The sequence below is a fragment of the Drosophila subpulchrella genome, chromosome 2L, assembly GCF_014743375.2.
Source record: "Drosophila subpulchrella strain 33 F10 #4 breed RU33 chromosome 2L, RU_Dsub_v1.1 Primary Assembly, whole genome shotgun sequence".
NCBI classification, from domain to species: domain Eukaryota; kingdom Metazoa; phylum Arthropoda; class Insecta; order Diptera; family Drosophilidae; genus Drosophila; species Drosophila subpulchrella.
Genome location: NC_050610.1, coordinates 3248606 through 3536963, shown reverse-complemented (window position 1 = coordinate 3536963; position 288358 = coordinate 3248606). Strand labels below are relative to the sequence as shown.

At 40.0% G+C, this 288358-nt stretch overlaps 17 protein-coding genes and 1 long non-coding RNA gene across 42 annotated transcripts; 9 read left to right on the top strand and 9 right to left on the bottom strand.

Annotated features, from left to right (window-relative positions):
• Positions 1–31174: 31174 nt before the first annotated feature.
• LOC119547205 (galactose mutarotase) lies at positions 31175–33039 on the top strand. The gene is made up of 2 exons (XM_037853952.1): positions 31175–31559; positions 32150–33039. The coding sequence occupies exons 1-2, from the start codon at positions 31233–31235 to the stop codon at positions 32927–32929; spliced, it is 1107 nt and encodes a 368-aa protein (XP_037709880.1). The 5' UTR covers positions 31175–31232; the 3' UTR covers positions 32930–33039.
• A 46723-nt stretch (positions 33040–79762) lies between these two features.
• Positions 79763–85536, top strand: LOC119548319 (V-type proton ATPase 116 kDa subunit a1). Its single transcript, XM_037855499.1, has 4 exons — positions 79763–79873; positions 82425–84624; positions 85080–85251; positions 85315–85536. The coding sequence occupies exons 2-4, from the start codon at positions 82446–82448 to the stop codon at positions 85406–85408; spliced, it is 2445 nt and encodes an 814-aa protein (XP_037711427.1). The 5' UTR covers positions 79763–79873; positions 82425–82445; the 3' UTR covers positions 85409–85536.
• A 10011-nt stretch (positions 85537–95547) lies between these two features.
• On the bottom strand, positions 95548–96609 carry LOC119547692. Of its 2 annotated transcripts, XR_005219240.1 has the most exons (3): positions 96519–96609; positions 96012–96467; positions 95548–95953 (listed from the first exon to the last, which is right to left on the bottom strand). XR_005219240.1 is itself a non-coding variant. In XM_037854660.1 (2 exons), the coding sequence occupies exons 1-2, from the start codon at positions 96091–96093 to the stop codon at positions 95721–95723; spliced, it is 315 nt and encodes a 104-aa protein (XP_037710588.1). In that variant the 5' UTR covers positions 96094–96244; the 3' UTR covers positions 95548–95720. The 2 variants fall into 2 exon arrangements, 1 of the variants encoding a protein (XP_037710588.1); XM_037854660.1 differs by lacking the exon at positions 96519–96609 and having other exon boundaries at positions 96012–96244.
• A 60-nt stretch (positions 96610–96669) lies between these two features.
• On the bottom strand, positions 96670–97080 carry LOC119548137. The gene is made up of 2 exons (XM_037855235.1): positions 96953–97080; positions 96670–96896 (listed from the first exon to the last, which is right to left on the bottom strand). Exons 1-2 carry the CDS (start codon positions 97026–97028, stop codon positions 96691–96693), a joined length of 282 nt encoding a protein of 93 aa, XP_037711163.1. The 5' UTR covers positions 97029–97080; the 3' UTR covers positions 96670–96690.
• A 43278-nt stretch (positions 97081–140358) lies between these two features.
• LOC119546694 lies at positions 140359–141348 on the top strand. Its single transcript, XM_037853172.1, has 3 exons — positions 140359–140497; positions 140551–140666; positions 140730–141348. Exons 1-3 carry the CDS (start codon positions 140449–140451, stop codon positions 141234–141236), a joined length of 672 nt encoding a protein of 223 aa, XP_037709100.1. The 5' UTR covers positions 140359–140448; the 3' UTR covers positions 141237–141348.
• A 108-nt stretch (positions 141349–141456) lies between these two features.
• On the top strand, positions 141457–143031 carry LOC119546695. The gene is made up of 6 exons (XM_037853173.1): positions 141457–141664; positions 141719–141844; positions 141909–141965; positions 142063–142107; positions 142169–142252; positions 142313–143031. Coding segments are annotated over exons 2-6 (588 nt in total). The 5' UTR covers positions 141457–141664; positions 141719–141842; the 3' UTR covers positions 142713–143031.
• LOC119546693 (tetraspanin-12) lies at positions 143011–145117 on the bottom strand. Its single transcript, XM_037853171.1, has 3 exons — positions 144240–145117; positions 143259–143366; positions 143011–143201 (listed from the first exon to the last, which is right to left on the bottom strand). The coding sequence occupies exons 1-3, from the start codon at positions 144990–144992 to the stop codon at positions 143082–143084; spliced, it is 981 nt and encodes a 326-aa protein (XP_037709099.1). The 5' UTR covers positions 144993–145117; the 3' UTR covers positions 143011–143081.
• Positions 145118–145435: 318 nt separating this feature from the next.
• LOC119548689 lies at positions 145436–148320 on the bottom strand. The gene is made up of 2 exons (XM_037856151.1): positions 146955–148320; positions 145436–146897 (listed from the first exon to the last, which is right to left on the bottom strand). Exons 1-2 carry the CDS (start codon positions 146974–146976, stop codon positions 145594–145596), a joined length of 1326 nt encoding a protein of 441 aa, XP_037712079.1. The 5' UTR covers positions 146977–148320; the 3' UTR covers positions 145436–145593.
• Positions 148321–148489: 169 nt separating this feature from the next.
• LOC119548687 (gastrula zinc finger protein XlCGF57.1) lies at positions 148490–164734 on the bottom strand. 14 transcript variants are annotated; one of them, XM_037856137.1, is made up of 7 exons: positions 164452–164734; positions 157443–157550; positions 155964–157333; positions 153828–153995; positions 152212–152952; positions 151256–151468; positions 148490–151168 (listed from the first exon to the last, which is right to left on the bottom strand). In XM_037856137.1, exons 3-7 carry the CDS (start codon positions 157114–157116, stop codon positions 150561–150563), a joined length of 2883 nt encoding a protein of 960 aa, XP_037712065.1. In that variant the 5' UTR covers positions 157117–157333; positions 157443–157550; positions 164452–164734; the 3' UTR covers positions 148490–150560. The 14 variants fall into 14 exon arrangements, with proteins under 14 accessions (XP_037712065.1, XP_037712069.1, XP_037712064.1 ...); XM_037856141.1 differs by lacking the exon at positions 164452–164734 and adding an exon at positions 162681–162832 and having other exon boundaries at positions 156048–157333; XM_037856136.1 differs by lacking the exon at positions 164452–164734 and adding an exon at positions 162681–162831.
• A 1035-nt stretch (positions 164735–165769) lies between these two features.
• Positions 165770–170027, bottom strand: LOC119547779 (cyclin-Y-like protein 1). Its single transcript, XM_037854790.1, has 3 exons — positions 169942–170027; positions 167624–168656; positions 165770–167071 (listed from the first exon to the last, which is right to left on the bottom strand). Exons 2-3 carry the CDS (start codon positions 168432–168434, stop codon positions 166689–166691), a joined length of 1194 nt encoding a protein of 397 aa, XP_037710718.1. The 5' UTR covers positions 168435–168656; positions 169942–170027; the 3' UTR covers positions 165770–166688.
• A 2195-nt stretch (positions 170028–172222) lies between these two features.
• Positions 172223–286823, bottom strand: LOC119548732 (calcium/calmodulin-dependent 3',5'-cyclic nucleotide phosphodiesterase 1). 9 transcript variants are annotated; one of them, XM_037856245.1, is made up of 9 exons: positions 272557–272989; positions 204277–204528; positions 200378–200945; positions 195278–195391; positions 194788–194850; positions 192388–192903; positions 177286–177535; positions 174668–175787; positions 172223–172941 (listed from the first exon to the last, which is right to left on the bottom strand). In XM_037856245.1, the coding sequence occupies exons 1-9, from the start codon at positions 272921–272923 to the stop codon at positions 172784–172786; spliced, it is 3408 nt and encodes a 1135-aa protein (XP_037712173.1). In that variant the 5' UTR covers positions 272924–272989; the 3' UTR covers positions 172223–172783. The 9 variants fall into 9 exon arrangements, with proteins under 9 accessions (XP_037712173.1, XP_037712165.1, XP_037712168.1 ...); XM_037856237.1 differs by lacking the exons at positions 194788–194850; positions 272557–272989 and adding exons at positions 229148–229841; positions 246176–246373; XM_037856240.1 differs by lacking the exons at positions 192388–192903; positions 272557–272989 and adding exons at positions 229148–229841; positions 246176–246372.
• On the bottom strand, positions 188863–192360 carry LOC119548736 (polycomb protein esc). Its single transcript, XM_037856251.1, has 4 exons — positions 191191–192360; positions 190986–191119; positions 190735–190906; positions 188863–189942 (listed from the first exon to the last, which is right to left on the bottom strand). The coding sequence occupies exons 1-4, from the start codon at positions 191248–191250 to the stop codon at positions 189031–189033; spliced, it is 1278 nt and encodes a 425-aa protein (XP_037712179.1). The 5' UTR covers positions 191251–192360; the 3' UTR covers positions 188863–189030.
• Positions 200060–200506, top strand: LOC119548740. Its single transcript, XR_005219323.1, has 3 exons — positions 200060–200133; positions 200192–200319; positions 200368–200506. It is a non-coding gene; the product is annotated as an uncharacterized LOC119548740 (long non-coding RNA).
• Positions 208872–209379, bottom strand: LOC119548737 (probable pancreatic secretory proteinase inhibitor). Its single transcript, XM_037856252.1, has one exon. It carries the CDS (start codon positions 209245–209247, stop codon positions 209008–209010), a length of 240 nt encoding a protein of 79 aa, XP_037712180.1. The 5' UTR covers positions 209248–209379; the 3' UTR covers positions 208872–209007.
• LOC119548739 lies at positions 210076–210572 on the top strand. The gene has a single exon (XM_037856254.1). It carries the CDS (start codon positions 210192–210194, stop codon positions 210414–210416), a length of 225 nt encoding a protein of 74 aa, XP_037712182.1. The 5' UTR covers positions 210076–210191; the 3' UTR covers positions 210417–210572.
• LOC119548738 (agrin-like) lies at positions 210645–210960 on the top strand. Its single transcript, XM_037856253.1, has one exon. The coding sequence runs from the start codon at positions 210672–210674 to the stop codon at positions 210903–210905; it is 234 nt and encodes a 77-aa protein (XP_037712181.1). The 5' UTR covers positions 210645–210671; the 3' UTR covers positions 210906–210960.
• LOC119548735 (maltase 1) lies at positions 214186–216281 on the top strand. The gene is made up of 3 exons (XM_037856249.1): positions 214186–215402; positions 215468–215814; positions 216010–216281. The coding sequence occupies exons 1-3, from the start codon at positions 214212–214214 to the stop codon at positions 216224–216226; spliced, it is 1755 nt and encodes a 584-aa protein (XP_037712177.1). The 5' UTR covers positions 214186–214211; the 3' UTR covers positions 216227–216281.
• Positions 217764–222636, top strand: LOC119548734 (maltase 2). 3 transcript variants are annotated; one of them, XM_037856247.1, is made up of 7 exons: positions 217764–217898; positions 218271–219432; positions 219488–219638; positions 220221–220416; positions 220474–220614; positions 222157–222243; positions 222319–222634. In XM_037856247.1, the coding sequence occupies exons 2-7, from the start codon at positions 218293–218295 to the stop codon at positions 222443–222445; spliced, it is 1842 nt and encodes a 613-aa protein (XP_037712175.1). In that variant the 5' UTR covers positions 217764–217898; positions 218271–218292; the 3' UTR covers positions 222446–222634. The 3 variants fall into 3 exon arrangements, with proteins under 3 accessions (XP_037712175.1, XP_037712174.1, XP_037712176.1); XM_037856246.1 differs by lacking the exon at positions 217764–217898 and having other exon boundaries at positions 218193–219432; positions 222319–222636; XM_037856248.1 differs by lacking the exons at positions 217764–217898; positions 222157–222243; positions 222319–222634 and adding an exon at positions 220931–221510 and having other exon boundaries at positions 218202–219432.
• Positions 286824–288358: the final 1535 nt, after the last annotated feature.

Below are 288358 nucleotides of genomic sequence, written 5' to 3'. Positions count from 1 at the left end.
AGGCTACTTGAAGCTAACTCCAGGATTCCCATTCTAATAACCCTAAGTGCTTTCAACTTTCAAATTGAAAAGTCAACAGAGGGCATTGCAAAATAGCACACAAACGCGGGAGGGGCTGTACAGCGCGACTTAAAATTACAAAAGATTAAAAAGCGAAATATAAATATTTATCTGCGGTGCGAGCTTGAAGTCGACAGGCTGGAATCGGCATGCAAAATAGTGCCGGGATATGGCCAAAGAAAGGCAAAGGATATGGCCTGGGCCGGGGCAAAGGTGTCCTTTGTGGCCGGCGCTCTAGACACTCTGAGCTCATGTAAATCCATTTTAATTAATTCGAGACAAAGGTTATTTCCCAGCATAATAATGAAGCCGGGCTGAGGGGGAGGAGGCCCCCGGACGAGTCCCAGAACCCTTAGGTGCGGCCGGATTTCGGAGAGGATTTGCATTCCATTTCAAGTGGATGACTGAATCTGAATTGTCGCTGCTGTCCCAGCGCTCCACTGAGGAGGCTACAAATTAAAACTGTACGATTAGAATAAATAGTGACCGAGTCAGACTCGAGTCGCTGCTCGATCAAAAATGGCAAATTTTATTACATCAAATTGAAATGGCAAATGGGATTTGAATATTGATTGCAGCTTAGTGCCGTTGAAATCGGTCTATTTGCATACTGCTTTCTGCACGACACGAACTTTTCCAGCTTGGCAGACGCCTTATCCGCTTTGCCCGACAATGCTGCCAAATCAGCTTACCGAAATTACAGGCCACTCGGGCGTATGCTCGATGTGCCACGCCCCCAGTGCTCCGCCCGGAATCTGCTCCGGCCCCGAAATCTGCACTTGCTTAACTACATTACGCTCGTTGCGCAAATAAAATAAAATTTGAGGCCCGAAAAAGATACTGCAAAGTCAGGAGGGCCGGCCCGTAAAAGTTTTTGGCAGCTAGAAACCGACTAAACCGATTCGGCCCTCCTCCTCGGCGCTCCTCTGCTGGGCGGCATTTGGGCCAGGCTCATAACAGTTGGGCCGGATCGGGCCATCATTTATGCCTTTGAGCGCATAATTGCCTTTAATTAAGGTGTATTGCAGACTCCTGCCGACCGAGGGCCAAACAAAAATTCGATATCGGGGCAGGGCCTGCCAATTGCCAACTGCTGCTGCATCGGCAGAAATTCCCCAATTCGGGGCAAGTGTCTTTGAGCTGTCATTAAACGCCAATCTGCAAATTGACAGCCTGCTAGTTATCCGAAATGAGCTGCATTGGCAGCCGACCAAAAGGGCTTGGCAAATGTAGCTGGCTTTAATTTGCCTCCGCCCGTGGGGCCGCCTTAAATATTCAGCGATTGCTGCTCAAAGGAAAGTTGAATTAATTATTCGTTCCGGGCGTTTTATTCAGCGGAATTCAGATATTCAGATGCACATTTTAAATTCATTCGCTGCAGGTTTCCCTTCGGCGGGGAACTTTTGCCAAGACAGCTGCGCCGTGTGCATATGTAAACGCCTGTCTCCGGGCTAAACACGGGCAGGATAATAAACACACACACGCAGGGCGGCCAGGAGCTTTGTTTGTTAATTAAGAGCCAGAAACAAAGTCATAAAGAAGACAGCAACATCACAAGTGCTAAGGTGCAGGAACAAAAGCGGAGGAGAAACAGAAAACCAGAAAGAGTTCACATCCAGGCCGCCGAAGGATCTAACACACTTTCAGGGTGGAAATAATTCCTATGGATAGCCAAATTTATTATAAAAAGGGTATGCAGCATTGTAAATTACATAAAAAAACCGCTCGCAATGTTTAAATTATTATTGAATTTTTATTTATTGCAATGCAAAGGTATACATATTTGCACATTTTTAACCATATGAACCAACCTTTAGTGAGTGTACGAAGGGAAACAAATGGTAATCAAACCCGTGTGTGCTACACGAAAGTCCTTTGCCAGCCTTGAATATGTAAACACGAAAGGACCTGCTGGAAATAAAAACTTTCCATCGTCTCCTCCGCAGACTTTCCCCGCTGTTTTATGATTTACTTTGTAATTTCTGGAAATATTGAAACCATCACTGCTTTGCCTTTTAAAGCGACGATGCTGTCGACCCACAGCGAATGTCACGTTATAATGAGGAAATTCGATTTCATTGTCACGCATTTCCAGCTGCATCGCATTCGCCTCGCTTTCCCCCAATCGCAATCGCAAAAATTACACATACGCCCCGTGTGCGGCAAACGTGTCTGGGAATCCATTCTGGAGCACATCACTTAAAGTAAAACCGGGCCCGCAACACACGGCTGAATTTATTAATATATGCGCAGCGCGTTTTCCGTGGCCATTGGAGCGAAATGCCGTTCCTGATGGTTTCTGGACATGGACTCGAACCCCCGAGCAGAGTGTATAATTATGGATGTGCGTGTGTGCGTAGCTGTGCCTGCCAAAGAAGCGATTCCCCAGTGGAGAGCGCAGTGTGCAGGTCTTGAATATACAGTCAAGTGTTTTTAAATAAAATATAAGTAATATTTTCTTTTCAATGTTGATATTGAGTTTATTATTTTTATATCTTTTTTGTTTTATTTAAAAAAGAATTTCAGAAGGGAACACGTTTTGAAAATGTTGTAAATGTGATTTTAGGTGCCTAAAAGTATGCAGTGAATGAAGAATAGTCGTCTATCCGAATGAATTCATGGTACTTTTGGTCCTACAAATATATTGTTGCATACTTTTGGTCTCCAAAAATATAATTTCAAATTTATTTCAAAACCGTTGGATTTCGTTTCTCTAATATTATAAAAAATTCAACATGGTAAATAGAAAATTAAAATAAATACATTTTAGATTTCCTGCAACTATGATTTTGTTGTGCTGTACAAGTTCTGTCGACATGGACCAATAAACTCAAGAAGCTAATCTTGTTTCAGGGCTATTTCATAAAAGATTTCTGGATCCATTAAAGCATTTTTCGGCATTCTGAAAAAAATGCACTTTAGTGCTGCGCAACATCCGCAAATATTCCCTCCGTCTGCCACAACATCTTCCACAAAAGAAGGCATCAGCAGCAGCAGCCGCAGCGCAAATGCATATGCAAATTCGATTTTTTAGCAAAAGCCGCACATTCCCGTATTTGCATGCCTCTGCCGCATGAGGCAGATAGGTCCTTCGACCCCTGCCCCTGGGTTCTGCGACTGCTCCTTAGACTTCGCCAGTAAACAGCTTCTTTATCTAACCCGTTTTCGTTCGTTCAGTCGCTGGTTCTGGTGCAATTTTCGGTCTTAAGTAGAGCGGAAAATTAAAAACAAATTTGCCACAAATTTCATGTTTTCACTTTACACTATGCCCGCTCTATTTTTTTGTTCGCCTTTACCTGCTGCTTTTCACCTGCAAATTGGATTTTTCAGCTTGACTTTTAAAACGATAGTTGATGGTACACATAAATTGCAGAACCTACAAAAGAACTTAAACATCAACTATACGATTTCCTCGCTAAAACATTAAAAGATTACAAAATAAAACGCATTGCGAAACCGTACAATAGAAGAATTTAAGTGATATTATATTTGTTATTTTACATGTTGTACGAAAATGACTACAAATACATTCGAAGTTCAGTTTGCGTATACCAAATATTGGTTGGGTCCAAATAGAAGGCGATTCATGTATTTCCATCACGCCATTTAAACTCCCCCCGCCGACAGATGACTCTATTCCCATCATTTCTATTGATTCTTGCGTCCACGATAACTTAAGGTTACCTTTCGCAAATATGCAGCCAGCTGCCTTCAAAGCCATTCGAATGGTTCGTGACTGGGGCGAGTTACCTTTAAATAGGATCCACTCGGTAGCACGCTCCCTTCGTTGCGCATTCATACAAGGACATTTAAAGCAATTACGCCCCCGAGTATTATTCAACTGCAACTTGCTGACGACGGCTAAGGCTAAGGCAGTGGGCCAAAAAACAAAAGTGTCTGCAGCCCCGGTTCCCTGTACCACCGATTCGAGTTCCATTTCTGTATCCCGGGTCTGAGTCAGCAGATCGAAAGTCGAGCATGCCGCAGAGGCACCAAAGCAGAAATAACTGGGGTGGCGGGATGCAGAAGGGCTGCTCGGAGAGACAATAACATTTAAATGATTTTAATGGCAGCTGTTCGATTTTATTGACTTACGCCCGTCGAGGACGACTCTTTCAGTCCTCCGTCTTCTGTTCGGCACTGGGGCCATTGTGTGGAAATGTTATTTGCTAACCGAGGATAATCAGTGGCTTGGGCTCGAGGTGGTCTCATAATCATAAAAATTATTGTTACCAGCGGCCAAATCTATGTCATTGGGTTTGCTTTCTCCTATCTCCCCACTGTCTCTCCGAATTTCCCGCCGAATGGCCGACGGCAATCGAGATGCGCAGTCAAGCGAGAGTTGCTCGAGTGGAAATGCAATGAAAATATCTGGAAGTCAGGCGAAATGCTTGCGGCGCACCAAGATAATCAAGATTTCGCTGCAGCACAATGTTGTCTTTGTGCCTTTTTTTCAGCTCAAATATTTACCCCTATATGTGAGTGTGCTGTTATGGCAGGCAATTTGGCCCGCCTTTGCCGGCAAAGGTCCTTTTTTTATAATCGATAAATAAAGCACAGAGATATTAAATCTGAACTATAAGCTACAGTCTCCTTTTATCCATTTTCAGCAGACGAAAAACACACAATTCCATCTGTCAAAGAGTATTTTCCGTTCTCTTTTATTGCCCCAAAAACAAACATTGATTAAATTATGAGCACACTGAACAGTTTAAAATCATCCAGTTTTTTACGCTGGTTCCCAATTGCCTGCCTGTGAGTTTGATTTAAATAAATAAAAATATTTCATAAAAATAAATGGAGTTTTTTGCAAAGGGCGGTGCATTTTCATACATTTGCCGGAAAAAATGGTAACATTACCATATGTGCACACACAGTAAGGACCGTGATCACAAAAACCTTCTTTACGGTGGGTAAATGCGCCGCCAAGGGGATTCGAAAGCTTAAGCAAATCATAAAAACTTAATACCACTATGGTATATGCCCTGTTAGTAAATATGTTTTTGTGGCGCATGTAAAACAATATTGGTGAAACCAATCCGAAATTGCCCTGTTTAAATATGTGGGAATAGGTCTGGCATCCTTGTCAGCCGAACCCACCACAGATGAACAGCACTACTATTTATGGGCGTGGTGAAAAAGGAAGTCTTGTACAAGCACTTAGAACGAGAGAGACGAAGACGAAAGACGTGAAATATATACGAAGTAAAAGAACGACGCGAGTAATAATCTAAAAACGCTGTTAAAATCCCTATTAAATACCTAAAACTATAATCAGAACTACTTATCACTATTTCATTTAAATAAAACTCTAAACCTATTATAATAAAATTACAATTAGTGGGACTTTTCATTTAAAACAGAAAAACCAATCCCACAAATATGGGGGCTCAACCTACGTGAAAAGTGAAAAGTAAGACGACGAAAAGTGTGCTTAAGAAAAGATTTAAAACGACGAAAACTGTGGAAAACGAGGAAAAACTTAAAAAACGACGTACGAGTGTGTGAAAACGACGCTACAACCACCACTGTGATCTGCCATATACATATATAACGACGCGTATGTGTATATAAACGACGGGTAGAGAACGCGATTGAGAACGACGAATACGAGTGTAAAGAAGAGCAACGAGTACGAGCGAACATTTCCAAGAACTGTTTCTGCAAACATGTCAAGTCTAGCTGATTTTGAGTCCGTTTTACAGGCGCTAAAATCTGAAAAAAAGAAAAATGTTGACCTGCTGCACAAGTTTGTCTACGAAAATGACGGCGATCGGCATAACCGAAAGCGACTAAGGGGTTTCGACGGGTTTGACTTTTTTGAAACTGATGAGCTTTTCAACCAGAAGGTGTCTTACGTTGCGCAAAATTTGTCAAACAGCGACCTTGCCATAATTTGCAACATTTTGGGCTTGCAACATGACAAAAGTGATCTCATGCTACACATTTTCCGCAATTTGCGCGCAGGAAAACTGCTGGAAGATGCAGATGAAGAGGACTCCGAAGATGATGAAGTAGACGAACGAGAAGAGAATGACGAAGATAACGACGAGAAAAGTTCTATAGGTGACAACGACGAGTTTCGCTCTGTGCGAAGCAATACTGAGAAGCAGAAAAAACTGAACAAGGCACGGGCTGGCACAGTGGCGTCCAACAATAACGATTCCGCCTCAGTACAAAGTTTCGCTGTGAATTCGCCGCGTTTTTCTGTAAACTTCCGCGATGTAGAAGACTCTATTCGGCCGTTCAGTGGAGATGACACCCTTGCAGTTGAGGTTTGGATTTCCGATTTCGAGGACATGGCTTCCATTATGTATTGGGATGACCTGCAAAAACTCATCTTCGCGAAACGTTCTCTAAAAGGTCTCGCTAAAGTCTTTATAATGAGTGAGCGTGGTATCAAAAATTGGCAAATGTTAAAAAACGCGTTGATCAAAGAATTCAAAGCCGAAGTAAATAGTGCTCAATTACATAAGTTGCTATCCGAAAGAAAAATCAAAAACAATGAAAGTGTTCAAGAATATCTCCTCAAAATGAAAGAAATCGCTTCTCGTGGCAGTGTAGACAACTGTGCACTTATGCAATATGTGATCGATGGCATCAATGACTTAAGTGTAAACAAATCGATTTTGTACAATGCCAAAGACTTGAAGGAGTTCAAGGAAAAATTGAAGTGCTACGAGAAAATTCGCGAAAAATCCGGAAAGCCTAAAATTTACGAAGACAAGCCAAAATACCCGATAGGTAAAGAAAGTGCGGGTCATAAGGAAGTGTCAGTGCAAAGAAAGGTGCATTGCTTCAACTGTGGTGCCGGTGGCCATACATCAAATCAGTGCCCCAATCGAAACAGTGGTCGAAAGTGCTTTAACTGCAACAATTTTGGACACATATCGAAGGACTGCCCCACAGGCAAAATAGAAACGGTTGAAACTCCGAAAAATACGCGCAAAGTATGCGATGACAAACTTTCGATGTGTAAAGAGATCTATATGAAAAGCAACAAGTACACAGCCCTTATTGACACAGGCAGCAAATACAATATTGTAAGTGAAACAACGTACCTAAGCCTGAACAAGCCAAAACTGAGTGCTGTGAACATTTTCCTTGTCGGTTTCGGGAACAACAACCGTGTAAAACCATTCGGTTCTTTTACAGAAGAATTCGAAGTTGACGATCAAGTGTTTGAAGAAAATTTTCTTGTTGTCTCATCTGACTTTCTAGACGTGCAAGTTGTGTTAGGTGCAGAATTTTGTAACAACGCTGAAATAATAATAAATCGTAACGGAATAAAAATACAAAGCCAAGAAAAGCATGCCGAAACTGAATTAGGTGCGCTAATGAAAATCAACGTCGAAAGTGCCGAAAATTTAAACATAAACATTGACGAGAGTGCAACAACTGAGGCAAAACGCGAAGTTTACGATCTGATTAAGAACTATAAACCGACGAGTACAAAAACAACAAACGTTTTAATGCGTATCGTTTTAAAGGACGACACTCCCGTACATTCGCGCCCGCGTAGATTCGCGTTTTCCGAGCGGTGTATTATAGACGATCAAATCGAACAATGGCTCAAGGACGGAATCATCGAGCATTCTGAGTCCGAGTACAGCAGTCCAGTCGTCCTGGTAAAGAATCGCGACAACACACCTCGACTCTGCATTGACTATAGGAGGATTAACAAGGTAATAGTACGAGATATGTTTCCCCTTCCCTTGATCGAAGACCAATTAGACCGCCTGCAAGATGCCCATGTATTCAGCACGCTGGACCTCAAAAACGGATTCTTCCACGTTAATGTCGATGAAGAAAGCCGCAAGTTCACATCCTTTGTAACTCACAATGGCCAGTACCAGTTCCTGAAAGTCCCTTTTGGCCTCACGAATTCTCCAGGCGTATTTCAAAGACACGTTAACGCCATTTTCCGAGACTTGACCCGTTCTGGTATTGCGATTCCCTACGTCGACGATATCATAGTCCCAGCTACAAACGAAAACGAAGCAGTAGCCAATCTCAAGACAGTCGTCAAGCGTTGTGAGGAGTACGGTTTAGTTATCAACCTAAAGAAATGCTGCTTCCTAAAAAAGAAAATCGAGTTTCTAGGCCATCGTATTGAAAACCAATCGATCAGCATCTCAGACGACAAGACGAAAGCTGTGACGAAGTTTCCTCTCCCGACAAACCAGAAGCAATTACAAAGCTTTCTGGGTCTGGTTGGATATTTTCGCAAATTCATCCTGAGCTTTTCGATCATCGCCAAACCTTTGACCGATCTTATGAAGCATGACGCCAAGTTTTGTTTTTCTGGCAGAGAGATTGACGCTTTTAACAAGCTTAAGAGTTTGATTACCCAAAAACCTGTGCTCAAAATTTTTCATCCGCAGCACGAAACAGAACTTCATACAGATGCTTCGATTGACGGTTTTGGGGCAGTTTTACTCCAAAAATCTCCTAAGGATAACCAGGTTCATCCAGTGTACTACATGAGTAAGAAAACTACAGACGCAGAAAGAAAGTTTTCTAGCTACGAGCTGGAGATCCTGGCAGTGGTAGAAGCTTTCCGAAAATTCCGAATATACCTGTTGGGTATGCACTTCAAGCTGATCAGCGATTGCAATGCTTTCACGAAGACAATTGAGAAAAGAGAAGTCTGCACCAGAGTCGCACGTTGGATCCTCGAACTTCAGGAGTTTGACTTTGAAGTCGAACACAGATCAGGCACTCGCATACGCCATGCTGATGCTCTAAGCCGTTACCCTGTAATGATGATCTCCGACGATAGTTTGCACAGCAAATTGAAGTCTGTTCAATCGCAAGACGATGAATTAAAAGCCATAATTGACATCCTTGCTGAGAAATCTATACACAACAATTTCTTTTTACGATCTGGATTGCTGTACAAATTGGTGAACGACGATGAGCTTATTGTTGTACCACCGATCCTTCAACGTGAAATCATTCGACAGGCTCATGAAAAAGGACATTTTTCTGTAAAGAAAACCAGAGAGATCATCGGAAAGAAATATTACATTCCTAAACTTGAAGACAAGATCCAAAGACAGATTAAATGCTGCATTCCGTGTATCGTATCCAACCGCAAGCTTGGGAAAAAAGAAGGAGAGTTGCACCCATTGCCCAAGGAAGCGGAGCCACTTCAAACCTTCCACATCGATTTTTTGGGTCCTCTGGAATCAACTCACAAGGCGTACAAGCACATTCTTGCTGTCATTGACGGATTCACCAAATTTTGTTGGCTATATCCTACGAAATCAACATCCTCTAAGGACGTCATCACTAGACTAGAGGCTCAGAGCGCAATATTTGGAAATCCTGCTCAAATAATATCCGATCGAGGCACAGCGTTTACCTCAGACGAGTTCAAGAAGTATTGTGAAAACGAGGGCATTGAACTTCACGCAGTAACAACTGGAGTTCCGAGAGCAAACGGTCAAGTCGAACGCCTCAACGCCACAATTGTATCTGTACTGTCCAAACTGTCATTAGATGATCCCAGCAAGTGGTATAAGTTCGTGAACCAGGTACAGCAGACAATTAATTCGACGTACTGCAGAAGTACACACACAACTCCATTCGAACTTCTTGTAGGCATCAAGATGCGCACTAAAACAGACGTCCTGTTGAAGGAAATGATTGAGCAAGAGTTGATACAAATGTTTCAGGACAATCGAGACGAGATCCGCAAAGCTGCAAAGCAACAGATCCTGGCTATGCAGAATGAAAACAAGCACTCATACAACCTCAGACGTAGACCAGCAGCAACATACAAAGTTGGCGATATTGTCGCTATCAAACGCACGCAACTTGGCGGTGGACTTAAGTTAAAGCCTAAGTACTTGGGTCCCTACCGCGTTACAAAAGTCAAGCCGAAGGACACTTATGATGTTGTAAAGGAATCGCTAACTACGGACGGACCAAGATACACTACCTCTTGCGCTGAATATATGAAGCCATGGATGAATATATCCTCCGAGGACGACGACGATACATTCGGGACGAATGTTTAGAAGGATGGCCGAGTTGTGGGAATAGGTCTGGCATCCTTGTCAGCCGAACCCACCACAGATGAACAGCACTACTATTTATGGGCGTGGTGAAAAAGGAAGTCTTGTACAAGCACTTAGAACGAGAGAGACGAAGACGAAAGACGTGAAATATATACGAAGTAAAAGAACGACGCGAGTAATAATCTAAAAACGCTGTTAAAATCCCTATTAAATACCTAAAACTATAATCAGAACTACTTATCACTATTTCATTTAAATAAAACTCTAAACCTATTATAATAAAATTACAATTAGTGGGACTTTTCATTTAAAACAGAAAAACCAATCCCACAAATATAAACTACTGTATTTTCATATTTAACTTGGCAAGTAAAACTTTTACATTTTATGTTACTTTGAGATTATCTATATAATTTTGACATGGTGATTTTTAAATTGCGAGCCTATATTGGCAAGTTTCATCATAACATTATTAATTACCCTTGCAGTTATACAAAATAGTAAATGTTATTATAGTAACACCATTTAAATTTTTAAGGATTTTTGAAACTAATTCGTAATTTTGAAATATATATAAAAAAGGGATATACCCGAGAAGATTTTTTGATTGTTCCTATGGCAGCTATATGATATAATCACCCGTTTTTTACGAGTTTAATTTCGAAACTCTTAAATATTACAAAAAATTATATTCTGAAGAGTAGAAAATACATTTTTTTTTGTATTACTTCTTTGATTATTACTATGGGAGCTATATTTTATGGTTGTTCGATCCGGCTCGTTCTGACATATATACTACCAGCAATTAAAAAAAACTTTTCGAAAAGTATCACCGTTGGGTTTAAAATTTACAGACTAGTTCGCTTAAAACGACTTGTCTAGTGACGCTGATCAAGAATTTATATATTTAATGTCTCCTTCACTGCGATGCAAACTTCTGACTTAAATCATAGTACCCTCTACAAGGGTATGCAAATATTTGCAATAGATTGCGATAAATTTTTGTAAACATTTGGGTTACAATCTGTAATTTTTCTGTTTAAGCTACTTGTCTGTTGAACTCCCTCGGCATGCCAATTTTAACACTTTGATTAATCCCTGCTGCCAGGCTTAGCACCACCTAAAACTGGATATGCCATTCAGCCGGTTACATAAAACGCTCATCGTAATTTCACAGTCAATTTAAAATTAATACGCGCCTGTCAGAATGCAGCCTGTCGCCTTGTAAGATCCGACAAACGTCTTTGCAAATGCAAATTGCATTTTGTCATAATCCCAAATGCAGCTGAGGGAGGCGGGGAGATGCCGGATTCTGGGTGAGAAGCTTTGGCAGGATAACAGGCGGAGTGGCAGGCTGACTGCTAGCAAGGATGTCTGGGCTCACATAGGTGCAAACAACTTTCAGCTGGGATAACTGTCTTGGCGCAGGATCCCATCCCCATCTCCATCTCCATCTCCAGGATCCTTGGAGGTGCGTGAGGGGAAGTGCCTGTTTGCCCTGTGTCTCTGTGCAATGTACTGTGCAAAACCTCAGCTGCGTGTCAAAAGCGGCCCGGAAAGGGATGGGGAATGACTTTGTTTGCAGTTGAGTTTAATTAAAAACGGATCTAACATTGGGGCTTGGGCTGAGCTCGGGCCTCGCATGGCAGGCTTGTTTGCAAGTTTAATTGAAGCTCAGCGCTTTCTGGGAAACTTGACATCACTACAAATTTTCGGCACACACGAGAAGTTGGCCCATATTTTCCGTGGAGCGAAAATTAATTTCATTCAACTTCTAGGGCCACATAATTAATTGAGGGAAATTGCGGTGCAAGGAAGCAGTCGAATCGCACAATAAAAATGCAATTCCCATTTTCGGAATGTTTTGCAAATACCGCTCAAAAGATTCATTTAAATATGGCTAAAGGGCTGCCTTCACATGCACTCCACACATGTTTTTTGCAACCTATTTACAAATTGCACGCGATTACTTCGAAAGTGCATGAAAATAAATTAAAATCTGCGCAGCTGTTTACATTTTTGGTGAGTGCAGGGCCGGTAAATAAGTCAAATTGATTGAGACTCAGTAATTACGTGAAATGCGTTTCATTACCACATTTGCTGATCGACTCAGTGGTGGTAATTGCCTCGCAATGCAAACAATTTTTCATATTTTTACACCTGCTTGTTTTGCCATTAACATTTAAGAGTGCTTCATAAGATACTTTCGGCGCAGTTGTTGGTAATTGGTTGTAATTGCTTTGTAGGGTAACAAAGTTAGACCTTTAAAGTGAAAATACATTACACATTTGCTTAAATGTTCCGAGTTTATGGAATGGTCAATATACTTAACTAAGTTTTACGCATAGGGGTTGGTCAAACGATCGATAGCATTATCGATACTATCGATGGTTTTGAGGTTTAGTTTACATCGAAACCATTACCATAATATAATATACACTAATTAATACTCGTTACTCGCAGATTAAAAGGGTATACTAGATTCGTCGGAAAGTATGTATCTAGTATACTATAAAATTGATAATGCTCCCATCGATAGCCGAAATTATCGATTATTAATCATTACCCTTATTTTCAAAATATGGATAGTATAATATACCTTAATTAATATACATATAAATTGTTGTTAGTTAAGAAATGAATATTAAAATTTGTTATCTAGTTTTTAAGCTTAAGGCCACATAGCTATAGCTTAAATTAAGTTCGCCTGTAAATTTTACATTATAGTCGAACATTTTTTAATAATAACAATAAATTGCAATAAAAAAATCACTTGTTTATAAATCTCCTGTGATCTTGAGTTTGGACGAGCATTAATCTAGCTGCTTTAAACGCTCCTGCTCCTTGACAGCAGGCCCAGCTCTGGCCAAAATCAAACACATTTAACAAGTCATTTAAAACGCAGCCTGCCGCCCACTTAGCTATCAATTCCCAGGCAAGTTGAGTTGGGAAACTCCACCCGGAGAAGTTCCCACAAGGATCACCCAGTCGCAGACCAAAATGGATGGCAGGACTCTCAGATGCAGCTCCAACTGCAGCTGCAGCTGGCAAAGCTGGCAAGCAAACACTTTGGCAATTTGACTTTTGGTCAGCAGTGTCAACAGCGTCGCACAAACACACAGGAGCGAGGGGCGTGGCAGGAGGGACTTCGCCCCAATCCTGGGCACATTCATTAATTTTCGCCACAAATTTTTGCAATTAAAGTTTGCTGTTTGTTTATCTGTTTCGACTGGCATGAAAATCAAGCGCCATGAACACGAAGTCAATAAAACTTTTGGCGCTACTTAATGCGAATTTATAGTGTAAACATAAACACACATAGATGGCGAGTACCAGAAAGGACATGGACTGCCGCTGCCGCTGCTGCTGTTGACAAAAACGACAAAATTGTGTTACCAACAATTGCATAACAATCATTTCAAGTTTTCCTGCAAAATGGTACAAAAAAAGTTTTTATTGTTATTATGAAAACTACAACAGCAGCTTTTGCTCTTGCTTTGGCTTTGACTTGGTGTGGGTGGCCAGGACATTCGGGCTGCGGTGGGGATATACATATATATATGTATCTGTGTATATAAATGGCCGCACATCCTTTCGCCGGCGCTCATTTTGGCACCCCAAAATAGTCGAAAACCGACAGCGGACAACCAGCAACATTCGCATAACTATGCAAAATTGTTGTCATTGTCTTTCGCTTTGTTTTGTTGTGTTTTGTTTAGCTTTTGATTTTGTGTGTGGGGTGTGGTGTGCGGAGTGTTGGGTGTGTGTCATATGACTTTGCTTGGAGGTCGACAGTTGTGGGATCCGCGGTTTCGGGGGAGTGCGTCAATTGCGGTCCGTTTTGCGGTTTCCGTTTGTTACTTGCAATTCCGCCTGCTTTTTTGGCCATTGCCGTTTTCCATGGCGGATGTCGATGCGGATACAGGATGCGGATGTCTGCCATTCAGCGCGAAAACTTTGCCTGCGGCTCCTTGCAACTTTTACAACCGTCGACCGCCCGGCGATCTCCATCTGCTGATGATTTTTTAATTGCACACGCTTTCTGGTCGCCGCGAGTCCTTCTCCTGAATGTTTTTGTGCGCTTCATTAACGCAGCGCTCATCATTAAATGGCAGTTGACAGCGGACACTGGTCAACCGAGCATAGAAAATATTCGAGTGGATTAAGGGCTGCAGCACATTAATCGATGGGTTTGTGGGAATTTAAATCACTTGTTATTTATTTGAAAAATACCATTTTATGCATTTGCAAAAATAATAAATTTAAAGTATATGACATTGTAATTAAAGTTCCGCCAGTTAACTGTTAGTAACATTTATATGGTCATAAAGAAATTAATTATAAAACAACTTAGGACTCGAACAAAGAATTTTAGGTGCCACCATAGAATATTATAAAAAGAACCAGGCTGATTATACCAAAAATACAAATAGAGAAGGCTATATTGTTTTTGTCTTTGATATACAAAAATGTATTCAATAATTTAAGTTTGATGGGAAATAATTAAATAGTATCGATGTGATACGATATTTATGCATTTATTTTGCCATAATAATAAAATGACTTTGGTTATAATACCTACAATTTAAAAAAAAAACATCTGTTTTCTTGTTCTCTCTTAAAAATCCACATTTCCTAATAAAATCAAATTACCTATAGTCTCTAAAAAATAAATTTGAAAGTGTTTAATTACTCGCTTGTCAAGATGGTTTTAAAAAATTATATTATTTTATTAATCAATCATTGCGCTTATCCCAAAAAGGCCCTTTGATCACAAATTTGTAGTCCTAGTGTCTTTAAATACTAATTATCCCAAAATTGCACTGGATGTTGCGTCCCTTTGTTCCTGGATTGTGGTGAAGAATTCGCTTTTCAAACCCTGTGCGCTACAGTGCATATTATCATCGCAGTTTACGTGCTATTTAGCACGTGCCCATATGGCCTGTGGCTGCTTTTGCGATTTGCTTCTGCTTTGGTTGGTGCTGCGGCTGTCGATATCCATAATGATAATGAAGATGCGGCTGATGAGGTTGATGGGGTGCTGAGAGCGATGATTGCGATATTCGGGGCTTGCCAAAGGGGCCATAACAGTTCGCTGCACTTTGTGGCCAATCGAAATTGCGTATTTTGGACGTTCTCGGCTTAATTATGTGCCAGGCCCCTGAATATGCAATGCCAAGTTTTTGCATTGCTGCCAAAGCGAAGTAGCCGACTTGGAGTCGAGGGGAGGGTGAAATGGGGCTGCGGAGGTGTGCCTGTGCGTATTGGGGCTATGATGGTCGGAGTTTGGGGTTGGAGGTCGGAGGTCGATTGGCCGGCAGTCGAGTCATTGGCATGATGGGAGCAGCTGCCGTTCATTGCGAGTGCGAATTATGCATGCGCCTCAAGCTGACCGCCTGACAGTCACACTCAGAAAATAAAGGTGTTTAAATAAAAGGAATAATTTAATGGGATAAATGGGTGGCCTTAATGGATTATAAAATCACAAATGTTAAATATTTTAAAAATATAATCTCTAATGATTAAAACTAACGCTTTTATAGTCCTCATTTAGAAAACATTTAGTAAAACATCTTTAAGTTGTTGCTACTTAAATAACACATGTGTATGTTTTAATCCCGGCCTTTTAGCAATTATAAGCAAAGTACGTGACAAAAAGTTAAAGCTGATAAAAATCTTCTTGGAAAGAGGAAAATATACGTTTCACACTTGGCAATTGGTCGACGATACCTTTTTTTTTGGATATATTACCTATATATTATTTATAAAAGGATACAAATTGAATATTTGTTCGGTAGTAAAAAGTTTTTACATTGTAAAGCTTTTTAAATTTTGAAAATAACAAAGTTGACACCGATCTCAACAGCTTTTCAATCCAATTCTATAGAAAATCGTCATTGTTTTCTTGAGCACCCCTTGTAATGATTTCCCTCTTGAGTAGTTTTGATTGGACATAATACGCCAAGACAGTATTTCCTGAGTGTAAGAGCCAAGTCAGTCAGTTATTGGCATGGCTGATTGGCCAGCTGGTCGGCCACGCAATGCCGGCTGTTGCCAGCGTCATAGTCGTGGCTGTTTAGCGTAATTGAATTACCAATTTTCCGTTCACAGACTCTAATTTATGGTTATTAATGCGAGGCTAAGAAGGCATGGCCCTCGCCAGTCGTTGACTTCTGGCCCACGCTCCCTTAGAAAACTTGTCTGGCTGCGGGGAAAGTTAAGGAATTTGTATATCCAGAGGGGGAAAAGCAGAAAATATGTGCAAAAAGTTGAGAAAACTCGAATGCAAGTCAGGTGGGGGCGAAACGAATGCGAATGCAATCTAAACTTCAAATAACAACAGGAAAATGCTCGGCGAAAGCAAAACTCGGCACAAAGAGGGAGCTCCAGCGAGTAAAAGCAAAAAGCAGCCGCAAAAATATTTATAGAAATTCGAAACAACAAAAAAGCGGGTAAAGGAAAGAAATTGAAAGCTCAAAATGCACACAAGCGTAAAAAGCAATAAAAAGAAAGCTGAGGCGAATATTTTCCAGGGAACTTGGTAGAACCTTGAATACCCTAGGTGAAGGGAAAGTTGAAATGTGGGGGTGGAAAACCAAGAACCCCTCTAATCTTAAAGAATGGGGAAAATAATAGTTTTCGGATTTGGTAAGTTCAAAGAGTATTTCAAGAATATTTAAGAGTTCTGGGTAAAGCCAAGTACGTTCTTCCCGAGAACGATTGCTGCTAATTGATGGAGCGTCTCCCTTACCCAGCTGATTTCCACGACTAATGAAATACATAACCGGCGAACCGTCTGGAAATTCCCAGAAACCCTTTGGGCTTCGCCTTAGTCGAGCAGAACAAAGTCAATGGCAGGCTTTTGCGGCGGCAACCCTAATGGATTTCTTGGCATAATTAACCCATGCCGCCCCTGTGCCCCCTGTGCGCACAACAAGGTCAAGGCGGTGGGGTCGGGAAAGTGTTGATGGCTTTCGGCAAATGCCAAAGGCAGTGCCAAAAAATATATTTAAGCCAAGTCATGCGTGGCAATTTCCAGCTGCCGCCGCACCACAATACACACAATATATGTGCTGCCGAGGCGAAGGGAAGAAATCCGATCCGAATCGGACCCAATGACATTTCTCGAGCGTGGCAATTTATGTGGATCCGGGTTAAATATAATTTGCGTTAGCCAAACTTTAAACTATTTGCAGGCCAGGCGAAAGTTGTTGTCGCACATAAATCATTTCCCCGAAGCATTTATGTTATTTATACAATTTTTCCTTACAGCACTCGGAGCTCAGAAGTCGCCGGGGAAATGTCGTAATAGGGCCGGCTGCTCCCATAGAAAATCCATAAAGTGCCCGACCACTCGTATCTGTTTCAATTTGCATATCTTTGATTCGCCAGCTATTGTTGGAGCCACTCTGCTGCTGGAGCCACAACTACATCTACGTCCACATCTACTCATTTTTGTTGCTCCTGCTGTCAGCACAAGTCTCCAAGGACACACAACACAATGCCACAAAATCTGCCACGCCTTCTGCTCCCTTTCGGTCCTTGGGTCCAAAGGTCCTGCGGATTCTGCGGCCTCACGCTTACGGCTCAGAGCTCAGGACTTGAGGCTCAAGGCTCTCGGCTTTGCAGCCAATATCGCCACTAATACGGGGAAACCATTTTATTTTACGTTTGACTAATAGAAAGGATTCATTATGAATTATACATATGCGTTCGCCTGGGCGTGTGTGTCCTAAGCCCAACCCATAAGCAAGCATACGCCATGCGTGTCCTGGATAAATTTGTTTTCGCCGAACGTGTCCCTGCTGGCGTTGTGGTGATTTTTTAGCCCTGGTCATGGCCCAAGTCCCTGGCTGGCAGTTTGCTGCGGTTAATTTTCAGCGGAGATTTGCTCGGGACTCCGGCTTGATTAGAATTGATGAAGTTGATGTGGCCCAGTGTCAAGGGTTGGGCCAATGTCCCACTCTCGATTCTCCGCGTTTATTATTTACGATCCCGGCAGCCTGGGTGATTGTATCACGACTTTGTGACACATTCGGAACTTTCCGGGAGTTTACTTTATATTTTGCAAGGGGAAAGATTAGTTATAGTAAGGTAAGGTAAGGTAAATTGCTAATAATACCTATAATAATATCTTTTAATTTAATTTAAATATCGCTAGAGAGAAATATAAAAGTTGTTTACTAATATTTTGTTTTAATGAAATGCTTAAAAAAGGTGAGTAAGAGCTAAATAAATTCATTTGATTTCAAGGTAATAAAAATATGGTGGAACTACATTATTTGTCACAAGCAATACCCTATTAAAAATTTTCTACTGGACAATTTGTTATTCTTTAAATAACTTTTGTTTCAGAAAAGATAATCGTATATCCGAGTGTGAGTGTAATTTGTAACAACACCATTCTTTTTAATTGATATGAATAATAAATAAGGACCAGCTTGATTTAGTTTCTCTGTCATTTTCCCACCTTTGCCCCACTTCAGCCGAAAATAGAACCTAACACACTTAAGTGGCAACACCTTCGGAAGTGCATTCAGAATAACTTTCGAGATTAATTTCCCAAATTAATTCACCGCTTTATTAGGTTGGGCCATCCATTCACATTCAAGTGCCACACACCCCCTTTTTCTCGGCCAAAAACGCCTACCTCTTGGCCATGAGTAACATAAATAACCCGGAGACAAGGCACTCAAGTGTGTGCACCCAAACACGCACAGAAAACCAGGGAGCGGAATGCAAAACTATTTTTGATATTAATTGTCGAGGCGACAAAGTTTCGGTTAGAAAGACCAAGACCCCAAAAGCAAATGGGCGGCCATTAATTTCCGGTCAAGTGGCTGATAGACAATCATAATTATTTATTTAGCACACATCAAATTGACCAAATGCACACGTGGTTGTGGTCCTGCCGAGTGGGCGGACCTCCAGGATCGAGAGGGTTAGTTGTGCGGTTTGCCAAGGTGTTGAAATGTTTACTTTGTTCGAGGCCGACAACTACTGCGACTCGGAGTTAATGATGCATAACACTTGCGGTTGTCAAAGGCGTTGGGGGTGGGCAGTGGGCGGTGTTGGTAGGTGGTGGGCGGTGGGCGGTGGGCGTGGCCGACGGAAATGGAATGTGTGTGCTTACAATTTATAGACCATAATTGCAACAATTTTGAGCCCTGCACTGCACTCCCCCGCCACTTTGATGCTCGCACACGCTTTTAACATTCTGATTTATCCAGTAAATGCACTCTAAAAAGGGGCGGGGCAGGTGGGCGAGGGGTGTGGCCGCAGGATGCCGAGCAATTTTAATGACATGCTGGCAGGCATCCAATCTATATGTTAAAACAAAGAGCAAGGCTAAAAGGAACCTTCAATTTGCTCAATAGCTTGGAAATAATTTATAACAGTTTTGCAATGGCAGCGTCGAACGAAAGAGAAAGGGATAAAAGAGAAAGGAGAAAGCTGGAAGGCAACCGCTGAAGATATCCGCTGCGACATCAGGTCCTTTTGCGGGTCCACATGTGTATGTACGCGCATTAAGGTATAAAATCACATGGGAACGACTGAGTTTATGGTCTTACATAATTTTACCCTCTTAATAACTAGTATAGATTTTATGTAATTTACCAAGCCTCTCCACAGTTTTAAATATACATCTTGCATTTTATCTTCTTTATATTATTACAGCTTGAGTGACAACGTGCTTACTAGATAAAATCTTTACTTAAAAGTAGGATTTTAACAATTTTTGGAGTGCCGGTAGGTATTGACAAGCGGAATAAAATAAAATAAATTGTAATCCTTGAAAATGTGAGCGCGACAGTTTTTGGCGGGAGTTAAAAAGGGCGTGGCACCCTTCTGAAAGAAACTTGCGCTGCTCAGGTATCTTTAGAATTGGCTTGCTGAATCACAACTTTGTAGCTTTTATAGCTTCCGGGATTACAGACAGACAGATCAAAAATATTTATACTGTATGGGGTCGGAGACGCCTTCTTTTAGCTGTTACATACTTTCCGACTAATCTAGCATACCCTTTTACTCTACGTATAAGTTTTCTCTCATTTTTTTTAAAGCTTATTAGTGGTGAACTTTTTATTGTAACATATGTAACTAACTTTAGTTCAGCTTATACTAAGTTCTGTTTTTTGTCTGATACTCTTATAGTTTTGTCGTACTTGTCGAAATTCCAGATAATAAACTTCAGTTAATATGTCATCTATAAATATTATTTTCATTTATAAAGACCTTATGACACTTGCTTGATTTTCCCCTACGAGACTTGATTTATTTTAAACAAAATCCTGTCAGCCTAGACATTATTTAATATCAATTGTTCATCTGTGTGGACCCTTTTTCTAGGTTTTCAAGGCTTTCTAAAATATAAACACTTAGTAAGTCAAAAGTGAGCAAATGTCATAAGGTCCTACAAGTTTTCAAAACTTTAACTTAAACGTTATTAATTAAGAGAAAATGAACTATCCCTTAGGCGTACTAGGCCTTCACGCAATAAGAGTTAGCCTCATTGATTTAAGTAAGTGATATTTTAAGACAAATATTATTTCCCTGTTTTTCCTTATTAGGACAACTCTTAACGTAGACTGCATTCAGCTGGGAATCATATTTCACCGCAAACATCTTTGAATGCAATGAAAATATATATTTAAACTTTGCCGCTGGCGCTCATTAAATGCGACTTAATTTCTTTTGCGGACCCTGTCCCCAATATATCATGTCAGCAATCAAGTCACAAAGAGAAAATCTGCTGACAGTTTGCATTCTGCCCTGAGTCCGCAGTCCGGGGCCCCTTTTCCCATCCCTGGGGCCTGGCAATTTCATGGTTGGCAACATTTCGCCAGCTCTTTGAGTTTCTTTCTTTTGGCCAGGCCCGCGATGATTTTTTCATTGCCGGTCAGTCGGAGACAAATTAAAAAGTTTTACGCATCTGACCCACGCTAGAAGTGCTGGGGTATTATTAAAACTTTTATAATTTATCAAATATTCAGGGCTATTTTCGGAGGACGCTTGTGACGACAATTGTTTACCGGACACATGGCTGTCACATCGCTGTCCCCGGTCGTTGTAATTGCCAGTTGGGGGGAAGTGAAATGAGGCGCCCCCGAAATCAATAGGGAAATTATAAGTACACGCATCGACAGTTCATTCTTTATGCATAAACATAGGAGGAGCAGCTGGCACTTCCGCTCGCCCCAAGTCACCTGCCACTCCCTGGCCCATCAATCTTGGTCTATGATAACGCCTGAGCAGGTAGCTCGTAAATCTCAGCGCTATCTGGCAGCTCCTTGGCCCACCTATTTTCTTTTTCCCCGTTTTTGTTCTACGCGGTTCGGTCCTATTTGCGTAGCTGTCAGCCCGCACATGTGGCCGTGAGTGAGCGATGAAGGCGACGGGGACGGAACGGGCATCAAAGTGGCATCAAATCAATTCCGGGCGGCCCTCAAGTTTGCCCCGACGAAAGTTCGTCTTCGTCGGGCTTCGATCAAAATATTCATTGGCCAAGCTGGTTACATATTCATATTAGCAGGCCACAATGTAACACACTGTAGGGCTTCATGTTCTGCCTAAACAAACTACACACAGCCAAATTTCATCTTCACAGATTTGCTAAGGCTTGCAAAAATGTTTTGATAAAATAATAATTTAATGGAATTGTATAACTTTGGTAATCTCAATTAAATAGAAAAAGCATCATGCTCGGCTAAAATAAAATCTATTTAAAACTTATCCAAATTATGTTTTGTAATATAAGTATAGAAATATTTATTGTAACTTGTAAGCTCAAAATGTATGTAAGCCTTTTGTTTATATTCTTTCCGCAGTTATATAAACAACAATGAAATCTTGCTAAATAATTTGTTTTGGATTTATAGAATTTACTTAATTATTATTTAGTTAAAAGGTATAATTATACTAGGGATTTTAATTATTAATTTTACTTAGAAATTATTTTTCAATAAAAGTATACTGTGATTTATACACTTTGAAGTTAAATACGAAATTTAAAATTCAATAAGCAGATGTTAATTTTTGCTATTCAATTCCTCCATCAGTGTGGATTCCTTCCCAATTTCGGCAAGTGTAGTTTGCCCATCTCCAAACAGAGAACAATCGGTGTATTAGTCGATGCAACTCATGTATGAGTGCACTTCTGGTCGGGAGCTTAGCACGCTTGGAAGCCTTTCATTATTGGTAATCGCACTTTGCCATACGGCATCAATCAATGGCAACTGAAGCTGCCCTCCCTGCCCCCTCTGGGATTATTAATCAATGGCCAGGTTGGGTCAAAAGGTGCATTAGACAGTCAGTGGCCGCCTTGTAATCGAGCGAACTCGGTGCTGGGCCAAGCATTGTTGCCAACGGGGCGTGTACGCAATGCGAGTACGTAAAGTGCCAGGGCCAGTGGCCGAGTTAGTTCAAAGGTGTGGCCACCGATTCGACTGAATCAGATGCCCAGTCCAGCGGATGGAAACACGAAATGAGCTCTAGCGCGTTATTAAGTTGCATGTAATTAAAATTACGCGCGTAATCAGAGCGAAAAAAGATAAATTCGCGTGATAAATATATTTTTACGCTCTGCTTGCCCCACGCGTGCTCCGCGAAAAGGGGTTCTTGCGGCGGTACGGAGTCGGGATCTCCGGCGTAATCAGGCTGCCGCACTGGGGGCTAATTAATTTCGCCAATTTACTCCGTTACGGGATCTCCAGGGAGGAGCTTTGGCTTAGCATCGCGCCTCCGCTGGGAAAGTGCCTGTATCTGTGCGCCCGGCTTTGATTTTCCCTCTTTTTTCCATTTTCCGCTTTACATTCGGTCTGTGTTTTCTTGTTTGCCACAGCTACACGTTTTATATTCCGTATACCAGCGAAGGTTGCATTGGCCTTCCAAAGAACTGGGTAAATTAGTGGGAATTAGGCAAGGGTTCTCCTTTTATCTGGAAGGAAAGTTGGGCAATATTTGTAATGGATCTTGCTCTTTCTCATTTAATGTAATTTATTTTTGATTGAAATTATTGAAACTTTTGTATTTACTTGATTTATTAATCGAAACTGACGTTACCCTCTTAACACAAAAAAAATACGATGGACACTTATAATGCGTAACCTTTTTAAAAATTTATTTATAAATATTAAGCTTAGTCTTAGTACAAAATGTAACTATGTAAAGTCATATGCGATAATGGTATTACAATTATAACAGCAAAAACTAGTATTAAAGTACGATCCATAGTAATTCAATCAAAGGGAGTTCAAGGCCAAATTCATTGTTGTTCATGTACTTCAGTTCATTTACTATTCGTTTTCAATTAATATTTTTTTTCAATACTTACAACATATTTTTTGTTTCAAAGTAGTTTACCTATAATACCTTCGAAGCTTTGTAGTGCAACGCTTAGTCGACGTGCCCTTTTAAAAGCTTAACTTTTTTACACTTATTTAATTTGTGCTGCTCTCGCTCTTATTTATAATTTTTTCACAACTAATTAATATGGCTTATGTAGATGCTGTTGCCACAGTATCCTATCCCCAATAAACCAAAGTGCAGCGAAAGTTGGAAGGAAAATGTTCAACGTGCATACTTAACTGGCTTAGCACACGGCCAGGGTCATAAAGATGGCCGAAGACAAAGAACCGGGAACCAAGAATTCAGTGCGTACGCAAAAAGTTTTTTCTTTCGGGCCAAATAGTGAAGTTGCAGGCTCGACGGTCAGCCGATAAAGAGAATGCATGGCAAGAAATGTAGATAAAATGTAGCCGGCAAAGAAACGAAAAGTGTCAGCGGGCCAACTACAAGCTTTGGTACAAAGAGCAGTGGGCAGGGAAAATAAGTTTTCATGCGGCCAAAAGGGGGCGTGGCACGATAAAGTTGCCCGAGTTGCCTGAGGCCCGAGGAGCAATGGTTGTTGGCCAACTGGCGACACTTTCCAGCAGCATGCAAAGCGAAGGCCCGGGCGAAGTTGGCAAACAACATTAGTTGATGGCCCAAATGGGCCAACATGGCGCTCGTGGCAGTCAATAATAAGCAGGCGACATGTTGGCCCGAGCACACTTTCGGCCATCTCCCAAAAAGCAAAAAAGGAGGGGGCAGGCATAAAAGGCCAGCCCCGAGATGGAAATGGAGATGAAGACTTCTCAACAAGTTTAAAGTTGCTGTCGAACTCTTGTTTCCCCGCGCTCTTCTCTTTTTTTTTTTCCCAAAAGGAGGGTAAAACTTGCAAGTTTCCCGGAATTTATGTAAATTCGTGCTGCATTAAAGATAGAGAGGCGCAATGAAGGATGCACAAGTTTAATTTGGAACAAGATAGAGCTACAAAAGTAGGACTTCCTGGCCAACAGCGTAATCAATAATTCGATGTATACTCCGAAGAAAACTTTCCACCTCGGAAAATCCAACACATCTCCATCGTGTCGTTCCCAATTATACAGGTCAAGCGTTCAGCAGATGAAAACACGGTTAATTAATGACCGACACTGATGAGCTGGCCAACTTTCGCCACGCTGGAGCTCTTTCATATTTAACCCATTTAACTCCTAATTAATACACTTCACACAAATTCATTTTAATTACACAAAATAAACCAAATATTTATGTAAATGCCGCCTGTCACTCACTCGTATGCGAACATTTCCCACGTTAATTACGCATCTGCTCGCCAAAAAGTCGGGAAAAGCGGGGAAAGCCTTTCACCAGAGCAACGGCGGCGTTTGTTTGCCTGTCAGCGGCATTTGGCAAGCGGTAAAATTACAAAAAAATACAGCATAAATAAAGCAGAAAGCAGCCGCCAACACCGCCATCGTCAAAATGAAATAAAATTTATTTGCGGAAATAAAAAAGGATTGCTTACTCTCTGACAAGGCCGTTAAAGCGAACAGTACAGTAAACATAGCTTAAGGGGTAAATTCGGAAAACGTTTTAAGGGATTTATGAGGAGAACCAATTTTTATTTGATGACAATTCGAATTAGACCTTCATAAACCTGAATACATTTGCAGGCAGCGAGATAACAGAATGATAAATGCAAATCCCTTTTAAACATACAAACCGTTTTTAAAATAAAAAATAATATAGTTATAACATTTAACTTTGGAAATACCTTGTCACATTTCTTTTTTATTTAAAGATCCTGGGATAAGGATAATATTCCTTGAATGTATTGCCCAATTAACCGTGGATTCGGATGCTGTAATTTGTTTACTCCACGGCTGGTTTATAGCCGGCTGTTCTAGGACCTTGGTGGAAAGCAGGGAATCCCCTCCCACACACACAAGCAACAACCAACCAGCAACCTACAAACACATGCACGCCATAGACGCATTTCGTTTGTAATTAGTGTCGCAGCGGCTGTTTCGCTTTTGTTGCTGCCGCGTGTAAATTCAGAACATTAATTTTCTTAATTAGGAGTATGCCAGTGTCCTTAATTGCTAACAAGGCGTCTCGCATATGGGACCATGTGTTCCATCTGGCAAATAGAGATCCGAATGCAAATGCTTATTAAATTAAATGTGTATCTTAGAGGCAGTCGCGCCGCTCTCATTACCATATAATTGAGTCGCACAAACGAATAGGCCAGTTTGCTGGCTGAGAAATCTGGCCGCGATACTTTCGCCTTTAAGGGGATAGCCCGTGAAATTGGGGCAGTAAAGTAGTGGTAAGCTCATGCCCACATGCTGGCCAAATGGCGAATGTTGGTCCATTATTTCATGATTCCTTTGCCATTTATCACCTGCAGGCACCGACCGCAATCGTTGGGCGAAATTACAAATAAAATGAATTGGGACCGTCGCCGAGAATGGATGAAAATGGCCTGCAGAGGGGTGAATCCGCCACACCCCGTGGGGTGGTCAAAACAAAAGGGCTCTCACCTGGACAATTTGTCAAATCGCCACCGCAATTGCTTTTGCCGAGCTTCGATTTCCGCTCTTGGCATCTCGGGGCATTAAGGCGACTGAATTTCCTCCAGCCATTGTGGGCGAAAATTAATTGAAAAACTTTGCCAGCGGTTGGCTAATCGTCAAATACTTGAAATAATTGACCGAATGAAAATCCTGTCGATGGGGCTTCACGACTTTAGGCAAAGTGCACGTGTTAAAGGGGGAAATTCGGGGGGAAGTACTGGCTCCAATTAGGTGCAAATCACATAAAAGACATAAAGTTACTTCTTCTAATAGTTATGTGCTTTTCTGTTCCACTTTTGCCCATTCCAGTGTCTTATGTCATACACGACATTTTGTACCAGTAACAAAAGGAGTTATGAAACGAATTTGACAGAAATTCTTTCATTTCCATGTTTAGTCTTTAAGGGAAACAAAACGAGGCTGGTCAATGAATGCTTAGAGCCGTTTGGCAGACCTGCCACATGAAATTCAAATTCCAAGGTTCTGGCCAACAATGCAGGACTTTCTCCGGAATACGGGGGAAATCCGTAAATTGTCATTCCGAAAACAATTCCCTTTTCTTGCACTGTCAATGCTCTCCACCTCCACTCGATCTTTTGCCCAGAAGGCCGAAATTGTACATTTTCATATGCCATGTTGCCATGCCGGAATTCATATTTCTGTGCATATGCATATGTGCAGCAGGCAGATGAAATTGTTTTGCTCTAAAGCACTCGGCACTGCCCTCTAACTTAACACGATTTTGCACTCGTCCTCCTGCAGGAGGAGAGCACAGAAAAAATGTATTGCATATCAATTGAGCTCTTCGAGGGGGAAACTGGGACAAGTGAACAACTATGTAAATGGCTTTTCATTTGGGCCATGTGACAGGCCAACTGCACTCGCACTTATTTTGGCACATTGCACTGGAAATATTTTGCAATATTTAGCCATTGATTTGCGTCACACTCTCATTCTACTTTTTTGCGAAACTCGACCTTAAATCGATTTGGACAGCCAACCGGGTCGAAACAATTTAAATTTGAAATCGTGGCAGAGCCAGCGGTAAATAAAATCGCCAAACGCCAGTTGAAGAGCTAAATTTTCACCCGCTGACAGGCCAATCAAATTGGCATGAAATGGCCAAGACCGATGTCCGACCAACCGAAATTCGAAATGCGGATCTAATTGAAATTCACGCCGGTGTTCGGCTTAATTTTAAATCAAATTGCAAAATGCCAAACAAATTAATCGCCGTCAATGTGTTTAAGTCGCGTCTGATTTGGCCCGTTCTGCAGAACCGAACTCATTACAATTTTTAATTAATTTTGACAATACATTTCGTCAGCCACGAGAGCGGTGTGCGCACTTTCCCCGATTTCGGCTGACACTTTGATTGAATCCGGCAAGGGCAAGGGTCGGCTCGGCGGATTGATTTCGGGTCTCAGCGGACACGGACTTGCCTTTTCCTTTGATTTCCCCAGAAATGTAAGACAATGTCAAAAGTTGTTAATGCCTGCAATCAAAACCAAGGCCCCGTGCCCAGTAGTGCACCTTTGTTTTCAATTTGCGGAAGGTAAAAGTGGGAATTTGCATACACAGCTCTCGACCACTACGCGTGTCTACAAATTAAATTCAATATTGGAGTTTCTGGGCGAGGAAAGAAAGCTGGCTGGGGAAATGCCGAGCGATGATGACCACGGCGACTCCGCTCGCCCGCTGTCCATCAATCAATCAGAGCACAAAGGTTACCTGAGGGAGAAATTTGCATGGGTTCACGCAGCGCTGCCGGCGACGTTCCAAACAATTTGTGCGGCTTGCCTTTTTCCATCGCTTCGGTTTTCTTCCCGTCCCTCCCCTGGGTGGTTTTCTTATAGGGGAACTCCGGACACGGAACACTGCGGGGATGACGGCTCCCCACTCCTGAGTGGATGGGTTGAATGGTCCTGGCTGGGGCGAACTTAACCGCAGACGTATGGTCAAAAAGCTCTAGAGAATTGGCGCATGTTTTTTGCAAAGACCTGTTTCTTTGCCTGCAAACTTTCTGCATACCTTGTGGGGAGCACAGGGTAGCAGGGGTTGATCAACACTAAAACTAAAGAAGTAATAAAAATAAAAAAAAATTTGTTTTCTGCGGGCCGTTTTCTCAATGTCATGTTAAGGATATTTTATTTTATTATCTGTCAGGTAAAGTTAACTTAAACTCAAATATTCGAAAATCACTCCTTCTAAGTGCCGTTTTCTCAATGTAATGTTTAAGGTATAGTTGTTTATCTGTGAAAAAAATTTAACATGAACTTAAAATGTTTGGTAGGTCAAATCCGTTTTCTCAATGGGATATTAATTTTACGAATGACCAATTTTTGCAGAATCTGTTATGAAACGATTCAGCTTCAAAAGTTTTGTTGTCGGTTTCGTTTTGTTGACCGACAAATTTAACTCAAGTATTTTTTTGAATTAAAAGATTTCAGACATATAAGTATTAACATGATGTTGAGATATAAAGGTTTCCAATTCAACTCAATGACACAAATTGACAAGACATTAAAAAATTGGCCACTGGAATTACTCTTCCAGCTCTGGAATTAATCTAAAACATTAAAATAGGTTCAAAGCAAAGAAATAATATAATAATAATCATAATGGCAAGCTTAATATACGGAAAAATGTCACCATTTCTAATAATGTTGGCTAAAAAACTTTCTCCAGACCCATTCGTTTTTTAGATTGCTCTTTATTTTGATAATCTCAAATTGAACTTTTGCTAGTAATCAGATTTATAAGCTTCTACCATCCTGCAGCCCAAGGGGTATCTTCCTAGCCCGTTCCAAAATGTAGTTTCCCAATTGCTTTGCATATCCATTGCTGATTTCCTTTTGCGTTTTGCTTTATGCCAGCCAGGCCTGAAGTGGCCGGCGAGCAAGTACAGAAAGCCAGGAGAAGAAAACAGCCGGGGGTAAAAAAAATAGAACTCGATGGCCGGGCGCCGTGTGGTAAATGGTTAAGGGCATGTCATGGCAATTTGCATTTCCAGCTTGACAAAGGATGCGCAGGACTTTATACACACACCCCCCTGATGGCCAGCCAGCCCACCTCCTATTCAATTTTTGGCCGGGCAGCAGCTGCTGTTAATATGCAAACTGGGATTTCTTTTGTGGCTTTGATTTCGGTCCGATCCGCTGGACAATCGACGCTCGAAGCCACGGGCTCGCCTCCATATTCAATATCATGTTCAATAATTTCGCCTCGTCCTGCGGCACAGGACATGAAGAGGCCCGGATTGTGTATGTACATATAAAAGCAGAAAAGCAGATGGGCAATATTTGTGGCCCTGCCAGCATTGATTGCCCGCGCTGAGCGTTTAATAGACTTTCAAATATTGCCACTTCGGCTTCAGTGCGGATGCTGTGGTGAGCGGGATATAGGCCAATAAGATAATTAATGTCCTGGGAGTGTGCCAGATCCCCCCAATCAGGCGCTCAAGGCGCCGACAAGGACGAACTGAAAGCCGGACCAGCGCGCTGATTGCCTGCGTTAATGTTAATTGCCCTTGATGAGTTTTATGCGCTGCGCTAATGAACAAATGACTGCACATCGCCAATATGTATGAACGACCAATACGGCGGCCATATCCTTGCACACAAACTATGTCCCCCATAGGGCGGGTTTTCGGCAGGGGGAGGGCCGATTGGCGTATTATCATGCCATTGTTAGCCGTGGGCCGGGCAACATTTAATTGCCGACCGGGGTCGTTTGTTTTGGAGGGTTAATGCCGCAGATAGTGCCCCCATACATGAAGGTGCTTAATTGAATATTTAGCAAGGCAAATTAAAGTCACTTCTCGTTGGGCTTCAATGTGGACACGGATTAGCCTTTATGTACTCGACTTGATTTCATTAGGATGGCTTTAATTATGTGAGTTTGGGTAAGGATTACAAACTGAATGGCAAATAAAATGGTAAGTTAAATATTTTATATACATTGTGCTCTATTAAGAACATAAAATTAAATCTTAAAGAATAGCCCTCTTAATTATTTGAATGTTTCTAAAATATATATTTAGGCAACTTGCAAGCTTCCATTTGAAAAACCATTTTCCGAACTTTCCATTAGCATTTTCCATTTCCTCTGGAGAATCGTTATTCCATTATGTTCTAAGACATCGCGGTGGGGTCCCCCACTTCGTTCCGACTTTCAGCTAATGTCCTGGATTGTATCCGAAATTTGCATACAACAGACGCCAAAGGGAATTCGAAACCGAGAACAAAACCGCCGCTGATGGCTGTCAAAAATAAGAAAGCAAACGTTTGCTAAATTAAGCCGGAAGCCAAATTCCAGGGATCCAATTCCAGAATGCAACTTGCAACGTCGCCTTTTTGCGGTAATGTCGGCGACTCCAACTTCATTTCCTGGCCACAGGACCAAGACCCAATTTGCAAGGAGCGGTCGCAGCTGCTTCGTAGGCGTATACGTAATATTGCGAGCTTGGCAAGCCGAAAAAGACGGCAGCAAAAATGCGCCACTCCACAACCGCAATCAGGAGCTTCTGGGGAGCCAGCAATTTGAGCCAAGACATTGTCTCCTCTGTCCGGGCCACTTAATGACTTCCGCAAATAAAACGCTTTGTTCTGGGACAAGTTTAAGGCATTAGCACATGGCCTCCAGCACAACAACAGAACAGCAGCTCCACAGCTGTTTGTACGTATTTATCAGACTGCTCTGTTTGGCTGCTGCAATCTGCTAATGCATTTGGCTGTGCGTCTAATGAATATTAATGACACCACCAACCGGCGAGGGCCGGGCCAAATGGCAATAAAAATATTTCAATTAGAGCCAAGCTGCCAACACATGCGGCAAGATCAACGACTTCGTTAATGCCACAACAAGTTGAAGATGCAGCTGCAACCGCAGACAAACCAGACAAACGGCACACAAAAAGATAAACCGATGCCAGCACGTCGGCTTGCATAAATGATGGCCAACTGGGGAGGGCCCCGTAATTCCGGGCACTTCGCATTTTCAATTGTCCGGGACAGCACATGCCCCATCAAATGCCACAAAGCAAAACAATCGAGGAATTTCTCTACAGTCCACACAGCAAAAAATGTTTAGTCACTAGGAACCTTCTATTTGCCATTAAAATATCAGAACATCTGTTTGCATTGACCACAACTTTATCCTGTGGAACCTCACCCGAATTTTTAGTCAAGTTATCAGGAAATCCCTGTCACTTTTTTGAGGGGAGGGAACCACAGCAGGGGTCACCAAAATGTCTATCACCGTAGAGGAGAAGAACTTCGGCCTGGCCGTCAATCCGCTCACCGAGACCCGGGAAATGGTGCGCTGCTACACCCTGAAGAACACCAAGGGCATGTCCGTGTCGGTCATCCAACTGGGCGCCATTATCCAGAGCGTCTCCCTGCCCGACGGCAACAAGAAGGTGGACGATGTGTGCCTTGGGTTCGACGACGTCGGTGGCTACGTGGCCAACAGGGGGGCCTACATCGGCGGAACCCTGGGGCGAGTGGCCAACCGGGTGGCCAACGGCCAGTATACGGTGGACGAAACAACAGTCAATGTGACAAAGAACATCCAGGTAAATAATAAATGAAATGAAAATGCTATTGCTGAAGTGTTATAATGAACACATCGTTAAACTTCATATTAAAACGTATCCTAAAAAATTTTTGTTAAACTGCATCTTAGACTAAACCAATAAATATATTAAACTCTCTTCGATATTTATCTTAACCATATTTTTATAACCGGTTTTTAGTAAAAGAATAGTTTCCAATACATTTTTAGCCTATTTAAATTGCCATATACAATGATCCAAAAATAAGTAATATAAAATATTTTTCATCGTTTAAATTACCATATATAAATACCCAAAAATTAAAAATATAAAACCTTTATAATAATCAGTTAGCATAACAAAATGAACTAAAATGCTTCGTTGTAACAACCCATGTGTTACCAAAACCTTGCCAACAAGATACTTTAATGATAGGAATAATATTAGATAGATATAATATTTGGATTTTAATATTCAAAATATATTTGAAAATCTTTACATAAGAACAGACCATCATGTAAAAATACTCTTATAATAACTTGAAAACCAAGATTCAGCTTTAAGTTATTTAAAAGAGAATTAAAAACTAACTTTGAGTTAACCAATTCTAGGACCAGTTCCAGCTGCACGGCGGATTCGTGGGATTTGACAGCGTTATTTGGGAGGTGGTGCAGAAGACCGCCGAGGGCGTGGTATTCCGGCACGAATCCCCCGATGGTCATGAGGGCTATCCGGGAACTCTAACCTGTCAAATCACCTACCGACTGGACATTGACAACCGATTGTCGATCAGCTACGAGGCCACCACAGATCGCCAGACTGTGGTCAACCTCTCGAACCACGCATACTTCAATCTAGCAGGTCATGGGGCAGGAGCCAGAGGTCTGGCGCAGCACACGGTGGAGATCAGTTCCAGTGAGATTGTGGAAACGGACGAGTCCCAGATCCCCACTGGAAACTTGACCGTTGTGAGTGACACTGTATTTGATCTTAGGTCGCCCGTTCTGTTGGGCGATCGCCTGCAGCAGTTTGAAAATCGTTTGATCAAGGGCTACGACAACTGCTACGTAGTGAATGGAGGTCAAGTGCTGAGGTCTGTCGTCAAGGTGGCCAAGATAGTGCATCCACCCACTGGCCGGTCACTGGAGGTGTGGACCGATCAGCCTGGCATGCAGTTCTACACCGCAAATAACATGACCACGATAGCTGGCAAGAAGGGAGCTCTATACGTGAAGCACGGATCCTTCTGCGTGGAGACAGAAAAGTTCCCCGACGCCATGAACCACCCAAAATTCCCATCGATCCATCTAGAGCCCGACGAAACCTATCGTCACGAAGTTGTTTACTGGTTTAAGGTCGAGAAGATCTGCAGGTGCTGCTATAAAAAATAACTGGGACCCCTCGTAATTAAAACTTTAGTTAACTTTAAATTCAAAAACATGGGTTTACTTCCCCTTTCATTATATGTAATTAAACCCATTAAAAAATTCCTAAGCTCGAACATCTGATCCTGATTATTTAAACAAATTTAAACTAACAGTATATGGTTTCAAAAAATAATAAATATATTAAGAGTTCAGGTATGCAAATTTCATTTAAAGTTTCCATTTTTGGTTATAAAAGAGCTGCAGGGACCACGCGATATCCAGGCTATAAATTTACCACAAACAATATGCAGTAAAGCGAATTTTGTTGCTCCAATTTTGCAGTCACCTGTGTGTTAGTGTGTATTTGCGGCCAACCCTTTGGGGTTATCAGCTAACATGGGGCCACCTTGTCAAAATAAACCATTCAATTAGTGTTGGAAAATTGAATTTTCCATGCAGCCTGTTGATGCGGTAGCTGTGATAAGCTGCGGGCCATCGACACCCTCCGCATTTCTTGGCCATGGCACAAGAAATTTCATTAGCCTAACGAGTTGTTTGCTCGAAAGGCCGAGAGAAAACTTTGTCATCTCTCGGACTACGGAAGTTGGGTTGCGGAAGCCCCAAGACCTTGTTTGCCATTCAGTTCTTATGCAAAAAACCCTGAATAAGTGATTTTTGAGAAGAAACCAAGCGAGAAAACTGCATCACCTGAGACTGAAAATTGATTGAAATCAGCTTTGGCTTGAGTGATCTTTAATGAAGATTTAACCAGTTCAAATTTAAAGGCATTGTTTAACATTTCAGTAGAGATACTTAGTGTGTCTAGCAATTAATTGAACAGAAAAACGTTTGCCTACCCAATCTAGCACACTAATGATGACAATTCCCTGGAACGACATTAATCTGTATTCAGACAGTAGGCCTTGGTCACATTATGGAGCCGCACAAACAATGTTAACAAGCTCATAATTAAATATTTGCACAATATTTTGCGTGATTAAAATAAAAGTCAAACACAGCATTACAGAAAAGGAAAAGTTGTTTAAAATGCACAGCACACATAAACATGAAATGATGACGGGCTCGGCTTCAGGTTAACCGCAGAAACGGAGCTCACTAAAAATAAAAATTAAGCTCGCCGCTGCTGATTACCTAACAAACCGAAAAACACAGAATAATTTCAATGGGAAACGTTAACAAAATTTACAAAAAAAGCAGTGAGTTGGGGAATAAAGGCAAACACAAACAGAACGCTAAACAATCAGGAGTGAAACTTCCCCTCTGCAGCTGCTGTTGCTCTTTAACAAATTCATTATAACTTTTGCTATTAAAAACATTAGAAGCGACTGTACGCATTCCATTCAGACCAAAAACTGGGGACGCTTCCCCACAGTTTGCCATATATTCACGTTTTGAGTTCTTCGGCTTGCCAGGCGGAGCAATTTAACCCAAATGCTTATCATTTAGCCATTTAATTTAACCTTTTGCCCGGCACACACATGCCGCCAAAAAAAAAGAGAGCAGACATTTCTGGTTACGTATATTTTTAGGGTATACTGGGCTTTACTTACTAAGCAATACTGAGTTCTACAAAGTATTATAAAAATAATTTAATAAGAAATTGTAATATAACTTATTAGCTATTATGTTAATGGTATGCTGAATACTTATAAAACAAGTTTAGGAACATTTTAAGAAGCCATTATATAACCAAGACAAAAAATTAAAATTTGAAAAAGTTAAAATGGGGAAAGATATGTTTTCGTTAGACCGGTTTAATAAAACATTTTGCATCAGCAAATTTATAGAATCTTTTTTCAAAATCTTGGAGTTCCACTGGAAGACTAATCTTTTTCTCCTATACTTTTTACTTAATTTTAGATGCAGGGTATTGCCGTGGCCTTATCCTAATATTGTCCTTTGGAGAACTTTTTGCATATCACAGCTCATTCCCCTTAGCTCCGGCTTTGTTTTTAATACAAACTGCTGCTCATATTGCTAATGATTTTGGGTCACAGTCATCCGCACCCTCTCGAACCCTTTGCACACCCACCCAAACGCCCAAACGCCCAAACACCCAAACACACATTCACGTAACACTTATGGCAACACGTACTTGGGGTCCGTTGCCGGTTTTTTGGCTGTGTTGCCAGCCGTTGTTAAGTATACGCCGCATTGCCCCGTTTTTCGGGTGCCGTGTAATGTGGCCGCTATCCTCCGAATGCCCCGCCCCATCGCACCTTGGTTGTTGCACAAATTAAAAACGCGCTACTCTATCTCATTTGTTGCCACTGCGACTCCAGCATTTTAATAAAATGTTGTTGCCTTAAACGTGATCCTGGCTCTAATTGTTGTTCCTACAAGGATGTTCCCTGACGTGTGGGCGGGAAAGAGATACGAAATGGAGAGAAAGTGTAGGAGCTGCTTTATTTTTTAGTAAATGGAGCTGGCGCAAAATTGTGTGCAATTAGTTAGTCGGCAACTTTCGCAGCTGAGTTCTTTTTTACCAACTAAAATTAGTGAGCAAGGTTGTGTAATAGAGAAGCGTTTTTAAAGGGAACTTGAGAAGGAAGAAGTGCGAAAAAATGCAGAGAGCAATTGTCTGGCTTAACTCAATTTCTCAAAAAGTTACATTTTTGCACATTGTTATGGAAAGAAAAACTTAATTATTTAATCTTTTGTTTAGTTTAAAAGCCTTACTTTCCTTAAATAAGCTATGTATCAGTATAATTCTTCTGCATTGCCTTAAGCAACCTTATGTACATGTGTAACATAAAAGATAATCATTAAACATAAACAAGTATAATCGATTTGGGGACCAACCTTCTAACAATTTAAAGGATTTCTGTGTATTTAATTTTCTTGGAGTCGCACAAAACCCTACTGGAGGATTCTATAAAGTTGCTCAATGTGGAGCCAGCTTTAATGTCAACACCGAACCTCCTCCTCCTCTCCTCAGCCAGACAGGATACGGATGAGCTCTACTCGAGCTCATGGTTATGCATCGGCGGCATTTGCCTGTTTGGGCCAACCTGACAGATAACTATTCTGAAGGCGAGCCGGCATTAGGATGATTTTGTTAATTGAAATTCGACGGCAGAGTGCACAGGAACAATTTCCTTTTGTTGCACGTGCGTTGCGTATACGCAGTGTGTAAGCCGAGGAGGATGATGCCGATGATGATGATGATGATGAGGATGCTCCTGGTGCAGCTCCGGGAACAATGCCAGGCATGCGCTAATATCGAAGAAAGCTTTTGTAGTCCACCCAGTGCGCTTCATTTGACGCAATCCTTGCCTTTTGTTTGCTCCCCAGCTCCTGGAACTCGGCTGGCTGTTATGGCCACGTTAGGAGCACGTCCAGCGATTGTATTTTCATTTTGCTTGTAAGTTTTACTATCCCTTACTGACACTCCAGGCCCCCCTGGCCGTTGGGCCTGTCTCTGCCCGCCAGGACCTCCACTTTGCCGCCTGGCCGGTCCTCGGTCGTCCTCTCGGGAACTCGTTTTCCTCGCGGCTTTTCCCTTTGTGAGTGTGCAGCACAATAAGTTGCCTTCAGCCTGCCTTGCACGCCATTGAAAATGTTAAACTTACGCTTATTGGTTTTGCGAGTATGCAGTTCACTACGTAATTACACCACCCAGCTAGCTGAAGCACTGGCAATGCAGTCACAGTCATCAAATTATATTCAAGAAATTCAGAAAATGCCTTTGATACCATCAATTATGGTCCCTGTTCTTTTACTACAGGTTGACTGGTGGTAGTTGTTTGCGTATTTATGCATGCCCTACTGATTGACAGGACCCTGATTGGCAATCAGTTGCTTATGGCAGTTAATTCCACATCTCCTTAAGCTCTGCATAAGTAGAACAGGCAAAGAAAACTCAAAACAAGCTACTTTAGAATGTCAGGCCTCGTGCAGAAACCATAATGCGGTAGCAAAAGAATAAAAAAGCTTTCAGTGTAATGAATTCCTCTCTCAGACATTCCTCATCCAACAAAGACAGCACTGGGAGGAATTAAATGAATAAGCCGGTTTCTTTTTCCTGGGAAATTCATTATTTTAAATTTCTAGCAGCTTATATCAAAGTTTAAATACATTATTATTAAACTAAGAGAACCTTGATTATATTTTTTTTTAAATTTAAAAATCGAAGAACTTAACAATAAAACAATGATATGAAAGCTTTTTCGGCATTTTCCACTTTATCGTTATTTGAGTTTTCTCTCACTGAGCGAGTCAGCTCAGTGCATTTGTATCCAGGATATACAGGAATACTTTGGCTGACCTGCCGCTCATAGTGATTGTGACAACTCGACGAGCCAGTCAGCCTGACTTTCAGATCCAGGACGAGAGTCGGAGTCCCGAAAGTGCCATTCGAGCCATTCGGGCCATGCATTGCTAAAGGCTAGCAGTCAAGTTTACGGCCTGGACCGGAGGGGCTGACTTTCTCTGGCCGAGCACTTTGTGCTGATTAGGAAAACGTTTCAATAATCTGGACCGGGATGGGAATTGTCTCTGGACAAAAAGCGGGCACAACAATTGCAGTTCAGAGCACTGAAAACTTTCAAGCAACTTGGCCTTGCCCGTAATTAAGCCTTAAATATCAACAATGGGCAATTGTTGGGCCAGCTCGCTGCTTAATTAGGCAACTGCCTGGCACAAAGGCGTTTTGTTGCGTTTTTGTGTCCACTTTCGCTTTCGCCATCAAAAATCATCAGTCAGATTTAATCAGGGTCCGAGAATACCGCATTGTTAATGCCGCATCAATATTAATTAGGCCGCCCACAGGGCGCATACGGAGTACGCTGAAGGAGGATCTGGGACGACTGACACAAATCTGACAGCACTTTGACAACGAACGCATTCTAAGCAGGCTACCACAACATAAGCGACATGTCAAACGCCGAAAGTGACTCGCCAAAGATAGGTCCTGCGATATCCCAACGATCTGGAGTTGGCTCTGAATCCGCCTCCAAAGCTGAAGCTGCCGCTGAAGGGGCTGACAGTTGACAGAAAGCCCGATAAATTTGGAAACACTGGAGCCTGGCTAGGTCTAAATATAACTCTGCAAAAGGGATATCAGTACGAATTTCTGCGAACACAAAACAAAGAGCTTAAACTTGTTGGAACTTTCAAAAGGGATTTGGATTTCATTTCCGCGGAAACCTAGTTTATACCATTTGGTTATTTCTCCGAATACTTATTTCCATTATATTCTCTTTTATGGAGTTTATGATTCTTTCCTACATTTTTCAACGATTAATAAAAATTAAAAAAAAATATTTTTGTCCTAAATCGAACAATTATGGCCACTGTGCCGCTTCCGCATTATGTGGCAATAGTTTATCGAGCCTCAGCAGCGGCTTGGCCTGGCAATATTATTAATTATTTTTGCAATTAACGCGTCATTGTTGCTGCATCACGTTGGTTAAACGGCTGCGTAAGCATTTCGGTCTTTCGGCAGCGGCGGGTTTGGGCTTACACGCGTCATAATTAGCGGGCTTTGTGCGCCCGAGTTCGCTCATTTGGCGCCTTTCAAGCCAGGCCGCGCAGATAAAGTTCGCAGCAGGCAGCCGCTGCCATTGGCAATGCCAGTGGTAATACCAATGGCCATGGCTTATCCACCGCTCAGCCGGCCGTAAGCTGCCAAAAGTGTTGCTTATCGGGCGGAGACAGTTCGTCACATGCAAAAACTTCCGGCGGCACGAGGAGGAGTCCGCATAAAAAGTTGACGCAACACGCCCAGAAGACATGTGAACGGTTTATTGGCATTAAGGGATCAAAGGCAGCCCCGTCACGAGGGTTGCAAGAAGCTCTTTGTAGCGCCCTCGAGTAAAGGGCGAAGCGTCGGCCATGTTTGCACAGGCATCCACGGGTACTTCACTGAAATTTTAACGCTGACACAAGAAAGATTTCAAGAACGGCTCACAGACTAACAGACAAACAAAAAAATGGGTGCACAGCAAAAAACAAGTGGGTGAGTTGTTTCAAAACATATCAAAGAGTATGATTCTTTATTAGGATGTAGGCACTCGATCCTTTGTGGCTATTTTATTTCCAAAAATCTCTGAGGAGAGAAGCATAACCTTATTTATTGTTACACATTTTGTATTAAGACCTTGAAGTGTTATATATTAAGTTGTTAAGTTCATATAATTAATTATAATTAAGGGAATACATTTTTATAATCAATGATATCCCAATTACCGGGACTTTTTCCTGAGTGCAGAGTAAAGCTGAGAATGGCAACTAACGGCGACAAAGGCAGCCATAAACTTTTAGGGCACACGCTGCGTATACGCAATCAGCTTTGGGCAAACATTTACCCAAATAGTTTTCTTTTTTAAAGCAAGGAGAGCGCCGAGAAAAGAGAGCTTGCTTAGCTCGGCATTTTATTAGCTGCTTATATGTGAATGCGAATTTAGTCATAAATCTGTAGACGCGCCGCCGCTCTGCGCACTGTCCCATGAAATTGAAATATAGTGTGATTTTCACTTTAGCTAGTCGTCGAAGCTTCCGAACCAAGCGAAAATCTCACATCCTCCTCATTCCGTGACCACTGAACACCAACCGGCAACGGAATTCGGTGTCAAAAGCTCAGAAATGCCAAGAAAGCCAGTAAAACAAGGGTCAAAAGGGACGAAAGGTACTTTGAGATACCCTGTAGTTACTGCAAATGGTTAAGAAAAAACGTTTTGGATTCACGTTTCAAAAATTTACTACTGTAAGAAAAATATTAGGTTAATTTGCTTTTTTTTTTTTTTGATTTTCGTGGTGTGGTGCACTTTGAATTCTTTCCACACCGCCAAACTGTTAATAATGAATATTATTTACGCGTTATGCGTGAAGCAATTCGTCTAATAAGACCAGAGTTGTGGGCGATATCAACTTATGGTTTTTGCATCATGATAATGAAGCTCCTCACATTTCACTCGTTCTTAATGACCATTTCGCAAAAAATTCGACGCATATTTTTCCGCATCCACCGCATTTGCCAGATTTGGCTCCCTGTGACTCCTGGCTATTCCCAAAACTCAAGAGACCACTCCAGGGAACGCGTCTCAAGTCGATTAAGGAGATAACAAAAATCGAAGATGGCGCTGATGGCTATACCGGAAGGGACTATTTGATATGCTTCGAGATTTGGAAAAAATGTTGGCATAAGTGTATTTTAACGGGAGGGGACTACTTTAAAGGGGATGAAACTGATTCAGAAGTATAATTAAAGATTTTTTATTTAACAATCCAATTCACCATACTCACATTTTGCCCACAGTAGTGAAGAGTTTCTGATGAAAATTAAAAAATCAAAGTAATGGGCACAAATTAATAAAACTCGTAAAATGTCCTACAAACATTTATAGAAAAATAAATAAAACATTTTTATAATTTTATTTTATTCCATTTCACCATGCTCACATTTTTTCCACAGTAGTATCGAATTTCTGAAGAAAATAAAAAACCAAATTTATGTACACTTACTTATAAAACTCCTAAAACAATTTAGCAACATTTGCAGAAACATTAATCAAATATTTCTAAATATTATTTTATTCAGAATAAAAAAAATGTTATCATTTACAAATAAAGTAACACCCAATCGAATTTCGCTCGATTCTAGGGTGCGGCAAAACAAAGAGTGGAACCGCAAAGGAAGCCATTATCCCTGCGTTATTTATGACAATTTCCTTATGAGTATTGCCGGCCCAACTCCACCCACAATGTATCGGCACCTCCGACCTGCCAGTTTCCCACTCTCCATCTATTTTCCCGTGGACACATGTGCGTTTTCACTTTCTAAGGCATTTCGGAATGAATGGCGACGCCTTCGGCGTTTGACTTTAACGCGGACAACGGAGACGACAGCTTTTCTCCATTGCGTGCAGTTTTCCGACGGAAAATGGCCGTGGAAATGGGGAAATGGCTAACGGCAAATGCAAAGCGTTTCCTTGCGTGTCTATCTAAATGTTGTTATTAGTTATCAGCGGCGTTTGTTATTTGCCTACTTCGCCACTCGATTAATGCTTTTCTACCGTGTCGCATGCCATTTGTTCTGCCTGGGAATATTTTAGCAGGCCATTCCATCTAATATGCAGAAATGTGATTAAAACCACCGAATAAAAGGCCAATAGAAATGTAGCTACGGCACTCAAAGTGCTTTTAGGAAGCCGCCTTTAATGAGTCATTATGGATTTGAAGTACACTTCATGAATTCCACTTAGGAAATTGTACAAAAACTTGTTCATCTTATTTAGAATTCAAAAGTATTTTAAATTAATCCCTCTTGAAAAATCATTCAAATGAGAGCTTAGGCAGTCCTTAAGGTGTGTCTAGCAAATTCAAAATTATTTTGAAGGCTTATAGAGTAAGTTTGCAATCTTGATTGACATAAATTGTGGGAAAATATTTTGCACTTTCAGCCGCCATGGCCGCCAAATGTATATTTACATACAGTTTTTTGTCATGCTGGTCGTATATATAATTCGCATGTTTACTTGTCCGACATGTGGCTGGTAGCGGTACACACGATGTGGTGAAATGGCCAGTGCAAAAAGATAAATACCCTACAGGGGCATGCAACTAAATGGGCGTGTCAGTCGGTTCGCGCAGTGTGGCGTGCTCATGTCATAATTCTAAAATTTGCGGTTGTCGTGCTTCGCGGCAACCAAATAAGGGATAATGTGTGGTTGGGCTTATAAATAAATAACACACCGATATCTTTTGTTTACAATCTGGAACGATTTTTTTATGAACAACAAGTTAAAATTTCATTTCACATTATTTCTACACTTACACGATTGAACAAGTTAAATTAATTGAGGCTTGTGAGGTGTTCCGTCCCATTTAAATTAAATTTATTTCTTAACTTTAACTCTGAACTATCTTGATAAAGACTAATGTTAATATGCATAGAGAAAGGAAGTAGAAAGGGGTAAGCACCTTTTCTAGATGATTTTAGCTTAATATAGAAATGAATTATTTTTTTGAAAACTTAATACGATTCATATGAAAAGATTTCATGAAAGCCAACACTGTAAAATACTTTGTAGTACAACAATTATTTCTTTAGACCCTGAAAGCATTTAAATTGTTCAAGAAATCAGTGTTGTAAATTTAACGATAGTTTTTGGCACTAACTGAGGAATATGTATTTTGTTTCCAGAGCCAATGAAGATAAAGCTTCCAATTGAGCTCCAACCAAATTCCTTGCGAAACCGACTTGAGTTCCTTTTACTTAAAGCAATTCGTTTTTTTGACTTGTGGAGAAGCATTTGAGTCATGACAGCTATTTCGGTTCGATAAGCTTCAGAAGAAGCAAATGGGAGCTTCTCAGACAGATAACCGTAACCGTATACAGACGTACATGTGCGATAGTTTGAGGACCCGGCCAATCCTTGTATTTGGCGAGTAGTTTGAGGTAATTTTGCGAAGGGATGCGGTGTTGGCAGGGGCAACAACACTTTTCGGCTGCATAACAAATACACTTCAATCAATGCCAAATGGCAGTGCCGGCAATCACAGAACACACCCACCCATACGAACACACTCGGGGTTTGTCCCTGTGTGTGTGGGCGCCACAAAAATGAAAACAAATTTTGGCATGATTGCTGATTGTTTGTCTTTTTCATTGTTTGGCACGAATGCTGCCTCTGCCAACGCAGGCGCACATTTATTGCTTCCCAATTGGAAATAAAAATGGCGGGGCGGCAGGCAACAAGAAAAGAAGGCTCACTATGTAAAAAAAAAACGTTGGCCGTTCTACTTCAATTGAAATAAAAAGCATGGGTATGCGGTATATGCACAATGTATCGCAAAAACAAGTTGGTTTTGACGGAAACTTGAAAAATAGTTGAATACCCTTTAAAAACAGAGTAGAAAAAAGTTGATACACATATATGTCTGGGTTTAGGCAAACTATGTAATGCATTTTGTTTTTCTACACGATCAAATTTAAATGCTTTCAGAGGTAAATGTAAAGGCACTAGTGTAATTTTGTATATTGGCAATATTAAAAGCTATTGGCAGCATTTAATTAGATTTCGTTTATTGGCCTCACTGATGCAGTGTTGCATTTTGAACACATTTATAAATTCAAGGAAAGCGCTGTGCTTTTTTAATTGGTAAAAAATTATTTTAAAACGAGAACGAGTAGCTTACGGAATTTATTAAGCTTTCACTGATTGTTCTTGTTACTATGTTTATGCTATGAATTTTATGCATTCTCCAATACATGAAATTATAATAGCCCCTGTTTATACAACACAGACAAATTCATGATATGATATTAGTAAAGTTGTCAAATTTTTTGAATTTGATATAGAGCTCTATAGAGTAGTAGGCTGTGAAGTAGGCTGTGCTTCAACTTTTCATGTGTGTGTTATCTAATTCATGAAACGGTGTTTATGCACACACGAATTTGCCCATTTCATGAATTGATTTCATGAAATAGGCATAGCATGTGATAGCTATAGGAAATTTGTACCCTGATCAGGGTAAGCCTACTTCAATGCGATACAATCTTTCGTCCAAAATTTCACATACAAGGGTATACAAATCAGTAGCAGTGAAAGATTGTCAAGACCTTCTATTAAATAAAGAAAGGATACTGGACAACTTTAAAACAAAGTACAAGCCAATATTAAGTACTTTCAGTTTCAATAGTTTTGGGGACAAAACAAATCAAATGGATAACCCCGCATACCCCACTCGCTCCGCAGAGTAAATGGAAACACTCGAGATACACATGGCTTTCTTCTTGGTCTGGCTTTTGATTTGATTTGCTTGGTGGGTTCCATTTTTCGCCTCCACCCGATTTTTTCCTTTCCGTGTTCCGTCGGCGGGGCTGCAAACATTTGCCGCTGACTCCAGGCCTTGCCGTCACCGCTGATTAAAACAAACACAATGCCGGCGTAATGACGACATATGTACGTCTGCGGATTGCTGGACCCGCCCGAAACCCCACCAATCCCGAAAATCCCCAACCCGTCGACTTTTTTCCGCACAATTGTACAATTTCGTCTGCGTTTTTTGCGCCATGTTTTTTGTGTGCGCCTCAGCCGTACGCGTTTTGACTTTTTCTTCGCTCTCGAGCATTGATTCATAATTGATTAGCATTACTTTAGCTATTGTTCGATTTGTGCTAGCACACATTTATAGGGTGAGTGTGTTCAGGAATGTTGCCCTTGGGCAACGTCTGCGATGTTAAATTAAGCGTAAATTTTTCGGTTTGCTGGCGCATTTTTGATGAATTTTATTGCTTTGTGCAATTACTTTGCTGATTTTATGTTTATTTATAGTCGTGCAATACATCTTGCCCTTGATTAAACAATAGAAATGCGCAGTCCATCATAAAAACCAGAATATTTAATCATTTTATGGTCGTTTCAAACTTCCAGGAAAACGCTTTCTTAGTCTCAAATTTATTCAATTTACTGTAAGTAATTTCTAGAATTTTTTGCTCTCGAAATAAACTGCGAGGAGTCTTCATAAATATTAATTTCCAAAAAGCACGCCCCAAAAGCGTATGCTTTAATAACAGCCAGAAATATTTCGAGGCTCCCGCAGCAGCTTCATTGCAGCATTAACTATTTTTAATTAGACTGGTTGTGCATAATCAGCTGCAAGTTTTTCTGGCCCAACTCCTGGCGAACGGACTTCGCCTAACGAACTGCGTGTTGCTGCTGCATGTTGCATTTAAAGTTTCTGTAGCGTGCAATGCAGGAAATCATTTTAACAGTTTTCCACCCCACCCCCTCCAATTTATAATTTTCCTTCTGTTTCGCAACTTTGCTCGTATTTTCTATACACAAGTTCAGTGCACCCCCAGCACAGACAACCTGAAAAGGAGCCCCAACACCAACTTCGCCTTTGTTGCATGCTTGTTCGGTATACCTGGCGGGTATATAAAATACCCTTTTATCAAGAGGGTATATCAGTGATCAGATAGGCTGCCTAAAGGTCTGATATTCCAAGGCACAGCTTTTTACTTCAATTTTCTGCATGATACTTACACTTTTTGTAAGGTATCGAAAAGTCTATAGATCGCTTGATATTTCAAAAGTCTTGCTCTTTTTTGAGGCCGCGGTGGCAGCGACTCCTTTACTTCTTCGCGGCGGCAACTTGTCTGTAATTATGAATGGCCAGCGGGTTAAAAAAGAGGTACAAAAGTCATTGACTCGCTGCTCCTGCACCTGCCTTTTTGTTCAATTAAAAGTTTATGTGAGCTATCTGCCTGTTTCATTTAATTTGCCCGCGAGTCCTGTTAATCAGTTTGCTTAAGGGGCAGCGTAACCTTTGAAGTTGACAGGTCAATTGCAGTCAAACGGAACTGTGGCCCGAACGTTGTTGCCATATGTTAACACTTACCTTTGTAATTCCTTTTTCACACTGTCTCGAAAATGTGTGTTTTTTAACTGGAGACACATAAATGTGCCACAAGCAACCTACTGCCCTTGGGTCAAAGTGTAATCGATGTTCTGGTTCCAGCTACCACCCTCAAAAAGTGCAATGTAAAGTATTTTCACACAATTTGGATGCTCCAAGGCTGTGGCTTTTGAAATCTTTCTTCTACATGTGCTCACAAAATTGCTCCATTTAGTATGTGGGTTGAGTTGCTAGTGTTTTCTCTGCTGATTTGTTGGCTGGCTGCTTTGCACTTTGGTTACTCACTTTTGGGAACTGCCCTTATCATATGTTGGTTTTTAATTCTACTCTTGAAGCTGCCAGAGAAATAATAGTAATTAACAATAGTTTTAAATGCCCGTATCAAATGGCATTTGGTAGCTTATATTTCCCACTGTAAATAATTGGGCAACTGCTTATATTTCAAGTATAAGCTGTTCAGTTTGAAGGACTCTACAAATAAAATGTAGGCAAAAAATAACACTTCAAGCCTAAAAATAAATAAAACCAGAGCAATGCAATCAAGAGCTAAATTGTTTCCTAATTAATTAATCAATTTTCTACTTTTTTCCCATTTGTCAGCCTTTTGTATTTTCATTCATCTCTACACAAAACAGCTGGAATGCCAATTGAGTGCGTTGAGAAAAGCTAACGTAATCGAATACTTTTCGTATTTGCTAAGACTTAGTCGGCTATTTCCGGGCTTAAATACTGCTAACTGATTTACGGTGTGGCCAATCCGAAAGCCCTGACAAATAGTCGGCCATCAAGGAGTGGAGAAAAAGCGATTTTTGTTTGCCGAAATTTTATCTATGCATGCCTCTGACCCAAGTCCAAGTAACGACCATCAAACAAACTTTGATTTATGACAATCTAGTTCATTTGATTATTGCTGCCAAGGAAAAGCTGAGAAGAGTTGGTCGCAGGGTGTGTGTGTGTGGCAAACCTTTTCATTTTCCATTCAAATTCAATGCTAATCTACTTGCACAACAAGCCACATTTTCTGCCAAGCCTAGCGGCTCGCTCAAGCATCATTTATCAAGGAACTGGGGACCGATGTCCCTTTTTTTTGCCCTTCCTGGGCAGTCCGGTTGAAAGTGCCTGTGCCGGGCATTATCAACACACATCGGGTTCATTATTTTTATCGTACAAGTGTTTGATACTTCCTTCTATCCCTGGTTTATATCACTCCGGCCAACACGCGCCGCACATTAAGCAGCGAACCGTATTTTAAAAGGGCCAACTTGCGCATTAACTCTGTGCAACTGTGCGTATACGTAATCTAAGGAGTTACTATTTCCGAACGGGTGAAAAGAAAATAGGTCTCCCAAGATTCTCCTGGGGTGTGTCCTTGTCGAAATGCAAATTTTCTTACGACTACCTTTTTAAATAATCAACATAAAAACCAAAAGTCAATCGCAGATAGAAAAGTTCTTTATTTCAAATGATAAGTTTGTGCTTCTGAAATGAATATGGGTCAATATGGCTCGCTTATTGTAAAAATTTTAAATTCGGTTGTGCTTTATTCCTTGTTAAAATTGTCATTTAGTTTACTAAATGAAGCAGAATAATATAAGAAAACTTGTTTTTTTTTTTCTAGTTCTACTTAATTGAGCAACATTTATACGGAAGTGAACTGAGCTTAGTTTTTGGTCCCAATGCAAAGAGTGTCTGCTGCTGTGGGCTTCGACTTCATTAAGTGTTTGGAAAACCGGCAAGTGAAGCCTTTGAGTCAATTCTCGCTCATTTCTATGCGTCTCTGTGCCCTCTGAGTCTGTTTTTAATTTACTCTGGCTTCGGAGCGAGCTGAGTCCGTCTTGGAATCATAGGAATCACAGAAATCAGAGGAGACTGTCAGCTCCATCGCCGGCGGCTGCAGGTTAAGGATCCACTTGAACCTCCGAGTGGTGACGTTACACGAACTGAGGTGTTTGTTTGGCATCTGGCTTTGACATCTGCACTCGCATATACCGCACACACCCATAAATTGAAGGAGTGTCTGGTCGTCCACGAGGGAGGCTTTAGTACCCTGTAGTCGAAGGGTTCAGAGGTATATTAAATTTGGTACTGGGAAAGCTAAACTTTATGTATTTTACGAGGTTATGCGAACTTAAATTAAAATTATTGTCTTAGGAAAACATTTTTCTTTAGTACTTAGTAATGGGTATTTTTTAGGAGGTAGACTCCTTTACAAAATTATATTTTTTGCCTGCAACCTCGGGCAGTGTGGGCATAGCCGCTTTTGGTTTCTTTGACACTACTTCTGGTTATTGCTTTGCCACAAAAAAAATGCAGTGCGAACAAATTGCTATATCGTCATCAGTGGGTTATGAGGAAGTGTAATGGCGTGAACATAAGTTTAAGTGCTCGCAGAGGTTAAGCTAGAGCTCCATCTAGCAGACTGAACGAAGAAAAAACTGGCTTTGGTGAACATAAACCAATTAAAAATGTGATAATCAAAGGAAAACGACAAGGTGTTTACTAAGTGAACAGAAAAAGAAAGACCGAGAATTAAGAAGCTAAAGAATAAAATAAAATTACACAACCAAAATCCAGGCTTCATTTTTAGTAGGTGGAAACTCTATTTTAGTACTTCATAATAATACTAAAATGGATCGAAGGGGTATGTTTAAAAAAACAGATAATAATAAATAAAGGGGAAATAAATATATAACTATACGTTTCAAATATATATCAAGTCCTAGGAATATTACAATTTGTATTATAATTTTAAAGTTCCATTCCAGGAAAAAGGAAAAGGCTATCGTGTATGTAAAGAAAGAAGTGTCAAACGATTTAGTAAAGTTTTACTACATATTAAAACAAAGGAAACTCCACAGCCTTTAATAGATCTCGCGAAGAGCTATTCGTTTTGCTTTCCTCCCATAAAATGCTCTCTATAGAAACTAATCCCTCTCCATAAAATTTTCGCCATGACCAAGGCTTAGTCCTGGTGGACATTTCTATAATTCCGTGTGTGTTTCAACCCCGAGTCCGGCAATCAAGGCCCAGGGCCCCAATATTCGCTCGGCCAGGCTCTCTGGACCAAAAGCCTAATGAAGCAATTTCGGAAGGCCGCAAGCAGTGGACAGATGATGGAGCTGCCAGCCAACAGCTAATTATATAGGTCGCCGAAAAGAGGGCTCTGTGGCAAAGCCGCTTTAATTGGCGCACGCACACAATTACATCCGTGATATGCCAAATATAGCAGTTATTCGCATGTGCGTGGGTGACATTGGCAGAGATTTTCAGCGGTAAGCCCCTTTCAGTTGGTGTCAAAGGGGTTTTAGATTTCAACGATGTTTTAGGGAAAACATTTTTTAAAAAAAGACCAAACCTTTTTTCTTATATTTTCGATTTCATATTTTGAAATTGATCACATTTCAATTGTACTGTAACCAAGTTTTATTCAAAACATTTGTTTTTTTCACGTAAGAACATTAAAAAATATTATTATATTGACTTTTCATTTACTTAGCACTGTGACTCTTGAGATCATGTTTTAATTTGAAAAAGAAGGAACCCCAAATTTAAGAGCTATTTATACTTGATTTGGGAAATAATTTTTTGGACCTGTTTTAAGAATGAATTTGCTGCTTGTTCTTGAATTATGTTTTTTAATTCAGACTTTGTTTAAAAAGAAATCATAATTATGTATAATAAATTCTTAACTCAAGACCATTTCAGACTTGATTTCGCCCGAAATGTTCTCAAACTAAGTATGCTGTTTTAAGAATGAAACGTTCTTGATTTAAAAAAATAAGCCCATTTCTTACCTGTGGCATGACCTTGGTTTTTTCCTGAGTGCATTTACTATTGTTTAACTGTTTTTCAAACTTTTTTCTATGAACGAAAGCTTGAAGGTTCAATTCGGTAACTTCACCGAGATTCCTTAAGTGACGATATAACCCGAATTATTTGCCGGTTAATCTGTGCCCCTAACCAGGTGTTGGTACCATCGCCGATGAAAAGATGGATATGAAATGCGAGGACGGCCTATTTTGGGCTGAACTTTCACCTCGATTTTCGTCATGGGCTGCGTAATTAATTAGTTGCGTCACTAAGATGTGCCATTTCCATTCCGGCCGCATAGTTTCGCCAGCCTCAATCTGCCTGGTCTACGGCTGCGACTCCGTCTCCGTCGTCGTCTGACGGCTTTTTGCATAATTCAGCCGTGGCCAGGCTGGTCACGTATCGGGCGCAAACGGCGTGATTAGGGTTTCTCGGTTTTGGCCGGGACCGAGGCGGCGAACCCGGCCAACAATTGCCGCCGAAAAGAGGCCGGAAAAGCCGCAACATGCGTGTGGGTTATAGTGCTTCGCCTGGTTTTTGCCACTGCCTCATTAAATACCCAAATCAAAGCCGCTTTCTGCTACTTTCGCTCCAGTGTCAGGCAATTTTAATTGTTTACGCTTATTGATATTTGTGTGGATTTGGGGGCTGGGCACTAATTTTCAATTATGCAAATGATACTAGCAACATTTTAATGAATGTAATTTGATGTTTGCCTCCCCCACACACCATAACCCATTTCATTTTTGGTTTGTTCGGTTTTAGGACCTTTTCTTGGCGACTTCTCGGGCTCATTAGGTAAGTACGAGACAGACATAAATAATCTCAGCACCGCATATATTAATTGCGTGTATTTTTCAGCCCTGTCTAAGGCTTCATTAGTCGCCCAGGCAGCCGAAAACTTCTTAATTGTTTCATTAATGCAACGCAATCCGTTTGCCTGCCACTTAATTTCATTTTATTTTCTGTCGTCAGCGTAACTCTTGTTGCTCTTGTAGTTTTTAAATAATTGTGCACAATTATTTCACCCAATTTAACAGTTCTTTTCGTGAGCATCGTACACATTTAAATGACGTCATTTATATTCGAGCGGGATAAGCACTTAATGCAAAATTACATCCAAAGCGAAGCAAAACGGGTTGAGATGGGATGGGCTGGGCTGGGATGGGGTTGGATGGGTTGAGTTGAGTGCCGCCTGCCAGAATAAAAATAAAATATTCAATTAAACCCGTTCCGCCAGGATCCGGATCCGGTGACGGCGATATTAATCTGGCGTCATTTTTATTCGCCGTATTTTGCTGCCATTTCTGTTTGTTCGCTGTACAAATTAATTAATATAATTGTTGCTACCACAGCGCTCCCCGTCGTCTTTTGCCTAATAAAATGTTATACCTGGGCACTGACAGAGCCAACCAATTTATTATTTTCCCGGGGCACGGAGCCACTCCAGCAGCGAAATGGAGTTGGCAGCGGAGTTTTTTAGGGCCCTATATCTTTTATGACTATATTTTTCCCCTATGCATTTCGTGCTTAGTTTTAGTTGGCAAACGCGCTTCTCTAGTTGATTGAGTTGATTCAAAATAGTTAGGGCACTAAACTTGGATTTCCCTTTTAGCCAAATAATTTAACGAAACGAATAATTTCTTTAATTAAATATTCAAATTTGAATCTTAAACTCATGCTTTAATATACCCATTCCATAAAGAACTGAAACTTATCATACAAAATACATTTTTTTATTATAATCTGTGAAACTTAAGCTATCAAATAGTAGCATTGCATTCCAACGTACTTACCTAGAACTATTTACATAGTTCAAAAAAGCCATATCTTTTTTCAACTTAATCCATAGAGTACACCGCGATCAACACTCTGCCGTATTATGTTAACCCCTTCATCCTCTTTGTCAGACTTTTACTCATACATACTTTTTCGCTTTGCGGAACGCGAAATTTGCGCTTGCCGAAAAAAGCTGGGTAAAATAAGCAAAATAAAAGCCATGAAATGTGAGTGAGTGTGAGTGAGTGAATGACTGCAGTGGAAATGCAAACTGCCAGTCAGTCAAATATATGGAGTGCGGACTGCACTCGAAACCAAAAAAAGGAACTTCCAAATAAAGTAAAAAACATTGCCTACTTTTTAGCTGAAGTGCTGCGGTTGATGGGAGAATGTGAATGCGGCGGCTGCTTTTTGTTGCCACCGCCACAGGGCGCATTCACGAATGGTTAAAGTCATTTATTTCGAACAAATCATTTGCCAAAACCCACTAACGAAGCCGCGGAGCCGCCTTCAAAATAAAAACTAACAAGTTAAAGCAAGAACGAACCCATCCCCAATTGATTGGAAGCCGAAGCCAAGGGCAATTTTTCAAACAGCAGATAGGGAAAGGAGGAAAAACTTTGACTGACGCTTGTCGTTGTCGTGCGAGATAAACTTGGTTCGATGCCCAAACTTATTGAGGCGCAAACAGTTGGCTCGGCTTAGCCCAGCTTCAAGGGACGGCTTCCAAAGGGACACTTAGGGAAAACACAATATGTACCATAAAAAATAATACAAGTATCAGACAAGTTTGGGAAAATTAAAAAATGTTTTTGATTCAAAAAATGTTATTAAAATATATTCGTTTTGAAAGGAATTTTCTTTGCATTGAATATATTTTCATATTCTTCCTAAAATTTTTCAATATTATTTTATGATCTTTTAACAATAATTAAATTGAGATATCTACTTGTTCCTAGGTTTCCCCAAGTTCTAACAACTTTTAAAATGCTTTGAGATAAGCAAAAAATCCGATTATTTCAAAACTTTTGAAATATGTTTCGAGTGTCCCGTTTTTATTCTTTTGAGCTGCACCCCCCACATTCGCAGCAAACAAATGTCTGTCGCTTTATGTGCAGACATAATAAGACTGGCAGTCGGGAGCCCCTGCTTTTGTCGTAGAACTCACGCCCCAGACAAACCCAAGCCCCAGCTCCCTTGAATGGGACCCTCATTGCCGTTTGGAGTTTGCCGTTGTATGATAAACTTTTCTAATTGTCAGTTCCAGCAAGTGACAAACGACAGAAATTATGTTATCTTATCAAAGTTGGCGATACTTTTGCTTCCCCTGCTGCCCGCCCCTCAGCTGGTTGGTAAATTTAAGGAAATTATCTTTGAGTTCCTTTGTTTTCGTGCTGTTTGCTCAGCTATTACCTATTAACATTACAAAGATCGTGTGTGTACGTTGCTTTGTTGCTGAAATTGAGTTGCTTCAAATTGACTTCCTTCCCGGCAGTCCCAAAGTTTATTAAAATGCAGACAGTTTCTGTTTCTGTTTGGTTTTGTTTTCGGTATTTATTTCGTTTTCCTTAGCTGGCAGGCTTTTAGCCGAGACAGCTGCTGCATTTCCCAGGCCTACTTTTCCGAGCCCATTTCGGGAATATCATTTACCATGTCCGAACTTTGACTGCAGTGTCTGCCAAATGTTTTCTTGATTGATAACCACGGGCCGAATGTTTATTTAATAAATGAAATCCCCAGCCGCCCGAAGGATTTCTTTTGTTTCACAAAGAGTTGACAAAACCCTCGGCAGATTTTGTTTTAGCCCAGTCTGCTGTTTAATGAAATTTCTCGAGGGTAAGCCAAAACTCCCCATCGAGGAAAGCTTTTCTTAAATAACAGTTAGACAAGCAAGCATACAGAGTGGATATCGCCCTTACTTCTCGTTTCCGTTTCCTTTCTGCCACCCCGCAAAACGCTGTCAGAAATGAAAGGAAAAGGTCTCACGTAGCCAGAGATCCACGCTGAAGTAGTAATAATATAAAATAAACTTCTTCTTCGTTCTTGGCCATCATATTCCACTGCTCCTGCAATTTTTGTGTAGCGCTCTTTATGGCGTGAAGCGGAATAATTCAATCAGCGCCGAAGTGAGGAAAAAGTGCCAAAAGCTCAGCTTGATGTTGGCCAAGTGGGGAACTGGTAAACTGGGAAGTGGGAAGCTGAGATGTCCCGTACGAAATCCGAGCAATTTAAACTCAAAACGCTTGCACTGAAGCGGGGCGCGTGCAACTTAAACAAACCGGAAAAGCAAACACAACGCAGCGACACAGTTAAGGAGGAACTTCCTGTTTGCGAAACAACAGCACCCAGTTCCTCAGATCCGCAGTTCCAGAATTCCGCATTTTCAGGGATCTGACAGACAGCACAACTAACACAGTCTTAATAGTACCGCCAACGGTACGCACTGCAATCCGAAAGTCGAGCTCCTTGGCCAAGGACATGTGCGATGGCAGCTTAATTTCATTTATTTACCTGAAAGCTGTTTATGTGCTTGCGAAATTACGAATTAAATTTTTAATTTGTCAAAAAGAACAACAGCTCGGCAGCAGGAAACGATGAGCACGTGTGTGTGCGTGTGTGTCTGTGCTGTGCTCGCATGTGTGTGTGAACGAGCATCCTGTTTCCGTGACGTTTGTCGTTCCATTTCTAGATGATTAACTGCATCCAGCGGACTGATATCGCACAAAAGCTAGCCAATTTAATGAGCTGGCTTTAAGACAATTTATAGGCATGTGGTTTAATCGGCTTTAATCCATCAAATAATGTAAATAATTCCTCCATTCTGATGCAAAATATTGCTCATCAAAAGATGACTCAGAATTAAAAAAAAGTTACATAGCACTAAAATTATTACTAATTATTGAACACATAATTTAATTATTCATAAATATAAGTGCACAAATTTTTTTAATTTAAAGTTTGCTTATTAAAATTTAATAATTAAATACAGAAACTAGTTAGGCTACAACTATTTATGAGGTGACGTTTTCAGCTTAATCAAACGGCTATCTTAGACTAGTCAAATTTTAAAGATACTTTTTGGAAGCGGAATTAGTCACAGCCTGAAAAACTTGAACAATAAGTAAAAGCATTTAAAATAGCCTTACAAATTTTAAGTACCTACACCTCGAAGGCAAAGTTATGATTGGATAAGACATTCACTACTGCGTTACTACTCCCATAGGACTAATACAAAAAAATTTTTTTTAATTGTAAAAAAAAAATTAGCTTTCGTCTTTTTGGACATATTAACTTCTACTCCAGGGAATATCATTTTTTTAATAATTCAGAATTTCGAATAAAATATAAATCAAATCGCACGACTTTCTCCTATAGCAGCCATAGGAACGATCGGATAAGTAATTTCAAAATAATACAAGGACCGTTATATTTCGTTTTCGGTTAACATATACGTTTTTAAATTGTAATGGAACATTATCTTAAAATTTGTGTTAATAGTCTTAGCTTTTCTAAAAATCGGAAAGCTCTGTACATACAATGCTCCTACGGGAACGACCTGCAAGGGTTTGGCTTCAACTATTTATGTTGTGGCGTTATCAACTTAATCAAAAGGTTATAATAGACAAGTCAAACTTTATATATATCATTTTCAAGACTAGCATGGAAGCGAAATTAATCACAGCCTGAAAAACATGAACAATAAATAACAGCATTTAAAATAGCCCTTATAGATTATAAGTACCTACACCTCCAAGGCAAAGTTATGATCGGATAAGCCATTCTCTACAGGGTTATTTCTTGAAGGCTTCTGCATCATTAATTTTTCGTTCAGTCCCAATTCCGTTTGTGTAGGTGCCACTCGGCAGAGAATGGAGGACACGGCCTCATCGCCAGGATCCTCAATGTATAAGTATTTGTAGCCTTGGCTCCTGGGAGCCCCTGGACCATAAGAAATAATGTTGTTTATGTTGTGCAAACATAAAATTCCTTCTTACTCCGCGTATACTCGCCTCCAAGAACATATTTATATAGACAGACACATATATATATGTATATGCTTATATACATTGGCAATTTTTGTCCTTTTCCCCGTGCGGGTCGTAATATTTTCTTACTTTTTTTGCCGGCCTGGGCTGGGCAATAAAGTTGTTGGAATTTAGCTGAACCGAAAATAGTTTATGGCGGAAGTCATTAAGTGGCTCGGTTTACAGCAGCCGCAACATGAAAAACAGAAGTGCCCGCCCCTGGGCTCGGAGCCAGGATCAGGATGCCGCCCCCCAATTCCCCCCACTTTGTTTCCTCCCATTTTCTGGCCTCCTTTTTTACGAGATTTTTATAGACGAATTATGGTTTTTATTTGCCGCTCTACATGTGACCCTTTATGCAGCAGTTCTTTTCGCCATTTCACCCAGTTATCCACATATGCACACATATACCTCCTTTTTGTGGGCAAATTTAATTATTTTAAAATGATTTGCGCACATATAAATAAAAAATATATGCTAGCCGAAATGCGCAGTGCAAGCAAATTGCTTTTTTATTGGGTTAGGGGCCCGCTGCAATGGCATTCAATTAGGACTTCTTTATGGCCCCGTAATTGCGTTAGCCTTCATAATTCCGGGGTGGATGACTAACCGCAGGCTTGCGACGCGTCGTCCAAGTTTTGTCACACTTTAAATTCTAATTTCATGCATTTTGCACATCAATAAAATGTCCTGGCTTTTGCCTAGTCAAAGACTTCTCCGGACATGATTTGCTTTTATGGCTTGGCCGTGCAAAACGTGAGGAAACTTTCGAAATTTGGGAGTTTCGGCTGGGTTTGGGGCTTCTTATTCGGTAATAGGTACGGTGAGCCGGGCTTTTGAGGTATTTATTCTGGCTTGAGTGGCTGGCGGTTAGGGAAGCCGGAAAAAACTTAATTTATAGCTGCCAGGAGCGGAGCGATTCGTGTTATAATTTGTTTGTTGGATCCAAAAGTTCCTGTGATGCGCCATAAAATGTATGAGCATAGTTCAACACGTCCTTAATTCGGTTTTATTGCAATGTTTTGAAATGCTATCATAAGGTCAGTGAACCACAAAAGTTGATTTCTGTTGTAAATCATGGGCTAAGACGTTGGGAAACAGATTGCTTGTGTCAAAATTAAGCTGTAAAACTTTTCAAAATATATCTGTTCTCATAGACCCGGATTTCTTGGCATGCTCTGAAGTTTCAAGCTTTATTTTAAGTATTAATCGGATTGCCTTAAAATAATTGAAATTTGTAAACTTTAACCGCAAACTTACATCTACACTCAGAAAAAAAATCAAGTATTTCGTGCTTAAACCTAGTATTTTCGGTGTCAAAACTTCGCCAAGCATGGAAAATACAGAACGCGAGAACAAAATACTACTTTCGAGCACGAATTTTCAAGACCGAAAATACTAGACCTAAGAACCTTTCGGTCTTCAATCAAGTATGAATAATTCTTAAATTAAGTCATATTTGGACTAAAAACAAGAACGATTTAATAATAAAGTAAGAAAGTTGCAGGCATGATTTAAGGACGAATAATTCTTAAATATATAAATATTATGAAATTAAAATGAGTTTTTAATTTATGCTAGTAAGAGAAATAAGTATTGGAAACTGAAACGAAATAAACGAAACTTATATAAATAATATTAATATTTAAGTTTACTTACGACTTGCCGCTCACGGGCATTAACACTGTCTAATTTATGCGCCTTATATACCGAGTACTTTCAGAATAAACAGTTGGGAATTATTAGAGTTGGCAGTCATTAAAAATCCAAAAAGTTCTTAAATCAAGGGTGTTTGTACTTGTTTTTAGCACGGTGTTTTTCCCTGAGTGTATGGATACCATTGTTTTCGTAAAAACTTTAAGCTTCTTAGGAGCAACCTTATTTCACTTATAGCCACACTAATAATAAGCACAATAAGCTGCTTCAACACAAGCAAGTTAATTTTGTTAAATAACCAGCAGAAGCCATAAAATCGTTAAAGTTCTCGGTAGGAAAATTTCCAGTGAAGCAGAAATTATAGAGATTATTTGGCCCGGCTGCTGCCGACTGCAAAAACTGATTGATAGCTCTAATTAAATCTGCTGCAGCAGCATAAAAACTTTTATTGGGAGCCGTAAAAGTTGTGGCCAGGGCGAATGAATGACCGAGCATTCGGCAATTGTTTGTTTAAAGTTTTGCCAACCGCAAAATGGCTTTAAACGGGGTCCAAGGACTCGGATCGGATCGGATCCGTGTTGGGTTGTTGTCGCCTTATCTGCGAGTGGGCGACGATTTATGATTGCACACTCAGCATAATCAATTCTTATAAGTTATTGTTATTGTTGGAGGTTAGCCAGAAGGATAGCCCCGCCACTCCTGCGGGCAGCTGCTGACAACATTAAACAAGGTCCGTGAGTTATGGGCTCGATGAACCTCCTTCGCAAATTTATATGGTGCCGGCTACGAATTAAATGCGGGTTTTAAAGCGGGCTAACAGGCGGGCAAATGGGGTTGAACAGTCGCCGCAAACAAAGTCTGGACCAAAAGATCAATGACTCCATTGAAGTTCAATAAAATCGTCCTCGGACGGTAGACTTCCCCAAAAAAATGAAGGTGTACCAGGCATACACAGGTACAAATTAGATGTCTTTTTACGGAAAATGACCTGCCAATGAATATGTTGGCTTATTAAATGTCGAATATGGCTTACTCTTTTTTAAACCAGATTCGTTTCGCAATAAAAAAGTGAGTAAATCGTGCTAGCCGTCTAGTTTTTTTTCTGTGTACCCACCGAAAGGATGCAAAAATTCTCGGAAAAAATTGGCGCTCGCCAATAACTGCGGCAGACTCAAAGAGCATTGTATGCATAAATAATGCGCCCAACTGCCCGAGCTGGCATGACGTCTCTTTCACTATTGCCTTTCATACGATCTCTCTTGTCCCTTTGAATTTTCCCAAAATAGGATGGTAAACTTTAGAAAATGTAAAGCCAATATTGGGGAATTCTCTATTCTCTTACACTATTGATAGGAGTGAGAGCTCTAAATAATTAAAATTTTCAAGGAATATGAACTCTTAATAAAGCAAATATCACATAATTCCTTCCACACACATAAAAATCATATGAAATAAAAGCCAGAAAATTCCATTTGAACTCTATATAATCCTTTCAAGTCTTTTCGACTCTACTCTTTTCTCCAGGGTATCCCGTAGATTTGGTGGAACCACTGCCACCAACAGGCGATAAGAAGGATGACGACAACGACAATGCAAATAAAACATGTCGCAGAGAACTGCAGGCTCTTTTTTCCTGCGGCCATTTTCAAAAGGTAATTTTTTAGCCACTGCAGGTGGCAGTTGAAAAGAAGTTCGAACACTAGTGAGCTTAGTTTCCTGATATTGATTTCCCAGCTGTGCCTTTTTATGTGTATTTAAGACGATGTGGGTGGCCATCGTGGAAGGTGAACTCTGGTGAAATTGATAATTGAATCAACCACAGAAAACGTCAATTGTTTGCACCTGCTGACAGTTTTAATTGAATTTATTTAAGCTTACGGCCACGGGGTTTTTGTGAGAATTCCAATTCCATTTCCGATTGACCGCGGACGAAAGTCAAAACAAACTTTTATCGAGGAAGGATTCCGATCAATTAAATCATTTATTGATTGATTTAAGTTGGTCAGAGAATTAAAGAAAATGTCTCTTATCTTGTAAACTCCTTTCACATTACGACGTAAAATATCGAACTCGATGTAAATTCAACAGAAATAAAACCTAATGGAAAAAAAACTAAAAACTTTTTTAATTAATTTAATTAATTTTAATTTTTTTAATGGCTTAGATTTATTAACCTCTCACTCGTGGATTAAAAGGGTAATAAAGGGTATAAAGTATATTGATTCTTGATCAGGATCACTAGCCGAGTCGAACTAGCTATGTCCGGTTGTCCGTTTGAACGCTTTGATCTCGGAAACTATAAAATTAATTAATTAATCTATACTAATTAATTAGCCCCCAGAAGCCTTGAAAACTATATGAAAATAATGAATATATGAAAAATAAAAAAATAATTGAAAATAATCTCGCATACATTAATTTGCTTATGAAGTAAATAAAAATTCTTGTTTTCCAACTTTAAATATCTCATGACAGAAATGTAAAATCAGTTTGGCAATGATTCACTAAACAAATAAATAATCATAATGAAATCCCTGTATCACATCCTTATTTATTGTAGTAAGTATTATCTGTACAACTTAAAGTAACAAACAAAATGGGATTGGTGTGAAACCATGTTAAGCTGATACTAAAGTAGTGCAAATATTTTCGTTGCAATCAATATACACGTTAGTACTGAGAAAATTCAAATAATGTTCTAACTAATACCGACGCCTAAGACAGCCCAATTCCAAACGGTGGCCAATCGTGCCACATACATTTAAAAATCCTGGCCCCCAAGTCGGAACTACCTGGCAACGCCCACAATGATATATGATTGCCGCCGCCCGGTGGCAAAAGTGCAAATTCAAAATCAGCAACAATGAATGCAGGATTCCGCTGCGGTGGCCAAACACGCAGCAAATCAGCTAAGGAGGGCTGATCGGGCTAAGGGAGTGGCGTTGGATTGGCCAAGTACTTGGCAAGTGCCAAGGCGCTGTCAGCATAAAGTTAAGCCGGAGCTAAGCAGATGCCGGTTTGCGGAGTTGGCCAGTGCGAGTTCCCAGTTACCAGTTCCCAGCACCAGTTCCCAGGACCCGGCTCTAAGCTTCGAGCTCACATCTCCACTTGCAGCACCTCTGCGGCTGCACATCATCAATCTTCTTAGACAGCCACACGCTCCCCTTCGCCCGCCCAGGCGGCCATTCTGCAGCTCCGCTCCCCTGCAACTGCATCAGTCTTGTGTACCGAACGTGCTTCCATTTCCTGCAGGAAGAGCAGAGAACTAGGTGGCAAAAGGAGGGGAATGGGGCTGTACTCGGAAAAATTCTTTGACTTTAAGAGAGGGCAATTCAATGCTTTTATCAATAAATAAAAATAATAATCTTAAAAAAAGGAAATGCAGTTTCTAAATATAAAATAAAACATAAGTGCTCCCTTTCGTAATGTTTTTTTAATATAAAAAAAAAATTTTGTATTTGGGTTCTCTCGATAAATATTTCTTTATTTATTTATTTATTTATTTTTGGCGTTAATGTTATTGAGGATATTTAGTTTTGTTTGGGCTATGGCGATAAATATATTTTTTCACTGTGTGTGTATATATTAACCAATGAAAATAGTTTGAGAAAATTCAAATTTTATTTTTGGTGATAAAGGTTTTTATATTATACGGAAAAATTGTTTGACTTTAAGAAAGTGCAATTTAAGAGTTTTTCAATTGTATAAGTACAAATAAACAACATCAAATATTTTTGATTATGATCTTAATTTCATTTTAACAAAGTTTTTGTGACTGTACTATTTGTAATTATTAAATAAAATAAATTGTATATTCAAATAATGTAGTAAATTATTTAGTATTCTCTTGATATCTGAATTTTTCGCTGTGTAAAATATGTTAACAATTAAGCATAGTTTAAAATAGGCCAAATTTATTTTGCTATCAAAATATATTTCTTGGCAACAAATCCGTGTAAATATACTTCGATTTTGAACTCTTACTAAAATGTTCGTTACGAAATTATAGGTTAACTTAACAACTTCGACATCTAATCATCAAATTGTATTTTTGTGTAGTGTCCCTGCACTCGTTGCCTCACAATTTTTGTCATCGCCGGCTTGTCTAACCTTTTTGAGTTATGCTCCCCGGCAACCCCGAGACAACTTCTAGCTACGGAGTCCCGGACTGCCGGACCCCCTCCTTTCTGTTGCGGCTGCTGAGTCGTTGACTTCACCTCCTGGCACTGGGCTGCATCTATTTTGCAAGTATTTTATTGCCGGGCTCTCCTTGAACAACTAGCAGCACTCCAGCCCCAGAACGGTCTGCACTTTGTTATTAATGCGCATTTAAGTTTTTTCTTTTCCTTTGCCTTCCCTTTGGCCAGAGTCAATTTTTATGCTTTTTCCGACTGTTGTCGGAGGGCAGGGCGACACGACTTCACCTTTTTGGCTGGCGCTTTTGTGTGCCTTCTAATTGAGGAAACATTAAAAGTCAAGTTCTGCTTGCCGCATTGTTATAACCCAGAAAAACACGAGTGCACTGCAGTCTTCTGCTCCTGTCGGGCTTCCTTTTGTCTGCCTCGGTCCTTTTTTAATGAAGTTTCGGCTGCCATTTGTTGAGTTTGACTTTTTGACATGCAGTTGGGTTCGTTTTTTAGTTGTGTTGCCACCGCCACTGCAATTGAAAGCCATTGAAAAGGCGTTCTCGCAAAAATGGGCGAAAGCACTGCCGAGCGCATCAAGCGCTCAATTAACTGGCTACAAGTTGGCACCCCCAAAGGAGTACGACCCTCGGATGTCTGGGTCTCTCGGTCTTGGATTGTCTGGGGCACATTAATCATCTTTTGCATACAATGAAATCTGCCAAGCAGTCGGGACAAAACAGTGAGAGAAAAGTTCTGGGGAAAGCAACCAAACAGGAGCTTAGCTCTAAACTTTGAGGGAGACAGAGCCCCTAAAGTGCTTTCAGCGTAAATTTAAAAGTATAATGGATCTTGGAGAAATTAAGAATATATTACTCTTGATAAAAAACAAGGTTACTTAATCTTTCTTAAGTGACTTTGGAAGTCTAGACGAATGCCACATTCTTTTCCAGTGCTTCGAACTATCCGCTAACGAGTCGGCTAAGCAACTCCTGACAAGTTCAATGGGGGTTGGCTAAGGAAAAGCGCTTCGACCCAGAGCCAAATGCTCGGCGATTATGCGAGTTTATAATAAAGCCGACGAGGCGCATGCAAACTGGGTCCTGCCATTACGAAAGGGATGCACAGGAGCATCCTTGCCAGGGACCCATTTGTCAAAGTAGTTTGCCGCCGTAACCTCGTCACTATCTCTAACTCAGGGCCGCAATCATTTATCATTTAAGCGCTGCATATCATACGTAGAAAGAGGAGTGAGTTTGACTGAGGAGTCATTTTCAGGCCTGACACTTATTTGAACAGCGGTCCCGGGCTCAAAGCCGCAGTTGATTTGCAAAGCCCGGGGCACTCGACCGTTTGATGTTTTAGTTATGTGACATTTGAGACTTTGAAGGACACCAAACCACCCGCACAAAACTCTGTCAAAAACCACACGCAACCACTGGGGGAAGATGAGTGAAAGGAGCCCTTTTGCATTCACACATTTCACGCGGATTTCACGCATGTCACACAGAACTTTATCAGGAAAACAAAGAAAGCTCGGACCCACACAACGAATATTAAAATGCCCTTGGGCATTAATTTGCAGCGAACTAACTTAAGACATTTCTAGTATATATTTTGAAATTAAAAGCAAAACCAAATACATTATAAAATGACTGTGATTATATCAATATTACACAGAGCAGAACAACACAAGTACATTGTTCTTGAAATGAAAACATTCAGTTCTCGTGCTGTAACGATTTGTTTAAAGAATTGGTTTCTAGTTTTTATAAAATTCCCAATGTTTACTCATTATAATTTTTAGAATACATTTTGTGCTTACTTTAAAAACATCTTAGCTTAATCTAACTTAGAGCATAAAATCATCTTCATTTAATTGGTTTATGTCCTTATATTGAACATTTTTGACTTACCTATTTTAAGAACCAATTCAACTTAATTTTTGCACATTGAGAACATTTTAAACTCAATAAATGTCGTTCTATTTTTAAGAACACTTTTACATAGATGAGAACGTCAGAATTCTCTCTCTGTATATTTTAACAAGGAAGAACGCTATAGTCGAGTACCTCGATTATCAGATACCCGTTACTCAGCTAAAGGGACCAAAGGAAAATGGAGATATGCAAGCAGCAGAGCGAGATTGAAATGCGCCACCTACCGGCGGTAGACAGATTTAAGCGTTGCGGGCGTTAGAGTGGGCGTGGCAAAGTTTTTCTTGGATCAATCGATAGGTATTGACAAGACCAATACATTTCAGTTAAAATTTTTTATCTTGCATGAAAATTGTGGGCGCCACAGGCTTGGGCGGTTTGTGGGCGTTAGAGTGGGCGTGGCATATTCGAGTGACAAACTTGCGCGGCGCTCAAGCCTACGGAATCTAAATCTGAAATCCCATTTCTCTATCTTTGTTGTTTTCCGAGATATCCGCGATCATATTTACGATTTTTTGAAGTTTGTGGGCGGTTTTTGGGCGTTCAAGTGGGCGTGGCAAACTTTTTTTTGGGTCAATCGATAGGTATTGATGAGAGCAATACATTTCAGTTAAAATTTGTATTCTAGCATGAAAACTGTAGGAGCCACAGTTTTGGGCGGTTTGTGGGCGTTAGAGTGGGCGTGGCACTCTGCTGAAACAAACTTGCGCTGCGTAAGAAGCTCAGGAATCTGCACGCCTAATCTCAATAGCCTACACTGATAAAAAAATGGAATAGTACATTTAAATATCCGCATATTGAATCCAAAATTTCATATTTCGTATTTAAATTTAATACAAAAAACTTTGTATTAAATACGAAACATATTAAATTTCATAGTTTAATACTAAAATATTTAAATCAAAGAAGAGCATATTTAATTTAAATATGTTTATATTTATTTTAAAAAATATTATATTTATCGTTAATATTTTCAGAATTAAAAAAATCCGTATTTAAATTAAAAATGTTTCATATTAATTTTGAGTATTCAAATTATTTTATTTTAAAGTTTTTAATATTTAAAATAAAAATGTTTGTAATAATAATATTGAAAGTGACAATTTGAAAGGGTTTTTCAATGTTTATATCAAATAAAAACACCTAAAGAAGATATCTTTAATATTTACGTACAAATTTATTAATTAAAATGTATTTTATTTGTATTATCACATTTAAATATGTTTCATATTTAAATATTAGTTTCTGCCATGTCCGTTTTTAAGTACTATAATATTTAAAATAAATATTTTAATTTTATGCTGAATCTTTTACAAAAAGATTTATTTCATAAACTGTATACTCATGTATGTATATACATCTGTTCAGACCGAACATTATACATTTTTAAAAACAAATTGATATACATCAAAGTAAATTGACATACATACATATGTATGTAAATGGGCAGAAAACAAACGAAGGCGCTAAGATCATTTTTGGCGGTTTTTTTTGTTCTATTTTACACACATTCTTTCGCGCTTGCTTTGATCAATGACTCTTTTTCTTGATAACTAAACGACGCGTGTCATTGAAAAGTTGCAGCCGAAGAAGTTGGACGTGTCGGGCCTTTACATAAGTGAAGTTGGCATACAAATATAAAATTCAAATTGATCGCGCTATCAAAAAATCATGTGAAGTTTCTTTAAATAAATAAGTGTGTATGTGGGCAGCAACATTCAAAGCCAAAAAGGATATTTCTCGCGGCTTGTCTTTTTCTTTTAACTGTATTCGGCCATACATATGTATGTATGTACAATTGATTCCGTTCTTCAACACAGCACGACGCTTGCCATTTCATAATTGCAGCCAAAGAAGTAGGATGTGTCGGAGCTTTGTTAAAGTGATAATAGCCTAAAAATAAATATGTGCATATGTATAAAAGTTAAATTAAAATTATCAAAAATATTTTACCCGTACTGCGTTTTCGTAGAATATAACAAATAAGCGCTCGCCGTTACACGCATACATATACATACATATGCACATAGTGGATAAACAGAAATCGAACTAAAGTGAAGTTTGCATTAAATATTAAGTGGACTAAAATTTTCGGTTCTCAGAAACGTATGTACATATGTACATTCAAGTGCAGCTACACACACATACATATACCACAGCGTGCGTTTACCGTTGCTTGGTCGCCAACAAAGTTGAGCGTGCCCTAGCGAACACACACATGTACATTTACTGCAACACATCTACCCACACACAGCGTGCGTTGACAGTTCCTGGCAAAGTCATGGGTAAGTAAAACGTAGAAATACATAAATACATTTGTAAAGTAATAATACTGCAAAGTAGGTTTTATAATAATTAATAACTTCTTTCTATTTCATTCCTCGCAAATATACAAATTCCAGAACGAAGCGTATAAAACTGTATAAAATCTTAGAGATTCCTACTGCTAGATTTCGACGAAATTTGTACATGGCTGACAAAACGGAATTAATGAGGGAGATCTCTGACTGGAATCTCGTCATCAAAATATGAAATACAACCTATGAAGCTGAGTTTTTGAAAGCATGGCCAAAATATGGTGATTCGCGGGCGCCGGAATTGGTAATTTATAATTTTAGTCAGACTACATTCAGATTTTGTCTTTTTATTTATTTTTGTGTGCTCTTTTGTTGATTTTTTTCAGATCCAAATCTTTAGCCAAAGCAGAGACTATTGGTAATTCATATTTTGATTGATCTCTTTAAAATGAAATCTATAACTTTCTTTTTTATCTTTCTATTTATTTCACAGATAACTTACAAAACTAATTAATGTTTAGCTATTAAGATTGGTAAAACTCTAAGACTGTTTAAAGTACTGTATTTCGTTTATGAATTGACAACTGTGTATGTAGTCTGTAATGATAAATGTGTTGTATACAGATCTCTGAAAAATAAATATAAGTGTAACTGTATTATATGTACCTTCCAGCAAGCCGTTATGAAAAAGAAATGTTTAAATAAAATCGAAAAATAAAAAATTAAAATTGTGTACAAATTTTTTTAAGTGTACCAAAAATATTTGAATACCTACATATTTAATATTACAATTGCCAAATTTTGAATAAATATGTCTAGTATTGAATCTTAATACGACTTATATTGAATTTTAATATGTCGGTTATTTATTTAACTATTAAAATTTTAGAATTTAATATGGTTTCTGTTTATATTAAACACGTGTAGTATTTAATTCAAATTTTAAAAATTTTAAATCAAATAGTCAGTATTAAATATAAATATGCATTGTATTTAATTTAAATATGGCTTATATTTAACTTAAATATTTAAAATATTAAAATCTATTCCGAAAATATTTAAATTTAATATGGAAAAAAAGGTTAATATGCGCATATTTAAATTTAATAAAAACCGCAATGGATGAAAATCAAAGCGAAAAATATTTGGGTTGAATATGAAATATTTGGATTTACTACGTTTTTTTTATCAGTGTAGCTCTTATAGTTTCCAAGATCTCAGCGTTCATCCGGACGGACAGACAGACGGACAGACGGACAGACGGACAGACGGACAGACGGACATGGCTAGATCGACTCGGCTAGTGATCCTGATCAAGAATATATATACTTTATGGGTTCGGAAACGCTTCCTTCTGCCTGTTACATACTTTCCGACGAATCTAGTATACCCTTTTACTCTACGAGTAACGGGTATAAAAATACTGAAGGCAAATGCCTAATTACTGAATACAATTAAAAATTAAAAAAAAAGAAACAAAACAATGATCTATTCTGACTATGGCAAGCTTCTCTACATAACTGAAACACCCTTAGCATATACTTAACAACTTTCTTTCGGCGAAGATGAAAGATGGCCCACTCTTAATAAGCACACTCAGCTCGGAAGAAACTGAAGACGAGCGGGTGAATCGATGGTCATGCATGTCTATTAGTTGCCAAGCTGCCGGCTTGGGAAAGGAGACGGCTGTGGGTGCCTTGATTGATAGCCCGGGAAAGTGGATTTTTCATATTTCCCGACCCCACCCCACCATTAGTTTGGCTAATATTGTTGTCGCCGGGCACTTGGCACGTGTAACCGATACGCACACAGATACCCATTTTGACACACACGTGGCAAAAGCCAATGTGTGGCAGGCACACAATTATTCTCCCAAATAAGCATGAACTGATTGCCTTGGTATTGGTTGTGTAACTAAGACATTTGCCAAATTAATTTTCATCTGTAATATCAGAAGCCCCAAAACAGGGCCAATGGAAAATGGCATCTACGGGGAAATGCCTTGATATTCAAACTGTAATCCAGTAATTATCGAATGGCAAACATTTCAAAAGCTGCATCAGTGCGAAGCAAATTCGGCATTGGGCATTCGCATGTACTATATTCAGGGCAAAGCCAAGTTTACGGGCCGGAAGTCGGTTACGGTGTTTGTATACATGGCCAAACGACTGGCCACGTTGTTATGGCATTAAGTATTTGCTTGTAAAATGTGTTAATAGATTTGCCCAGCTGCTGTGTTTAAGGCCCATATACCATATATGAGCAGCAATCCTGGCAGCTGCTCGGACATTAAAATACCTTTAACAAATTATGTCGCATTACATGTACATTACTACCCGCAAACAATATGCAGGGGCTTTGTGGATGCTGAATGGCTAGGAGTGCCATAAATATTCCGAACCTTGCGTTTCTTTGTCTGGACTTAGTAATCGGCTAAAAAAATGTTTCTGTGTAAAAGTATGTATGTTTTTGATTCTTCAAGGGACAGTAACTGTAATTCTTTTAAGCTAAAAGTGATCTTTAATAGATACATTTCTGATCTTTATTTATGAGTGCGAAATATCACTTATTGATTAATTAACAAAAAATATGTGTTATGTTTAACAGAGAATAATCGTTATGTTTTAAATTAATAGTCATTTATAAAAAAAGTCTTAACTTTATTTAAAGATTCCCTAAGACATTCATTTGTGTGCCTAAAAATAAAAGTTATATTAAAATTTCTCAAAAAAACTCTAACGTTTTCTCAACGTTTTGGTTAGGACGAAAATGTTATTTTTATTGGCCGGTTGTTAAGAAATGCGTAATAAGCAAATAATAAATCAGGAAATAAATATTACAAAAACTAAAAATAAACTGAATAGCCACTTCTCACATGAAGAATGGTTTATTCAAATTTAATTCGTGGAGGCTTAAGAAAAAGATGACATTCTGCAGGGTGATTGGTCATCTTTCCCTGAGGAACTCGCAGTTTTGTTCATTATAAATAAATAAAAACTTTGGATTATATTTAGAATATTATGGGAAATCGGAAATGGTTCACAAGTGGATAATGCGATTGAAACCAATTGGGACTTCGGGGCTCTCCATCAGGAGTAACATAACTTGCAAAAGAAACAAAACATTCGTTTTGTTACACACCAAATTGACATAGATTGACAATTTTGAATGTGCAATTTTGAATCATCCAAAAACAAACTAATATCTGAAGCTGCATAACATAGAACAGACCCATTTACAGGAAGCTCCAGGCAAAATGATGAGCAGTAAATATTAAGTACTTTCTAAGCAAAAAAAGTCATAACAATCGATACACAAGGAATTTAAAGCTTCTGTAGGTAACTCAAGTGGAAGTTCCTGCACCATTTTCCTGTGTATTCAAACTCCTACCAAATTGGCAATTACTTCTGGTCATTGTTTCGATTGGAAGCCGGGACAAGTGTAAAAGTTGCAGCTTTGCATGGGATATGGATGGACTTGGCCAAGCGGGATTTCCCTGCCGGCAGAAATCTATTTTCCGCACAACTTCAGCACCGAATGCGGCCAATGTGTGAAACATGAGCAATTTCCAAAAGTTGCAACTCAAAAGCATAAATCGAAGCCGACGCCAGCCCGCTCCCCAGGCAGTTATCCTCTCCTCGAGGATTCCCCAGCCGAAAACTAAACTTGAAAAGCCAAGGAAAGCCGGTTCAGAACTTGCTGAAAATCGTAAACGGAATAGCAAAATTTGTGCGGGGCGGGGAATCGGGTGGGCCGGCGGGGCAGTGTTGCAATGAGCTTATGTTGCTGGCCACTTGCAATGCGAATATCTTTTAGAGACCTCCTGCCCTTAGCCAGTTGCATTTACAGAAAACCAATAAACTTAAATGTAAAATCCGTAGACTATAAATCATGGCTTAAGTCCATTTCCTTCGTTGTCAATACGTTTCCGCTTTGTTGTGGGTTTGAAAATGAACACACTCGCACTGAAAACCCAAAAAAAAACCAGCTGTAACCAGGCCTCCCAGCCCCGGACCCCTTCCCACGATTTGTTAACGAAAAGGGAAAAGTGCAACAAGAGTCGAGTTGAGTTGAGAAATGGTCATGATTGGACGACGGACTGCCCTCCATCCAGAACGAGAACGGCACAGGCTTCTACTGCTTTACATTTTTTTGGCATGTCCATTTGCAAAGTCATTTACCCACTCTCCCCAACACACACGGCACTCACTCAATTTCCAAGTCAACGTTCAAAAGTCGCCTTGTGTCCTCGTCGTCGTCCTTTCACTGGTCCTGGTTGGATTTGACAGTCCTGCCTGTCAGTCAATATATTTGCTGCGAGCTTGTTGTGCAGCGTTTTCGACAACTCATTTTATTAGACCACACAGACAGCTGCGGTCGAACCGGTAGGATATGTTGCGATCTGTACGTCTGGTAAACCAGTTTGCAGCGTTTGGCTCTTAGGAAAATGGGGATTTCCACAAGAACAGGAGCTGAAACGAAAAAAGTGTTTAGTGGACGATAGGCGTTTGGGATGATAAACATGTAAACAATATTCCTGTTTATTTAAAACAAATTCTAATGTTAAATTATTTAACAAGCTCAAGACCCTTTGCTTTAAATTATTATCTTAAAAATAATAATTTCATTCATCCTACTTTTACTTAGGAATTTGAAACTGTGATTTTACCTATTTGTATCTTTGTTTAATATTCTTAAGACCTTTAAGAAATTCATTGCATTTATAGGGTGTAAGTAAGATTCTATTCTAATATTTGGTTTTAAAAATAACAATAGCACTTTGTTAAATGTATATTTTTCTGTTTATTTTTAATTTATTGAATAAGTTTAAGCCCCATCTCTTCAAATAATTATCTTTAAAGTAATAATTTTATGTTCATTCATGGAATTGTACATTTAGACCATCTATCCAACTTTTACTTAGTTATTTGAAACTGTGACTTTACTTAATTTGTATCTTTGTTTAAGATTCTTAAGACCTTTAAGAAATTCATTGTATTTTTCCGGTGTAAGTAAGTTTTTAAAATCTAATATTTGGTTTCGAAAATAACAATGTAACAACAATGTAACAACAACAAATGTAAAACACTTAATTCTTTACAATTATGGCAAGTAAATCAAAAAAGACAAATAGATAATTCCAAAATGTTTTTTTCTAGGATTTTTATTTCTTTGACCTTAGGTGTAATAGTACTATTGCTCGCTCGCTTGCTCCCACTGATGGACTGATGCACTCGGGGTCCTCGCACGTTTGCGGTCAGCCCTAGAAAATTGATGTGACTTTTTATCACCAAGGGTCGGGGCAGTCGATGAACTATGTTTCTCGATTTCGGTTTTCATCTGTTTCATCTGTGGCCGTTGACATTGCTGCCATTGTTGAGCTCAAGCAAACCGACAAAACAAGCAAAACGAATCAAAACGAATCTCCGAAAATGTGGGCTAGGTTTCTTCCTAAAAAGAGAAAAATGTTTGGTAACAGGAAGTATTCCTTTGAGGAGTGGGTAACCGAAAAATATACTTTTAATCAACTAATTCACTTCCGTGCTCACATGCCCCTATTAAATTATGAATGGCATTAGGAAAAAACTAAATTAAATTAAAAAGAAATCATGCAAACAACGTATAAATTATATATTCCTAATCAGAATCCAGGCATGCCGTGTCCGTGCTCCAATTCCAATCAGAAGCCGCCCACCGCCAACAGAGTCATAACTCAGGCAATAATAATAATGTCAAACAAATTGTTGACAGGCGAAGGCAAATTCGTGATACATAAATTATCTGGCAGCATTTTTTATGACTGTCACTGTGTCAGCGGATGAAACACGCAGCTACACGAGAACTAAACATTAAAGATTTACAGAGAGTAGATTAGCCGAATTGGGATTGGTATTGGAATGACCAAAAAGCTTTTCCCGGCCCCACCCAAGTAATCTGTATAATAAAAATGCCCAATGTTATTAATAACACTTCTCGGGAGCTCGGGTCCCCGAAACCGCTAAGTAGTTGGCCATTTCAATACCTTGTGCATAAGCCTTAACCCCTCAGTGCCCCACCCAACTGGGGCGTGTATAAATACCACAAAGCAAATAAACACGCGCAGCTCACGGCCAAACAATATGAGATATATTGAAAACGTGCATAGAGACCCGGCCACTTAAGGCGACCCGGCGACAACACGAAATGAAAGGCAAACTTTACACGCTAATAAAATCTGTGTGGTTAAGTCCTAGCTTATAGAACTGAGAGTACCCTTTTCAAACTAAGTAAAAGCGTGAATTTTCTAGAAACATTAGACACCATGCAGTTTTCCACATTATACTAAGTAACAAAATATCATGTATTTATACCCTTAAACGATTCTATCAGTCCTTAACAAATGTCTCATTACTAATATGATCTCTCTTACCAAAATGCAAATGTCATATTTTATTTTCTTAATTAAAATAAAAATTATTTAATTTTTAATGAGTACCTTAAATTGGTTTAATTAATTGATTTAATATAGAAATGCACAAATTTAATATTCATTCTACTCCCTTAAGCTAGATTAAACCAATACTCGAATGACATCTTAAATAGCTCCAATAGACCAACATCCTTGTTGATTTGCCCAAAACACCCAATGCAACAATTTTTGCCTACACCGTAAGAAAAAGGACAGCTAAAGATTGAGGACAGGGGTGGCGCAGCTGGAAGCTTTGGCATTTTATGTGGCAATGGAAGGCGCAGCACAAAGGCTTGGCCAAATATGGGTTTATGGCTTGTAAAAATCCATGTTAATAACATCAACAAAGACTGGGCAACGGAAAAGGGTAACTAGAGAACAGGAGCCAGTCAATGTCCTATCCGACGCCCAAGGCTGCACGGCAACTTAAAACTCAGTCGAGGCATCCTTTTCTTATGACTTTGTGCACATTCCTGGCCAAGCACACACAAAGGCGATGGAAAATGGAGAAAAGCCAGGCTTTCAGCTGGATATCCAAAAAAAAGAAATAAAAGGTAAAGCGTCAAAGCTGGCGCCGCATCATTAGTGTCATATGTGAGAAAGGTGGTGAGCTATTTATATTATTCACAGGGCATAATAAATCAAAAATTGTTGCCAATAAATTTATTATTGTAGATTATCTGCAGCCACCTTCGCACAAAGGTGGTCGTCTGCCCACCTTGACAAAAGCTAAAAACTGCCTGCCGGATGCCGAGTTAACCCTTGGCACCCAACAATTTATCAAATTCAACACAAGAGCACCTACTATAAATTACCAACGAAAAATGAGTGTTAATATGGGCAAGGGGAAGATAAATTTACTGAGCTGGTGTTTGGGTAAGATTTTGAAAGTGAAGGATATGCTTAAGGCAGTGATCAGATCTTCCCTTTAATCGCGTTTGTTAAGACGTTCATTGAGTCTTCGATTTAAGTTTAACAAATCATAACTTCTTCAGAAAATATTTTTATTTCTTTGCTTTTCATTAAGAATTTGTTTTGACTTGTATTGTTTTTAAATTTAATATTAAATCTTTAAATTTGCAAAGCGCACAATGACTATAATTGAAACAGAAAATCTTTGTTGATTCTAGCACATTCAAATGTTTCTTGATCAAACAATTAATAAGCATTTCCTCAGAAAAAGTGGAAAATAATTGTATGCCATGTTTATATATGCCTGCTTGCGCTTCCGTTTTCCTTTTTCACTTTCAGCAAACTATATTTTTCGTTTCTAATTGAAGAATCACTCTTTTTCAAAAGCTTTTCCCCATTGATTTCCATTTGCCAACTTTTGTTTGCGCTGCTCTCGCATTGCCATTACATAATCAAAGGCAAATTAACGTTCCCAACTCCCAGTCTCCCACGTTCCCAGCCTTTATCTGGCCTGGTTTAGTTTCGGTCTTTTTTGCTCCTGACTGGGCCACAACCCGCACTGCCACGCCCCCTCCGCTCGACGCCCCCCCTCGCATTGCAACTGTTGACAAATCTCTTTTTAAGGGCGCGCTTAAAACGTCATTTGAGCGGGGTCTTGTGTTTTTCCTATTTCTTTGCTGCCCCGCATCGGTTGTGTAGGGGCTCACATCGACGGCTAAACCAATCAATATTTAACACATTTAACCCTTTGACGACACCCAACAACGCCACGCCTGCGACTCGCTGATCGTCCTGCGTGAAATTAGCATAAAATTTGAATTTTACAGCCAAGTGAAGCGTATGCAGCGCGTGATTGACAGCAGTCAAATTCAATTGAAGCGAAGAGCGCGGTTCCCGTCCCCCAATGCGAAGAATGAATTGAAATAAAATAAAATTTAATTCGAATAAATCCAATTTTGAAGCAGTTCCAGAACCCTCAACCCCAATAGGTATATAGGCTAACCTTTTGCCTCTGGGGCGGGCGACCTTGTGGCAAAACTTTCTGTGGGGCGTCAAGTTCTTTCCCATTTTCCCCGAGTTTTCTTTCGGTTGTTGGTGTTGTTGTTGTGGTGCCAAAAGGATGCACAGCGAATTGGCAATGTATCGTCGGCGGCTCCAGGATATTTTGGCAGGGCCCGAGGTTGCCAAGCGCGTGTCCTGGCGGGAAGTTGACATGGGTGGGAGGAAAATCCATGATTCGGCTGTGGAAGAGGACCTGGCGCAAATCAATGGCGCTTGCCTTTGAAGATTTTTCCAAGTTCAATTCAATTTTATCAAGGCAATTGCAATCTTATCGAGCTGTATTCCAATTAGAAAATATTGTTATTTGTTGTAACTTTGGCCTTGGCTATATATCATTGAATTCGCTTGATTAATCCTTTGGGCACGATTAAGAAATGAATGAAACAATTTATTATTGAATTAGCTATTGTTTTTAAGAAAGTATAATGCCGAATAATAATACAATCAATATCATTCGGTTTTAATAACTACAAGTTATAAGCCAATTTTTTTATTTTATCTATACAAAAGTATACAGCATTTCAGCTTTTCATAAAAATTAAATTTAACTGGTAAAACGAGTATAAGGTCCATCTTGCTGATCCGTTTTATAATTCAATTTAGACGAGTACATGGCATACATGAGCAACAGGCTGGTCCCATAACGCTTCGGCCATAACAATGAGAATGAAAATAAAAAATAATCATATAATATAGTTGAGCACACGCAGCACCGAGCAAATTGAGACAAGCACGGCAGACTCGCAGGAGCCACTGCGATGATATTTCTGCCATTGTTTGAAGCCAGCCGAGGGGCGACTGAGGGGGCAGCGGAGGGGCGGCGCAACAGTTGACTTTTATGCACGACATGTCGCAGCGCGGCTTTGTGCCCCCACTCGGCGTACTCCTCCACTCCCATAGTTGCAACCTGATATGGAATTTGCATTGCAGTTGAGCTGGCGCACAACGCGGCGTATGAGTAATGCTCGCAACAATGCCCATAATTGTCACTGTTTGGGGAAGGTGGTGGCAGGTGAGCGAGTTGGCGCTGCGGTTGCACTTGCCGCAGCCCTGGTAAAAATGTAACAAGTACCCGAAGAACGGACTCATTAAAATTTTGTATCATTCTGTAAGCTAACACATTTGACATTTAATGAGATTAAATGCATAAATTATACTTTAATTGCTTTCGGAGCCTATTATCTTCTTTTGATCCCATACCAAAACAAAATGTTATTTTTAACAAACCCCGCAATTTATTCAAAACTTATTCCGCTCTCCAAATAAACACACAAACAACAATAAATTCATTGTCTAGACTGGCCGCAATTGTTGTGTAACCCTTAACATTGTTTTAGCCACAACCATATATCATTCCGCATGTGGCATGGCATATTAGCGCTGGTTTTTGCAACATTTTCACACATTTTCATTTCTGTACAAATTACGTGCATTATTACATTATTGCGGAACAAAAGTGAAAGGCAACAATGGCTGAACCCTTTTCGCTGGGGGATTTTCGAGATGGGGGTGTTTTTTCGGGGCTTTGGCATTATGAAAACGCTTTAAGCAGAAAATTGGATTTTTTCATCTTGAATGGAAAACAAAACAACAACAAAAAACGAGGCGGGGCAATAACAGTAAAGCCCCCGGTAGCTACAAAAAATAATAAGTATTAAACATCGCCCGAAAGAGCGGCGAAACAAAAAATAAATGTTAGATATGCTGACAAAGGTAATACAATAAATACGAAATGACGTTGCTGCCACGGCTGCTGTTAATGTTAAATTTTACGTAGCATACTTTCGGGCACCCTCGAGGTGGGCCAAGGGCTGTGGGCGTGGTCGGGGGCGGTAGTGGGAGTGGCAGGCAGGTCGAGGTGAGTCCTCTTTTTTGGTAGTTCGTAATCGTGCTGATTGTTCTTTTCTGTTTGGGTTCTTTAATTTCATTCGAGGCCATTCTTATTTATTTAACATTAGTTTTTATTTTACGAGCCATAAAGAGGCAACACTTATGTACTATACACTTGCCAGCAAACACGAGAACAATGCAAAAATCGTCGAGCATAAGTAAACAAAATTAAAACGAACCTAAACTGTAAATTGGATTTTGTTCTGGTTTATAGTAAGGCATAAATCAAGGGCACACAGGCCTAATTGTTTAATCAAGAGTGTAAACGACGATAAACCCAGGCCATAAAAGATAACCCACTGATAAGCCACCGTCTTACGAGAACTCTGACTCACTCGCCCCAGGAATACACACCAAATTCCATTCCGGGCATGTGTTTGCCCACAATAAAACCCCACCGAAAAATCACTAAAGATAACGAGTTGGCGAGTGGCACTGGAACTAGAACTGCAATTGCAATGGGCAACTGCAATGGCAATCGGCACATAAAACGGGCCAGATCTGCGCTTTCCGTTCGTAAACACATCAGAATCCAATTGGCTGCACGTTTGTGCGGCAGACCACGCCAAAAAGCTCTTACACCGCCGGCCATTTTGTTGCAGCTCGTACATATTGGCATTAGACTAATCCAGAGTACCGCACGCAACAACTTAGTTATTGGCCATGGCCGAAAGCAGTCGGCACAAGTCCTGGAATTGCCACTGAACTAGGGCACTGAAAAAAATTGGTTCGAATAATATGGAGTCTGCTCTTATTTGGATTATCTTATTTAAGTACTATGACATGTAAGTACTGTAAATATCCCTATCATTCTGTGCCTTTTGATAAGTTAAACACTTATTTTGGTAGACATTGCTAAATAAATGTGTCGAAATTGTTTTCATAACTCTAAGAAAATATTTTTTCAAAACGTAATTAAATCATACAAAGCCTGTAGATTCCGAAATACATTTAAGAACAATTTTAAGAGTCTCTAATTTAATTTCTATACCCATTACTCGTAGAGTAAGAGGTCATATTAGATTCTTCTGCAAGTACTTAACAGGTAGAAAGCGTTTCCGACCCCTAAGATACATATATTCTTTCTATTCTATTCTATAACTATCCGAGCAGCCATGCCCGTCTGACCCTCCGTCCGTATTAACGCTGACATCTCCGTAACTATAAAAACTAGAAAGCATGCAAATTCTAGAGGTTTTTGCGCAGCGCACAACACTAAAAACTGTCTAGAGACCACATTTTTTTTTTACAATCGCATTGTTACTTTGAAGTTTGTGACTAACATGTTTAAACTGACTATGCAGTAGCACAATAGAAATGCCTTAAATTTGATTTTATTTGAAATTTGAAACAGGGTATCTGATAGTCGAAGCACTGAACTATGGCATTTCTTCTTGCTTAAATCGATTTAATTGCTGGTTTAAACATTTGTAATCAAAGGGTTGTAGTTAAAATAAAAACAATTTTCCGGAGAAACATTCTTAAAACTAAATCAATTTACATATTGTGGTAAAATGTATTACAATATTAGGATGCACTTTTAAGATAATCATTTTGTATATGAATAACGATTTTGGCAACGGATTTTTGGTAGTGCGTTTTACTTGGGCTCTGAACCGCGTTTTTTGGCCCAGAGCAGACGGGATGGTGACGCGCATTAGCCGATAGTGCGACTCCATCCATGACCCCCGGTCTCCACCCCATTTAATGTGCAACAGCGAAAAGTTGAACGTGCTGGCAGCTAAATTCCTTTTCATCCTCTCCTTGGCAACACACACACTCGCACACACACACACTCGCACACACACACACTCGCTAACTGATGGCCATTATCAGCATCATTATGTGGCATTAGGAGCCGCGCCACGAGGATGATGATGTTGTTGCAGCTTAAAGTTGTATGCGATTTATTTGCGGTAGCCCCTCGTTTTTCCACCCTTTCAGTACGCGAGTGTGTGTGTGAAAAAGTGCATTTAAGCTCATTTAAATAGCATAAATTAAGATGCTTAAGCTCATTAGGTGGAAATTTTTAATTAGCAAAACTGGACCGAAGCCTTGTAATGACCAACGACTGGCAGGTGGCCGCTTATCATCCGCGGACCAAAGGCAAAGAGCAGCTTATCAGTCAATTGAAGGCCAAAAATTATACTAATTACGCAGCTAATGCAGTTCCTATAATGATAATGGGAAATGACTTCGGCAGATAAGCTTTATTTTCTCGGAATAATAAATTACAACAAATACTTTTTATGTTTCATTTGTTGAGGACAAAAATTCGAATTTGTTATACCAACCAAAATAATTTGAGTATATAAATTATTTCGTAAAAATTTAATGGTCTGTCTAAAAATTAATATTTATACTCGATTTTAGATAAGCATAACGATTTTGTTATGGGTACTTTTATTGTAATTATATTTAAGGGTAAACGATTTCAGATAAGATTTTTAGTTTAATCGCTTGAATGACTTTAAAAAGATTAAATCTGAGACTAATTTTCAAAATCAGGCATTCAGGTAAAAATGTTCCTCCTTCCTTTACAAAATGTACTATTGCTTGGCAATAGTTTAACCGGAGACCTATGGGCCTTAAAATGGAGAGTGAATTCGCGAATAATTTCTAATGAATCATGTGCTCCGGTAATCAAAAGTTGCCATACCAACTAGGGCACGTGACTCACGATAAGCCCGGCGTACTTAGGACGGTTTCCATAGAACGGGCCTGATAAACAAAGCACTTGACTCTCGGGTTAATACCAATTGAGTAGACATAAGGCTGCCAGGCAGCCTTCCCTTCACACGTCTTGGCAGAAATCTTTGAGTAATCCTCGCATATTACACAGGTGGGCTGGTTGTCCTTGGTGGTGCCACTCCCAGCTGGAGATAAGCAGGTTAAAGCTCGGGAAAATTATGGAAGTATGAGCTGGCAGTTGTAAGTCCCTGAAAAGGATTGCGTATTTGGTTTTAATCTTTCTTAAAGCCAGGAACAACAAAGATTTTTACATTTTTATTCACATTACTGAATACCTTACTTATATATATTTTTTTTCGATACACCCAAATTTAATAATACCTTAACATAGCCAAAAAAGGGCTATAAATATAAAAAGTTTTTATTTTAGCGTTAAATAAAATGAGAAGCCGTGTCTGAAATAGAACTTTACTCGTTACATTCTGACAAATGAACATTAACTGAACGAACATAAGGTTTAATTCAGATGTACATACTTTAACGTTAGTCCGTTTTTTGATTCAATAAAACATAACCCAATTTCAAGATAAAGGCGCCATCTATAAGGCGCTGACAACATATGTTGTCAACTAATTAAAACTATACACGAGGGCGTATTTATCTTTTTTGTTGCTAACGTCATGGCACATGCTTTATTTATCAATAACTTTTTAATGAATGTTGTTGTTTTTCTAAATATGTTGACAGATACTAACAGCTGATAAATTCAATTGACATTTAATTTAATTTCAATAATAACAATTAAAAAAGAATTTTAATTATAATATTGGTTATTCCTTTTTGTGGGCCCTAAAATCGAAAAGGAGAGTTATAGCTTAAAGTTTCGGAGAGATCTAAGTTCACATGAACGGACAGAGCCTGATACTTATATATATGCTTCATACGTAACACGATTTGCACAAATGTTAATATTAGGTAGGAGTGGTTGGAGACTAAATATTAGTCCCCTCACTTAGGCCACAATGGGCCCCTTGTGAATGTTAATATTAAGTGTGCCTAATCTTAATTTTTTAGAAAAAAAAATATATTTAATTTTTTAGCGTCTCACTAGACTTAAACAATATTGATTTAAAGCTTTCCCCTTCGTTTTAAAATCGGATCAAAGTCAAATCTAGTTGGACATAAAAGTAAAAACCAGAAAAGGTTATAGTCACAACGGTTTCTTTCTACTTGTCGCATACGAATACAACATACCCTGCTGTTAACTGCAATATCTTAAATCAGCTCATTTTCCAACAGTCAGTTCTTTAATATCTCATTCAGCCAACGGGGTTATCACCTTATGTTCGACTGCCAATACGCGATGATTGATTGAGCACTCCGTCCATCACTCGGTGGGGCCTTAATAAACTGTGCAGCAGTGGCAGCCATATCAGCGGGTGTCACATTGTTGCAACACAGGGGACCCGCTCGAATAGTGTCAATCAGGTAATGGAATTGTCGCGGGCTGGCTGGCGTGGGTTCTGGCCAACTCGTGCTTACACTCAATCATTGATAATGCGTTGGAAAATAGCCACAAGAAAAGTGACCAGCAATCGGGGAGTGGACTGCCATAATTGTGTTTCGGTTATTCGCCGATTACCGCCTCTCACCGGCGATAAGCCAGCCAGGTTACCACCATTCTATCAAAGGCTGTTGGCCACAATCGCAAAGTGGTTCCGAGCGTGTGATAAAAAATGTAGGCACAAAGATTATGGAGCTCTCTCCCGTGATATTTTGCCTCGTTTTCAGCGAGTGTATGGGTGTATTGTTTAGATTAGCCCCGGTCTAATTGGCCATAGAGCTCAACAGGTCTTAGGCGATCGCACAGTTCTTTCTGCACCTCTGAGGTGGCAGGTCGCGAAACTTTTAGTAACTTCCATAAGGAACTTTGAATTTTCCTGCTCTAGTGTAAGTGCCGTGATCCACAGCGAAAGTGTCCTTGATTCACTTTCTAGGACTAAAGTGCTAATTGGTTCTGAAGTTTATTTTTAAACCACATGTGCATAATTTAATGAATGTTATGAGAGTCTTGCGCCACGTAGGCAATCTTGTTGCTAATGCTCGTGTTCTTAACTCCCGTGCCATTTCTTGGCACACACACTTATCATCAGCTCCCTTAGGGTTAACAGCTCGAGGTTATCAATGTTGTCCGAGATAAGCACTAAATGGTTATAAATTAAGTGTTCCGTTCGCAAAAATACTCTTAAAGCCAACAAATTTTCACGTAATTATTCAAAATTGCATTAGCCCTAATGGTAATTTCTTAAATGATAACCTATCTTTATTGGTTTCTGATAATCACTCGCCAACATGCATTAAACTTCGATTTTCATTTGCCTGACACTAATATGGAACTATAAATGCTTTATTTGTGCTATATGGCGCCATTATTGCCTGTGTGACGTCAGAGCACGTGATGGATCATGTGGGGCGAACAAAATTGAACCACTCAAACGTCAAGTTGAAGATTGCCACACAGCCGATTGCGGCTTCGATTATATTTTTACGGCCCACGAACGGATTTCTTAATGAGCCCCGTAACTCCGCCTGCAATCCGAAGCGCAATCCCCAGTGAACCCGTAATTGCGGACATAAACCAGCGGGAAATACAACTGGGAATGGGTGTCAGGCTTTGGCCATCCGATAATCAGACATTTGCGTGAAGTTTGCCCCCGAAGATTTATGGCCAACTTAAAGGCGATTGTCTGGTCTGTGCAGATTTATGGCTAAGACTGATGAACAAAACTGAAACCGATAAGCTCGGACCTGCACTGATTTATCCGCAGATGGCCAACGGCAAAGCCCAGTCAGTTGCACCCTATCAGTTCTTTGAACCGTTTGTGCCAACTATGTTGCCTTAATGTTTGTAAATATAAGTTCAAAAGTCCAGGTTGATTTCCAATTTCATTTTACAAACACAAAAAATTTTTATTACATTTAAAAATTCAACAAATTGTGAGGGTATTTGTACAATGCTCAAGGCAAGAACTTGTTTGCATATCCAGGAGCTACAATTTTATTGCATTTCATTATTTCCCATTAATTTTAATAGACTTGTATAAATATTTATTTACTAAAACGAAATTGTACACATTTAAAAATATGTAAATCGTGTTATTTACTATGTTCTCAATCATTAACCAGTAAGTGCCAATAATCTAAAACTATTTGAAAATGTTGCGTAACTTCTGAACTGCCTAACAATTTATGGAGCAATTAAAAAATCAACAAGCTTTCCATTCAATTCCGATAATATGACACCCACTTCCCGTCTCTGTAAATCAAATCTCTCGTATCTGCAAGTCGAAACTATCAAAAACTAGGTAAAGGCCACAGACTGCGCGTCTTTTTATCAGCCAGTCGAGAGCGAGAGTCAATCATGATTTTATGGCCAGGCAGGCGTGGCGAAATCACGGGCAGACAGTGGTCTAACCATAAATATCCACAATCTGGCCTGCCCAAAACGGTTATCACAAGACACTGCACAGGTCCTGGGCGAGTAATAAGCGTTTAATGCAATAAAAGACTTACGGGGCTTATTTATAAACCAACTGATTGCCGGTAATTGTTAATAATTTCAAATTATTAATGCGCTCAGCGGTCAACGCCCACTCCAGATAGGGCCCGAATGCCAGTAGATAACCGGCGGAACGATCTCGATAGACGAGGCAACCGCTAATCTAATCTCTTCGGTTTGGTTCTGTTCTGAATTGTTGAGTTCCACTTAGATGATTGATTGCGACATTGGCAGGGACTGCATTGAAGTGGAACGACTATAAACAATGTGCGTCAGTCGGATCAACAATGTTGAAGCCCTTTGACAGACGACAGACCCATTAAAGCTCGTCAAAACAACTCATTATCCTAGCTGATAAGTTAAGTGTGAAAAATTGGTTGATTGATCTACTAAATTATGCATTAATTATAAAATATGCATTAATTATTATAATTTAATAATTTTTTATTTTGATATTTCTTAATTTTGATCAAACAAGTTATTGTGTGATAAATTCCAGTTGATAAAGTCTCAGTCATGACTAAGGTCCCCTATCGTTCTGACACTTGTTATAAACAAATTTTATAAGTAACGGCCCTGTTTATCATAGGTGGAAATTTCGGTGACTATTACTACGTTAGATCACATGCCTCGCTTAACAATAAAAATGATTAGTGTAGCTATAAATACCTTCTTTTATTTCAAAATAAATTAACCATAAACGCAATAATGAGTTATATATTTATGCGCCTCATAAATTACAAACGTACCGAAAATGTTTAGACAAACTTGAGTCATGTTAAATATATATGTTTTATAGTTGGAAATGAAAATAATATATGTTAAATCTTGTTATTCCTTTAGCTTCCATCGTAAAAAATAAGGAATATTGGCTAATTATAGTTAAACCTTAAGCAAAGCTGATTCATCATTTAATAGATTCCTTCCCCTTATTTTTCCCAGTTATAGACCCTCGATTCGAACATGGGTGATATGTTCCGTAGCGAGCAGATGGCCCTGTGCCAGCTGTTCATCCAGCCGGAGGCTGCCTACGCCTCCATTGCCGAGCTGGGCGAGAGTGGATGTGTTCAGTTCCGCGATCTGAACGACGAGGTCAGTGCCTTCCAGAGGAAGTACGTCACCGAGGTGAGGCGATGTGATGACATGGAGCGGCGCCTGCGGTTCGTGGAGTCCGAGATGAAGAAAGACGAGGTCAAGTTGCCGCTACTCAAGCCGGAGGAGGAGCCGAGTGCACCCAATCCCCGCGAGGCCGTTGACCTCGAGGCCCAGCTGGAGAAGACCGACAACGAGCTGCGCGAAATGTCCGCCAATGGGGCCAGCCTGGATGCCAACTTCCGGCACATGCAGGAACTCAAGTACGTGCTGGAGAACACCGAGGGCTTCTTCTCGGACCAGGAAGTCATTAATCTGGACGTCAACCGACAGCTGGACCCCGAGGATCCGGCGAATCTCCAGGGAGCAGCTCAAAGGGGCCAACTGGCCTTTGTGGCTGGAGTGATTAAGCTGGAGAGGTTCTTCAGCTTCGAGCGGATGCTGTGGCGCATTTCCAGGGGAAACATCTTCCTGCGGAGAGCCGACATCGATGGACTTGTAGATGACGAGGAGACCGGACGACCGGTGCTGAAGACCGTCTTTGTGGCCTTCTTTCAGGGAGAGCAGCTGAAGCAGAGGATCAAGAAGGTCTGCACGGGCTACCATGCCGCCGTTTATCCCTGTCCCAGCTCGCATGCCGAGCGAATGGATATGATCAGGGACGTGAATGTCCGTCTGGAGGACCTCAAGCTGGTCCTCAGCCAGAGTGCCGATCATCGCAGCCGAGTCTTGAACTCTGCCTCCAAGCACTTGCCACGCTGGTCAATCATGGTGCGCAAAATGAAGGCCATCTACCACATTCTGAACTTTTTCAACCCCGATGTGACGGGCAAGTGCCTGATTGGCGAGGGTTGGGTGCCCACCAATGACATCACCACGGTTCAAAATGCCCTAGCTCGAGCCTCCAAAATCTCGGAGAGCTCCATTCCGGCATTCATGAATGTGATCGAGACAAACGAAATGCCGCCGACTTACACGAGGACCAATAAGTTCACCAATGGCTTCCAGAACCTGGTGGACTCATATGGCATGGCTTCATATAGAGAAGTTAATCCTGCTCTGTACGCCTGCATCACATTCCCCTTTCTGTTCGCCGTGATGTTCGGAGATCTGGGACACGGCCTGATCCTCTTGTTATTCGCCTCCTGGCTGATCATCAAGGAGAAACAGCTGTCCTCGATCAAAGAAGAGATCTTCAATATATTCTTCGGCGGCCGATACATCATCTTCCTCATGGGCATCTTCTCAATTTACACTGGCTTCATATACAACGATGTGTTCTCAAAGTCGATGAATATTTTCGGTTCCGGTTGGCACATGAACTATACGAGGGAAACGGTGGAGGACGATAGTCTAAAGTACATAACTCTGAGGCCCAACGATACCGTTTACAAGACCTATCCCCTTGGCATGGATCCCATTTGGCAGATGGCCGACAACAAGATCATCTTCCTGAACACTTTCAAGATGAAGCTGTCCATCATTGTGGGGGTTCTTCACATGATCTTCGGAGTCTCCATGTCGGTGGTTAACTTTGTCTACTACAAGAAGTATGCCAGTATTTTCCTGGAGTTCCTGCCGCAAGTTCTCTTCCTTCTGCTGCTGTTCGGATACATGGTCTTCATGATGTTCTTTAAGTGGGTCATCTACAACGACACCGTCGAAGGACCTCTTTCGCCAGCCTGTGCTCCATCTATCCTGATCCTGTTCATCAACATGATTCTGCAGGGCAGCCAGGATACCCCGGAGCCCTGCGAAGAGTTCATGTTCGAGGGCCAGAAGACCCTGCAGCAGGTCTTCGTCATCATTGCAGTCATCTGCATTCCCTGGATGCTGTTGGGCAAGCCCCTGTACATCATGTTCAAGCGCAAAATGAGCGGAGCACCGCCGCCAAAGCCGCAGGCTGGAGGAGGAGAAGGTCACGGCGATGACGACGCCATGGGCGAGATCTTCATCCACCAGGCCATCCACACCATCGAGTACGTCCTGAGTACAGTTTCCCACACGGCCTCGTACCTCCGACTGTGGGCCTTGTCCCTGGCTCACGCACGTAAGTTTATTTATCTAGATTCAACAAATTTTTAAATTCAAGAATCAGAAAATATTTTGTAATATATTTGTAGTTCTTGGTTTACGTTAATCAAATGGTTGTTCCATGCGCGTTTTTAAATCTTACAAAGTCAGGCTAATTAATCATTATTTTCATTAAGCTTTTTCTGGTTAACAAAATTAATCTGAGTTCTATCAGCCAATTCCTTCTATAACAAAAACAATTAACATTTTTTTGTATACTCATATATTCTACAAAATAACTCATACTTGATAATTTGATATAACTTTATTAATTGGGAATTGCATATATTGTCATTAAAAAAAATGTTAATTAAATAATAATAGCAAATAGATAGCAAACAATTTATAAGACACTTGATAAATTTATTTATGATTTAAAATAGAATTGCCGTAAATATCTTACCTAATGTATTATGATTTCGCCTTTTGCAGAGCTCTCCGAAGTGCTGTGGAGCATGGTGTTCTCCATGGGCTTCAAGTACGATAGCTACCTCGGTGGCATTCTCATCTATGTGTTCTTTGGAGCCTGGGCGCTGCTCACAGTTGGCATCCTGGTGCTCATCGAAGGACTCTCGGCCTTCCTGCACACATTGCGTTTGCATTGGTGAGACTGGATTAATGAACGATTTTTTTTCAGATCCGGACTAACTGACCTCTTTTTTTTCAGGGTGGAGTTCATGAGCAAGTTCTATGAGGGCGCTGGATACGCCTTTGAGCCTTTTGCCTTTAAGACCATTCTGGATGCCAGCGATGATGACTAGAGAGCTTGGCAGGGGTCAAAGGAGACAGACAGAGCGCAGGACGCACTTCCTTAAAGCATTTTCGTTATTCGTTCGGTTTCCTTCGTTTTTTCACGGAAAAATAAATTTCGTTTGATATGCATACAGAACCTAGTGTTTCTCTCTTCCTGGCTCATTTCTGGTTTTGTCAGCCGACGACAAATGTTTGGCATATGCTTTTTGACAGTTTCGCTTTGGCCATCCAAGTGACAACTGCAGACATCCTCTAGTACACACATTTCGTCTGTACATATCCATACAGACTGCACATTTTCAAAACAATCTCAAAGCAAATTGCTCGATATCCTCAAAAGAAAGTTTGCTCTGATAAGTGTGTGTGTGCGATTTTTTGTCATTAGAAAAGTTGTCATATGCTGAAATTATGTTGTCAGTTCGACTGTCCATTGGGCATTGAGTTGTGAAATTGGACACTGGACAATTTAAATAATAATAGTATGACAAATCGCATCAAGCTGTTTGATTATATCTCAATGTCCTTCTGTCAATGGCTGCAAAAGAGTAAACCAAGTGAAACGGAAAAGTATTGAAAATAATAACCAGTTTGTAGAAAGACAGCTATTACAGCAACAATAATCAATTTGCTTAATATTTACTCCCGTTACTCGTAGAACAAAGAGTATATTGTATTTTCGGCCTTATAAAGTATATATATTTTTTATCACGATCACAAGCCGACGCTTTGATCTCTGAAACTAAAAAGCTAGAATTTTGGGATTAAGTATGCCTATTCTAGGGGTTCATGCGCAGAGATAGTTTATTTCAGCAAACATAGCTTTTATCAACTTGTTGAAATTATTTATTTATTTTAAATAAAATTTACTTAAACATAAAATGATTAACAAAATAAGAAAATGATAGTATTCTATTATACAAATAAATTTTAAGGCTATTTTTGAGATGTACGGATCTCGAGACCATGAAAGCTATTTATTCAAAAATTTAAGGACCAGATAATCTTGTGGTAAATGGAAATCGGTGTTCTCGACTTATTAAATTTACTTGTACGAAAACAACGAAAATGTGATGTTAAGCACAAAAGTGAGCTGCAAAGTTTAAAGAATGATTTAAGTAAAACGCGACCCCTTTGAAAACTGTGACTCGATTTAAATAAAACGGCAAACCCTTTTGAACTTTTCCGCCTGCGATGGGAACTTGCTTGATGTAAAACTGTTAAATGGCGCGAAATTCTTTTCAATTTCAATTTTGAGCGTTAGCCCTTGGTTCTTTGGGCCCTGGCAACCCTTTTCTGGTGTTGTTGTTGCTTCTGAGCTGCCCTTTACGCGTTTCCAAATATTTGCATTCGAACTCAATTGGTTGCTTTTTGTGTTTATTGCCTATTGCTTGCTGGCAAAATTGAACGTGTTCTCGTGTGTATCTTTTTTGGGTTTTCGTTGTCGTTGTCGTTGTCGCCGCCATTGCACTCCTGAAAAATATTTTTGCGAACGGTGGGGTGTTGACAACCAGGCAATGGGCAGTGGGCAATGGCCAGGTGCATTGGAGGAGTGCAGGTGATCCAGCCAAAACACACGCAATGCAAATAGGAATTCAAACAGGCTGCAAAACGCTTTGAACCCGCATGTCAAATGCTATTTTCCCAACAACCAAACAAGAGAGGCAGCTAAAAGAACAAGAAGCATATGTACAGTTGAGACAGGACCTGAAAATACCCTCAACACTAAAACTAATTTGGGTAAATTCCAGTTATTAAAATAAAATATCGCTTCAAAAATATTTTACCTAACACATTAAGAAAACATATATTACATTTACAGAAATATAAAAAAAATTTTTAAAAATTGTATAAGCCACATTCTAGTTAGAGTAGCCTATAAAATGGGTATCGAGTTATAATTCTGCATTTCTAATTTGCAAGCCTCAAACATTTTCGTATTAAATTAATTTACCTATCTAAACAGTGGACTATGAAATTCCATGTGATGCCTAACACGTGAATAGAATTTCTGTGACACTGACCGATTTTTCAGGCCAGTAGACCGAAAATATCCAGCAATTTCTGGGACAACTCGGATAGAGTATGCCGCAAAAAAGCTATCAACTATCTGCCACCCAGGTCTATTCGGGAGTTCTGGCCAGGGGCATCATCGATGGTTTAGTCTTGTTTGTGCAGCTGACATCCTGGTCAAGTTTCGTGCTGCCGTCGCACTCGCCGCTAAAATAGAACACTCGAATTACGTATACGCCGCGTATCGGCATCGACATCAGCATCGGCATCGGAAATAAATGCCAGAAAAGAACAACGGCGGCAGTAGCCATCCAGCCGATCGGCATATAAATATGGCTGCAAAATACATTAAACAAATAAATGTTTGTGCATGCATAGACAGTTGGTCGTAAATTATGTGTGCTGGCCTAATGCATTTGGCCTCGTATTAATCAATGTTTGTGCTGGTTTCTGTGTGGCCTCTATTTTTTGTGCCGAACAACTGCGGCATTTGCCAGTGTGCATTTGTTTTAATTTATTTGCCCATCGCAATTATTTGCATTTTGTTTTACTGAAGTTCCTTTCGGCATTACTAGATACTTTTATTCTGGCAGTTGTCGTTTGATTTTTTGCGCCCGCTGCAACAGCATAAATATAAATCAAACTGCATTTGTTCGGTGTCGTTGATTTGCAATGGGATTTGTTTATAAATCCGCAAGCACATTCGAAATCGAAATAATAGTTTGTACCTCGCCCCATAAATGCAGCCATAGATATTGCTTTTTAATTGTTCATCTCTGCATATTTTCCTTAAAATTTGTTATGTTTTTCTTGTGGCATATGCAGCCATTGGTGGCCTAATTGAATACCATAACAAAACTAAATGCTATTTTTATTGTTTCGATGCACTTTTTGTTTCCTGCCCGTGTGAAAAGTGTATCTTTTATTTCGGGATTCATTTGAAGCAATTAAATAAATATGCAATTTGTTCAATTGCTTTGATATAAAATGAATGAGATATTCGGCCAATAAATCAGCTAGTTCTGTGCCATCATTACGGATTTATTTGCCTCAAGTACTGGAGCTTTTATAACCATCGAAAATCAAGGCATAAGCTCAAATCAAGATCAACTTCTTGGTGTCCCGATTTTATTATCACTTGCCACAAAAGCCAGGGCCAAATCACCGAATCCGAAATTACCCGGCGTAGGCCTTACCAGATTTTACGACACCGTCCAACAAAGTCCGTAAATCAAAAGCAGATAATTTTCCAACAGCTTCACTTTCTTGCGACCTCACCTATCCCAGAACCCCAGATTCCAAAGGAACCGAACCGAATCGGACGACGAAGGAATAAAATAATTGTTCAGTGAGAGAGAGCCACAAATTATAAAATTTTTACGCTTCTTTTCCCCTGCTCTGAGGCCACTAAATTTACATACTCCATGACGAGCCACCGCCCACTCAGCTGGACGCACGTTCCAAGTTTTCCTTTATTTATGCCCCGAAAAGGACGAAATCGTGGGCCGCGGGGCAGGGTCGGCGGTCCAGGGAAAGTGTGTGAGCACAATTGCGCGTCATAAATTTGAATTATTGTGCTCTTTGCATTTGACAACGACTTAAAAGCACTTGCAGCGATTTGGGCCAGCTCAGTCCAGTTCAGTTCAGCGAGAACTCCGAGGCAGTCAGCCATGAACATGTCCTTGAGACACGTTCGAGAACTGGGTAAGGCACCTAGAAAAAAATTTGGAAAAGATAGAATTTTTTAAATTAAGAGTGGAAAAAGTTAGGTTTTGTCGAAGTTTCATAGTTCCAGACAATTAATTCGAATCAAAATCTCTGGAAGACTTTTTTTGAAAAAACATTGTTAGGAAAGACTAGGACTTTTAAAATAACAATTTAAAATAAAATCAATTTGAGATTTTTATAGTTAAAATAAAAAAGTAACCGTTAAGAAAACTTTGTATATAAAAGTTATAACAGTTGCGGTCTTTGATTCGAACTAATATTATTAGCAACGGATGGTAAAAATAAGTGTAAAATCAATTCTTCATGTAAAAAGCCGGACAAGTCGACAAATTAATTTTTGAATATTCAAATGAATTTTTTGTAAAAAAAAGTGATAAAAAAAGGCTTAAAATAACACCACTGATGTGAAATATGATATTATTGCCAAAAACGCATATAATTTTTTAACATAAGTATACCATTGCGATACTAAAATTTCCAATTTTAATATTTGTTTTTTTATTGTTTTCAGTGTACAAAACGCCTTTGAGCCCACACCCACCATCTTTTTGTTCGTCCTGGTTGGCCGCCCAGTGCTGCCACGCCCCCAAGGACAGCAACAACAATGCCAGGGACACTTTTAGTGGACATTTATTTTATGCTTGAAACGCATTGAAATTTGCGCCTGAGGCGCCAGCTTTGTTGTTGATGAAGTCGGTCAGCTCTGTGCGGTGGCCTGTCTTTTGTCGGACCATAAAATGTACCACCGCCCACGGTCGAAGGCCCAGCTTCCTTTTCGGCTGTCAGTGCGAGCAGTAAAGTGCATTAGCAAATTTAGCACTTGACGCACATTCATCCGCAACCGTACTGAAATATAATTCCTAATTAGCCAGCACTGCAATGCCAGCCAGCTGCACTTCGGTGGTCTTAAAGTGTTAGGGTCTTGTTCCTCGGTCGAGAGTCTCAATCTCCGTCCATCAACTAGCCCCTGACAGCCAGCTGAAAATGGATTAATTCGTCTCTGAATGCGCACTGTGCTGACAGCCATCCAAAGCCACAAATTGCTCAAGATATACATTCTCGAGCGGCATCAAAAGAAAGCCAAGTAATTCGATATTTTCAAAAATATATATACGGGCGTATGCCGCAGGACTAGCGAATGGGTGGCGTTGAATTGACCATGTTAACAATAAACAATTGACCACATGACATGACAACTAACGAATGTGCTAGCCAAGAATGTTTCCATCAAAATTTAGCGAGTGTTCAAAAGGGTCGTCAAAGAAATACCTCTTCTGGAGAGATTTACAAGAAGGTCAAAAAATCAATCGATTTAAGAAATTTTTAAATGTTTTAGTTTATATTTAATCCGCTTAGCAAGAAGTTAAATAAAATGTTTTAATTATTTTAAACAAATTTAAAGCATAATTTAATTAGCCCTTGGTAGGTATTTCCAATGAAAGTTAATAAATTTAAATAATTTTAATTTAAAAAATTTATTTCTTTATATAGTTGAATACTTTTAGATTACATTAAAAATATATTGGGGCTTTGTGTGAATCAAGACTGTTTTTAAAACACCTCTAATATAATTAAATGTAATAATAAGAATAGTTAAAAAATAGTTCTATTTGGTTCATTGGGGTTATAAATCCGGATAAAACGGATCATTCGTGAGAGTCCTCGATTACTGAGTATCAAGAACGCTTGTGGCCGGCAATAAAACTATTAAACGTTCCAGCACACACACACAGGGAAGGCCTTTGTACTCGTGCAATTGTACAGCAATTTTATTTGGATTTTATTTTTTTGAGTTTTGGGATTTTTTGCGACTCTGGGCCATGTCTGCACAAATGTTGCATAGCAATTGCTTTGTGTGTTCAATTTTCGGCATAACAACAAACAGGCCCACACACACACACTCGGCCAGCAACAATGGGCAGTCAAACAAATGAACAAGAGCGCACAAATTTTGCAGCTGTCAGTAGCACGAGCCTGGACACGAGGCACAACAGGAGGCACAAAGAAAAATTTTTATTTGCTAAAAAAAGGACTCAAGAAAAACGAACCCCAAAATTGTGGTTTAAAATAATTTTGTGGCTTTTTTCTGCGTTTTTTAGTTTTCTGAGAAATGCAATGGCCGGCAGCCAAAAGTGGGAGAAGCAGCGTGGGCGTGGCCGCAAATTGTTAAATGCTTAGATGTCTGCAAAGAATTTGTCGCCAGGAGGCGTTGGGAATGGATTTTCCATTTCCAGTTGCTGTCACGTATACGTAATATGGCCGATGGCAGCTCCCGAAAGTATGCACCGCAAGGGGGAGTGGTTCGGCGGGGGACTGGATGTTGATAAATGTTTTTAGTTCGCCCACTCCATCGGTCTGCCGATGTGAAAAACGGGGTATTGATAAATGGCATATTGTTTTAGTTACCGACAAGTTTTTCCAAGTTTAGCAAACAAATTATGACGAATGTCAGGCTTTATTTAGCACAGGCGATTGCCATTAATTTGTTGCTATAACATAATAATGAACGAATTTAAAAGTTAAATTATGGGGTACTTATGAGCGGATCCACTCGGGTTAAAAACTATATGTAGTATGTATTGTACTCCAAATTTTTTATTTCAGCTCAAGAAATTTATGTGTAATATGTTAATTTTAAGAGGTATTGGGAAATAAAATAGTTGTGTTAAACTATTATTATTTTATTAAAGATATATTCACCAACTACATAACCATTTTCAATATTTTAAAGTTATTTATTTATTTTTAAAAAGTTAATACAAATGATATTTTAAGTTTCTATTTTTCTGATAAGTTTATTGGAAAAGTTTTTATTTAAACTACAAGGCATTGCCTGGTTTCCTCTAATGATTTTTCTTTGTTTCCCGGTTTGCCCCACAATTATGCCGCACTATTTGAGCAGCTTAGGCAGATGTAATTACACTTACAATCAGCTGCTAATAAACCTCAAAGCAGCCATTAAACGCAATGACTGCTTAAAGCGTCGGGCTCTCACACACATAGGCACCTACGGAGATATGGCCACGTTATCCTTTGTTGTTATAGCCGTTGAAGCTTCTTTGGCCAGGGTCACATTTAATTGTGCGCCATGTTCAACAGGCCATTCTACATGCGTATTAAATGTAATTAACTCATTATAAATGATAACGTGGTCGCACGGAGTCGCCTCAGGTATGTCTCAAGCCGCCGAAGAGTCCTTCCCACAGCCAAGGACAAAGGACGAGGGACGAGGGACTTGGACTTGGACATGGAGCGCCTTTTGCCACGCGGCTGTCACAGCTAATTTAGCCGGGCAGCCAGCAGAACAAACGTGTTAGGTTGCCACCGTGCTAAGGGTAAATGCGAAATTATTACCGGAAAAGGACAATGAGCCGCACTGGCTATTATTCAGGTTGGGGCCAGGCAGGACTAGGATTTCCTGCTCGAGCTTCCTTCAGAGCCAGGTAATAAAAACTCTTTTATGCCCTCGAGTGTGCCGCTGCGCCCTGTGATATTTGGCCCTTCGCATTCGCCCGGCACTGTTGGTTTATTTTATAGTTTGTCTCTCGCCTTATTTTCACGCTCTTGCCACCTCGAGGCAGCCCTTTAATTATGTAACACGCGCCGCCACAGGAGTGTTGCCTTACGCACTTCGGTGTCTGCGGCAAACATTTTCCATTTTCCATTTCCCACCTGCCCTGGCTGGGCATTTTCCGCACTTCCGCCGGGCAGTTGCGTGTCCTCCACGTGTGCACTTAATTCAGATAAAGCGTAAATGCTGATAAGTTTAATTGGCGGCGAGCACTGGCCTAAATGGTGACAAAGCGTTTTCATTTGTTTTCCCTACAATTTGCATGCTTTCTTCTTTTTGTGAATATGACATAATGGTCTAGTACATTGCATTAAATATATTAAAAAGATTTAAAGGTATTAAACACAGATAAGTCAAATCAATCCACCTCATATTCTTTTTACAGCTGGGTGAAATTCTTAAAAACTGGGAAGCTCGTTCAAACTTTAAGGCAATTACAGATAAGTTTAATTGGCGAGAGCTCTGGGTAAATGGTGACGAAGCACTTCCATTTTTCCAGGGAAATTCATCTGCGATTTCTTCTCGTTAAAGACCACAAAACTCCGGGTGTAGGTCCTTAAAGAAATCTTTGAGACTCAATTTAAATCTTGAAAAGAGCGCAGAGTCGAAGGAGAAGACTAACTGCCAACATTTACCATCAATAGCCGCATTTGCTTATATCAAGTGAAAACTTTCTTATCGGCAGCACAGCGGCAACTTCAATGACAAATTGAGACAGCGATGTGGTGCTGCTGCAGCAAGGGGGCGAAAAGGAGCAAAAAGTTGGCTAACACACACTGACACACCCATATAGATTGGCTCGTCGTTGTGACAACTTGCCACTTTGAGCACGTAAATTTCTGCCGTTTCTCGCCTTTTGAATTGATAAGAAAATTCATAAAATTTCTCCAATGGCAAAAAGAAAACGGAAATGGGGGGCCAGAGGCAGAAACGCAATCCAACTCAAGTGTGTCAGCAGCCGTGAAAGTGGCATTTGAGCCGGGCTGCAAACTTTGGCTGCCAACTTGCTAATCTAATGAACAATTGTGGCTGCAGGCCACCTTTAACACCTCCGTGCCCCGAGGACGAACTCTGCGTGAGCTCTGGCACTCTGGCACCCAAACTTTGCTCCTCGCGCACTGCAAATGCATGGAGATTAAACCGAAAATTAAGCCCGATCCGGAATGTCAAACGAGTGCCTTTTTTCTTGTGCCCTGGCCGCCTAATTGAATTTGTTGTCAACGGTTTCGACAGGAATTTAATGCAATTTGGCGAGTTTTTAAATTGCAAGCAAAGTTTTCAGACGACGAGCTCAAACAAGTCAACAGCCAACTTAATTGTCATAATTTGTGTTTACGAACTTGACGAATTTGCTAAAAAAAAAAAATGAATGTGAGTGTAAAAAACGAGCAGCCAAATGAGGATGCTGGGGCATATGTGGCCAGCTGGCTGAGCAAAGTTTTCTGCGCAAAACAAACTAACAAAAGGCCAAAGCAAATAGAACAGGAGCCAGCAACAAGGATTCTGCTGTGGCAAGCGAAAGCCGAGCACAAAAGAAACCCGGCCAGAAGAAAAAAGGAGTAGCTTAAGCCAGGACTCCGGCATCTTGCTACCCTGTTGTATACCCTATTTCCGAATTTCTAAAATAAAAATACATTTTCTTAAGCCCCAGGAATAGCAAACTACATACCTTAATTGTCAGAACTAATATTAATTTAGTTGGCAAAAACGTAAAGTACATAGAACGCCCAGTGTCATAACGCCCAAGGGCGTTGAAAGTGTCACAGAGCCGTGGGCCTTATGACACTAGATGTTATTCAGTTTTGTACATTACTTAAATGCTCAAAAAAGATTTAAAAATCACAGAGCTATAAAAAAGTATAGTTGTAAAATTATTAGACATTTCTGATTGAAAAATCTTTTAAACGTCGAAACTTGTTTTTTTTTAGGTTTTAGTTCTTGAAATTAAATACTATCCTTTTCACTGATGAGTAACAAAATATTATCACCCGAAAAGCACCCCGGTGAACTAAAATTGGACACTTAATGCTGGCAAGAAGGAAAACGACGGCAGAAGACAAATAAAGACTGAGCAAATAAAATCTAATAAAACCAAGGACACAAAAACTTGAGCCAAGCCGGCGAAAATGAGCTAAATGCTGCGAGGGGAGTGGCAGGGGCAGATTGTTAGGGCGAGGCGAGAGAGCAAATGAAATAAAGTGCCAGAAGTATGTTTCATTAGCGGCGGTTGCAAACCAGACAACAAACAAAGCAAAGGACAATGGTCGGCCAAGGACACATGCTCCAGTGGAGCTGCTTGATGAACTTCATACGGCCGGCAAACAAACGAGGGAAAACCAGCAAGCTCATGCCAAGGGAAATTCCTATTCCTATTTACGCGCCAATTCGAGTAGTCTTCAACTTTTCCTTGCTTATGAAAACCGAAAAACTTGTGATATTTATTTTAAACTTTCTTAATACATCTGCATTTTGAAATATAGGCTTTTGCAGCATAAATTTTGATCAATAGAGTGGAATCAACTATAAATTCAAAAATGTAAATGCTTTTGGAAATTTCTAAAAATATATAAATTATCTTGCAATTTTAATCAATGCCACAAAATCTAAGCCGATTAAAGTATTGATTTATGTATTTACACAAGGCACACGACAGAATAATAACAGAAACTCGTTTTTAAAGTTTTATTATCCTTTATATTATTAAACTTAAAGGTACCCAATCAAAAATGTTGTGTTCTCAAAAACATTGAAAATATGTTTCAAGAGAGAGTTATGTAAGATAAGATGGTCTGTAAGATCGGACAGTCGACTAACTCAGATATTTTCCACAACAAAAAGTTTTTTTAGGTTTTTTATTTACAATAACAAAATTATAAGCAAGGCTCGAAACACATAAAAAATGGGGATTGCTTTTACTTTAAGTTAAGGTATCAGACAATCCTTTTGGTGTTCTTTGGGGAACAGATACCACTGCTGCCCGTACCAGGCTAGTCCCTTGGTACCAAGTTGCTTTAGAGGTTCACATTTTTCAATGTACTGTTCAGTTGATCCATCTTTTTCAAGGGGTTATCTAAGACATTTTTTGACTTGCTTAAGCAGAACTCCGTGCAATCCTTTTCGTTATTAAAGAACCCACAAGGTTCTACGGTGGCAATCACAAGTTTACATGATTTCGTTTTCTGGTCAAATGCCCAAGTGTTCTCCTCCAAGCAAAAGTCTTTAACTTGACTAGGACGGCAGAACACTTTTTTTATATATATTTAAAAACCATATGCAATGCTTTGCTTCAATATTCCACTTACTGTTTTTCAGTGAGGCAGCATTTCCGAGAATCATGTTGGATAGGATTAATAAAATAAAGAACCGTTCGTGAAAGATATTCATCCTAACTGGTAGAGTTACAAAAATACAGTCATATTATTTCAATTTGCTGTCAGCGAAGGAAATTCACATTTTCATGGATTTAGATATCTCTTAGGTATGGATTGACATACATTATATGGTGTATTAGACACGTTAGGGCCACTATTATTTTATTTTATTATATATTAAGACAAGCATTTTTTTAAGTTTAGCACTTAACATGCTGTCTTATCCCTTAGATTTGAGGCAAAAGTCCACGCAACCTTTTTTGCCATCGAAAAAGCCGCATGGTCCTGTAGCCTTTCGAACACGATAGCACTTACGAGTCCTCTCATTAAAGCCCCAAGTGTCGTCTTGATAACAAGTTATTGATCCTCCTGTTCGCCTGCATAGAACTTAATGTGACAGTGATTTTAAACATTCCAACGGTTGTCCAATTTACTCACTAGCATAGATTGGACTTTTATAATAAGCGGTACCAACTGATAGGTTATATAGAGACAGCACGACGAAAACGATCCAGCCCTGCATGATGACTGCTAACTGAACTGAAAATGAGGCTAGAAGCAATACTAATGAATTTGCCACGGTACTATATAACTTTTAACTCAATATATTTCAAGGCAACTTGCTAACATATTTTTCTAGATCAGGTAAAGTCCATGATGCCTTGGAGCATATTGTATTGCACGTTTCCTTTTTGTGGAAAAAGCCACAAGGCTCCAATAAATAATTGGAAATCGAACAGGTTTTCTTATCTTTGTTCCAATAAAATGTTTTCATTTTCTGGCAGGCTGGTCCAGTTTGCGGCTTGAAGCACAGCTCTGAAAAGTTTCTTTAATCAAATCTTTTTTAATTTATGAAAAATCCACAAACTAGCCTGTTATAATGTTATCCTCCGATACTTTACGCCCATGACATGCCAATAAAAGTGAAAGCCAGATACAGAACTTCATTTCGTCCAAGATGTACCAGATCTATCTGATGAACCTGACGACCCTACCGGAAAAATCCAAAATATAAATACGTGGGCCAACCATTGTTTTTCCATTAAATTAGCGTAAAATGTATCATATTTTCTGCATCATTTGCATGAACTTTAAATTATTCATTGTCAACATTTTTTGTAATACTTCAACAAAAATAGAAAATCATTCGAGTATGGAAACTCGAACAGTGCGTAGGGGTATATTTTTGCTGTAAGGGATCCCGACTTTCAACTGCCTGTGTATCAACTTATTTTTACGCATTTGTCGAAGCACTGCCAAGGCAACAATGGCAATTTAATCTTATTGCCGGCACGCAAAGTTTGGAAATGGAACAATGGGAAAAGAGGCTGCGAAATAAATAAATAAAATTCAACGCGAAATGCCGCAAGTGCTGTCATAAATTTTAAGCGATGTTATAATGGCCCCAACGTCTAGTTTTCACATTGTGCTCGCTCTTCTGGTTCCTTGCGTTTTAATAAAATTTTATATATGAACGCAACGCCGAGTCACGATATTTCAATTATACGCTCAGTATGAATTCTGTGACGAACACCCCTATTGGGCAATGAGAAATCATTTTCGAAATTACCAACATATGAATTGTGAAAGAAATTTAACCGAGCGAAATTATGGCACTTCTGAAATTTATGGCGGAATAAAAAGGGTTAGTCAGTTCGTTTGCATGGTCTAGCGTGCACAAATCGCCTAATTAAATCATATCACTGGCTATAAAATTTGAGAAAATCTACTCAAGCAAACAAACTGTCAAGCCCAAATCATATTCAAGGCACATCAAACTAACCTTTTACAGATCGGTAACAATTTTCCCCTTTATTAATCTTCATTAATCAAACGAACACACAAGCATCACTATAAACACTTCTTGAATGGGTGATTAAAATGAACTTTTGGGGCTTAGCCAGGATAATGGTGGGCGAGGCGGGCAAAATCCAAAACTAAAATTCTACACAATTATGCAAGAGACATTGGGGATAATTTTGACAATAACTCAAGCAAAAGAAACTTTGTGTGCGTGGGCTTATTATGCATGCTTGAATAAATTGCTGCTTATAATTTATTCTGTGGACTCGTAATTCGAAAATTATATGTGTGGCTTTAATTGCTCAGTCATTCAGTTGGACTGAAATTTAGGCCACAAATAGAAGCCTGAAAATCAGTTAATATTTGTTGAAAGCCTTCGTTTGGTTTTCCATGTGATTAGCATTCGAGTTGACAATTAAGTTCAAACGTACTGTAAGATTGCATTACGTATTTGTTTTGACATGTGCGATGGATCACTTTATTATGTGTATATTTTATTTATGTTAATGAAACACAAAAAGCGTAAAGCATATTACTCTCTACTTCCCCTACAAGAAGTGAGTCATTTTGTGGCTTGTTTAGGTAGTGATAGTGGGACAACAAACCAACTACGTAAATCCAAAAAATATACATAAAATGTGGCACCTGATATATCGAAACAAAAATTATCCTGCGCTTTCATACAGCAACTCCATATCCAAAAGATTCTTTACAAATGAACAGTCAAAGGAAGAATTTATAATAAATTAAAAATTTAAATACAAATTTCGTCAGCTGAAAATTCCTTTTCGGATAGTAAATCAGAACCAACAAGTAAGTCCACAATTTTTAATGATTTACCTCTTTACTGAAAATAAAAAGGATTATTCTTTTGAGTATTGAAATACGAAAATATATGCATCTCATCTTCCAATAAATATACCTACATATTTTTAAATCAGATCGGTATAGTTCACCGATACATTTTCAGTTAAAATGGGCAGGATTATTTACAAAGCCGAGCGATCAGGGCAACTTACACATGCTGGCCCAAACACAAAAACGCAGCCTTCAGGACACTCACATGAACACACACTCTCACGGATGGACACATACATACGCACTCATGCTGGTTTGACATGTTTTTACAGTTACATAACAAACAACAAGAGCAGTCAGCCCAGTTAAAAACCGAGGGGTGGAGTGGGGTGGTGTGGGGCGGTCAAAGCCAAAAAGGCTGCAGGCAAATGTAGTGACAGTTAACATTAACACCAATACAAGCGTAAACATATGCTTACACGTGGGTGGGGGTGGTGGTGTGCGATTTGGGGATTTAGTGTGTGTTTGTGTGAGTTCAATTGCATATGCAGACGTCCTAATGAGTCGCCATCGCAACTGACTGTCTGCTTGTTGTTGCTGGCCGTGTTTGGCTGCTGTAGATGCCAATTTTAATTGAATTAGAAAAACATAGAGAAGAGAGGTATATACACTGCAACAAATGTATTTAAAAAAAAAATTTTTAAATATTATGTTTATTAAATTTAAAAAATTTGGATAATTGCTCTTCTTTGTTTTTGAATCAAGAATGATTTATTTCCTAGAATTTCCATATAAAAAATCTTGTTGTAATTACATATACATACGTCCCTGTGCCTAAACATAACATATGGGAGTGTAGGATATGGTGATGAACACATCTTTTTTAATGTCAATTTTCCAAAAATTTATATTTTTCAGAAGTCTAAAAGCAGAAAGTTTCTGAAATCTATTGAGCATATTCCTGTAAAAGTTTGATGGTAAAATTCCAGCGGAGTTAAATACTACAGCTTTGAAGTGAACCAATTTTTTTTGAACTTTTTAAAATTGTAAGGTAGTTTGACGAACTGATAAATACACCTTTTTAGTCAAAATTATCTCACAAACCAATTACGCTAATTCTTAATAATATCATTGCAGAAATCGACTACAATTACTTGGAATTTTTGACGTGACGTAACATGCGAGACTTTAGGAGTTTGTTACCTTTCCCTACACTCCTACACTTTCATTAATATAAAATATTTCAATTCTTTTTCTTTTGGCAATAAATATTTTTGCAAACATTTTATGAATACCATTAATTCTTAAGTCCTATAACAAGGCTGTTCCCTAAAAATATTAAAACATTTTTTCGTGTGCATGGGAAACATGGATAGACAGGGACAAACAGACATGCAAACACACTTCGGCGAGCATCCTGTTTTTGGCCTACCCCATCCGCACACTCACACACTCTTCAGCACACACAATGTGTGTGTCACTCAAGCAGGTACTAAAGTTAATTACTGCAATTTCCGTGGAAAATTGTTTTATGCATTGACAGCATGTGGGTTGAACCATGGAACCGTGCCACCATATGCATGTGTGTTTGTGTGGGCCCGCCACACGCTTATTTTATTAAGTGCCGCTATTTTTCGGTTACAGCTATTTTTATTGCTGCTGCACATGCGTTGGTGTGAGTGCATTCCTGGCGCCTCACCCTCCCCCCGAAAATTTCAGTGCAACATTCTGAAACACGGCGGAGCTTTCCAGTTTTAATTGTTTTTGGGGATGGGCCCCAGTTAGATCCTCATTGGGTTACAACTAAATTAGACGACGGTCTGGCGGGCAACCTTTTAATTTATTAGCGTGAAACTATTTTAATAAATGTTTTTCCATTTAATTTATGACTGATTAGCTTACTAGAAACAAACTAATTTAACAATTGCTGATTTGCATAGTTTATATGTCGCAGACTGTCACTAAATAGTTTGAAATTCAATGTTCAAAATTATATTACAACTAAAGTTTAAGCTGTTAGAAATAAACAATAAATGAGTATTCTTATAACTAAGACTAAGAATTCTCTTGATATTTGAAATATCTTTCCAGTGTCTACTTATAATATTTAAAAACGTGTAAAAAATAAATTCATAGAATGACTTGCAATCATTTCATACTTCATTTTTCGAAACTACATAAAGTCTTAGCAACATAAAGTTAAGCCGAGTTCCAGATATGAATTACTTTTAAATAGATTAAAAAACTAATTTCAACTATTTTTGCTGTAAATATAATGTAATATAAATCCCACAGCCATATAAGGGTATGATCGCCATATTTGTTACCTTTCGAGTGAATACCAAGTGCCGCCAAAGGGCATCCACCTTGCGGCTTTGTACTCGACTGCACTCTTATGGCAGCTTTTGTTTTATTCTGTGCTGTTTAGTTAATGGTTTAGCGTGTTACCCGGCGCTCTGTGGCAACAATTCTTGTTTATGCGCCGCAAACATTTTCGCCACTCCGCTCCTTCCCACGCCTGCTGATGGCATTAAATTTTATTTCGCCCAAACCGCGCACCCATTCAATCGTGGGCGGGTGTTTTCGGCTGTTGCCATGGCCAACATTGTTAGCTTTGACGAGGGACTGGGTCCGCTGACGGCTGCACATGCCGTTGTATGTATTTAAATAAATTGCAGCCCTTCGCCACTGCAATTGTGGCGCAAATTGCGCTAATTTTGCTGATTGTGTAGTTTTTCTATTCTATTTTACCCATTTTTGCCGTTGATAAGCTGCAGAGTTTTATGGCATTTTGCGCGGCCAACTTTTGATTGATATTGGCCAGACAGCTTCGGTTGCCCACCCATCACAATGGATTAGATGCGCTGGAAATACAATTAAATTGTCAGTTTTGCTGCTCGCTTGAGGGACGAAAATTTAATAATATAGCCAACACTTTCGGGGCAGTTGAAAAAGCTAAATTTAATAATGCCAGCCAAAGTGTTGCCATCTTTTAGGAAAATCTCGCAAGTTTGTTGCCCAAAGTTATCTGTCCATTTCGCCCTTGTCCAGCTTGTGTATTCTCACGCCTTTTAACTCAAGTTCCTCGAGTAATTGACCTTCTTGTAGATGGGAGGGGGTAAAAGTGGAGACAAGAGCTACATTTCGGGCTTAGCAACTTTCACATCACTAAACCACTGAAAGTTGTTGACTTTATGCAACTTTTTCGTGGCCACAGACAACTACGTGAGGGTCTCTGCCAACACTTCAGACCACCCTCGAACACCTCCCCAGCTCCCCCTTCCACCGCCCTTATCCACCCCCTGGAAGGTTGACAAACAAGTTTGTTGTGCCTTGCATTTTTTGCACTCCAGCGACATTTCTTCCGCACAAATATAAACTCGATAAAGTGGGCGGAGCTGTCCGGTGCCCAAAACTGCTGGCGTCAGTTGCTTTTAACATAACCACACACTCCAAGGGCTTACGCACACACAGCAAAAAAATATTGAGACCTATGTCGCAATATAGGAAGGGAAAACTCTTCTGAAAAAGTTCGAAAATGTTTACAAGGTTATATTAAAAATTCTTTGAAGTTGTTCCTGGAAATTCTTTTAAGGTGCTCTTTATAATTGAAAACAATTGAGACAGAATTAAAATTGTTTGTATGTACAATTGCCTTTATTTGTCATATATTTTGAGCTGTCAATAAGTAAAATGTTCTTGTTCAAGAAATTTCATATTGTCACATTCCGTTTGAACTGTTATAAGGCCCATAAGCTCAGTACTCACCTAGTTTTGTTAACTTTAATATCGTCTTAAATAAATAAATAAATGTTAATAGCAAGAGGTTTTTTAAGAAATTTTAAGCTTTTCAGTATCTTTTTCAATTTATTTATATGTTTTTTATTAAATAGAATAAATATCAAATCGTATATATTTAACAATTTTTTCTTATATCACACTGCTTTCTCTCAGCACATATCGGTGCAAAATATATATATAACAGACAAGCACTCACATATCTTTGTGTACATGGCCAAACGACACGTGCTGCAATTGAATTTGCTCGCAAAACGCAATAGAAAACACCCACAGAAACCAAACGGAACGGAACAGAAAGGAACCGAGCTCGAGGACAAGAAATTATTTCCCCCGAGGAGGACACGAATTTCTGATGATCTTTAGAGGTAGTGTTGGGGAATATACTTATTATTTGATAGATAGGATAGGTGTAGAGAAAGAACATTTTTCTATTTGAATTTTCAAGAAAAGTCAAAAGTGGCAATACATTTCATCTTTATCTTTTTAAGGAATATGAAAAAATATTTCTAACATATTGAAATTATTGAGAAATATCTACCTTATTCCAAAATCAAACTCCACTTCCTTACTTATAATATTAAAAATTAATTTTGTCACAGAAATATTGCATTGCTGCTTCTAAGAAAATATTCTAATAGTTAAATATTTTATGTTTGTGTATCCTTTTCAAGAGATTTCTGTACCACTTAGCTTCAATTAGTATTGGGTCTGGAAAATTGGAAATAAATTCTCTTTACCCATTTACTGTACTAATATTTTTTCTCAATAAATACAGAATATATAATTGAATTCCTGCACAGATGCCAACAATGTTGTTTGCATTTTTGTGCCACATGCCCCAGTTTGGCCTCAGTTTATTTACAAAACACTTTTTCTCCTTCGATTCCGGTTGAAATATTAAATGTTCCTTGCCGGTCAGCAAACGCATGGAAATATTCCGAAAATATTAAAGTCCCAATATGCCGCAGTTTTGTTTGGGGTACACGTACACAGCCGTATACACACGAGAAGGGCTGGCAAAAATACACAAACGCTGCAAATTCTTGCTGAAAAATCTAATGCCATGCCACTTGCCGGTCGGAGGTCGGGGTTTGGGGGTCAGAGGGCAAAGTAACGCGGGGAGATGGATGGAGTGGAGTGTGCGGACACGAAAAGCGCTGAAAATTTTCCAGATATTCAGTTTTCCGTCCTTGCACGCACGCATGCTTCCGCAGCATCAACATGGACGCTGGATGCAGGATGCAGGATGCAGGATGCTTGCGGTAAGCACTTTTCGGTTCGGTCGTGTCCTCGAGTGAAGCTGTTTCTGGCCAGGTCACCGCCTCCGCAGAATCAGCTATTAATATGCCGTGAAAACTTTCACCTGGCCAGCGAGTGCAAGTGCATTTCATTAGCGCTTTTAACAACATAAAACTATTAATATTTAGTGCACGGCTTCAGCAACTATACACAAAACATAAGCAGTCCACCAAGAGCGGACCAAGTCAACACCAACTGAGACAGAGCCGAAAACTTTTGGCTAAGCGAAAACTTTCGCCCGGCATCGTCGACTGGCGAAATTATTTTGAAATTAAGTTTCTCGTTGCCGTTCGTTGCCGTTGGCATTGCTTATTTATGGCTGGCATTGCGTATCGATCGATCTTGAACCGCCGGCAGCAAACCCAGAGCCCATTCAGGCCGAGTAACTTTCCTTAAATGTAATTAAAAATGTCGTCGAACTTATTTACGAGTGTTGTTTGCATAGTTGGGCCAAGTTTTCAACAGCCAAACTAGGCCGAAGCAGCGCGGGGAGCCTTGCCTTAAAAATCGCAGGATATAAAAATGCATTTAGCACGTAGTTAAGCCGAAATCAAATTAAGTTTTTATGGTCCTCGGGTCGCTGATGGTGCAGCTGCAGTTTAAGCGGTCTCAGCTCAATGATTTGGAAGTAAACTGTTAATAAAAACTACTTTGAGTGCCCAGTAAAAATTGGGAAGAGAAAATGGGCAACATTTTCTTTGGCTGCACTCGAAAAATAACCAAAACTATTACCATTACAATTTGTGGATTCTAAAAATGTTCATTCAGAAAATAACATTACCAATACTACCGTTTTTTCGGAAATTAATGATCATTGAAACAACAATTATATTTGAAAATTTAAAGAAACTATTTCTATAGTTTTTTCTATAAGTGTACCTATCCCCCATTTCACAATCTGAAATCCCCAATTATCTTTTGTGCGGATAAAATCCCCCAAGATGTGAATCTCCTTTGACGTCAGTTGAGTTGCAATATCGAGGAAATGTTCAAAACGAACACGCATCGCCTGACATCTGTGTGACATTAGATGTGAGGGGAAATTCACGGACAGATTCTATTTGTTCGCTTTCAATCACATTTTCAGATTTCCGACATGCGTTGACCTTGAAAGGAGGTGGGCGGCCGAGATGGGAGGGGGTTTCGTCCCAAATGGAACACAAAGTTCCATCAAAGTTCTGCCAAAGCGTCCGTCATTCATGCCAACGTTCGCATTCATTGCAACTTCGGTCCGAAATTGCTTCTCAGCGTTTTACTCAACCAAAAAACCGTTTTACTTTGCGGTCAAATGTAGCATGTACATATGCACCTCTCGAAACCCCCGACCTTCTCCACGGGGCGCTGCAGCCCACCCACCCAATTTTAGCGGTAGCACAGCTCCAGTCAGAACCAGGTCACGCCCACTAAACAAACGCTCTGCGGTATGCTGTGAAAAAAAAGTTGTTTGATAGTTCTTCTTGTTGTTTGAGGCTACCCAACTTCCAGCCCCCATTTGATTTCACCCACCTCCCGCCGCCCAAAAGCCACCCCGTGTAATTTATGTGTAGTAAATAACATTTTTCCGTAGTTTTCATACTCTCAGCGGAGCTGCGGGTGTACTAATTTAGGGATACAGTTTGTAATTCCTCATGGTTAAGTTTTTTTCGTTCTCACTGGGTAAATCCGAGCTATCCAGTCCTAACTTCTGCAGAAAACCAATTTAAAGATTTTTAGTCTGCAAAGTCATATATATATTTTAGTGTCGTGTAAAGAAACTAATTTGGTGAATATGTTCAATATAAATATCATATCTTAAATCATTTATAATAAATCACTTATCAAGTTCTTAATATGAGTTATGGTGAGTTATTTTATACATACTTAGGATCTTTTCAAGGATCTTAAGTTGAGAGGGTGTTTGATAAACCGGTTAAACCGACAACATTTTCCATGATTTTTTCCCCCACTCGCTTTGCGCGAGTTTCAGTTATAGTTGTTGTAGTGGATTTTGACCTTGTGCGGAAATAAAACTGAAAATAATGGCAGTTAGCGCTAAATGGAAGCAAAGTTGCAGCAGCATTAGCGCTGAAATGCTGAAATGCGATATGATGAAATGAGGCAGAAGCTGAGAAGACCCCTAAAAATGGCAGTATAGAGAGTTGTTGGGACAAAACGGGGCGATAAAAGTGGGTTTTATGTTTGATAGTTTAATGAGTTGCGGAATGGCTTAGCTTAAATACAAAATCTATTACGGAATGCTCATACCTTGCTTTGTAGGATACTAAAGCTTACTGACATTCCACATGGCTTTTCTGAGCCCGCTATACATCTGTTTGGTATTGGGTTACAATTGATCCAATGGATCGCTGTCACTTCCACTATTTGTATTCGACATCTCAGCAATAAAAACCAATCACTTAAATGGCCATTAGTGCATAATTTATAACACCAGCATCCTGCTCACAGCGAACCCTTTTCAAGTTCATTTGTTACTGGCAACATAAAATGTTGTTAAAAACAGGCAAGCTGACAGCAATTAATATGCCATTTGGTATATGTTTCTTCCTCGACCTCCCACACACACGAGGACACAGTGTTCTGTGGTTCCACTAATGTTGATTAAATGGCGTCGGAGTCACGCTTGCAGGCGCAGATTGCACTCGTTGCAATGGCCCTGAAAAGCCCTGGGGATACTCTACGAGGTTTAACTACATGGTGTACGCAAAATGATGGTGAGATGGGTTAGAAGCGGGGGCAACTTAAAGCTAAGCTAATGGAATGGGGACTCAAACTCTGACTTATTAAAAACATGTAAATGCAATTCGCCATAAAAAATATAATACTTATTAAAATGAAATATTTGTTATATAAACTATTTAAACATTTGTTTCGTTTTTTTAAATACAAATAAATATGAATCGCTTTAAATAAGGTAAAGTTTGTGCCTGAACTGTACATCATAGGTCGGTTAACCTAATAATTATAATGGCTTATGACTTTCCAAGCCAAGTCTTTGGAATAATATGAAAAACGTAGTTAGCTCTTGTTCATTTAGCACTAGCATACTTCAATAAAAATGCATTCGCTCAGTTCCTTTAATATTACCATACGCACTTACATAACTCTTTTCTGCAATGATCAAAAATTTATGCTTGGGAAAATTCTTGCTGGTAATATTCTATGTTTTTGGCTCTGAAAATAAAGCCAGAAATAGATCAAAGTGCCTGCTTTATTAAATTCTTATTGTGCTAGCCACATTTTCTGCACCCAAGCAGTTATTCCTCTCTTAGTCGCCTCTCCAGCTCGAAAATTACAATGAAAATGGTTGCGAAAAATGTTATAGCCAAATTCATGATATGGTTTACCTTCCCACCACCTTACTTCCCTACCCGCCCCTCTCTCGCCGTCTTTCGGCTATGATATAAGCTGTCCAGGCTCAGTTGCCAGATGAGTCAGTGGCTAAGTTGGTAAGCATTTGTTATGCGCACATACACACACTCAGCAGCCCAATACCAGGCAACACCAGGTTCTGAAAAGGGGGGCGATGAGGGAAGTGAAGACACCGCGCACATTTTCTTTACAGCCATTTACCAGGCGATTTACGTAAATCTTTTATTTATACAGAGAACGTATAAGTTGCAATTTATCAAAATCTAAAATGTTTACCCGCACAAGTTATTCACTTGAAATCTCTACAGTGCAGCGGTGTATGGGTGAGTGTTGGGCATCCTCGTGGCGGTATATCCGTGTATGTATCGCAGATCCTAGACGTATTGTAGTTGGCTGCGTTACGTATACGCGATGTGTGCCAAGCCAAAGGCGGAGGAACATCGTCCCCCGAGTCTGATGCCAGGCAGCAGCTGAACAACTGTGCCATGCATATGCTTATTTGTGCGAGTGTCCCTATAAATATGTATGTGCATTGCGACACGGAGAAAAACTGCATTTAAAAATACAACAAATATGGATTATATATTAACGAAAAATTCATACATTTGTATACAATTTTAATAATAATAAATCTTAATAAAGTTTAAAAATAATAAATATATAAGTAGTATTATAATAATATTATTTTTAAAGCTTATTACTGAAATAATTATAAAGTTGGTATTTAAAAATGTAATAATTGGTAGCAATTTAAAAATTCGAATACCCTTTTACGTATTTTCCAAATTAGCACTAACACTACTAATTTTTTCTTCTCTGTAAATGTATATAAATGTGTATTATTTTGTGTTTTGCGCTCACAAATTGTCTTGTGACAGACAGTGAAAACTACAGAAGCGGCGCCGAGGATGTTGCGGATGCCTCTTTGGCAAACCCGCCACCACTCCCACTTTTCCATCCGCCCCCTTTGGGCATGGTTTTAGTCAATTTGCGGTTGGTGGCGGTGCAATGTGTTTTTCATTTGCATGTGTGCCTGTGCCAGAGTGGCTCACACAGATACTACCCGCTAAAAGTAGTTTATTTTCATCTTATCTCTTAAAGCCAATAATACGCTCGCAAGCCCACTTAAATGCGCTGCCACGCTATTATTTTCCTCCCTGTCGCTCAAGGCACCTTTTGTGTTCCTATTAAATTTCTCCGATATTCAGCAACGGTGAATACTTTTTTAATCCCTCAGCTATATAAAGTAAGCTTATAGCCAGAAATTCGTTCTAAGGACCTATCGAAAAAAATTAAACTGAGGCATGGAATACATTTAACTACCAAATCAAATAATTGGCATGCAATATGCAATGCAATTTATATTTATGTTCGTTAATTACTGCAATATATTTGTCGAAAATGACTACGACAGGTGTGAGATTGTAAAAAAAAAACAAAATCCTTGCAATTTCTTTTTTTCCAACAAAACAACTAAGTAAATATTTAAATGTTATTTTAAAAGTGAATATATATGGTACACCGGCAATAAAGTAATAATCGAAAATAAAGATAAAAATCATATTTTTATATTTTCCCCAGTGTAACGAGCTTGTGTTTTAAAGGAAAACAAAAGTCCATAGCCGAAGGCAAAAGAGCCAACGCATCCGCTTACCTATTTCCAACGGAAGTCCGTGTGTTCCCAGAAATGATCTACTTTCAAAACATGTCAAATATTTATTTTGCAGCATTTAAAGCAATTGAAGAAAATTGGCTACTTTTGAGAGGTTAGAAAGCCTAAGCACTCCAATTCATTTATGGGTTTGGTCAGTAATCAGCTGTTTCTGGTAAGGCAACTTCCCACACCAACGTAGACCTTATTCCTGCAACTTTACTCAAGGAGCTTTTACTCCCACGTTATTGTATAATAATGATGAGAGTATTTGGCTTAATAGAGCGAGAGCTTTTAAAGGCTAAGCCCCATGAGTATAAGAGTCCATAAGTATGCGATTTTGAACTAGCATAGGGACTTTTTATAGTGGGAACAGTTTAGTTTTAAGATTATACTAAGTATTTACCGGGTAGGCAAATATGAAACAGGTTAGATAAAAAAATAAAAGGACTAACTGCATTCGTAAGTAGTACAAACGCTCTTTACAGATTTTTAAAATATTAATCCTAAAAATGTAATGACTGAAACTAAAGCACATTAAAGCCGAAATCTGTATGATAATATGATGTAAAGAAAGTTAAATATGTTCTTGATATGCAAGGAATGTCGAATATGCAAAAACAACAAGGGTTAAATTTTTTTTAAATTTTTTATTTAAAATAATCGAAAATTGATTTCGATCTGCCGTTTAAACTATGGTTTTTTATATAATCCGATGTCTATTTGATGCTTTAAAAATCATAGGTAACTTTTCAAAACTTAATTCAAATATTGTATTAAAAAATATTATATTTAAAACTAACCGAATAAGAATTAAACATGTATAATATACATTGTTTTGCATACACCTTAATAAAACATGCCATATATTAATGAAGAGAAGCACTATCTCAAATATTTTCCCACGCAAATTATTATTTTCATATCATGAAACATATGTACCCCAGTTATGCGTTCGTTTACCATTAATTTCCATAATTGCGAATACTTCAAAAATAAATAAAAATATATAATATTGAAGAGGGGAAAAACCAATTTTGTTTTGGGGATAATAATTATACACAAGGCCGGAAGAAATGTGTTAACAAACTAAATAATATTTAAGCCCCTCTAAATTTGTACATTAGAGAATAATTTGTCATTAATTAGAGCTGGGACGACAACGCACGCATTACCATAAATGCAATAAATGCAATTTACTAATGCCAAAATCCTAAACATTTCTAATTTGAAGGCTAAATCCGAGGTATTCAGTAAATATAAATATAAATTACAAAACATATATGTCTGCCAACGTTTACGCGAGATCAAAATTCCAGGAAAACCAATAAATAGTAAATGCGTTTAGAGTTCTAAAACAGGGCAAACCGCAGCCGCAAAAATAAGCAGCTCATCGGTTGGGGACCATCGACAAACTGTGATAGTTAAAAAATAATTATAAAGCTCATTTGGCTGAGAGGAGGGGGCAAACAAGTAGAGGACCGTGCGCACACTGACAGGGAGAAACACACGTAATCAGCATCTAATAACTAAAATCCAAATTAGCTAATTCAGAAATCAACACGCACAATTGACAAATTATGCCGCAGCAACATTTCCGGCCAATTGGCTGCGTGAGAGCCCAGATCGATGGGCGGGCTTTTTTGGGGGTGGCTGACTCGGATGTTGGGCACGTGCGGAAATATTGTCAAATTATTGCCAATACGGACGTAGTTGTTGCCCCTGTAAATTGCCTCGTCTGTTGCTGAGTTATTCATTAAGTGGCATTATTCGCAGACATTTTCCACTCATAAATAAGAACCACAAACTGCCAGCGACTTAAACTCTATGGGGGCCAGGGACCGGTGGGGCGCAGTCCTGTAGGCTCACAGGTGAGGAGCACAACGCCCTCCATCTGACATTTCCAGCTCATTTACAGTTCAAACACGTCGCATGCATTAACCCCAGGCTGCCTGGTTAAGTGCGCGACGCCGTTGATGCGACTGCTGCCGCCTCGCCTCGGCTTCTAATTATTAACTAATAACATCAAATTGATTTGCAACAACATCCAGATCGAGGCCCACATGACTTACTCGGTTCAGTTGCCCTGCACTGGAAAAACAGGTATAAGCCACTGAACACCTTTTTGTTAGCCATAATTTTTACCACCTTCTTAATATTCGTATTTTACATAACTTATTTAAAATATATTTATTTTACCATCAATACCAAATAAAATCAGATATCTGAGCTAGATTTATTATTTTCCTGGTTCCAAAAAAATTTCTTCATCATGGATTTTACAAAATGATTTTGCCAAAATGATGGCAACTAGGCACTTGTTAGATTTGTGCCAAATTATATTTATGTTTTGAGAGGCAACGTCAATGGTTTTTGTAAAGTTTCAACTTAAAAAAAATAAAAATGAAAAACTTGTAAGAAATTTAATATGTAAGTAAATGAAAATATTTTTTCAATTTAGTAATATTTTTTCATGGTTGAACAACTGTATTTATTTCAGCTTTCTTTGTAACATTCAAATAAATAAATATTATTGTATTTATGGGTGGCATTTTAAAGCCAACGTTAACTAACAAAAAATACAATTGTTATTTAAAAAAACATTTAGATACCCGAATAGTAACTAATAAAAATATTATTACATTTTTTCTGTATTCTTTAATATCATATTTTCATTCCTTTGACAAATCTGATACAGTTTGTTTTGTTGCGCCCATTACATTTATGAAAATAACTACAATGTTTTGGGAATACGATATCAGATATCAGTAAGTGAGCCCTGTGACACATATTTTTTGCCGTGTTTCCTCGCTTCATTTCGTTTCAATTCGGTTCGGCTCGTCGATGTACTATAATTAACATGCATTCCACATGATTGCCCCGCTGGCGCATAAATCTCTAGCACTCATACAGAGCACCCCTCCCTAGCCACTTCCCGCTCAAACAAGCCCTAAGCTAACCCCACGACTAAGTGGAGGCAGCAATCAGTTTTCAGCAGAGTCTAGACCAAAGCCCAAGGAGGAAATTAACATTGTAACATAAAACGTGGCCCAAACTGGCCATTGAACGGGCACTTAACTTGCTGCCAACTAACCGAGAAAGAGAAAGCCGAGCGGACGGACAAGCGGACAGGCGGACGGGCGGACAGCCAGACGGACGTTGCTCTAATGCACGATGATAGATGGCATACGATACGTTTCAGCATTTGTCAGCTTGTCTTCGGCGAAGCGCAACACAAAGCCAACGCCCATCGCCCACCGCCCACAGCCCACCACCCTGAAAATTCCGGTAAGGAAAGGGCTGGGCTCGTCGGCTGGGGGCGTGGGCGACAGCGAAACGAAAAACCATTTTCACGCTCACGCGAGTGCTTGTAGCAAGTTCTCGTTCTTTCCGCTTTTCTTTTTTCGCAACCACTGCCACAACTATCAACTGACTCACACCTGGCAATCCACCAAGGCGCTCGACTCGACGCGACCGACCATTTTCTTGGCCCAAGAGATAAGCGTCAGCCCAACCCTTTCAAGACTTTTCCATTTTTTCATAACCAGCTAAATTAGGGGGCAGACAGCTGAATACCCCTGATAAAGTAATGTAAGAAATATGATAAAAGAATTACAAGTACACTTAATAAAAAATATTTTTAATTAAAATAAATTCAGAACTTTCAGAGTGCTTGTGATGAAAAGTTTTAGTAATAAAACTTTTTTTAAATTACAAAAAGGGAGTTTTTAATCACTGTTAGCCAGAGTATAATGCATCTTCATTTCTTCCTTTTTTCTTTTATTACTTGTAGCACCTTTGGCCCTTTTGTTAAAGTAATATAAAATTAAATTGTTGTCAAGAACGGAATAATGTAAGGAGGTTATGTTAATAGCACAGGTTCATTGATAAACTCACCTACAGGTTCCGACATTTTGAACTATGTGGCCCATATTATTGGACTTATCCTTTATATTTTTACTGAAACATACTCAGCAAACAACGGTCTTTTGTATTCTTAGTTGTGTCTGAGACCTTTACTCAAAAGACCTAATTATATTGAAAATTGCTTGCTGAAAATATCTCTAAGTTAAATTTGTGTTCCTGTGTAGTTCGTTTTTTGCTAAATATTATACTTGTTCCATAAATATTAATTGCATTTTTTTGGGAGTAGTCTACGTTAAATAGAAATTACTTTATATTTGAGTTCGTATAACAATTTCCTTAGTTCTGGCATACCCCAGCCAATCCCTGATAAAGGACCACCAGAAAATAACTTTTTGAGCTCAAACAACGTCCAAGCAGGAGAATGAGAACCATCGTTTCCATCACCATCAGCACCGCCTTTTTAGCCGTCTCAAATCGCACGTCGCGCGGCATAATTTATGTGGCGCTGTCTACGCCGGAAATGGGTTAATTTGCTATGATTTAAGCGTAAAATTATTGAATTATTGGCGCTCAAGATTTAGTGGCGTTTTTCGCGCTTCGTTTGAGCTTCAAACAAGGTGTAGTCGACATCGAAAAATATAGCAAAACGGAAAACACTGAAGCACTTTTCATGTTTCCTATTTCGGGGCGGATGAGTAATCCGTTCTGCATGTGACGTGCCAGAAAGTTGGCCCATTCCATAAAATGCATTTAGCAAATTGCTGATATTTTCTTTTCCCTGTCTTAGCTTTTAGCAACCCCAAAAATGGCATGTCCAGAGGAGATTAAATTTAAATCACTCAAATTTAGTTAAATAGACAGGGCACGGCCAATCTGTGGAATGCAATGACTCAATATTCGTTTGAATTTGTTTCGAGCAGAGTTTATTTGGCTTGCCAAAAATATTTGAATTTTAACTAAAGCTTACTGTTGACCAAAAGTATAGGGTTTTTATTGAAATTCATATTTTAATCCATTATATATGAACATTAAAGTTCGATAGAATGTGCTTTCAGCAAGAACTTTTGAATTGAACAAAATATTTTCCAGGACTTACTTGTTTAAGGTACAATCTAACCAAAATAAGCCCGGCAAAGTATCTCATCATGGTAGATCATACTCAGGCTGTGTTTCAAAAGGAAAACCGGACAGGGACTGACAGAAAACAAATGCAACGACAGCTCAGTGTCTGCTCCTGAATATTTTTCCCACTCCGTGCTTTTGTTGATGCATTTCTCATGCAAAATATGCAAAACTCCGAAGTAAGCTTTTAGAAAATTACAAGTCCAGAGCTTGATAAGGATTTGTCTGCGCACATACACACCACTCTATAATATGCATATTTCCATGCTTTATATTTATGGGCCGTGGGCAGAAAATTTGTGCTTTAGTTTTTGGCACACGCAATGAAGATAAACGACATGCACCGAAAAAATTCCGCCAAATTTAAAGTGCAATAAATCAGGCGGCCATTGGAGACATAGACGACCAGGGCCCGAAGTCTGGTCGTCTGCCGCTTTTAGTTGACAAGTCTCGGGCGGAAGTTGCGCCATTTTGCGCTGCGTGACGGTTTCCGGCATGAAATCTCAGCCTTAACTATCCAAGCCGACATATTTTGCCTATCCCTTTTTTACACTTTTTGACAGTTGACGCGCATTCCTTTGAAGTGCTCTAGAAGATTTACCGAGGAAGGCAACTATCCTTAGAAAAATCAAACAATTGCTACACTTAAAATGATTGAGAAACCAACAATTCTTTGGGGGATTAAACTTTGTTGAATAAAAAGATTGTTCATAAAATTAATTTACGTAGGTTATGTGACATCATTCTTTCTCAAAAGATACAGTTGTTACAAATGTTTTGGATTAAACCTAAATTAACAATTATTTTATTCGCATATAATCACATATAATCACAAATAATAAGATCTCCACTTAGATAAAGATTTTATCTTACTACAACATTTATAAATGTTCATAAGTTCATATTTCAAGGCATTGCATATTTTATTGTATGAATCAAACTTGAACAATGAATAAAGAAACACATTGAGCTTCGTTAACGCTTTTAAATTACCATTACATCATTAAAAGGTGCTCTAAATGAATATTTTTTTCTTTTGTAGTAGACTTATTGATAAAGTTTTAATTTAAGACAATATGGAATTTCAAGTATTAAAAGAAAAAAGTTCAGAAGTCAAGCTGAATACATTTTAAGAAAATGGATGGGGAATTATTTAAGTCTGGAGTGCAACTTGATTTCCTTCTTGTCGCCATTTTACAGGACTTTTTTGTACCTCTTATGGCTTTTTATGGCGGCCATCATTGGCGTGTCGTAAAAAACGAGTGACGACACCCAGCACATGGCGTCAAATATTTCATAAGCTCGTGCTTGAATTTTTTACATGCCCTGCATGACGAGAAGTCATGATGAGATGAGGGGAAATTCCAGCTGCGCGGATTGTAAACACGTGATTCGGGCCCGCAGTTGTTTATTGGGTAGCTTGGCAGCTTGCCCTCCTACAAGTTAATTATTAGGTCGCCCAACGATCTGCATTTTGCCCTTCAGAAAGACAGTCAGCCTCGACTGGATAATCGAAAATAACGCACAGACAATCGATTGACACACACCCGCTGTGATGCAAAGCGACAGGGGTGGTGTCAGAGAAATCGGAAGGGGTGAATTCGAGTTCTTATCGCCTATCATCATGTAATCGTCACGCTTATTGCATAAGTGCCCGGGAAAGTATGCTAAAAGAATGTGTTCACAGCAGGAGCCAAATGAAAGCACAGAGAAAAAAATATTATTTTACTTTCCTGCCATAATTGACAATAAAACGTTTTAGTAGGTCAGCATTACTTAAAAGAATATATTAACAGTACCTGTACCTTTTGATACTTATCTAATTATTATTTATTAATTTATTTATTAAAAATGATAGAAACGTTTACAAAACATAGATGCTAGCTACGGGTATATTTTTAATATAATTGCAAACAATCACAGGACTTGTATGCATCTATATGTATGGTCTATAAAGACCCAGCAACTGCTACAAGGATCAAACCAAAAATGGTTTAAGCCTATTTTCAAAGTTAAATTGATTACGTATACCCTTTACTTTTAAATAAATAAAAAACCCCTGCATAGAATTAGAATTGGTTTACTTAATTTTCTCTTTCGGTGCAGCCGTGTGGGATTTACACGCAGGTCCTGTGTGTGTACGTCTGCAGTCGATGTCAGCAACAGGCTTCTTGTTTTCCAATGCAGCCAAGGCAGGAAAACAAGAACATCACAAACAAAAACAAAAACAAGAACACCAGCAGCTATTCATTATGAGTGAAACATTGGGGGAAAACCGCAAAACCCAACGAGAACTTCATCAATGCGGTTTTTCGCATCCAATGCATTCTCGATTTGATTCGCTGTCAATTTTCCTTTTCCCAATAGGAATTTGTAATCACGCACGCATATGTATGCCATAGATTTGCCATTGGCAATCCCCAAATTTATGGCCGGTTTAAACCGAAATGCCACTGCAAGTCAAATACGTTAAACTGCACAATCTATTTTTGATTTCCCACACCGCAGGACCTTAAACTAAATTCGCATTAGGCGATGACGACAGAATAGCAACGAAAAAAGGGCTCAGAATAGAGTACTACGGCAATCCGGTAGCTGCATCAACTAATCCATTTTGGCCGGCTAATGACATTACTTAAGTTATTATTTTCCATGCTGAAATGTTATGCTCCTGCCCAAGGACAACTGGCAGCAGCAGCCGCTACAGCTGCTACAGCAGCAACAAATTCGACTGAAAGAGCGAATTTTCTTTCAACTTACAGATGCAGTTGGCTCGATTTAGCAGTTGCTTGAGCTTCTCTTGGTACCCTGCGATTTTCTGTTTTGAAAGGTATACTGGTATTGCAAGTTTAACTATAAATTTGTAACTTAAATAATGAAATTGGATAGCTTAGGGATTTTAATAGTTTCTTAAATTGTAAAAATGTACAGCATCTTTTAACTATCTCTAAATATCTAAGAACATTTTGTTTGCATATAATATGATTTTATAATTGGCTAGATTTTAATTCCGTATTTCCGTATTTTAGATCAAGTAATATCAAAAGAATTGACAATCTATTTTTTTTGTAGTTCTTAAAATCAAACCGGTTTTTTTACTCTGTCTTACAAATTTCTTTAAGCATTTAAAAGTGAAGGAAATTTTACAGTCGACTCGGGACAGCGAAACTTTATTTCGCCGATGTCTGTGTGGAAGTTTTCGTGAAGGGCATTTCGTGTAATGGACTTTAATGGAATTACAGTTTTATATACACTTCCGTAGACCTTTGTGCCCGCTTACACTTCTATATGGTATATAGACGCTTGAGTGTGTTCAAGTGCATGGCATAAGCAAGAAAAAGGGCGCTCGTATTTAGTTACAAAGTTTACTCGAGCTGGGGCTATTATATTATTTTTAAGTGCCAACCATGTGCGCACTTAACAACACCGGAAGCGACTGCCAAAGCGCTGCTTCAACCGCTTTTTCGGCTCCTTCGGCTTCGCTTTCAGCGTCTCAAGCAATTTGGCTAAAATGCAACCGAGCCAAGGGCCTAAGGTTCGAGGGGTCAGGGGGTCGGGGTCGGGGTCGGGGTCGGGGGTCAGCTATTGACACTTTGAAGCTCCATTCGAGTGGCATAAATCAATGGCCAGCCAATGGCGAGCACGTAAAATATTTCACAACTCTCCTTGAGGTCAGCACGTGCCACTTGGCCACGCTTAATCTTCGTTAGTTTTGGCACTTTTCTCGGGCTTTGCATGCCAAGCAAACACGCTGCACCGCCCACACACACACACACACACACACACTGGAGAAACTGCATGGGGGCGGCAGGTCCCCGGGGGGCGTGGCTGCTAGCCAAACTCATCAAAAGCAGGCGACAGCTCCTGTGGGCAGCGACTTGGTCCCAGCTGAACTCATAGTGCTGCGAAAATATTTTGAGAAGGAAATGAGTTTGCGGTGCTGAATCATTTTGCCTTTTCCTTGGATAGACAGCGGAAGGTAGACCATTCACATGTAAACGATTCCATAAATTTAAACATATTTCAATAGGTTAAACTTTTATATTTCTGGGGTGGCCCACTTAAGTTGTCTTGAAGATGTTGGCATCTAATTGGGGAAACAATAGATTGCAAAATAGGTTTGCCTTAAGCTGAAAATTTTTCATTAACTTACAAAATCCTATACGAATTGTTTTAATGTACTTAAAATTCGGAGAAACCATGAAAGGTTATTTTGTATACAATAAATACCTAGGATTAATTTGCAAATGCTACCCCTTTTTTTTGCTTTTATTATAATGGGAAACAATAAGCAAAATATAAATTACTTTAAATTTCAATTTAAAATAAAAAACACTTGTTAACCAACTTAGAACAATAGAATAATACTTTGATTTTTTCTAGTAGTGTAATTAAAAAATAAATCAATTAAAAATAACGTTTGTCCATTTAAAATAAAAGTCTTTAATAGATTCTCTTTTTTTGGGTTGCCAGCAAGAAAGCATACTCCAATTTCTGGTATATTTCGTATAGTTTTCTAATTCGTCATTCAATACCGAATTAAATGAAATTTCCTTAATCCTTGTTAACAATAATTTATCCATCCATAACTTGTCTCACAGAATCGCGGCAGGTTTATTCATATTTTGTGGGAAAAGGCACCGATTGCGTGTGCGTAATACGAATGTGTGTAACTGCTGTCAACGCGAAAAATCCAAGCGGATTCTGTTTAAAATGCAGCTGCGGGAAAAAGTCAGTATGGCAGGAGGTGGCAGGGCGAGGTCGGTCATGTTCGGCGATGTTTGTTTGCCGTTGCAACCCGCAAAAGTTGCATGCGTGGTGCCTTTTTTGTTTTCGCTGCATGTTTGCCACATTGGCAGCATTATAAATGCAAGAGCAACAGCAACGGCAGCCGCAAACTATGCAAATCAGACAAATGCATCGCTCGAACCCACTGTTGGCCCCTTTCTAGTCCCTCATGTTCCTTTTCTTGTCTCGGCTTCCTTCCCCAAAGTCACCCTTACCTTGTTTGGTTTTGGCCACAAGTAGGGAAAATCATGCACAATGGAAAACAGTCTTAGGAATCACCAAATTATGAATGCTCCACTTGAAATACTGAATATTTAAAAAAATGTAAAGCTACAAAATGCAGGATTTAAATGTAAAATTTTTAACTTTTAGTCATATTTCTAAAAGTTCTCAAGGCTCTAATATTTTTACAATTTCTAAAATAGTTTTGTCTTATATATATTCTGAGTAAAAATCGAAACGTTACCCTAAAATAAAAAGATTTTAAGCAACTAATCATAAATATTTAATTTATTTACTACAGTTGATTAAACAAAATTTCCAAGGAAAATTACACAGAGACATTTTCTCAAGTGCATGCTACCCTTAAGAAGTTTTACAATATTCACATGATATAAAATTGGCTCGCTTTCAGCGGCGTTTGCATTGCATTTTCTTGGAAAATGTTCGCCTTGTCTCGGCGCCCACCCCCGAATCCTGGCCACCTACACCCGCGCCTGCATCGCTGCATATGTGGCCAAATGGGTATTATCTATAAAATGCCCGCAGGTACTTTTCCACTGTTTTGGCCATATTTCAATGCGGCCCCACTGCTGATAGCCAACTGCTGCTTCTGCCACGGCCGCTTCGCATTGTTGTAAATTTTGATAATTCAGCGGGGAACGGAGTTTGGGGTTCGGGAAGGGGGAAAACTTTGAAGTGGCATTAATACGCCGAAAGCAGACACACACTCAGGCCCACTTTTCGAGGACGAAGGATCGGGGGAGGTGGTCTTTATCGCCGCCTTTGCTGGGCGGCGCTTCCGTTTTTGCCACCATTGTTTTTGGGTTATGGTGCACAATGGTGCCGTTTAAATTAGTTAGCTTTTCGGGCCATGTTCGGCTGACTCTCTGTGTGTGCACTTGTATGTGGCTGACACAATTCCCGTCGCCGGTCGCCCTCCGTTGAATGGGCCTCGTTACTAGGCCTTATCCCAATCCGCAACCCGTTCCCGGTTCCCTTCGCAGCGTGAAGTTTCAAGTCATCGTGATTGTTGTGGTTACTATTCTCCGTCGAAGTGAATTTTCCAGGGAGCAAGTACCACAATTTGAGTTGCAGGTGCAGGGTAGTGATGGGTATACACCTATCTAATCTATCCATCTGGTTTTATATTACTTACTTATATCTAATAATCGAAAAATGTTCATCATCTGGGATATTATTCCAGATCCCTTATATGAATAAGTAAATTCCCTTTCCTAACCCATTTTATAAATAGTATACTATTTATTTAACTTCGAAAAAAAAACTATTCGTAGGGCATCATTAAGAATCTTATTCTAAGGTGATACTTGCCAAAGCATTAAATTGAAATTAGTTGGTTTAAAAATACTAACACAAATCCTAATTCTAGAATCCTGTAAAAAAACTGTTAAGTGTACACTTTTTATTATTCACTCTGAATCTATACATTAATTTCAATACTGCCCCTGGTATGTTTTATACAACCGGTAGTAAATCTTAACTTTCCGTTTTTATTGTAGAAGTATCGTTTACTTATCATATCTCCTTTTTATCTTACAAGCCAATGATTATGATTATTATCATTATCATTACTGTTTTTCAACACCAATTATTTAAAAACATAAATAAATTGAGCAGCTGAATATTCGCTGTGAAGAGATTTTATAAGTAATGTTTCCATTAAATTGAGATTATCACTCAAGTCGACTTCCGGGTTCATTTTAGCATGCCAATCTAACCCCTTTCCTAGCCGTGTATTAGTAATATGTTGTGGCACAAGTTTGAAACCATCGAAAGTTTTTGGCCATTGTGTTTAGCTCCGCCCACCGCATGCTGTGCATTTAATAACATTTAATGTTTGGCTACCTCAGCGGTTTCCCATTGTGTTTGGCTAGAGAGGTAGCCTGCAACTACATTTTTCTTATAAATATAAATGAAGTGGATCCATTGTTGCATCTACCGCATTGTTAGCCCTTGACTTATACTGCAGTTTGTGGAAAAAATACCTAACAAAGAATATGCATGTGGCGTTTGCATATTGATTGATTGTCAAATTGTGTTTTCTAGCTGGCTGAAAGCCCCTTGAATAAGCCGAGGATAACGAAAAGAGGGAGGGAAGCCACAAAAACTATAATTGGATTGGTTTTACTCAGCCAAAGAAATAGATCCCTCCCCCTAATAAGGTGGGGATAATAAAATATAATCAACTTAACAACCTATTTTAGTTTGGGAAGAACGAAAAGCATTTGCATAAGGAACCTAAAAATCTTAGCAAGCGACTCTTAGGCCAGCAAGAAATTCAATTTAATTACTTAAGATTAAAATGTATATTTGAATTCTTTTTTTTCATTATTTTGTACTGTTCAATATTTATGCTTTACGCTTTAAAGCTTTTATTGTTTTCCTTTTTATTTAAATCTTTTCCAATAATATTATTTCTTATACATTTCAAAGGAATTTTAACAACGCATGTTTTTTTTATAATGATATTAAATAATTCTGTAAGCTGTATAGCAGTTGGATTAGTTCTGTAAATAAGGCATTTAGGAAGTAATAAAACACCAGTGTTCCCCTACTTGCTTCTTTCTGTTAATTTTGACATAATACTGTGACAAAAAAATATGGTAAATTAGTTTTTTCGATTTTCGTGGTGTGCGCTATGCGTCGAATTATGGGCAACAACAACTCTTGCCATTTTCATCACGATAATACACCGGCTCACATTCACCTCGTTTTCGTGACCATTTCGCCAAAAACTCGACGCATATCGTCCCGCAGCCACCGTATTCGCCTGATTTGGCTCCGTTTGACTTCTGGCTATTCCCAATACTTAAAATACCACTCCGGGGAATTCTTTTCGAGTAGATCATTGGGATACAAAAAATGTAAGAATGCACTGATGGCTATACCGGAAAGGGACTATTTGGCATGTTTCGGGGATTGGAAAACACGTTTGCATAAGTGTATTTGATCGGAAGGGGACTACTTTAAGAGGGAATAAAATTAATTTAAAAGAAAAAATACAGTTTTTTCATTTTACAGGCAATTCACCTTATCTTTTTCCACAGTAGCAAGCAAGGATAAATTTCCTCTTTAAATCCTCCACATGAATTCTTCCTATTCTCATCCCTCCACGTGCACAACGAGTTATTTAAGACACTAGTCATTTACCTGAGAGCGTGTTGTCCGATTCGCTAAACCAACGCATCAGAAACAGCCGGGAATTCCTCCGGAGGGCCTTTGGCCGTAACAGCCCTCCTGGAGGACTCCCTCCCCGCTCCTGATCCTTTTTCCGTCTGCCAGGGGCTGCTCCTCCTCTCTTCCTGCCCGAGATGTTGCAGCCTGGCTAGAGCAACATTTCTTGATTGCATTTTGAAAGAATAATGAAAATTAGCTGCCACAAGTACAAAACACACACATACACAGAATGGAGCGAACGGTTAGCAGTGGGTTTTCATTTTCCCTTTTTTCATTTTCATGTTTTTTTTTGTAATTTCAGAACATTTTTTTCTTGACTGGAGGGCTGTTTCGGTTGGGTGTATTGTTTTTTACGTATTCCGCGCAGCTATCAAATTGCTTTTGCCGGCGCATTTTTTAGTAGCACGCGCAGCACACAAAGCCAGGCTTCGAGCTGCAAGTTCCACTTGGCCGCCAGCTACCAGATAGTGAAATTAAATTAAAATGTAACACAAAGTTTGCCGCGCTGGGGTTCCCCGGTCTTGGCTTATTTGAATTTGAATTATGCTGAATTAAGAGTGTTTTTTGTTTTGTCCCTCGGCTTATTTCTGTATTTTTGTACATAGAAAAATATATTTAATTGCTTACATTTTACTTACAAATTTTAAAAATAGAACTAAAAGTTGTCAAAATGTATCTTATTTGATATTTTTGTACACCATTTTCCGTTCTTTGCTTTATTTTTTTTAACAAATGCCACACAGAATTATAACCCTTTCTATAACTTATTTCAGTTAAATAAAGTTTTTTTAAAACCGAATATTAATTTAAGATGATATGAAAAACTTTTAACATATTTTGCGCTTTTTTTTAGTATATGTTAACACTGTAAGGTTTTTTTCTGTGCATCTGTTTTCGTATTTATTTCCTTTTTTGGACTCCATCTTCGCTTCGTTTCGATATGCAGAACTTGATTAAAGTTTGCCATAAAGACAATGGGGAATACACACTGCCGGCAAATGCATAATTCATTGCAGTTTGCCATACAATTAGCGCACGACCTAAAAAATGCATTAAACTTTCATCAACAATACAGCGCACAATGTCTGGGGCAGTTTAAGTTTAAAGAATACAAATTCCCAGCGCAGGCGTCGCTTGGCCTTCATAAATCTTCATTAGTACACTACTGCGATGGCGGCGAGGTGGAAAGCGTTGAAAAGTGAAAATTCAGCGCTCTTAATGAGCATCGTTGAGTAATTAGCCAACATTGTGGTTGCCAGACCTTATCCCTATGCCCTACCCCCTGTTCCTGCTCCTCCCAGTGCAGCTGCATTCGCCATCCTGGCCGCACAATTTCTTTAACTATGCTTAATCAATTATTTATTGAAGTCGCCTCGGTTTTTCTTCACATTTCTATTCAGCTAGGGAGCTCTGTATTTTCTGCTGGCCAAAGCGAAGCCAATTCATTGCTGCCTGGAAAATAGCTAAAGTTGTTTGGATTTGGATTCCTCTTTTGCTGGTGACCTCTCCTGCAATGGCTGCCCGGGAATATTTACTGCACCGCGGTTGCAGGATAAGTGTTCTACAAATGAGTTCATCAATTAACGCTCCACTCGGACCGCAGTCGCTGCTGTCGTGTGTTTGGGTGTGTTTATTATTAATGGAGTACTTAGAGTATTGCTTTAAATCAAATTAATAGGATCCTGCAGCTTGTGAGTTAAAAACTAGCAACCATAATTTCACTATTTTAAAAATAATAAAATATTTGGAAAATAAGTTTATATTTTATTGAAAAACTGTGAAGCCCTTCAAAAAAGATTTTGCTTTAACTCGCTGCTTTTGCCTTAATTTTTTTTCCATTTTTCAGTTCATCTTAATTAATCTTCCTTAATGTTTCCTGAAATTTGCATCAATTTAATTAAACTAAATCTTAAAATGCTGCGAAAATGAACACATTTGATTTATTTTATATACATATTCAGTTCATTTACCTTCATTTTCATTTCACTAAAGTGTTGTCTAAGTTAAACTCAACATAAAAGGTTTATAAAAATGTAAAGAATCTAAAACACACAATAGGATAACATTGGTATTTATAGTGGAAACACCCAAGTACATCATCAGTTGTCAATATATTGACAGCCAAGAATGTACAACACCTCTTTGAAATATTCTCTTTGAAAATTTCTCCACACTTTATAAACAAAAGTTAACGGATAACAACATTTTTTGTTTGTTGATTCGATATATTTTTATAAATATGCATTTTTTCTTAAACCTATTGAAAAGACTTGAAACTTATCTTATCCCTTTAAAACGAGCTTGACTCAGCTGGATCTGGTGATTAAAGTAGCCCACCTTCTATTGGCCTTCTATGGCTCTCGGTTGCTTTCCCTTTTTATGGATACCTGGGGTGTAGCGCCTGCTAAAAACACAACAACGCACTTTAGTGCCCCACAAAACATTTAATTGGCCGCTCAACTGTAAATTCACTCGACTGCATCAAAGATTTACAGCTCGGTCCTGCAAGCGAGCATCGGAGGATTGGAATTGGCGGAGGGCTTGGTGGGGAATAATGGGTGCAGGATTTTCCAATTGCTTGGACCCAACGCAGACTGGCAGATGTTTTTGGTCTATGCAGGCGGTTTGCATTTGGCATTTATTGCTCCGCCAGCCATGGTAATGGTAACTCCAAATTTAGCCCCCATCCTCCCCGGACTCCAAACTCGCATTCCTGCTCCTGTTTTGCCTGAGCCAGGAGCAGCTGCACTTGGCTTTTGTGCTGTTTGTTGTTTGTCCTGGCTCGACTCTAAGTCGGCAAATTCAAATTCAAATTGTGTTGAATGTAAGCCCGTGAAGGACGACCATTCTGGCCAGGCAATAAATTGCAATTGTTAGCTGGCACAGACTTTGATTACGTTGCTATCTGTAGAATATAATAATTTAGAAGCCCTTAACCCACTGTTTATGGGATTGTTTAATCATAGAAATATACCCATTCTCCGCTTATTAATTCTAATTATTCTCCAGTCTTACAAAATTGATTCATTATAAGATAGATTAATTCAGTTTTTAACACTTCATTTGATATTCACATCAATCAATTTAAAAAGCTTATTTATTTCTATAGGTGACGGAGTCAATTTCTTTGGATATCTAAGTTTACATTTATCATATTTTACAATTATAAGCAAAGTGAAAGTAATTTAAGATTTAATTGATTATTTAATTAACTTTAATACAAGTTGAATGTTAAGTGCCAGTCTAAGCTAAGTTTAAAGTTACTGACAATGGAGCGGAATACCCTCAAAGGTAACAACGAAAATCATTAATATACTACATTGACATTAAAAATCAATTAAATAAAGCGGTGCCACAATTGACGCTTAAAATCTGGAATTCAGTGTACACATTGTTGCCAAGCAATGATTGCATCCACAGAAATGCCGACCTTTAGTAGATTTCACTCCGGACAGACAATCGTTCAGCTGTAAATTTGTATTCAATTAAAAATCATTTCTTTGTCAATTATTCATTCATTGTGCAACGAGTCCTGGCAAATAGGGCGCCGTTCTGGCTCCACCAGTCATCCAACCAGTCAGCCGTTCATTAAATTTATGAAAAATAAAAATCAATTTTTATTTATATATTTTATTCAGCCGGCCACCGTTCTGCGCATACCCACAGAACCACTTACCATCACACGCAGGCCGAAATCCCACCATATTTATTATATTGCATCTATTTTTTGCACCTCCTTCCTTCGTGTGCATGCGAATTGTGCATTTCGCATTTTTACTTTGCCGCAAGTTCCATAAATCAGAATTGTTAATCAATACACAGTGTCTATAAACAAAATCAAAGTCGCAAAAAAGGCGAACTTTATTTAAGCCAGCGTTATTTTTAATAGCAGCACATAAATACAAATATTCATTTGTCACTGGCCTAACTTTTTTTTTCGATTGATAACTTTGGGAAATTATTCTACCTTATAGGTAGATGTAGAATTTCTCCCTTTTTGTTTAATATGCATAACTAAAGGTCATGCAAAATTAAAGTGCTTTTTGAGTTCAAAAAATCTGAATTAAAATCTAAAGCGAAGAACAAGTTTTGGAAAAGCCTTAAGCGGTTTTAGCAAAATTACTCAGTTAAGTAAAACTAATAGTAAACAGTTGATAATCCCGAAAATCTGTGTAAGCTTTATGGATGTGTTTTCCTTGGCTTCGGAGCAGGTCCTGAACCAGAGAGGTCCTCCAGTGGCCCTCCAATGGGGCACACACTGTGCCATGTGTGTAAGCCCCATAATATATATCGATAATAGCCCTCTTTTTCACTCCCCCTCTGAGTGCGTCGAAGTGCGCACATAAATTTGGGAAAAGTAAATGCACTGGCATATTGGGCAAAATGTTGGCAGACTGGGGCCCCAGGTCCAAAAGATGTTTTCTGGGCAAGAGCAACGCAGTTTGCTTGTAATGGAGCTTAATGCAATTTTCAAGCACCCAACCAACCCCTCGATAAGGTAGCCAACGCCAACATGATTTCTCACAGCAAACATATTTTCACTTTGAGCCGGGACCCCTCGGTCAGTCAAAGAAGAGGGAAACCCAGCTAAAAGGTGAAAAAATAAAATATCGAAGGATGAAAATAAAAGCAGAAGAAAGGGCAGAGGAAAATGCAATTTGTTTGGCACTTGTTACGGGGCGTATACTCGATGTCGACATTTGCCACTCCGGAGTCGCGCTAATTAGCTGCTGGCAGATTTGCAGCCCGAAGAACTGAAGCCCAAAGAAGCCACCCGGCAACATCTGAGCCAAGCTGGGACATGAATGGCATATTTTCCCAGCTCCAGCTATAGGTCCATATCCAGCTCCTCCGAGCTGGCCGCATAAAAAATCGCTTAAGTTAAGCGAAGCGTCAAGTCGTTTGCCCGTCTGTGTCCACCACAAAGGATTTGGCCAGTTAGCCAGCCAACAGTCGAGTGGTTCCCCCGCAAGCCGTTCTAGAGATGTGCAGGACTCCCGCAGGGCTTCAAACTTTGTTGGCAGCACTTTTTGCAGATTTTACCAGCTGGTGTCAGGGGGCATGCGAAATGCAAAGTGTTTTTTTTACATTGTAAACAGCAAAAAACGATTCGAACTGGCACTTAGCATTATACTTTATTATGGGTTCTTGACATCTCTTCGAAACGTAAAGTAAAACTAAAGTAACTTGCTGAGTTTTTCAAACATTTGTCTTCCCAAAATCAATTGCTAAAATCTATTGCCAAGAACAAATAGAATTTCAGAACCGCAAATATATTTAAACTTTGGAATTTATTTAGTTAACATGGAAATAAAGAATGAAAAATACAGCCTCAAATAAAAATGTATAATTTTTAAAATGTCTACGTTCTCTAGTGGCAAATGATTGGTATTAGGAAGGTATGTGTGATTTAGGACTAGAAACTAACACCCCCACTTGGTCCACAATGGGTCCCTTGTAAAAGCACATAATCTCGCAAAATATCGATTCCTCTCGATGGGTATTAGGAATATTACAAATACCAAATTGTTTATTATGATGTATTTTTTAATATTATTTTCAAATATTAAAAGTACCACTCATGTCGCTAGGGCTTAGAAATAACTTTGAAATGTAAGTTTAGGTATCTAATAGTTTACAAAAATATATTTTAAGCTCAGAAGTAAAATGCATTGTACTTTTTACCAGATATTTGATTTGTTAAACAATCTGTTTTCAAATATAATTGTTTGATTATTTACTGTTTTCAAATGCTAAGCATGTTCTTCTTTTAAAAAGCTTTTTTTAGCTTTATCCTTAAAACTAAAAAATATTTTTTCAAAATTACTTATTTAAAAATAATGGCCTGACATTTTAAAGAAATAATTAAATACTTCTCGGCTAGTTTGTAGAAAACATATTGTTCCTCAAGTTGAAAATATTTTCCAATATATGTGAAATTTAATATAAATGTAAAATAATTAAGTTAAAGTGGAGGAGTGAGTAGAACGCGGATGGAGTGTCTTTGTGGTATTTTTGTAACCTCATCAGTGGCTTACTCGACCATCACTAGATGCAGACCAGTGCAGAACTAACCAACTGAAATGTTGTCTTTGACATGGCTGTCGGTTTATCGCGCCGCTTGTCAGCACAGCTTTCCCGCCCCAGTTTTTCCGATTACCCCCGTTTTTTTCCCAGCAGGACAGCCTTGGCTGCATGTCATTTGCCGGCAGGATGAGGAGTCAGGGGGCTAATCGAAAGGGGGGCGCGATGGGTGGATGGGTTGAGAGCGGGCAAGTAACCGGAACAGCCTCAATTTATTTGCACTTAGGTTGCGGAGGACAAGAGGTTAACAATGCAAGTGGCAGCTGCTTCGCTCCGCTTCTGTTGGCCACTGTTCTCCACTGTTCGCCACCCTGTTCTTCTGGCTTATCTCCGTCGAATGGCTGATGGGCCACACACCTGTGGCCAAGGTGCCCAGGTCCGGCGCAACTTAATTGCTTAAAAATGCGAAAATAATTGCACCGAAAGCATTCGAGCCAGTTCACCAAACGGGCCGAAACGGCTGCAGCTGCACAAAGAGCCATTCAAGTGATTCCGCTGCCCGGCCGAAAAGCGTCATGCATTTTCATTACGTTAAGGGGAAAAGCAGACGGAAAATGCAATGCCATTTCGGCCAATGAGCGACAATTGCCATCGCCCATCTCCGTTTCCAGTTGGGGTCCTTTTGGCCGCTTCCTGCCGCTTAACGCTGGCCTTAGCCTTCAGCCATGCAAATTCAATTTGGCAAGAGGACGACGAGTCAGAAGAAAACGCTCGAAAAAACATGGCGACATGCGTTAAAAGTCGCGAGTCGCAAAGTGAATGGCAGGTGAAGAGAGCGACAAAAAGTCCTGGGAAGAAATTGATTTCACAAAGTTCGAAAATCTCCTACCCTCCCTAAAATATATATTTAATCTAAGGATCATTACAGGACTCCTTCCGAAAGAAAAGTGATTACAAGTTAGTGTTTCTATTAAATTAGATACAATTAATGATATATATAAACGCTTGTACGATAATATATTATAAATTTTATTATATAAATGTTTAAGCCTCTGAGTTATTTTGTTATATTTGAAAGGGTATGAATGACACTCAGATGTCTGGTCAAGGTTCCTGGTATTTTTTCCGCCCTTCTTTTTCCAGCAATGTCGACAAAAAAGGGCCGACAAATGACGAGTGCAATTGGGGCATCTGCCATTGTAGCTACCTCCTTTCGACAGTTAAACATGCGCGGTTTTAACTTCAAGAGCCAACCATCTGCTGACTTTCCTTATCTCCGCACAGCGATTTTGCAAAACTGCTTTCACTTTGAGTCTCATTGTGGCGGAAATCGCGTTTATCCGCCGTCTTTGAGGGCGACTATTGCGGATTTTGGCTGCATTAGCTTTCACCCTTACAAGAAAGTCGTCAGTCAGAAGAGATGAAAACTAAACATCAAATGTTGCTTAAGTTAAACGGAGTAAAGGGAATTTTAAACTATTGTATTTACTACATTTAATGATCACATTTGATCTCATATATATATAATTTTTATCTTATAAAATATGACTGCGTTTATAATTATAAGTATTCAAAAAACTTTTATTTTTAAAGTTGATCTTAATTTTTTAAACGGAATTCAAGCAGTATTAAAACTGATTTAATGGTAGTTTTTAATTAGGCTTTTAAGAAAGGGCTCCTTTCCCCTATTTACAATCTTTAAGGTCTCTTAAATCATAAAAAAATACATATGAAAAACACAATGTGTGTGCACACATTTGCATATTTTCCTCAGCGCTTTCTCTTTCTCTCCTAAGCTCTCGCCAAATATATGTGGTATAAATTTCCTTGAACATTCCAAAAGCGAGCAGTAAAAAATCCAGGGTTGCCACCCACTTTAGTGGTAAAAATTATGCTATAATTCAAAAACAGCGCCACAAACACACACTGATGTCCATGTGCCGTTCATTAGCACAAAACCCACACATTAATTTCTTTTCTCTGTGTGAGTGTGTAATCTTCAGGGAGTAAAAATGCATGCCAGTGTGTGTTGCCTTTGTGGCCATAAAGGATATAAGCCGTGTTCTTAGCACGCCCTGAAATGTGCATGTGTTGGTAACTTTATGTAGCACCACGACTGCAGCAGTAACATCGAAAGTGTATGACAAAAAATAAGAATTATAAAGGACATTTTATAAGAATATTAAATACCCAGTAATTATTATTATAACCATATATTCCTACGCTTCAAGAAACCAAACTTGGCTTTTAAAAGATATATTATGTGTTTTATTCCATCAAGTTAGGAACCTCTTTTCTATATGAACATTGGGCGAAATTTAAACATACAGAACGATATTCGTTATAAATAAATGATCTCTTTATAAAACTGTTATTTTAATTATTTTACTAAATCTTGTTGTAACATTTCTACAATTATTTTTAAAGGTACTAGTCCTAACTCAACACAAACAAAGAACGAACATTTTTCTTACATATTTTATCCCCAATTTTGACAGCAAACTAAATATTGCAAAGATTTTTAAATCTTCATCTGGGAGTTGGAATTTGCCCGAAAGCCCATGAAATCCTTCCAATGTGCAAGGGCTTGAGAATCCGCATCGGAGGGGGATTTAAGGACGACACGCCAGAAGGAGAAAAAGCCAAGGGCGGGAGTCGGGACCAATTTCGGTGATAAATTCCGTATAATAAAGAAGACATTAAGCAAACGCCACGGCGAACGGCGAATGAGACTGACAAGGGCAACAAGGACCTCCTGCTGCCTGGACACATTTTACACCTTGCCGGAGTAGCACTAAAAAATGTTATATTATCCTCATTTTGGCTTCAAAAAAACTGTATTTTATAGTGTAAACGTTTTAGGGTTCGCCAGTATTCTGTGCCAACTAATTGCGCTCTTAAATGCTAGCAGTGACAACACTGGGGGAACACAGTTGTCGCCGCTTGATAGTGTCAAATTAAATGCCACAATATTGTATCAAGAAAAACTTTAAACGAGCGCTGAATTTGAACTCAATTTGTTGGCCTTTAGGCAATGTATGCATACATATGCATTTTATATCGAATATATTTCGGCCATTGAACCGCATTCGAGAAATGCCTCACACACCCAATATCAATGGTAAAACAACATATCGCACTGTGATGAAAGGCTAAAGGCATTTAATATTTATGCAAATTCATTATTGATTATGATTATTCCGCTATTCGGGTCAGCAATAAAAATTATACACGTGTAATGCCTTGCAGCGTTTTGCTAAAATTTACACAAATATCTACAGAAGCATCGGAAAAATAAAATTATTAAATGCTCCAAAAATGGTTTTGTTTGTAATATTCTTGTTTGCCAATGGATTGTTGAAATGTGTGTTTGTTAAATCAAAACGGACTCATATTTTTATACAGTTACGGCGACAGCATACAAATAGAGTAAAAGGTCAATGCGTATGGTTTATTAATAATGAATTCAAATATATTCCTATGCAATTTGTCATTTGATTCCACTACATTAGGTACTGCTAATATATAATATTGTATTTGAATAATTTTAAATAAAGTTCTAAATTATTGAAAAGACAAATGTTTGTTTAGCTGTTGGAATTTATTAAGCTAATTCACTTATATGTTATAGCGTTAACACATTAAATACTTTTATTAATGTTAATGCAATTAATACAAATGAGATAACAAATTATAATTTGCATATATTTGCATTAATTAATTATTCAATAATAATAATATAATTTGAGGAAATTATTGAGAATCAATTCGAAATTAATCAATCAAGTCCTTGTTAATAACTAAGTCTTTCCCTTTATCATTCCATTTCTTAATGGCTGAGTATTTCAATTTGAATATAAATGTATATTAATAGTTAAGTTGATTAACTTCAGTTATACAGTTAACGTCGAAAAAGAGTAAAGTTTCAATTGTCTTTCAATTCTTTAGCTAGTCATTCAAAAATAAATCTGCTTCCGATGCAATCATCCAATTACAAATTTATTTCAGTCAATCTTAAAAACAGAGCAACAAGGAGGAGGCGAAGCACAAAGCTGCAGTTACACGTCTGATAAAACCACAGCTGGACACCAGGAAAGCCGTTTCCCACCTGAAAGCGAGCTCCTCGACTTTTCCCCGGGCGACTTGCAGTTGCGTTTGACACTTGTCGCTTTCCACAGTAACGGAAGCAGGCTGCTGGGGAACTATCAAAGTGCACCTAGACAGGGACTTGAGATTGGCACGTTAAAGGCAGGCAGCTGGTATGGGGGGGGGGGGATGGGGAGGGGCTGAAGGCCACAGCCGTGCAACAACCACAAGCCAAACAAGCGGCAACAGCAGAAAGAAATTACACGCAAGCAACCAGACAACAAAGTTGTCAATGTCGTTGTCGACGTTGTTGGCTAGCGAAAAATTTACATGCTCCCCACATCAGGGGCGTGGATTTGGAAAATCTTTTCTGGGGGGTTGATACCAAACATCTATTGGAACGTTTAAGGATCAAGATACATTTGTAATGAGAACAAGCTTAAATAATTTCCGAAAATAATACAAAAAGTATAAAAAGACAAAAAACTGCTTAAAGGTTTGTTTACTAGTGTTTTGAATATATTGAAGATAATACTTAACTATTATTTTATTAATTTTTCAATATATTCCAGTATTTATATTTTGCATTTTATTTATCCTAGCGCTACAAATGTGGAATTTATAAGTCAATGAGCTAATCTCAATGAGTTTTAATTAATTTATTTTACATTTGACTTAGAACTAACTTTTAACATAAGTCGCTTTCTATTTTGAATTTTGTTTATGCAATATTATATTTAAGGTGTGTTATAAGCTTTATCTTGAATTTCGTACCAGTGCTAAAATTCTTATGATGACTGATTAATTGATTCCATGATCGAATAGCATATCCTTTAAAGATATTATTAAATCTTTTAAATTGTAATAATAATCTAAAAATTTTTTAAAATAAGAAAACATGTTAAAAAACACTGTGTAACACTATATGTGATTTAATGTGGTAATTCAATAATTTAAATATTTTTTAAAGGCCCCCGAATCCGCCTCTGCTTGCAAAGCAAAAGATGCAGCTGAAGCCAAAGTTGCAACCAAAGCTGAGATAACAGTTATGTGGCCACCCACAGACCGCCCACCACCCACCGCCCATTTTCCCCTTGGGCGCACAAATATTAGCTGTAGAACAAGCGCCTTCTTTGTTGCTTTTGTTTCAAAAATGCACAATTACATATGCAATGCCAAAATGCAAAACGAAGAAGTCGAGAATTAAGCGCCAAGAGGAAAACCCCAAAAAATTGGCATACAATTTAACAAAAAAATGGAAATGCAACTACCAAAAAATATTTTGCTTCGTTAAGTTTTTGGTGTGCATGCGAAAACAGCAACAATAAAGTGTTAATGTGCGCAAACACACAATCACACACAGACATACAAAGGGGAAAACAACCGCAGAAAATGCAAAACACATGCCAAGGAAAAATTCGCTCCATTCAAGGGACTAGGAAGTGGAAGAGGACACACCGGATGTGGCACTGCATCCGAAGGATGATGATGCGAGGACTTGAGGACACGAAACATTGTCAACTCCAAGCAAATGCAAATGTAATAAAATGAAATAAAATTGAATTCGAATGACGCAAAAATGGGAGGATTTGACATTCGGATCTGTTGATCAAGGATTTTAAGATTTCCATATTTAGGTGCCTGTCTTAAAAGACAAGTTTGCTACTGAATTTATGTTGCCACTCTGAGTAATTTTCCTACCGCATTCCATGTATTTCCTGCCGTTTTACATCCGATTACATTTATTTTTAAGATTATCTTTATATCAAAAAGTTTACAGAAAAATCTTGAAGACCTAAAAACTAATATTCATAGGTTTTTTACAGTCAAAAACCCATAGGTAATAAATATAAACGTATATACATATTTAAAAATTGTTAAAATAAAATAGTAAAGTGAGTAGAAAGCAGCATAGTTTTCAAAATGATTCAAAAGGATGGTTAGAAAATTATTTTTCAAGTGACCAAAAAAACAGTCATTTGCTGTAGACTATTTTCCGATGGTTGAATTTATTTTCCCCGAGCAAATAGATGAAAAAAGGAGAAAATATTTTCCAATAAACATATTTTGCATTCACGCCCAGCTAATCAAACTCAACTCCCCGAAAGCGGAAATAAATGCGGGCGAGGAAACAAAATTTGCAACAATGAGGAGCACACAAACATGCTTATTTCGCCATGAACATGCATATTCGTACATGGAGAAAGCTGCACACAAGCATATGCACACACACACACCAGTGCACTGGTGCATCCAGGACACACACACGCATACCATGACATGCATTAGTTGTGGCCCGGCATTCATTTCATTTTTATTCCGCACTCACTTTTCACTGTTAGTTATGTCTGCTTGTGGTTTCCTTCTTTTCACGTTATTTATGTTTATTTGCATACATTTTATTTTATTTTATTTTTCTGGGGAAAATGGGGGAGAGGAAATGCAACTAAAACACGCTCATTTATCTCGGCACACACCACGCGAAATTTGTGGCTCAGCTAAGCAAACCCTAGCATACTTCTCAGCGCCCGGGGTGTATCTGTATCTGAAAACGCATCTGCTACTGTGAGATAGGTTGCAAAATTAGTAGACAAATAGCTGCGATGGTCAGAACGTGAAAAACTCCTAGTCAAAAGCTCTAGTTCTTTGAACCCTGAAAACAAAGTATCCTAAAACTGCCAACAGCAAGTAGCAATAAAATCTCTATACAAGTATTGCAACGAAAATGCACATGTGCACTACTTAGGTATGCAAATTTATCTGGTCAACAAACAAATATCCACTAAACGAAAGACAAGTGCTTAAACTGTTGGCAAGAAAGGAAATAATGAGACAGTTTAATAAAGTGCTGGCAAGTTAAATAACTTAAATGACTTCGTAAATGCCTTAAGGAATGTAAAGTAATTTGATAGTTAAGCACCAATAAATAAATTTAATTGATGTAATTAGATCTAAATTGATATCAATCTATAAATGTAAAGCAAGTAAGCTTAGTCGATAAATGGTTATTGCCAAAGTCTAAACCTCTAATTAAATCTAAATGCCACCAAGCTTGTAATTATTTCGTTTACTTAGATAAATGAAGGTGAGCATAAGACAATGTTTTTGAGACATATAAACGGGTATCTTATTTTTTAGCCGTTAAGGATGGCAGCTATAACCCATAGCAGTGCTATATCGAAAATCTGCTAGCAACAGATGTGCAACAAAAAGAACAGCCACTGGGAAATGCAACACTCCCATCTGCATCAGTAAAATATTCGAACCATTTTGTTGCTATTCGTAAACAGACCGCCCCATTCCTCCCTGGCACCGAGATGCTCCCTTAGTCATGTTTGATTTGCAATTTTGCACAATCAAACCCTTCCCAAGGCTCGAACGGGCTGGAACTGGAGATTCAGGAGCAGCCAGCAGGCTAAATCCCAAAAATTGGCAATAAATTTGTGCTATTGACTGTGTCTGGCTACAAATTTGCTGCTTGCATATTTTATTTGTGTAGCGTATGTTGTGAAAATGCAAATGCAAATACAGTGCAGGAACTTGGAGCGAGCTTGTGACCAACATCAGCCCAAAGATATCCGATTTAAAGTGGCAAAAATATGGGTTAGACCATAAATGGACGATGATGGGATAAGCTTTATTTTAAAATATATTCTATTTAACAGCCAATTATAAGTAATCTTCATGAAAATGAATACAATTTATGAAAAATAAATCTCGCAGTTATACCCATTACTCGTAGAGTAAGCTGTAGATTCTAGAGATTCTTGCGCATTGCATTGCAAACCGCATCGCATTGCAAACCGGCAAAAGCTGTGGCGCCCATATTTTCAAAGGTCAAAATAGAAAAAAAAATTAGTTTTTTATTCCGCTTGTGAATACATACCCATACGCCGAAAATTGTTAAATCGGACCATTAGCTGCAAGAACATCTTCAAAAAGTATACAATGTAAGGTATGTAGATAAAATGTAAATAGTATATTTATTCTGAAATTGGTTAGCGTTCTCTCTTGTTTTTACTCGAAAATTTACATTTTTCAACTAAAAGCTAAGTTTTGTTAAGAAAAAGTCCAAATGATCTGTATTTTTTTTTTAATTAACAAATATCCTTCAGGCGCCCATATCAACATCGTAGGGATTTTCTTCATTTTATCAAACATCTTTAATTAATGTCAAATCTGAGTACCCGATTTCAAATTTAAATCGCGTAAACATTGGGAACGCCTTTGGGACTGGTTATGAGGGGATCGAAGCGTAAAATTAATGTTGTGTAAGGTATTTCCAAATCATTGATTAGGCAGCTCGAAGGCCCGGAAACGGACCGGTGGCCAACATGGCGTATGAGTGCTGCGCGAATATTTTAGCAGCAGTCACGCAGCACTTACAACTGGCCATGGTTAAGGTATTTGCGGGTATGTGTGTGCAGTCGTGTGTTATTTGGTGTAAATTATATGGCCGAAAGATGCAAAATTAGCCAAATAATGGCTGCCTAATGTGCCGGAAAGCTGGCGAGCGAAAGTTAATGGCGAAAATCCCTTAGTCCCCCATGATGAAAACATAAAACGGAGCCACTAAAAGCAAATCGAGAGCGGCACATATTTGCTAATCCAATAAGAGTTAGCTGCTTCACTGCCTGCGAAACGGGCATTAAAGGGTTAGGGGATGCATAAAATTTGTGTACATTTTCGCCGGCCAGAGAGTTTAAATTCGTTTCCTTAGCTAAACACACTTTCTTTTATTTTTGTTGCCCATGTCAAACTTGTTCCGCGGTAATTGAACGGACTTTAAATGCCAGCCAAAAATTGCACAAAATGCGGGCTAACACAAACGGCTTTGGTCCAGGTTTTTTTTACCTCTTTTTCTTTCTTTTCCTTTTTTTGTATTTATTTGCGTTTGATGTGCCACAGAAGCTGAGGTTTAGACGGAACGACGAGGGTGAAGTGGAGCAAAATGCAGTTGGGACTCCGTGGCGACTCCCATGCAAAAGAAGAAATGCTCGCCAACGCGACGACATCGAAACTTTTTCTATTTTTTGTCCTTTTTATTTTCGGTGGCGCTTGTTTTAACCAGCATGAGAGTTTAGTCATATAGAAAAATGTGTCAGGAAAAAAATTATACCAAAAATATAAAAATGCAAAGACAGGGTTCAGGCTTAGGGGTCCGAAGGAATACTGATTCAGAATATATATATATTATATTTGAAAATTATTTTAGAATTATTAAAATAAAATAGTTAAACTTAAAACTGTTATATTGAAACATTTGTTTAGAAATGCCTAGAAACAAAAATTAAAATCTATACAGAACTTAAGATGATCTTAAAATATTTAAGGTTCATTAGAAAATTTTTAAAAAAACCACTTGAGAGATTTTAAAAAGAGATTATAAAAATAGTAATGCTAATAAAAACACTTCATTCAAATCTCATTGGCATTGAAAAAAGCAATGCTACTGAAAACTATTTCATTAGATTGACAAAAAAAGTAATTATACTAAAAATACATTTCATTAGATATCCCAAAAGTAATGCTACTGAAAATATATTTCATTATAGACTTTGGCTCTGCTTTTAGACTGTATTTGATCTCGAAATGTTAAGGGTATTACAACTTACCATGGAGTAAAAGTCAAGCTCGAAACTGCCCCACATAAAGAACAATTTTCGGGTCAAAAACGCGCAGCATGGCATCGAAAAAGGCAAACTGACTTCAAGTGGCATTTTGACATTTTGTTGAATTTCAACTCGGTTGTCGTTTGGGTGCAAGGACAGAGGTCAGTGGGTGGGGCTGAAAGGTATGCAAAAAGTGAAAGGGGCAGGATCAAGGGGCTACAGAACTCGCAGGTGGCTGGCCATGCAAACGAAATGCAGAGAGACGCATTTTTTTGCTTAAATTAGAAAAACAATTGCCAGCGTTGCGGGCAGCAAAAGCTGCAGCTTTGGTCAGCAGGTTGACCACATAAAAAGTTCGCCAAGCGTTTACTTTTTACACGATGCATTTCAACTTCGCAGAGCTGGTGTTAAAAGTTCTCAGTTTGGGACTCAAGCTTTTTACACATAAATGGTTTTTTAAACCCTGTACTATGCGGATTTTATTTTGCATAATTATTGCAGAAGCTGGTCCACTAAAATACTGAATTTAAGGACATACAATTTCAATAAATTTTGAACGGCAGTCTGGACAGCTAGAAAGCCCTGAGATCGAAATGTGACATCTGGACTTAGACGTATGCAAGCCACGGATTTAAAAAAATATTTTGTTTTTGGAGAAAAAGGTATAATTTTTACAATTTGCTTAATTTAAGCTGGTGAGGCCGGCGGAATGCGCCAAAATACACACCGAAACTCACCTCATTTACTACTTAGTTTAAAAGTTATTTTATAAACTTTTATTTTCAAAGGAATCCTCTAAGTTCAAGTATCGATCATTGATTGGTCATAACCGTTCTAAATAATATAAACCTTTACGCAAATTTCCACCATTTACTAAACAAAACAAGAGAGATCGCTATAGTCGATTCCATCGAAATGCGCCACCTATCAATCGATAGGTATTGACGAGAAAAAAAAAATTTTGTATCTAGCATGAAAATTGTGGGCGCCACAGGATTGGGCGGTTTGTGGGCGTGGCATATTCGCGTAACAAACTTGTGCTGCGTACAAGACATCTTAATCTGATATCCCAATTCTCTATGTATGATAGTTTCCGAGATATCCGCGATCATATTTACGATTTTTTGAAGTTTGTGGGCGTTAAGTAAGCGTGGCAAATTTGGTCAATCGATAGGTATTGATGAGATCAATACATTTCAGTTAAAAGTTTTATTCTAGCATCAATACTGTGGGAGCCACAGCTTTGGGCGGTTTGTGGGCGTGGCACTCTGCTGAAACAAACTTGCGCTGCGCAGGAATCTCTGAAATCTGCATGCCTAATCCCAGTACTGTAGCTTTTATAGTTTCCGAGATCTCAGCGTTCATACGGACAGACGGACAGACGGACATGGCTAGATCGACTCGGCTAGTGATCCGATCAAGAATACATATATTTTAAAAGGTCGGAAAAGCTTCCTTCTCCCTGTTACATACTTTCCGACGAATATAGTATACCCTTTTACTCTACGAGTAACGGGTATAAAATAAGGGACATGTTGGGTATCCAAAATTTAATAAGCTTTCGTGTAAGCCGTGATGATTTTTAATAGTCTAGTTTTTGGAAGCAAAAATCATTTATAAAAGTATAACACAAATTTTGGAATGAAAAAAACTAATTTTTTCATCGCGCTGGACGGAAGTTCTCCCACAGCAAAAAAAATACTTTATAGTGATTAGCAACAAAAAAGGCAACTAGTAAAAAATATAAGTATTTACATAAGATGGGCCAATCATAAAATTCGTATTTATTTTATAAAGCTAATTTGGCGAGCAAAATTGCTTGAAAAAATAACTCATTATAGCGTCCATACGTTGAAGGGATGGTCCATAAGGTTTAGCCGTTCCGAAAACTTCCCAGATAGTTCCCCATCCAAATTTGTCGAAATCTTTTATGCGATAGTTAGGCGATGTTTTTCGATGCAACTCTGAGTTCTTCTTCTTGACAGTGGAAATTGAAACATTCACAAACGTAAAAAATGATGACAGGGAACAAAGAACAAAAGAAAATGGAAGGCGCAGAAGCAACGGGTTTGGTTTGATTAGCCAGATCAACTGTTAGCGAATGGTAGATGGTGGATGTGCTCTGTGGGAATCGGAGTTTCACATTTGAAAATGGAAGGAGCAGATGCAACAATTTTGGTTTGATTAGGCACAGGTCTTCAGATCAGCTGTTACAGGATGGTAGATGGTGGATGTGCCCTGTGGGAATCTGAGTTTCACATTTGTCAAAAATCCCAACCGTTTCGATCGGATGGACTTTATGGGAAGGGGGTATTAAAAAGGTATTTAAATTGGCATACAAATTCCATATTATTCATATTTCTACAAAAAAGTCGTTACATTTGTAATGCATAAAAAATTGTAGATATTAAGAAATCAGTTGCTCCTTCATAAATATATACTTTTTAACGAATGATTTTTGGCGATGATAGGCTCTATGTGGCAGTTTTACTTTTTGCAGTTCAAGAGGCACTGGTAACCGAAACTTATCTATTGAACAATATAGGGAACACCCTACCTAACTTTGTCGTGATGAGAAAGCTTAAACCGTACTCTACCATCCCTAAGTGTGACCATCACCTGAGATATCAGTATCGATATCGCGCCTTGATAGTCGATTCCAGTCAGGAGAATAGTTCCGTTATGAGCAAGAACCAGAGCAATTGAAATAAAATAATTATCATTCACTATGGAACTGCGCAGCCGAACTACCAAGAAACTAGTGGACTTCCTCAAAAGTAAGAGCATGCATTGTAGTTTCACTACAGATAGTAAAAGGTTATTTGCGCAGGCGCAGGCGTTTATGAGGCAGATATGGAAATCGAGGAGATGCGCGAGTTGGCGAGTGTTATGGAGCAGTCGGCCAGCTGCAAGCCGGAAGATCAAGAATTGGAGAAGGCTTTGCAGGTGGGATATAAATAATACATTTCTTATTGACCACACCGAGTTAATCGCCATTCAAACCCGCAGGAGAGCGAGTTGGAGTTTTTGTCCTCGCAGCCGAGTGCTATGCACAACTCGACCATGATCATGTCGCCCCAAGTGTCCAGGAGGGATCCAGCTGACTTGGACAGTCCGCCCAGCGAGCCCATCCGCGTGACAATTCGCGCTTGTGTTCATCATCCCATGGACTGGAGTCCCACGGCCGAAAGGCGGATTCCTGATCGGAAGCGAGCTGCTGGTGGGAATGACAATCAGGCTACCGACCTAAATGGCAAGCGTATAAGACCTCCGGCTATCAGCAGTGCTCAGGAAAAGCAGGATCAGGAGCAGCAGCCTGAAAATCCCGATGCCACCCCCGTTTCCCTGGGCAATGAGGGCGATTCGGGTGTTAGTTGGGAGGAAATGTCTCTCTCCAGCGCCAGCGATAATAGTTCCTTTCCCTCCATTGGTGAAATGCCCGATCGCCACTTGATCAGCACCAGCAGCGTCGCCGTCTCCGATTTCTCTGACATCCATGAGCAAAGCCAAGATTAGGATGTTTCTGTCTGTAACTTGTCTTTAATAGATTAATCAAATATGTATGTATGTTATGTCACAAGGTCACATTAAAAGGCTGCCTTTTTGCTGGAAACCCAGCGGAACAGAATGGAAATGTAATTCCTTTTTTGTCAAACCATATAACTTGAACTAAAAGCTTCTTAAAAATTAAAACTTTTGAACTGCGGTAAATCAACTATTTAATTGGAATCTTTGTTGGCTGGTTTCTTTTGATATTTTCAATGTATTTCATATTGAAAATAAATCACATTTATTCGTAAAGATTTTGAGTGTTCATATATATTACAACTAACTTCTCGGTGTATATTTATTTCAGTGTACAACACTGGTTAAGGATATTCTTTATAATGTAATTTTACATAATCAGCTTCGAACTCTTAAGTGATATTCGTCGAATTCGATATGTAAGTTACTTAATAAACAACTTAAGAAACTTAAATATGTATTTAAAATTTCAGCATGGGGTATTCCAACACCACGTGATGCTATCGAATGGTCACATTGACAAACAGTGTTTAAACTAACACTGCTCGCTTCGCTTTTCGTATTGTCACTTCGCAGACACCAAATAATTTGTGCAAAATGTAATTTAAAAATGTGCAAGTTGATTAAGATATTTATAATTAAAGTGTTCTTTCTATATTGCAGGACTCCACCATTAGTTCCTCATATCGTGGGCGATGATGATGATTCCGAAGAAACTATGTAAGTCCCCTTTTGATTATGCCTAACTACATATGTACATATGTACATATGTTCATATGTATGCACTTACATTTCCAATAATATTTTTTGTAAATAGGAAAAATGGTCAAGAGAGTGACGGGAATTCGAACGACACTGTTTTGTAAGTCTTTTTTAATTGATAGTCTTGAATACTTAATACCCTTGCTATTCCTTTTGATTAGGAACAGCGGACAGGAGGACTACGAAAGCTCAAACGAAGATGGTGCGGATTGGTCTATGAATGTAATCTACTTAGCTGGAACACCGTATGTTAACTTTTGATTCTTCTGAACTTTTCTCTGATCAGTACTTAAATTTTCTATTAGGAAACGTGCTTGCAGTCCGTTAGAGATTACCGAAATTACTGATGATACACCAGCACCGAACCCGGTGCAGTCCACTTCGTTGAGCGTTCCGAAACGACTCTTCTCTTCTCGGGCTGATTCTTGCGCTATGGAATCCATTGGAGAACGTGTTTCCAGACGTCTAAGACATATTCGAATCATCGAAAACGGCAACACTAGTCCCCAATCATCTTCGGACGAACTAGAATTGGGGCCCAATGCTCAGCTGGCCAAGCCCCTGGATGTCACTGGCTTCTTCCACCGCGTATCTGCCAATCTCGTCGAGCAACGTATCTGTCTTAAGCCTTTTTTGGCTCTACGCAAGCGCATCACTCGTATGGTGACCCAATCCTTGAACGAGTCCAAGCGAATGCGCAAGTAGTACAACCGCTTATAATGCATACAAATGTAACCAAGTTAATCCAAAGACTTATAAATTTGGGTTGATCACTCATGGATATCTTTGGTTATATTGGACTAAACACTCGGAAAAAAATTATATATCTACACAGTCATCAACTTCAATATGACTTTCTTAGACTGACAAAGCAGACAGACTATAGGACTGCATTTTAAATATATATATTTTTTTTATTTAAATTTGTGCTGAGAAATATTTAATTACCTATAAACATTTGAGTGTTGAGAGATCCCAATCTTGCATTCAATATGTAAATAGATTAAATCGGAAGGTGTATATTAAACTCAATTAATATAAAATATAAAAATAAATACGAAACAAAGAAACAGCCTAGTAACCACATTGTTCATCTTCCATTTCGGTGCAATTGCAGTAGTTAGCATCAGGAACATTATCGGACACCAAATCGTCCTCTCCAATAGTCACACAACGCACATTACAGGGATATTTCTGACAGATGGCCATTATGTGGAAATTTTCGAAGTATAATAAAGCTTTTTAACCTACCACCACGACCAGCGGGTGTCCATCCTCGTCTGTGAGTCCCACATTATCGCAGCCATCGCCCTCATTCTGCCGGTGAAGTATGAACTTTGTCAAGCAACAGAGTACGATCTATAAAATATACTGTTAAATGTGGTTGTGTATGATCTTAAAATGTTGATAACTCATATTTGCAGTTGGAAATATTTATCAGTAATTCCACATATATATTTGCAAATATCTGTATGTGGTACAAAACAACAAGCGCTAAAAATTTACAATCTTTTAAAGTTGAATCATAATTTTGTTTTCACCTATTGCTATAAAGGAAAAAAATAGAGATTGCTTCTGGCTTTTGAATAATATTAATAAAAATTTGGTATTTATGTACTACCATATTATACCCGTTACTCGTAGAGTCAGAGGGTATATTAGATTCGTCGGAATGTATATAACGGGTAGAAGGAAGCATTTCAGACCCTATAAAGTATATATATTATTGGTCAAGATGACTAGTCGAGTCGATTTAGCTATGTCAGTCGGTTCGTATGACCGCTGAGATCTCGGAAACTATAAAAGCTAGTGAGTAGGGACAAAGCTTGTAAATTCTACAGATTCTTGCACTGCGAAAGTGCTGCGCCCACAAACGCCAACATTTTTGAAGGTTTTGTAAAAGTGTAAATTGAAATGGATTTTATTGATCAACACCTATCTAAGTGCTTAGAATCGTACCAATCGCTTTGTTATTTTAAAAGTTATGACTAACTAAGTTAAACAGTCTTTGACATGGTCTGTAGTTCCGCTACCGGCCGCTAGGTGCCGTGGCACTGGCATGTGTAGTGTGTGCCGCGCTAATGGATTCTTTTTTAAATTTGACCAGAGTACCGGGTATCTGATAGTCGAACCACTCGACTATAGCGTTTCTTGCTTTGCCTAAATTTTGGGGTCAAATTTTCCGGTTTATGTTTGAAGCTTTAATAATTTTTTAGCCTGAACCATACTCACCAGGAACTTTAGGGCCAGGACCCACAGTGCCAGCAGGATGTAAAAGAGGTTCCACACCGCACTGACAAACAGCGGCAGACACCCATTCGCATTGATGGAGTCCACTGTGAGGGCGGGAAAGGGCTGCCGACTGCTGCCACCGATGGGCTGCCCCTCGCCGGACAGCAAGTTATTGAAGCAGCTCTCGCAGGTCCGCTTGCAGCAGGCGTAGGGTGCCAGGACCATCGACGAGCAGTTGTCCTCCAGCCGCGGCATCCAGTCCGCACTCATCCAGTCCTTGTAGCCATGCACCCCACAGCACTCCTTGTGCCACTGCAGGCCGTCCCACAGGAGCTTCCACTCCGGGCACGAGTAGTACATGTCGATGCCCCGGGTCAGCGAGGTATCCGCCGCATTCTCCAGGACATCGACGCCCCTGTAAAGGTTCCAAACGCACCCGAACCCAGACGCAATGATTACGCAGGAGTAGAAGGCCCACATGGAGAGCAGGAGGCGGATGTTGGGCGTGCAACGCCGCCTCCAAATGCGCCGCCACATGGCTATGCTGCAGAGGAAGGTCACCACCAGCTGGGCTCCAAACACGTAGATCCCGAACAGATAGCCGTAGATCAGGCGGCACTCGATCTCCGACAAGTAGCCGGTGAAAAGAGCGTGGTAGTAGGCGGTCACCACCAGGATTAGAAGTCCGATCACAGCCTCGGTTATCAGCAGCAGGTTGAAGTATACGGAGGCTCGGCGGAAGGGCTGGCGCATTTGGTCATCCTCGTGATCATCGGTCAAAAGTTTGCCTTGTCGACGAGGTTTTAGCTCTGAACTCGAATTTCATTTGTATTGACGCTGCTCGCAAAGATTCCTCTCTATATTTCTCTTGACTGTGGTAACATAACCGGAAGATATTACAGATATGTATATCGAATGACAAGTTAAGTTCTAAAGACTTAAGGATATAGTGATAATAAAAGGGATTTTCCCCTAAATTTCAAATTCAAAGTAAATTATCTCAATAAAAAAAAACAGGAACCTTCAAAAATGGTATTTTTGAATCTGAGAACCATTTTTTACATTATCCATAAGAGCAACATAGTGAAGTTAAGATCGATATAATAAAATATAATACCCCTTGAAACATATTCTAATCTCCAAATATCAAAATAACCTTTGCAATTCAATTTTCATCGTTTTATTTGGATGGCATTTGATAAATGGAAATATACTTAATTAAATTTCAGTTTAAAACTTTGTAATTGACTTTAAGCGGTTGGGCTTTGATCAGTTCAGCGACGCGCGGTAAGCAGCAGATTCTTCAGTCTTTCATCATTTATAGGTCGATAGGTACCACTTATTTAAGGATTGATCACCGCACAAAGCTGAACTTAAGCACGCCCGAAGAATAGTCCATATTGGGTCCTATCTGCTTCGTATCAATCTTTATAAGCTTTATGTTGTCCAGGCTGCGCGGACTGTGAACTATCTCTGGATTTATGTCGCTATGCCGGATCCACAGCTCCAGGGGTTGAGTACGCCACCTTTGTTTGGCCAAAACAGCAATGCAGCTCCAGATGAAGGACTCTCCGTGGCACTTAGATCGTGTTATGTTCAGCACCCTCAGCTGCCGACAATTGATCACGAATTCCAGCAGGCCCAAAGGACTCTCCAGTTGATAGCCACACAAATGTAGGTCTGTTAAATTCCGCAGTTGACTGGCCAGTTGTCGCAGAATCTGGTCCTGCAGGCATTGTAGCCTGCCGCCCTCCTCCTCCTCGGCCTGGCCATGTAGCTCCAATCGCGTCAGCTGTCTAAGGTTTCCAAGCTCCCTAAAGAATCTTCCATAATCATGCAGTATCCCGCTGAAGCGAAATGCCTCTATAAGTCTGACTGCGCCGGGAGGACTACTGGGTCGAGCTATTCGAGACAGCACATCAAATACGAAGTTCTTGGAATAAATGGACAGCTTTTGCAGACACGGCAATCGTAGAAGTTGTTGGGTAATATCCGACTCCATGCACAGGTGGTAATCAGCAATCTTAATGTGCTCTAATGTGGGACACAGCTGCAGATCCGCGAGATCACAGCAGTTCACCTCATCGCAATCCTCCATGATATCAAATTTGCGAAGTCTTAGCTGCCGGAAGATATCCCTGAAGTGCTGGGATTCCAGGTACTGGCAGTCATCCAGGCAGAGTTCGTTAAGGTGTTCCAGGTCGCAGAGGTACTTCCCAGTGATCTGACAACTCCTGAGTTTGAGTCTCCTTAAATGGGGAAACACCCGTCGCAGCAATCGCACATCCTCGTCTACGAATCGAACGCGTCCTCTTCGATTTCCATCCCCCAGCCACTCCACGGAGTGGATCCCCTCGAGGGTGTGACTGCTAAGGAGCCGCAATCTCCGGACATCCAAGTGGTGGAAACTCAGGCGCTCCATATGAGGAGCCAAGGCCAAGATGAAAGCCACAAACTGGCGGGAATTGGTTCCCGATCGTCGGAACATCTCGTCCTGCAGGACAACACTGCGAACACGGGTCCTCCAGAGCATCTGCACTATGCTTTCCAAGCGCCTGTTCAACCTGCCGATCTCGTACTGCTGGTACACATTCAACTGGCGGACAATCAATGCCAGAACATCGTCATTCAGTTCCAGCAGGGATGTTGCAGCGGTTTCTGTAAAGTCGAAATACGATCTTAATGCATTCAAGGTTATTTTTTGCACATTCCTACCTGTATCTGTTGCGGACGTCATTTGCGGTGTGTTCTTGATCGTGGTGTTTGGAATACTAACGAATTTACGCCGTTGCCATGGCCAGATGATGGCTACCTAGCGCGAAGGTCATTTAGGGGTGGTTTTCCAAGCAAAACGGGCGCAATTCGCGGTGCGCTACCTAAATGGCGTATGTCCTTCTGGAGATGGGCAACCGAAACGATAGTTTTTGAAGCAGTAAGAGCCGATCGGCTAGTTTTATCCGTGATATTGAAAATTCCATGAAAACCAGGCTGGAAATTGGGTAAGACTAAAATATATCATTTAATACACCATAACCCTTATTACATAATGTAAAAACGAAGTACTTACAAAAACGATCAAACTTTTACCTCCAAGAAAACATTTTTGAAACTTTAAACTATAGAATTGGCATGACAGTGTATCTACGCATAATTTTATAATTATAAAATAAAAGGTTTGAGAAGATTAACTTCAAAACATTTTGAACTCAGGGTGAGAACGCTTTAAATTCAAATACCCTCTCAAAAAGTATAAAAAATCTTAACAAAGAACCTATTAAATTAAAATACGGGAACTATTTTCCATAGTTGTCCATAGCTGAAAAAAATGTTTTTCGAAAATCCGATTTTATGCTTATGCTGCGCGTTTTTGCTGCTCTTTTATTTGTTTTGTTTAGTGCTTACTACTTCATCAATTTTAATTACATTTTACTCGTAACTTGTACAATATATACTATATATAATATATATATATATTTATATGCATTTCATTTGTTGTCCAATTTCTGTCGTATAGGCATATTTTAGGTATATATAGTGTTGTATTGTATCTGATTTATAGTACATTATTGTTTCTATTTAGTATTGTTACTGTTTGTTGCTTTAATGTTTACGTTAATTGGGGCGTTCCAAGCGTTTTCTCAGCTTCTCCTGTTAATTTCTCCACGTTTTCGCTGCGTTTAGGAAACATATTCAGCGCTGTCCCAGCATATTATTAAGGTTAATGGGTGAGTGTCTGTCTGTCAGTGAGTGTGGGTGTAGAAAGTTACTACTGTTCTCACTTTATGCACTACGCAACTTACATATAAACTATTTCGTTTGTTTTAATATTGCAACACAAGTGAATTTTCTCCTTGGGGTCGTTACTTAAAATTGCCTTTCGCGTACTACACATACATATCAGCTATGTGTTAGATAATAGTCGTACAATAATATATATCTCTATGCATTTTATATACTGCGCTCTATACACATCACCAAAAATCCAAAAACACCGAAAACTAACACGGATAATCAACTACATAATTATAGACGTATGATAGTGTTTGAGGCTTTCAAAATCAAGAATTTTCAGTGTGTTAAACCAAAAGACATGCACGTGTTGAATGTTTCAATGATGATTTTTTACAATTTTCAATTGTTCCCTGCATTCTTAGTGTATTTAAAACTTTCACTTTGCTGCCTATAAACGTTCATAAATAAGATAATGTTAAATAAAACCATGTCGTGTCTTTAAATGGTCAAACAAACAGTTTTACATTTTCCGTTTATTCGTGTAAAGTTACAGGTTGTTAAATTAAATTTAAATCGTATTTTAAGCATTTAATTCTTGACAATTAAATGTGTAAAATGTTGCATTTAAAAGGAAGCATAATGTGTGTGGGTGTGTCTGTCAGTTGTGTTGTGTATTGTGATTCCTCGTAAAATCATTAAACGGTGACTCGTGTTTAATATGTTGGTTTTTTTTCATTTTCAGTTTTATTTTTGTAAAATTTAAAGCAGATATGTTGTTGCTTGTGGCGCTTGGGCTTCCTCGTTAATTGTTTCACTTATATTTCGTTACGGCTTTCACTTGTTCTTAATGTTTGTTGTTTTCAACATAAGCACAGTTAAGGGTTATAATTAATTTTAGAGTTGTGCCTAGTCGTATATATATGTATGGGTTGTTGTTGTTGTTTGTTAACTTTAATAGTGGGGTAATAACTTGTTGTTATAGGTTTAGTATTCATATATCATAATCGTAATTGTAATTGTAATCATAATGATTGGGCGACACGCCCAACTAAAAACTACTCGCTCGCTCATGCGGGACTCCCCTTTCTCCATTCGGGCGATCCGTGTTCTCAATTATTACTTTTAGTAGTTCAACTAACATTAAATATAATAATTTGTTTGTTTAATCCCTTTTCATTATCTCGTTAGTCGTGTCTGCTGTTATGCTGCTTCATTTCCGCTGTCGTATAATAATATATATCTCATAATGATCACAGCCCCGCCTTCGGGGCTCGACATTGTAAACTGGGTTAAGGACTACACTTGGCCAATATATGTGAAAGTGTACGCGTGATTGCTCGCTATCAATTATCCTCCTTGGAAAATGCAAAAATAATACAATTGTGATAAGAATTTTCGATAGATTTCCAAGGGTCTTGTTGCGTGTTATTTACAAACTATAAGTATATATTATAACTGTATGCCTATGCATATCTGCATATGTTTATGTATGATGAGGATGCTTTCTATGAATGTCGCTCCGTATGGATATAATCGTAACTTAGTCGAAACACAATAAAAATACAAGATGGTGCGCTTTCGCTGGTTACGGCCACAAAAACCCCTTCTTAAAAGTGTCTAGCGAGAAGAGTGGACGGGTCGAATGGTCATCGGGTCCGAATGATGCACTGAGCGCAGCTAAGTAGCAACCGGGTATTGCGAAAACCTAACGATCGACCCATCCAAAACCACGCGCCGCCTGGCACACATTTCAGAAATGTAGAAAACACGTGAATAAAATTAGACGCTAAGCGTCTAAGCATTAAAGATACACAAAGAGAGATACCGAGAACAAACTATGAGATGATTCGTATTGCACGTTAAAGCTGGCGGCGGCAGACTAGTTAAGGAGTGTTGAGTTTGTTTGCGATTGGGAAATGAGGAAGATAGCTCGAAGTCGATTCGGTATTGCAGCTGGGTATACAGAGCACAGTCTGTAATTTACTTTCTAGGGTGTTTTGATTTTTGGTCGACAAAAGCGAATTGGCTTAGTTATTTTTTAGAGAATATTCCTCCTTAGAGAATATTACAAGAATACAAAATTTGAATTTTCATCAAAAGGTTTTTCAGCCACAGAAATGTCCAAGTATTTTTAAAATCAGATAATATGAAGTGCTTATTGTTTTAAAATGTTGCCATTTCCACGGCATTTCAGATTAAATCTTTTTCGTTCACGCTTAAAAGGTTCTACTTCACTGTCGGATAAATGTGTTAAAATCCCCCACGAACATTTGCTTTAAGAATCGACACACCCTAGAACCCCTGCATACTACGTTTTCGTCCGGGGCCACATATCAGCGTAACCAGCGCGCTGCTAAAACTATTGTACATACAACTAGCTGCTTATATGGGGTGTGCTTGTTATGGTGTGTGTCCTATATAGAGATGTCGCGTCAGCTCGGCTCACTAGCACACTGGCTCACTGGTGGCACGCTGGCCTCACCACGCCGCTTGCGTCGACGCCGTGGCCGCTGTGGCGGCTATGGAGGTGCTGGTCGTGCTGCTGGAGTGGGCTGTGGTGGGAGTGTAGCCGTGCAGGAGGGGCTACTGTTAGTAAACAACCGGGTGCTGTTCCACGTTCGCCGGCAGATGCTGCAGCTGGATGGCGGCGCGTGCCAGAGCACTTGGATCGCTAATCAGGGCGATGGGCGGCGGCTGTTGTTGCTGCTGTGGTGGTGGGGCCTGAGGATGACCCTGCTGTTGCTGCTGGTGATGCTGCTGCTGTTGCTGCTGCTGGTGTTGCTGCTGCTGCTGTTGGCGATGCTGCTCCTGCTGATGGTGGTGAGCCGCTTGCTGGATGGACAACTGCAGAAGTTGCTGCTGCTGCTGCAACTGCTGTTGCTGCTGCTGATGGGCAGCCACTGCGGCCTGCTGCTGATGCTGGGCGGCCACTTGCTGTTGGTGCTGCTGATGTGCTGCCTGCTGGGCCGCTTGCTGTTGTGCAGCGGCGGCTGCTGCGGCCTGCTGCTGGGCAGCTGCTGCGGCGGCTGCCTGATTCTTCTGCGACTGCTGCTGGGCAGCCGCGTTATGCGAGATGAGCGTGGACGTGACCAGGGGCACCAGGCCCGGGGTTAGCTGCACTGCTCCGGCTCCACCCGCCGCTCCCGCCGTGATCTGCTGAATGGTGTGCATCGTGGTGGTCGCCGAGTGGTGGGGAACTGAAACGGTAGGAGGGCCGGTTAAGTTGGGCAACTTGGGCACGGGGAGACTCGCTTGCGCTAGCGCAGTCGTGTTTGCCGACTCACTTATGATCGGTTTCACTTCCTGCTTGACTTGCGTCAGCACACCAGCCGGTATTTGCGGATGCGGATGCACGGGTGGTGGCGGCATCATAGCATCCGGGTGATTCATCTTCATGTGGCGCTTCAAATTGCCGCGCTCGACGAACGCCTTGCTGCACAGAGTGCACGCGTGTGGTTTCTCACCCGAATGGGAGCGCATGTGCGAGACCAAGTGACCTGCGAAACGGACAATGGAAGCGACATGAAGATCTGATCGTCGGGGATCTCGAATTTCGAAAATGGTTCGGGTAAGGTTTGGGGGATTGCTCTCACAGTCGCTGTCTGCATACAAATAGGGCTTCAGGGGTAACGTCTGGTCAGGCTTAGTTGTAACAATAAACATAATTGTAAAATCACTTCCAAATCGTTTTAGTGAAATTTAAAGCATCATCAACATAGTTTATCTGATCGTTGTTTTACGAGATTACTTTTCAATGATTAAGAATAAGTCAAATACAAAATACTAGTCTTTACAACTTTGTATTAAACGATGTAAGAAACTTTTTTTTACTCATTTCATATTTTTCAGGAACTTATTTTGGGTGGGTTTTCCTAACGGGAGATATAAGAGTTTATACGATTAATTACAAATAAAACATAAAGAACACCAAAAGAACTCTCCACGGACATCCTTTGTCTACAACATACAATTTTTGGTAAAAAAAAAAAAAAAAAACAAATGTTTTTTTGGTTTCTGACTAGACGTGATCCCCAAAATATGGCGCTAATAAGCTGTGAGAGCACTCCCCACAACAGCAACTGGAAGGCAGAACGGGATCGGGATCGGGCTCGGGGTTTGGTTTTGGCTTGTATCTGCAGCTGCAGCTGGAGCTGGGGCTGGGACACTATGCTGACGCCACGCCACGCGTGCCTCCACTGGATGCATGCAACGCACAGCAGCAATCATAGAGCGCACTCACCTTTGCAGATGAAGTTCTTGGGGCACTTCTCGCAGGCAAAGGGTCGCTCCATCTCCTGGCCCTTGGTGTGGCTGCGCTGATGGAAGAGCAGGTTGCCCTTGAGCGGGAACGACTTGCCGCACGTCTCGCAGGTGAAGGGCCGGTCGCCGGTGTGGCACCGCGACATGTGGTTGATCAGGTGCTCCTTGCGCGTGAACGGCTTGTTGCAAACGTTGCAGCAATGCGGATTGTCGCTCGAGTGCTGGCGCATGTGATTGTTGAGGTGCTCCTTCCGCGTGAACGTCTTCTGGCAGTACTCGCATTTGTGCGGCGAGTCGCCCGTGTGCAGGCGCACATGGTTCGTCAGGTGCTCCTTCCGCGTAAACGTCTTCTTGCAGTAGGAGCAGCGGTGCGGGGAGTCGCCCGTGTGCTGGCGCACATGGTTCGTCAGGTGCTCCTTTCGCGTGAACGTCTTAGTGCAGTACGTGCACTTGTGCGGCGACTCGCCTGTATGTTGCCGTACATGATTAACCATGTGATCTTTGCGCGTGAACGCTTTCGTGCAGTACGTGCACTTGAACGGTGTCTCACCCGTGTGCTGGCGTATGTGGTTGACCAGGTGCTCCTTGCGCGTGAACGTCTTCATGCAGTAGGAGCAGCGGTGCGGCGACTCTCCCGTGTGCTGGCGCACGTGGTTGAGCAAGTGCTCCTTGCGCGTAAACGTCTTGGAGCAGAAGTCGCACCGGTGCGGCGTCTCGCCTGCTTGCGTGGCAAATGTGTGTGTGTCGCGCGGATGGGACGAGAAAACATTTAGAGATTAGTAATCATCGCCTTGGAACAGGGGGGCGGTCATGGTATGGGCTAGCTGGAAGCGGATCACTGGACACTCGGCGTTGCTTAGTATGTTTTTATTTTATGTTTGCATCCCCCTAGGCGACGGGGATAAGTTCTGCAAGTTGCATACGTGTGTTCACTGTCTCCGCGATCGATACTTGCAACAGGAATGCTAGTATCAAAAAGGGTGAAAATCTATGTTGTAACCTTTACAATATTTCTACTATACCTAAGTCTTTATAATTTATATTATCTCTGTGGTTTCTGAAGGCAATTTATATTTATAAACAAAAAAGGCAGATACGGATAATGTGCTAATGTTAGGAAAAGTAAGTTTATCAACCTATTTTTATAGCTTAGTTATTTCTTATCAATCATATTTGTACAACATTACCACACAAACCTTATCTAACCATGATTCATGTATAGTCACAGGTGTATTCAATCCGTATGGGATTAAAAGTCAGAATCAATAAATCACAAGTGCAATAAATAGAGGATAAGAGGCTAATATATCGTTCCTAAATCGATTGAAACATAAAGAACTATCATTTTTAAATGTTACTATAAGCTTAGCTTATATGAATACTATGAAATCTACAAAAGACTGTGGACTGCAGCTAGCTTGCACCCCAATCCTAGCGAGAGTTCGTTATTGCGCCGCCAAGTGTCTGTGTAGAGAAGGTATTTCGTGTGTCGTGGACTGTGGCCGGAGGAACCATTAGCTTGGGGTCTGGATTGGGCAGGATCGATCGTGGATCGGGAACCAGGAAGCGGGCTTACGATTCGTTTTGTCTCTTTACCTGTATGCCAGAGTATGTGGTTGGTGAAGTGCTCCTTGCGGCTAAAGCTCTTGCCGCAGATCTCGCAACGGAACGGCGTCTCGTTGGTGTGCGATCGCATATGGTTGGCTAGGTGCTCCTTGCGCGTGTATTTCTTGCCGCAGACATCGCACTGGTGCGGCGTTTGACCTGGATTTGTTGGGAGAGGGTAGCAGAACAGAACGGATTGTTGTATATAGGGAATGGCGTTTGATCTCGTTCGACAAGACAAAATCGCATTCGTTAGCGCAAGCATTTTCTTTTTTCTCACTCGGCTCGGATCTGCGGCTATTTCTCCAAAGGATCGGTGGTAACCATTTGGAGAACTAGTGGCAAATCGGAGAAAAAACAAAATATCAGATCCCCCGACCCATCCCCGCGCACCGTCCAGTGTTTTCATTCTTTTTTTTTTGGTAGTGGTTGGGTGGCTGCGTGGGTGGGTGGGTTTTTAAACTTTTTTGTATTTAAATCTTTCGTTATTTTTTCTGTTTGGTGTGAAACTGGCCGTGGCTTGCGTTGTTGTGGTTTCGAACGAACGAAGCGAACGGAGGCTGCTGGCTCGGGCATATGGACGTGGGCGTGGTGGTGTCAGATGTGGTGTGGATTGTATGTGGTGTGGATGTTCATTGGATGTGTGTTTGTTTTGTGTGTGCCTGTCAACTCTGCTTCTACTCAATGCCGGTCTTCAGGATGCTTTATTTCTGTTTTGTTTTCTTTTTTCTTTTTGCGTGGAACGTGCAGTCCCGAAGAAAGTTTCGCCAAAGAGCTAAAGATTCAGATAGTAGATCCCTACACAGCAGATACTTTATGCAGGTGAGCTGGGATGTGTGTGAGTGTCTGGTGTGTTGTGTGTTCCAATTGCTTGTGTGTGATCGAGTGTTAAATGTCGCAGTTACACAGAGACGTTGGCAATCGACAAGCAGCAACAACGAACTTTTCTTTTCTTTCTTTACTTTCGTTACTTTCTTTGCTTTGGGCACCCTGTTCGACAGCAGAGAGAGCGTAGACAAAGTTGCACAGGCATTATATATCGAATCGAATCGGGAGTGAAGGATTGGACTGGACTTGGAGTGGTGGAGTGGAGCGAGCACTGGATGAAGTGTTTGGATTGGTGGTGCATGTGAGCATGATTAGACGTGGTGAAGCTGGGGATGTGTGATGCAGAGATCATGGTTGGGGGGAAATGGAGCGGTATGAGCGAGTGAGCGTGTTTTCTTTTAATTTTGTAGCGGGGTTAGGCGAGAAGCGTTCTCCAAATCTCTGGAGATTCCTTCGCTCGAAGCGTTAGTTGGCACAGAGAAAAAAAAGCAGTACAATATCAGCAAAATCTATTGTCTTTCAAAGTCTTTTTGAAAACTCAAAAGATTTCAAAACATGAAAGGAGTCACCAAAAAGTATGCAATCAATATTTGCAAAAAAATATTCTCAATGCTTTAGAGTTTTCAATTCATACTTTAAAGATATAAATTTCGAAAAAAGTCTGAAAGCTTTAAACAAAATGTTTTTTCTTTCTTAATATCTTAGTATTTTTCATGTTGACCTAGTGTTAACATTATGTTTCAAAACAATGGAATTTTGATGGTATATTTTTGGATCGAAATGAAGTTTCATTGAATGTTGTTAGTGATGCAACAAATTTTTATTTTTTAAATATCATCACGAGTTTTAGATAGATATTTTGACAGGAAAGGTACCAAATGAGTGACCATTTTGAGTCTCTATTTTTTCTCTCTGTGTGAGTACAGTGGGCGGGACTTTAGGAGTTGGCGGGTAGAAAAAGCACAAGCGATGAGCAAGATAGAAGAGTGTGAGAGAGTGGGTGGAAGAAGACGTAGGACGCACGATGAAGTTATTATATTTTTTGCGGTGCTTGTTGTCAATTCTTTTTGATTGGTTTGGTTGGTTGGTTGAATTTTTGATTTGGTTCTTGGTTGGTTGGTTGGTTGGTGTGATGTGGTGATGGCTGTTGTTGTTCTTGTACTCTATGAATAGAATTTGGTCTGACTGGAGTTGGTCTTGGAGTTATTTTGGTTTTAAGTTCTGAGAGATTCTGATCTGGCTTTTTGTTTTGGCGCTCGCCGCTCGCATTGTCCGCCCCCACCAATCAATCACACTCACCAGTGTGCCACATGTAGTGGTTAACATAGTGTTCCTTGCGCGTAAAGGACTTCTTACAAATATCGCAACGATGTGGCGTCTCACCCGTGTGTTTGCGCACATGGTTGACCATGTGCTCCTTGCGCGTGAACGTCTTGGCGCAGTACTGGCAACGGAAGGGCGTTTCGCCCGTGTGCGAGCGGAAGTGATTGTCCAGGTGCTCTTTGCGGGCAAAGGTCTTTTGGCAAATGGTGCAGGCGAACGGTTTGTCCGTCGAGTGCCGTTTCATGTGCCGCTCCAGGCTCGTATTGTTCGCGAACACATTGAAGCACACGATGCAGGTGAACATGGGCCCGCCAATGTGGATCTTGCCGTGGCGCGTCAAATCCTGCGATGTGGTGAACCCCTGGCCGCACACCTGGCACATGAACGGCTTCCGTTCGCTGTGGTAGCGCCGGTGCACGATCAGCTGGTACCGGAACTGGAACATCTTGCCGCAGATGTCGCAGACGTGCGTCCCCGTCGCAATGGGCGTACCGTCCGGCGCCAGCGCCACGTTCTGCCCGCCGCCATTGCCGCCATTGCCGCTGCCGTCCACGCCATGAATGCCGCCCTCCATTTTAGGCATAAGCAACTCACCCGCCGTGGTCGTGGTGCCCCCACTGGTGGTGCTCCCGCCGCTGCTCGTCGAGCTGCTGGTCGTCGTTACCGTCACCTGCTGGCCCCCATTGCCGCTGGTGGCCGGCGGTAGTCCTCCCCCCGCCGATGCAGCCGCCGCCGCGGCCGCTGCTGCATTCGCCGAGGCCATTACCGCTGCCACGGCGGCATTGTTGGTGGACGCCGCTGCTGCGGCTGCCGCTGCACTCGCCGCATGGCTGGTGACCTGCGGCGGCAGCGGCGGAGGTGGTGGCAACTGACCCCCGTGGGCCGCCGCCAGTTGATGATTGACCACATCGCCGTGGATCTTGCCAAAGACCTCGTGGTAGGTAAAGAGCTGCGAAATGTCCTCGATGTTCACCTTGTACATCTCGATGCCGTGCGGTGGCTTGCCATCCTCTTTGTGCTCCGATTTGGGGAGCGGCGGTGGGCCGCCCAAGGTGATCGTCGTCCCACCAGTGGTCACAACAGGGGCTACTACTGATGGCACCGAGCTAGCAGCGCTCACGTGCTGCATTCTTGTGTCCAGATCCGGGCGATCGTTGTGGCGTTGCTCGTTCCCTGGTTGCTATATCTTGATGATGTTGTGGTGTTGTTTTGGGAATTATTGGTATATTTTCTTGTTGTTGTTGGGGTTGGTTGCTGCTGTTCTTGCTTGTATTTCATGTGTTGCTGCTGTGGAGCGCCTACATATTGCTGTTGTTGCTGCTGTCGACTGCTTTCGCTGAGCGTGGCTACAACAAACAAAAAATGCAAGTGGAAGGTGGAGGTGGTGTCACTTAATCTCTGGCTGCTCAGGTATTTTTCTTGGTCTTTTCTGTCGTCGCTGACGGGGACAATTACCATGAAATTGCTGCTCTCGCTGCTCCTGTGGGGTGTGGGTGTGTTGCTACTGTAACAGCTGATCCGTGTGAGTGTGTAATTGGCGCACAGCCAATTCCTATCGTTCACCTGGAAATGGATGGAATTTATAGAAATCAAATCTATTGGATTGAGAAGGCATTTATCTATGAAGGTGTTAAAGTTAGTGAAATTATGAATGGATTGAATGGATGATAAATACCATGTCAGATTACATTTTATTGTTGTATAGCCATAGACATTGTCATTTAATAACTGTGCCATTTGAACTTTTTTTAAAAAATGTATAAATAAAAGGTAAAAAATTGTTTGGTTTTCTTATTTTTCTGAGCATCTTTTCAAAAATGCAAGCATTTGGTAGTTAGACAGTTTTAGTAGCCTCACGTTAAAAAATAAGTCATTCAAAAATATAATAATAAAATTCTAGCCCCTATGAAGAATTTTAATTTCGATAGTTTAATAACTGATTGATTTAAAAAATATTTATATTCAAAAGAATAGACATGAGCCAGTCGGATCCCGCATAAGTTCTGTGTAGAACCCATAAGGACTTCCGGGCTACAGAGACTACAAGGGGCGATTCTATGAACTCTTCTGGTTGTGGAAGTTTCCTTTTGAATGGTAGAATACAATTCAAATAGGGATTCGATCTTAGGATTTGTTGGCTGGCAAGTTGGAATACTGCACCACAGTCTTTATTACAAATGCACTGATAAATTGCAACTTAAAGTCTATGGTTGAAGTATTTCAACGAAATAAATATCCCTAAAAAAGAATTATGTATATTTACAACGTACTGAATAAGTTCAGGGTTGGGGATGCATATCTAAATCGAATTAACTCCACATAGAATTCCATATAGAATGGTTTACCATATGACTAGGTAAAACCAATGCCTCCCAGCTCTATTACCATTTCCAAAATTGCTGCATACCTTAAGGCGTTTGCCCCGACAGCATCAAAATGTCCTCAGAAGTAGCCTATCTATATGCTAAGTTCCACGATGATCGGAGGTGAATGGTGAACTCACGGTGGGGGAGTTGGTCTCATGTTGTCAAGACACTGCTGCTGAAGGACATAGGGATTTGCAGTGCAATGTGCGACCATTAACCCTTCAACAATGCGAATGTCATCTGCATGTGTGTACAATGTACATACATTATGCAAGTACAGTTGAGCCCTAACCCACACACAGACACACAAACACTCACAGCAAACAATCAACACCCAGGACTAATTTATGTAAAAAGATGTTGGCCAGTTTATTGATTTTGCTGCCGGGCATTAAAAGTGATATAAATTGCCCATTAGCGGACCGCAGGACTCACACTCACACCCACGCCCACACCAATACCAACACATACCCATATTGCTGTATGTCTTCATCAGCTGAAGAAGAAGAAGAAGGGCCAGAAGCGGAGTGAGCACAATGAAATAACTTTATATAAATTGTAAATGGCAAAAGGCAGCAAAACGAATGACAAGGGAAACGAAAAAAGGGAGTGGAGCTGGGATTTGAGGCTGGTGAACTGCGGGAGGGGCAGGATCCAGGATTTAGATATCCAATCAGAGAATGCAAGCAGGAGAGAGTGAGAGAGCGAGCGCGCTGCGGGGCGGGGGAGAGCAAAGGGTGGGGGAGGGGGCCGATGTAAATATCAAGAAGTACAAATCGATTAAAGACAACGCGTAAGTGTGTGCGTGTTTAGGAAAAACAGAGCTGCGAATTAAAGATAGATGTAAGAGCGGCAGAGGAGAGGAGGGGGAGCAAGCAGCATAGAGAGGGAGAGCGCGCGCATGAGCGGGAGAAGAGGGGAGTGTTTGCATAGGTCCTGGTTTTGTCCCTTTTCGCTAAGCGCTTTACAGTTACAGCTTACAGCTTACAGGCTAAGCAAATGGCAGAGAGAGAAGGGCTCCCCCACTGATTGCTCTCTCACACTCTCTTGTTTTGCTGGAGCAAATAATTCAGCAAACATCGAGGAGAGCGCAGCACGGGAGAAAGGACACTAAAAAGGGCGCCACTTTTAATGTGGTGAGGTAGGAATGAATTCCAGTGTGTGTGTGCAAACGGGCAAATACATATATCTCTTGCACGCACATGTGTGCGAGTGCCAGGCCCGGGCAGAAAAACAAAAAGTGGGCGGGTTTCGGTTGGGGCATGTAAAGTGCTGATGAAGCCAAGCACAAAACACAAGACGAATGGCCCAATCTCCAGCGGGGTGGACCCCACGCCCTATTAAGTAACTGTAACTCAAGCATCGCTATAAAACGAATTAATCGAGTGCAAACCGCAAACGAGGGTCAAAAACCTTAGCACTTGGGTAACTGATCAAACAAATACTGTTTTAGGCAACTTCCCGGTATCCCGGTTCGCAATTGAATTTCTTCTTAAAAACTTGGATTAAACTTGGGGAGTGATCATATCTACAAGACAACTTTCAAATTTAGCCAATTATTAATCGCCAGTCACAAGATCCTAACTTCATAAGCACCCATGTATCATTCCTCAGAAACGGTTGAAAAAGGATTATCTTGATAAAGTACACCAATGAATACAGTTTAGATTTAACATGGGATGTAAGAAAGTATTTTCCTGGTTAATACCTGGTATTATATTTGCGGTAAGATTGGAGTATTTTCTGCCAATCATTAGATCCTAACTTCACAAGCACCCTGTATATCAGAAACAGTAGGAAAAGGATTATCTTGATAAAGTACACCAATAAATACATTTTAAGATTAAACATGGGATGTAAGATAGAACTTTCGTGGTCTTATGTATTTATATTCGTGGTAAGATTGGAGTAGTTTGTTGGATTGAATATTATCCAAGATAATTTAATTAAACTTTTAAAGGAAAGTAAACATTTTTGGCGGACATATTTCGGAAGCGATGACAGTCTATTCAAGAAGCGTGTCATTACAAACGTCCCCTTAAGGCGTAAAGATAACGCAATATTTTGTCCCCAATAATCTATTCTAAAGCCGGGGTGTAAATAAATATTTTCGGCAAAGGTGTGCCCAACAATATTATTTTTTAAGGAACGACGTGGATTTTAGAACTAGCTTTTACATTTTCCGGGCTAACAATTTATTCTCAAAAATTTGCATAATCGTTCAACTTTAATATTTTTTACTTCGGGGAAACCAAACATATATAAAAATAAAATCCGAGTGCATTATAAATTATAAATTACAGAAACGCAGTTTTTTATGAAAACAATGGGCCATATGGCACAACAAAATATTCCGTAATAACTGGGGTGGAATCACCCTTTGGGTGGTGAGCGGTGAAGTCACCCTGTATTCCGATGTGACAGCAATTGAAATCACTTAAATCATGTGGTTCTCTTTTTGGCCCGGTTCAGCCGACTTTTCTGGGGGCTCGCCAGGAGCGGACTTATAGGTATATTCAGATATGGACGTTCCTTTGGGCCACCTGCGGGCAGAAACGAGAAAGGAGACATGGCAACAATAATAACCAGTGAGCAACAGTTTGTTTGCGGTGTTTATGTTTACGCGAAATATTCAAACGGCCCGCGGTACAGTCTTCCCCTTTTCCCTTTGCTTCCAGTTTCATTTTCAGTTCCACTTCCACGCAGACACACACACACATGCATGGGATGGATGTGGGCAGAGCGGACAGGGGGCGAAAGCAAATCAAGCTAAAATTTATTTGCAGCCAATATATGCAAAAGTCACAAACACAAACACATCCGAACCAAAGCTGCGTCTGCGTGGAAAGAAGAGCAGAAATATTCTAACTCTAATTGGAAAGGGAATGGGAATTGGAATTGAAAGGGGCGGATCGGGTTGCGGGGAGGGGTATTGCAAATTTTACATTCCCAACTATTCCCCATTCGGGCGAGCGAGCGGTGCTAACAAATCAAATTAATTGTATCTATATCTAGAAGAGCTGTATGTGCGTGCATCTCAGCCAGTCTCCTCTGCTTTTCTTCTAGATTCTAGACGGGGGGCCTCCTCTCCTCGCTCTCTCCCTCTCCCCACCGTGCTTTGCTTTTGGCTGCCAGCAGGGAAAAAAAAGTTGTATCTTTTTCCTCCTCTTCGTTCCCTTGCCCACTGCTTTTCGTGCACTTTTGCTTTGCTTTTTTTTTTGTCTTGTTCTCGTTTCGCTCGCTCTTGTCTGTCCCCGTCTCTCTCCCTCTGTCGCGCTCTTTGCCTTACATTGTCTCTCATTATTCATTGAACGACAACGCCACCCCCCGACACCCCCCTGGGCGCAGCAACAACAACGTTTTGCACGAACGACGCTACGTACAATTCCCAGCCGCCTAAAGCGGAAAACCAATAAAAACGAATTGAATCGCAAAGCGTAAGTACAAAATAAAGCGAGGCGAGACAAAAAAATGAAAGCTGAAAGAGCGGAGCGGCGAGCGCGAGAGGAAGAGAGCGAGAGAGACGGCGAAGCGAGTACAGGCGGCGCGTCGATACAAGTTTTGCCTTTTGGCTCACATTCTATATGCCGAGATCCGAAACCCGAGTTATAGTTATAATTATTGCCGCCGCTGCCGCTTTTTATTTTTAATTTTGTTTGGCTGTCGCTCAAATTTCGAGCGAGAGAGCGGCGAATCGAATGGGGAGAAAGGAGAGGGAGAGCAGGAGGATCGAGTTGGAGAGTCACATTTTCATTACAGCCAATTAGTGTGCATTTCATAATTGTTAAACAAAACAGATAGGCGAACGTACGGTACCTAGGCCAGGCAACTGGAAAAGCCAAAGGAATCGGCGGAATCGGAAGTTTCGCTCCAACATATGGCGGCGAAAAGTGCCAATTTAAAGAGCGCTGCCGATCGCCTCAAGTGGCATAATGTTAATAAATTTCTGAAAAATGCAACCCTGCGTCTCCCCGCCTCTCTCCCTCGCCTTCTTGCAAGAATGACACGATGATGACGTTAATGGGAACTCTGTGGCTGTGGATGTGCGCAGCTCACACACAACACAGATACTCTCGCACTCTCACAGCACACCAATACACTGGCAGCAAAGTCGACCGCAAAGTCATTTGATTAATATTTCTCGCATTCTTTTTTGCCTGCGAATTTCACAAATAAACACAATTGTTTCCAATCAGCCCCGTTCCTCCCTCTGCCACCCCCTCCCCCACTACACCCCCTCCCCAACCCACCAGCGGCACTGCAGTTTTTACAAGCTTTTTAAAAGTACGGTTGTTCGTTCTTATGACGCCAGTATATGAAAATTTACTTGATATTGCGGTGGTGGTGGTGGCGGGCACACGGCCACACTCTCCGGCCGTGTGTGTGTGTGTGCAACAGTAGTGGCAATCAGAATCGAAACGCCGCGCGGGTGAGAGGCGGTGGTGAACGGCGAACAGAGCAAAGCAAACTGAAAACTGAATGAGACGCGGAGGCAGCAGAAGGCGAGCAGGCAAAGGCGAGCGATGTAAAGTTCTTCGTGCGGCGCGTTCGGGCGGCAGCCGAAAGCACAAAAGTCCGGTGGGAGAGCCAGTGCAGCCGGTTTGGCGAGAGGATCTCTCTCGGGGCTTCAGTTGGAGTTTTACCTGCCGAACTTCTGAAGACAGTCGCTCTGCTTTTGTTTGATATTCTTATTTAAAGTTTTGACAATCCGCCATCCTCTCTCTTGGCACTTGTGGCCATCCTTTGTGTGGCCCACGCATCACTGGTAGGAGGCAGTGATGGCTAAATATTTAGCTAGCACTAGCTGCTCCTAGCAATAAAATAATGGATTTCCCCCCCTGGATTTAACAAAACGATCAGCTTAAATGACCTCCAATTAGAATTCCCTTGATCCGCCTGTAACTTAAATATCTGTTGTCTACTTATTTTGGATCTCTATTAACCCGGCTTCAAGTTTAACATGAGCTTAGAGAAAACTACATTTTCTTAAAAGGCACTTTATCTGATCCTCATTTATATCGTGATATTTTAGTCCCTTGATATATCAAATATCGCTATTTTTTAAAATATATTTTTGATATTTCCTAATTGTCACACTGCTCTGGAACGAAGTAGCAAAAAGTACAATATGGGCGCGATGCGAGATTTTTATTCGCAAATAAAAAATTATGCGTCAATCTGCACTTTGTGCTGAACGCGGGCTGAATTCTTACGTTTTATATTTTTGTGGCACCCCTGTATGTAAATATTTCAACTTGTAATTCTATATGGTGGTACTTGACATACACATATTCAACTCAACTAACTGTATTGCACTAATTAACCTAGAATGGCCCGAAACACCAATAAATCTTTTTTATTATAAGTGTTTACTTAAATGTATATTAAAAAGAAAATTACTAACATAAAGTTTCGTAGTAAAATTGACACACAAACACGAAAAAAGCGTCATGTACACAAATACGCCTCCTAAAACAAAATTTTAAGTTAAATTTAACACATAAACACGGTAAGGAAATAAAAGACTGAATTTTTTTAACAGAAAATTAATTTTTTTCATTTTCAGTAACGTAAAGTTATTATACATTGGACTAAACAAATTCGCTTTTTTAAATTTTCTTAATTTCCGAAAAGCAAATTTTTTTATTTATTCAGATATATCATCGATACTATATTTATTATATATTTTCACAACCCTACTAAAATCCTTATCTTCTACTAAACTAAAGATCGGAAGTCAAATAAACCAGCCACCTGCAATTACAGCGCTAGCCGAATCTGGCTACAAAATAGCTAAGTGTACAGCACTAGTAAGAGGTGTGGAGGCAGCGAGAGAGCGAGAGCGAATACGAGAGACACCGCAAGATACAGATACAATGCGTGCTAGAGCCCGCATGTGTGTGCGTGTGATTGCGTTGTTCTTATTAACGATTCGCTGCCGCTGCTCTGCCTCTCCCTTCACCCCCTCGCCGTACGCTATGGTGCTGCTTTTTCGGGGCTTGGGCACAAAAAGGCGGCAAAATGGTTAAGCACAAAAAGTCGACCGGGTCCAATTGGCCAATTTGAATGCAGGACTTGCCAATTCGAATAGTACTCACCAGCGATGAGTTAGTTTTAATCCACAGAACAGACCAGCAGCTACCACTCCTTTTTCTGGTTGCAGTAGCGTCCCTCGTCGACAAACGCCGTTTCCGAATTTCTCAATGGCGATCTAGGTGTATATTCCTCGATCCCGGTTATCACTCTCATCTGGTCACTAACTGCATTGCGCGCACTACTCAGCGTAAACTTACAGCTGGCTAATTAATTAGATCGGTGTCTTTATTTTCTTAACATTTAACGCGGATCCAGAGTTTAAGTTGCGGGCGGAAGAGAGGAGACGGCACCGATAACGGCATGTTATCGGATTTTAGTCAATTTTGTCTTGCACTTTCGGTGGGATTTTTAGTATTTATATACTAACTCAATACTTCATTATCGTGATTATTCAAATATTATTCCATTCTATATTATGTTTTATATATTAAACACAGCAAGATAAGATGTTGCCAATCGAGGCGTGTCTGAATAAAATAAAAAAAATATATACTGTTTATTTAGTCAAATATACCGATAATATTCAAAAAGGTCACGCTGATACAAAATTGATGTTTAAATGGATGCTATCGATAGCTTACTTCTAGTTCTTGCGCACTGTTAACTAATTCTAAAATGTTAGCCTTACCGTTACAAATACTGTTTTTAGCAAAAACTGTTGTACCGCAAAAAATGAATATTAGTTTAATTTTATGTTTAAAATAGCTGGACTCAATTACCGATAAAATATTTACACATCATAAAGGTATGTTGACCATTTGTTTTCAACATGTAAGGTTATGTAGATAATTAGTTTTTTAACTCTTCACAAGTACATTTACAAGCATCTAGAATAAAAATTATTAGTATATTATTATACCTTACCATATAATAACATGAAAATCATATGCGGCTCGAATAAGCAATAAATGTGGGTACTTCTACAAAAAAGGATACATTTTTTGATTCTGGGAGGTAGGGGCATACGAATGTTCTTCCAAAATGTGATGCAAAAAACAATAAAGATGTGTATTTTAGTAAAATCTACATCTTTTGCTGGAACTATTTTTGATGTTTTAATTTTAGAAGATAACGAAAATAAACCAATAAATGTGTAACAGTATATGGCGGTTTTTCCAACATCAAGTTTTATTGTCATCGGAGCCCCAAATTTTAGGATCCAAATAACTTGAAAATTATCAGAGGCCCGGGAACTTTTTGAATTTTATCCAAAAATTCTGAAAATCATCCCAAATACAGTCATTAGTTTCATATTTTGACGTACATTCAGTACTATTCATCGGATGTATTTTATACTTGGCTCTCAAGCAATGACACAACTCCTCTTTGATTTGCTTTTATTTAGCTTTATCGTAAAATAAATTACAAAATAAAATACATTTTGCATATAATTCGTATCCTTATATGTCTAGTACATTAATTTACTCACAAATCTTTTGGGTTAATATTGCGCTGTGCTCTTCATACTCTTGCTCATATTTGTTGGTTTTCTAATGCTAAGAACCAAAAACAAATCAACTGCCGCAGGCCGCGCCCCTTGTTTTTGTGCCTAAAGCCTGATGCGGGGAAGCCGAATATCGTTCATCGTATAAAGCTAAATGGAAACTATAAGAATCACCCGAAATAATATTAAGATATTAAGAAAATGGGGCAAAGTAAACAAATTAAATTCGTAACAAATGTACAGGGAAATGTTCTGGGCGCGGACGCTATGTAAATGACGATTTCTCAGCCGAGGCCAACCGTTGAGATTAAATTGATTAGATGCCAGCAGGGTGGCCGAGTCAATTACAATATTTAAGCCTTTTTACAAACAATTCTCTACTGTATCTGTGATTTTTCGTTTGGCAATTGGTTACGCGTTGCTGTAGTACTTCTGTGTCTCAGTTAAAATCATCCAAATCCTTGACTGCAATCGGTAGTTTCGCTTACAAGAATATACATCGTCGCATGTATATGTAAAAAGTGGTCCTTAATTCGAGACGTGTGGTTAAAACGTTTTTGTGTATATATACGAGTGTGACTCTGCACGTATTTAGGTGTGGGCGTGGATGCTCCTTTAGAGTGCTGGCTAAAAACCCTCCCGCAAAGTTTATTCAACCGGGTGGCCTACGAAATGAATCTGAATAGGGGGAGCTACGGTTCTCAAATTACGATCGATCGGACTACGGACTACAGAATACAGATTTCTTGACTCATTGCTGCCGATGGTTGTTCTGTTTTAGTAAGCTAATATAAATCACGATAGTATGGCCACGCTACGGCGCGGCCCGCCCTGACTGATGTTGTCCATGGAGGACCACTTCTTGATCCCGTTCTTCAGCGCCTCGGCGGTGACCTTGTCCTGCATCACCCGCGACATGGCCTCCAGCTTCTGGGCCCGCTCCTTGGACAGCGGCTCCGTGGGGAAGTTTAGCTCGTTCGCCTCGGCAAGCGTCCGCAGGTCGAAGTAGTATTTGGCGTACACCGAGGACGGCACGTTGATGTTGAACTGCAGCAGCTCGAGGAACTGGCGCTCCAGCTCGTTCATGTCCTCCACGGTGATGTCTTTGAGTATCTGGCAGTAATCCACGTTCCAAACGGCCTGATCGTCCCACACTTTCGAGGCGAGGAGAATGGCACCTGGGGAAATCAGCAATGGATAGTTAGTATTTTTGTATTTACAGGAATAAATGCAGATAGATAAAAGCAACGACTGATTAAATATTGGGAAAAAGAAGATTTTTGTGCCTAATGTTATAAATTTATCAAAGAATTTTGAAAATATGAAAGCAGGTGTTCAATTAAAAAATTATTTCGTTTCTTCTATTTAAAGTAATCTTTGTCACCAAATTTTAATTTTGTCAAATTGCTTAAGATTTAATTCTTATTTCTCAGTTATTTTTGTTTGGATCCGAGTTAATTATTTAAAATTGAATAGATACAATTTATAAGCTCATAAAGTGGGTACCCTCAAACTTCTCTATCTCGAGGGTTCTACCAAACAAATTCGAAAGAAAGTTTATGAAAACCAAATTTACTAAAATTAAATGCACAATTAGTTCATTGCCTTGGATTCTTCATATCCAGATCATCTTTCCTTAAGTTATGGGAGTTATTGTAGTGCATTCCGAAAGCTAAGGCTAAGACTTCAATGGTGCCGCAGCTCTGTTTACAACTCGAAACCGAACTCACCCAACACCATGCGCTTCCAGTTACATGGACCCACATCCAGCTCTGCGTAGGTGAGCAGCCGCTCCAGGTAGACTAGCGTGATGATGGCACACTCTGCCGTCAGCTGGGCGGCGTTGAAGAGCGTGCGCACGAACTTGTAGATCTGCCGGTGCTCCGGATTGTGCGTGTCGTAGTTCTCCGGCACCTGGTCGTGGGTCAAGGGATGCAGTTTCTCATCGAAGATGTCCAGCCGCCGGTCGGACTGACGGTTCTTGATGTGATAGTAAATGGCCAGCGAGACGCACTTGACCGTGTTCTTCAGATTTGGCTGCGACACAGTGCTGTCGTCCAGATAGATCGTTGAGCAGGAGGAGCTCTTCTTCATGCCGCCGCCTCCGCCGCAGCTGTTGCCTCCGGGAGTGCTGCCGCCTCCTCCGCTTCCCGCCTGCTGGGCAATCTGCTGCTGCGAACGCTTCCTAGTCATGCCGCCGTTCTCCACCTTGGATCGCTCCAGGAACATGGTGGCCGCCGTGGGATCCACCGAGGGATCCTCCTCGCCCTCCAGCGCCTCTCGCTCGGAGATGTGCTGCAGATTCTGCTGGTTCTCGAAGTTGTCTCCGCCGCCCTGCTGATTCTGCTGCTGGTGATGGCCATGGTGGTGGTGGTGCAGGTGCACCGCCGACGTGGATCCGTGGTGACCATCCAGCTGGTGCTGCGACGTGTGCGGCGGATGACTCAACTGGTGGCGCTCCTCGAAGACGGGCGGCAGATCCTTGGACTTGCGGTCCGACTGCGGACTGGAGTACGCACAGCACGAGTTCTTGTTGCCCATCTCGCCGTGGATTGGGTTGGTCGGGGGCTCAAACTAAATGCAACTTGGCTTGGCACTCTCGCTCTCTTGACTAGCGGATGGACTCCGGGTACGGATCCTGCTCCTGGCAGTCGCTCACGCTCGGTTCTCGCTTTTGGCACTTGGTCGTCGTGCGTCTATGTCTATGGGCATGGCGCTGGCGTTTCTATCGCTCCACAATTACCGCTGCCGGGCGAGCGTTGGCTGCAAAGAATAGATAACGATTAGCTCCGGATTCTATGCGATCTTATCTATAAATCTGTACTCATCCCCCAACCCATTATTAATAATTGTGGTGCCCTCCTAAGGGGTATTATTGAAGTTAAGAGGAGGTTTACCCATAAAGAGGGAATGTAATTCCTCTTTGTGGAGCCCGTTTTTATCCTGTTCGAACTACAGATATTCCGAAACTGTTATTATAACATTTACTATTTATACGATCTATTATATTACTACAATTTTTGTTCATCGCTTTGTGCTGTGATATATATTGGATGGCTTTGAAATGCTTTGGGTGTTTTGATAATGAAATACAACTTTACATTGACTTTAAATACTGATTACTTATTACTGATCAGAAAATGGCCATAAAAATAAATGATTTTAAACGTAATAACATTAAGTAACGTTAATGACAATGAAACAAATGTTATTTCTTTGAAAACTGTCTGTTATATAAAATACAATACTAAAAGTTATGAAATTTGTCTTTAATATATAGAAACATCAAGTGACGCCAATATAAAGTAGATTGTAATTGTAGGGAAAGTTGGCTGAAGATATGATATGATGATAATAACTTTTGAGATAATGGAACACTCATCACATGACGGAATCGAAATATTTGAGGGACCAGTCAAAACGGGATAGTTTGGCCAGGGTATTTCCGAATTCGACCTGAGGGCCTTCAAATTTTAACTATCTACCGTTTATTTGCTATGTTTATAGGCGGAATCGTTTTGGCTTAGAGGCCGGCCAGATTGTTGTGCAAAAATTAATTAACCCCAGGCACGACAGTGGGCTGCAAGTTGCCTAATTTGGCGAGGTCTTTGTTTTATTTTCTTTTTTTTTGTAGGGGGAGCACGACTCCGATATATTTTTTGTTGGTGGGGCGGGGCGGCAGCGAAACTTGTGACTCTGTTTACGGAGGGGAACTGCGGGGTATTGGCCAAACCGTCACCGGGGTCGGGACTGATGGCCCAGTTTCAGATCGCCGTATCACTGTCAAACGTTGGATCGTTTTTCCCCGCACATTAATCATGGAGTGAATGAATGAATTTAACGCTGGCGTCGCCGTCGACGCCGGCAGCGCTGCTCGGCCTCTGTCCGGAGAAACACCCACGAATGGCCATCAAGCCGCAGTAATCCCAAATCGGGCATCTATAACCGTTAACACCCTGGTGAGGCGATGGCCGCCAGCTTGGCGCTCACTTAATCTGCCACTTTTCACACATCTTAGTCGTTTTCCTCGCGATTTTAGTTTAATTACCTGCTCGAAAAGGAAATGTATCGTATTTTATTAATATCGATAAGTAGCGGGCCGTTGATGGTTAGTGTGAATATACCACCCGGCTCAGAGTGGAATACTAGAAATATCAAAAGTACTAGTAAAATACCGCAGGGAAAAAGTAAAATACTGTGCTACCAGACCCATCCAAATTCTACGTTCCACATTGGACATAAGGTAATTTGACGCACGTATTTTACTTTACATAGATGGATAGTATGTCGACATCCAGAACTTACACTGAGCAGAACATTTATTTTTTGAAAGCGAAGGCCAAAGCAAATTAACAGTACCAGACCGAAAATACTATAAAATATATTCATGGAATATTCCCATTATTGAATCGGTTAGTATCGGTAAACGGTTCCGGTTCCGGTTCTGGTTTTATTTCCTAGTTTAAACAAATCAAATGTTTTCCCTTTAAAAAAACCACCCTCGCTTAGGTTTAATAAGAATTTTTATTAGTATATTAAAAGTCATATGGTGTTATTATAATTTACTTGAAAGTATTTCGTAATAAGCATACATCTCAGCCATATTCATTTTTCTGAAATATTTTTGCATTTGGTACCATCGCCGTTAGTTTATGCATATTAAATGTTGAGTTTAACATAGTAGGAAAATTAAAAACGTTTCATTAGTAGGCTTTGTTTTGCGAAAACTTGTAAAGTACACAATTAGTTTGCTTATTCGATATATAAATAACTGGGCTAGAAATGAGTAGATGAAACAAAGTTATTTACAGATCTCAGTAATATGCGACTTCGGTTTTGGTTGGGACTTCTTTGGGTGGTGTGGATTGGCTATTTAATTACCTTTAGATAGAGTGCATTTTGCTAATGTTCTATATCTTTTTGCATCCTGTGCAAGTTGTATTTACACAAAATGTATTTTTATATTTTTATTAGTGTTTTTATTTAAATAGTTTATATTATTTAAATGTAATGATTGCTTTCAACTTATACATATACTGTATGCAAGTGTATTCCATATTGTTCCATCGGCTAAGGTGGGGACATAGCATCCCAAAGTTTAATTTGGTAACGACTGCACATCGGCTGGAACCATAATATGTCCTCTTATATGGGTGTTTATGATACCACTAGACTACTTTTGCTAATAACATTGAATCGTAAACCTCATATATATCCATATGCATACGTTCGATTAGTATTTCTGTAGTTTGCTAATATTTCAACAGAGATAAATAACAACTTTGCTTTTGGTTGAAGAAGGTCTGCGGCCTGTGTTACAGCAACTAACGCTAGGTTATCAGGACTTTGTACAGATTTTGAGAGAGGTCGCTATATATACGATATACATATATGCGCATCGCTTTGAGCGTTCAAGTTTGATATACATTATAACATACACTGTTTGTTCAATAATATTTACGTTCACATAATAGATATTCTGTCGCTATATTTATCCCATTAATGGTTAGGAGTAGATTAATCTGCTGTGTACGTCTGTTCTGTTTGTGTTTGTTTTTAATTTGTGGCTACTTGTAGACATGGTATGCTGCCTCCCACCGCTATACACATCTGCACCACTTTTGTTCGTACATTTATTGACTACCTTAATAAAGCTATGATCCCAATTTCAGCTGATAATTTGGTACCTTACTGCTAAGCACTTTTACCACTGCCCTTTGACGCGGTCTATCCGGGTTTCCCAATCGTTTTCTCCAATTTCCTCTCATTTCCGGTTGTTTTTCCCCTTTTTATCCTGCTCCTGTTCGATGGTAAAGAGCAGTGGTAAATCTTAAAAGAATGGTCCCGCTATCAGACATTTTGAAAAACGTTTGAAAACATTTCAAGTTGGTTAAAGAAAAGAAAACCGAAACGAAAGGAAACCAAAACCTCCTGCGACTCAAGCCCTCCTCGTCGTCCCCACACTTTCGTCCCGCGCTCTCGTATAAAAATAAATATGTTTGTAGAAACGTGACTATTATATCCTTAACAATACATACTAAATATCCTTTCGTATAGGTAGCTATGTGCATTTGTAGAGTGGAAAGTTGTAGATCCTCTGCTTTCGTCTTGGTTTAGGGCAAAGTCTGTTAGGGGTCAGTGGAGAGAGTATGTACAAGTCATATAGCTAGTTGTCAGGTATTTTCTGGTTTAGTTTTAGTTAGGTACTTAATATCTAGACAGCTCCCGAAGAGTCTGTCGTCCCTTTGCGAAAACCACTCCTTAAATTGAGCAATTCGAATGCTTGGTAAATGCAAACACACAAAAGTAAAGTGAAAATAATAAATGGAAACGGTTACAAAAATATATGTATTTAATTAGAACGAAATCGCATACATCGAACTTATAGAAATCATACAGTAAATTCCACATTTGACTAAAACTAATAAGAGACAAGTACAACTCAATTCTAAATATAAATGCTCGCAACGAACCAACAAATTCACAACAAATTTCAGTTGAACTCTTCGCTATTTACATCTACTCGTTTTTTGTTTGTTTGTTTTGTGCTTGGCCCTAATATTTCCTTAAGTTTTCTTGTGTGTTGTATTGTGTTTCCGCTTGCAACAACAAAGTATACAGTATTTATACATATATATCGATATTAATGTTCCGCAACTAAGCCTATATAGATGATGTACTAGTCTAACTCTACCACAATTCACATAGAGAGCGCATCTGAAGCGGTTTGCTATTAATATTCTAGACTGCTTCTAAGCTTAGTAAACATAATTCTTGGAGCCCATCGTTCCTCAGTTTCTTTCAGTGTAACCATCCGTATTCGTTCCCAAGTCTCCGTCTGTATTTTGTATTTTGCATTCTGTTGCCCGACAGGTGGCGTGGTGGCCAGTTTAGGCGGCAGCGCCATCTGCCGGCTCCGCGGCTGCCTCGCTTTGTTCGCCATCGGCCGTTTCCGCTTCCGCTTTCGGCTTGCTCTCCTCCTCTTCCGCCGCCGCTGCTGCCGCTGCGGCTTCTTCCGCTGCCGTGGCCAAAGCTCGTGCCTCAGCATCTGCAAAATAAATTCGGTTCTTTAGAATTTTGCACTCTATAAATAAATAAAAATTAAGTTAACGTTTTAAGTTTTAAATTAGTGATTGGCGCCTGAAAATGGTTTAAACAACCTGCATTTGTAGTCCCTGGTCCCTAATAATAGCATAAGTCACACAAAATATTTTTGTACACTTTCGTAAAGTGGTTTTTAGCACAAAAAAAAGAATTTAAAGGTAGGACACGAAATATTAATAATTGTATGAATTTAAAAGAAGTTTGAAAATCTATATTTGAATTGCACATTAAAAAAACAAACTTTGAAAAGTTAAGACTTTACTTAAAACGTGTACTTTCTCAAGTCTTCAACATACTTCCATACTAGCTGGAAGTCAGTTTTTAACAGGGCATTTCGATAATTACTTTCTTTTCTTTTGCTTATAAATTTACGTTTCGAAAAATATAATTTATAACTAATTACTTTACTTACAATTTGCAAACTATATTTTATGGGTTGAATAACTATAAAAATAGTAATTCAACTACAATCCATAGTTATATAACTATTTTTAAGGGTTTGTTTACGTATTACTTATGAGTAACTATTTGGTTGGTAAAATTGACAACTCGATGGTTGTGGACCGTTTCACAATTATATTGGTAAGTTTTACTAATCGGTTTTTTGTGCTTGGAATCTGTTGAAGAAAACAGATGACGATTTTGTAATAGGAAAAAAAGGAGAGCAAGTCTAAAAGCTTTCTTTGATATTATTGAAAATATTTTATTGTGAAGGTACAGTGTCTGTTTTTATAATAACCAGCAAAAACCTTTAATTTTTCTTGAAGACTTCCTTTAGTTTGTAGTGGGATTGGGATTGTTCTTGATCTTGAATGGGAAGGGGTCTTGATTCGCCTAATGGCCGCTCTTTCGGCGCCGTTCCATGAGCTCTGCGTAAGAAGGTTTATGCATGAATAATAAACGCCAATGGCAGACTACAGATCAAAGCGAAGGACAGGTCAAACTCAATTAGCGCAGTTAATGTGGCTACAAAAAGCGCCCAAGTCGGCAGGCAATTAATATGATAATGAAAGAAGCACTGCACTCAAAGACTACATATTTAAATAATCTTTTACTACATTATAAACTACCTTTAAATTTGTAAGCAACATTTTTTGTCGAGCTAAATACGTTTCAGATTCCAGGTATTTAACATTTTATGAATTATAGGTACATAAACATATGTCATTAAACTGGGGTTAAGCATTTATTTTATTAGTTTTTATCGAAAGTTATTCAATTTAATTGTTTTGTGTAAACTAGTTTTTCAATGTAAAGGAACTTTGTTATTTAAGTCTAAGGTTTGGTATCAAAACTTAAATACTGTTTGAGAGATGAATTCCCATTTAAACAAAAAAAAATAATATTTTGTTAAATACAATTTGTCAGATATAAAATTTCTAACACAAAAATTTCTGAGTCTCAAAATGGAAGTTAATATTTGAAAAATTTGCACTCCTGGTACATTCCATAAAATAAGTAATTTTTAAAAGAGATGCAGAAAATAGAAGGCACTAAATTTGAAAAATGATTTCATAATCCTAGAAATATATTCCTAAATTCGGAATTTGCATATTTTTAAAAGCAGTTTCATGGATCTAGAAACGTAATCTGTAAAGCAAGATATATTTTTGTATATGCTTTAGCGGCTTAACTAACACTACGTGGTTTTCTCAGTGTAAGCAACCCACCTTTGACGGCCTGCTCCTTCCATATCCGCTTGTTCTCGACCAGGCAGGTGAGCCAGGGCTTGGGTATGTTGAACTTGGAGGTGGTGCCGGTGACGCTCTTGCGGGCGAGGCACTCGGCGGCGGTGGCCTTGACCTCGTTGCGATCCCGCGGCTTGTCCATGCTGGGGGTGATCCCGGAGTTGGGGATCACGATCGAGGAGGCCACCGGCTCCTGCTCCACCAGGGTGGCGGGCTTGCCCTTGTTCATCGGCGCAATGGGGGCCAGGATCAGTTCCAGCATGTCGGACATGACGCCCATGCTGGGCTCCACGATGAAGTCGATGAAGCAGATCTGCGACTCGGCCACCAGGGTGTTGTTGCGGTCGCAGAGCGGGCTGAAGGGCAGGCCCAGCTCCTTCTCGAGGTCGCCCTGGCGGAAGAACTCCTCCAGCAGGAGCATTGTCCAGCGGTGGTGGACGCCCCACTGCTTGGCCGGATGCGAGATGTCGCAGCAGTGGAGCACCAGGGACAGCACCTTCTGCTTGTCGATGGTCGCCTCCTGGAGCGTCAGCAGCTGCCGCATGGCCTTCATCTGCTGGAAGTGGTTGGTCATGTCGGTGCCCAGGACCATTTCGATGACGAGGCCGCGCAGCTCGCGGAACTCCTCGCGCGACAGATGGGACAGGATGTTGAACTCGTCCTCGCGCAGCAGCCGGAAGCTGGCGCTGGCATGGTGGTTCTCCAGGACGGCCCGATCGTTGTACAGCAGGGCCGTCTCCGATCCGGACATCACGTGGAAGTTGTTGGTGGTGCCCGTGTGCTCGTAGTCGTGGAGCAGGGCCGCCAGCAGCGAGGCGAAGATCTCCAGGTCCGTCAGCCAGTTCATCAGGCCCGTGTTGCACAGGCAGTAGTGGATCGTCTGCATCACGTCCACGGCGTGCAGGTTGTTGTGGTACGGGTTCCTGTACCGGCAGTAGCCCTCCTCCACGCGGTGCAGGAACGCCTCCAGCGTCCCGGGCGCTATCTTGAACTTGTGGATCGACCCGTAGCGGTTGAACAGCTCGTAGGCCACGTACTTCACCACCTGGCCACTGGCCGCCTCCGTCAGTGCGAACACGTCGAACGTCCAGTCGTCCAGGTTCTGCGGGGAAACATGATCGATAGGGAATCAATATCTATCTCAATACAATTCATGTAGTGCAATTACGGATGAATTAGTAAAACAATAATTTCCAGCTAAAATTTCGTGATTAATAGACAAACTTCCTTTAAGAATGTGTTGCTGTAAGGCAACGTTTGTCAGCCTCCCATTAAGCGGACAAGGGCAAAAAGCTCTGCTCGGCCTCTGCCGCCAAGGTACAGTGTACAACAGTGGTTGGCATACACAGCGATGAGCTGCCCCGTGAAAATTACTCACACATATGAGATACAAAATGTCATTCTCGAATATTTTAGTAAAAATATTTATTTTTTGGACATTACTATGTTTTTTTACTTATTTGCTTAGAAAAGTTTTTTTTTTGGATTTTGAGATTATATGAAAGATACGTTATTTTCATTTAAAGGGAGTTTTACTGTTATTTTTTATTTTTTTTTAAATATTTAAGGTTTTGGAGTGTAACCCTAGTTTTGATTGTAATTTTCTGAAAATGTTTATTTTATTTAAGCAAGAAAGTTTTTGAAATAGTTCTGTTTTTGAAAAAGTATTCTCTGAACAATTTGTTGAATCCATAAAAAAAATTTTATTCAGTTTTATTTAGATTTATTGCACATTTTATCATTTATTACAACATTTTTAGGGTTTCGGAGTGTAACGGCAGCTTGTATTTCAAATGCTCAAAGTACTCATTGAAACGGGTCTTCAAGATTATTATAGGTAAAGGCATATAGATTCAAAAGGCAAAACAAAGTTCTTTCAAAAAATACACCTATCGTGAAAATACATATTTCGGAAGTATTCCATATTGTAACATATTGTAGTGTATTTAAATACCAATTCCTTTGTTTCTATTGAATTTTCAAATCTACATTTTTATATTCGCTGTTCTAAAAGAAATTACTTATATTTTCAACTTCTCTATGGTTGTATGTACCAGATTTTGGAATGGCTTTAAAAGATATACACAGAGAGATTTCTGACGTTCTCGTCCGAGTTAGAAATGTTCTTAAAAATAGAACACCATTGCTTGCATTGTGTTTGAACCAAGTTGAAATGGCGATATTTATATTGTATATCTCAACATCTAAACTATTAGTCCAGTCAGTATACTTATTATAAAGTTGTTAAATAAACTCAATTTGACTTTTCTCTTCTCACCATTTCTCTCCAGAACATTGATACCAAAATGCACATGCACGGCTTTTAAGAACGAAGGTTCTCAGTTCAAGTACACACAGAGAGCAATTTTCGAGTACATAAATATATCTCTTTGTGTATAGAGAGAAATATTCGACTATATGAATATTTCTCTATGTGTATATATCGAGTTTTACACCAAATCTTTAGGTCGCTGTAATATCCAAACGGCTGCTAAGCCAGAGGAACGGCAAATGAAGTCAGATTCATTTCGATGAGTACTTTCAAATTTTGAAATCCAAATTGGGTTTGGACTTGGATGCAATATTTTTGACCAACTCACCTTGAGCAGCCTGACCACGTCCGGTGGGAAGGCCGTGAGGGCCGAGCTGGAGACGCGGCGGTACATGCGGTCCACGAAGATGCCCGCCCGGATGGCGTGGGCCACCGAGCGGAACTTGGGCTTCTCGTCGCTCTTGCGCCGGCTGGTGGCCATTTGGCGGGTGAAGGTCGAGGCCAGCCACTCGCGCACCTCCGGAGGCACTGCATCCGGCTGCACCTCCGACAGCTCATCGTCCTCGTCCGCCAGGCGCCTGCATTCGGAGGGGATTCGGGGTGGGGTGGGTGGAGAAGAAGACCATTTATTAGTTCGATTGCGCATAGTTGGCTTTTTCCGGGTTAATCAGTTACCAAAACAATACTCAATAAACGTACAAAATTAAACCGAATCTCTTTTATTGGTTATCTGCTTTCGAGTTCGCAAAGCTAAAGTTAAATTCAACTCAAGTAAAGGCCAAGTCTAAAACAATATCAATTTAAAAAGGAAAAGTAAGTTTTTGTGTTGATTAAAATTTTGCACGGAAAAAGGAAAGTTTTTATTGTTCGGGGGTAGAAAGAAAGTTTAGTTTTCGGATAAAAGTTTAATTAGTGAGCGAGGAAAACAAGTAGTTTTTGTTGGTTAAAGTAACATTTATAGATACAGATAGGTAGCTAGGTGTATTTGCATTAGCTAGTTAACATCTCAACAAGTTTGGAGGCGGGTGGGTGTGGTTTTGTGTTTTTTTGGGGAGCAGAGTGAGTGTGCATAAGTTGCTACTATGCAAAAAGCTGACAAAGGCGGGCAGAGTGCAGCATGCTTCGTGTGGCATGTGGGGCGGTTGGTGTTTCTGTGTGTGTCTTATGGGGTGGTCGAGGCGACTCAACGGATTTTCTTAATTGCATGCCAAGTATCTGTGCATATTATGTGCGACATCAAAACGAGAACAGGAACAGCAAGACCTCGTGCTAGGGCGACAAGTTTCACTTGCCAAAGTCGCCAACTTGTTTACAAAGGGAACCCAGTCTTCCTAATTGGCTCCCACACTCGCACACAGTTACCTTCCCACTCACGGTTTGCAAAATCCCCAATAATTGGCCCATTAAAGTCCCTCCTTTTGTCAGAGATCCAATCAATGCATTTCCATGACAACAGTGCATTTTCCCCTCCAGCTGGACCCATCTCAAATTTCTTATGATATATGCTTAAACACTACCCACAGTTGAACAATTGTTCAAGCAGAGATAATGGAATACCCTTGGCAATCGAAGGGAAAATACCTTTAGACATAAGATTATTATTTATATTAAGTCTAAACGCTTACAACTTTAAAGTTAAAATATTAATAATATTAATGCATGTATTGATTCAAGAAATACACAAAGATGGTAGTAAAACAAACTGGATGTTTTTGTTTTTGAAAAAAACTTTTAAAAACGGCATTTCGATATATGAAAATTCACTTTAGGGAGCAAAGAATGCCAATTTTGATAATGATTTAAAAACATAGAAGAGCTCATCAAGTCTTTGGTTTTTTTCATCAATGTTTTTAACACCATTCACTTTCACAAAATATCAAATTTATACCATTAGGAAATTATTTGGTAGGGTATACATTTTCTGAAATTGTATCCTTTTTGTAAGCCTAAGCGAATCGGTACTGAAAGAGCAACTGGTTCTTTATATTACCTAAGTTAAATTTTAAGTGAAATTCCGCAATAGCAATATTAAATTTCCATACCACGAAGTCACAATATAAGCCAATTAGTTTACAGCTAAAAATATTAGATGTCAAAAATTGTGAATATTAAATTTCTAATAAAATGTTAAACGAAGTTGACATTTTTCTTGGAAACCCATTTTCCTCTCATTACTTGGCATTTTCCTCTTACCCACACAAATTTTTTAAAAGCACTTAAGCGCTCCTTAGAAACTGAAAGTCTCAGATAGAGGGAGATAGAGAAGGGCAGACATTTAAAGCGGGGGAAAGAGACAGGAGACTGTTTGAAGCGCTTTTGACTTAAGCAAATTAGCGGAAGATTCAATTATGGTTAATTAGACAAACTTCAGAGCTCGGTGAGTGGGCTCCGTCGCTTCCTCTTCCCACAACTAATCTATGGCGCCTGCACACGTTTTCTGCCGAAGATTGTCGAGTATCTCCCGGATTAGTGGGATGCCATGAGGGATTTCAGCCATTGCGGTGGGTTATGTGGAACCATAGCATTAACTCAGAACCAACGGATTGCAGGTGAGTCTAAGTGGGCGCCGTGTTTTCAAGAAGTCATTTACATATAGTTGGTGGATTAATTGAAGTACCTATTCAAATAACTATGGTGATATTTACATTTAACCAAGCTCGTTCTCCTTCAGAGATTGAAAATGGGAAAATAGGTTACAGCTAATATAAGAAAAAGGTGGATGATAAGTTATTTAAGGAGCTAGATTTGGAAACTTAGGTCACCCAATTGCATGTGAATAATCTAAAATCTTCGTGGTGTTATAACTAGACATTGGATTATACGCAAAAAACTATTCCAGACATTTGATTGTAAGCGAAATTTGGTTAAAAATAAATTGTTTTCCTGAGTTTATTATTAGACCTGTGCTTGAATAAATTATTATTATTTTTTCTCACCAAAGTTGGCTTAGACTTCAATGTAAGGACACAAAGAAATTCTAATTAATGAATTAAGGTCACTTAAACACACCAAAGAGAAGGATAAATATCCATTTATAATTGTTTCATCTCTTGATTTAAAACGTTGCTGTCCCTAAGTAAATAAAATTCGAATATCACAAGTTGTACCACTAGAAATCTCTCGTTTTTCTTGCACACATTTTGTAGCATTCACTTTTTGGTATCCCCTTTTCCTGGTCCAATAATTTTCCTATGAAGTTTCCCAAAAAATAAATGGGTTCCCTCCTTCCCGACACTCTTCCTGCACAACGCTCTCTATAAACTGCGGCGACAGTCTGTCATGTGGATTTATTTTCTGTGCATTTCCTACCAAGTGCTGCGGTTGGGATGTTTATTTTCCAGCAAGATAGTTCACTGAGCTTTGCATTGTTCTACTGGTCTGTTTGGCCGTGTTGGTTTTTGGTTTTGCAGTAGAGTTATTCCGTATTTAATACCATTCGCTCAGCATGGCATGCTCCGCTTCAGAGACACAGAACATTGGGTTTTGGAGAGGTCACTCTTTGATCTCGAGGGATCGTATCGAACACTTAGAGTCTTTCGCACCTTTTCTTCTTCTCCTGCGTCTCCTGGGCGCGGTACTGAATTATGAACTGTATCAGCTCGACGGTGATGACGCTTTGACGGCTGCTTTCACGCCTCAGACGACTCATGGTGATGACGGTCAGCCGACTGGAGCGGCTCGCCGATGGCTCCTCGGATACTTCTGCTGGCCCAGATACAACACCCTCCTCCCTCGGACATGGAGTTCAGGTGGAGGTTGACTTTGTGGCAATGTCGTGCCCGCTTTTTGGCACTTGAAATTAATACATCACTCGGAGGAACACTTGTTTTATTTCGGGGCAGGGGCAGGGGCTCTCGATTTGGGGTCTCTACCACCCCACCACTTCACTTTCGTAATTAGCTGGCAAAACAAAATGCGCTTTTAATGACGGGACAACAACCAATATTTGTGCAGCACTTTGTTTTTCCTAATTTTTCCTTTGGTCTGCGGTACGGAACTCTTTTTTGTCGCTCGACTTTAGTGTACTTGGCCCGTCGCGAGTTAAGTTTAAACTGAATTGCGGCGAGCGCCAGCGAAAAAAACCCGCTGACGGTTGGCGAAATTTGGCCAGAAGAAGCCATTCCAGCTCCACTTGCGTGCCTCCGGGAGCCCGGGAGTCCTGGCCCAGCAGGATTGCGTGTACACAGCCACGGACGGCACACGCCAACTGCAGGAGGAGGAAAATTTAGGGCCGGCAGAAAATGGAAGACTTGGAGAAAACCGTGCTAGGTGGCCCATATCAATTATGTCAGCAGTAAGACATCGCCGAGTCATGCCAAGCCCAACACAGAACTATTATGTACCAAAGACCAGTCACTGGGAGAATCGGCTATATACCTTGTTCCCTCTTTAAAGATTTAAAAAGCTTTAAGATTGTTCAAAAATTGTATCTTTTCTATACTGAGAGATATAGAGGAAATAAGACTTAAGGCACTGAGTAAATTTGTTCACAGTTTAGGATGGTCTATTTCTTAATGACGCTTTCATGATCTTTTTGGAAGAGACCTACCTTTAAAGAAAAGTTGCTACTATTTAGTCAAGAAAAGTTCCTGTCGTCTTAGTTATAACAAAACAAATAAAAGTAGTTTTACTATAGGATCATCGTTTTGTAAATTAAAACACCATAGGTCTTGGAAAAATGTTGTTGGTAAAATATTTTATTCTGTTCATGAATAATACAAGCCAATTTTAAGTACACATTAACTTACTCATTTTTCCTAGAATATTTGGTTAACAATTGGATGTTGTAGATCAACTATATAAGGCAATGATTCATATAGTTTGAGGAAGAGTTTTATAAGAGCGCGTGAACATTTACTTTAAGAAGCTTAGATTGCTACTTTGGATAATTGGTTTGAAATATGGACGAGTAATACTATTTTTTCATTTTCTTGCATTCATGGAAAGCAATATTTAGCATGAAGATATCAGAAAAAAGGGTTTTTGAGTGAATTGAAAAGAAATAAAGCAAGCTTATAAAACCTAATGTTGGGTGTGTTTATTTCCAACCTTTTATCGTGAGATTTTAAGCCAATCCTGAATTGTACTCTTAATTTTGAGCGGAGTTCTTATGGTAGTACGATTTTTAGCTTTGGTAAGCCCTTAACTTCTTTAATTTTTCGGGACTACCTACCCATTTTTCGCCTAGTGTATTTCCAAGCTGGATCTAGTCCACTCGTGCACACACAAATATATATATATTTTTACTATTTCCCGCAAAACAATTACACAAAATGTTATAAGGCATCCACAAAACAATACCGACAAAGTATCCCGAAGAAGAACAGCTTTGGCTGTAATAACCAGCAGAAGCAAAGGGAATAACCGGAGCCTGATAAACACGACAACGTCACGAATTCATTTAACCAGAATTCGTAGCAAGCAGCCAAAGTATCTGTGACTGAAAGTAACTTCCTTTTGGCTCCTTGGCGTTGCCTTTTGTTTAATGACTTGCCGCGACCCCTTCCTTTTTTCTGTGGGATTATTATGGGGAAGGGTTCAGGGCGGTTTGGCAGTAGGCCGCCATAAAACCAGGTCCATTTCGCCACCACTTTCCCAGTTCGCTTACCAATTGCATTTACCATTCGTGCTCGCTCTTCTTTTCTTTTGATTCAATTTTCATTTCTCGAGCGTGCGGCAAATTGCGTGCTGCGCGTTTGCTAAAATAAATTGCATCAGTTATTGGCACATTTGCATGATTTCTCCATAAGCATTCCCCTCAGTTTTCCCAGTGATATGCAGTTGGCCAGCACGCGAGCTTTAATCTTGGTAACATGGCTTAAAGTCTGCAACAGGTTGCAGCTGTAGTCGAATAAGTGCAGCGCGAAGTGCTCCGAAAATGCTTGTATAATTAATTGCAGGGATTTTTTACAAGCATTGTTGGCGAAAGTGTAACTTAACAAATGCATCTCAATTATTTTGTGAAATAGTGAAAATACTTAAACACTTTTGGGTTGAGAAGACTATTACAAGAGCTATTTTCAAGTTCCTAAGCTTTAAAAACACCCTTAGGTGTTTCAATTGAAAATAAGTTCACTGCTTTAAGAAACGTGAATGTTTCTCAACTTCTTGAATATTATGTTAAACTTAATTTTTAAGGGTACTTTGCAAGGCTATTAAACTATCCTGGGTACAACTAAAAACTCTGTTGCGTAAACCTAAAACCTGAAAGTTTCTGGAGACTGTTCTTTAATGGTTTCGGGGCGTTGGTTGATTTTAGGGGTCATTTGATGACAGGAACTGGGGTAAAAATGATGCCACTATTGCGCCGTAAAGGACCAATGATAATGCGTTTGCCTGAGACCCGGCTTTCCCCACCCACCCACATCCCCCCATTTTCCAGGGAAGCATGCTACTTAATAGTTATGCGTGCAATTTCCTGTACTTGTGCCTCGAGCGGTTTGTCGTTGCTCCCATGACGTTTTTGTGCGGCATTTCTGGCTGTCATCGCCGTTGACGGCACACGGGAAATTGCTGGCAAATTGAGAGCTTTGTTTTGTGCCAATGATTTTGTGTTGGCGGCTTTTTGAAAACTCACCAACGAAATCGGCTCACATGTCCCATTACCCTCTTCCCCACCCACTTTCCAACAGTTATGGAATGGGGTGGAGATTGCACAAGGACGTTTGTATAACATAGCACAAAAGCCAAGGAAAAAACCTGGGAAGAATACTGCGAGGGCTGCCTGAAGAGTTTATGTTGCTAAAGAGGGTTGGCTTGAAACTCTGCTTTTGAAGTAAAAAAGCTGATGCTAATCCTAGAACAATCTTCATAAATAGTAATTATGGTGAAACGATAAAATAAATATAATTTATTTTATGTTTATACATCCAATTTTTAGGGTTTTCCCTGGGAACAATATTGCGAGGGTTGCTTGAAGAGTTTGTTGCTAAAGAAGGTTGGCTTGAAACTCTGCTTTTGAAGTAAAAAGGCGTATGCTAATGCGAGGACAATCCTTATAAATAGTACTTATGGTGAAACGATAAAATAAATAATATTTGTTTTATGTTTATATATCCAATATTTAGGGAAAAACATTGGAAAAATACTGCGAGGGTGGCTTGAAGAGTTTATATTACTAAAGGTTGGCTTTAAATTCTTCTTTTGAATTAAAAAACCAATGCTAGTCCGAGGTCAATATTCATAAAGTTCATCCGATATTTATTAAACTTAATAAAATAGTTTCATAAAAAAAAAAAAAATTTGAATGAAAGAATAAGTAAATTATAATTTACATGTTATTTCAATTATAAATTTAAAAGGATTTAAGACATTCGTTAGAAGGCTATTACTTTAAAAGATCATAAATAAATTAATTTGAACGTAGTTGTCTAAGTTGGCTATAGCTTTCTATAGAACATGTACAGTCCATAAAAAATATGGTCCTTGATAATTTTGTTTAAATGATTTGATTCGATTTGAGAGTAGCCTTGGAATACCAATGAATGTTGTATTTCCAAAGTTTTAAAACCCTTATTAACTTCTTTACCAACTTAATCCCAGAAACATCACTAACAACCCTCGCTTATCAAAGTACGCCCACGGCTTTGTGCGATTAAAGTGCGTATTCGCTTTGTATTACCAGAAAGGCGGAAGACAGGACAGGACGTAATAGCAGGACAACAGACCGGGCCGAAGGTCCTTTCATTTGATGCGACTATTTTGGATACATTTCCCAACTCCTCGCCCATTCCCCAGCACTTCGGGCTGCCGATGTGGCAGAAATTGGCAGTTAACATCATTTGTTATTGATTTTCGCATTGGGTAATGGTAATATCAGCTGGGCTCCTCAAGGTGGGGTCGATTGTGCTGCGTCCCGGGGTTATTTGCTTTTTTTGGGTCACTCCCATTGTACTCGCCGGAAGATGATTGATGAGAGTCGACGACGTTTAGCCACTGTTTATATATGTACCTACTACGGAGTAACCTTCAACTTGGAACGCGGGGGATGGGTTTAGAGGACTGGTGACCCAATTTCCATGCGGTCGATGGGGGTTTGCGACTGACTCATTTGAATATTATCCGCAATTTTAATTGGTCTCTGCTGCAGGTATGAAAACTGCTGCTAACCCATTAATTATAACGCACATACATCACTTAACGAGACCTGACAATCCGCCACCCGTCCAATCAGAGTTAATGACTATTAATGATACAGTTCCAATTACTTGCTTGCCACGCCCTCCCGCCGCTGACGCCTCCTCTGCGGCATATTTGCGAATTTTCCCTTTAATTGTGATTTATTGAATAATTCGCATTTATTTTCAGAGTTCGCAACTTTTTCACATATTTTTCACTATTCTGTTCGATCAGCGCGATGTGCGGGGACCGAAAACGAAAACACATTAAATTTATTTCCACCTTATCGGCATGAATGGAGCCGCAAAATGGCATTTAATTTGTGAATTTTTCAACAATAGATATCTGCGCCGTTGATTACGACATTCACATGCGCGCATACCCATGAGCAGTTTTATATCTACCTCAAATTTTACAGAGTTTGTGATTCCTGCAGTTCCTCGTTTCAGCTTTTTGAAGTTTTATTATTATTTGTATTTATCATAATTAAACAAAGCAAAATTGCGTCAGCGACGGCGTCAATGATAAGATACTTTGGGTATTATGGGTACTTTTATGGGTCTTCAGTGTAAGCATTTATGCAAATGGAATAGGAAACTTGAAAATCGCAAAACTATAAGTACAACACAACGACTGTTTTATTTTTTGGAACTGGCTTAGCTATACCTTTCGGGAAAATATTACAAAACCAAAACTTGTAAAATCTTTAAATTAAATGAGAGTGTTAAGCATATATTTTAAAATGTAATACCTTGGATTTTTATGAAATCCGTAACTGTATGTAGATTATTAATTTTATATGTTTAAATTAAGTAAACAAATACGTAGTCGAAGGCCTTATAGCTAACACTGCCCTCCTGTGTTAGTATTAGTTTTGTAAACTTTACTATCATCTTAAGTCAATAAATAAATAATTTTATGTAATTATTTAGAACTTGTTATTCAACCTTATAAGTTTGAATTAAATGTTCAGTATTATATTATTCCTAAGAATGTCCAACCTTATTATAATGAAAGTAAATTACCCAGAGTTTTTCTTATTTCCTTTATTTTAGCAGGTCTTCAGATCGAAGTAATTTGTGGGCTTTTAGGGAAATCCTTAGTACGCGCGGCTTCCTTTTGACGATTTGTCTTCATAAATCGAAAGAGGGCTGTCGCAACGCCCCCCTTTTAAGAGCTTAAAACCAAAGCCAGGGATTTTCTCGAACTGATTTGGGGGCTTTTAGTAGGACAGTTCCCCGCAGACCGTTCCTAACCAAACGGCTGACTTGTGAGCTTTGCCAAAACTGACGCGCTAAACTAATTTCGGTGTCGACGGCACATGTAAACCGAATTAAAGTGACGGCCTCTTGGAGGACGCACATCCTTACTTTCCCCACCAGCGGCGCTTGGCTTGATTAATTTTGGACCGACAAGTGCGAGACGCAAATCATCATCTGAGTGGGTTCGTGGTGACGGAGTGCAGAGTGCGGGTAATTGCGTATTTTGCGAGTGAACACACAGAAAGACAGCAGAGGCAATCACAGAAATGCACCCGGAGAAAGTAGGAATACGATCGGATTTCTAATGGTTAATCGCGGAGTTTCAAGTATCAAATATTTTTAAAATTTCGAATAACTAGAAACCCGCAGATGGTGCTAATTTATATATTTTTTGTACACTCGTAGTTCTAGTTTAAATAAAAATTTTTTTGGTTTTTAAATATTTCGAAAACATTTCAAAAAATGGTATTCTCTAAATTGATTGATACAAATTTTGTTGTGAAATTTGTAGGTTATGTTATGATATTTAGTGGCCATTCCAAAGAAGGTGGTCTTCTATGGATTCAAAACTCAACCCAATCGATTAAACATTTTTGAGAATATTGTTTTATCTCTCTGCTAAAATAATCTTAGAAATTTAGTTATTCATAAAATCTTGACCTATAATGTACTACATTTTTTTACAAGTTATTTTAGATTTTTCTAAAGCATTTAAATATTATATTCATACGCTATAAGCTTTATGCCTTTGTTGCTATATATTCTATTTTTAAAATACACACTATATAAGCAAATTTCGTAATAATAGTGCATCACCCTTAAATATTTATAGTGTCGAATTTTATATGTAGTTACTATAAATGTTTAATAAATTTAAAATACTAGAGGCATTTGGGAAGTGCTATTTTCCCAGTGCGAGCGACAACATCGAAACAGAACAGTCAGCGTGATGTGGAGGAGATGCTGGGAGGACAAACCGCAGGCGGATGATGCGTCGTTTATTGGAGTTGTCGCCGTAGTCGCCCTCGTGGATGTGACTGTGGCGACGGGCGTAGCTGAGGACGTGCGTGGAGCTGGTGGCCGAGGAGCGTGCCGAGTTGCATCTGGACAGACAAACAAGTACAAATGACAAACATAATGCAGGCGGAGGAGCGCGACTCCTCCGAACAATGGAAAGTCCCCGCTGGCTTCGGTTTTCGATTTAATTTATGGCCCCACCCGGTACTCCCTCGAAAAAAGGAGAACTAGAACAATGGCTCCGGATTGGCTTGACTCTGCGTGTCAAGGCTAAGCCCTCGACGAGTTCTGGGAATCGCAATTCGACAACTTAATGCCAACGGCAAGTCGATCCGAGCCATCTCCAGCTAATTAATCACAGCCACCAAATGGAGTGGAACCGGGTGTTCGGGGATGAAAGGAGTGCGGTCAACGAACGGCGGACAAAGAAGATGCAAACCCAATCAACCGAGAACGATGTGAGCAAAGATATATGCTCGAGAACCTGACAACTTTGAGATACCCTATTATGTAAACCACCCATAGTGATAAAAAATATTAGGATACAATTTAGTTTCCTTAAAGAAAAATTTAATTGTCATCTACGTTGCTTAAATATCTATCCCTTCTTATACCGATTAAAATGCTGTCTTTATTTAAGTTATTCCTAAAAATATATTTTCTCATCTACGTGGCTTAAATTTCTATAAATTTTTTACCCACAAAAAGCTGTCTTTATTATCATCGTTTTTAACCCCAATGACTAGCAAAGGTTGTAGAAAAAACCTATAAGCAAAGGCAAACTATTTGCGCACTAAAAGGAAAATACAGCGAGACCTTTTTCATAAATTCCTCTTCATGTTTATGTTGCAGGAATAGTCCAGAATAGCGGGCTCCAAATGGAACCCCATCAAAGTTCCCATCATAATAGAACAAGCTATTTTCATAAATTTCCATTACCTACACCCAAAAAGCCATGATAGAAATGACCGCACTTTCATCAGACGAAAGCGTTCAATAAAAACCGGGCGAGGGTATGGCAAATCATTGTGGGACTTTGCCCGCTTAATCAGTCTGCTGGGAGCTGTTATGGCTGCCTGGGATTGCTGTCCGCCGCTTGGTTACTCACTCGCTCATCCCGATTCCGCACTCCCGTTGGCAGTTTCAATTTCGTCGCGCTTATCCCCCACATTCCCGGGCAACAGCAGCAGATTGGAGCTCCCTGCCAGTGCAGCAATGCATATAAATGGCGTAGCAATTGAAAGCCATTTGTTATGCGAAGCTTTGCTTTGTTCCACAATTAGAATTGCCAACTGGGGACACTCGGCGAACTTGAAGACGTTTACACAGCTTAAAGAGCAGCAGTTCGGATTATATTCAAGTAGGTAATACATCTTTAGGGTAGCATACTTGGAATTAAATCAGCTCATTTGCTTTACTTTGAATAAATAAAGGAAACAGTAAGCAAACAGAACTCAAATCGGTTTAACAACTATTCATTCTTACACATTTAAAGTTAATTAAACTCATTTACATAATTATAATTGGCTCGACAACCATTCATTGGATTTATTAGGAATTGTTTGAGGCATACTGACAGTTCTAACCTTATGTTAACCAACTAGGAACTAATTTAGGGAAATGTAATAAGATTTGGCCACGTGAGATTTGGTGTGTGGTTGCGCTTTGATGTGCCATCAGATGGCAGCCGCCTGTCTGCGATTCCAGCGCCACACGGTGGCGTCGTCGCAGACGTAAACCAGGACGCTGGCGTCCCGGGAGAAGGCGATCTGTCGCACGGTGGCCACGCTGCGTGGGTTGTGCAGGGTGGTCATGTGGGCGCCCTCCGGATCACTGGGATCCAGCTCCCACACATACACCTTGCCCTGCTGATTGCCCAGGGCAATCACCTTCTGCCAGGGATTGAAACCGAACCGCACGAACCAGATCTCACATTCGTCGTACTCGAATTCCGCAATGATGGTGCAGGAAGAGTCGCTCGGCTTCACCTGCTCGAAGCTCTGGTGAAGCTGTCCCGGCTTCCAGCACACGATGGCATTCTCGCAGGACTTGGAGAGCACAAAGTTGCCAAACCACTGCACACAGTCCACATAGTTCCTGTGTATATCCCGCGTTGAAAAGTCGGGGAAGTGTTTGGTCACTGTGGGAAAAGGCAGCGTGGATTTCTCCTGGCTGAAAGTATTTGATAGTTCGATCTTGTGATGAAATTCGGGCGTATTCAGACACCACAGTTTCAGCGAGTGATCCATGCCGCTGGACACGATGCGATCTCCGCGCATATTGAAGTCTATGGATAGCACCTCGTCGCGATGTCCTTCCACTCCGCCCAGGATGGCAATGCACACGTGACTCTGGATGTTCCACAACCTTATCGCATGATCCTTGCTGCCCGAAAGTAGGAGCTGCAGCTTGTGCGGGTGGAACTTCAGCTCGTTGATGGCCTGTCCATGTCCAATGTAGTTGCCCACCGCCTCGTTTTGCTCGACGTCGATAACCCGAATGACACCGCGGTATCCGGCAGCGGCTAAGAGTGGGGCAGAGGTCTTCAAGTCGTAAGACCAGGCGCAGGTGTAAAATACCTCATCGGGCTGGGGAGCAATTTAAAAGTTTTCAATATTTTCTGCGTTCTTGACACATTTTCTTGACCTACGCTTTCAGGCGATCTAAGATTAAATGCTTAAAATGCTATACCTAATCTACAATAAAATACAATACAAACATTGTAATATAACGATGGAATATTATCGATTTTCTTAAAAGACGCAAATTTTACTAGTATTGGATTTTAATACCCTCTTTTCAGAATTTAGAACTTTACATAAGTCGTCGTTAAATATTATCGATGTTGGTAATATGCTTCATCTGACTACATTAAACTTAAAATGTTTATACTTTTAGCGATTACTCCGAAGTCTGGACTGCTTCAAGATAGGGTTAAAGCTAAGAAAAGGGAGATTCGGTCAAGTGGATGCTTATATCAAAAAGTCTATTACTTGAGTTTAGCGGATAACCCACCCTGACGCGGAGATTCTAACTTGGACTTATAACCAGCAAATTGGATTTAATTTCTAAAGAGTTTTTAGGTTTTGAGAACAGAATGTGGGGAAGTTTCCAACTATAAAACACTGAGAATTAAGGTTTAGGAAACGAGGCTGTATCTAGGAAACTCTCATCCGGATCTGCTTAGCAGTGGAGAAGCTGTCTTCCGGCTTGCCGGGGTCACTCGTAGACAATCAAATGCCATTTAAATTGCAAGGATTTCTTATTTCTCTAAGCAGGTTTTCTAGTACTTAAGATCACTTCGTGAGTATTAAAAGTCCCTAACTCCAACCAACTGATACGTAAGGTCTTGAAAATGGTTCAGTATCCAGGGAACTCACATCCGGATCTGCGTAGCAGTGGAGCAGCTGCATCCCGCCCTGCCGGGGGCACTCGTAGACCGTGACGCGGTTGCTGCCCGCGGTGGCGAAGACCTGGGGCTCCTCCTTGCCGAGCAGGGTGTTGAAGGCCACGCCGAAGATGTTGGCTCCATGGTTCTCCTTCACGTGGGTGCTTTGGGGGCGGGGCGTGGTGGAAAGGGGAATCAGCTCAGAATCAGATGCCAGCTCGATAGTTAATTGCTTTTCCTTACTCGTATTTGTAGGCCGCACGGCTCTTTGGCTTCGACTTGGTGCTCCGGCGTCCGCGGCGCTTGCTCCTCGTGCTGGACGACGGCGACTTGCTCCGCGAGGTGGTGCTGTTGGTCGTATAACTGGCCGACTCATCCTGCCGACGCAGGGCCCAAAAAAGATCCATTAATTCCCATCTCGCACATCCATTTATCATTCGCTACTCACGCCACATGATTCCTCCGACTCCTCGGCCTCGTTGCCGTTCTTCACTTTATCACTGCTCATTTCGAACGCGCGTCACGTTTTCCCGATTAACCGAACCCCAAAATATGCCCCCGATTGCAATAAACTATTAGTTTACGCCTCTAAAAATGTTTAAATTGTGAGGGAAGTAAAATGTTTTTTTTTGGCGGCAATAGTGTGACCCCAGCCACAGATCGCGAAAAATACCGAGCTATTTAGTAGAGGACGGTCTTACCATTGCGAGGAGTGGCCACCTGGTCACGATCAGCTGGCCAGTGTTGGACAACCATTAATCGATAAGGCGATAACTTAGAGCCTTGGGCGCCACACTTAAAGTTTGAAATGACAAAACACATGCGCAAGCTAGATTTATTAGTAAACGAACAAAGGACAAGTAACATGCCATGGTTTCATGTGTGGTATACAGACTATGTATGTACAAAATTACACTGGTCGACAAAAATAAGAGTTTTAATTTGCGACAGGTGTACAGAAACTGGAAGTTATGGTTTAGCTTAAATTTTTTAAGTTTGTTTCGGAATTTACCATATAATTACAAACATTGTAAGTCCGACTTGCAAATAAAAATAAAAACGGCAACAAATTTGTTTATTTTAATATTTTTTTAAGATATAGTAATACTTAAATGAAATTTAATTTTAAAGACAAATTCAAAACCTCCAGTTTCTGCGTCTGTAAAAAACAAACTACGTTTGCGAACACAATTACATTAATCTGTGATCCAACGCAGTTTTTTTTTGTAAATTGTAAAATGTTTTTTTTACAAAAGTCGCAGCAAGGAACATTTACAATCACGCAGAGCGCGGGTGGGAAACGAAACAAGTGTTCTTCTTATTTTCTTCTTATTTTTCTAGGATAAAATAGTTATTTACAACAGAAGCGAGCAAAAGATTGGGGTAGGGGACAGAGGCTAGACAGAAGATTACAGCAGTGGAAATCGCAGACAGAGGTCGGCAGACAGATAGATTGGAGTTGGAAGGAGGAGAGATAGATAGACAGAGTTTTACAGAGTTGTTAGATAGAGAGTAGTTCATTCTGGAGCGTGTTGCTGTTGTTGTTGGTAGTTAACGCAAACGTCAAACGAAAAAGAAGGCAAATCGAACGAACTGAAGAGGCGTAACGGATAATCGGTTAGCTTAGAAATGAAATTTCAAGTACGTTTTGTTCGTCGACATGGACCTGGCCCAGGTGGGTGTCCTGAGGCGCCGTTGCCGGTGCACGGTCGCTGGGTTACTGCAGCTGCCACTGCTGCCGCCGCTGGCCCCTGAACCCTCCGCCGCCGCCTTGGCACTCGGCTCCGTGGTCGGTGGTGCTGCCTGGTCGCCAGGGTCCTTCGAAGGACCCTCCTCCATCACCGATTCCCTTACGGTCTCGAGGGCGGGCTGGAGTTTGGGTGCAGGTGGGGTGGCGGAGCTGGTTTCTGGCGAGGATGGGGGCCCAGTGGGCCCGCTGTGGGTCTGCGGCGCCAGGGAGACGCCCTTGGTGCGACCCGCTATGCTGTCCTGGTTGTCACCCGCCGGCGTGGCCCCACCACCTCCTGCTCCCCCCGGAGCCACCTCCTGCAGGCTGCAGCTGCTGTTCGAGTTGTTGTTGTCCACCTGCTGCTGCCGGTCATCTCGTCCGTGGCTATGGCGACTGCAGCTCAGGTTCTTGCAGTTGCCGTTGCAGCCCTCTCTGCGGGTTTGGGCGCCATTTTCGAGTCCAAGGCAGGCGGTCAAGTGTTTTTTCGGCGACCAGCAGTTGGCAGTGAGTAACAGCGAACCGGTGCAATGGGCAATTGTTAGATTACGAGACACCACGTTGATTTCATGTTGCATTGCATTCGGTTTGTTTGTGTAAGTTTTTTTTTAATTTTCATGTTTTTTATTTTAGATAAATAGTTTTGGCAATAGAAAGAAAGAATATATAAATAGAACATCAGTTGAGAGATTGTGGTAAAGCTTTAGGGTTTAGTAGGGGTAAGGGATCGGACTTTTCCCACGAAGAGGGCCTCACCAGCAACAAAGTTTCTGTAAATTAGCTTTTCATCTTAAAATTCGCCCAAAAAGAATGCTGAACTTGCTTTTCACATAGTACATAAGTGAAAAAAAACTAAACATACATATTTTAAATAAAAATAGTTAAAATTATAATACAGTTTGTAACTCTTTTCCCCAATTTGATTCAACCATGAAAGTAAAATGTTTCACAGCTCAAGGAATTCAATTTGTCCCTTTCGGCCAAAGTTTTAAAATGCATCAATTTCACAACAACATACAAAGCTAGCCTTAATGGCAAGCAAGGTTAACTCTGAAACTTTGTGAGTTTTTGGCCAAACAAGGAATAAAATAAGTGGGGCAAATAGGGAAAGCCACTTTCAATCCAACCACACTTGGCTATGTAAATCGAAGAATCGTGTCATGAGTGGGTTCGGTAGGTAGGAAAACTTTAATAATTCATGTGGCCTGGCACCTGAACACAATGGATTCCATACACAGTCCATACATATGCAGATGACATTCGGGAGTGGTTCGGTGGGGGATTTAATTGAAAGTGTGGTAAATAATAAAAATGCACTGATGCATTGGGCTCGTTTGGTGGAGAGTTCCCTTCTGCGGCTGGAAAGCGAACCAAAATCGGGCTGCGAAGTGCAAAGCTTACCGGAATACATTTTAAATATTTTCAAAATAAAACAAAAAATGATATCCGAAATAAGTAGGATAATTAGTTTTCCCCATTTACCTCTTGACTAAGATACAAAAATATATTTTTAGACATAAAAAGAAAACCCTATCAAACGGCTTTGCACAACCATCCTTAAAATGCAGCTCTTCAAAAATACTTATCGCTTTCTGCACATCACTAGGAATTGAAGTTATATAGCGAATAGCTTTTCAGAGGCGAAGTTATAGCAGAAGAATAGGAATACGGGTTAGATTCAGAGGGAGCACACAGAGAGTTCCATCTGGTGAACTGAGTAGAAATAATGCAGATACACCGAGAGAAATGACGAGCACAAAAGTAAGACACTGAGAATTGATGGCAGACAGGTGAGTTAAAGTTCTTCAATAAAATACGGTGCTGCGAATCGTTAGGGGACGGTGTTTTGGGGTCTTAACCTTAACTTAGTAATTCTCAAGAGCCGAAGAATACAGTACACAGTTATACGTTACGTAAGGCTAGGCTAGGACTAAGAAATACTCGATCTCTGCAAACGTTATATGATATGATGTTTAATGAGAGATAGAAGACAGAATAGATACGATTGATAATGGCGATGGACTAGTTTCTTTTTTACTGTTAGAGCAAGGCCAAGAAATAGATTTCGATTCTCGAAATACATGAACTGAAGAGAGCACTACAAAGTATGAGGTTAGAAATAGTCGGTAACAGAGTTAGAAAGAAGTTGGAAGAAGAAAGTTGTGAGAAAGGTGAATAATAGTGGTTACTGTGGGTTTCGGTTTTGATGTGGGCGCGAGTTCGGGTATGGTTTTATTATAGACGAGATGTTAGAGTTAAAAATCAACAGAGTTAACGACAAAACCAAAGCGACAAGTTTGACTCGATGGGAACACTTACTCTTCGCTCTCAACGGATGAGGACGCAATCTGCCCCAACTTTGTTTTACCTGTTGTGGGGCTTCTGCTCAATAACACAGACACACACACAGAGTAACAGTAACAGAACGGATATAAAAAGAAAAATATTCAGATATATGTATTCATTCGGTTGGTATAGGGGTCCTCAATTAGGCTTTAAAGGTCGTTATCTCTTTAAATAGCGAAGTTAGATGATATGATGGGTAAATGGAAGCTTGCCTTGGGTGCAAATCCGAAATTTTGAAACTACGCAGCGTTAGTCGGATGGTTCCTACTCCTAAAATGGGTTACAAAGCCTAAACCAATTCGATGGGAGCCCCAAGGAAGCCCAAGCTGAAGCAGAGTTGTCCAAGGACCGGTTCGTCTCGACTCGCTATCCTCTTGGTTAGGTTAGCTCGCCAAGAAGCTTGCAAAATTTTCGATTTTTTGGGGCTGTTTTATGGTAGAAGATCACTTCTACCTTCACCTACCTTGATTCGTCAATGAAGACGGCTTCGAGTACACGAGCCGCATAATGTAGATTGCGCTGCATATCCTCGTAGGCAACGGTCTCATGGTCCATGCGACGGAGCAGACTGCGTATTCTGTGGAATTTTAAACACATTTTAGTACAGTATTTGAGCAGTTTCATGCTAAGTAAAAGGTATATAGCTTTAAGTAACAGATATGCTTGCATTGCCAAGTTCTTATACCCTTTACTTTGGAAAGTATGATAAAGTAAGTAGAAAGCGTTTCCGATCTTTCAACGGACATATATTCTTGATCCGGAGTACTAGCCTGTCCGGAAGCAATTTGTTTCCGCAGCGATTCACTACCGTTCAAATGTTTGAAGATTTTCTTACAGTGTAAAATTATACTGATCTAATGTGTCAATACCTCCCTACATGCTTGGTGCCGTACAGATTTGAAAACTCCAATTTTTCATGGTCAGTCTAATACTAAATCCATGCATTGCCTTGCTCAAGTAATAAAATTATGATTTATCGCTTTAAATAGAAAATATTTCCTGGTGCATATATAAAGCTCCAGTCCCATCTGACTAGTTCAAAATTTATACCATGAATTGGACAATTTTGATCGCCGTCTGTCTGATGGCTCCTTTGGCCATGTCAGTGGCCATAATACCTAAGCCCTGCAAGTGTTTTCTCATAACTCACCCGGTCTGCGGATCGGATAACATTACCTACCTCTCCGAATGCAGCCTAAACTGTGCAGCTTTAACTAAGCCAGTTAAAATGGTTAAGAGAGAACCTTGCTAGCTCTCGAAAGTAACAATAGAAACTATATACATATGTATATATATATGTATATATATATGTATGTAAATATGTTAATAAAAAAAATTAATAGTCGAAATAAAATTACTCAATTCTCTACATTTCAGCAACATTGTTTTGAGATGTAAAGAATTAGATTCGCAGAATTTAAAGTAAAAATAGAATCTATATATGAAATGAAAAAAATTAGTAGTCGGAATACAATTACTCAATTCACTACACTTCTGCAACATAGTTGTATCAGTTACTCGTAGAGTAAAACGATATACTAGGTTCGTTGAAAAGTATGTAACAGGAAGAAGGAAGCGTTTCCGACCCCATAAAGTATATATATTCTTGATCACTAGCCGAGTCGATCTAGCCATGTCCGTCTGTCCGTCTGTCCGTATGTCCGTATGTCCGTCTGTCCGTCTGTCCGTCTGTCCGTATGTCCGTATGTCCGTCTGTCCGTATGTCCGTCTGTCCGTATGTCCGTCTGTCCGTCTGTCCGTATGTCCGTCTGTCCGTATGAACGCTGTGATGTCAGAATCTTTAAAAGCTGCAATACTAGGATTAGGCGTGCGCAGCCCACAAGCCGCCAAAACAAAATACAAATTTTAACTAAAATGTATTGTTTGGCACGCCCACTCTAACGGCCATATTGTCTGCCGCCCACATACCCATATATTGAGATCGCGATTACAATATCGCTTTGCTGCTTGCATATCTCCATTTTCCTTTGGTCCTTTGAGCTAAGTAACGGGTATTTGATAGTCGAGGTACGCGACTATAGCGTTCTTCCTTGTTTTGAGTTATAAAGAATTAGAGTCGCAAATTTAATCCACAAACTTCTAGAGTTATGGGTTTTGGAAATATTCTTAATCAGGAATACTAGCAAAGCCTATCTAGACTTGTTCAAGAGCTATTTGTTTTAGCCAAAATCTACCTAACGTGCAAATTTTTAAAGATTTTGTTTCAGTGTAAAATTATGTTGGTTTTATATGTCAATAATTTAAAAGTAATAATAATTTAAAAATATCAACTCAATGTGACTAGCGCGATAATTATAAGTGTGCACTGTAGCGCTGGGATATAAATAAATATATATATTCTTTTCTATATGCTTGGTGCCGTAAGGATTTGAAAACTCCAATTCTTCATGGTCAGTCTAATACTTAAACCATGCATTGCCTTGCTCAAGTAATAAAATTATGATTTATCGCTTTAAATCAGTGGTCGGCACACACATACCATCACAAGTTTGCCTTGCATTAGTGTGAGTGTAAAAAACACGAAGTTGGCGTGCAGCGCTCTGACGCCTGACGTTTCTCTGTTTTGCACTGAAATTCTCTGCCGCAGCAGCAAAAAAGTGCGCCGAAGCTGAGAAAAAAAGGACCCGAAGACCCATGCCGAAGTCATACGAACATCTACGTTATACGTGAGCGAGCAGAGGATGGGCAGAACACTTTCCTATGCTCACTAGATAGGCCGCTGCCGACCCCTGCTTTAAATAGAAATTATTTCCTGGTGCATTTTTAAAGCTCCAGTCCCATCTGACTAGTTCAAAACTTATACCATGAATTGGACAATTTTGATCGCCGTCTGTCTGATTGCTCCTGTGGCCGTGTCAGTGATGATGCCTCCGGGCTGCAAGTGCTTACATCCGAACTGCGGACCCGATGACAAATTCCAGTGCACGCTTAAATTTGGTTAAGATAGGAGTTTGCTAACTCTCGGAAGTAAAAATAGAATCAATATATGAAAAAAAAATTAATAGTCGAAATACAATTACTCAATTCACTACATTTCAGCAACACAGTTTTAAGTTGTAAAGAATTAGATTCGCAGAATTTAACTGTCTCTTACAACCAAAATTAGAGTTAGCGAAGTCCGTCTTCATATGCACATTCCTGCAGTTCCGGAAGTCCTTTGACACCCTCGATTGAGGCAATGCACTCAAAACTTAACAAGTTTGTTTAAATACTTTATGACGCATATGAATTATTTTGAGCACTTCCCTTATGATTTTGTATACCATTTTAATGGTATAAAACACCTAGTATTAAAAAACACAACATACCATTTAAGACGTTTACGAATTAGAAATTTAAATTTATCGCTTTAAATATATTGCAATTGAAATGAGTGTCGGTCGATTGTGATAGCTTCAGTCTTGTCTGATCAGTCTAGAACTTATACCATGCGTTGCCTCGCTTTGATGCCTTTTTGCATGCTCGCAGTTGCGGTCCTGTCAGCGGCCTAAGAATTGGAAAATCCTTGTTCGTGCCCTCTCATTACTGTCAGTGTCCGTGGATCGAATTTTAAAGCCTACCTCAACCGTTGTCAACTGAATTGTTTAGGAAAAGCGGAAGAAAATACCTGCGTCAAAAACGGATATTGCTAGTAGCAGGAATATTAAGATCTTAAAAATGTATTACAAGGACAACGAAATTGTAATTCATTGCAAGGCATGTTTTGATTTTCACATTTGAGAAATCGGAGTTGGTAAAAATCTTGGTCAATATAAGCCGTTATAGAAAAACGACTTTTAATCAAATGTTTTTTTAAGATAAACACCTTTAACTCGACTAAATATTAAGATGTGTGCAAATCGAATTCGAGTTCAACATTCGAAGGAAAAGACTCGAACTTCTGCTACCTTAACGTTTAACTTTCGATGTATCGTTGAGAAAAACACGAATTTTGGGTTCATTTATAGATAAGTGTCGATGTCTGTTCACTTCAAAATGTTTACCCAACGTATGCCTCAACCTCACAGCGAAAATGAAAGACAATTCCGTAGCGTAGGTGGGGACGTGCTAGGAACAAGAATGTTCAGTTCCATATGGAATCGTTTTGAATTATATCAGCAAAATATTTATATTCTCTGCCGGAGATAACTTCATTAGGCATTTGCATATATTACAATTAAGACCTAACGCTTTCAGTACAGGGTGGCCTATTTAGCGGTTACATTTTGAACTGCATATTATATTTATTAACATTTTTGGGGGTTTCGAAATGGTTAACTTCACTCTCGAAGATAGTTTGGAAATACTAAAATCATACTTCCAAAGTGGCGAGTTCTAAAAGAAACAAGGAAGAACGCTATAGTCGAGTACCTCGACTATCAGATACCCGTTACTCAGCTAAAGGGACCAAAAGAAAATGGAGATATGCAAGCAGCAAAGCGAGATTAAAATGCGCCACCTACCCGCTATCTCAATATATGGTTATGTGGGCGATAGACTGATTTAAGCGTTATGCGCATGAAAATTGTTCAATCGATAGGCTTTGACGAGACCAATACATTTCAGTTAAAATTGTTTATCTAGGATAAAAATTGTAGGCGCCACAGGTTTGGGCGGTTTGTGGGCGTTGGAGTGGGCGTGGCATATTCGCGTAGCAAAATTGCGCTGCGTACAAGGCTACGGAATCTAAATCTGAAATCCCAATTCTCTATCTTTGATAGATTCCGAGATATCCGCGTTCATATTTACGATTTTTTGAAGTTTTTGGACGGCTTGTGGGCGTTAAAGTGGGCGTGGAAAACTTTTTTTTCGGGTCAATCGATAGGTATTGATCGGGACAATACATTTCAGTTTACATTTTTTTTTTTTTTTGCGGTTTGTTGGCGTTAGAGTGGGCATGGCACCCTGACGAATCTTGCGCTGCGCAGGAATCTCGAGAATCTGCATGCTTAATCCCAGTATTGCAGCTAATATAGTTTATAGTTTCACGGCATACGGTCAGACGGACAATGAAATCTACAACGAATGCGAACTTAAATGCAATGGGAAATACATTACATAATACATAAGTAGGGGACGTGCTAATACCCGGAATTTAGGAATATAATCTAATCTAGGCACTGTAAGTCCCGTTGTAAGCCCATCACTTTAAAGTAATTTATAATACCTTTGTAAATTTTAATTTATTGACATAAAAATATATCATTGAACCACCTGATGGTTTCCAAAACCTACGACAACGAATGCTTATTCAACTGCGACGCGGAACAGACAGGAATTACTGGAAAAGTGCCGATTCCCGGATCTATCATTAAAAACGTATACTATTTTATTATTAATCCTTAACTTTCCTATAGATAATCGTTCGTTAAAACAGATTTTAAAGCTCGGCAAAGCTAGAAGATAGCCAAAATTCCGGATTCCGATTAGCTACTCCGATCTGATCAAGATTGCATAGTACATTTTCCGGTTGGAAACACTCTCTTTGGCACAAATACCACACAGGTAACAAGAATAACATCTCAAAGCGAGTAAATGAGTTGGATTTTTTAGGGGAACTTACCTCCCGGCCGCTTTGTTAAGGGCATCTGGCGTGTCGACTGGCGGCAAACTTTCCGTATCCCATTGCCCGGCGGCGAACGATATATTCGAGGGCGTTTCGAAGGAGTGTCCCGACTCCTGCGGAATATCGGTGTCCCCCCGCAGGAACGAGTTGTTGCCGGCGCCGACGTTTATCGAGTGCATGGTGGTATAGTCCGTCGAATCGCGACCCGGGACCATTTCCGTTTGCGATAGATTGGCCGACGAGACCTGAATGTTGTCGGCCAGATAGTTGGTGGCATTCGGCGACGATGGCTGCATTTTGGCGGCGGCGTTGGCGGATGGCCCTGAGCTGGTGGCCTGATTGCTGGATCGGCTGTCGCCGGCGGGCGTGGATGTGGATGCGGATCCGTTGCTCCCGGAACGAAAGCACAGGCGCTCCGCAAGTGGGTCACTGAGCGGCGTCTGGGCGAAGTTAATTCCCGGAACTGTGCTGCTGGAGGCGGTGGTCGAGGGCGATGCCAACTGGCCGTCGATTTGGGAGAAGTTGCGGCTGTTTGTGCGTCGGATAATCGTCAGTGAGCCGTGTCCTGCAAAATTCCGAAGGGAATTGGGGGAAGAAACTGATTTAGTTGCCGTCTGCTTACTTATGTCAATTTCACTGTTGACACACTGATTAGGGCCCTACTGGGATACTAACGAAGCAACCAAGGGCCCCGAGGAAAAGGGTTCAGATGAGGAGAGTACAGTGGATGAGGGAGTATATAAATAAAATATACAAAAGCAAAAGATGTGGTTTATGAGAAATTGTCATTTTATAAAACAAGTTTAAAAAAAGATTTAGTTTTTTGCTGACTTACACTTTTAAACAAAGAATTGTCTGACGTTCTCAACTGAGTTGAAAAGAAAAGAACATTTTTGAAGATGAAAATGTTTTCATTTCATTTTTAATAAATAAATTATTAGTCCAGTCAGTAGTGTATAAATAAACTCAATTCAACTTTTCTCTTCTCACTACCTCGTTCTAATATGAGAACATTGATAACAAAATGTACGTAGACGGGTTTTAAGAACGAATGATCTCAGTTTAAGAACAATGTACTTGAATATTTCTTTCTGTGTACTTAAAAGGGTGGTTGGAATAATTCTATTGAATCGTACTTTTATTAAAAAGTTAAGAGTTTAAGAAAAAGCTGTATCAAGAAACTTAGTTATAATACTACATGTACATTTTTTAAGTTTGTACTTAAATAACTAAAAAGTAACCAAAACCGTTTTGCCTGGAATTTATAAAGTTAATACAAAAATGGTCTTTAAAAATTATTGTAAATTTGTAAAGATTTGATTTAAGGTAAGTCATTTGCTACAAACATTTTCTATCCATTTTTGTTCCACCGTTTTCATTCTTCTTGGGTCAGAAATCGTTTGATACAATCGACAAGAAATCAATAATTTATTCCCATCATTTAAGGGCATTGTAGCGTAGAATTCTTTATTTAGTTTAACCCCAACTAGGGGAAAGTGCTTAACGAGCAGCGAACAAAAGCCCTTGAAGAAGTTCCTCCTGCGAGGCAGGTCCTGGCCCTTTTGCCTAAACTCTTGGCCCTCGAGTTGGCTGAGTGGCATCATCCCAAGTTGGCCCAAAGTTGCCTTCCCGGGCGTGTCGACAAAAAGTGCAAAGGATTTATCTGTGTGTGTTTGTCAAGTGCCGAGGAGGGTGTACACAGTACAGAGCAATCTATCTGCGAATTCCCCAACCTGTCTCCCTCCACAAAAAAAAAGAACTGAGTGTCTTCGTCTTGGCTGCGGGAATCTTAACTGCATTCCATTTATTTTGACAGTGCAAGCACCTCGAGAGAAAGGTGATGGGGCAGTCATAAAATCCGCTTTATGCTGCACTAAAATTTATGTTACACCCGAGATTCCTTAGCTTAAGTGCTAGATACGCAGGCTCTTTATCGACCCCAGTTTTGGGATGAAATGTTTTACGCTCCCTTTACTGGCGACTCTTCACGTCCTTAATGACTTTCAACGCTTCATTTTACCCCACAATGTCGGGTAAACCGGAGAAAAACGCTGTGCTGGCCCCACCTGGCATCAGCTTACGGCTAAGCCCAATTCCGCTGGTTTTGACCCATGCGAGCGAGTTGGTGGAAATCGCAGGCAATTAGGTGGAATGATGGCCACATAAAGTGTGTTTCCCAAACGGTAACATGATCGATGGTCTCCTATCAATTTTTTTAAAGTTATGATAGTGGTTTTGTTGAGTTTTATTGCTAATTAAAAAATTAAGGACTAATTGAAAAGAACAGGAGCAAAAACGGAAGCTATTGTTAACTATAACCAAAAATTTTAACTGGGAATAGTTACATAGGAACAAACCACTTTTTTTAAAAAATAATTAGTCTGATTTATGCTTGTGATAAAATTGCGACTTAATGCTTTAAAAGGGTACGACTTCGTGGCACTCGCTCAATAATGAGTGCCATTAAGTGTAAACACTATAGATCACAGGCTTGTTTTACTTTGGGCTGATCCCCCTGTTCCTATTTGCACAAATGGAACTAATTACATCATGTGCTTGTATCCCAGAGAACAATCCGATTTGCGAGAGAGATCATGATTTTAATTAGTAATTCTATTTTGATTTTACTCCTCAAACGTGTCAAAACTTCTGATAACGACTTGTTCAACTATAAATGTCTGCCATCGAGCGTATACACTATAGGATATGGCCATGCTTTACATAAATTTCGGATTTGACTAGAGTTTGTAGTTGTTTCCTATTAAAAAATCCAGTTTGCGGAAGGGACAACGTACCCTATTCTAGCCTGTGCCTGGTTTAATACTAAGGTGGCAAATAGGACCATTACAATGGTGCCCATCTTCATTTTATTACAGTTTACAAGAAGGAACGAATTGGTCGGATCGCTAGATTTTTACACTTCTATCAAATTTCAAAGTAAACAAGCCTTTAGGCTATGTTTATAGACGTACATTTGTAAATACTTTATCCAATTCAATAACATTTTGTCCAAGAAGATATTTATTCTCCCAATATTATCATGCCTTAAAGTCTGCTATACAATATAATTGCACAAATAACCCAAGAAGAACTTTTTGAAAACTTTGCCTTGTGGGTTAAATTACATATTTAGATGTAACTTTCTCAATATCACATATTGATAATTTAATAATTATTACCCAAATAAATTCATAGTTTAAGTCGTTTCTGTTAGATCCTTATCATTAGTTCAATAAATAGAAAGTTAAGACTTAAATTTTTAATTAGAAGCATTGGCTAATTTAAATTGGTTCTTTAAATTAATTCATCACATTCACCTCTACTTGGTTTTTATATTTACGAAAACGTAATCAAATTCTAGGTATTTGTCTATTTCAATGCTTGCAATGGTATTACATTTTCATTTTTCATTAAATTTATTTGTTTAATTATAATTAACAGAGTTGTCCGTCATTAGGCTTTGCTAATTTAAATAGGATTTAAAATTTCATTTGTGGAATGTAGCCTAGGGCGTAAAACGTATTTCAGAAACAACTAGTTTGCTTTAGCTCGATAAAAACCAAACATTAAAACAAAAATGTAATTAGGGGAACTGTACTGCATTGCAATTTCAATTAGCCAATCCAGTGCTTAGCCACAACTACCCATCCTAACTAAATACCCGCAATTTCCGAGCGATGTCAGCCCGACTTAGCCGCCGCAATCTCCGCAGCTGGTGCAGGATGGATTATGCGGGCGGTGTACAAGCTTTGCGGTGTCCTGTCCTCTACTCAAAATGGAAATTATAATGCGACCTCCCCACAGTGCCCACCAGGATCGGATGATGAAATATGCAAAAAACATGCACACAACAGCGAGGGACGGATGCAGAATGCCATGAGCTGCTCCTTACTTACTTGCAACTTGACCATTTATTGTCGCATTTGTGCCGCTGCCACTGAGCTCGGAGACCGTGGGACTGACGGCTTCTTGGGCCGGCGTGCTGGCACCACCTGCTCCTCCGGCTCCAGGTCCAGTCCCAGTTCCAGTTGCAGGTCCAGCCGACCCACTTGCTGCACCGCTCGCTGCACCACTGCTGCCGCCGGTGCTGCCTGCCCCACCACTTGCCTCGTCCCGCTTGTTGGGCAAACTCTCCGGCGTGCTGGCAACTGAAAATAAAAGCGCAACACTGTTAGTTTGGGCCATTTTTCTGATTTTGTAAGTCTATTAATTTCTTTTAAATCTTCGTCAATAGCAAGTGGAAAATAATTAATGATACCCAAAAATGGAAAATGTTTGATATTTATATATTTCTATAACGTTACGCCCATAGCGGAAAGGTCTCCCTGGAGCACACAGTTTTTAAATTTTTATTCAGTGTATATTGAAATTGTTTTTATTAATCAATACTTATTACATCACAATAATGATAACAATCGCATAATTAATTTTACAGTTATGAACAACTAAGTTAATAGGTTAAAAAGACATTGCATGGCCAGTAGTGCCCCTAGTATCGGCTATCGGCCAATAAAAATCCCCTTACATTTGTTTTTGACGTGATCAACATACTCAGCGTTGTTTCTTGTTTTAAGGTTGATTAGTTAGGGTTAAGGTTAGCTGAGAAGAGGGTATCTGATAGTCGAGTCACTCAGTCATACCATTCTTCCTAGTTTTGTGTGTATTTCAGAGTAAGTTTGCTTTGATTTACTAAAAGTCTTTGTGATACAGAAACTTGTTTTCATGAGGAAATTTGGTAAAAAGGAAACTCCTGAAACATTAATACATTAATAACTTAAATTAGGAAAATTAAGTTAAGACACCCATAAAAGGCCATGCATCTCAAGCTGTCACTTGCTAAATAAATCGATTATTGTTAAAATGTAATTATAATATTCCGAAGCTGCAGGTAATTAAAATTGATCAAATTTATATTAATATTGTGTACGACAACATCAACGCCATAATAAACACACATTTGATTAAGAAAAGAAAATATATGTCATCGTATAAAGAGTGGCTTTAACCTAAAGTCGACGTAAAACTAAAATACATTTTCAAAAACACTGAAAAAGGTTTTTCTATAAGTGTATTTATATCTGTACGACTGCTCCAACAGGTCTCTGGCATGGCAATCAGTATTCAAACTATCTGTGCTTGTCTACACATCTATGTGAGCCCTAAATCCTTTTGTTGTCTTTCACTTGCTGGAAATCCCTCCCTTCTAATGCTGTTGGGCTTAGCCAAAGTGTATTTGTGTTGTGTATTTTGTTTGCTTTTTGGCCAGAAGGGTAGAAAAACATTTTTGCGGATTTCGGTGATTGGAAAGGTGTATCTTCTACTTTAAGATACATACGAGATACAAATTTAATTTAGAGGGAAATCGGGTTAATAGAGAATACATGTACAATACAAGAAGAAATCAAATTAATATGACCAAATATACACCCAGAAAAAAATCCGTTCGAAACGTTCAAAAATCAAGACCAAACGTTGTCAAAAAGTGCGTGAGCCCGTTTGTTGACAGTTCATGAACGGTCGTTCGTAAAATGTGACCGAAACTTTAGGGTCGGGTTCCGAACGAATGGTGTCAGTTTAAGAACATTTCGGGCTTAACCTGAGAACATAAAAATCTAAAAAAAAAGAGGTTTGTGTACACGCTAGACTTTCTGGACGCCTGGTAGAGGTTTATTTAATTTCCCACCTTATGTTTTGTTATTGCTAGAATTTAATGTATTTTGGATATTTTGCTGAATACAAAGGAATTTATTTATTAATAGAAATACATATAAACATTAGAAATAATATTTTAATAAAACTTACAATTCACAACCGTCTTCTCGCGGATTCGAACCTGTGCTACCATGTGTCGAAGGCGGACGCTCTAGCAGCTGGACCACCGAGCGAATTTTTCGAGTGTGGAAAATTGGGAGCTAGACCTACATACATGTTTTTATGAACGGTGTTGATATTATCGATTTCGATAGACTTTAACGCGTCTATCGCAGCTTTTTCATGAACGGCGTTCGATATCTGAGAACATTTTTCGCAATTTGGAACCAAGTTGTTCGTCGGTAGAAATTGTTGCCAACACCGTTCGATTTTCGTGAACAAACGTTCGAAATGTGAGAACTAAAAATGGAGAACGGATTGTTCGCATTTCATGAAAAATGTTCTTGATTTTTTTCGTTCTTTTTTTTTCAAAAAAATCTATGTTATTTTTCCCTTGTTTTAAATTGCACTAGTCCTTACAAACACTTAAATAGAGCACTTTCTCAATCACCATGGCATCCACGGATCCACAACCATTTTCCTTTCGTTTAAGATTTTCTTCAGCTTCATCTTGTAATATCCTCTCCTTTGATTCGGCCAGGCTAAGCCGCCTCCTCTGGCACTACAAGAATAGATTGAAATTGCTTTTGTGCCTTGAAAGGATTTTATTAGGCCAAGCTAATACCGTTTTTTGCACAAGTTGCCAAGGCCAACAGATGCTGGCAAACTAGGGGAACAATAATTGTTTGTATATGCATGGAAAATTTCTAGTTTCGTTCGTTCGGTTAGAATAATGCGTATACGCCACGTACATTAAAAATATGTGAGGTAAGTATTTACCAATTCTTTTATTGCAGTGCAAATTGTAATAATTGCCATGTCTTTACATTTACATTTGCCATGTCTACATTTTTAATATTTGATGTTTATAGTATTTATTAAGTCTCTCTGCCATGAAAACAAAATTCCCATGAACTAATTTACCTAGAAAAGGTACTATATTGGACTTTAGGAAGTGTTGAATGTCGCGATTTCTCGCCGTTAGTGTGTAGTTTTTCCAACAAATTGCGGCTTGCGAGGGGGCTTGATCTGGCATAACTATAAATAAGTTCCGATCGGGTGTGAAAGCTCCAGTCTTGCTTAACCAGTCTAACAATATAGCCATGCGTTGCCTAGCTCTGATCGCACTCTGCCTGTTCGCTCTTTTGGCCATGGCTGCGGGGCAGGAAGCCAAAGGCTTTTGCCCATGTCCTCGCAACTATGATCCTGTCTGCGGATCGGACTCCGTGACCTACAGCAACCAGTGCGACTTGAATTGCGCAGCGAAAAACCAAGGACGCTCCATTACTGTGGTCAAGGCGGGAAGGTGCTAACCACCGGAATATGGAAACTCAACTGGTTATAACCGATACATAGATGATGAAAAGTGAAGATGTTAATTGTGTTAATTGTTAAAATAAATTGTATATATGTATGCATTACTTATTTAAATTCTAACTTAGCTTGAATTACACCTTTGTGTAAAGTCATAATAATTTAGTTCAACATTTTCAAAAAGTATAATTAGTACATACACTCACACATAAATTATATAGTACCCATAAAAAGAGCCAATGTCCTTTCAATAAAAGTTTTTGTTATTGCTCATGAAAAATGTTAAAATGTGTTTCGACAAGTATAAGTGTTGTAATTTTAAGTATGACAGTAATATCACTGGCTCAGATTATTTGTTGTGCTAATATATAATAATATCTCTAAAGGAACTGATTTATTTTAAACTTATTTTAAAATTTTCCAGTACGTTTAGAACTTTAAATACACATGTTGCTGTTGATGCATATTCAATCTATTTAAATCGTGCAATTATTCATATTTATTCAAGTGGTGCAACAAAGCCGGAATTAAAATAATATAGATGAAAAGCAAATAGCTCTCCTCAGTGAACTCAATTTCTATGTGTATACTTTTGTGGTTTCTGTTATTGACCCAATTGTTTAACGACTTTTCTCATTGGCTTGGATTCTAGTTAGACATATGTATGTTGGCATAACTTTACCCAACAAGTCAAGCAACAATAATAAAATAATGCTATGTCAGGGTTGCGAAAAGAAAGTGGGTTCGCCAGGTGTTGTCATTGGCAGTAAATATGAAAAACTTTATATAGCACAAGAACATAAAAAAGACAATGTTTTTAACTTTCTTAAAGTACGAGGGCTTTCGTCAGATTTATATTTGTTTGGGGACTAAGCGAATTACCACATACAATTTTTAAGATAGCCATAAACATGCTATGTCTTCAAATATACTAATTTTTGTTGATTAAAGTGGTTCCTTTTGTTAAAGGTATAAATATTGGTTGTTAAATATCTCAAGACTATTTAAACATTTTGAAAGTGATCTTAGTTGTCTTACCGTTAACACTGACGTCAATTTAAAAGTTCTTTTCGCAGAATAAAAAACAAATATTTCCGCAGCTTTACAATTTGTTTGGTTTTATTCAACAGATTTTAAAAACAAATATGTATAGATTTTTACACAATATTACGGATAAGATAAGTAAACATGACTCATTAAAGATTATTGTTCAGTTCGTGCAGGGTTATCTTTGACAGCCAAGCACTTGAAGATCGGAACTAATAAATTCGCAAGTCTCTGCAGTCCTCGAGAAGTGGTAAGAGTTTTTCCCAGTGTAGAATTATATATGATTCGTATCTGCGATAAGGATTTCAAACGCTATCGATTGCAATGCCAAATGCTCTGTCTGATAAGCTGGTTTATTTCTATATTTTTCACGTTGATGATTAATACATGGCACTTATTTTATTTGACTTTGTAGTTTCTGGATGTTTCTTTGGTTTGTTTTACGGCAATGTGGATCAACAGGTGCCGGTTCTCAATACTGACATGCTGCGACCCTGGCGTTCAAAACTGCGTCGGGCACAGTCGAATTCGCATCGGTTGGGATAGGTCTGCCGGTTGGTGCCACAAACGGGGTCGAAGTTCCTGGGGCAGGGACAGAATGCTCTTCCTTCTTTTTCAACATCTTCGCTGCGAATTGGCGATATGGCGAGGGCGAAGAAAAGGCACAGGGCCAGTAGAATGCTCAGGAATTTCATGGTTGCGGGTTTAATCCACTTTCTAGACTGATTCGATACTGCTCGACTTCTATTTTACTCACTGGAGCTTTGGTTGGCTTCGATTGGTTCCCTTATCTTATCAGTTCTTTGGTGGCTTTGGAGTTGTGGGTACTTTTTTAGAACATGATGACTGGGCTGCATTACAAATATGTGCCCATTTAGCCGAGTTAGGTTCCTGGAATTTACCTTGCTAAGTATGTGCATTTCAAATTATTTGAATAATTTATGGGCTCCAGCACTTCAGTTTAATTACTTACTTTGTTTATCGCGGAACCGAACACGCAATTGTTTATAGTTAAAAAAGCTCCCACAGAAAAGCTATAAATTACTCACTCTGTTAGAGAGCTTTACCCTCAACTCTCTCCGCCTTCTTATCAACGATCAGGTATAGTAGGGGAATTTCCCCTCTACGACAAATTTACATACACTTTGCTCCGCCTTTTACGAGCCCCAGTAATTAATGGAACGCCAGTCTTTTTGTCAGGCAATTTACACAAAGCTAGCTATTCAATTTCAATTGCCATTCAATTTCAATTAGTTTAGAGGCTTACACCCAGGGGAAATTCGACTAAGTCATACACAGTTGTGGAGTAACCACCGCCATGAGAGGTGTATTTCTCAACTGCCAGCCGTGTAAGTTACTGGAGGCCCGTAAGACACATGCGAACGAAACCCACACGCAGCCGAAGTGAGAAAAAGTGGGGGCCTAGGGGTCTGGAGGTCGGCAGAGCCGTGCAAAATAATCAGCAGCTTGTTTGGCTAATTAGCAAAACTTACGCACACAAATGGAGGCAGCAACATGTACTCGTACCCAGAATAAACAACGATTACGAATCTCAGTCTTACTTGAACACTCGCAGTGAAACGACGACTAGTTCCGCTCAAAAAAAATCCAATTCAACAAAAAGATCCACGTTGCAAGTATGAAGTGCCAGGCTTTGTTGGTCCTTTTGGCCCTTTTGATCACCCTCTTGGCGGGATCCTCGGAGGGCAGCTTCTGTCCCTGCGACCTCAAGACGAAGGGAACGGAGGTGTGCGGCTCCAATGGCGTAACCTACAAAAACCGCTGCGAGTTCGAGTGCACCCAGCGGGATTATAAGAAACTTGGACGTACCCTTAACATCCAGAAAGATGGATCTTGCAATTAGCCTATATATTACAAAACTCGAATGCAGGCTTTCCGTTTCACATAAGTGCTGTGAGATAATGTTATACTCTCTTAATTCACCTTAACAAATTTTATAATAAACAAATTCTGTTATCAGCTATGTATATTATAGCTAAGATACTCAAAATAAATATAACCGAATGTGTAAACTAGACTCAGTCTTAGTTGAACGTTCAGTGGAATGAGACTACGAGTTTCCTATAAAATTCTTTTTTAGTAGCATGACAAAGGCGTTATGAAGTACCTGATCTTGGTAGTTCTTCTTGGCCTTTTGGGAACTCTACTTGTGGGATCCACAGAGGCTAGTTTCTGCCCCTGCAATCTACGGAAGGCGGAGGTATGCGGATCTAATGGCGTCACATATAGAAATCGCTGTGAGTTCGAGTGCTCCCAGCGGGAGTACAAGAAGCTTGGACGAATCCTAAATATCCGCAAACAGGGACCTTGTTTCCAAATTAAATGGAATTAAAAATAAACTTTAACTAAATAAAGCGTCCACTTTTGGCACGAACTATTTTTTTTCAGCAGAGCGGTTGAGACTTTAACCTCAGTCACTTTTCCTCTCTTCGTATTATTCTAATAATTTAGAGGAATTTTTTAATTATTTAATGTTCTTTGTCAATTGCCACTCAGAAGCGTAGTAACAGAAATAAAGTAATTAATGCTACTGCTCATTTTTGGCTGACTAATTGTTTTTTCAATTTAAAGTGCGTTTTGTGTTTCGTAGTTCTAAAGAAGCTTTCGTTTCTGATTAAAATCTGTTTCTCGACGAGGCGCATCGGAGCGTATTATATGCAAATAACGCCATTCAATGCTAATTAAAAGCTGCGGCAAGTGCGTCATCACCTCAGTAAATCAATCGGTGGCTTTCGGGCGGAGCTCGTTTCCATTGACACTTTGGGTGGGAGTGTAACTCGAAGGCGGTTTTGGCACCGCTTAAACAGTCGCCTCACGCACATCAATCAAATTTATGCATAATTAATCGTCCGCCAGCAGCGATTCGCTTCCCTCGGGGATTGCTGATGGTTGGGATGTGATTTATTAACTCTGCGCAACGGCTTGACTAATTGAATCTCAATACGTGCGCCACAAACATCCAAATTGGGTGCAAACAAGCCACCCACTCCAGCTGGCTAATACAATAGGCCAAGTAATAACAGGACCAAGAGCAAGTCTAATAAAGGTAGCGCCGCTTTTATGGGATGAGTTCGGGCGACTACCGTTCGCTTTATGACAGGAAGCTGACAGCTGCAGCCGGAATTCTGCTCGCCACAATGTTATTAAAAAGATAATAATGAACGGGTTGAATCAAGGCCGTAAATCGGTTTTATCTCCGGCGAGAGGGAAAGATACATGCTCAAATTAGGGGTTATATCATTCATGAGACAAACAAGATGAGCCATAAAATCTGTGTTTATCACAGATTTGGGGAGCTACTGTAAACAAACCTTTTTTCTTAATTCTAATATACCCTATATTTCAAATTGTTACAATGATATAACTACTTAACATACTGCAGCATTTATTTGATTTGATTTTTTATATTGATAATAATACTTTTTATACTAATTTTTGTCGCTCCAAAAATAAATAATGATTAAAAAAACATTTTTAATAATATAACTATACCTATCTTTTATATATTTCTTAACCCTTATGGGCTAACACCAATTAACTAACAAATTATTTTATTTTATCAGTCACTGACTTGACTGTGGGCTTATCTAACAGACCCTAAGCAGATAATATGATAATATTCTGTCAAAAGAGGATATCCCCGCCCAGTCATAACAATAACAGCAAGATAATAAAGGTCGATGGGGCCCAAACGAAAAACAGCCGAATACACATGGATAGATATACGGAAATTTACATGTGGAACCTACTTGTGACGACGGCAATCCCTACAAATGACAACAGAACGACGAACCCGTAGCGCTTCTGCCGCTGTTGTTGTAATTTCGTTTGATTTGCGATAACAAGTATTTGATAAGCGTAAACGTATTGACAACATTAAATAGCAGCCCAAAAAGGGAAAGCAAAGAGAACCCGCCCAATTCAAATTTGTCGATGCTTAAGGGCTGTCAAGGAAGAACACACTGAATCATGAAAAATGGTTTATCCGGAAAAGAGGAAAATGCGACTGGGGAAAAACCGAAGCATATGTTTAGGCGCGTGTATTAAATTCGTAAATATCTGGGGCCCCTGGATTAGTGGGAGCTGATTTTTAATATGCCGAGCTCGAGCAGCACCCGAATTTTTCTGATATGATTAAATATTTACATAATAAAAAATGTAGGCCGTGTATTTATTTATTCGAGCCGGTGGAGCCCCAAAAGCCAAATTGAAAAGTGCTCCGAAAAAGAATGCCCCCTCCCTCGGAGTTCTCTAACACAAAAGGCTTCTGACTGAGTCTGAAAGTCGCCCTTTTCCCGCGCAAAGGCAATTCAATCAGAGTCGCGACATGAAAGGTAAACCCTGTTGTCCTGCGAGGAACCCACAGACAGGTGAGACAGGTGAGTGAGGGCTGGCACAGTTTGGGGAGACAGGCGGCGGATTAGCCGGTGCTTCCCCTAAAACATTTCGCTTTAACTTTTCACTTTACCCGCCCCTTTTCCCGGGGGTGCGGCCACAAAATTACTAGGAATTTTCCTCACTTTGATTTCACCGGCAAAGGAATCTCAATGGGAACTGCCACGCCCCCTTGTCAAACCCTTTTCATGTCGTGGTGAAAAGCGGAAAAATTATGCCGACTCTGGACTCCAAGTGAAGATTTCTGCACATATTTGTGCGAAAATTTCCAATATTCGTATACTCTTGAAGCATCTAAAGGTAAAGGGTAAGGTAAATGGTAGACCATTGTTTCTCCTGTTTTGACTTTCCTAAAAATGTTTAATTAAGCTGCCAGATTCAGTCCATTAAGGGTTTACAGGGGATTGGGTGAAATTCCATTTTGCCGCCCTGGTCACGCAACGGAAGTTCGCGGTTGGAAAGCTGAATGGCCGTATAATTAAAAGGTGGTTGTGAGCTAAACTGTTTGGACTTGGTTTGAAAATGGTTGAAAAAACATCTAGTTTCCATATTTGTTGTGGCAAGACCTAAATGAAAATGCCCCTTTCTAGTTAAATTAAAGATTAAATATTTATTAATATAGGAATTTCCATATATGTATAACCTCTTGTCCCTTAGTCGAGTTCATATCTATATATCTATCAAAATATTTCAAATTTAATTTGAACAATTAAAATACATTTAATTTTGAGTTCGCAGCTTTTATTTTTATAATTTACAAATAATCATTTTGATTGTGTTGTTTTTATTTCAACATTATTTGCTTAAATTTAATTTAAATGAATTCTGTTTCAATAAGTAGATCTAATACTCGTTACACTGTTTTAATCATTTCATCAAGGTCTTATTACGATTATTATTATTGATTATTTGTGGGCTCAATACTCTACTATTGTTAACTATGAATCGACTCACTTCCGTCCTTCCGTCCCGTCTGTTTCACTTTCCCATTGCTTTATTTAATAAGTTAGAAAATTTCCCTATGTTTGGTCAACTGGACGATGTAAAAGCCTTGTCGAACAAAAAAGTTTAAGTGCTTAATTCCATTTAAACACATTTCAAAGTGTCACTACAATTGGTCCAATATTTGAGCGATAAAATCGCCAAGTCAAATAAACAAAACCGGAATTGAAAAGCCGGCAACAGTATAAAAAGCCAGCAAAATTTGGATGATAGCGGAAAACTAGCTTGTTCGTTGACCGCGATGGGCGTAATAAAAATAGCTTTCATATTGAGTGTGGGTCTAGTTGGCATTTTGGCCAACAGTCGCAAGGAAAAGCAGCAGGACGCGAAATACAATTGGTGGCAGCACGAGGTCTTTTACCAGATCTATCCGAGATCCTTTCAGGACAGTAACGGCGATGGCATCGGCGATCTTCAAGGTATAACTTCTAGGTTGCAGTACTTCAAGGACACAGGCATCACTGCCGTATGGCTGAGTCCCATCTATGAGTCGCCCATGGTGGACTTTGGATACGACATATCAAACTATACGAATATTCAGCCGGAATATGGTACCCTAGAGGACTTTGACGACTTGATAGCCAGGGCTAATGAACTGGGTGTGAAGGTCATTCTGGACTTTGTGCCCAATCACAGCTCGAACAAGCATCCCTGGTTCATAAAGTCGGTGGCCCGAGAGCCAGGATACGAGGATTTCTATGTGTGGGAAGATGGCATCCTTCTGGAGAACGGAACTCGAATTCCGCCCAACAACTGGCTGTCCGTCTTCTCCGGATCTGCCTGGATGTGGAACGAAGAGAGGCAACAGTTCTATCTGCGACAGTTCACCTACGGACAACCTGATCTGAACTACCGAAATCCGGCAGTAATTCAAGCCATGGACGATGTGATGCTCTTCTGGTTAAACAAGGGAATTGCAGGATTCCGCATCGATGCCATTATTTATATTTACGAGGATGCTCAACTAAGGGATGAGCCTCTAAGTGGCACCACTAATGATGCGAACAATGAGGCTTATTTGGAACACATCTATACCAGAAACCAACCTGAAGATTACGGACTACTCCAACATTGGCGGCAACTCCTGGATAACTACACAGCCAGCCATGAGGGACCTCTGAGGATAATGATGACCGAGGGCTATGCCTCAGTGTCCCAGCTGATGGAGTACTACGAAGACACGAATGGAGTTCAGGGTCCCGAGTTTCCCTTTAACTTTGACTTCATCACCGAGCTGAATGCTAATTCGACTGCTGCGGACTATGTCTTCTACATCTCCAGGTGGCTCATCTATATGCCACATGGCCATGTGGCCAACTGGGTGATGGGAAATCACGATAACCCCCGAGTGGCTTCGCGGTTTGGCGAGAAATCTGTGGACGCCATGAATATGCTGCTAATGACGCTGCCAGGCATTGCCATTACCTACAATGTATGTATAGAAACATCTGAGTTTAAGGTGTTTTGTGGTATATATATTGCTTTAACTCATTTCAGGGTGAAGAGTTGGGCATGACGGATTACAGAGACATCAGTTGGAGCGATACTGTGGATCAGCCCGCCTGCGATGCTGGCATCGATAACTATAAGACAGTATCTAGAGATCCAGAGCGTACGCCCATGCAATGGAATAGTGATCTCAATGCAGGATTCTCCACAGCCAACCAAACTTGGTTGCCTGTCAATCCCAACTATAGGGACCTCAATCTTCGCAATCAGCAGCAGGCAAGACGAAGTCACTACAAGATCTACCAGACCCTTCTGAAGCTCAGACAGCTGCCAGTTTTGAAGAATGGATCCTTTGTGCCAGAAGTGGTAAACCGAAGGGTTTTCGCTTTCAAGCGGTAAGTATACAAATAAATGACATTTACTATACTATTTACTAGATGTTTACAACTTTGCAAAAGATTATAATCATCTATAATTTTATTTGATTTATTTTTCGATTTACCCTTGTTTATTATCAGTGATTATTGGTTGTGCAATTTTATGACTTATGTAGTAGTTTACAATTCAGCTTATATTTATTTACTTTCTAGGGAACTGAAGGGCGAGTACACGCTGCTGACCATCGTGAACGTGAAGAACCGCACCGAAGTGGTGGATATCGGGGACTTTATAGATCAGCCCAATCGGTTGGCTGTCCTTGTGGCGGGCGTGGACTCGCAACACCGGGAGGGTGAGAGACTCAAGGCCGATGCCATCGAGCTGGCCCCCTACGAGGGATTAGTTATTCAGCTGAACAAGCGAAAGTAACCTACACACTACTTGGTATTCAACATTAAAGTACGAGAAAACTTTCCATTCGACAGCCGAGCTTTTCTATTTTCGCATTTAAATGTATCTCACAGGGGCCATCTGATTCGAGTTTCCATTTCATTTGACAGCAAAACACATTTCCATTTACATTAGCGCTTCGCAAACATTATAATTGAATTGGGTGCACTTGGTGTCGGACCTTCTACTTTCCACTCTACCTAATACCCAACTTGAATTGAAAGTCGTAATTCATAATTGTCGTCAGGTTTGTGGACCTTTTTTCGGGCTTAGGGCAGCTGATAAATTGTTGCCGAATTTAATTAAATTTCCCTTAGGAAGTTGACATAAATAAATGCGGTTGCCGAAGGGTCCGACTTTGTTTTGATTTCCATTTCAATGGTATCAGTTGTCATGAGCCAGATGAACAAGGTGACTAGCAGGTGTTTCTATAACAGAAAGTATTATGAAACCATTAAATTTGACACGATTTTGTGACTTCAAATTATGCTTAGTCCGTTTTAGGTCGCTTTTATAATTATAGCTGTCTACAGTTAAATTTCATTCACATTGCGCCTAATTATAATTGTCTTTAAACACAGTCGAAATTGTAAGCCTGACTTAAAGGCAAATAATATAAAATACGTCTAATTTATATTGCAATCTTTTATTATTACTTGTATACGAAATAAAAAATTGATGTTCTTTTTTATAAATGCTGATGTATGAAAGTATGTAGTACGTTTTGGTATAGTAATGTAAATTAAATGTTATATATTACGGGGAGAGAAGATATTTTAAGAATTCCACTTCAGTAAGTTTTAGTGTGGTAAGAAGCTATCTTCGGGTTTCAGGTTTAATGAGCTAAAATGTGACCAAAATAAGATAAATATAAAAAATTAAACATTTAACATAATACAGGAAAATATCTTGAAAAACATGAAATTTGTACCTATTTCACGCTATGGCTTATATGGAAGCCATAGTCGTCTAATCGGCAAGACTTTTTTCCCTGATCAGGGTATGGATAAAATATGCAAAGTTTTATTTTGCTAGCTATTAAACTGCTAAAACTTTTTCAAATAATAAAAAATTCGCATTTCTTAACTAATCTTTCCAAAGGGATCTAAAAGATATAGTCGTCCGATTGGTACGCGCCTTTACCCTGATCAAGGTATGCATAAAAAAATACAATTTGCAAAGTCTCATGTCAAAAGCTCGCGAAGTTTCATCAAAAACACCGAAAGTATCGGATCTATAGCAGATCGTTCCTATGGCAGCTATAAATATTGTTGAGCGATTGGGGCGGTTTATAGACATGATCTAAGTGTACATATTTCATGACGATAGCTACAGTTTTAGATCGTTACCTTTTAAACTGAGCACGACGGAAGTGGTATCTTGAATCTACTTTATAAGGTCGCAAACTTTTCGTGACTGGGATACGAACTTTTGACCAAATGTATAATACCCTCTGCAAGGGTATAAAAATACATTATAGATCACGCTGTTTATATATGATGATCTGCCTCAACTGATTGTGTACCTAAAGCTTTCGGTCAGCTGTTCGCAATCACTTCCCAAAAGCTTTCAGTCGATCGCCGGCAGCTGCTAAAAGCACTTAGAAAAGTGAAAATTAAAATTGTGTTCAGTTTACTCTGATTTCTTTGAGGTGAGCAAAGTGATTTTCGCCCAGATCGGTCGTCGACGACATCTATAATAAGCCCCAAGTTTTTCCACCCATCACCCTCTTTAATACAAATTGGCTTGTCAAGTGCAGTGTGCCGTAAAATTGGGGAAAACAATTTTGTTTACTCATTTAATTCGCGCTGCAATTTGTTTTGATTTGAGCTGATAAGAATCTTCCCCTGAATTATACCCTTAATGCGACCGCTGATAATTAGACATAGACTAATGCAAAAATTATTTTAATTGTACGGCAGAATCGCTTTAAAAGTGGCTGTCAAACTGCCCATTCTCGAACACAACGGGCCGAAAACTTGGCCGAAATGCCCGCTCCACTCATCCAAATCCTTCTTTTTAGTCTGCTGTACTTCGGCTCCGTAATGGCTGGGTTGGTGAAGAGCGATTCGGAGGACTTCATCGACTGGTGGCAGCACACGGTCTTCTATCAGATCTACCCGAGGTCCTTCAAGGACAGCAATGGCGATGGCATCGGCGACCTGCGGGGGATCACCTCAAAGCTGCCCTATTTGGCAGACACTGGCATTACGGCCACTTGGTTGAGTCCCATATTCCAGTCACCCATGGTGGACTTTGGCTACGACATATCGGACTATATGCAGATCCAGCCGGAGTATGGAACTATGGAGGACTTCGAGGAGCTCATCGACAAGGCCTACGAGCATGGCATCAAGGTTATCCTAGACTTTGTCCCGAATCACAGCTCGGATCAGCATGAATGGTTCAAGAAGTCTGCTGCCAAGAAGCCGGGCTACGAGGATTTCTACGTGTGGGAAGATGGCATCCTCCTGGAGAACGGTACTCGAGCTCCCCCCAACAACTGGCCGTCGGTCTTCTACGGATCCGCCTGGGAGTGGCACGATGGCCGCCAGCAGTACTACCTGCATCAGTTCACCAAGGAACAGCCGGACTTGAATTTCCGTAATCCCAAAGTGGTTCAGGCCATGGATGATGTGATACTTTTCTGGCTGAATAAGGGCGTCGCTGGCTTTCGCATTGATGCAGTGAATCATCTGTTTGAGGACGAAGCTCTTAAGGATGAGCCCTTGAGTGGCAAGACCACCGACCCACTCTCCTATGACTACACCAAGCACATTTACTCTAAGGATCTGCCAGAGGTTTTGGAAATGATTCAGCATTGGAGGCAGCTGCTGGATGACTTCAGTTCCAAGCACCCCGAACGGCCCACACGCATCATGATGACGGAGGCGTATGCCGGACTCACCCAACTGGCGGACTACTACGAGGACTCCAACGGGGTTCGGGGCTCCCATCTGCCCTTCAACTTCCACTTTATCACGGATGTCAAAGGCGGCTCGGATGCGCGTGACTTTGTCTACAACGTGGAGAAGTGGCTGATCTACATGCCACGCGGGCATGCGGCCAACTGGGTCATGGGCAACCACGACAACCCCCGGGTCGCCTCCCGATTCGGTCTCGCCAGCGTGGACGCCATGAACATGCTGCTGCTCACCCTCCCCGGCGTCGCCGTCACTTATAACGTGAGTTTCTGGCTCTGAGTTGTGGCCCTTTGGTCATATCCACATATCCTTTCAGGGCGAGGAGCTGGGCATGGAGGACTACCGCGAAATAAGCTGGCAGGACACGGTGGACCCGCCGGCCAGGAATGTGGGAGAGGAGCTTTACCAGGAGGTCTCCCGGGACCCGGTGCGCACACCCTTCCAGTGGAGTAACGAGACCAATGCGGGTAAGTTTCCACTAACGTTATGAAATTTAAATATACTTGGTAGAGCGTAAGTTAATTAATAATTCCCAGTTATATGACATGTTAGGCTATCAAGACATAAGAAGGTATGTCATTACGAAATGTGAATAATTTAATTTAATAATGCCAAATAATATGTTCTTATTCCTCACTTTGAGATGACTGTATTCCTCACTTTGAGATGACTGTATTCATATAGTTCGATTTTTTATTCCTCTTTCCTTACAACTAAATAGTGCAACGCACTAAAAAATAAAATATATTGAGCAGTCGCGACCATAAAAAAAGATCTGATATGAAACAAATTCAAATGTTGTACTAAAAAGATAAGCAAATTATATATTATTTCTATAGATATTAAAATAATGGATGCAATTTTTTTTTTAAGATATGAAAGGAAAGCGCTATTTAACGAAACAAATCACCTTCAGAATTATATCGTAAGAGAAAGGTAAAGTTATTCTGTATATTTGGATAGAAAGTTCTTTTTTTAATACCCATTTAAGGATATAATTATAATTTAGAATTATTTACTATTTTCTACTGATTAATATTTTCGCATAGGCTTTTCTAGTGCCCCAAAAACTTGGCTGCCCGTTCACCCCAACTATCTCGAACTGAACTTGGAGGCCCAGAAGGCAGCCAACAAAAGCCACTACCAGGTGTACAAGGACCTACTTGAACTGCGAAGATCGGCCATTATGCGCTTGGGTCGCTTCAACATCGAACCTATTTCGCGTTGGGTCTTTGCCTTCAAGCGGTGGGTCACTAAAATATGTTCTTTGAACACATTGATTAGTTTAAAGGTTTTTTTCAGGACCTACCCCAATTTTGAGTCGATAATTACCATCATTAACGTGAGCGACAAGGAACAGTTGGTGAATCTCACAGAGTTCCTCAACCGGCCCAAGAAACTAGTCGTTGAAGTTTCCGGAGTGGATTCCAATTATCAACCTGGGTAAGCTCGTCTGTTCAATTTCTGGTCATTCATTTCCCGCTTTGCAATTACACCGAAAAAAACTATTCTTTTTAAAAAGAGTTTTTTATCTCATTTGATACAGATTCTTAAATTGTATTAATAGTACTTACATAATACATAAGAGCAAATATTATTAAATCACAATTTAGTGCAATCTATTTGAAAATTAAAAATCATCATCAAATCAGATACAGCTCTTTTAATTTTAATACGATTTTAATTTAAATCAATGGGAAAAGTCCATACAAATTTCCTAAAATCTCTATATCATTTTCTCTCTGTATTCCCGCTGCAGTCAATCCCTCGCCGCAAGTGCATTGTCCCTGGCCGCCCGTGAGGGTCTCGTCTGTCGGCTCGTCTAGCCGGAAACAGGATTAGAAGAATTACCAGCTGATGGCGGCAAACTTTGCTCTTTAATTGCATTTCCAGTTCAGAATGTCACGCGATTGAATACAAGATGGGGGAAAATTAATGACTATAGAGCTGGCTGGTGTGTGTGTGATTTTCGTTCGACTCGGATAGATTGAATTTAACGCTGTCCGGTGCTAATGAAGGCAAGGGGGGAGGGGGAGTGGGTCACGAGCCGGGTCGGATCCTGTCCGGAAAAAAGTGGCCACGTCGCCGCCTGCTCCTGGCAACTTGCCCAGAACTTGCCCGCTGCTGATGTTTGTATTTCATTCTCGCTTGGCCACTGTAATTTTTCATGTATGGGAGGGGAACACACCCACGAACCCAACAAGATTTACGGAACTGGTGCAGATTCGTCCCGCCCTTTCGGAAATGCCGCCAAGCCGGGAGTATAATATAATATAATAGGACATGCAAAAGTTTTAAATGCCCTTTAATAACGGAATTAAATGTTTGTGAATTGCAAATATGGCAAACTTGTTGGAAACTTTTGATTGCTCGATGCTTACACAAAAATGTTCCAACAAATGGCAGTTGTTTGGATAAGAAGTTAATAGTTTGTAATTGTCGGAAAAGTGGTGTATATTTTGTGAAAACTCATACATTTTGTATGTAATTTGAAACAAGTTTTTACTTGGCCAACTCCTTTGAATCTATAAGTATTTGATGAACCTCAGAAAATTATATGTGTTGAGAAAAGAATAGTAGAACCAACTAGGGTTCTGCTTTGCAGTTAAAAGCAGAAATCGAAAGGCAAAACGATTTCAGTTATAAATTTCAAAAAATCTGAAGGGCTAATTCGTTTTTGCTTAAAAGTTAAATGCTGTTTAAACTGACATTTTTCAGCACTCAGTGGAAAATTAAAAGATTTTAACGACAAGTCTACTTTCGGTTCGGCACAAGCAAATTAAAAATGGCTCGAGGCTTAACCGATTTACGAAAGTTTAAACATTTCATTGCCAATGCGCCACGTTGAGCAGAGGCTCTCATCGGCTTAAGAGTATATATACTCTGCTGTCTATATGCCCCGCTGCGTTTCATCTCGTCCTCCTTTTCCCCTGCCTGCACCGGAATCGGTAGAAGTATTAAATATAAACTATTTGAATAATTCAGCGACAGCATTCTGGCCAAGGCCTTTGGACTTCATCTGCCCCCTGGAGGCGGAATTGTTTTAAGCGAGCGCAGCTCAACGGTAATGAGGTGAGTTCCTGCAAGCAATGGCTGTTTTAGCCAACTCTTTTGCCCAGTAATCGTAATCATTGTTCCTGATTTTAGCGAACAACGTCGCCACTTGGTTAAGCAGCTCATGAAGTCGGCCAATGTGGTTTTGGTCGCACTGCTGGTCTACAACTTGTGGCGTCACAAATGGACCAAAGTGAATTTCAATCAGCATCGGTTTTGATTGATTTTCCCTATTCCCCAGCCGCTTGCTGTGTGTATGTGTGGGCTTGCTGATTGATTGATTGATTAATTAATTAATAAGACGAACATCAGCTTAAATGTCATTAACAGTTGGCCAGGACTAACGACTCCTGAATGTGGCCGATGGGATTTGCAAATTTAATTTCCTCTACCAGTGGATCTGTCAAGTGGCGAGAAAAGTTTGGGGGCGGGGGTGATAGATGGATTTTCTTTTAAGAAGGGGCTACGTTGGGGAATTGATTTCCAAGTGATTGCGGTGCTTCCGATTAGCTCGAATTAAAAATATATTTAAACAAAATATATGCAGGTTAAATCTTATGTTCCCAAAGAAAGTCAACAAATAAATATATTTATTTTTTATATGTTGTTCACTTTTAGCAACCAAGAAATATAGTAAAAAGACAAGGAAGAACGCTATAGTCGAGTACCTCGACTATCAGATACCCGTTACTCAGCTAAAGGGACCAAAGGAAAATGGAGATATGCAAGCAGCAAAGCGAGATTGAAATGCGCCACCTACCGGCGGTAGACAGATTTAAGCGTTGTGGGCGTTAGAGTGGGCGTGGCAAAATTTTTTTTGGATTAGTCGATAGGTATTGACAAGACCAATAAATTTCAGTTAAAATTTTTGATGTAGCGTGAAAATTGTGGGCGCCACAGGTTTGGGCGGTTTGTAGGCGTTCTAGTGGGCGTGGCATATTCGCGTGACAAAATTGCGCTGCGCTTAAGCCTAAGGAATCTAAATCTGAAATCCCATTTCTCAATCTTTGATATTTTCCAAGATATCCGCGTTCATATTTACGATTTTTTGAAGTTTGTGGGCGGTTTGTGGGCGTTCAAGTGGGCGTGGCAAACTTTTTTTTGGGTCAATCGATAGGTATTGATGAGAACAAGACATTTCAGTTAAAATTTTTATTCTAGCATGAAAACTGTAGTAGCCACAGTTTTGGGCGGTTTGTGGGCGTTAGAGTGGGCGTGGCACTCTGCTGAAACAAACTTGCGCTGCGTAAGAAGCTCAGGAATCTGCACGCCTAATCTCAATAGCCTAGCTCTTATAGTTTCCGAGATCTCAGCGTTCATCCGGACGGACAGACAGACGGACAGACGGACAGACGGACAGACGGACATGGCTAGATCGACTCGGCTAGTGATCCTGATCAAGAATATATATACTTTATGGGGTCGGAAATGCTTCCTTCTGCCTGTTACATACTTTCCGACGAATCTAGTATACCCTTTTACTCTACGAGTAACGGGTATAATAAAAGAGGTTTGTTAATCAAATTGGCAAATAACTGATTTTTGTATATATTCCTAGGAAGAACTAAAAAGTATTAGGCTACATTGCTTAAATAATGAATGAGAATGTCGTTTGTCTAGCCTTGTTCATCCTAATGCCCTGTTAAATATGACCACTTATCCTCCTGCAAAGCGTTTGACACTCTGCGATGGCAAAATGCAAATAAATGTAAGTGTTATCCTGCTACGGGAACTGCATCCCTCTAGATCACTTTACAAATCCGTACCCGGTCCGGAAAAAGGAAGGGTTTTTTTTGTCTTCAGCTGCACTTGAACGCTGGCAAACTTGATAAATTATCCTCGCCTGGGAAAATTTCAAGTGGGTGAGTTCAGCAGTGAATGGAAAAGTGTCAACAATCGTTCTTATTCAATTTGTTGCCGCTTTCGAATAGTTTCGCGATTTGCAAGGACCGCCGCTGTTGGCAGCCGTCTCTGCGAATTTAACGCATTGATGCCTCCGAACAGGAGACATCCTCCGGAGCCGGAGCCGACTAGTTGGGCCAATGACAGAAGCCTTGGCAACGGAAACAACGCAGCCAGCAACCGGATATGCCAATGAAATTACAGCAAAGTGCCTGCGACTTAACCAGAGCGAAAAGCTGTCAAGGACAACAAGGACCTCTATGAGTGAGCGATTGACTGTGGAACTAGAGCTCAGATTAGCCAGGAAGTGTGTTCTGAGATTCATGGTGTTTGGATTACCCCTCGGAAAAGGATATGTTTTGCAACTACATTCAAGGCTTCCTGAGAGCTCATATCAGATCATCTTAAAATACTCAAATAAAATTTAAAAGGTATTTTTCCATCCTACAACTTCAATCAAAGGAAGCAAGCTAAAACCTTCGGAAAGTAATTTAGCGAGTGTAATTTGCAGCATGCTGAGGAGTGCTTAAAAAGTTTAAATTACATTTAAGTTTACTTAGTGAAACATTTGGGCTAAACAAACTTCAAAGCGTCTAGCTGGAAAGTGCCCCAAAAATCCGAGCGAAATTGAGTTGCAAATTATGGCAAGAACACCTTGTCGAATGGCCAGGACAACGACGTCGCGCTGTCTGGCTTTTGTTCTCTGACATTTGAGCAGGGGGCAAACAAGGAGGGCAAACACACTGGCTGGCGGATGTGTGTCTGTGTGTGTTTAAGCCTTTGTGCTAGTTAGCCAAATTGTAGCAAACATGTTGGAAAAGCCCTGACAGGAGGCTGTGCACCTTGATGCCAGAAGTGGCATCCTTGCGGGCATCCTTTCCGCCAGATTTTCGCCAGCCTTTTTGGCGCGTGTGCGTCTGTTCCTGGCAGCAGCAGCCATTTTGGACTTGCCTTGTTTTATTTGATTTTTCTGGTTCTCGGTACTGTCGGCTACATACACTTCGCAGACAGTCGTTGGCGCCGCTTTTAACTGTTTTTAATTAAAAAATTTCCAGAGTTCGGGCCATTGGTAATCATTTTTATGCCCGCCTTTGTCTGTGTGTTGGCTGCTTTTCCGAAGGGTTTAACGAAAATTGATTTTAAGCCTTTTTTTCTTTTATTGTTATGGCTGTCGCTGACACTTGAAAGAAAAAGTTGGCCCGCAGAGACTAAGGCAAATTGATTGCCAATTGAGCGGCCATTGCCATAAAAGCAAACACAGGGAGTCCAAAAGGGACACAGAAGAAATGCATATATTATCCTTTAAAGTATGCTTTGGCCAGGCAAAGGAAAATATTCAATGAAGCCCTCCCCCACATGACAATAAAACTTTATGGTCGTATATGTATTTTGGTCTGACTCTGCCTTTGTCGCATTCCTTAGCATTCGGAGAATTTTTGAGCGTTTTCTGCTCGAGCGGAATTTATGCAAATTTGATTAAATTTCCTTGTCGCTTTTGGCCAGAAAGGCTGAAGTACGAAGCTCCGGCAGGTCAAGGCATTCCAGCAATGCGCTCCTCCATTGCCACGCCTGAGAGAATGCCGCGGATTCTGGTAAAGTTTCGTCCTGCGATCCTTCCCTGAAGTGGTAAGAACTTCCTTGAGCTAAGCGTTAATTTGGGTTAAATTATAAAGAGTGATTGCCTAACAAAAGTTTTCTTTTTACCCTCTCTGGAAACGGATGGGTAAGTTCAGAAGTCCTTAAAGTTTAAATTGGGAAAAGTAACAATAATTGATCCCGAAAATGCTTTGAGTGACCTTAAAAAATGATAATGAGTTTGAGACTATACTTTAATTTATTATAAATTATTAAATTAAAATGATTTTCCTTTATTGTTAAGATAAATTAATTCAAAATTAAACTAAAACGAACTCAAGGACTATATTTAACGCTTCGCTAATAACTCGATAAGCTCTCAAAACTCAAGGTTGCTTAATCGATTTTCATAAACGACGGCCTTTTCTGCTTCCTTTGTTCTTGCTAAATTTAATTACTTAAAACGCATTTTCCAAAAATTAGCCAATTCCCGAACGAAAACCCGTTGAACCACAAACTAAATGAGCCACTTAACCCTTTTCTTCACCAGGGCAAGGGTTTTGGGCAGAGAAAAATTATAAATACGAGTGTAAGGAGTGGGACCATCTGCTGTCTGCCGGCACATCAATTAGAGTCCTGCCAATGGGTCCAACTTGTCGGCCGAACGGTTGATCAGCCAAGCGGATCCTTCAAGCGGACAAGAACAGTACGAGTCCCGTCCCCAGGACCATCCATCTCCTCCTTGTCAGACACGCCCCTTGCAGAGGCGAAACAAACAAATCGAGGGCCATAACCAGTAAAAGGGCGAAAGACAAAACAGCCGCGACCGGGCCAACAACAAGTGTAATATGTCAATTGAAGGACACTTCGAGTCAAACACTCACCCAATCCGCCACACACACACTCCGGCAAACTCTTGACTATTTATTGCAATGCTGTCTGCGCTGTCGCCGCAGGATATGCTACGGATATTTGCAAAATATTGCAGCGCCCATAAATTGAAACCCAAAAGGACAGGCGGCCGCCAAGCGACTTGGCTAAAAAGGCACAAAAAAGGAGGGCTCCGGATTCGGAATGGGGGGGCGTGGCTTTTGGGACTGGGGTTGAAGCTCGACGTGGCCCGGCTTTGTCTCAAAATCGCCGCACGATTTGTGGCCGCTACGTGACCGGGCAAACGAGCCACCCCAGGACATGCCAGGACATTCAAAGGCTCAAAGGGGCTGTGCGGCACGGTCCTGACCTTGGGCCAAAAGAATTGGCAATAGTATTCTGGGCCACTGTTTAATTTTTGTCTGCCGACTATTTCGGTGAGAAACGAAAATGTATTGGCTTAAAGGCAAAAAAGGTTTAGGATACAAAAGGATTTCAAAGGAATTTATAGGAATTTAAATAAATTAACCAACAAATACTTATTTATTTGGAATTGTATCTTTGAATGGATAAATATTTTATAATCCTTTAAGGCCTAGCATTATAATATAATACTGTTTAATTTTAAATTCAATGTATTTTATAGGAAATTAAGAACAGAACAACCTTTTTCATCTTGCACTTAATCCTCTTTGCTAGCTTGGTAACTAAAATAATAACCAATCTAAAATAAAAACTGACATCAATCTAAAGCTTTCGACATGCACGGAAAATACTTTTGCATTTTCCCCTGCTGTTAGAAGGAAAATTCGAAATTGCATGCGTATATTGCGGAATATCTGATGCACTCCAACGTTAGGGGGCAAACTCGTTTCCTCCGAAATACAATCCATGAATTTTAATCTCGAATGGACACACGGGCAGGCCCAGAAACAAAGCCTCACCCCCTTGAGCTTACTTTGTGGTCCCGGGCAGTTTATTAGCCAAAACACAACTGACCGGCCAGCCATGTAAACCAAGCCAAAAGGGCGCTGGGGAGGAAACGGAAAAACGAAAAACATCGTACATATGGCCAACAGAAGGAGGTTATCAAACTTGGCCAGAACGGCTGCCACTCAAAACAAGAATCGAGGCCCGAACCTTGTTTACCTGGCAATAGACTTTTAAATTTTCCTCCGTATGTACGCAACCGGCAACTGGGAATCTAAGTGGGGGTGGGCCAGGAAATCTGCGTGGCATATGCAGAGGGCATAAAAAGTTTCTCATAAATTTTTACCTCAACCCGGCTCTGGCCAACAAGAATCCTAAATGAATTGTTGCTACCCGGATGGGTGCCACAGAGAGCAGGGGAGATAACTTTTATAATAGCCCAACTCGTTGGAAATTCAATTTCATTTTCAATTTAATGCTGCAACGAGCCACGAAGAACGTACCTGCTCTGCAGAGAATTACCCTCAATCTGCTCCTTTCTGTGGAGCTTTTTTTGTTGCCATTTGAATTGACTTACCTGCAATGAAATGATAGAAAAATAAGTAACACACTCGCAGATACACGTATTATTTTATGAGCTTAAAGGAGAAAAATGAGTTGCACGAAATTAAAACTGGAGCTCGAGACCCTCAGTCTTTTGTTCTCCTTATTGTTCAAGGAGTTCAGGTGAGGCCAGGCCAAAGCGGGGAACAAAGGCCACCCGCAAGGTGGACTCTCCCTGCACATTGGTTGTGGCTCAACAGTAAAGTAAACATTTGTAAAACGTAATTCATAGTAACACCATTCATTGCATCACCAAAAAATAATTGTTTCAAAATTATTCTTAAGGTTTGGTTTATTACTGTCGAAAAAGATTAATAACCATTTGCCCAGTAGCTTTTATTTTATAGGTACCAGCTAAAAATATTAACTTTAAAAAAAGTAATATTAAAAAAATAAAATATTTACAAATATTTCCCTTTACATTTTTAAAAAATTTAATGTGAAACATTTAGATAATAATACCTTCTGAAACGGGTTTAAAATAATGTCTTGTATTCTTTATCTTGAACCAAAACATTGAATTTTTACATTTTTGAAAATTCATATTGAATTCCTAGATTTTTTTATATCTTACATTTTCTTAGCTAGTTCTTTTTATTCATTGTGAAAGATTTTGTAAAGTATCCTTGTTTGCTTTTACCCCAATCCATCCTTTAAGTTTTTAAAAATTGTATGTAAGAACTTAGCCAATAATACGTATTCTTGTTATTAAAGAACCCCTTTCGAATGGTCTCCAAAGTAAGTTGTTGCATTTAGCTTAAAAAATGTATTCATTACATGTTTTTTAAAATAATTAAGCAATAAATAAAATAAAATAATTATTATAGGATATGCCACATTTCCTTAAGTAGTTTGATTCAGTGTAAAATATTTTCTTAGGTATCGTATCCTTGTTTGTCTTGAACCATGTCACCAAGCGTTTTCTATTTTCCTTCTCTCACCAACGTTTTTTCTTGTTTGACCTTTCATGGAACGAGTACGTATGTATGGGTACGAGTTCTGGAGTCTTAAATTGCCCTAAGCCGGAGTGGCAGCCACTTACCTATGACATAGGAGTACCCGTCCAGCGTCAGGACACACTTGCGGGTGGTGGTGCCCATTAGGTTGCCCAGGACGCTGACGCCGATGCCGCCGCCGGATCCGCTGGACGGGTACCTGGAGCTGTTGAGCCGCTGGCCCGTCTTGCCGGGACTGGAGGACAAGGCCACCGGACTGCCGGCCTCGCAACTATTCAGGCTCTCGCGACGCGGCTGGGCCTCGAGACCCATAAATTCGTCCCGCCGTTCGCCACTCGAAACGAGACCGTCGCTCGAGTGATCGCGTTTCTGATCCCGATCCGCGTGGCGCAACCGGTTGCGCGGTGTGCGGGGAGCGGGAATGGCCATGGAGGACGCCGGGGAGGTGGCGGGTGCTGGGGCGGGAGCGGTACCCATACCCAGACCCTCCTCCTCCTCCTGGCCAATGTTCAATGTTTGCGGCTTGTCGCGTCGCGTGGGCAGCGTCTCGTCCAAGGTATCGCCCATTTTCAACGATTCAGATCAGCACGCTCTGTGGGTAAATCGGTGGAGTTATTACTACGACTCGAAATGCATTTTACGAAACCGTGGGAAACAATTTGCCTTGTCGACGTACGCCAGTTGTATTTGTGTTGGATTAAAATTTTATATTCATTCATCACTATTAAAATTCACTTTAAATCACATTGTCCTTTCGTTATGGAATTTTATGATGTCTTTCTGGGGTAAAATTAAATTTGAATCAATGGCACAAATGAAAATTGAATGGTGAAATCAGGCAAAACAATTCCTATTCATTGGAATTGCTCATACGCAGTGTGGTGCATTCAACGGTCAAACAAAATAATGCAATTAAAGTGGAAGCACAGCAAGAATATAAAATGTGGGTTTACATGACCAAAAAAAAGTGGTTTTAAAATATTTTTTATGCAGGTTTGATTGACTCTACCTATTTATTCAGTTTGTTTTAAAATTCTTATCAAACTGTAATGAATATATCTGATGACACTTTTTCACTTCCAGCTGTCTTGCTGTGTATTTTATGAGTTTTTCTGTCCAAAAAGTGGAAGTTTGAATGGTAGTATTTTCCTTTTTTTAGTGTACACAGCCCTGACTCTAATTGCACTTTTTTCCTGCTGCTGTCAATTATTTGGCTCGCTTGTTTGCCGCCTGTCCCCTCAATAGCCCCGCCACTCCACTTGTTTTGACTGACATTGTTTGGCGTTATTTGATTCGGATTTTTATCGCCTTTTGTATGGCTCCTCGGTTGGTCAGTTTGTCATTGGTTTTTTGCATATTTGTCATAATGCCGTCCATTTATCAAAAATCCATCAATGCCATATGGCTGTCCGTTCGCTCTTCTCTGTGTTCTCCATTATTATTATTGCTTGTGTTTCGCGAGACAATTTGTTTTAACACAGCACGGAAGTTGACGTATCAGGTTTTATTAAATTGTTATGGAGCTTCATGTGTGGCCTACCCAAAAATTTATTTATATCAAAATATATTTGCACAGATTTTAAAGATATCTATACTTTTCAAGTCGTTGGACTGTCACGTTCAGCGAATAAAGCTGAATGGCGACATGAGCCTCGGGGGAACGGAGGTGAAAGTCTTTCTACTGTCGGCACGTGGCCTAAGCGTTTTACTCTACTTGACTTGGCTAAAAAGACAGCTGCAATACGTGCCTCCTTTTGGGATTGTTGCAGGTTGTTGTGTTGTTGAAGAAGGATTATTTGCTGAATGCGAAAAGGGGCTTCTATCATCATTAGCCACCTAATTAAAACGTGCAGAAATGGGGCCACTGGGGGCTTTCAAAACTATAAGAGCCAAGTCAAGTTGACGGAGAGAAATTAAACTTATAAATTATTTCTATTCTTATTATTTCGTCTGTCTGTAGTAAAAATAAAATTTGCATAATATATACTAGTGCAGACAAATAACTTTCATCATAAGAGCTTTGTGTGGTTAACATAAATGTTTAACATTAAGCAGATACTTGGCATAATTAATTATCTCACTTTTGATACAATATCAGATCTGTGAGAAAAACAAATGCTGTACTCTACAGACTTTAATCAGCAAACAAAACAAAATTGTTTTGAGGTTGTTTTCCCTTATTAAACCCTAACCCCTGCAAGGTAAACAGATGAATTCCAAATGATAATCATAAAATTTTAATTAAGCTTTTATGTGCATATATAAAATTCCTTTTGTTGTTGTTTGAGAACGCCCGCATTGGGCGCAAAACCCAATTGCCTGACCTTTTGTCCTTTTGTGGTTGAGGATATTGCTGTTGCTGCTGTCGGTTTGTCCACTCGATTGAATGGTGCAAAATCGAGGGGCAAATGTCAGGAGCAGCTGACAGGACTTACATAATCTGGCAGGAACACTTTGGGCCTCCGTTCTCGGCTTTAAGAACCGTAGGCTCTTTAAGGAGTGGCAGCATTGCGCATACGCCGCGTTTATCAGCCTGCCTAATGAGGTATCAATAACACCGCCTTTACGACTCAATTAACGAAAGATGTTCGGCTGAAATCAATGCCAATGCTCTGAGCAACGAACAGAAAGATATTATGACCGGGTGGATAACATTTTGCGTTGCAATTTTCGCTTGTGGCACCATAAATCGCGAAATCCGTCTTATCTTTGCGGTCAGAGGGGGATAACCTCTGGCAACAGTAACATTTCGAGTTCAGAGAACTCCTTCTATGGAATATATTTTAAATTTATACGCATTGGACAGCGCTGTGAGCGAAAGTGAGGGTCCTGGCCATTTATCTAGACCGCCCACATTTATTATTGGTTTTTGGCAGCAGAGTCTAGCGACCCGCATAACTAATGCTGTTTATTATAGTTTTTTCCCCGTTTATCGTATATCTACTTATATGTTTCTCTGTTTGGCTTTCTCCTGATGAGCCACAAAAGTCGAAAAGTTTCAATGAACTCTCGTCCGTCCGACGTTTTAGCCAGCATCATAAACATGTCTATCTGGAGGACTCCATCCACAAGTTGTTGGCCTGCCTTTTTGTCTCACTGATCCGACAGATGAAAGCTGTCTGAGGCCCAAGCAAATGAACACACAGAGATAGTCGCTGCATAGTCAATTATTTAATTAAAAGCTGTCACTTGCCAGAGCTCAATGTAGCTGTTAATGTGGGCGTTGAAGCCAAGTTAAGGCGGGGCGTGTCCTCGCATGAGGGTTGTTGCTCGGAGGAAAACATTGCAAATAACAGGAGGATAATAAAAGTGAAGCGACAATGCCATCTCATGGCAATAATTAAAAGCGCATACACAATCCAGTTGGAAAAGGGGAGAGCAAATGCCGCATAGGAAGTCATACACGAAAACAATAGATTTTTGGTTGGGATCACAGATAAATGATGGTTTGCGCTTTTCAAGCTTGCCAATTAAGATACAAAATTTCAGAAAGTTCTCGATTCTTGAATGCAAATTGCTTGCAATAAAGCGTGTGTATTTTTTGCGACAAACACTTAATTGTAGTTAAAGAATTTGTTAAAGCCCATGTGAAATCTATTGAAAAGGACCAGAAAAGGTCGGAATATGTTCAAGGAATACCTCGGAGTTTCGTTTATAATTTTAACTTTAAAACACCTTTTGGCTTAAGCATTTTTGTTTCAAAGAAGGATAATTAGTATTGTTAAAAAAAATTAGCGAAAAGAAAGAAAGTTACCTTTAGTTTTATTTAAGAAACTAAGTAGAAATATAAAATATAGAACAATTAAAATTTTGTTTATAATTGATCCAAGGAAAACCGCCTGAATTTTGACCAGTGTTTATTAAATAGAGCTGCATTGTCGCCCTTGTCATTTGCACATATAAACGGTTGTATGTACTTCGGTTCCCCCTGTTTTAATTGTTGTAATTTGGTGTTGTTGTTGCCTCTTGACATGACCCGTTCATGTTGTTTGTTGGTGTAATTTTCCCCGATGTCGAGGGGCGCCAGTGCGTCGCCTTTGCCGGCTTGTCTCGGTTCTGGTGTAAATAAAAGATGAGTTAAAGTGCGATAGTTAGGGGCCAAGAATGTTGCGCAGGACAGCAGGCTGGAAGGCTAACAGGCTGGCAGGCTGGCAGGCCTGAAGAGGAGGATGTCGGCCTGTCAGGACGAAGGACTCGGCGAATCGCACCCGTTAATTACACACCACATTCTGCGTTGGATCGATGCGGGATGCAATAAAAAAGCAGAAGGAATTGCATGTAATTGAAGGGGAGCAGGAAAAACAAACTGAGCGACAGGAAGTGTGCAATAAATTTTCCAACTGCCCGAAAGGGGCGACACTTCAAAGGAAAGTCGAAGGAAAAGTCAGGGAAAAGTTAGTAAGAGAGAGGGAGAGAATTCCTTGACTCGGCTCATTAGCATTTTGGGGCAAAGGAAAACTTCTGAGCCATACGAGGCCAAATGTGAAAAACGGGAAGCCAGACAGGCTGACTTGACTTTGTCCACCTCATCATCATCATTACTGGCTTTGGGAACCACATTATCATCAGTATTTACAATGCAAATTGTTTCAGTGTTTTTTCTTGTACTTATACACACACACATACAGGACTCCCAGCTGTGGGCTAAATGCAGTTCCTGCCACAAAGTTCCATTTACATAGAAGGACAAGCGCCAGAGACGAAACGGCAAGCAAATGAGAAAAGTCGCATTATTAATTTGCCGCACCGCACGACCATAAATAAGGATGTCTGTCTTCGAATGCCCCTCCTCGACTCGCGCTTTTCGCACACACACACATAAAATTCAAAGGACCTCCTCGGCATCCTTGTCCATATGTTCCGGTTTGCGGCTCGGTTTTTCTCCCGACGCTCCACGCAATTTTCTCTAGCAATTTATTACTATTTTGACTTGTAGATGTGCTGCCTCCTATCCGTGTCCTGAGTCCTTTTGCCCTTCTTTTTCTGCCTTGTGACAATTTGTAAAGCAGGCAATTATCCTTATTAGCCGCTTATTTATTGCCATGTTTGTTTACTCGTGTTCCCATTGACGCATAAACAATGCGAAAACGATAATGGGGGAGTTGGCTTTTTCCCGGGATGAAATAATTGCCACAGATTGGTAATCAACCATGTGAAACTCCGTGCAACAGTTTGCCCTGGTCATCGGGGGAAAACTATGGGCTTGTGGGTAACGAATTGTATATGGAATCATTATTAAATTTTCATGAGCTTCAGGATAGTGATTGGAGTGCATAAGCAGGCAGCTAGGAGTAATTGGCTAGAGATGGCAAACGGTGTGTACATTTGCGGGCTTATCGATATCGTATCGATATCAAATTTATAATAAATGTTTCAATATGTTTAAGGTATTTCAAAATATACTTTGTTTTATGGAAAGTTGGAAGTACTTTTTAACAGAGTATAAACGATTTGTTGACAATCTGGTGATACATTTGGTTTAATAACATAAGCCCTGGGTTCTTCAATATATGCGATAATTATCGATATTTCCAGACTTATATCGGTGTCTGATGATAATTTAAAAATCTGATTTCCTGCATTTGTTGGAATTTATTTTTCTCTTATTGGTTGATATCAACGAGGCCTGACTTTTTTTTCCTGCACTTCCCGATTAATAAGTAACAAAGATTAATGGGCTGCTTTGGGTGTTTTATGGTAGGGTAAATTGTAAGGTAAGCACAGCTACTTCTGGGATTTGATTTCATTGCAAATGAAAAAATATTAAATATTTAATGGGACACAGGAAGCATTTGTTAAACCCTTTAAAGCGAGGCCCAAGGATGTTTTCTCCCCTGCCAACGGCTCCAAGTCATTTTAAATTACTGCATAATGAGTCGAGCCACCTTTCACAGGCGGGTGGGAAGAACTGGGCCGTTGAAAGCTTTTCGGGGGGCTTTCCGAACATAAAGAACATTGTCAAATCAGCGACATTTTTATTGCCACCAAGTTTCCCTCCCTTTCCGCCCCCTGGACACATCATACATGTAAATGTAGGTATGTATATGAGTCGTCGCTTACATGCTGATGATGTCGTTATTAAACGCATAAATAAATTGTCAAAAAATATGTGCGCAAAAAGACGTAAGGAAGTGCCGAAGCAGAAAGGCGGTGAAATGGGGGGCGTGGCAGGGGGTTTGGAACCAAGAGGAGTAACTTTCAGATGCGTTTATGGTGCTTACATTTTAGCTCTGCTTTATGTACTTGCCAGGGCGACAAATAGAAATGTTCGTGGGCGCAAGGGACCTGGTACACAAAACTTATTTCTCGAGGCTTCCTTCGTTTTTTCGTACTCGTACATTTCCTTTCCTTGGATACTTTTTCACGCTGTTGACTTTGTCAATGTTTTATGGTCTTATTCCTGTTCAGCTGCAGACAATTGTCAATTAAATGGAAGGTTGAGAGGAGCTGGCCCCAGGGCCTGGCACCGAACAAAACCACAAAGGAACCTCAGAACGCACTGCAGAAAAGTTCTACTGGGGTGGCAATGTGCCACGTATTTATTATTTATGACATACGCAGTGCAGAAAGGGGAGAATCGGGACCCCTGGGCGGGGGCGGCAGTTTGTAGAAGGATTGTGCCCGTCCGGAGGGAAAAGTTTAAGTTGCAGGATAAGGTGCCATAAATCTTCTGTCCTTGCACCAAGTTTCTAAGGCGCTGAGTTTTGCATTAAACGTTTAAGGTTAAACAAAGAGTTCAGACCTCTGCCAGCACCAAGGAGATCTTTGATGTTTTCACCCCATTATTGTAAAAATTATAAATGGTTTTAAGTTTCATTCTACACAGAGAAAAGTCTTGGTAAGATGTGATAAACATTTAGATGAATAGCAGTATGCATTCAGTAACACCATCTTGCTTTTCGATTCAATTTTCTATTTTAAAAAGTTTTGAACATTGCTGTCTCGTTTTTACCCAGATACAAATGAGAAACAGTTTTTCTAAATCTATTTCTTACAATTTGTGATAATTTTCTTGGTTTAAAGTGCAATGTTATACCTAGAAATATTATGTTAGCCCTGGATCGAAAAAGATCATAGGAAAATAGGTGGAATTTCCAAATGGGAATAATAATTGGCAAGTAAAATCAATAACTTTGTGAGAAGGAGCACAGCATAGCGTAATAAATTGAGCATCCTATTATGTATAATTTGTATCTTTCTGTATGGTGCGCCATAATGTATGGTACAACGGGTTCTCAGAGTCCAGCGGGCTGCTTTTAAAGTCATTAATGTGGCTTCATTTGCATACGGTCCCCCCCCTCTCCCCCTCCACCGACCTTTCTATCCCTATCTGCCGCTCTGCAGTCGGTGATTAGTCGTCGTCCAACGTCTATCAACAGTTTACCCTAATGCCCGAGCAACATGCAACACCAGAACTGACCTCATTCTGTTTACACTTGCAGCTGTTGCTGTGCCACCCCACCACCCACTGAACCACCGAACCACCCACTGGGCCACCCCCCGAACAGCACCCACCGTTGATTGTCTGGAAGTTCTTGTGCAACTCATTGAATCCGAGTGTGGCCCAAAACAAATCAAGGCGGCGACGTCATTGTTGCCGTTGTTGAGGCACGTTCTCGGGTTTTCTCTTTGGAGTGCAAAACTTTTTGCAACAGATTTTGCATAATGCCCCAACCCACCACTCACCAATACCCCCTTGCCGGCCACAATTGTTGCCTGGCCGTTAAATGCAAACACTTCATTTGGCCATCCCAAAAAGAAAGGAACTTTCGATTAGTGCTAGAATGGCCAACCAACTTGGCCAGGAACCCCAACAAAGTCTGTTAACTGTTTTGGCCATAAAAGTTGGTCTGTGTGCTTGCATACGTTTGTGCAGAAGTCGTATTCTTGGCCAAAAGCGTTGGCTGTATGGGAAATTTGTTTCACTCAAGCGGGAAATGGCCAGGAATCGGAGCAATGGAATGGATTTACTAGCAGTTTGAAAATGCATCTTGTATTTTATGCCTGAATGGCGACACTCGACTTAAATTGGCTTTTAGACGATGGGATTTACTACTAGATAAAGCTTAAAAAGAGTTAAAAAAGAATGTTTCTTTATAGTGATTATGCAAAAATTTATTGATACTTTGGCAAGTCTGTATTATTTTATTGAAACATTAATGAACAGTGATTATCTTCAAATTTCTTGATACTTTTTGTAAGTTTATATTATTTTATTGAAACATTTATGAATAAATTTCATTTAAGTATTCACATCAAAGTCTTTAAAGTGCACACTCAGAGCATTTTCCTGATCGGGTTATAAAGGCTTGAGAGGGTTGTACCAAATTGTCTTACATCATATACAGAAATATACTTTTTCAGATGGCCTACTGCTCATTCCCCGCCCTGTGTGTACTTGTGCAATTTTCGTTTTGATGTTTGCTTATTTGTATTTGCCATACACAGCACACAAAGTTGTGACTTTTTGGGTAAACAAACATGCCCATCCTCCATAGACCTTATCCCTCAAGTTGCCCCACCGCCCTGTGGATGATTTGGCGAATCACTTTGAGAGTCCTGGCACTCAGCACCACTTGGCCTGTTCCCTTCCAAATGATGCGCCATTTCTCAAATCTTTTCGGGCACGCAATAGCAACGATTTGGGCCATATTCCCACATGTAATGGTGCGAAATTCAAAATGGCGCCCGGAGGTTTTGCTTTTGGCCATTGTCATTTATCAAGTTTATTAGCGGGCCGAAAATTGCTAGGAGGTCGGGAGAGCAATCTATTCATTTGTTAAGGTATTCAAGCAATTAAATGCGATTTATGAGGTCGTGTGCTTAGCATTTTGGAAGAACCCGGAGGCCGAACAAACATTAGTGACATCATCAAATGCATACTCAAGTGTTGTCATTAATTTGTGTACCTCTGAATGATGCAATGTCAGGCAAATGGGGAAAATAATGGGAAACGTTCATGTATGAATATAATAAAAATATAATGAGTTGGCTAAAAACCTAGCAAAATTCTGAAAGAAGGATTAGAAGGATTTTCATCATATTATTTATTTAAATTGCAGATTTAAGTTTAACCTAACGCTGACACAAGCGTTGTCCGTACTTTTTAATTAATTTGTAAAATACTAAAGCAACGCGGATTTGCAAAACTTTTTGGGACTAGAGCCTGCCAACCAGCAAATAGCAAAAAATAGCAACTATCTTTACCCAACTGCAGAACAAGGTATTGCAATTATGATTATGTATATCCGGGAAAATTCCGCTTGTCTTCTGCCGTTCTGGCCTCCACAAATTCTTGGTATTTGCATGGTGCAACAAACTTTGGCTAAGCTCGGGAAAGTATGCAACATTTTCGCACAGCTCTTTGGCTTTCGAGAATGTTGAACGGCAAAAGGAACTTCCAAATGCCAGAAACTATATGCTGCTACCACTACCAACTTGGCGGCCCCGGCCAACCCAGATTTATACCCCTTTCGATCCCTTCGCTGGGCAACTTCCTGAGCAGTTTGTGCGCCACCGGCTTTTGACGCTTTTGGCATGTTTATCGCCTGGCCCGAACCGAGCTGAACTGGCCCAATTGGCCGAGGGCCAAGTCAGGCAAGACAGAGCCGGGCAAGTTTTCCGTGCCACTCTCAACTGCTTTGTCGGCATTAATTAAAAGCAAATTACACTTGCTCTTTGTTTTCATTGAAAACAGAAAGAACTTTAGCTGCAGCATCATTAAAAACTTCTTAGGACGCTTATTTTTTCTTCGTATTCAGCTGAGAGTTTTGCGTCACATTTCATGAATCAACAACTTGATTAGCAATTCAAATGCGCCGACTTCCCCACCACCCAGCAGTGGCTTCCACCTGCCCGAGTTCCCAGGACAACAGCTGGCCCGGGCAACCAAAGTTTTCCTAATTAAACTGGCTTTCAAAATAAACCGCAGCTGAGAATCGCTAGGAAAAAATGCCAGCAAAACTGCCAGAAAATTGTCAATGAAGAAATTACAAAGGGGCGGTGGCCTGTCAGGGCAGTGGAAAAAAAATGTAAATATGTTTACCAGTCGACAAGTAAAAAGACATTTTTCAGGACCCTTTTTGCGCTGCTACAAATGACTGCGTTGTGTTCTGCGGCCTTTGCGGCTGGCAGGCAACCAAAACACACAGATACACAACGTGGTATAGTTCTAGGCGCGCTGAAATGTGAAACCATTTCTCTCACCCACCTTCCCCCCCCCCCACACACACACACACACGCTAGACTCAAACAAAGGCAATGAATGTGAATTTGTCCCAGACCTCACAAATGTTCCAAATTGTCAGCAAAAGTTTTCAGGTTCCGTATCCGCATCCACATTTGTTGCCCATTTTCAAGTTGTGATTTCTCTGGCAGCCGTTTTGATTCCTATACCGGAATAGTTGGAGTTTTATGGCAGTGATTTCGAGTGGCAACCAATTTAAGCCATTGAAAGTTGTCCCAATGTTTTGGGCTTAAAGCAAAAGTCATCTTGTGGGTTCTTGATATATATTCAACACAAATGACGTATACGTCGTGTGGTCAATGGCTAATTGGAGATGAATGCAAATGAGGGAAATATATAGGTCCTCAAGAGTCCGTAATTATTCATGTGTGTTGTTTGCCATCAAATGATGAATGAGGCAATTTGTAGTTTAAATTTATGAAAGTGTATTGTCAAGATAATATCTTAAAGGATTATAATTAGCTTCTAAAATGCACTTTTTGAATATATTTAAAGAGTGTCTTTTCATCGAAGATGATCCCAATTTCCGCCACTCAGAAGGCTCTTTAAGCTCTGTTGTCTCTGCCACTTTTGTGTCCTGTTTCCCCCGCGCTCTCGTCGGAATAATTAGGCTAGCCGCCATAAATTCATTATGCCATTAAGTGCAGGCCGTCAAATGGCCGCAGCGGTGGTTGGCATGGCCATATAGTATCTGCCGTATAGTATATGTGGCCTGATGGATCGAAAAATCGTTGCATATAGTTAGGCGCTGGCAGGCGGCGATTGGCACGTGTCGTTGTGTGTGTGTGTGCTCGGCGTCGCCAGGACCATTAAGGCAGCGCCTCGGCGGATCGAATTTCGTTGCAAGGCCGCGCTGCGAAGTATGCTACGAAAAGCGGCGGCAATGGCGGCGAAATAACTTCATCAATTTCGCCGATATTCCATTATCGTCGGCACAAGTACGCCTGTGTGTGTGCGCACACAAGTGCCGATGGAATAATGCGAGTGTGTGTGTGGCTGTGTTGGCCTTATTAGGCCGCCCTGCAATTGTTTGCTTAAAAGTTTTTCACACACCGAAGTCAACGATGTCTGCTCTTTGGCTCTATCGTTTGATTTCCCTCGTTTTTTTTCAAGCACGTCCTTGCCTCGTCGTTGTCCCCAACGGTTTTGCACGTTTGCTGTTCGGACATTTCTTGCGATTATTGATTAGATAAAAACACACACACCCACACACAAGAAAGCCCCGCAGAACCAGGGCGGCGGAAAGAAAAACAAAGGAAGCGTAAAGCCGACGCCGTAAAAGCTTAAATAAAAAAGAAGCAAACTTGACGGCACTTAAGTCACTTAACTTGGCCAGTGGGAGCCACTGTTATCTGCTCGATAAGTCGAGAGTGGGTGAGAATTAGACAATGACACTACATTGTATGTATTGAGTCAGCAGTAGATCTTCTTGATTACCAAGGAAACTTTCGGGTGAAGTTGTTGATGCCAAGAAAGATGTAAGAAAGTCATCAACATTTCAACAGTAAGGATTAGCCACCTTTTCGATTCCCTGTCATTAGCTGTCTGCTTTTAAGTGTATTTCATTGTGCTTGCAACGGAATCCTATAAAATATTAACTTGAAACCTTGCTTGCCTATGTGAAATACGAAATACTATTTACAGTCAGGGCAAAAAGATATTTTGATAGATAGACAGATAGGTAGATAGATAGAAAGATATACAGAAAGATAGATAGTTGGATAGGTAGATAGATAAATATATAGATAGATAGATAAATAGATAGGTAGGAAAATAGAGAGATAGATAGATAGACAGTTAGATAGATAGATAAATATATAGATAGATATATAGATAGATAGGTAGATAAATAGATAGATAGATTGATGGATAGATGATTAGATGCATAGATGGATATATGGATAGATTGATAGACGGAAAGATGGATAGATGGATAGATGGATAGATGGATAGATGGATAGATGGATAGATGGATAGATGGATAGATGGATAGATGGATAGATGGATAGATGGATAGATTGATAGATGGATAGATGGATATATGGATAGATGGATAGATGGATAGATGGATAGATGGATAGATGGATAGATGGATAGATGGATAGATGGATAGATGGATAGATGGATAGATGGATAGATGGATAGATGGATAGATGGATAGATGGATAGATGGATAGATGGATAGATGGATAGATGGATAGATGGATAGATGGATAGATGGATAGATGGATAGATGGATAGATGGATAGATGTATAGATAAATAGATAGATAGATATATAGATAGATAGATGGATAGATAGACAGATATATAGATATTAAAATGATAAAAAAATGTTTTTGTTTCAGTAATGTAGTTTCCTCTTTAAAGCAAATGTGTACCACATTTGCACAAGAAAAGTTGATAGTAAATTATTATCAATGTCATTGAAACTCAGGCGGCATAAATGATTTTTATGCGATGTCTGATTTGGCTGACACCTGCCCAACATTTTCAAACTTTCTGTCAGTCAATCAAAGACTCGAAATGGCGTTTAATTTTTATAGCAGACGCTTTTCCGCCTCACTTCTCACCAATCCGAAAAGAAAACTTATAAAAAGCAAAACAAAGGCAGCGAAAACAAAGCCAAACAATGAGGGAAAATAACCAAACAAAAGCGTCGGCATTTCCACGCCGCCAAGCAAACACACCAAAATTTTAAAAAAAGAGAGTGGGGAACATAGTAAGGAAAAGGCGGCAGAAAGAAAAGCCGCACATTAAATATTTTGAGAACATTTTCGGAACGCTCTTCCCCTTTTTTGTGGCGTCAGAAGATTTTGTTGTGAACTTTTCTGAGGTCGCTCGCTGACATCTAAATTTATCTATAAACAAGAGCCACAAATCTGCTTTTTCATTATTTATTTTTGCTTGTTTGTTCGTTTGAAAACGAAAACATTATGACGGGCTAATTGAATTAATGTGAATTTTGTACGCGTCTTTATCTAAATACGCTGCTTTTTTGTTTTCCATTTCGAGCGAACAAAATTTCCGTTGATTCCTTTGTGGTCTGGTCAAGGTCTGTCGCTTTAATTAGCGCATATCTGCGGATCATTTGCGCTGCACTTAATGACACTCGATTGTCCAGATTAAATCGTATTCGTAATTAACACCCAAAGGGCATCGTTAACATCATTTAGGACAGTTAAGACAGCTCCAGAAAAGCGCACTGCGAGTGGTCCACCCATCCCTCTTGGCCAGGTTAAAACCCGTTTTTGGCCCGGACCTCTGCACTTGTGATCATCGCGAGAAATGTGAAGATGGCAAGTGGACAATGCAGATACGATGACAAAAGGCAATTGGAATATGAAGTGGTCGGTGAAATGAAGAGAAGTGGAGCGAAACTATCGACAAGGAAATACCCTTTACTCCAAAAATTTTTTTTTTTATTTCCAAAGTTATAGTACGAAAGAAGAGAAATTTGGTTAGTTTCTATGGTTTTTAGTTAAGTAAAATCAATTTAGTTCAAAATTTCCAAAAACAAATATATATTTTACGTTACTTAAAAGTCTATTACCGAGTGCTGATGGTATTGAGATGTAAAATAAAACGGAAACAAAGAACAATTTATTTAATTTTTAAACGCAGAAAGCAAGTTACAGGGAGAGGTTTCTTGAAAATTTAATATAAGCTGAGTTTCTCTGGCTACATTTTAAAAAAAATGTCAGTCCTAAAAAAGGCTAGATATGGAGGCCCTGATTAAGAGAGTTTCTCTGCTTTAATTTATTGTTTTATAATGGTCCCTCTAAATATTGTATACTTCAGGGACTATACAAAGTATAACACCATGATCAAAAATATTTATCGACACTTAATCGAATTAAAAAAGAACCGTGGTGTAAGCATTCTATAGAGTCTTCTTCCGCGACTTTCCCACTGCGTCTCGAATAATGCAGAAATTGAAGAGTCAACCGCAGCTGGCAGTAAAAAACATAAATGCCTTTAATTAAATTGCCTGTCTCGCTGTCCTGAATGGCCAGCTCCTGCTCCGCCTACTCTTTGCCCCGTTTGGGCCATGTAGTTTTTTGGCAACGTTGCGTGTGAGCCCGAAACAAGTCTGGGCCAAAGAAACGGCCGCCGCCGCCTGATGGGCAGTGAAAATTGATGGGCCGCCTCAATATCTTCGGCTGTCTTGTAACATTTTGTATCGCTGTATCTGCGCGAATGCTGCATGAAATTTAATGAGATTTTCGTCTTGCTTTTTGCTTGGCTCGGCTTTTTGTATCATAACTGTTTGTATTAATTTTTTTTGAATGTAGGTCAAACATTTTTGGCATTTCTCGAGTGCCTGTCGCCGCTTAAAAGGGTAACCGAAATCGGGCAATGTACACGCGTTGTTTGAATTGCATTCCAATAGCGAAGTATTGGGCATTACTTTGATTTCGGTTTTAGCGACCACTTCTAGGCCTAGCCGAATCACGAGTGCACTACCTGGCTGTGGCTCTAATTGATCCCCTGGGCATGGGCGCAATTAGCTGGCCAACTGGCAAGTTGGCCCAGAGCAAACACTCGACCAGTTGTCCACTTCAAGACACTCTGAAAGCTCGGCGAGACTTTTATTTTTCGTCTGTCGCATCTCGCAGCTGCTGGACTGGATCTTGACCATGTCTAACAATAGTCCAAATTAGAAGTAGACTTCGACAATGGCAAAAGCGACGAGAATGACAACAAGTGTCGGTCCGAAAGCTATGACATAGCTATTCGGAGAGCGTTTTCTCATTGCAAATTTTTGCAAATGCAATAGCAGTAATTACACTTTTGGCGGCTGGCTGGAGGAGGGGCAGTCTCGTTGAGTGTCTGAGGAAGTTTGTTTTCCAGTATGAGCCACAGTGCGAAAACAGTATTTGCTTATACTTTGATAGGTTTCTTATAAACATTATATGGTTTCTTGGAATTTTCAGTTGTAATTTAAAGGTTTAAACTTAGTAGATACATAAAAGAATAGAAAAGAATAATAATAAAGGCATTAGTTAAAAATACTATTAATTTAAGGTTTCCATTTAAAGTAGAGTTACAAAGAAATAATTTAACTTATCTCAGGTGAAGCCTTTTAAATTTAAATGTGTATTTTCTAGGGTGTGGAAATGAATATATAGCTTATTTATAAGTTATAGTTTTAAACAGGTTTTAGTAAATATATTGGGTTTTATTATAACCAATTGTTTTTATGCATTCCCATGCTTTTCCAAATATGCAATTTGTAAAGTTGCTTTAATAGAAACACTTTGAGCTTACGGGATTAAAGATTAGTCCCAGGAATCACAAATAACTTCAAACCAATTTCTTCTAATCATAAATTTTTTCATTTAGGGAAATATGTTCATCAAAAAAATCAAATTTAATACTTTTCAGAGAATTTCTAAATTGGACTGACTATAATTGAGTGAATGATTTGAGATATGATCACCGCACAGTGGGATCGATTTCATTTGTCGATTGTCGGCGACCACTGTGCCACTTTTCGGGGGCGACAATTGCTGCGGGCAATTAACAATATCTATATATACGATATTTCTGATTCGCATATATCGCTGTTTTCTGCTTTTGGCGGCGTGACGTAGGCGAAATGCTGAAAACGTGCTAGATACTTTTGTATCTCGGTATCTTTGCTTTCGGGGCGTGCGTGTGCTGTTGATACTGCATCCGTTAGGTGTGTGTGGCTGAATGCAAACGATGTGAATTTTCGGACAACTACTATATTTTGGACGCCGCTGCCGATGGCGACGCCTCTGCCGACTTCGACGTCGGCGTAGACGCGTGCGTCCGGTGCGCAGTTGGCTTTGATCAGCACTACGATTTGGGTGGCTTTGGGGGGCGATACGGGGCAAGAGTCTTTCAACTTTGTTTGCATTGGGGTACCTATGTTTGTGTGCCTATAAAAGCGGCAACATGATGTGGCCACAATTTCTGAGATTTGTATAAACAATTTGCGCGGAGCGGTACATTTTGCAACATTTAGATGTGATTTTGACGATATGTCCCGTCCATTACAAATTAAAATCGAGTTGGTTGGCTTATTGAGACTGGAATTTATAATTTTAATGTATTTTTATTACATTTTGATGTCTGCTTATTGGCCACAGACATAATGGGCCGTGGAGGAAGTAAAGTTTCCGTTTCTGTCAGCCAACAAATTATGCGATAAAACACACATAAATGCGGGGCCCTCGAATGCGTATTCGGTATTATTGTATTTACTAGATTTTTATGATATCATAAACGAGGTCGGGCAACATATTGAGACTCAGATTTGCGTTAATCGTTCGTGTAAATATATTTATTTCTTTTAAGTGTTTTTTAATGGAGTGGCGTGGAATGTTGTATTTATTTATGCTAATATAATGACGTCAAATCTGACAGTCTGATTTCCCCCACCCAGGCAAATCAGTAGCGCAGAAATAAAAATTTGATTAGCAACAATTCTGGTTGTGCTATATTTTACACTTGGTTTGCAAAATAATTTGTTTTTATTTGCGAGGGCAGAACCCAGTAATTGATACAAGCGATTTGCTTTGTTAGTTTGACAAATTGCATGGGGCTGATTGCATCGAACATAAATCAGGCAGACTAACTGAATATTCACCGAGATATATATTTATCTGTTCGCTTTTTTTCGATGGGTGTGTGAGGGCGTAATAAAGTCAACAGTGAGATAAAAAGTCAATTGCATAAAAAACAAATTATAGGCTAGGGCGTGTACGCTTTTGATAATGATAAACGAAAAAAAAGTTCCACAAAGCGAAATTTATAAACAAAATAGGGGAAAGACACTCGTTTGGTTATGCACTGGATCTATAATATTTGATATATTTTTTTTCGTTACTGAGTATTACAATTGATTTTCGACAAACACTGTTAGCGGATATTAATCTCGATATCTGAGTCTTTGATTTCGATCTGCGTCCAATAAACACACGATAAGCCGGTGGTGGATGCTCAGGTGGAAAGCACGCGAGCGCGATAAGAAAATGCGGCAGCAGGAGCAGCACTACGTCCGCACATGCTGCCTGCTGGGGATAAACTGGAACTGGATTTTCGGACTCGGAGTTGATAGCAGCAGAGCAGCGGAATCACAGAGACACCGAGATCCAAAACAGAGACACCTCTAACCCGTCCAGCGGCAGCAGCAACAACCACATTGGCCCACACCGAAAGCTTTCAGGCCCCGAAGAAATCTGCGCATGAAAATTGGCCAAGCGAGAGAAAATGAGAATGGCAGAATGGCTCGACGGGAAAAGCTCGCGGAAAATTTCCCGCTGTTTTCTCGAGGAAATTGGCTAAAAGCTTGGCCAGCCAAAGAGCTTGTGGTAACAAAAGCTAAGACAAAGTTTGGAAAAGCTCTGATAAAAATCAGAGTCAGCAATTTTTAATTTACCATTTAAAAATTATTTACGGAGGCAAATTTTTAACAAAAACCGTTGATTAAATAAATGAAAATACATTTATTATAACTTCATTCAATCATTAATTGTATTGTTACCTACACTGAAAAAATGATAGAAAAATCAAAGTTAATATCTGGATATTGAATTTAAAGTTTCGTATTACATATTTGAATTGAATACAAAAACGTTACTCTTAATACAAATCATATTAAGCTGCTTGATTTAATAAAACTGCTATGCATAAAAAACAAAGCGACTGATACCTAAACTGAATATTTTTCGCTGTGTTTTTAATATATTGCGGTTTTCATTCATTATTTAATAATCATGGTTTATTTAAATATTTAAAACATTGATTAAATTACAGAAAATATTTAAAAGTATTATGAACAACATTATATTAATTATTTTCTGACGTAGTTAAATATTTACAAATTAAATTATACAGCTTAATATGATTGTATTAAAAGTAACGATTTTGTACTTAATTAAAATATGTAATTAGAATCTCTGAATTCAATATGCAGGTACTTATTTCCTTTTTTCTATCGTTTTTTCGGTCTGACATGTAAATAAGCACATAACAAATTAGAAATTGTCTGATTATGTTCAAGGCTGGTGTTAAGATAAGATTAAATGTATTGAAAATGAAATACTAAATAATTTTTGGCCAAAATAATTAATAAATTTTAAATTTACAAAATTATTTCAGAGCTTAGAGTTTATTATCATAACAATTTAATCAAGATTTTTTTATTTCCTTACCCTTGATGTGTCAAATAGTTTATGTATGGTGCTGTACTTTAAATAACACCTAATGTCTTAAACACTTAATTTTTGCGAAAGGAAAAACAGGAACATATAAAACAATTTCCCACTATTTTTCCGCTGGGTGTTCCTCTCCCGAAATCAAGGGCTCTCTGCTCGCCTATGGCTTCGCTTTCGGAGCATTGTTTTTTGTCTCTTTTTTGTGGCTTTGTTGGTGTTTACAGAGGGGCGCCTTCAACAGGTTGCCACCCACACTCGGGGGTTTTTCCTGCTGCTGCTGCTCGGGAGTCAAAACAAAATGAAAAGCATTTTCAACAGGGCGACCCTTAGGGCCAGCATACACACACATTGGTTCATATATAATCATACAGATACTTTTATAAAATAACCCCCACACACTTACGCCCCTTTTTGGGGGGTCCGCAAAATAAAAATATTCTAAAAATTTCTTGTTTTTCCTAAGTTGTACAAGTGTTTGCAACTTCCTTTCCCAGTTCCTGCCTCTCGTTCTTTCCCTTTCATGGGCTTTTGTTTTGCATATTTTCGCTGACTTACCAGGCATCAAAAATAAACAAAGCCGCTCGAAGATTTTAAGTAGCATAAAGTATCTCAGCGACTTACCTGGAAGAAAGCAGATGGAAAACAGTTAGCAAAACAGTTATAATACGAGTAATAATTGTAGCAACCTTATCGGAGATTTGAAATGGAAAGCCCTGTTGTGATGGGGTGGAATCATTAGGTGCAAAGCCGAACAATAAGACATCTCATAGAAGCGGTCAGGCCATCAGCATTAATTGAAGGAAACATGAGACTGCGGCATCGCGTGAACATGTCTTATAATTAAAGGGGAGTTCTATCATCCATATAATAGGTGAAATGGCACAAAGGAAAGATTAAGGGGATAATTTTGTCTTCTTTTGTTGCCATTGCACCAGTTAATACTAAAACCTTAAAATTGAATTTAAGTTTTCTCTTTTGCTTAAAGGGATTTAATACAGTATTTTAAATGATGTCCATGCGCGGATCCACGGGAGGATGTAGGGGATACATCCCCCCCAATATCACCCACAACAAAATTCTGGATCCCCCATTTATGTTAGCTAAATTAAACATTTATACCGTCCAGCTTTTATAACTATTACTAGCGACCTTATTTCATACAATTCTGTATCTCTATGTCGAGCTTCCATATATCGAAATGTTGGTCCCGCGCTCATTTTTACTTCTACAAGCTACGTTTCTCGTTCGTTTCTACTAAGGGCTTTAATTGTTATAAGTTTTACCAACAAATTATTTTCTAATAAATATTTTATTATTAATCCAAAAATATTGTTTATTTTTTGAGTTTTATATTAAGCTCAAAAATCAATGATTTTATGTGACTTTTCTATGAGTTTTGTTTTCCGCTTAACAAAAACGCTTACATTTTGATTTTTATAAGTCGAAACCAGCCTGATCGGACAACTATATCTTATAGCTCCCCTAGGAATAATCGAAAAATAAAATGTAAAAAAAATTATATATTTGTTGTTTTTTAACATATAAATTTCTATACTTCTATAACATTTTTTGATTAGTTCTGAATTTCGAATTTAATTTGATCAAAATCGGACGACTATATCATATAACTGCCATAGGAACGATCGGAAAATTGGTGGAAAAATAATAGGAAACAAATTATAGCTTCGGTGTTTTTTAACATATAACCTTTTACGCTTGGAAATATCATTCTTTAATTAGTTCTGAATTTCGAATTTAATTTTATCAAAATCGAACGACTATATCATATAGCTGCCATAGAAACGATCGGAAAATTGGTGGGAAAATAATATGAAACAAATTATATCTTCGGTGTTTTTTGACATGTTATCTTATACTATTGGGAATATCATTTTTTGAATTTTTAAGAATTTCGAATTAAATTTAATAATTATAACTGCAAGGGTATACAAACTTCGGCTTGCCGAAGTTAACTTCCTTTCTTGTTTTAAATAATTTATACTTTGATTGAATAAAATAAAAAATTTAAATTAAATATGATTAACATCGTTGTTACATTATTGCACCCTGACTTATATATTAAAAAATTATTTACTTTATTTATTAAAGATAATGGTAAAGCTAACAAAACTTAAACAACTAAGGGGTTGGTTCTGCTAGCTACGACGCCATCGACAATGTATTTTCATATTTAAATACAAATTATATGTTAAATTTAAATCAAGCAATTAAGTTCAAATATGAAATACGAAACTTTCAATTTAAAATACAGGTATTAGTTTTGACTTTTCCGTTGTTCTTTTAGTGTACTTCGAAGTCTCTGTAAATCGAATTTTTAACTTTTGAAGAACAACAAAAATTTCTAAAATCTATTCTATTATGTACTACAAATCCATAAAATATTTGCATAACTTATTTCCAACTTTGGTGTACCATCAATATTTATTTTTTGAGATCTAATTTAACAATTGCAAGCCGTTCAACCTTATATTTATACCTGTTGCTTTTGGTGTAAAATGTTTGTTGTAATGTATGTAAGGTGTATATATATTCTTGATCAGGATCACAATCCGAGTCGATTTTTATACTTCTGGTCGTTCATGTGAATGCTAAGATCTCATAACTTTAAAAGCTAGATTCTAGGGACTCCTAGAAGTTTATTTCAGCCAAGTGTCTTGATCTGCTGCCCTACCGCCTACCAATATAAATGCCTTGAAATTTTAAATCGCTCAACAGAGTAACGAACATCTGATATTCGATGCACTCGCAACATATTCTATGCAAGTTCCTTATTCTGAAAATATAAAAAAATTGTGCACGGTTTACATACAAAATAGTCGTTCCTTTTCAGGAAATAATAGTCCACATCGTATTTGGCAGAAAATTGAATTGGCCTTGAGTGGCGCAGCCATCAGAAAACCGACCATAAGTGTTCGTAGTAATTTTGTTAAAATTTAAATAAAATATCTGTTCAGTTGCACTTCCTAAACAGATGACAAATTGCGTTACACACATCATTGGACCCTGTCAAATTTGGTTGCTCTGTAATTTCATTTTGCAGAATGCACTGGATTTGAACGTCTGCATTTAGAAGACTGTGCCGGCATTCTGAAATTGAATTTAAGTTCATGATTTCATCCATTAAATATTTGGCTTCTTGGCTAACTCAATGTTTATGACTTGCGCTCGGCAAACACGTAATTAAATTTTGAATATGTGCAGAGCAGTACAAAATGCAATTTACAGCTGCACAAATGTAAATATTGCTCATACGCAACGTTGCTCGCCTGGAATTCCATATTGGCGGGAAAGGGGCCTGGATTGGGCATTAACAATTAGGTAAAGCAATTAGTAAAGGGCATCTGAAACTCTGTCTTGGTCTGGAACAATTACCCAAATGCTAATTGCCAAATTCCAAGACATGGCATATTGCCCAAAGTTATGTGCACCCATGATTCCCAACCAGATAACAAAAGTCAGGTGAGTCGAAGAGTAAGTTTGCTTTAGTTTGGCTTAAACTTGAACTGAGCTTTTGATTAATTACATCCACTTTGTGTTCCTGTTGGCTTAAGTTTTGTGTTGTTATTCACACCCTTTGTTAACCTTTTAAAGGATGTTTGGATATTTGTGATGAATTGAAGTAAATTGAAAAACAGTTCCTGTATTACGATTTTTTTAAGGTTTTGTCAAATCAAGATAATATGTACAGCATTTTCAATAACACTTTATTCCTCTAAAGATAGTTTTATGAATCTTGTAAGATTGACATTAACGAAATTTACAAAAGTGGACGCCTTGTGGGTGTTTTAGTGCATTTTAATAAATACGATACTATATAATTTGGATTTTTTTATAAGCTTTATTTTATAAAATGTATTTCTTCAAAACAATATTTCATAAACTTGTCGGTTTTTTTTCATAAAAACATTAATAACATTAAGTAACACACAGAGTTAATCCATTTGAGCCCGCACTCACCTCAGGGTTATCCAAAATTTGAATCGACATAGGCTTGAGTCGGTTTCCTGATTAATTATTGTATCTAATTCGGGCTTGTTAAACTTTATCAGCAGTTTTTGTGTTGGACCGATACGCGACCGGAGCCTTGTGATCAGCTTAAGCGACGCTGGACTTCTGCAGCTGCCCGACCACCGAGTGGTGCGTGTGGTGCTGGTGGTGCTAGTGGTGCATGTTGGCCAGAAAGCTGGTTTGCGGCTTGCCCAAAACTGGACAGGCTCGGCCTGGATCGGATCGGATCTTGGCATTGCGTGCCAGGCAAATAAGCTGCGGGCGCCACAGTCTCAGTCCGGAGCCGTGCACTTAATCACTGCTATTAATAAATCAACAACTAAATCAATAACAAATTCTAATTAAAATTAGAACTAGACAAGCGTCAAATGAGAGGTGCAAAGTAAAAAGACAAAAAAAGACTAATTCGCCGCGCGTTGTTGCTGCCTGTTCGTTCAAATTTCACACAAATCAGCTTTAAATGTCAAAACGCATGTTGCACAAATGCGTCAAATGCCAAAAGCGGGCCACCGGCAATAAATCATCATGCACAGATTTTTGAGTCGCGTTGCGCTCGCAGTCTGGATACATTTGCCCCGTGAACCGCTCTGCTCGGGAGAGTAAAACGTCAGAAACCTGTTGACAGACATGAAAGCAATTTCTGGTTGCAATCGACCGATTTGTTGACTGCCCTACGGAGTCGGGTGATTAGCCAGAAAATCTAATTCAGTTGACACGCAAAAGGGACTTAAAGTTCCAGTTTCTAAAAGGTCTATCGATTGAATGCTACATGAGTGATTTAGAAGAACCAAATAAAAATATTAATAAACTGAAATGGATTTTTAAAATGGTTATGTTTAAATATTTTACTATTTATTCTAAATATTCCCATTTCAAAGATCAGATAAAATATATTTTCTTAATAACATATGTAATACACTCCAGTATTTTGTATATAACCATCTACATTACATTTCGCCTTTACCCAACCGAACAAAAATGCCGCCTCAATCAGCTTTAGTAGCGTATCCGTAAACGAACAAATTTAATAAAAATAATATTTGGATTTTTTATTCGTCGCAACTTTGGACAGCAACAACAGGAGACACTTTGTTTTTCAGTTTTTGGTTGCATTAATTATCGCCTTGCCATGAAATATGCGCGCCACGCATGCGCAGATCGCGGGGTATCTATTTTTTGGTCAGGGAGGGTGCGAGGAGTATCCGATCCGAAATTACCGCTTATATGGCCGGGCAGCGCGTGTTCGAGGGGAAGGGAGGAGAAGCCTTAACTGACCACCGGCTGTTTGACTGACTGACTGAGTGACTGTTTACCTGGGCTCCAATTAAATTTAATTCAATAAGCCAGCCGATCAGCGGGCGCTACAAATTGTGGATCGCTGCAACTTTCGATGTTTTGCCTAATGAGCAGCGGTGCCAGAATAACCGCTGCGGCGTTGCCATATCGAAAATCTGGCCATCGGCCTATTATTTGACACCACTTGACAGCAGGTTAGCGGGTTTCATTTTTTCTTATCGCCGGATTGTCAACGGGCGGTTAAATGCCGTTCAAATGGGTGCGCCGTAACTCCAAGCAATGACAGTGGGAGTGCTGGGCCTCGATATCAGCGCCTATTAACCTGTATCTTAAACTGTACATGCTTCTCTGCATTCCAATGCTTTTAAAATTATTTCTAAAACATGAAATAAGAGTGGGTTGAAAGACATTTTATACTAAAATGCATAAAATGGCTTTAGCTTTCGCATAATTAATTAACTATAACTAACTAAATCCTAAAGGTTAAAACGTGTAAGTTTTCAAATATTTTATTTATTTCTGCTAGGGCGAACATTGATAATAAAATATAAGTATTCTCAGTCCTTAAGATGGAACTCGGCCTAATATTACGAAAGCGTTGGGTTTAAAAAATGTTTAGGACATTAAGAACAAATTCTTTAATTTTATTTAACCTACTTATAATTATAAAAGGCAATTATATATTACCCATAACCTATGTAATTTGCAGTTATAGCTACTTCAAGTTTCCCTAAATTTCGCCCAAAGAGATTTCTGTGACACTCCCATTAAACTTTTTACTGCCTTATAAAAGTTATCTGGTTCTCTTTCAATTCAACAGCGCCACCTTTTGGCCACAACAGTTACCAACAAACAACAAACCAGCTTTTCTGACAACTTTCGAGAAAGCGTTTTATGTGGTGAAAAGCTTCGTTTAGTGAGATAGAAAGAGCGAATGAATTGGAGCTTCTTTGGAGAGCTTTTAAAGGCCAACTCTCTTGCTATAACTATTGCACTCTCTTAGTCTTCCGCATTGATAACGATAAGAACCCCTACCCCACAATTTTTCATAAGCCGACTATGAGCACCGAAATCTCATCATCTAACCCGCCTTAATTGCAGTCATTATGTGTGTACTGACCAAAACTCATATTGTGATGTTGACGGCGATGTTTCAATTTCATTTTTCGACTCGATTAAGCCACAAATGCGGGATAGACTGGCTGTTATGATGGGCGATAATAAGTATATAGTAAATCATAAACGGTTGGATGGTTCGGGCTTTCGGCGCTGCCAGGAGTCGCCTGAGCCACATGACGAGGGGTTTGTGGCTGTGTGGCATCATCAACACCCTTTCCGCCCCCCTACCGTACTTCCTATCTCGTCTTTGCATTGCCATTGTGCAAATATTTGCATATTTAAGTTGTTGCTGGTCTTGTTGTTGCCGCTGTCGAGGCTGCCGCAAAAACTCATAAGCGCATTTTAGTGCCCTCCATGTCGCTGTGTGTAATGTGTGTGTTTATGTATCCCCGCCATGTTTGCCAGGACCTTGCACACAATGCCCGCTGTGTGTGCGTATCCATCTCGCCGGATTCTTGGATTCTAGGATTCACTTCACGCTCCTTTGGCGAAGGTCAAGCGCTCGCACTATGAAGCCGACACCTAATTCCCGGCATCCTTTGGCTGGGGAAGGGGCGTTCCTTGATTGTTTAATTATGTCAGGTGCTAAAAATGTCATTATCGTTGGTTAAGCCACACCGCATCCTCTTCGCCACATCGAACACGGTGCGTATGCTTAACCCCTTAATGAGCAGTGGTCGAACCATCGATCCGCATAGGAAAAGGCCACAGCTATGTATACTTTTTGTTAATTTCATTTTTTTTCCACATATTTTACCTGCAACCCATATTCTAACGAAAAGTGTATGTATATATTACTTTTAGATAACCTTTCCGTTAATTTTATAGCCCTACATAATTGGATTGTCCTGGAAATGAGTAGATTTGAGATTACCCCTCAACTTGTTGGAGGGACTAATTCCAAATATGAACCATATGTCTCAAACAATGTTACTAAAAATGTCTTCTTATTTTTGTGCCTTTATCAACCTGTTGAGAGAGCGTTCATAAAAGGTATTCAGCTAAGCAGATTTTTCCTTGTGGCTTACAACGCTAATGGGTTAAGCACTGTCGCACCACAGTGCGTATGCTTAATAATGGCTTGGCTTGCATTTAAAGTAGGTACAATGTCTTGCCTCCTCGCACCCCAGCCGACTTAATTAATTTAAATTGTGCGGGGTTCTGAGGTGTGGAAGGAAGAGCAAGGTCCTTTAGCTGCTACAGCTGCAATCTGTTTCACTTAGTTTGTGTCTGTCGTTTTTCCCCTGTTGTGTTTTTCACCACCCACACTGCAGCTGTCGTAATGCACTTTTAATGCACCAGACCCCGAAATCCTGCCAAATCCCAGCTTTTCTGGAACCCTTTAAGAGCGCTTCTTGCCCAGGTTAATTGCGTTTTTCGGATAGCTCTTATTTACCGACACAGGATGCCTCTTAATCTTCTTTGTTTGCCCATTGTTGTCTTAGCTCTCCGGATTGGGCTCTAATGATTTGCCTAATTGACTACGTGTAATTGCACAACACCAGAGTGAGGGACAGCAATGGGACTCCAGCAAATGGGAAAGTTTTTAAGCCAAATTGGATGCATTGTTTGCGACACTCCTATTCCGAGGCAGCAGTTGTTGCAACAAACTTGAGAAACGTGTTGAGCTGTTTTCCTATTTTTCCATTCACCCAATAAGCTCTACTTATTTACCTCTTTCAGTTTTAGTGTATTTATTTTTCCTAGCTCGGAGGAATTCAAATGAGAAACGGAAGAAGAAGATTTTGCGGATAAAGGAAATGAAAATAGGAAGGAGATATAAACAGGAAGGAAGTGATGGGCTGTTGTATACCCGAAGGAAATAGATGGAAACAGAGTTGTTTGAAGAAATATTTAAAGTTGAAGAAACCCAAGAAGATTAAATATATTGCTTGTTCTTAAAGATTAAATGCCACATTTAATTATGTGTTGTTTCTGGGCAAGATATATATATATGAAAACAGAGACATTTGAAGAAATTTTTAAAGTTGAAAAAACCCAAGAAGATTAAATATGATTGTTTTTAAAGACTAAATGCTAAGTGCTTATTTTTGTGTTGCTTTTATGGGCCAGAAATATATCCATTTTAACGGGCACAATAGTTTGGTTAAAAATCAAATATTCATCTGAAGTTCAAATACAAAATTGTTTGTTGAGTCTAAATAACTATTTAATTAGACCGAAGAAATAAAAACTAATTAACTAATGGAAAATCCAACTGTATCCAAGTTTCACCTGATTAAACTGACGTACTTCGCTTCTAGAGTCTTATCTTTAAAAATCTCTTAAGTTCAAGGTTTCAACCTTCTACCTGTTTATCCCACAATTTGTTTTTCCAAGAAAATCCTGCTAGCTCGAGATTATGAAGAGAAATGCAAAAATGTGGGAGCATCTTCTCAGCCAGACAAATAGGCGAAGGGCAGTGACAGACAGGCACTCATTCTATTTCATTTTGATTCATTTCGCCTCACTTCAGCCTGAATCAAACAAATTGCATGCAATATAATTTAAAGCGCCCTTTACATGTTTGTGTACATTATAGTCGAGAGCCGCACAAATGCAGCTGCGTACATCATCAAAATCCAGAGGAAAGTAATGAACGGGGGCAGCAACACGCGCATCAATCACATTTACAGTTCATTAATAAATGCCGACATAATTTTGATGTACGACAAAGCATTTAACATAGGCCCAGAACAGGCACACAGGCGATGAAATGAGGGAAAGTTGGCCCAATGTACTTTAAATATACGTATACACTGATAAAAATAACCCCATTGAGAAAAATTGATAAGAAATGACAACACAGAGAGTAGTATACAAGTACAATGTTCATGAGTTGAGAACATTCGTTCTTAAAAACCGTGTTCCAATCAATGTTCTCAATATTAGATCAAAATGGTGAGATGAGAAAAGTTAAATTGAATTCCACTGACTGGACTAATAGTTTAGTTGTTGAGATATACAATGTAAGTACCGTCAATTTAATTTGATTCCAGCACAATGAAAGCATATCCAACTTAAAAAATTTCGTTCTACTTTTAAGAGCATTTTCAACTCAGAATTCTCTCTATGAAATAACTTTAAATATTATTTATGTAAAATATATTAAAATATTATAAATTTTAAATATATACCTATCAAATATTTGTTATTAAGCCCAAACCAAACAATTTATAATGTATTGTATAAGAACACCTTTACCTCAGATTAAATTCCATATACCAAAGTAAAATATTCTCTTCATGCAACAATCTTTATGAGATCTAACACTTACGTTTAAGGCTTTCGTTAATTTTAAATCAACGTTGACAGAGATCCACTAAATGAATTATGTAGTAGATGTAGACCCACTTAGGATTTGCATTGGTTGGGTTGAATTGAAGGAAAGAAAGGCGATGGGTGGAGATGGGGATGTGACAGCGGTGAAAGGATCCCACTCACAGCTAATTCATAATTTACAGAATAATGGGAAAACGCTGCGTAATTGTTGTTGCTGCCGCTGTGATATCAGAAGGCAAGAGGCGGAACTGCCGGAAACGGAAATAGCATGACGATGTCGGAGGAAAGTGAGTGGGGAAAGCGGCGAAAGTGGTTAGTTTCCAGCGCCGCGGTTCCGGACTAAATGAGCCAAAGTCGACAGCCAAGGAGGATAGCGACTGAAAACAGCTGTTCCAATTTTACGCCCCAACTGCGACCACTAGACACAACACATTTTTAGGGATTTTATTATAATGGATTTCTGCTTTCACTTGTGATTCTTAAGCAATGAATGATAACAAAGGCTTGATGGAAAGTAGAGATCCCAAGAAGTAAGCTTGTTCTAGGAATTAAATATTTTATTCTTAAATATTTGTCCTTAATAAAGTAACGTTAACACTTAATATTGCATACTTTGAAAAATGCAGGAAAAAGTTTAATTTCTTGATAGTCTTAACTTACAAGACCACAACCGCTTTACAACAGTCACAAAAAAGAAAGCAGAAAGAGATTTAATGAACTTGGATAGACAGTTTGGGTTGCACTCAATTTATTAAGGTGCCATAAAACTTTATCTAGTTGGTTAGAGGCTTAAAACTTTAAAAATCTGTTCGGTAACAAAAAGTAATACAGGATAACCTTGTTAAACTCTATAAGGACCTTAAATTTCAACGACATTAAGTAATATTTGTGATAAAAAGCTTATTTTTAAAAATGTTTTCCATGTGAGGGCGAATTAAAATTTTCCACATTCTCGGGATTGTGAATTTCCAATCGCTTTGATTTATTGTCGCTCCGCCTTAGGCTGTCTCCCTCCCACTCCCCTCCCGTCTCTTTCACTCGGGGTTTCGGCCCATTGAGGCGTCATGCTAATCCATCTCAAGTGTCAATTCGTGCGTACGAACGAAGTCAGCCAGCGATTCATTCGACCTGCTGATTGAGCACTTTTTCGGCAGCCCTCGAAAGTTGCCTTTTTTCGGGCTCTAAGGTTGCTGTCTTCCTTTTTTCGCTTTGTCTTTCGAGCGGAAAACGCTAATAAATAATGCATGCGTCCTTGTGTATTTTGTCTGTCTGCGGGTTAATGTGCTGTCAATGGTTCCGGCGACTCCCTAACGTCCCCCCCTCCCCTCCTTGGCAACAATGCACTTGATTTTGCCACGCCCCCAATGATGGCTCCTCCGCTATGTAAATGTCGCTGTCAACATGCAGGGCAGAGATTGTTCAGGACTGACACACATCCTCGTTCCTCCGCCCCGCTTTCAGGCTCCCTAAGTACTCCCTGCCAAGATAAACATCTGATAAGTGGCTTGGGCCTGGCCAACTCAGAGAAACGGGCTCATTCAAAGTGATTTAGTGGCTGCGGTCAAGTGGGCCATGATTGACTCGGCTGCATTAAGGGCCAAACGGAAGATATATGCTTAGGATGGGGGCAGGCCCAAAGGCAGGAATTCTGGGAATCTCGAAATGAAAACTCTCTGGGGGAGCGGAAAGGATATGGAAATTCTCCTCTTTGTATCGCAAGACGGTACATTTTACTGCCAGTATAATTCTGTTTAATTTATTTCTTATCAAACTTTTCGTTCTTCAATTTTATTTATTTATTTTATCCACAATCACCACATTCACTTTTATATTTTATCTTTTCCACATTCTATTGACCTGAATTCAAATTACGTTCTGATATTTTAATCTCACAACAACTTGCAAAACATATGATTGCTTAAATTGGCTTTAAAATAAATATGTTGGTAAAGTTTGCTAGAATAAGATAACAACTGATTTTTCAATTATAGCAGAGCTTATTGGTACACTTAAAGGAATCTAGTACACAATTTTTAAATATTTTAATAAAACAGATTTGCAAAGTGCATTCAATAACTTAAGACTGTTGATAGCAAGTAAAATCAATACTATTTCAAGAATCTAAGAATGCAATTTGTGTTTGTGTGGTGCCAAAACGTAGTGCCTAAGAAAACATTTTCAATATAAACCCCTTCCTTCCCACACTTCCTTTTTCTTGTCACATGCCAAAGAAACGCACAGAGGCTTCAATTTCCCCACAGAAAATGGAAATATATGTAGGGCACACTCTGAAATTGGTCCTCAATGGCACATAAAAATAATTCGCGTGGTAGACGCTTTGCCAGCACATGAGCGGACCAAAAAAGGGCCGTCGGTGAAGGCAAGGAGACATCACGCATACGCACTGGTGACGGGCAGACAACCATAATGAGATGTCAGCGCTGACTATCAAGTGGCCGCAGTGGTGGGCAGAGCTGCTTGGACCCCAGCGACCGGCTTCAAGTGCTGTCCAAGACAGGACGAGAATGATGTGGATGGAGGACCCTGGTCGGAGGAGGCTGGACGATTTCCATGCAAACAAGCGTCGACGTGCTCAACATTTTTTAAACCATAATGAGCAGCAACAACGAATGCCGGGGCGTGACTCTCGAGAGGAACTGCACACGCATAAATCGTATCCTGGACCAAGGGCTCCTCCGGCAACTGCGGACTAATTTTCAGTCCTGCAAGCCATCCCTAATGATGACAAATGCGCGTGTCTCCCCCGACCGACCTCGTCGTCGTCATCATGACAATGATGATTGCGACTTACGACAAAGGAGTTGTGCCAAAAGGATAATGCTTAAATAAATTGCTCGACATTTTCCTAGCTTAGACGCACCAGAAATGTTATTGAAATTGTAAATTATGTCAAGGACACGAGGACGAGCGAGGAAATCCCCCAGCTTAGGCATCCTCCTCCATTAATGAGATGTCCTGGCTCCCGGGGGAATGCTGCCGGACAGATGACAGTTAAAGAGTAAAAGTCATTGGCGAATAGGACAGCCGGCAAAGTTGGCAGGAATTACCGAAAGTACAATAATTGACGGGCGTAAAAGTTTTGGCACCAAATAAAAGAAAAACGAAAAGTTTTGATTGCCTTCGGCTCGGTTTAATGAGCAAGTTCGTTGACATTCTGGGCCGCGTTATAACTTGCCAGACCGCGACGTTGTTTAATAATTAAAAAATAAAGCAGCAATTTATGCCGCGACTGGGTCATTTGCATGCTTATCCAAGGACATAAATCAGAAGGAATGGGTGCTGGTGCTGCTTAATGCACGTACTGCAGCCAGACATGCGATGGGGTCAAAGGGGAAGGTAAGTGGCTGCCTGAGTCACAAATATTTTGGTAAACAATCCCCGTTTTTGGTGGACTTCAGTCGGCCCCAAGGAAACCAATTAAGCGGCTCTTTCAATTGCAAAGCGACGGTGACACGGGCAAACTGTCGCCACAACTCAATGGCACTCGCATTTGCCATGGCCAGGAAACCACACTGCCACGCCCCCAGGCGCATCCTGCCGCCCACTTTCGATTGCCAGCAAACGCACAACAGTTGCCACAATGCCAGGGCTAAGCAGCAACAATTGCTGGCCAATTGTATGGCCTCGTTCGTGGAGGTGGAGGCGTAGGTGGGGCTTGGGAAAATCCTGAAAGACGTTATCCTGTCTCCCGACTCTCCCCCCTTTGCAATCACAAATGTTAATCCCGTTGCAGGCTCCCCGGCCTCGGAGCACCCAAAGGATTGGAGCCTTCAGCTGCAAACGGTGAGCGGATTCTGTTCCGGATTTGGAATCTCATATTTCGAATTTAGCCAGACACGGAAAGCCTTGGCAAGAAAATGCTTACTGCACACTGCACTCACATAAATCAATATTTGCCGAGGGGAATATTTAAAGGCAATCGGCCGACACTTTGCCACTTTGTTGCACTTTCAATGGGAGCCTAGCATGAAAATTGTCTAAATTGAATTGCCGACAGAGAGATGCCGATAGCGGAGAGGATAACGCCCCATCCCAAGTTATTGATTTTCCCTATGGAAAAAGAAACCTTTACATGCAAGGACCTCCTATTAATTTCAGCGAGAGGCTTTTAAAGCTGACAAAAAATACCCCTGATTGCGAGGCACTTTCGTGATGAGTTATGTGCCGAGATCGAATTAACATAAATGTGTTAAATGTGTTAAACATTCATCCTCGTTATAAAAATGAAAAGTGAATATTTAAGTAGTGTCAATTAAATGGGAATATATACCCTGTTATTCTGTTTGCCCAAAAGGCATGCATCAATATCAAATATTTTGACAGCTTGAAGTTATTATAGGTTTGTGGATTTTATATGGAATTATTATAAATCGGAGTTATTAGATCGGCATTCATATTTAAGGCTTTCGCCCGTACATATTTATTTTCATAAATATAAGACTCGCTTAGTTTCAATTAAATTCAAGTGCCTTATTTCAAGGACCTCGTCCGACACAAAGAGCACCCCAACTTCACTCAACTTTCCGTTGCCATTCCATTCATATACTTTTTCGCATTTCTCCTGGCTCTCTTTTGCCTGAATTGGCATGCAATATAAAAGTTTTATTAAGGACCATGGCCTGTAAAGCTGCCAGCTGCAATCGGAGTGTTATTTTGATGCCCTCGACTGCGACTCGGTCACAGTGCCCAGGATGTGACAGCTCGACCCAGCTGATGCTACGTGAGAAATGCAGGTATCTGCGCCACACTCATCTCTTAAATCACAGTCAGTCCCCTTGACTTTACGAGGTGCGGATGGTGAGGGTAGGGGGCTGTTGGGAGTCATGGGGCGACTTTATGTATTAATGCACTTAAAAGACCTGGGCACGAGCATAAGGGCTGTAAGAGAGTGTTAAAGAGCTGCCAGGTACTTGGCAGCAATTCACCTGGCATGCAGGGAATACGTATACACGTGCTCCGCCTTTAAGCTTTATTGGGTTAATTCTAAAGCGAACGCTGTGGAACAGGAAGTACCAAACACGCAGAGAAAAAGGACAGGCATTGCATTTAAGGCGAAGCCTAATTTTGGAAGAAAATTAAACAGTAACGAAAATAAATGGAGTGAATACAGCATTAGAAAGGCGTCAAACTGTGTATTTTTTAAATTCATGAGAGAAAAAACATACTCTCTAATTCATAATGATTAAAATTTGAAACTTGAAATTATTAAAAGTGGTTGAACAAAGTCTTAAAAATGGAAAATTGGGAGTAAGCCCTCTTTTTAATAATATTAAAAGTTTCTTAAAATTTATTATGAATTCGTCAAATGTCTTAAATAAATATTTTACCATGCACTATTGAAAATATTGACTCAGTTTCAAAATATCGCGTTGCATACTTTTAGACACCTTTGTAAGTATTTTCTGTGTCATCCTATAATATAATAGTATATACCTTTTGAGTTAAGAGAAAACAGTGAAATATGAACACTTTTTCTCTGTGTAGCAACCAGAAAACAACTGCTGCCGGCAGCGGGTAAACATTCAGCAGCCACAGTAACAAGCTCGAGAATACTATATTCTGCTCCTAATTAGTTTGCCTCAAGTGCCCAGCCCCCTTCCCTGCCCCCTAGCCCCCCTCTTCGACCCACAGTCCTGGCGCACACACATTTTCGGTTCTCCCCATGTCGCTGGATATAAAATAAAAATTAATTATTTACCAGGCTGTGAAAAGTTTTCAGTTTTTTCTGTGGGTATTTTCACATATTTTCCGCATGCGAAATGAGCTCAAATTTTATGATTCTATTAAGTGCATTTTCCGTACAACAGTCGCATTGTAAATTAATCAAAAATTGTTCGAGTTCAGTTGGCTTGCATTCCAAATGGGAATAAATTCGGCTGGCATTCAGCATTAATTTATTGACTCGCTGCGAGAGATCACGGCATCTTTTTGATTATTTATGCGTACGATTCGATTCAGTTCGTATGTGCGGCTGAATGGCTGCAGTGAGTGTGGGTGAAGGCTTCTGTAAATCCTGAATCCAGGGCCCAGATGTAATCATGGACCCGCCGAAGCGTCTCCTGGTCAGGCCGGAGTATTGGTTAGTCGGCTGCTTAAAAAGCAAACAACATTCCCATGCACTTCAGAGCACAGAAATCAATGACACTGAGGGACTAGGGGGTGCCAGAGGGAGCTGGAGAGCCGGGGGTGGATGAATATCCTTCCTCAGGCTTCCGCCAGGTCCTTTACGAACCTTTGGTCCATATGCTCACTAGGCCGACAGGCGAAAAAGCCTGAGTGAGTTTCTCTTCATGCATGATTTACTGCCCAAGCTTTTTGGTCAGGCATCCAGATACAGGATGTTGTTAGATAAAGTCATATTTTAATCCACAAAATTGTATTTAAAACACATTTGCCTCGTAAACTTCTCTCAAAAATGAAAAAATATTGCATTATTTATTTTAAATTATTATGTTAGACAACTACCTATATTTAAAATGTTTTCAAAAATGGTAGCCTTGCTAAAAATAGTTTAGAATAGTATTTAATTTATTAGCACTTGTTGACATGTTCATAAATGTATTACCCTCGTGTCCTTATAAAATAAATCACCCTGTACAAGTCCCTGTCCCGTATTCAAACGGCACCAAGATAACTCCAATGCAGAGGCCTTTTGATCGAAAGTTTTTCCCTAATCGCTTCATTGGTCAGTGCTTGTCTGCCTAATAACCCACATATCGTTAAAGACACTCAGCTGGCGTATCTGAACCGCAGGATAACCATCCTTTGCTTCAACTCACCCACATATCACTCGTTCTGTTTTAAGCTAAATGAGTTTGCAAACAAATCAAATAAAAATCATTGCGCACATTTGACCAGTCGAGTTCTGGGCATGGAAAAAATAAATAAATAAGTAATTGAGTGCAGTCAACAATAAAAATGAATTTTTGTTTATTTGGTTGTGCGAGTCTGATTACAGTTGAAACACAAACAAGTGTAGATGTGTGTAAGTGTTATCCAGAACATGGATATAGAAAAAATAGTAGAGGAAAAATATAAGATAGAGCGAGGTTAAGACCTGGGGGCAAAGCAGTTGCCACAAAACTTGCCAACGAGGAAAACGCTGAGCGGAAGAAGACAACTTTGCTGCCGTACAGGAATCCCCAGTAAGCCACTCCACATCCCTTTTTTGGCCCGCTAAGAGCGCTCTTTGGCCCACTGGTAAAGCACTCGCCTCGTTTTGGCCATAAACTTTTTAAAGTTCGCAATTCAATTTCAATTTGCCCCGGCCAACGTGTGCATCAGGGTCTGGCTCCAGCGGAAATGGAAATGGGAACCATCAAAGGTCACATGTATACAAATCCATGGGTTTTTTTCAAGTACACATCCATACAAATATCGCTCGAATGGTAATAATAATAACAGCTACAGCAGCTGCAGTGGCATCAGCTTTCCAAACACGTAGCAAGTGTTCGGGGTGGGGTTAGGGCCACGTTAGTGGGGACGAAGTGCCGACTGAGGGCCATCAAAATCGTTGACCAGCGCATAAATTTGATTTGTGTTCCATAAAACAGAGGGAGCAGCAAAAATGCTACGTATACGCAGCGTGTGACAGCGAAATGAAGATTGATTCCGGATGGGTGGAGCGCGATATGAAAAGGAGCTTGTCCTTTTTATGGGTTTCTTTTGGTTTTTTATCATTTCTGCTCACTTTGTGATTAATTTTTTCAGTTAGGGTAGAACTACATTTTTAGCACTGAGTAATAACCCGGTTTATATGACGTTTTGAAGCTTTAGTAACTAAGTTATGGGGGTGTATGCAAGTTGAATTTATCTTTCAATAATTAAAACTTTACTTTAATGTACTTCTGAAAGATAAACAGAACTTTACTTGCTTTGGAATGTCAGAGCGTAAATTGCATGCCAGTTCCTTTAACATAATCCCTGAGCATGCAATGAGAACCCATAATACACACTTTTGCAATCGGAATATTTCTGGGCATTCCTCGCATATTCCATGTTTGAGCAAAAACCACCTAAACTTGCCTGCATCCCCAGCCATCCATCCATCCATCCATTCTGCCTTTCAATTACGCGGCGCCAAGTTTAGTAGATTTTTATCAGCGCACAAGAGGAGAAAAGTAGAGCAAAACTGCGGGCAGGGCAATAAACAAACTAAAGCCCAAGCAGCTAACACCGCACTAACTTGGCCGGCACGCCCCTAAAACACAATTCTCTAGCGTGTGCGATGGCAATGACGTCCTCCATGGGGCGACACACCCAGTAATGCCGAGCCAGAGGTCCCAGATCGCATCCCTTTTTTTCGTTTGCAGTTCGCCCACAACAAGTTGGTCGAGTTAAAATTGAAAAAAGAGGAAAGTATAAAGCAGAAAGTTTTCCTTTGTCGCGTAGATTTCCAGATAAATTGCGGGAGACTGGCAAAGCAAAACTGTCTATGGACATTTATAAACTAAACCTCGATAAGGACATCGGACGGGGCAGGAAGGACTCCGGAGCAGTCAAAAGTGGCCCGGGGCAACAAATTATGCAGAGTGCGAGCTGGCAGTCGCGGCCACGGGATAAGCTCAGGGATAAACTCGTCTTCCCATCCACCTTACCACCTTGCCACCAAACAATGCTCGTAGTGGTGCCTGCTTATTGGGGTCCCCCTTTGTCCAGGTGGTAAATTCAATAAGCACTTCGCTAAGTGCCGAGCAAGTCACGCCCCTATTGTGCGTGGAAAACTTTCTCGCTGCTCGCTGCAGTTGAGGGATTCTCCCGCATTGCACTTTCCCATCCAGAAGTTGGCCTTAAATTAAATTTACACGGCCACGAAAAGTAGCAGCCGAGCAGAAGAATGGTTAATGAATGCCCGGGCAGAACGGCAACATCGAAGTAATAATAACAAGGACCGCCGCATCTTTGGCACGTTTCATTCAGGTTCAAGGCGCCGCAGGAGAAAGCCATAAAATGTGCCCAAAAAGGCATCGTAGCCGTGGCCATAAAAAATATCACCTGCTGTGTTATTGTTTTTCAGTTCTCTACGCATTTTTGCTTTTCTTTTTACCTTTTCCACACTGGCCAGGCAATTTCCTTAGGGTTTTCCCAGCTGGCTCGGGACCTGTATAAAAGTCACCGATGATTGCCATAATAATTTATATCGAGGCTGTCGGTGCGAAGGTTGTGGATGCGGAGTGTTTCGGTAAATTGATAAGAATATTGCTTATGCTGGCGGCTCTGGAGTGCGCATACGCTGCGTATACGCTATTCGCCGGGCTATGATTGATGATGCTACTACAATTTCAATTAGGTTGCGGTCTGCCCAGTGGAAAGATGAACTCCCGTCATGCACGATATTTCTATCCACCCATTGACGTCGGGTTATATATGGTTTTGCATTTGATATGTAAATGAATTGGTAAAAAGTATGGTGAATATTTTTGTAAAGTGCGCATCCATTTGAGGAGGGCAAACAATCAATACAGTATGCTCTTTGAGCTTCTGAAAAGAAAAATATTCCAAATATGCCAGGGCAAACATTGTAAGGGCTTTGGTAAAAACGTTGTATTTAATTTAGTCAGTTTTTTCGCTTGATTAACAGCGTCGAATTAAAACAGTCCCTCCGTATTTTTAACACCACAGACAATCCATTTAAAATAGTGTTTTTTACTCGCTTTGCGAAACGTTGTCACCCGCCACCAAGAGGCTTTGGCGTTGTTGGCCCATGAAATGTAGACAGTTCTATTTTATTTTTCCCCTTTTTTCGGGCCACCCTTGGTCGGAGCCGGATTCACACGCCAATCGAGCTGCTTGTATTTTAAATTAAATTTCTCATTCCTTTCTCTGCAGTTTGGGCCATGGAAATAAACAAAAAGTTCGTTATCCTCACTGGCAATTCACGTGGGTGAGTAGCTGCGGAGTGGTTTGGTTTCCATTCGCTATTCCGGCGATAAAATAAATATGAAGCCGGCAATGGATTGGGCAAACAATAACTGCCGGAATAGATATGGCCACAGAGAGTACACAGAGTAGAGCTGAAAGTGTATAGGATAGGATGGCATAGTACAGGGAGTGCAGCGGGTTGGGTCTGGCTTTCACTTTCATCACTCGCACGTTTCGACGGGGGGAAATGGATGCTCGACGTTTGCGTTTCAATTTCCGTTGATTGAAGTTGCCAAATGACTTGCCAAACACCTGGTCGTGGCGACCAGGCCGAAAACAGGCCCAGATCTCATCATAGTAGTCGGCGGCTGGAAAGTGAGAGCAATCAGCTGCGGAAACGACGGCAATTAAGTTGAATGCCAGCGCCATTAAAGATGAGGTGGCGCTAGGAGTGGGGTTGTAAATGGATATTTATTCTGGGCTGTTTTGAAAGTACTTGTCCTGTCTGGTTTTATGGGCTTCTCATCTGCAGCCGCAGGGGCTCCTAGCAAATGTTAAGCTCGAAAACTTTCGACCTAAGTAGTTTCATTCGATTAACACAGTTTTAGCCGCAGAGTTAACTTAGTCTGTGCTCCGGCTTGACTAATAAACTTTTAATTGAATTCTAAGCCTTCACTGCGACTAGAAAACCTGTAAAATTTCCACATCCCCCTCCCTTGAAGGCCCCCTTCACCATCCTCGTAACGACCTTCCGTTATGGCAACATTTCAATTTCCCTGGTCCCGTGTGAAAAATTAATGCCAAATTCGAAACAAATTGCAAAAGGCGGTGGCATGGTGTTGAAAGTGACAACGGCAGTCAGCGACAGGGACCGGAAGTAAAGGATGCCAACGGATGTCTAACGATGGCGCAGCTCAGCTATGTGGAAACTAATGAGCGGTGGTGATGTGCTGGTTAGGTACCCTGCTATTTTACAACCCATCAACATCAACTTAAACTTACTGCATATATTAGTTCAACTTTAGTTATAAAAAACATTATCCGGAACGAGCCAAAGAATCATTATGTAAATGAATACAGTGAATACTATCTGTTTGTTTTTTGTAAACACTTATTACCGCATACAATAAGCCTTTAATTCATAATAATATTGGGCTATGTGAATTATTAAAATAATATTTACTTCTTTTGTGCGAAATCCTTATTGGATTTTGCCAATTTAGCTGCATTTTAATGTCACAGCTTAGACAAGCTTGGAATGCCATTAAAATCTCTGACAGACAGGCCCTGAAAAGCCCTATATACCCCTACATCTTTCAGTTTCAGTTGGTGCAAAAACGTTTTTGCCAAAATATGCCCGCAAACCTCAACAGAATTTTCAGACAGGGGAGATGGAGTTAGTGGCGAATCCACTTGTTCACTCTCCACCCGAAAAAAAGCCAACATCCACAACCAAATAATGTATGGCTGTGCGTGGGTCCAAAAGGCAGGGTTCCGTTCGGCTTGGTTTGGTTTTGTTAGGTTGGGTTGGGTTTTGGAAAGGGGGTTTAGCATAGTCTGCTGGTGGCACTCGGTGGCAGAACAGAAAATCAATGTAGCCGGCAACAACAGCATTGGCAGGACGCACAGGACGGGGACATCTTGTCAGAGCCGTCACCTTGATGCCTCGGGAATGTTTTTCGCCCACAAGCCGACTTGTTTCCTTGTTTTCCTACAAGGAACCGAACCACCCGCCCTGCCCTACGAGCAATTTAAATTTATAAGCGCTAATATTGTCAAAGCGTAGCGCAACAAAGAATTCCACTCGGAGTCCTTCCGCAGGATCAGCGCCCTGCATTGTTATCCTTATCCCTGTCCCCAGCCTGGCAAGCTTTCACAGCAGTCAGCTTTTGTTGAGGGAACATAAATTAAATGGCCCAAGCAATAAAAACCAAATCAATTTGAGCGTGAAATCGATTTTCATTTTTCTCCCATTCGCTTGTTGCTCGCCGCCCAGGCTGGCGGGGATGCAAGGACTGGCAGGACTGTAAGGACTGTAAGGACCTCCAGCGGCAATCGATAAATTCTCAATTGCAACAGGTACGACTGGCCGGTGGAAAGCAACTAAATCAACGACTCTGTCATGGTAATGGCGCTGGTCATGCCCGACCCAATGGCACCGTCGTTTACTGCCCTGATTAATGTCCTTCTGCGGAATGGATCGGCGGATGGAAGGTGCGGAATGCGCACTGGGATCGGGATTGGATTTGAGCCCAACTCCTTGCCCTTTTTGTTGCCATTCACTGCAATCAAGGTGCAAAAAGTCCTCGATTCGATTACCCATGCGATGGCGTTGATTGTGGAATATCCTTCAGCAAAAAGTTAGTTAGCTAACTTAAAAACTTGAAAAGTTAGGGAAAACTTAAGAACTAGGGAGTTCCAAATTATATTCCAAATATTAATATTAATTATGTTATTACTATATTATTATATGCACTATATGTTAGGAATATTTAAGAAATATACAAAAAAAATTAATATTAAAATCATAAAATAAGAAACATACGAGGGTATATGCACAAATAAAGTTGACTTCGCATTATAACATTACTTAATTTCTAATTTGCTAGCACAAAATAAAAATATTCAAAAGTACAGTAATACGCTGTCAAGTGAAATAATCATTATTCTTTGAATTGCAAAGAAAAATGAGTGTACTTTGGGCTTGTGCACCAAGGAGATTGTTAAAAACTCCCAGTCATCACATACCGTTTAAATAGCTTTTAAAATAGATTGTCGTGTATTCCAGCTTATTTGGTAGAAAGGAAGTTGCTACAAGCAAGGGCGACCTAAATTCGTCGTCTGACTGGGAAATCTCCGTTGTCATTATTTTTAATTTGCGCATCTATGACATCAGTCAGCCAGTGCTGCCAGGAGGGAGGCCAGCTGCAGGACCTGAACCCAAACCACCGCCAGGACCTGCTGCTGCAGCCTGTCCTGCTTTTCCCACACTGGCAGCGTTGACAAAGCAATTTCCGCCGACTGCAAAGTACACAAGAAGACATCGACGACGAGTGAAATAGAACCAAGGGGTGAGCCAAAGGGGCGTGCAGGGGGAAGGACAAAGGACGAGGGGGGCTTGGAAAGTTGGGCTGTGTTTCCTGTCGGTTGCAAGGGCTGCTCACTTGTGTGGCAGCTTCCGCCGCCGCCGCTTGCGCATACATAATCAACAATTAAAGATTAAAACGCCACAGACAAAGTTGGGCCTGCAGGCAGGCTTATTAATAAAAGGTCCTGGAGAGTGACGCACATGTTGCCAAGTCGGCCGGACTTGGGAATTCCTTCAATTTTCTTTGGCTCTCCTGCTGGTGACACTTTTAATTGCATTACGCCCTGTGGAAATGGCAAAGGATGCACCCGAGTCCCTTGCACACCCCCCTCCATTTTCAAGTTTTAATTGATGGCACATAGCTGAGGCATTGTAATCAACGACATTTCTCTTTGCAATTTCCTTTGAGAGTTGCCCTGATTGTCTGACCATAAATAACACCAGCCTGGCATCATTAAAAACTGCTAAGTGGAATGTGTGTCGTCGATACCGATGCATCGAGCCAGATACATTTCATTATCGCGTCATGGACGCCTCAATTAAAAAAATATTAATGTCTGCTCGCTCTTTAAAATCCACTTGGCAACGCAGAGCCGAAAGTTCGATATCAAACGATTTGCATATAGCCGATGATTTTGCGAGGATTTTCGGGACGTAACACCCACGCACACTCCTACAAAAAGCAAGAAAAATCCTCAGTCAGCTAAATCTGTTTACGAATTCACCTCCTGGGACTTGGCTGGATTGAAAGTTGCGTGCCGTATCAGAGTTATCTTTTTGGCATCTCACTGGGGAAAAGTGGGGCACAGGATGGGCCTGTAAGACACACTTAACACCTCGGCACGTGAGTTTCCAATTTCGGCGACAATTGCCATGCCAACACACGTCTGCCCGGGTAAAGCATCGAATTTAATTGAATAAGAAATGGCTGCGAAGGCATACGCTCAATCAATATTTGCCATCACGTATTGTTCTTGGAGCGAAAGTAGGAAAATAACTTCATTGGAGGCCCTGAAAATGTTCTTTGCCTGTAAGTCTATTTATTTATTTTATATTTATCAAATATATAATAGAAACATAAAAACAGCTTTATTTTATAAATAGTTGAGAAACAAAAGGTTCTGAAAATCAAATGATGATCAAACGAAAATCAGTTTTATATCCATTTGATATGATCGCCATCCGGATTTTTGCTCTTAACTAGTGTAATTTTAGGCGTTATCTCACTGGCTTTTCTCTTTTTATGATACTTAATATATTTTTGTTGCGAATATCCAATCGACCTTATGCGTATTTTTCTTGTGTGTAGAGTGTAAGTATTTCGACCCTGTTAATTCCTAATTAGAATTATAGATTGGCACGCCAACGCCTCAAAATTGGAAGTAGGAACTGAAATACTTGCATAAAATTCACCTCGTCAAAACTTATTGATTTTTATAACAAAGTAACAGGTATAGGATGGTCGAGCCCTCGACTATGGCAATTTTGTTTTTTTTTTTATTTATACTGTATATGTCTTTAAGGTGGAATCAAGTTACTTCAAGAGCACCATAACATTGCGTAAAGGGTAAACAATATTTTTTTGAAAATAAATACAAATAAGACCCCAGAGATCCATTCAAAACTGTTTGGTTGCATTTTTAATATTTAAATACACAATTTTACCCGTGAAAATTTCTAAGCTGCTCATGCGAGCGGCTTTAACCAGCTTATTAAAGTGCAATCAATCTTTCCCCAGACAAAGACTCACAAGACGAAGACACGTCACCGGCAATGTGAACACATTGAATTACCAATTTTACTGTCACGGTGGTTGCAAATCGATAAGGAAAGCGAAAACAAAATCGCACGAGAGCGAAGGAAACACCTGGCCAATGCCAATCGATGACCTTGCACACAATGTCAGATGAGAAGAGGGGGCGAAATGGGGGTTGCATATAAAACAAAGGGAGAAATGCCGAAATAACACATTTTCTGAGCATGCTTTCTCACTCATTACAGACACTTGTTGACCTCGTAATTGCTTTTGTTATTCCACCTTTGATGCACACCGGAAAATGGAAAGGTTTAGTTAGGATATTGCATCCAAATTTGTCACATTTTATATTCCATTCTCGGTCATGGAAAAAGTCTCTTAAAATCTGACTGTCACTAAAAAGTTTCATATTATTTATCACATGAAGACAGACCTGTTTTATCCTCCAATTTGATACTTGTCAAGGTACCCAAAAGTATGCAGCAATGCGTCCTATATCCATAAGTTTCAAAAATAAGTGCTGGAGGAGATGTTCTATTTTTCATAGCATACTTTTGGACACATTTAAAAGTGATTTTGTAATTTTTTAGTCCAAATACTTCAACTTACCGATTGTGTAGGTGGCACCATCCACCGTAAATGTGGCCGCTTTGCACTTGTTGAAGAACCGCGAGGCGAAGTCCAGCGCTGAATTTTTTAAGCTCGACGACACCCGGCGGATGGGTGAGTCCGGACAGGAAGTGGGTGGCTGACGCTCCGGCGACACCTGGTGCTGCAGCAACTGCTGCTGGCTGGCCACCCCGCTGGCCACCGTGTTGTCCGAGGTCAGCCGGGCCGTGAGCACCGCGGGCACTGGAGCAGGTGCGCCCGGAGTGGGTCCTGGCACAGGAACAGGAACAGGACCTCTGCCCGTAACAGGTGTGGCCGTCCCGGGGGCCAGGCGGCGTGGCGCATTCGAAAGATTCAAATTGGACATTTTGCACTCGCGCGTCGCGTTTCCTTTTTTTGCTAGGTGGTTTTGTCTCTATCGCAGGTCACTTGATAACACTCATTTTGCCGGGCACTGAACAAAGGTACGGGTTTTAATTAGCCACCTGCATATCCGAAAAAAAATGTGTTATACGGGTGATCTGACCCTGACCAAGCCAATTTGTTGCAATTAACGTTTGGAAACTGAAAACCAAACAAAAACTCGTTTGCCCTGGGCAAGGACTGCACGCGAACATCACGTTCGACAGTAAACTTTTACAAACTGGGAATTTCCTCTACGAGTTCTCGAACATTACTTTTTAGCAAAAGTATTGACTCCTTAACCTTTCAACCCTTTTCTTGACTTTTTAAGAAATATTTTTCCCTCGGAAATCAGATTTTGTGTGCATTTGTTAAATTGTCATTTCTGTTTTCACAGCAGGAAATATTTGTGGAGTCGCCGCAGGCATTCCGGCAAAACCCAATTTCAATTTGAAACATTTAATTGAGCAATAAAAAACGTCCGAATGTCTCATTACGAAAGTTAATTTAAATTTCGAAAATATTTTACCGGAACCGCAATTCAGCAATTTGTATCTCTGTATGGATATGTGGATGTTTGGGCGTACCGACAACAGATCTGTATCCATTTATCGGCGAACCCCATTTTCTAGTCGTTGTGTAGTTTGCAGTTTCAATTTGCTTTCACCGAAAATTAAAGCAAAACTGCAATTACATCTGTGAGTGTGCGAAAAGCAAAGTCCTGGAAAATTACTGTCCACATACAAACATGTGTCGAATGCCACCGAAAAGCAAGCAAAGCGGCAACGATGATGTTGATGATAATGATGATGGAGATGATGATTGCAGTCAATAAAAAGGGAATTACCCAGGCTGAACCAACGTTTTGGTGGGCGTGGCACAGGTTAACCGGATGCCGAGAGGGGTTAAGTGGGGTGAGGGGTTCCGGGGGAATTGCCGGTACTTTGGCATTGAGTTGATGACTTTGCCGCTGTCTCTGGCATATTTCTGGCCCTCTAAAATGCGACGAGTTAAAGTAAATTGCTTGGAAATAATCACATCCAGCGCCGCACACACAGGCCTAGATACACACAGGCCAAATGGGGAAAACAGGCAAAACCACCAGACAATGAGTGGCTGGCTTTCTGCGGCTAAATTGCCACCGGCTCCCGCCCTCCGCCTATCAGCCAGCGTTTTGTGATAATGGCATTCAAATGTATACATTAGAGGTTTTGCTGTTTTCCCGCTTATCGCGCTGCGGAAAAGGCGCCGGGAATTGCCACATCAAATACCACAAACAAAAAACCAGGGACAAACAATGGCTGTAAAAATAAATTCTTGCGCAGATGGGTCACTATCCATGAAATGTGCGTTGTTAATGACAGAGTGCCGGAATAATTCTCTACACTTAAGCGCCGTTCAAAAGGATTTTAATCGGCGAACGGCGGTTAAACTTTCAGCAGCGCACAAATCATAATCCCCATAAAAAACCACTCAACTTCCTAATCCGATTTCATGGCTTTGTGTGACTGCCTTCAATTGCATCAATATTTTTGTTGCTCATTCATTTACCTGGGGAAATGTGGAAAAAATGGTAGTATTACTGCGCTATATAGACACCCTGGTTTTATTATCGGTATCATTCGTCTGTCTTCTTTTACGTCGTGTCAACACCCTAAAGATGGACTCAATGCCTCAGTTCTGGCAAAAAAAAGACTATGAGACTTGGATTATGGATTTTCATGGCCGTGGGTTTAATGTTATATTTTAGTACACAAAAAAAAATGGGCATACATTTCAAATGTGAAAAAATATGTTGATATTGAAAACCCTTAATCGATTTTCGGCATTATACGTAAACGTTAACTTTTCATCAGCTGATGCCTACACACAAAAAAATAGATTGGTAAAACTGACCGACATAATAGTAAAACAGTCCCCACATCGAATTTTAAATTTTACCCATCAAATAGTTACTCTTACGTAAGGGTTACCATAAAAAATAGTTAAGTAACTATAAGAAAGGGTAGAATGGGCCGAGCCCAACCCATGAATAGAAGTTAATTACCTATTTAAATTTGTATACAGTAAATATATACCTATATATAAAGCATGCTCATTTATAAGAAAAATATAAAAGGTAATTTTCAAACTGCCCTTTTTAAAAGTTACTTCCAGCTAGTGTGGAAGTATGTTAAAGACTTTAGGGAATATAAGTTTCAAGTAAAGTCTTAACTTTTCAGAGTTTGGCTTGGAAGTCTAGGTTTACGGCTCGCTAGACCCAGTTGGGAGTTATAAACAAGTGGTTCAAAACAACACATTGCAAAAAAAATTGTAAAGTTATTGGACCATTTCTGGGGAACATTTTACGTTAGGATAACTATATTTGATTGTTAAATAACTACATACTATTGCAATAACAAAATACACACATCACGTAAACGGAACTATGCTTATAGTGGATTAACTATTAAATAGTAAACAAAAAAACATATACAACCATTTAAAATAGTAAAGCACAATGTTGAATAGTTACTAAACTATCTGCACTGGTCAATTTTATCAACATTTTATTTTGGTGTACTTTTTCTGCATTCTTCTAAAGAATTAAATGGCAGATTGTGGGCAGACGTATAATTCTACCGAAATATCTTTTTTATTTCTACTAAAATGGATAACTTAATACTTATTTTCTTGGCGTGTATGGCCAGTTCTAGTTGTCTGCTTTCCAGCGCTTTCACTTAATTTTTTGTTCGCTGGGCCATACTAATTAATACCTTTGGGCGTTCGTCATGCATAGGTGTGCGTGCTTATGTGTGTGCGGGTGTGAGTGTGCGAGTGTGCCGTGTGTATGGGTGTGTGCGGCCATGTTTGCAGATAAATTGCGATGCTCAGTGGCTTGGATAAGCAGACCGGCTTTAATTTGGTAAATTAATTCTGAAATATTTAGGTCGCAAATATCCAAGCCCCCGTGGACACACGGTCCCAGCCCCCCGCGAAAACCCAACCCCGCTCACAAGGTCACGGCACGAGGAAAACCCGCCGCAGATAAAAGACTGAGCTATGTATATATATCGAACAAAGAGCGCACAAAAAACGGAGCGGCAGCCAGCTCAAACTAAAGAGAATGCTGAAAATTTAAGGATTCCAGGATGTAGGGATACAAAGGGCGGCTGTTGGCATCATCCTTTGATTTGCGCCGAGTATAATCAACTCAGTTGGAAACATTCTCGCGTTGAAACTGAAAAGGAAACTGCCGGAAAAGCAGATAAACCATACCAAGCTACCAAGCTGAAAAAATAAAAAATGAAGAATAACCCGCAATGGACAAAGGCAAATTGTTCAGGCCGGGTCCAAAAATATGTGCGTACATTTGTGTGTGCGGACATGAATAAAAATAAAGGGCCTGCAAATATAAACTTTGGGTAAATTTTGCGGCTTAAGGACAACAATTGGCTGCTCACTTCCCTGCACTGGGCAACAAAAGCCAGACGGCAGCAACTTTTGAACTTCTAATGAAAATTAATCAAAAACGTTGGGCGGCTTGTTTTGGCTAAGTGCGATCAAGGACCTATGCAAATTGGTTTAGTTTTCCTGTATTGTTTCAACACTCGTTCCGTGTTGCCTAGTGTAATTTTGGAGTTTTATTTCCACGAATCACACGCCCCGGAAAAGTCCGCCCATCACCTGAAAAGGGTTCCTAACCCCTGTTAGATTGACTGAGCAAAAGGGTCCCGGGTCAAGCCAACGCCAGCGGATTTCGGAGGGGAGTTTTTCAGTTGTTTCAGGTCGACGGGTCATATCATGGCCGTCGAGTTAAGTGTTAATCCGCTTTTGTTATTGTTTGGCACACAGCAGGAGTTAGGACGAGGATCAGGTGTCCTTGGGAGGTGCCACGGTTTATCCCTCTTTGGGCTACATAATTGTTCATTTAAAATGTGTTTAATGCAAAAATTCAGTTGTCCTTGAGCCCTAATTGCTGGGACCTTCTAGTCCTAGTCCAGTCGAGCATTAGACAGTTAATTTATCGGGGTTTGGGCAGGACAGAGCCAACAAATTGCTGTGCAAATATTTGCTGTTAGCCAGCGATTTGTTGTGGCTACCCTTACGGGCAGCCATCTCAGCCAGAAGGGCAACAGGTTCTGAATGGGCTCAAAGCAACAAGTTGACTTGGCAGCCAAACCACTTCTAGCGCACTTTTCCCCTTTTTCCCCGAATATATATGTGTATTTTTTTAGCAATTTCCTGAGTAATTAAAATTGCCACTCGAATCACTTCTTTTGGCCAGGAACTTCACTGGATGGCACCCGAACTATGCATACACACTGGGCCAGGACGAACAGCCGAGGAACGACAACTACGAGCGCGACTCGGAAGTGGCAAGTCGCGATTGGAGGCACTTCCTGTTGCTCGCGGGGCGTATTACCTTCCGGCAAACGTGTTGCCAATCAACTGACTGGCTGCAAATCATGTCCTTGCCTTCAGCTGGCTGTGGCTCCTCCGGAGAAAGAGCGGCCAGTCAAGAGCGGAAGCTCTCGGCAAGAGCGTCCCTCAGCGCTGATAAAAGCTCGGGGAAAACCTAAGAGAGGAAATCCGTTTAGGAAGAGAGCATGGCAATGAAACCACAAGGCCTTGGCTGATTTGTTTATCATCCAAAATACACAATTGGCTAATTATAGAAAATATTTCTAGCATACAACTAGTTTTGGGCTGTATTTGGATATTGGATATATTAGCTCACTTTTCTGAAAACACGTTCTAACAGTCGGAAGGCCAACGCAAATATTTTGTCTTTGCATATTAATAAGATCGTCACTTTAATCAAAACATTAGGATAGTAAAAATAAAATGAAAACCATCTATATATTGGAAAAATCTAAGAATTAAGATTTAAATTATTGAGTAGTTTTATTTATTGATAGCATTGACGTTCTTAAAGCTAAGTTTTTTGATAGATAAAATATTTTACTTTCCCATTAAGCAAAATTGAAATATTGTTAAAAAATTATTTTATTTTTAGTGTATAGTAATACACTAACCCTTTTTATTATATAAACATAGCTTTTTAATTTTATCACAATGTATTTTTTAAAAATGTGTAAGTAATATTTGTGGTTAAAGGATACGAATAAATTTATTTTTAACCAAAAGAGGGTAACTAAAATAATATGCTTGCATAAAAACATATGTATTTCAAGCACTCTCTTTTCACCCACATCTTATCACCCAGAATAGCCTTGAGTTTTCTATTGATTAACTACGTTTGCTTATCTCCTGCAACAGCTGATTAGAAGGACTCGCACTAGAGAGTTTCTCTTAGCTGCCAAAGCTTTTCACCACAAAAAGCTCACGGACTGTCTGATTCCGTTTTCCACTGTCTGCCGCAGGATGGCGCCTTAGTTACTCCATAGGAATTTCAAGTTCTTCCCGAAAATATTTGGCGGTAAATCTGAGGCATCGTTTTGGTAAGTCCTGGCTACGAGGATATATTGACAAATGTTTGGGGTAACGCAGACATGTTGTGTGTAATTTATAACGCCGCTGCAGACACGACAAACGACCAAAGACAGCCAAGCAAAACCATATATATACCAACCAAAAACCCCAAAAAAGAACAGGAAAAGTTAAGGAGTCCTTGTCTCCCTAACATTCTGCAGGTGTTTAGTTATTTATGCCTTGTCACCCGAAGTCTGCACTCCGCATGTGGAAGACAAAACAAATGCTCCGTGCTGAGTGCGCGCAGACATCATCGGAATGGGTTTTCCTCAGCTCAGCCATAAAGGATTTGACCCAATCCCAATCCCTCACTCACTTCTCTCCATTTCTCAGATTTAAACCTCTCTGCAAACCCTGGGTTGCGAATCCCGAAAATGCTCAAATAAAAACATTTATTGAGCGGTCGTATAAGCGAGATTTGAGCTGATGCCACAGCTAAGTGTACATTTACATGCTGATGGTTGTTTTTTGGGATATAATGTCCCTGCTAGGATATACACAGCTCTAATTGAAAAAGTTGTGGAGGGAGACAAGTGTTTTGTGACCCATAATTAAAGGAACGACTGTGAATATTTGAGTAGATTGCATCGGTCTGAAATCTTCAAAAACGGTCATTAAAAATTGTTAATTGGGAACTCCGAGTCTTAATTGCTTCACTAAATAGCTTTTAGCACATGCTAAAATACTTCATCATTTAAGAAGTCTTAAAGTTTGTTTTGTGCAGAGGTGTTTTTCAGATATATACATTTGGAGAGCTTTTAACATAACTTCTTAACTATTTTATTTTTCAAATTAAGTCCCTAATTCATTTGTTTCAACTATTTTACATCTTACAAATTTCCATTTCCTAGAAGCCTAAAATATTTAAGTCAGCTTATTGAAGAATGTTCCCTTAGTTAATCATACAAGACAAACTTCATATAATAGTATCTGAAAATTAAACCTAAAATATTCCGTGTTATGACAGAGCCTTTCTGTCAAAGTTTTAAATTAAACTTTTTATCTTGCACTTAATAGCTTTTAATGCTGCTCTGTGAGCCACTCCCGAGTCTTTTAAATTGCAAATTTCACGGCAAATTAAACAATAGTTCAAATTTCTGCTGCCGAGAAGCGCCGCCCACTGCCCCCGGTTGTCTTAAACATTGTGGTTGACTCCGGCCATATATCTAGCTGGATATCAAGTCTCGCATGTTGGCCACAAGTCAGGACGAGTTGGGAAAACATGGAGTGGAGTGGAGTGGAGTCTCCTCGGTCTCAAGCTGTGCTGTCTGCTCTGCCTCCTCTGCTTGTGTATTCCACTAGACTATCATGACATTTGAATAATGTGAGCGCATTTGGCATTTTATTTTATCATCAGGCATTTGCTGATGTGCTTACACATCTGCCCTAGCATTTTTACAACAAAGAAGCACCGTCTTCTGATGAAATTAAACTGCTGCCTGGTCCTTGACTTGAGTTGCTCAGCTTTTATTTGGCTTTACTATTAAATTCTCGTTCATTTGTCTCATCATTTCGCTCACGCCCACAGGGCGGATGTGGAATGGGCTGGCCATTTCACTTTACATCTTTCCCATTTTTTTGGCCATCCCATTAAGGGGCGTGGTCTAATTACAGCTTGGCGAACTTTTTCATTGTTGCTGCCGTAAAAGTGATGCTTGCAACAATTCTTTTTTAGAGGGCCATAATTTTCGGTAAACTTTCCAATTAGAGATTAAGTATACGCAGCGTAGGCCAGACACATTTTTACCCTGCTTGGCGGAAAGTTCCTCAGCAGCTTGTTATTACTGCCGACCCTTTGCCTTGGTCCATTTTTCATTCTCGAGCTTCTCATAACAATGCATTGAAATTTTGATTGCAACCATTAAAATGCAAGCGCAACTCGACGTTTTCCGCCCGCCGCCGCCCACATGGCAGCGCATAATGAGCGTTTCACGCAAGTCCCGCAAAGCGCAAGGTCAGCCAAGGACGACAGCACAGTTGTTGCAGCTCCCCTCGCCGTTGTTACTGCCGCTCCTCGTGTTTTTATAATTTGCCACAATGGGGCAAGAGCAGCAGCCCAACAGCGACAGCCGCAGCAATTAGAGCTCGGAAAAACGAAAGCGAAAACAAAACAATCCCGCAAGAGGCAAAAAGGCGGAAAACAAATCTAAAACACGAAAAATGTGCAAGACAAATTGCCATGCCAGCTTGAGCCGGCCAAAAATAATGCGAAAAGACAACATGCAACATAACAAGTGGCCAAAATGTTGCACAACCTCCGGAACACTAAAAACAAAAGCGGAAGAGGCTATGAAAAATAAATGCATGTTCTTCGAAAAAGCTTAATAAAATATTTGAATTTTTCAAAATTTTGATTTTATTTGAATTGTTCTAAGAATTTTGATATTGCCAGTTTCTGATATTATTTGTAACTTTAGGATATACTAGTAGTATATATATTTTAATGATTGTGTTAGGACAGACTATATTTCACGTGTTATTTTTATCTAGGTGATGGATTATCAAACAAAAACCCTTCTTAAAGAGGTAAAGGGTCGTGACGATCGCACCTTCAACAAACAAAACTACTGACTTAAAATGTTGTGACGAAAAAATATTATACATTCGACTAAATAAATACACTTCCTTAAATATAAGCTTTTACATTGGTGTATCACTCGTTACGATCGGACCATCAGAGTAGATTTCCATTTTTTCGTGCATATAAAGTAGTCGCCTTCTTACAATCTCGTGGGGCATTTCGGCACTACGTGGACTGTTAATTAAAAGTATAACATGTATATAAATGTTCTATATGTGTAATTTAGTATTGTACAGCCCAAAGAAAACTGGTTTTGCTCTTGGTTAAATATTCTGGCTGAGTGTAACCCGTTCTTTAACTACTAAAGTTTTGTAGAAACAACAGGGATTATTATAATGACTCCATTAACTTTTTGTTCTGTTCTCTTTAAGTTCTTTTTCCGGAGCACAGCAGATTCGGAACTTAGCATTTGTTGAGCCAACGCAGCAGAGGGCAGGACCCAGATTATATTTTTTTTTCTCCATTTTTATCCACCCGGCAAGTACATCAAAATAGTTTTCCCCGAAATAGAGAAGCGGAAAAAAGTGGACCGCAACAGGCACTTGTAATTTGTATTTGAACCAAGGCAAGAGGAATAAATCAATAAAACTAAAGCATGGTCAGGCATAAAATGTTGTCGAGGCTGCCATGAAAAACTCTGGGCCTGAGACAGGGGTTTTGGGCCCGAGACCGTTCCTCGGTTTCGGTCTCGGTCTGGTTTCTCGAGTGTCCACTTGGATCAACCTCGAGGCTCGGACTCGGTTGAGTGCACCCACCCACCGACCGCCCGCTCGAAATTGTGCTCTGGGATTTCGATGTAATGCAATGCAATCCAAATATTGATTTGCAGTAATGGCTGGCATTATTATTATGCGAGCTGATTAATGCGACAAACGACAAATAACAAGTCCCCCGGCCGGATGTGTTATGTATTCCCGGTAGTATTTCTCCAGCTCTGCCCTGAAACCCAAGTCATTGTGCCACAGTATTAATACAACATTTATGGATCACTTATTGTGCGCTCATTATGTAAAGGGCCGGTCCGAGGAGGCGGGGTCAGCATTAACCAGCAAATGACCCGCACAGCTTGTGGCATTGACTTCGCCACCCAAAAACCCCCTAACCCACCGAAAGCACCCACTTTCCAGGGGTAAGAGTTGACTGCATTCTGTTTGGCCCACATTTGTCGCACTTTTTGGGTTATTGGACGCACAAATTAGCGGAAATTATGCAACGATAATTTTGTTCAACCGTTGGCAAGTCGATTCGTTTTACAAATTCCTTTCCTGCACTCCTGCGGTTGATGGGCTTTTATTTTTGCTATTTTTGCAGTTACAGCGAAACCGCAAATTGTTCAACATTTCCAGGAAGCAGAAACCATTGGGCGATAACTTTTATGGCACAATGTTCCCGATAACTAATTTACAAGCATAAGAGGATTTATCAGGCGTAAGAGGATAACAAGGCTTACTACACTACAAATGTTTCCAAGGGTTAACTGTGCAAATACTGTAATGAAATTTTAGTTAAACAATAGGGGAGCGTGCGGGATAATTGTTGCTATTTTAATTGAGAGATAGTTTGGGGAATGTTGCTGTGCAATAATATATTCTCGTTTAACCAAATTGTGCTTTATGGGCACACCAGCACAAAAGGTATCAAAGGACATTTGCGCATTTCGGGTCATAAGCTTTTAATAATAGTAAATTCGAATTCCATTTAACTGCAATGTGGTCCGGTATACAATATATGTAGATAGACATTATTATTAGTAAAAATATATTAAATATCATATCATCATCATATAAATGTTAAATATTTATATATATATTCACTTTAGTTGGTCAGATAGGCAATTTACAGCTGCACGTACATGAGAACATTTTCAAAAATTGATAAAATTAAAATTTATGTCAGTCAATGTCACACTAAATATTTGGATGTGCCCATTTTCGGTATTCATGGATGTGCGTCGCTTAAATGAGTGTCGTTCGCGGCCATCGGCCGGACAGAATGTGACAGGGGGCGCAATGATAATGCCTTAATTATGCAACAAGGATTCCCTTTTCCGTGCCACGGACATCACATAAAATACCATAAAAGCCCCGGCAAATGCCATTGACAGCACTTTTCATGGGGCCACAGCCAGAAGGCCAGAGGACCCGGGCTGAGCGTGAGCATGCTCACACGTATTGCCGGGAATGCCCAAATATATTTCATATTTATAACATAATTCGATATAATGCCCCTGGCGGTACACCAAGTCCAGCCCCTGCGTGCCCCGTCATAAAAACCGGGCAGGCCACGCAATTTTGCGGCCACATTGCGAATGCCAACACAATTGCCCAGGCTGACCACAAACATCCAATGGATGGCCGAAAGGAGCAGAAGATGGGAAATTGGTCGGAGGAACCAGCCACAGATAGCACACAAAAGGCCAACACCAAAACGCACTTTGCCTACCGAGGCATTAACATCTGTTGTCCGTTATCTCGGAGCAGCCTGCTCCTGTATTCCCACTGTCAAGTCCTGGTAGTTGACCCGACAAACGAGGATAGTTTCTATTTATAGAGTTCCCAACGGCCTCCATAAATAATCGGCATGGCTAATGGATTTCGGATTCGGCAAATATGCCAAGACAGCCACTGACTGCCGCCTCAGTTCGCTTCATCGATATTGCTCAGCAACTTCCTAGACCACTTCTGTGCAAATAAGACTGTTTACTGGGAGCTTAAGGAGCAAATCAGTTTGCAATTGAAGTAATCACACTTTATTTGAATATGCCTAAAGGCAGGAAATTGACAACAGGCCAAGGTTGATGATTATGGGATAAATATTCAAATAAGCCAAAGGAAATTAATTTAAATGTAGTGAAAATCTCTCAGGGCTCGAGACTTGAAGTAACCTTTAAATTGTTTCAGGAAACCCATATACTAAACTAAATAATACTCAGTTATAACTCATTAAAGTGTGAAAATTTTTCCGATTCATTCTCGAAGAGTACCACATAAATCTATATTTATAAATTCAAGAAAAGAACGCTTTTCTACACGCAAGATGAAAGTGCTCGACGAATGAAAGGGAAGTTGAGAGGACCGTGATATTGCTCATTATAAATGAAAACGCAATCCCATAAAGCACCACTCTCAGCTGGAGAAGTATAAGGTGGTGTATTTAAATTAGGTTAGCTAGCTCCTGGGTGAATGATGATACTTCCCATTCATCAATTCAATTTGTTCGCATTTCCATTGCTAATCCGCTTCCCCGTTGAGGAGGGGAAAGTGCAGGACTTGCATATGGCTTACAGATGGCCAGGTCAGGAGGAAAACCTCCTGCCTTGGCATTCGAGCCTGGGGCTGTGCATAACTTAGGACAATTCTCGGTCGCCTCATTTTATTAACTGCTCCTCCGGTTCGCCGCCCCACATGAGCTGCATCGCCTAGAACTTGAGCTCGCAGCTTGATCCTGACTTTCATGTTTATGCTGAGCTCGCGGCCTTTAAATATGCTAATAATTTTCGAGGCTGCTTTATTAAATTTCTATGGCAACCGAGTAAAATAAAAAGCGCCCGAAATGACATAACTTATTTAGCTTTCGCTGGTGCCGCCCAAAATTAACACCAGCGACCGAGAAGGGCGGGGATTCCCGGATGCGCGCGGAAAACCAGAAGTCGACACCAACGCCTCCCCTTTTTCAGGCTTTTCCCGCCACTGTCGGTTTCGTTTTATGGCCACGCCCACTAAGTGGCTTTCGCCTTCTTCCTGCCCGCCATTTTATGCCGGCTTTAAACTGGGAATTGTGTCGTTAAACCGTGAGGCACTGAAGTTTAATGCAGAAATAATTATTTTATTTAATGCTGCAGCTTTAATAAATTTGCGGACAGGAAAAATCCCTGCTCATGCTAAAATCTCTAGTTTAATGTGCTGGAAAAATGAATGCCTTTAGTTAGTATTTTTTTAAATATTTAATCAATAATACAGATTGAGTGCTTGGGACATTTAAATAATTTAACCATTAAAAATAATCTTCAACATATTAATATGTTTAAATAATACTAAACAATTGAAATCACTTTTTTAGCAAGTAAACATATTTTAAAAGCGTGCTATCCTCGCCCTACAAAATATAATCACAGCAATTATGGCCAATTAATAATAAATAATGGTATAATATCAACAATAGTGCAGTGATATTTTCACCATCCTGTTTGGAATTGTAATTAATGGAATTAAGTTCACAGGAAATTCCCACGCACAAATACGCGTCGATAGAGCTGTCAGTTGTGACAGCCAATAATAAAAGGAAAATAATGCCCACTAAATAATTAAAACCTTTTTAAACCTTCTGGTAGGCTTAAATGAGAGTGATTATGCAATTAATGGGTTGACAGCCATTGTTGCACTTTTGTTTGACCCGGCGCACATTCTTTGTTAATTACGACTTCAGAGTCAATTTGCCAATGTCTGTTTGCCGAAACGGAAATCGCTTTTGGGTGGGCAAAGCCTGTTATCACCTGCCCAGGCTCATAAATCATAATTGACTGCTTTCCGTGGGACCTTGGTAAATATTGACACAGCGGGAACAATTAATCACACGCAACATTGTTAATGTGTCGACTTTTTCAATTATCAAAGGCAAATACGCACCAATGCTCTCACATAATTTGCGGTTTGCAGCTAAGTAGACTGATGTTTACAGAAATACGTATTTTAGAAATAGTGGTATATATACTTTGGTCGTGAACGGGGGTATTCGGTTTACATAATCTAAAATACATAGTATATGCTATATAACTAAATAAATTAAAGAAACCAAATCAAAACTTTGTAAAAGCAAGAGATCTGCACGACCAATTGAAAATATACTCGATTACTACTCGGTGATGCAAAAGCCATTTGTCAAAATTAGCATCGTAGCATCTTATAATGGTAGGCATCGGCATAGCTTTACTCTTATTGGACTGTTTTTTTTAACAAAATTAACTGAAAGTTCTTCAAAACAAAAGGAATTATTATGGGCTATAATAACTCATTTGATAGTTATGACCATTCAAAGCAGTACATTAATTCTTCAAGAAAATTAAACCGCGAATTCTTCAGAACAAGAGGTACCAATACGAACCGTTGCAACATGTTTGCTTGTATTAACCGTACATAAATTCTAAAAAATGTAACCGCGAATTCTTTAGAAAAAAAGGAAATATCAATTTTGCTAGGCCCAAGTATTGATTCATAGATATAATAAAATCGGAAGTTCTTTAGAAGCAAAAAAATATTTCCAAAATCAAGGAAATCATACAATATTTATGTTATAACATTTAAATGACAAATGTTTAATTTTTGACGATGCTGAGTAGACTCTCTATAACTCAATGTAAAGCAAATTTGAACTTTTATTGTCAAAAGTTCTACAATAATAAAATATGCTGGATTTAAGGCCAAGTCAAATTATTGTATCAAAATTATTTTCCATTTCATTTTAAAAAATTTGTTCAATTAATAAGAGCACTTTTTTCTCATTATAAGTTATTTCTAATAATAAAATTTGCAGTGATTGTCTTTACAGGCACTAACAAAATTTAAACTTACAGCTTCAGCGAATAACTTATGAACTGGCCAATCTCACAGCCAAATGCCAAATGCAGATTGACGTTGAAAAATGATTTTATTCTGCGTATTTATGTATACCCATGTCGGGGCCAAAGAGTGAAACATTCATCGGCCGTGATAAATATGCAAATTGTTTGTCTGCCTTGTTGACCCCGAGAAGGGGGTTTTCACTCGATCACAATAGACATCAAATGGCCAGGGCTTACCTTTTTTCGCCTTTTCCCGTCGCCTGCAAAAAGAAGAATGGTAAAGAAGTCGATTAGGAGGGCAAAGCAGAGATTTAAACGCTGCATAAACAGGATTCACATACGGGCATGAATATCAAATTATGGAGAACTAAAAGCTTAGGCCAAACACAAACAGAACCCGAGATTGAGTGTCCGAAGGAGGGATCGGCTCAAGAGATGAGCCTGTTTATACTTAGGAGACTCCCCCAGTTGGATACCTAAGTCGGTTCCCCGGACATCTCGACTTGAAGTGCCTCCTAGGACTAGTCCCACACACACTTGACTTGCATATTTTTGCAGCTTATAAATATTATGTTACGGCTCAATAAGCTTATGGCCAAAGGACCTTATCTTCGCCCTGATTGTCACCCATTAGTCATTAGCATCCTCCCCCGAATTCAGCAGATGAAGTGTGACTCGAGTGGCTACTGATGGATTGATGCTGGGCATCTTGGATTTATGACGGCCCAACATATGGAGCATTTGAATCTGTCCACCAGGTCGTGTCCCTAATGGCTCTTGGCCAACTCTGACAAAGATATCCAGAGAACTTGACCCAAACAAGCTGAGTTGGCTAATGAGGAGTGGGCGGGTGGGCGGTTGGTTGCGAAGGAATCCTGCTGGGGTCAGACCGAAAAATGTTGCTGGCCGGCGTGGTAATGACACTCATTAACGCAGCCCAAAGGACGACGGTGGGGAGTCCTGGATGGAGGACTCCAGTTCTTCTTTCACTTGCTAATCGCCTTGGCTTTTGCAGCGTTTGCATAATTTCAGCCACCAGACAAAGTCTAAGTATCTATTTGTGCGAGAAATTTTATTTTTTCAGCTTCGCGCTGTTGGCCATTTTCCCCTTAGAGCAATCTAATTATGGGTCTGTGGAATTCATTAATGCCAATGCGAGGGAGGCATAGAAAAAGATGGTAAGCTGAAAATAATATTATATTTTGGAATTTTTACAAAAAACATAAAAACATATACCTATAATTTATAATTTTTCAATAAACACAGTTGTTTTTAAAAACTTGTTTAAAAATAATACTTCTTTTAGGAATTTTAATTTTTTATTTATATGTAAAAACATATATTGTGGGTTCTTAAATTTAAGAAAATTCCTGAACCCCTTACAAACAATTTGAATAAATGAAAATTTGCATTGCTGACGTTATTTTTCCAAGTGCACTGTCATACTAAATTAATTATCCATCAGAATTAGCGGCGGATTTTGCTTTCGCTTTGTCACTTTGAATATTTTCACGCCAGTTGGCCATTCGCCCATCGGTTGGAATTCCATTAACTTTGTCACTCCGAAAACCCTGGTCATCAATAAAAATTTAATGATTGCGTTAAGCTGCAGCTGCCGCCTACACACACACAGATACTCACATAGGCGAAGAGGTCCTGCTATTCGATTAAGTGCTCACATGGATGTGTGCGAGAATCCCTTTTCCCTGGGGCCGAAAATTCTGCCGAGTGTGCAACATTTGCACGAGGGCAGGGCCAGACATTTTAATGAAGTTGTAATGAGTCGA

Bases quoted from the DNA above. Each gene is read 5' to 3' on its own strand.
- LOC119548738 (XM_037856253.1), top strand. From the start codon at position 210,672: ATGAAGTACCTGATCTTGGTAGTTCTTCTTGGCCTTTTGGGAACTCTA.
- LOC119548137 (XM_037855235.1), bottom strand. From the start codon at position 97,028: ATGAAGTTCTGTATCTGGCTTTCACTTTTATTGGCATGTCATGGGCGT. The intron at 96,897-96,952 runs GCTAGTTTGTGG...GAAACTTTTCAG, and splicing joins GGAGGATAACATTATAACAG to AGCTGTGCTTCAAGCCGCAA.
- LOC119548687 (XM_037856139.1), bottom strand. From the start codon at position 157,116: ATGCAGCACGTGAGCGCTGCTAGCTCGGTGCCATCAGTAGTAGCCCCT. The intron at 153,996-155,963 runs GTGAGTGTGATT...CAACAAATCCAG, and splicing joins CCACTACATGTGGCACACTG to GTCAAACGCCGCACCAGTGC. The intron at 151,469-152,211 runs GTGAGTGCGCTC...TCCGTTTCGCAG, and splicing joins CAAGAACTTCATCTGCAAAG to GTCACTTGGTCTCGCACATG.
- LOC119548732 (XM_037856237.1), bottom strand. From the start codon at position 229,628: ATGGGCGATACCTTGGACGAGACGCTGCCCACGCGACGCGACAAGCCG. The intron at 204,529-229,147 runs GTAAGTGGCTGC...TTTTATTTTCAG, and splicing joins CGGGTACTCCTATGTCATAG to TTGCCAGCACGCCGGAGAGT. The intron at 175,788-177,285 runs GTGAGTTGGTCA...GTTTCCCCGCAG, and splicing joins ACGTGGTCAGGCTGCTCAAG to AACCTGGACGACTGGACGTT.
- LOC119548319 (XM_037855499.1), top strand. From the start codon at position 82,446: ATGGGTGATATGTTCCGTAGCGAGCAGATGGCCCTGTGCCAGCTGTTC. The intron at 84,625-85,079 runs GTAAGTTTATTT...CGCCTTTTGCAG, and splicing joins CTTGTCCCTGGCTCACGCAC to AGCTCTCCGAAGTGCTGTGG. The intron at 85,252-85,314 runs GTGAGACTGGAT...CTTTTTTTTCAG, and splicing joins CACACATTGCGTTTGCATTG to GGTGGAGTTCATGAGCAAGT.
- LOC119548735 (XM_037856249.1), top strand. From the start codon at position 214,212: ATGGGCGTAATAAAAATAGCTTTCATATTGAGTGTGGGTCTAGTTGGC. The intron at 215,403-215,467 runs GTATGTATAGAA...AACTCATTTCAG, and splicing joins GCATTGCCATTACCTACAAT to GGTGAAGAGTTGGGCATGAC. The intron at 215,815-216,009 runs GTAAGTATACAA...TTTACTTTCTAG, and splicing joins AGGGTTTTCGCTTTCAAGCG to GGAACTGAAGGGCGAGTACA.
- LOC119547692 (XM_037854660.1), bottom strand. From the start codon at position 96,093: ATGAATATCTTTCACGAACGGTTCTTTATTTTATTAATCCTATCCAAC. The intron at 95,954-96,011 runs GTAAGTGGAATA...ATATAAAAAAAG, and splicing joins TGCTGCCTCACTGAAAAACA to TGTTCTGCCGTCCTAGTCAA.
- LOC119546693 (XM_037853171.1), bottom strand. From the start codon at position 144,992: ATGCGCCAGCCCTTCCGCCGAGCCTCCGTATACTTCAACCTGCTGCTG. The intron at 143,367-144,239 runs GTGAGTATGGTT...TATATTTTATAG, and splicing joins TCCTGGCCCTAAAGTTCCTG to ATCGTACTCTGTTGCTTGAC. The intron at 143,202-143,258 runs GTAGGTTAAAAA...GCCATCTGTCAG, and splicing joins GACACCCGCTGGTCGTGGTG to AAATATCCCTGTAATGTGCG.
- LOC119548736 (XM_037856251.1), bottom strand. From the start codon at position 191,250: ATGAGCAGTGATAAAGTGAAGAACGGCAACGAGGCCGAGGAGTCGGAG. The intron at 191,120-191,190 runs GTGAGTAGCGAA...CTGCGTCGGCAG, and splicing joins AGTCGGAGGAATCATGTGGC to GATGAGTCGGCCAGTTATAC. The intron at 190,907-190,985 runs GTAAGGAAAAGC...CCGCCCCCAAAG, and splicing joins CGTGCGGCCTACAAATACGA to CACCCACGTGAAGGAGAACC.
- LOC119548737 (XM_037856252.1), bottom strand. From the start codon at position 209,247: ATGAAATTCCTGAGCATTCTACTGGCCCTGTGCCTTTTCTTCGCCCTC.
- LOC119548739 (XM_037856254.1), top strand. From the start codon at position 210,192: ATGAAGTGCCAGGCTTTGTTGGTCCTTTTGGCCCTTTTGATCACCCTC.
- LOC119547779 (XM_037854790.1), bottom strand. From the start codon at position 168,434: ATGGGCAACAAGAACTCGTGCTGTGCGTACTCCAGTCCGCAGTCGGAC. The intron at 167,072-167,623 runs GTGAGTTCGGTT...TGATTTCCCCAG, and splicing joins CTGGAAGCGCATGGTGTTGG to GTGCCATTCTCCTCGCCTCG.
- LOC119546694 (XM_037853172.1), top strand. From the start codon at position 140,449: ATGGAACTGCGCAGCCGAACTACCAAGAAACTAGTGGACTTCCTCAAA. The intron at 140,498-140,550 runs GTAAGAGCATGC...TTATTTGCGCAG, and splicing joins ACTAGTGGACTTCCTCAAAA to GCGCAGGCGTTTATGAGGCA. The intron at 140,667-140,729 runs GTGGGATATAAA...TCAAACCCGCAG, and splicing joins AATTGGAGAAGGCTTTGCAG to GAGAGCGAGTTGGAGTTTTT.
- LOC119547205 (XM_037853952.1), top strand. From the start codon at position 31,233: ATGTCTATCACCGTAGAGGAGAAGAACTTCGGCCTGGCCGTCAATCCG. The intron at 31,560-32,149 runs GTAAATAATAAA...AACCAATTCTAG, and splicing joins ATGTGACAAAGAACATCCAG to GACCAGTTCCAGCTGCACGG.
- LOC119548734 (XM_037856246.1), top strand. From the start codon at position 218,236: ATGCCCGCTCCACTCATCCAAATCCTTCTTTTTAGTCTGCTGTACTTC. The intron at 219,433-219,487 runs GTGAGTTTCTGG...ATATCCTTTCAG, and splicing joins GCGTCGCCGTCACTTATAAC to GGCGAGGAGCTGGGCATGGA. The intron at 222,244-222,318 runs GTGAGTTCCTGC...TCCTGATTTTAG, and splicing joins CGCAGCTCAACGGTAATGAG to CGAACAACGTCGCCACTTGG.
- LOC119548689 (XM_037856151.1), bottom strand. From the start codon at position 146,976: ATGACGTCCGCAACAGATACAG. The intron at 146,898-146,954 runs GTAGGAATGTGC...TCGACTTTACAG, and splicing joins GACGTCCGCAACAGATACAG to AAACCGCTGCAACATCCCTG.
- LOC119546695 (XM_037853173.1), top strand. The intron at 141,966-142,062 runs GTAAGTCCCCTT...TTTTGTAAATAG, and splicing joins GATGATTCCGAAGAAACTAT to GAAAAATGGTCAAGAGAGTG. The intron at 142,253-142,312 runs GTATGTTAACTT...ATTTTCTATTAG, and splicing joins ATCTACTTAGCTGGAACACC to GAAACGTGCTTGCAGTCCGT.